General features: G+C 42.1%; 1 protein-coding gene across 1 annotated transcript; it reads left to right on the forward strand.

The window, feature by feature from the left end:
- Positions 1-40,997: 40,997 nt before the first annotated feature.
- Positions 40,998-224,260, forward strand: LOC306741520 (NT-3 growth factor receptor-like; the record flags this gene model as incomplete). The annotated part of the gene is made up of 18 exons (XM_079223823.1): positions 40,998-41,275; positions 83,076-83,150; positions 89,972-90,043; positions 124,092-124,163; positions 146,108-146,262; positions 146,541-146,680; positions 147,771-147,915; positions 153,582-153,694; positions 154,757-154,940; positions 155,762-155,785; positions 156,626-156,672; positions 158,996-159,098; positions 185,062-185,250; positions 196,465-196,595; positions 202,859-203,031; positions 210,710-210,953; positions 218,525-218,683; positions 224,075-224,260. 18 exons carry the CDS (start codon positions 40,998-41,000, stop codon positions 224,258-224,260), a joined length of 2,490 nt encoding a protein of 829 aa, XP_079079949.1.
- Positions 224,261-288,358: the final 64,098 nt, after the last annotated feature.

Below are 288,358 nucleotides of genomic sequence, written 5' to 3' on the forward strand. Positions count from 1 at the left end.
AGCATAACATAGCATAGCATAACTTTTATTTAACTCATCATTTAACTCATTTAACTCAGTCTTCACACAGTCGATTTACTACATGTTCTTTCACGAGAACAGCAGGTGATGGCAAAATGATGTTCGATGGATCAAAATAATGTATTGTTCCATCAATCATCGGAATAGCTGCCCCTTTTACAATCGGCAATTCTATAAGGCAAATCCTCATTCAAATACTGTTTAACTATGCATTACTTAAGCAGCTGATCGATAGTCCAGTGTTGGTCATGTGTAATGGCTTTCTCTTGTTCCCTGGTGACAGGCCTTGAGCCGAATTCATAGACTCATTCTAAGACTAATTAATTAAAGATGATGGAAGTGAATGTACACGGAATGAACATTGAGGAAATATGAACGACTGCTTTCTTAATGTATGTATACTGACATACAGTCCACGGTATTGATTTATTCAGAAAGATGCTTTAGAAATAAGCGTCAGGGTGAGCCTGGCCCACAACAATGAAATAAATCTATCTCAGAATACATTAACCTCCATACTTCCCAAAATGAACAAAAGAAAATACGGGCAACTTACCTTCCTTAATGGCCTTTAAAAGATATAAATAAATGGCAAACAGTTTTTGCTTATATTCACTGTCGCTAAATTTCCTCTCCCAGTTGAAACCTCACGAGAAATATTCCTGTATAAATCTCAATGGATGGTGTGCACAAGCATGATCAGAGAACACCTTGTGTCAGCGCTGTGCGCCTCAGCCTCACTTGTTGTGTTTCAACAAGTCCATTTTGAAATTAAAATCATGCTCATAACATGTCGCAAGAATAACATCCGATTCAGGGAATCTGTAGGTTGAGATTGAGTGAATGACTCAACTTCCTCCATGTTTGAAATCGAGCAAAGTCATGACGTCTTGAATTGATTAAGGTTGGCTAAACTTATTTTTTGTCAGGTACTGTTGGTCACGTTGCATGCTTTCTTTGCAATACAATAAATTGTTGTATTATCATTAAATAAACAAGCTACTTCCTCTCAATCCGGACATTCTAATTCGGCACTATTACTCTTCTAAGTAGAGGAAATGGCACATGGAACACAGCGTCCTAGAAAATATCGCTAGCGGTGACTGTAATTACAAGGTGGATCTTGGATTTTGGACCTTGTAAAAAGAAGGAAGATGAGCAGAAGGTACAGCATGTATTTGCTACCTCATGATTTGTGAGTGCAAAGATCTGTCTCAGCATGCATTGAGGCGGAGCCTCTGGGGGTTAACTCGTAGCAAAGCCTGTTCAAGGACGTAGCAATGGAATAGAAGTGCAGGATGCTGGACGGGCCCTGCTGTCTCCAGGGGAGAAGGTCTGATGACGTAATCCTGCATACTTCTTTTCCATGTGCTCCTGTGTTGTAATCTCAGAGCAATGGGCCTTTGGAAGGATGGGTGTTTCTTTTTAGGCTGTTTTCAGACAAATGGACATTTGCTCCAATGGACATTTTTGGGACTATTGGGGTTCAGGAAATGTATCATTACACCACCACTAAGGGCACTAATCTCCTGTCCTCTGGGATGTGGGAGTTTCACTGACCTGAGGTGAATCTGCAGATCACTGCAAATTGCATGTCCCATCAACTCGTTCTCACTCCTACCTCATCGAATCCCAACGCATGGGTCAATGCCCCTCGGTGCACGAAGGAACCCTTTAGCGCCTGGCGCACCGGCTTTCAGCTAACTCCAATGTAAACCCATCTGTGCCATTATTAGACGCTCAGAGCAACTGAACGAGTATAAAGAGAAAGTCTGAGTCGGGAGTCGGTTGATATTTTACGTAACTAACATACTTATTATAACCCATGTTTCTTTTCTAAGCTTTACCAAGTAACGTTAAACCTTGGAGTACCTTTATGTAATGAGTAAAACTACATTGGAAGTTCACTTTCAAAAGACACTGCATGCATGTATGAACAAGCATGAACTGTACATTTCCAAGTTTATTGTGGAAGGCAACATGCATGTCACAAGAGGAAACTGACACGCCGTCCCTGACTCAGTAGGTGAAGGCCCTCCAAGGGGGTATGGGAGATTTCAAAAAAAAAAAGTTTAAAATTATCATCCATTGAAAAATCCTTTCAAAATAGTTACTTCATAAATATTCAATAAAATATAGGTGTAAGTTATTAAACTTAATTTGATATATTTTATATAAAATCAGACACTGATGGCACAGCGCTGTGTATTACATATTTTTTTCAACCATAAGTCTTTGTGCTGGTTAGCGGGGACTTTCACACGGGGTACATGACTGAAAACAGGTTGAGAACCACTGACTGAGAGAGTCACAGTTTGAAGCGCAGGGCCACTGGCCGAGCGTCGCTTTTTGACGAGTTGGGGAGTGAGAACGTGTTGGTTCTGTTCTCAGCACCAGGCCGAGTTGTGTTTATGTAAGCGCCCTCTCATCTTTCTCATCATTTTCTCCACTGCACCAGTTGCTGCGATTTGTCTTACGTAAGTGGAATGAACAAGATGCCTGTATGTGAGTGTGTGTGTGTGTGTGTGTTCTAAATAATATGTGCTTTGATTTCCGTGGTGAGCTGGGTCTGAGATGTCCTTGTAATGACTTTAATAAGGGACAAAGCCCTGTGGCCTATCCATTAAACATACACACACACTGCAGATGTGATATATGTGGAAGAGAGGGTGGCCTTCAGTGCTATAATTTATCTTAAATCTCTCTCTTCCTCTTATTTTGTCTCTCTATCTCCTCATTTATTCTGCCCTTTCACAATCACTCTGCTTTCCTTGTATATCTCCCTTGCCCTTTCTATTTTGTGACTCTCTGGGCTCTGTTTAATCTCTTGTGTTTTACTCTATTGACCTAAAGATACTGTATGTTGTTGACATAATGTTGACAATTCGACAAGAAAGGTTTCCTAATACGTCCCACCTCATGGGGGTGTATTTTGGGCCTTATAGATTGTATTTGAGCCTGCGATAGAATGACAATCCAAATATTACCAGGACACATAAACAGGGGGTGGTGAGGGACCAGGACATTATTCTGGTCTCTCAGCTGCACAGAACATTATGGTCTGTTGTCAGCCAATTGTGAGATGGATTCAGCGCAGTCTTTTTTCGTGAAAAGATCTGTTCATCCATCCGTCTATTTTCCTTCCCATTCTTGTTTTTACCCAAACATACAAGTAGATTAGAATGCTGGGACAAATGCAAATGTTACCTTTCTTCAAATACTCAAATGTATTAGGCAAACTTTCCAAACATAGTTCCATTTGCTACATTCTGCTACAATTATAAGGACATGAAATGTATAAACTCCTAATTGGGACAGTGAACACCTCTTTTCATTCCTTGATGCCCTGTGATAGACTTACGCCACGTGAGCAAAGGGCTTTTCTAATAGTTTGGGGCGATGTTGCCTTTCAGCATCACTCAGTTACCCAGTTACAGTTAATCCATGCAAAAAAGAAGTGACCTTATTTCTAAGTCTTAGTTGAAATATATCTAAAAAAATGATACTTTTAAAAAGCAACAGCAATACATATTGTAACTTGTTATTGTTGTTTCAGGTCACTGTGTAAGACAATTGGTTACAGCATCTCACATCTCTATCCAGATGAGATGTGAGATGTGTCACATCACTGTGTGATGCCTCACCATCATCCTCCAGCTCAGGACGGTCCAGCACCTTTTCACTCAGAAAGACTCTGATCCCATCTGACTTATCGCTCCAAATTCTCGCCCCCCACTGAGCCACCTAACCGGACAACGGAGAGGCGAGCCTGTAAACACTGCTCATCTGGGCTGATCTGAACTGACAGGGAATCAATGAGGAGTAAACGACAAGAAGATTCTACCTTGTCCAGTTCCTGCTGGATAATATAGTGGAGCTCGATGACGGGGTCTAAGGTAGCGGCCGATTGTTTTCTTCACGACGGCTTGCACAGGGATTGCGATGTCGTCTCCTTTAGCGGTGCCTTGCATGTGCCTCAAACGGCAGCTCCTCCATTATCACTTTTTTTCTGCTGCTGTATCTTGCAACAATCGGCAGACATGGGATGATGCCATGCCCACGCAGCCACGCTCCACCCACAGCACACGCTGGCTTATTTGACGATGCAACAGTTTACTCGATGTGCACATTTCCCACCATTTCAGTAATGTTCCTCTCTACAGTTTTTGTGGACAGAGGAAAGTCATAGATCCTGAATGTAACGGCGTCAAACTAAACTTCTAAATGTCATACATGTCAAAGCAATCCTTTTCTAATTTCTGCAAACTAAAAATTGGGTTCCAGTGTAAAGCTCAGCTGAGGGGAGGCGGGGCTTCCTCATGGACCTGTTTCCTAGAAGGAGAAAACAAGATCAGCGCGAGGGGAATAGTCCGAGTTTGCAGCAGCACAGAGCTCAAGATGATTGGCCTTTAAAAGGAGGAAGAACGTTGTTAGCGTTGCTACTGAGGAGGAAGTGTGTAGTTGCTCTGCTAGCAGGCACCGCGGCCGGATGAGGAACAGCCAGGTCACGTTGCTGTTGGTCTCTTGACGTCATCACTTCTGCTTGAAGAGGGATTCAAGATGAACGGCAACACCATATGGTTTACATTTTGAGAAAGATTCATGGAAGCCCGCACTGTTCTTTTTAGTTTTTTATTCTGTTGAAAGTAGGAACCAATAAGGGATGCCTCATGAATATTTAAGTATTTATTTATTAAGACTTCTCCCTTGCTAGACTCATCAGCACACACACACACACACACACACACACACACACACACACACACACACACACACACACACACACACACACACACACACACACACACACACACTGTTTTCTCCATTGCAGTGTGTCTTGGCGGGGTCTCACTTCTTTAAACCAATTATGACGAACACTTGCCCTCCTCACATGTTGACACCCTGTTCAGTTGCTAGGCAACCTGTCCATTTGATGTTACTGCAACAACAGAGTGGCGTCCATGTGCCGCACACCGAGCACTCTGGGTCTTCTAACTATACATGTGTCCGGGTTAAAAAACAGTGATCGAGCATCAGGTCAGCTGGCTGTTGCTGCTTCAAACTCCTGTTTTAAACACAGTGGGTCAAATGTAAGGGGATCTATTGGTGGACATGTACAATAATCATCTTAACCCTACAAATAGTAACACTATCACTAACGTTGGCTATATTTTACCCGATATAATATACCTGATAAAATATACTTCTCATCAAAATACATTAAAATACAACAATACAAGGCAAGTTGAAGTTCTCTTCTTTTATTTTGCCCTGTAGAACTTCTCAAAAAACGAAAAACAGGTATCATGGGGAGGCCCTGAAAAAATACTCAAAATTGGGTGAAAAATGTGGGAATCGTCAATAAAACATGATTAAAAATATAAATAAAGGAGCTATGAACTTGTTCTTTGGTCCACATGTTCCTGGGACATGTGAGTCTTGTTCTGTGAAGGAAAAGTCTCCTTAAATGGCAAAACCCTTCCGAAAAGTTTTTACCCTCTATCACTAACGTTGGGTATATTTTACCCGAATATGTGCCTGTTGAAAAAACAGGGATTGGAGCAGAGAGACATGCCCACCTTCAATAAGACACGCCCACCTCCAATAACGTCAGTGAGCAGCATGAAGTTACACAAGGACTCACGCAACTCAGACAAAAGCAACACAATGAAAATAACGTAACCACAATCGCTTGGGTGAAAATCACCCGATGTTAATGTTCTAGGGTTGAAGACGTTAGTGTTCTAGAGTTAAAGACGTTCGTGTTCTAGGGTTAAAGACGTTAGTGTTCTAGAGTTAAAGACATTAGTGTTCTAGGGTTAAAGGTTAGTGTTCTAGGGTTAAAGACGTTAGTGTTCTAGGGTTAAAGATGTTAGTGTTCTAGAGTTAAAGATGTTAGTGTTCTAGGATTAAAGACGTTAGTGTTCTAGGGTTAAAGACGTTAGTGTTCTAGGGTTAAAGACGTTAGTGTTCTAGGGTTAAAGATGTTAGTGTTCTAGGGTTAAAGATGTTAGTGTTCTAGGGTTAAAGGTTAGTGTTCTAGGGTTAAAGACGTTAGTGTTCTAGGGTTAAAGATGTTAGTGTTCTAGGGTTAAAGATGTTAGTGTTCTAGAGTTAAAGATGTTAGTGTTCTAGGATTAAAGACGTTAGTGTTCTAGGGTTAAAGACGTTAGTGTTCTAGTGTTAAAGACCTTAGTGTTCTAGGGTTAAATACGTTAGTGTTCTAGGGTTAAAGACGTTAGTGTTCTAGGGTTAAAGATGTTAGTGTTCTAGGGTTAAAGACGTTAGTGTTCTAGGGTTAAAGATGTTAGTGTTCTAGGGTTAAAGACGTTAGTGTTCTAGGGTTAAAGACGTTAGTGTTCTAGGGTTAAAGACGTTAGTGTTCTAGGGTTAAAGATGTTAGTGTTCTAGGGTTAAAGACGTTAGTGTTCTAGAGTTAAAGACGTTAGTGTTCTAGGGTTAAAGACGTTAGTGTTCTAGAGTTAAATACATTAGTGTTCTAGGGTCAAAGACCTTAGTGTTCTAGGGTTAAAGACATTAGTGTTCTAGGGTTAAAGACGTTAGTGTTCTAGGGTTAAAGACGTTAGTGTTCTAGAGTTAAAGACGTTAGTGTTCTAGGGTTAAAGACGTTTCCTTTAAAGTATAATCACCTGAAAATTAGATTGTTGTGTTGAATAAACTGTTTACATCTCCACAGGGAGCTGGTCGTCTTCACCAGAACAGATAAACCCAACGCCGGGCTTCAGAGAGACGTTTCATGTTTTCCTGCGTTCACGCCGGCTGTAGCTCCTCCAGTCGGATTCTATCTGCCACCTCAACACTAGATGCCACCAAATCCTTCACACTGCACCTTCATAACTAACTTTTATAGAAAGATTTGCATTTCTTTTTTCATTGAGTTATGTAAAATTGCTTGAAAAGTGCCCCATGAAAAACAAATAATTAAATCTCAGTCATAAATTAATACAATTCAAATTCAGTGGCTTTTCAAAAAATTGTTACAAGACCATTTTATGTACGAAGCATAAGCAGGAGAATGGTGACAGTTTGTTTTATTTTTTTATTTCATTTTGTTTAGTATATGCAAGTTGTTTTTCAGAATCAGGTTTATTGCCAAGTACGTTTTTCCATTCAATGAATTTTCCTTGATACTTGGTACACTTAAACATATCAGTATTAGTCTCAGAGTACATGTTCCCACAACGTCACGTGCTGCTTCCTTTCAGACAGGAAGTCTGTGGTCACTCACTCAGCTGGGACAGCTTGGTGTCTTAGTTTTTTAGAGTCGAGTTGTTTAGCCTCTCTCGCCACCTTGCCTCTTTAACCCTTTCTGTCTTCACTCCTTAACCCTTTGTGTAAAGCAAATCGATGTGTTTGTATTCACCACTTGACTGGGCTGTTTACGTGCACTCGACACATAATTACAGCGTTTATGGCAGGAATTGAAGGCAGCACCATGTCGGGGATAGCAGAACAATTCTCTGTCATTGGGGACAATTTAGGAGAAAATAACCTTTGGACTCAGTGCAATTGTTAAGCCTGAAAACACATTGATTTTACTAGAGCCCACTGATTGAAGTCATTTCAGACTTTGTAGTTGTTTTTCTTCTAAAGAGCATCTCTACTTACGCTTCAGCTGTGTTGGTGAATTAAATTCCATGTAAGGATCCACATACTTAGCCAATAAATCAAAAACAAATATTTTAAAACGATTGGGCATGCAGTGTGTCATAGTGCAACATGATGATATACATGCAGTTTCATGGCTTTGCTAAAAAAACTGTTTACATTTTTGGCCGGTCCAAGGTGCTATTATTGTCAGTCCAACACTTTGGTCCAAGGCGTTTCATGTTGACAACTAAAGCCTCATAATTATCAAGCATTTGATTTGAGTGGACCTTTTCTCTCGAACACTGCGATCACAATTTCCTCTTGTACATCGGAAATGTAAAAATCTAGCAACCTGCCATGCAATGAACAAAGCACATTAATGCTCTTTAGACAGCACAGAGGACATTTGTAATAGTCCCCGTGAGGAGGAGGTTGGGGAGGAATAAACAAACAAAGGACTTTTACCAAGGAGAGAACAGTACATATGAAACCGAAAGTCGACATTGACGTATTTTACGTTATGCATGTAGCTTAAATAATGTAACAACCATGTTTAATTTAGGCCAATACATTATCTTTTTACTCAACCTCACAAGTAATGTTTGTGTGTTTTTGTTAATGTTAACCACGAGTTTTAAACTGCAACGGTATTCCAGAAGAAAATGAATTTCCTTTGAAATGTAAATGAAATGCTGTTTAGTTGTGGGAACGTAATGTTGTTGTCTTTAGAGGGTGAACTTCACATTTTCAGCAATTCTCAGAGAATCTTCCTGTTCGCTGTGATGAATACTGCGGAAACCATGTGACATGGCAGAGCTGCAGTGACAGAGGAGGAGAAGCCAAAAAAGCAGTTTGAGTTACACATTCTGGGAATGACGGAGAGCTCCTGGTGATGGTCGGCAGCATTTGGTAATATTGTGACCAGTGCATTAGCGGTGGTTTGTGATGTGAAACGTGCGGTGAGACTTAGAGTCTTACAGGGTGACTGTGGAATGCTACTGCGGTGCCATGAAGTCAGAATAACCTGCCAGAAAGAGGCTCTAATGCCACTTAATGGGCCATAGCAGCCTCGGTAAGTGTGTGTGTGTGTGTGTGTGTGTGTGTGTGGGGGGGGGTTGCTGACTCATGGGCTTTTGTGGCGAGGGAGCATTAGTAAATTGGGGGGAAGCATTAGTGAACAGTTAGAACTTAACAGTGGGATTTAAAACAGTGCTGGATCTGCGGTCTGCTTCCATTAACGTGGCTGAATGGGGAGAGATAAGTTATAAAGTTGGTTTGGGATTGTGTGTGTGTGTATGTGTGTGTGTGTGTGTGTGTGTGTGTGCTATGGGACATTGGAGAATATAAAATTTGTATATATGTGTGTGTTCTGGTCAGGACTGCAGACATCGACATAACAACATAACATGCTGTCTCGTTCAAACCAATAACGGCAGGGATAAAATGCCTTGTATTGATGACTTCAAAGATAAAATGACCACAGATAATCAAGTTGTCCGGGATTGGTTTACGCCTCCCTTTGCACTTTGGTCAAATTAGGCACAAAAAAAAGAAAAAGGGATCCATTTAAAATAGGCAAAAGCGGCTCGCTAATATGTCTGAAAATCCGCAAGAAACTGAATACATTAATGGTTAGAAATTAGGGAGTAGTTTTCCGTTAATGTGTTGCGATAAGGAAAAAAGTCCATTAAGATTGAGTTGTTTTCACCGTAAGATTAGCTGAGCGCATCAGATTTGAGGAAATTGTAGTTTCCAAACTCAGAAATGGAAGTGATGCTACGATGCAGGTCGTATTGATCTTTTGCTATCCTACAGTTCCTTTACTAATGCAGCGGTGAGGGGAGGTAGCCTCCCAGTCGCTCCTCCTCCTTCTGTCCAAAGAGGCATTGGGTTTGAGAAACCCAACTAGTAAAGATTTGATTGGCTGCCTGGGTCAAGTGAGACGTCGACGCTAGAAGAACCGTTCCGTAGAAGAACAATGTTTTTTGCGGGTGACGCGTTCATCTCTGTGTGGTCACAGAAGAGACGATCAGGGAAACTCGGTGACCCCAATTTTGTAAGAATGTAGTCAGAAGATCAAAGTGACACACAGTATGACACCACGATGTTCTATTGAAGAATCATTACAGGTGTAGTCAGTGTGGTTCTACCGACATGATGGATACGATGCAGTTTGATTGATTACGTGTTTATTGAGTGGATCAATGGTGCCGAACCAGTCAGCCATGGGGATAATTATTATTCTGTTCTTTAGAGCTCAGCTCCACCTTGATAAGAACAGAATTCTCTGGGTAACGGTGGATATTTGGAATTTTAAGAAAATTGCTTGACACCAATGAATAAGAAAACATAACATAAGATATAACTTTATTCTTCCTGAAGGAAATATTTGTGCCAGAGTTTGATACAAAATTACAACAGAGGAAAAACTAAAATATAAACATACATGATTACATTACAATATAATAACAATTTTTGAATGTAAAAGACACTATAACACACTGAACACTGGAGGTCATTTTCAGTCGATTTTCTCGATTTGACATAATTTTCTTAGATTCACCTTTTAAGGCACTTTCATATAAGACACATACCCATGTTTTACATCATAAATTGCAGAACAATCTCAGCTATCTAAGGAGGCACCATTGTCATAAGGCAAAAGTGTAAAGAGAAAAACGTTACAATATGACACTAAAGCTGAAAAATGGAATCTCGATTTTTTTAAATTATTCAGATCGCTTGAAAAAAACCTAACTTTACTCATGTGGTAACTCTGTTTAGGTGATGGAAATTGGTTTACCTAAGGTTTTAGATTCACAAAAGCAGTGAAATATATGAATACAATGGTAGATACATGTAAATAAATAAATAAATTAATAATAAATAAATAAGTTGTCAATAAATTCACCAAAATGATAAAATTGGGACTGAGAAATGACTTCATACTGCAGCTAAAGCTTCATGGAGTGTGTGCAAATGAAAAATGAGCTAAATAAACTTAAGAACAGCGGCATGCAGCGGCTGATAGTTCATGTTTGAGACGGGCGATCAGCTGCGCCTGTAGTGATCAATGTCCGCGGCTCGAGAAGCTCTTTAAATAAATTATTTCTTGCTGGCAAAATCTATATCGCCGCGTACAGAAAGTCATGATAATGTAAAGGATGGATCCTGGCGATCTGAAAGAACTCTCTCCCTATAAAACTAATATAACTAATATCGCTCCTTCATCAATGAGGAAGCCAGGTATGAGAAATAGGGCCCTGCTGTTCTGCCCCACATTCCTGTCTGACCCTCGTGTATTGAACACGGTGCTGCCCACTACACGGCGCGTTCATACAGACTGTCATGTGTGGACAGCAGAGCTCACTCTGCTATACAGCCGATTTCTTGGAGGCATGGAGGTCACACGGTGTGGACCGACCGCGGAGCTATTTTCACCGTATAAGCGCCAAGCCCCCCGCACCTATTCTCGAAAAAAAAAAAGAAAAAGTAAAAGTAGTGAAGAAGGAGTTTTTTTCTTTCTTTTTTCAGCAGACGTTTCTGAGTCGGGGAGAGCTCACGCAGCGCCTCTGACCCGGGATTTCCCCCGCAACAAGAACCACACTTCGTTATAACATGAGAAAACAATACATGATTAAAAAAAAAAACAGCACACAACGCAACGCCACCGCAGATGAAACACAAAAAGCAACTCACCGGATGCTGTTCACTTAAAGACAAAGTCCATCCGCCTGTCCTTATTAACATGAGTTCAGCAACGCGGTTGTTCGGTTTACGCAGCTTCAGTTCCAGCAACAGGCGCCATGGACCGGTGAGGACAGCCGAGCCTCCCTGCCGCGCCCCGGAAACCTCCACGCGTTCTAGGGCAGAACATATCCGCTCGACAGCAGCAGTCGACGCCCCAAATAATAATAATAATATAATAATTATAATACATGTAGTGTATTTGTGAAAAACAATGAAACTATAAAATAGCTATAACTTTGTGATTCTGTTTAGGCCAGCAGAGAAGGCTTAGAAGGCCCTGACGGCCACCACTGAGGACGAAAATGAAATTGGCTGACTTCTGGTACGGTTTAGAGCATGGTCCCAAGAGAGTTAAATTGGAAAATTCTGTGGAAATTCTAAATCGGCGGACTTCAGTGCGACCACGTACTTTTTTGTAGAGCAGACACAACCGGACATGTGTGTTAAATTTCAGGTCAATTGGTGATAGGGGGCAAAAACTGTGGCCTTTCACAACTCACAGGTTGTCAAAAAAAACACATTTTTTTAGGGGGCGCTATCTGACTTCCTGTACAGTTTAGAGCATGGTCCCAAGAGAGTTATTTCTAAGTTTACATGCGTTACATATGGCTACCAGGTTTCATACATGTATCTCAACCGTAGCACTGGGGCTGCTTAATTGAATATTTGTAGGGGGCGCTATCAAACCAAAGTGACATTTTGAGTCATTCAAATCACATCAGGTAACTACATCTTTGCCTTTAATTGTGTCTGCCAAGTTTAGTTACGTGTCGAGCATGCCTAGTCCCTCAAAAGTGACTTTGTTGTTGACCGCGAAGGATGGGTCGCCACGGCAACAGCGTTTCACGAAACATCAAAATCTTTGGGGGCTGGCGTCATGAAAGTCTTATGTTTGTCTAGAAGTAATTTGATGTCGATCTGAATGACCGACTAAGAGAAGCAAGCCAAAGTATAGAAATATTTACTTCCTGTTGCCATTAGGTGGCGCTATGACTCTAATAAAAAATTAGACTCCACATGTCTTCAGGCCTGGAGGCTGATCAAACATGTGAAACCTGGAAAGGATGTTATCATGTGGAGTCGAGTTACATCGGTTTATTCGGTCATGGCGAAGGATTGAACTTCCGCGATGCTCCCACACGACGCCGTTCAACGGATCCTTACAATCTTCAAGGTGATGCATTATCAATGTCTTAAGTCTCTTCCGACGCATTTTGAGATGGATCTGAATAATCTGTGAGGAGCACGGTGTACAAGTAGAAAACATGTAACTTCCTGTTGCCTTTAGGTGGCGCTATGACTAGGATTAAAAATGATCATATGGATGTCTTCAGGGTCAGGAGGTCATGACATATGAGAAATATGGAGCAGGTTACATTATGTACGGCCGAGTTAAAGCAACTTCCATTTTCATGGAAAATGGTGTCTCTTTGCCGCTGCTCTGCGCTCACATAGTTCGATATTTTGAAAATCCTTTGATAACTTTTCCCTGCAAAGGTCTCAACATCATATTGCCCGAATGTGAAATCAATCGTGTTTAATCTCTAGGAGGAGTTCGTCAGAATACAACGCCTGAAAACAAGGAAAATGCCAAAATTGAGCGGTTCACTGCAGCGGCCTCTAGTGTCTGAATATTATGAAACAATTTGAGTACGATAAGAGTAAGGTAAAAGTAGAAATTCAACTAAAATAGAAAAAGTAAATTACAACAACAAAGATGAAATACAAAAGTAAAAATATAAAGTGTATAAGAAGTAATACTAACACCAGTGCCTAATAGAGACTGAAGCACAAAGTACTATCGAGCATGATATTGAGAGTGATATTGTCAATGATATTGAAACATTAACATATTAATTCAAATATGAATACATTTTAAGAACAAATCTCAGCGGAAACCTTTTTTTTTTCTCCATAAAAAGCTTTTATACCGCACCTTCCCGCCCCCAGCCAAATCAACAAGCAACCCTTTCCCTTTCGGAGGTGAGAACAAAAGCTTCTGCTCCATATGCTGTGGCCCGGGGCTCCTCACATAGCACCCCACAGAACAGCAAGGGAAGGGAAGTAGGGCTTGCAAAATGAATAATGCAGAGAAGTGATAGAATAAGAGGGAATATGATGCAGGAGATAAAAACATAGATTATCCAAGATCATAATGAAGCCTGTAAGTGAGTCTCAGTTGATGTGGAATGTCCTTAAACATGTGTCCAAAGGGATCCACCCATTGTCATTGGCTGATTTGGGTATTTCTGGGATAAGGTGCCTCAAAGGGCGAGACTCGGCTCCAGCAAGAGTCTTTCTGAATGCCTCTGGGGCTCGGCTCATCAGTCCACCTCTCTTTACAGTCATCGGAGAGCCACGCTAAAGGCCCTGTGTGTCAATACTGAGATGGGCCCCCTGGGAGCATTCAGAATGCAATCTACAGACCGTGGCGAAGATAACACACACACACACACACACACGCTCGTGTTGCCGTACTTGTGAGGACCTTCCTACGACGACAGCCCTCCTTCAACCCGAGCTACCTGCCGCCCGCGTGTGATGCATGTGGTACCTCGGGCCGCTTTAATTGACACCCACAGACATCTCAAGAGTGGACTTATTGACGCCGTTGAGTTACTTGACGGACATTTCTGTGACAGCAGGTCGTGCCCCATCTTCTTTTCAAGTTTATTTGCACGTGATTGTTCACTGTGCACGGTCACACAGCAAAGTAGTTCCTGTTGAAGACGCCTGTGATGGGGTTGCTCTCAAAAACAAAAGGAATGGATGAAGGGCGTTTTGTGGAGAGAAGCTAAAGGTTTGCTACTTGCTGAAATAAAAAGCTCCAGAAGGCACATAGATCTATATCTATAGATATATAGCAGCTTTCCAGATACAATGAGACAAAGACACTAAATTAAATGTTCTCCTGACTTAATTCATTAATTCCTTACTTATCCTTACTCTAACCTTAAACCAAGTCTTCACCCTGAAATGTAAAGATTTAGTTACGCGGCGGCTGTGCATTTGTCTCCAACACACACACACACACATACACACACACACACACACACACACACACACACACACACACACACACACACACACACACACACACACACACACACACACAGACAACAACATATATAAATTGTGTCATCTGTACGTGGGTCAAAATTAAAGGGAATGTGCTAAATCCTATTTATGTTCATGGAAGCATCCTAAATAATCTAGAGAAAAACAACAATAACACAAAAACACATTAAACACTGACAGCTGATTGGAAGTTAAAATCCCTGAAGATAAAAAATGTACAACAATGATAAGCGATGATGTCACTGCGCCTTCCGTCTCTCTCTCGTTCTCCTTTCTCGTCTGTGCAATTAAAAGCTCTCGGTGAAACGGACAGTCAGAGTTTTTAATTCGATGGATTATTCGGTAGAGATTTTTTGGATGTTGCTGACTTCTGTATGGACATTCCCATTCCTTAGAGGATGAATCATGTCATCATGACCAAAGTACAAACACAAACTACATTTTTTACCGGATGACAAGAGAGCCAGATGACAAGTCTGAGGATCTGATTAATTCTGACGGGAACATGAATGTGTGTACTAAATATCACGAATATCACGATCCTTCCTGTTGTTGAGATGTCATTCAAAACCATAAAAATATGAACCTCATCGTGGACCGAGAGGAAAAGTCAGAGGATGATCCTGGTGATCCTGGTTATACCTGTTAAACATCAGCATGTTCGCACGCTGATGTTTAGCAGGTATAATGTTTATCAGTACAGCCTCACAGAGATGTGAGCATGGCTGCAGACCAGAGTCAAAATCATTATCTCCCCGGGCCACATCAGCATCATGGTCACCCTCAAAAACTGTAACACTATATAAACTACTCCCGAACATTTTGTTAAATAACTGTCTTTGTATTTGATTATTGTTTATTCAAGTGTAAAAATATTGTACAATAAATGTATTCATTTTTTTTCTGTTATTATAACATAAATCCATATTAATTAAGGGTTAGGAAATACACATGATGATATCAAAGATCAAACTTAAAACAGAAGAAAATAACAAAGACAAAGATCAAACGCACGTTATTATATTAAAGCTTTTTTGAGAAGGACATAACTCTGGTCCAACAAATAATTGTGAGCTAATAAGGACATGCACATTTTAATTGAATCTAATAACTCCAGAGCATCCACAAGTAAAACATTTATTGGAAAAAGATGAATCTCCAAATGCTCAAAAGGTTTTTATCCAACGAAATATTTTCCTCCAATCCATTTTTGTTGTTTCAAAAACAACAGTTTCAATGCAGGAAATCAGCTCACTTTTCAAATTTTCATTAAATAGCAATTTGCCAGATTCAGGCGCACACGGCTTTTAAAGGGAAATGACAAAATGATTGATTTCATTCACGTTACACCGATAATTCATTTAGAGATTAAAATACAACCCCTTTTCACGAAAAGGATTTTCTATGCTCATCGTTTGGGATGTTGATTAATTTCCACACCACTGAATTGGAATTAACTTCATTCTGTTTCACATATTGTGATTTGCAACCAGAAACAAAAGTCTGATTGTGTGTTTTTGTAATTATCAAACCGTATCAGCATTATGTAGCCCGTGTTATAAAGCATACGTGGCCTTTGTCCACGGCACTGCACAGCACTCATGAATTATTGCATGATTGAAATACCTGCTCTGGGGGATATGGCTGGAAACAGCCCGAGGGAGAGGAGCAAAGAGAGGAAGAGGAATGAGTGGAGCTGGCTGAGGCTGGAGTAACATGAGGATGGAGAGAGAAAAAAAGAGAAAATGAACCAATCAGGTGCAGATTAAAAACATTACAAGAATGGATGTGGCCTGTGAGGAGAGGAAGAGAGACATATTAAGAGATCTGGACGACGGAGATGGTGATGATAATGAGAGAGGAGGAAGAAGCGGAGAAAACAAGCAGGAGAAGGAAGAGAGAAGTGTGTTTTTGTGATGTGGTCTGGTCCATAAAAACCCTGTTAATGGCTAAAGGCCGATGGCTTTTACCGCCAGGGGCACAACAGTCAGTAATGGTGTTCTTAGATATAAATGTGTGTGTGTGTGTGTGTGTGTGTGTGTGTGTGTGTGTGTGTGTGTGTGTGTGTGTGTGTGTGTGCGTGTGTGTGTGTGCGTGCACTTTTTGATAGAGCAAATCACAACAAGCATAAGGCCATTATGTCCTAAATGGAGTCATCTGTCCCTCTGGCTCTTTGGGGTCTCAGATAGAGAGTGCAATAATCCAATAGGCCGGATATAAATATGTTTGTTTGGACTAAAAGTATGAAGAACGCTAACCAGATAACGGGGAGAGTCTCAAGCTTTATCTCACGGCCAACCATCTAGATCCCCTTAAAGGAGCCGTGTGACAGCCACTGACAGGAGTTAATACTGCTCAGCTGGGCTGAAGCTACAAGGCAACCCAGTTTCTACCAAATCTGGTACAAACTGGGAAGGAGTTAATGTAGATTAGAAATGATAAACTTGACCAAAATCTAGATATTTGCTTTTGTTGAGAAAAAAAGAAGAAGCTTTTTGTGTTTTGGGGGTTTTTCAGCAGCATTTTGCAGAGTATTCCTACATTGTGTGTTCGAACCTTTTATCCAGAACGGGGATGTGAAATAACGGTGCAACATCCCTAACTTCAACAGGCTGTGAGGAAGGGGCACATGACATGATTGGGAGAAAGATATAAGGTGCTATTTTGGCTAAATTAGACTGACTGTAATGTTCGATATAATCTGAATAGTTGACATTATTGTGTTTTGCAAGGCTGGACTATAATATGCACCACTAATTACTCCAACGTTAATTCCTCTGAGGTGGATCAGGTGGATTTTTATATCATGTCTTTAATATTGCAGTTGTTATGCATACATGTTGCATATTAATGGTGCCCTAAGGAGTTTAAGTCAAGTGTATTCAATGTTTAGAAAATGCATTTCCTTCCTTGTTAAACATTTACTAAGCTGCTCTTTTGAACATGTTGAATTCTGCATTGTTTACCTCAAAGCGGTCTCCTGGCACGTTACCACCTGTAGACCGGTGGCATAGCGGGACACCATTGGCAAGAATGTATATCGCGTCCTCGTGTGTGTCAAACAAAACAGGTCAAAATATTACTCCATGGCGAGTTTGTAGTTTTCGGATTTTTTTTTGCATACGTACGACACCATTGGTGCTGGGGTTCGAGGTCAGACGGCTCACAGCGTGAGCATCTTCTCCCCGTGCCACCGTGGGTTCTCTCTGGGTTCTCCGGGTTCCAAAAGCATGCAGCTCAGGTTAATTGATTACTCTAAATTGGCCGTAGGTGTGAATGTGGGTGTGAAGCCACAGAATAAACAGAATAATCAGTTAAAGATAATGGATAAAACGACATGAAGCCAGATAATAGGAAATGGGCGACTTGTTGGCCTTCAATCAGCGGATCGGCGGTTCCATCCCCGGCTCCGTTAGTCCATGTCGATGTGTCCTTGGTTAAGACACTTAACCCCAAATTGCTCCCATACGGTGTACGGAGGGGCACCAATGAGTTTGTTAGTCCTGATGGCAGGTGGCACCTTGCATGGCCCCCGCCATTAGTGTATGAATGGGTGAATGACATGTAGTGTTAAATGAATTTGAGTGGTCGAGAGACTAGAACGGCGCTTTACAAGTACAAGTCCATTTACCATCTAAAAACAGAGAGGGCAAGGAACCCTGTGCTAGTGCAAATTACCTCTCCTCAGTTTAAGGAAAACATGATTTTGTAAAACACAAAGAAAATCAGGCAGAGGAAAGGTTTCCGTGTAAAATGAGCTGAGCTGTGTGTGTGTGTGGGGCCCTCAATGGGAGGCCACACACACACGGCTCTCACCAAAGCGTGGATCATCATAAAAGATAATCTCCCGCTCAACCGTGTGGCTCGTGCACTTTCCAAAAAATGCTGCTCTCCTAAAGTCACACGTGTGCACACAGAAGAGCCCTTACATATAAGGAGGGGTATTATTATGTCGAGTGATGCGTCTCTCAGGTGTGATAAAAAAGTAGTTTTTGATTAACCTTGGTTCAACTCTCAAACTGCACAGCCATTCCTCTGTATTGCAAACGAGACGGAGACGCCAACACTCCGTTCATTAAACACACATCGTTCATTATCCCGTTCCTGCAGTGGAACCAGTCCGAAGACACCCTGTAGAGAACGTCCAATTTCCCTTCCATGCAGCCATTGAGCTTTTATTTCCAATATACTTTGTTCTATTAATGTAGAGAGATGCAATTTGATAGATATATGTGAAACAACCATGGCCTTGGTTTAGGCAAACTACTTGGTTTGGTTTCGGAGAGAAAAGATCATGGTTTGGGTTGAAAGAAGTTGTTTGTTATGTAACTTCTTGGTGTCATTGAATCGTCCGGAAAAGGTCGCAATGGACATCACAGCAGAAGTAGAAAGTGAACATGATCTCTTGATAGTATATTCACATCATACCAGCAATGTCACGACAGACATACCAAACTGTTCATATTTATGTATAACCATCACTTCTGTTCTGTTTCTGCTAGGGACATATTCCCTTCATTTGTTAACACAGCTTTTATTCTAAAATACTTTGTGGTAGTAAGATGTGTTGTTACGGCGCCGCCCATACTACAATACTAAATAGTATGGTAGTAAGGATATTGGAACACACGGAGGGAGTTCTATATGGCAGAGCAGTGTTTAGAGCATGAATCTGCTTCATTTCAACATCCTGTTACATGCATCCTCTCTCTCTCTCTCTCTCTCTCTCTCTCTCTCTCTCTCTCTCTCTCTCTCTCTCTCTCTCTCTCTCTCTCGTTTCCTAGTGTTCCCCACACCTGGGACCAGTAGTCTACCTACACACCTGCCGTTCATCAGCTCACACACCTCTGCAGTGGATCTACTCCCCCCCCACCCCCTCACACACACACGCACACACTCGAGGCCAGCCCAGTATGCACATTGCCACCCTGACGTTTAAACCCTCCGAACGAGTGGCGTGTGAAACCTGCACCCACACGATGAAGAACCGAGGAAGATGAAATGGGACGTTTCTCCGGCTCGTTGCACTGCAGCAGCCGGCGGAGTGATGCTGGCGGTGAGCAGCCTCATTGTAGGAACAGACACACATGTAGAGACGGAGAACTCTGTAGCACACCGGTCTCTCCACAATGAATGCTGTGGTGTGTGTGTGTGTGTGTGTGTGTGTGTGTGTGTGTGTTAATCAGGTGAAGAGAAGTTATATATTTAGCTGTTGGCCAAATGGTGTGACGTCTGGTTGGAAGAGAGACATGGATCCGAGGAGCTGCTGTTTTTAGAATATGTATTTACTTGTTTTTTTTATGTACCCGTATGAAATAATTTGGTTTGGCTCAAACGTTTGAAATGAGATCGTCTCTCGTGGGATGACTTTAAGAGCGGCTGTAACTCGTGATGCTAAGCCGGTTAAAGGTCTTTGGTGGTACAGCGCGCTGGAAATTGTATTCAGAAGCGACCATTAAGGGATAGAAAATAGTGCTTACTGGATAATAACTTGGGAGTAACCCCCCCAGGGATTTACACTGGTTTGGGATGATCCTCGCCAAGATGGTGGGTAACCTGATTTGCCACGAAGACTTTCAGGGGAGATAAAACACATGTCTGAGAGGTACTGGATTAGCAGTTGTGATATAGAGAATGAAAACCACAGAGAATAAAAACCAGCGGGATCCATTTGCTCTTATAGTTCCGTCACCGATGTTCAAGGGATTTTACAAGAACGGCAATGCTATTTCCAAAAGGAGTTGAAAGGCATGTATAGCCAATCCAATCCCAAACGCTGAGCATTGACCTCCTGTGCTTCATGGTCCATGAAGCGTGAGGCTTAGTCCAACACATGACTTGTAGGTTGCAGGTTGGGGGCTTTAGCGGTTCCATGAAGGTCAGTTGAAGTTCACGGCCCTAGAATGACTTATGTCAAGATAATTGAGTGTGCATGCTGTTCTTAAGCAGCTCGAGAGCAGCAGTCTACTTGAGATGATGTGGAACACTGTGATTGGATTGGATAAATCCAATTAAATAAGTTTGTGCATTTGGGTGGTAGCCAAATTACAGTGATCGTAGATCTAGACTTCCTAGAAACGTCCAACTGACAGGTTCACATAATTAAATTGCGGGCACAATACATTCAGTTTGTGAGAACAGTTGGTTAATAAAACAGTTTATACAATAATACATCGATCTCAAACCTCACAGTAAACATGCCCATGTGATTTGACAAAATTCAAACAAATTTAATAATCAATACTTTTTAAACATGGTTTCCAATTGGACAACGAGGGGATTTACAATGATTTGAACAATTGAGAGTTTTTTTGGAACCACAGGAACTTTCCTTCAGAAAAGTAACTAAATCTGTTTTAGATCCCCAACTTTATGGATGAACCCAAACTAAAGTGCTGGAGAGCCCTTTATTCTCTCACTAGAGACATGAACCAGGCCATGGACAAAACTACACACTACAAAGTCTGAAAAAATTGATTATAATTTCAATACAGCCCATCCTTTGGCAAGTAACCATGGTACTGTAGTGTTTTTTAAGCTTAGTTTGTCACATTTGGACTTGCACATCTATGTAAAATAAGTTGTTTATGTATACATTACAATGCATGAAATAAGATAATTAATAAGGGATATTATTATGAGGGATTTGTAATTGTATGCATATGAAGGTCACTTTTATTACTGTAGAATGATTGATGTGTGAATGAATGTTAGACAAATACTGCATGCTGCATGAATATTGACTACTGCTTTAAGGAGTTGTAGTTCTCTTGTTCGCCTGAGGGGGCGGAGCCGAATATTAACTTTTGAGACAATGGACACTACCCTTTTTGGGGAAGAAGAAGAAGAAGTCTATTTCCGCCCCTGAAACGGCAGGGCCAATGATATGTTTATAAAGGTAATAAAACATTAAACCAATAGGAAGGACTCTAAGTCCCGCGAATGAGTTGAAAACTAACCGGTACGCGAACGCTCGTCCTCTTTCCATCCGCCCAGAGAACCACTCGGACCTGTGTTCTGAGGTGCGCCGTGGATTTAAAGGGCCCGATTCGGGAGCATAAGCTGTCTATCATTTTTTATTAAATATACTTTTACTATAACTCTTTTGGATTCCGGACCTTATTCCCCACCACCTCCCAGGATCTGAACATATATTTTACAGTACCCAGACATACATCCTGGCTAACATAGTAATAGTTTCACTAAGAGTATTATCGGTTTTGGTTTATTGCGTCATCTGCATCAAACTGCTTGGTGGAATACACGTGGAGACAGAATACAGCACTTCCCCATCAACCCACTGTGCTCAGCATGCAAGTGTGTTTAGCACGAGGGATGTGTGTGTGTTAAGGTTTATATTTAGACTGGAGAAGCTGCGATGCAGACTGCTAAGTAGCCCACCGGTTGATGTAGCGAGAACGGGGATGAGTGGGAAGTGCAGAGGCTCAGCCACCCGCTGCTTCGGTTTTTGCGTCACGATGGACTCCGCCGGGCTCATGCTGACAGGCGATCTATGCGATGATATAAAGCAGCTTGGTAGATGCAGCTGAGATAGTGTGATGGGCTGAGATCTCCCACGTAGGGAGAGGAAAATAACTTTAATGTGCCTGTGGGTCAATCTCAGATGGGCCATTGTTGGGTTCAACAGGTTGCTTGCGTTTCTTATATATGCAGTTAAACCCACCGACCACAGCTGCAGTGAAATCATATATGTGTTTGTATTTGGATTTGATTAACTGCAACATATTCCATGTTACAGTGTAGATGAACACAAGTAACAATCATCACTGACGAGTAAACAATCTCCTTATATTTCAGCGTTAAGGTGGACACATCGTGCTCATTTTCAGGTTCATATTCTATTCTGGGTTTCTACTCAAACATTCCAGAAACACGTCAATGTTCTCATACTGTCTACATTACAATATACCTGTAATCACCTTTGGTCTGAAACGCTCCGTTTTCTCCGTTTTCCCTTCCTGGAAAAAGCCCAGTCTGCTCTGATTGGCTTGTGGAAAAAACTAACATAGCACATCTTTTGATCAAGTCATGGGAGGAGAACATGAGCTGGAAAATATCTGGAAGAGTGCATGGGCGGGGCAGTCAGGTGATGAGTAAAGGAGGGAAGGGGATCAATAAAGGGTTATCTAATCTTACATTTACGATTCTATATATAATATTTCCTTTCATTTTTTTGTGATTAGCTCCCGTGTTTGTGTATTGACCTTTTTTTCACAGCGGCAGGAGAAGCACAGCTGTTACTAAGGACATTAACAATGGTCTAATGCATCCAGGTGTCCCAGCATGCACTATGGGTGTTTTATTGAGACTTGACAACGGGAGCAGACAATGGCGAGTACATATAAACACATACGGATGAGCGTGTGTTTTAACAATAGAATAAATCATGATACACCTCACATTATGCAGCTGGGGTTTATCTGCCATTGTTGTGGCAACTGAGTCAAAGTGATTAAAACAAGTGTTGTTTTTTCCATCCTCAGAGTTCCAGCTGAGGACTGAATTCTATTTAAAACTCAGAACATTCTCTGAAGCTGCCGTAACCTGCTTTTAAGTAAAACCACTTTAAAAGCAGAACCAATGTGATTTATTTTTTATTTTTCTAAACTGGAGGCAAAACTAATTTAACAGCCTATTATGCGGGTCACCCATTTTTAGTCTATTACCTGCAAGCCTGGTATTTATTGGCTTATCTTGCATTACACAGACTCAGGGAGGCTTTAGAAACATTAAATAGATGACTTCTTTCTCGCAACCTTCCCCTAAATGGGATGCCCAATGGTGCCTATTTTTGACCCGTGACTGACTTGAAATCGGGGGGAATAAAACCCGCCACAGCAGTGGTGCTTGTGTTTGCTACACAGCCGGAGAGGTAACTTCTCTTTGATGGAAATGCCACCGAACGAAATCTGTCATCATTGGACTGATGCAAAACCACTTCTGACTGCACATTCGCTGGTGGATCCAAACACAGTGCAGCGCACAGGAAGGAGCACAGGAGAACAACGAGCAGAGAACGTACCTTTGATAGGCCGCCAAGATCATTTGTATTAGGCTGACGTGAATAAAAAAACTATTTGAGTGTCTTTTTAAAAAGTAGAATGCTGGTCGATGATAAAGAGCCCACATTTGCAACAAAAATAGTCGGTCTCTTGGCACAAATATCTCAAGTCTTCTTCAATACAGCATGTGTGGGGCCCACATTAACATTGCACACTATCATAAGAACTGTACATGAACCCCCCTATATTCTCATTTGTTTATTATTTGTATTGATTGTTAATTGTTTGTTTGCCTGGCATCTGTTTGTTTATCTGCAAGGGAGGCTTGAATGATTTGAGAGGTTAATGTTGGTTACAAGGATTAAAGTTCAGGCAGATTTGGGTCAGCTCAGGGGTCCTTTGGGGAAAAAGCGAGGGAAAAATCTACGCTCGTGCTATTCAGTAGTGGACTAGAATAGCCTGTAGTATGTAGTGTGGAGCTGATCAGTCTGTGTTTCTGTACTTTTCAGGTGGGTGAAAGAATAAAGTGATGAAATGGTATAAAAGTAGCGACACATGGGCATAACTGTTAGGAAGGCAAATATGAATGTATGTCAGTTTGGAAGTTGTCATGAAGTGTCGGGATATAATTAATCACTTAGCTAGCTAGCCTGTGAGAATGAGAGTTGTGTGAATGTGTAGAATGTCGCCAGTGTGAATGAAGTTGTTAGAGTGATAATATCAGCTGGTGTGTAGATATATGTATAAGAAACCGTTTGATTCCGTAGTGGGCTAGAATAGCCTGTAGTACGTAGTGTGGAGCTGATCAGAGTGTTTCTGTACTTTTCAGTGTGTTTGGGTACTTTCAGTGCTGTTGATTAAAGAAATGCATACAAAACCATGCACGCCTGGACCCCCTGTGTCCAAGTGCGCAACACATGACGTTCATTACGCAGTGAAGCCCAATACGTATACCCCACGAACATATTGCCATTCCCACAAAGCCACTATTTTAGAATCAACTGAAGACAACACAATGTTGAAATCCTTTAAAAAGCAATAAACGGTTCGATCCTCGCCGAATAATGTCTGGCCAAACGTGCAGTGCTCATGGTTCCCCACTACGTAACCAACACCTCGGAGGTGTCGGCCCACACGGGTCAAACGACAGCCAAATTCAGCCGCTGTGAGAAATTCACAATGAATACAAATGCTGCGCATGAATAAATAGCAGAAGTCAGCGGGCAGACAGAGGCTGGCTCTGCCTGTCGGCCATTGGCCCAATCCCAATCTCCACACTCACAGACTTTGATGAGCGTTCCCGCAAAGTCTGTGAGGGTTCAGGGTCGTCCTGCTGTCACTGCCAATGTCTCGCGGACATTCGGAGCCCTTTATCAACCGTTTCCCTTAAATCAGCATCTCTACCATTCCAGTGTCTGTTGACACTCCTCTTTCATTCTGCAGTTTACTCAACATCCATCTATTGAAATGTTTTGTTCCTTTTCATTCATTTCACCTGATTACAATTACGGATATGACATCATTGAACACATCTGAGAGCTGCCTGGTTGCTTGCAGTGCACTACACAATCCAGGCAGTGTGGTGACCTGTAAAGTCACCCTTGCTAAGTGTGATGGAAAACGGAAATATTATTCCAGAGGGAAGTGGTGCATTTAAGTGCTTGTTTCTGTAATCATTATTATGTTATTTGTTGAGAGCTGGGATGCAAAAGTTGCTTTTAATGTTCGCAAACCAGTTAAGATAATTCAGTTCTAAATCTACATGAACAAGTTGAATATGCTTTTAAAAAGACACAATTCAGGGGGCAAGGTCCCTTAAGATGTCTTCAGCCATGTTTCTGATTCATTCTCAACAGCTGTGCATGAAGAGACCCGCCAGCCAGAAGGGACGGAGGCACATGTTGCATGTCAGTAGTAAGAAGATTCATCCAAGATCTTACGCACTTGTTTATCAAATCGTAGATGTGAGGCTAAGATGATTCCCAAGTATTTCACATTGTCAACCTCACTGATGACCTCAGATGATTTATTTTTACCATAAATCTTGCATTTTCAAGTCGTTTACGTATTTAAAAACAATTTGAGACTCTTTACTTACATTCAGTGTTAAGTGTTCTCTGCTGTGTTCTCTCCTCTCCACGAGTGTCCATAACATGACATGTTCCAGCAAAGTGCTCTCCCATTTGTATCTACACCATCTCAGTCTCTCAGTCTCAACCGTTTAACAGGTGATGTCACTGAGTCCCTGAGGGTTCAGGGTCTCAGGCTTGAGGACATTGGGAATGGACCTTTGCCTTGCTGTACCGGTAAACAGTCATTAAAATGAAACCTGGCATTTCATATATATAATATGAATAGTCATATTTTTTTTAGATAGCCACTGTGAAAGAAAACTAATGTTTTACACCACGACCTCCTGTACATTAAACCAGTTCCACATTAAGGTCAGTAATGCTCCTGGGCCGCTGCTGCTGCTGGTGGTTTGAGATGCATGTGGTTTCTGCCCACGCCCTGATGTGTTGAGCTTTTTGAGCCGGCCACAATCCATCGGAGCAGAGCCACAGAAGGCCCTGAGGACAGATGGAAGGCTCCGGACCGGCAGAAAACTCATGTTTTACTGCTGCTTTTAAAAGGAAATGGTCTTCTATTAAAAAAACAGTGTGGCGCTTGTGTTTCTTTGTGTGGTTTCTCTGCCTCTCTGTGCATGTGTGGTTGAGATAGAGATAGAGAGAGAGAGGGAGAGAGAGAGAGAGGTCTTTCACTCTAAAACAACAGGGTTCTTAAGTGCATTTAGATACACTAACATTACAATATATTTGCATTCATATTTATGTCTTTCTAGTGTAAAATATGACCTTTTCAAGTACATAACAAATCAATAAAAATACATATAAGCTACTATTTATTTCAGAACAGAAAACTGTAAGTCTTACTCCCAGTCATTAGGACTTACATTTTAATTCCTAATCATAAGTCATGACACGATTTGCCATAACTTATGAGTAAGAACATGACTTCATGTTCAGAATCATTAGACTAGAAACAAAAGCGATTTCTCTGCTCATCCAAAGATGGTTTTGCTGGTGGAATACTTTTTGTAATTCATGTGATATGAAACACTATATGAGGGCCACACCCTCCGGTTCTGCCAAGTGAAGCCAATGCGAAGTGTCTTAAAACATAAGGGGCGACTCCTCTGGTTGTATAGAAGTCTATATAAATGACTCTACTCTTGATTTATTCCCTCAGTAAACGTTGCAAACATGAGTTTATGTCTCAATCTCTAGTTTCAAGTCTTCTTCAATACAGCATGATGTTCATTTAGTAAATTATGGCCATTTAGAGTCAAACAGACCATAAAGCAGGAGATGCTTTAGGGCGGGGCTACTGAGATTGACAGGTCACAACCACAATGTGAGTTGTCAGTATTTTTGTCTTGCAACTTTAATTCTTTCACAGTGTGTTTTCAGTTCATAAAAGTAAATGGTGCCATTTTGGTCGGCAAAAAAGAAGTTCACCCTCTCGTGTCACCAGATTTAAATGGCAAACTCAAGGCTTCAAAACTGGAGTCTACAAGCCAATGGGTGACATCAAGGTCCACTTCTTATACACAGTCTATGGAGTAAATGCAATTTTGAACACGTTTTTGAACAAATATGTTATTGGAGAAATACTGTATGTCTTCAGTTACTTTCTTTTCATAGAATCAGTCTTGATGCATTGAAGTTCATGTTGGGCCACGTTTACAACAGAAACGTTATATCAGAGTAACCTTCTACAAACTCTCACACAACTCCTGCAGTATATTCCAATCCTCATTTATCCAGTCGGATGCTCACTACTTCCCAAACACATTCGCGAAAACAAAAACGAAGAAATTGATAACCCATGTTACTCATTTATGAAGCTGAAGCTTTGATACCTCACATCTCTTCCATCATTAAAATCGAGTAAGAGGTTTAAGTATGAGAGTCGTTAATTCCCCTTTGAGATTTATATAGCTTTAATATCTGATGTTTTTTTATGATACTTTAATACCGTGTTTATTGTGTAGTTATGTTATTTCTCTTTTGCAGATTGTGAATTGATTGTCAATAACATTCTTGTGAATGTTTCTTGTTTTCAGTCTCTCTTGAAAATAAGATCATAATCGTAATAAGACTGCATGATTAAATAAAGACTAAATCTTTAGAAAAAAGAAAAGGCCAGATGATGTTAAAACACCACAAAATACTTCGATACTGTATCGACTCGATGATAAACGATCCAATATCATTGATGCAATGTGAAAACATCGATACCGATCGTCATCTTTAAGGTACGCCTTTAATTTGAAATGGTCTGTCTCACCGTCTCTGTGCAGCTCCTTCCTAAACATTCAAACAGTGCTGGTGGCCGAGCAATCAGCTCAGAACAAGACAACGAGGATATTCACGTGCCTCTTGGGAAATAAATCGGCAGCCGGGTTTCCAGCAATCTATTGGAAGCATGGCGGCCAGTGTACTCCCCCTGGTAACATATGACTTGTTCTTTGATTCTAATCAGACATTTTACATATTATTTTATGAAGCTGAGACTTAAATGAATAATAAAACATCTAGATAGGGTAGAAGATTTTAAAAAAGGACAATTACCAAACACCAAATTCCTGCTGTCAACCATTTTCAAACCTCGCCGGATCTTCTGTCAGTCGTCATCCTTTCAGTCTGAAGAAAAGAGAATACATGTTTGGTCCTGGTTGAGGAGTTGTAACACCAAGCAGACAGCAGACAGAATTGTAACATACGGATTTCATTCACTGTTTCATTTATTGTTTGGCCTTTTTATTTGTTTGGTGCTGCGCTACCTTCCTGCACACGCTTCACATTAAACGCCTGACAGCCGACTTGTTAGTAAGACCTTGTTATGTTCTCGAGTGCATTCATTTCTCTGATTTTAGTCTTCTGGAGAGGTGACCTCTGTCCATGCTCACTAGCCATCAAAGCAGTGGACTTTGGTCCACCTCTTTGGTTATCACCATTCATTTGGTTCAGACACTCATGTTCCCTTCAGGATGAATTATAATAACTTGGAACTTGCCAGGCTCAGAGACTTCTTCATCCTGCACCATAAGCTGACCTCTGGTGTTCATCACTTGGACCCTTGTCACGTTACCATTACATTGTTGTTTTACCTTGACATGCTTTTACTTACTGTTACAACCTGTTAGCATCTCTGTACATATGGATGTATATAGAGTCAGTGTCAAAGTGATGAAGTCCAGAGCAGCAGTCGTCTGTCCTGCAGGATGAAGCTGTGTCTGAGTCTGGTGGAGCGGGACCAGATGCTGCAGGACCCTCTGCCAGACTGGCTGGCTGGGAACTATGGGTTTTTTGATATTAGTCTTCTTTCTATACATCCCTGGGTCTGTAGGTTTTCGACTAAATCAATTCTCAGTTGGCCTGGATTCACAATACAACTTTGTCGACAAATATATTAGTTGATTTAATCAACAGATCTTTGAAACTGAGTTTCCTCACAATAATCAATCTTTCAATTTTGTATTTACCAGAGATGTGTTCACAAGCTTCTTGGAAATAAGTTATTCAGCATGAAAACAGCTGAAAGAACAACTGAAGAAATCTTAGTTGACTAACACCAAAACTACCGATTTATTGACTAATCGACTAAGAGAGGGCAGCCCATATATTTTAAGATAATGACTTTTTTTGTCAATTCTTTCCTTGCATGACCTTTTCTTTTCCTACATATTTATTGAGCAAAGTTGCGTATGCTTCTCTGTAATTGTTGTGCATTTAATGCCGCGACTTGAAACTGAGACGGCAAACATGTTAAACATTATACCTGCTACACGTTATCACGTCACTGTGAGCATGTCAGCCGGCACCTCTGTGTCCATGACCCCATCTACACGGCACGCGTCTTCTTCTGAAAGAAAATGGAGGTGGAAACGCATTCAAGAAGTACTGAAATCGGATCACTCGAACCTCACCTGCAGATAGATGGATAGACGCTTTACTCATCCCCTTGGGAAATTTGCATATACAATCAAATACAAAGAGCACCAAGCTGCTGTGGCGTTAAAGAACACTGAATAATCTGCGTGGCTGAGAGCATTGATCTGTTTGGGTGAGGGAGCCGCGTTCGTTAGAGCTCTGAAATCATTACAATTTCTGTCTCACTCTCACAGCATACACAATTCCAGCTGTGCTACCAAACCGCTTCGGGTGCATCACCACCTCCTTCTGGACTGGAGAGGTTAAGTATGTATATAATAGTGTACATAAAAGTGTCTCAAATCTTGTATCTGGATTTTCATCCATCATCTTTTTTTTCTTCATCTAAATAGTCTCACAGGTCTGCTCGCATGGCTGAAGACTTTTAGTCTTGTACATCTGTATCTGGACAAATGAATTTGTTGGTGAATTGTCCAAAATAAGTACGTAGAAGATGACCACAGAGTTCTGGCCATGTTCACTACATTTAGCAGGAGAAAATAGAGTTGAATTGTGTGCATTTGCTTGCAATTCCAAATATTTCATAACACTGCCAACAATGGTTTGCCAGTAATGCGAACACAACTTGAGGATAATGGGATGACATTGTAATTCATATTTAAAAGGATGAAATCCACAAAGCTGCGTTTGAAACTCTGAGCGTGCTGGTTGTCGGTTTGTCATTTTAATTTGACAGCCCTCCTGCTTGCTCAGCATCCAAGTCAGCTGGACAATTGATCATCTGCTGATTGGCTGATATTCTGATTTCTGATCGATGGTGGGTGAAGAGGTCCTGGTCGGCAGAAGGCTTGAATTGCTGTGAGCAATCGGTCAAATACATATGCAAGGCAGACGGATGTCAGTCAGCCAGTCAGACATTTAAAAACCATCCAACTAAACATTAAGCTAGCATGAGAATTTGGTTTTCATATACCTTTGTGAACGGACCAAAATATACCGGCAAATATTGTACTGAGGTAACATAAAGGGGCTCAACTGTCTAACGCTTTGTCTGATACCGAAGCACCATGCCCCCTTTAGGGTCTGGATCAGACGCAACTTCAATGTAAACCCATCCACGTCATTATTAGACGCTAAGGGAAAGTTCCCCGGGTGATGAAGTAGTATAAAGACTGTAAAAACAAAGTTGGCGGAATGGTTCGAACAAACACAGGACTTTCAAGCAGGAGATCGGTGTTCATGTCTCAAAACGTTGTTGTTTTTTGCTCATGTTACTTTGTTTATGTGGCATTTCTATTGCCTTAACCTAAGAAAGTACTTTTGCTTGAGCTCACAACATTAGCGACCAAAGTGGAGCGTCATAAGTTCAACCCGCTGGGTCGCGGGTTCCGATGAAGCGTCAGTATGTGACGAGTTGGGGTGAGGAGGTTTATTTCAACATGGCATATTTTCTATAAATGCGACCATTGCGAGTCATTCTGACTTTGCACTCACCAATTCCACATCCAATTCCATCCATACTGATCTAACCACCCATCAGCCATACTCATCCACGCACACCGGTCCGTTAAAGGCCGAATGTCACTGTGGTTATACTGTCTTCCAAAGAATCTCAAGCCTCACCTCAATGCTATTTCCCGTAAGGCATTACAATATGTGTGACCCTCTAGATAAACACGTTCCTGGACCCACTACTTCGCCCCAGGTAAAAAATATCCCAAATGTGTTTGGGGCAACCCGAGTCTCGCTTTCTCGTCCAGCGGTGGTCAATTCAAACTGTTCAGGGTTTATCTTGTGATTGTGTTCTTGCAAAAATCGGAAACCTGCAAGTGCAGGCACTACTTTTCACAAACATGAGCTACATGGACAGCAACCCCACAGCATCATACATGTAAACAAACCAATGTGCAAGTCGCTGACAAGAATGACCCGTTCCTTTTTTAATTTTAATTTTAATTATTTTTATTTTGTTTTCTTGTTTTCTTTAGCTATTAACCATTTAATTTCTTACATATAACTTCTCACTTTATTATTTGATCAAATCAGATCATGATATTATGTCTACAGCTCCATTACCTGAATGCACCTGAATTTACCCAAATGGGGTAAACGAGGGTTGGGAATGAGGTTTTCAATCAATTTCAATCTATAATTGTCCTCAGACATGTGTGAAGCCTCTTCCCTGGTGGGATAAAAACTGTGAAAATCAATAAAACATATTTACAAAAAAAAGAATGACCCGTTCCGTGCGGCTAATGTCTGTGTTTATCGTCGTTCAAGTGTATCCTGGCCAAGAGGCAAAACATGACGAGTAGGGATGAGATGGTTCAAACAGCCGTCTACTGGAAAATCAGTTTCATATAAATGAACACATGCCATTCATTCCTTCATCAATCCTAATGGCCTCAAAGAAAGTAGAAGTGAAAACTGTAAAGGATGCATTGCCTACTGTGAACCAGGTCCTTCTGCAGCACTGCTGTTCATAGGATGCCACCTAACGTGACGGAGGGATCCTCGAGGATTTATCAGCGACGGCCTAATTTTCCTGCCTCCGAGTCAATCCCAGCCGAGGGCCGATGCCAAATCAGCGTAAATAACATGAGAGACACGCTGTCAGGTGAGCGTTGTGAAAACGTGCCCCTGAAGTTTTAAGGCTGCAACATTGATTGACACCTGCTAATATAGCCCGAGAAGGTCCTCCAAGACATAACACGAGAGTGTAAACCGGCCTCTGCCATTTGGTTAACGCTGCAGCTGGACTGAGGCAGAATGTTCTGTGGTGTGATTTGAGATTGAATCACTGTGGCCTGACATGCAGAAGTGACAGGAAACAAACACAACCAACTGTCAGGAAATGAAAACTCTCGATCGTGTACGGTCGTGTAACACCTTTTGAATGAAGCATTGTCTGGCGAGCGGACAACAGGGGATGGACCCAAATGCAGACAAACACGGGGAGCAGAAGGATTATGAGCTGAGATTGGAATAAAGAACACGTCCAAAGCAAAACCTCCATGGCAGGTAGTCCAAAAGGGAGTAACTCAAAATCCAAACACAGCAGAGAGACAAACTAAAAGGATCATGTAAGTAGGACAACTTTACAATGGGTACAAACAGGAAACACAGCAGGCACACCGACGACCAAACAGACAAAAGGCAGGACGAGAAATACAGAAGAAACTAATCAGACACAGGTGGGCAGGCCAAAAGCTGGAAGAAACACAAGGGGACAGAGTTAGGCTGATCCAACACAGGTGATGCACAGAAAAAAAGGGGAAAACCACAGAATAAAACATTTGAAACAAATGACACTTGGAGTTTTCATACTGGATGAGATGAAAGGGTGATGCAGCTCTGCAAGCAACATAACACCCAAATGAAACACATGCTTCAACTGTGAAAAAAAGTGTGAAAACAAATGTCCAACAGCTGCTGTGTTTAATACGGGACTCATTTGTATTGAGGCGAAGCCTACACGGAGCTGTCCAAGGTGCTGCATGCACTAACATTGTGCTCTGACCTACGGCAGCATACATCAATCAAAGAGTAAACCGTTGCGACTGATTACTTGTCTCAGATCATTTGAGCACATTATGTACTGCTGGACATCCGGCTCAGTTAGTGCGCCACAGGGAATGAAATGAGCGGAAGGAGAAGTTAAGCCAGAAGTTGGTTACGTTTGCATAGAGAAAGATTCATATTGGCTTCAGTCAGGAGCCGCTAGTAAACAAGTACAGTGAGGAGTGAGATATGCAGACTTCTCCACAAAATCGACCGAACTCACTGAATCTTTTACAATTTATTGGTAATTTTTTTAATATGAAAGGAACCATGTGCAGTATAGAACATGACTGTCACCATTTGATGCGCCGTACCAGAGTACAGCTTTAAGATAATTCTCATCTCATCTTCAACAGGCCAAAACGAAGAGGCAAACAGTGGAAACATCATACAAACTCATGCAAGAAAGAGCACACAGGACACACACTACAAAGCTACACATGATGGCTGTACGGACTGATTTTCATGACATTTGGTTTGTTATAAATGTCGAAAATTGTTACTGAAACGCTCAGAAAACGGCAGAAACGGCAAAAAACGCTCAGTTACTAGTGAGAAGATAAACTTAAAACAAGAATTGCTGTTTCGAAAAAATAAATAAAAGTAGTCCAAAAGATACTCTCCCCTGGCTGTTTGTCCATCAATCCAGATGTTTGGATCTGGATGTTCATCCTCCAGGAGATTGAGCCTCTCCTCCTTTCCCCCCCTCGCGCTCCTTTGACTTTGTCACAGTAACGAGAGTAAATGGAATCCACAACTTCCACCCTGCGTTTCTTGACTGCATAATTTCACTCAAATAGTCATGTGACCAGGTTCTTTGTCATATCCGTACTTTGAATTCTACATGTCGTCTTCTGCACAGTACTGCCTCAGCCGTACCGAAGCAGACAAGTTGTTATTCGTCTTTCTGTTGAATACTGGAACACTGTGCTCTTAAGCTATTATATTCAGCTTTTCTTCTGATGACAGGAAGTGTGCTGTCAGCTCCGCCCCCTTCCCTCACGGAGTTGCACTTGTCAATCATCTTGATGAGATGTTGCTGATGTTCCCAGCCAAGACCGTCTTCATCGGCCTCTCATTCTGCTCACTCTGTGTCCCGTGCATCCTCCGCTTTCTGTGTCTCCATCATCTCATGTCTCGCTCGGTCCTCCGTCGTCATGACGACCAAACGGGCAGGAAGGAAGCTGAAGCTGCAGAGCTGATTTTGTCGCTCACAAGTGATATTGATCACACTCCGTCGCTCTGACGACAGGTCTTTTCTCTCCACGTCACTGTCAGATTCACACGCACTGCGAGTGTTACAACACACACACTTTTTATTTGCACCTCTTATTGTAATATGCAGTGAGATATAAATATATTATTGTCACTGTGCAGTCGGTAAACATGGATGAAGAGTCTGTGAAGTGTCATAGGTTTCTGTTTTGACGCATACATTTTTATATTTGATTAAAACACACACATTTTCCTTCAGGAAATACAACACAATCATAATCATATTCAAAACTGAACACAGTACACCAATGGTTGGAAATGGAACCTGCAAATGGATTCATAAGGCACTTATCATTTAATATATTGTGTTTTAGTGCGTAATGTAAAACATTTGCAATTATTTTAATCAAAAACCTTGCGATTGGATTTAAGTGGCCCCTAAAGGTCTCCGGCTTTGGGGCCGTGGAGTCCAATTAGCCCGGATCATCGCCTAGTGAGCAACCAACAAGCGCACATAACATGCCCTCTGTACCATCTCTTTAAAGCGGCAGCTGGTAACTGGAATGAGCATGACTTTTTGTCTTATTTGCTCAAACTGTCATATATCCTGACAGTATTTTGTGAGGCAGATAATCTGTGAAAAGAAACTGATACCTCTGCCTCCTTTCACTGCTTTTATTGCCATTTATAAGATTCCACCACACCAGAGGACAAACCACCAATCAGAGCCGAGGAGCTGCGATCAAACTGTCAAACTAAGCAGCGCTGATCAAATATGAATTAAAATGCTGTACAACATTTTATGACATTTTTATTTATTTAATTAAATTGTTTTATTATTATACACTTTTGTTATCATTTGTCAATGATATATGTGTTTATGCTGGAACGAGAAACGCTCTGTTGTTTAGTTTGACCATATGTGTTTACTGATTTACTTATTTGTTCTGTTTTGTTGTTTAAAACTCTTTAAAAACCCTGGAACCAATTTTGGCTCAAGACCTCTCGAGTCTTTTTCACTGTGTTTGAGTCGTCATAGGAACCCTCAAATTAATTCCAATACTTGTGTTTATTGCATGTATTTGTTCAGCAAAGTCTTGGGGAAAAAATGTATCTGCAAAAAAATCGCTTTAAAAGATATTTTGATCATAACTATGAACATGATATGAGCAAGATTTCCAAAAAAATGCCTCCTCAAGTTTTTCAAACTCTATTTTTAAAAAAAACAGCCCACATACTAACAAGACACCTTTTTGGAAAGATTAGGACCTAAAGAATCGTAAATCACAATAAAACACAGCATTTGGGTGTTCAAAGGAGTTTCAGTCAAAAAACGGCGTTGTTCGGTGAAAAAATGGAAAAATTACTTATTTTATGTGAAAGGATTGTCTGTTTTTACCCGACCGTCTTCCTCTTCCTCCCACAACTTCCGTCTTAACGTGACATGAAGGCTTTTATATTGGAGTTGGTTGAAAACGTCTCCCAGCATCTTTTTCTGCAGAAACAAACTAGGTTGTCTCATAATTGGGCTGGAACAGAACATGTATCCTCTGGGGAACATGAACGTCATGGCCAATCAACCGTGTCATTTTTGGAGCCGCCACGCTGCAACGGCAAGCAAGGAAACAACGGTTTGACAAAATGTGGACCTTTTTAGTTATGAAAACAAACGAGTAGTAATAGAAGCAATATATAGTTAAAGTCAGTGAATGTAATGGGGTGTGTGTTTTAAAGGAAGAGACACATACACAGAGAGAGAGAGAGAGAGAGAGAGGGAGAGAGAGAGAGAGAGAGAGAGAGAGAGAGAGAGAGAGAGACAGACAAAGAAAGAGGGCTTGGTTTCTGTCCATCTATCACGAAAACCACAGCCTGGTCACAAGCAGTACATTAACTAGCCATTAGGAATCGATGGTTCATCCATAATGTATTCTGGTCATAGGTACATTAAGAAGTCATGACATTAACATCTGATTGATGTCATCCGAACTGGTGGGACCAAACCCTTTTAGCCAAAAAGCACAGGAGAATAAATATAGCTGCAGCAGGCGGGGCAGTACAGTCAGGAAAGACTGAGAAAAAACAAAACACCGTGGCATTAGAAGCACACACACACACACACACACACACACACACACACACACACACACACACACACACACACGCGGCATCATTGTTCTTTTAAAGAGACATTTGCACATCATGTACATTCTAACGACCATTATTTAAAGGTGCAATCAACGTTTTATAACAGATCTTCATTTAACAGTTTTGGCAATCGTACCTCTCAGTTCAGTTGAGATGGGACATTTTAAACTTCATAAGGACAAAGACACAAATGTTAATACTTGGCTGTCAAAGTATTAGATTTGCTGAGCTTCTCACTGACAATGGAACGCACCACAATGCCACCTCTCTACTTTGAGCACTGCAAGTCATACAATAGCCTTCTGACAAACGATTTACTAGGTTTTTACATTGGTTCGAGGCTCTTGTATGGTCATCTTACACACAAGGTTGCACTCTGGAATGCAGTTGTAGTTCCTTTATGCAACACAAGGACAACGTGACAAAAGCAGCAGCAATAACAAAGAAACACTGGTGAATTCTTTGGGCAGATCAAATGACATTCGGCATCAGGGAATATTGTCCATTGACGTGTCTGTTGGAGAGCCGATGGTCTCCAACGGCACAAACATAGACTCCGCCCCCTGTTGTCCCCACGTGGCCCTGCACTCTGCCGCCATGAGGGAGGACGTGGGCACAAAGGTCTCCAACGGCAATGAGAGTAGGAGGCCACACACGTTCCAGTAAAAGAAATATAATACAATTAAACTAATTAAAACTAAAATGTAGCAAAGTTCATTGGAGCTACTGCCCGCCACATCTTGCGTCACCATCACCATGGTTATTATGTCCATTTACGCCAATTAGATTTATTTTTTGGAGTTTATTCTCTTCATTAAACTGAGCCTGGTACTGAAGAATGCATTTGTGTTGCTGCTACACAGCAGGGCCCTTATCAGTCTTTCCTCCAAAACGGTTATTGATTGCTATCAGAGGATTGTTCTGTATTATGCCAAGCAATAAATGATAAGATCTTCTACATGTGCTTTTTTATCCGCAGACGGCATCGGAATCGATCTAAACGTTGCAGCTCGCGTTGGGAACTTGTTGTGCTTTTTAACTCACGTTAACTTTTTAACTCATGATCCAGTATTGCGTTTCCATGAAGTTGAGGAACTCAAAAGAGAGATTTTAATGAACAGTCCAAACGGAAAGCAGCAGACGTTTGGAGACATCCCGACATTTAGAACCCTGGAACGAGTCATATCTTCATCGTGTCTTATGGGACTGAGGGTAACGATGGGGAAGATTTTCATGTTTTGAAGAGCGGTCGCAGTAAATGACAGCTGGAGACGGTCTCTCAGCCGGAGCTCACGACCTCGCTTTCACATCATGAGGGTCATTTTCTCAGACCTGACAAAGCTTGTTGATGTTTAGAAAATCAGCTGCCTTTCAACAACTTTAAATGCGTACTGAGGTCGTAATCTGGACTTCAATTGTGATTGATTTTGTAAGCTTTTTATGAGCTGGTGCCTTGTGATGTTGATGTTGAGGTCGAGGCATGGACGCAGTCTCTGTCATCCACTGGTTTCTATACGGTTGTGAAGCCTCGAGTTCAGCAATTTGGCCGTTGCCATTTTGTTTTTAGGGACCCAAAGAGACACGAGAGGGTGGAGCTAAGTACAACAGAATGCTGAACAAGATATGTTACAATGAACCGAATAAACTTAAAACACAGTGTGAACAGGTTCAAGTTCTAAGACAGAACCCCGGACAACGCCATGAAGCGACCTGTCAATCACAGTAAAATCCGCCCTAAAGCAGCCCCTGCTTTATGGTCTGTTTGACTCTAAATGACCACCATTTACTAAATGAACATCATGCTGTATTGAAGAAGACTTGAAACTAGAGATTGAGACATAAACTCTTGTTTACAATGTTTACTATAGACTTCTATATTGGATCCAGCGACTTCTCAGACAACATATCCAGTGAATCTCCACATCAAGCCTCCTGGGCTTCTGGTTGTATTTGCACATTAGTTGTTACTCTCAGATTATTTCTTTGTGTTTTAACCAACTGTTCTAATTTACCTCACAAACAAACAAACCAAATTCAGACTGATTTGAACTATCTGCCCTGCGTAACCACTTATATGAACCAGATTCATGCAAGCTGGTTTTCATACCAAACAGAAATGAATGGGAACCAATGGAGATCCTAATGGGTAGAAAGAATTCATTCATGGATAAGTTGCTGTAGCAATGGATTTTGTGGATATTATCTTTGTTTTGTTGATGTTGATCTTAAAAAAAAGAAAGAGGTGTGTAATAGCAAAACAATGCAAATACAGAAATTAACCTTCATGTTAATTTGTGATCGTGACTCAATCGGAGAGCTTTTTTTGGAGGTTCACACAGATTTGGGTTTGATTTGAAAGTTTATTACTTGTGTCTCTTCAGTCTCTCGAGTTTCTCTGAGCCCTTAAACCCAGCTGACAGTGTGTTTGTGTGTGTGTGTGTGTGTGTGTGTGTGTGTGTGTGTGTGTGTGTGTGTGTGTGTGTGTGTGTGTGCCTACTGCAGCGTCTCCGCTCCCTGAACTGAACATCAAACTGTTTGCTAAGCCTACAGGTGTTCTTGATCCAGCACAGATTCCTCTGTGCTTTGTAGTGGGGGAAGATTTGTTTTACCTTTATTCTCACTTATGGTGGAGTTTTAAAAAAAGAAGCATCATCCTAAGGAGAAAAAAAAAATACAGAAAGGCTGTCAAAGTGAGAGGGAGGGACGCCATGACTCAGCATTTCTTTGTGTGAGGGGATTACTTTGTCAACCTCTTTGGATTGTTACTTTGAACATTGGCTTGTCATCAGAGCCTTTACAGTGCGATCAATTTGGTTGAGTCTTTCAATTAGCAGATATTGTAGTTTGGGTTTTATGGACAATCTTTCTCGTTCATTGCTCGGTGGCTCCTGGTGGCTCCTAGAGGCTTCACTGTTTATTACATATAATAATATGACAGCATTGGATAGAACAAACAACATACCGGTGAATTTTGGTATTCTCAAAAGCTAGAAACTAATTGAAGTTGAAGTTCCTTGATGTGTCCATCACTCCCTTCAATACAATGTTCCTCAACTAGTTACCACCTCAGATATGAGACCTATTGGCTTGTTTCCAACCTGTCTGGCTGCTAACGTCCGGTTCTCCAGAGTGAAGCCGATGCGGAAGTGTCTTAAAACTTGCATTTTCTCTACTGACCAGCAGGGCGACTCTTTCGATATCCAAAAGCCATCTGATTGAAGTCTATGAGAAAATGACTCTCCTTCTCGTTTGATTTATTACCTCAGTAAACATGTAAACATGAGTTTATGGTCTCAAACCGACACACTTAATGCTGGGTACATAAATTATGTAAGTGTATGTATTGTATGGAACAAACATACTTATTTTAACCCTAACCTAAGAGAGAAGCAGAGTCATTTTCTCATAGACTTCTATACAACCAGAGGAGTCGCCCCCTGATGGCCATTTCAAAATAATGCAAGAACCGGAGGTTGTGGTTTAATCTAAATAGAGACTTGATGTTGAAAACCTCTGCATACTGTACATATGACCTAAATCCCCATTGCACATCTATAAGAGAGGTAATACTTGAACTGAAACTGTTTTTAGTTATTATTTATTTATGATTTTTTTTTGTTTAAGTAGAATGAGCATTTATTATTTTATTATGGCTGTTTGCTCAACTTGGGGTGGATGTGTGTGTGTGTGTGTGTGTGTGTGTGTGTGTGTGTGTGTGTGTGTGTGTGTGTGTGTGTGTGTCTAATTAATCAATGCATGTTTAGTTCCTCTTATTTCTGTGGGGTCACAACCGTCTGAGAAATAACAGCGTGTGCGCGCACGCGCGCCTCTTGTCAGTCGTTTCCTCTGCGTCCAGTAGGTGGGACTTGAAGCTCGGGAGGATGGAGTCTTCCTCTCCCTCTCTCTGTCGCCCCGTCCCCTTCTATGTCTCTCCACCATTCCCACCGTCTGGTACCAGCAACAGCGCTAGAGAGAGAGAGAGAGAGAGAGAGAAAGAGAGAGAGAGAGAGAGAGAGAGACAGTGAGAGAGAGAGAAAGAGCGAGTGAGAGACAGTGAGAGAGAGAGGGAGTGAGAGACAGTGAGAGAGAGAGAGAGAGCGAGCGAGAGAGAGACAGTGAGAGAGAGAGAGAGAGAGAGAGAGAGAGAGAGAGAGAGAGAGAGAGAGCGAGAGAGAGACAGTGAGAGACATTGAGAGAGATGGAGAGATGACATAAAACGATGCAGAGAGAGGAGGGGAAGAGAAGACAGCCGGACCGCACGCGCTCCAGACCCCTTCATGTCATGGATCTGGAATATTTTCGGGATTTCTTGCTCCTCTCTTTTCTCTCCGGCGGTGCGTTTTTTTAAGGGAACGCGCAGGGGAGCCGTGACTGGCATCATCAAAATCCCTGACATACCCCCACACACACACGCGCGCACACACACACATATTCTCATATGGATACGCACGGACATGAAGGGAGATGTTCTTTTTCTTCTTGATTTAACATCTGGACTCCGTTGAGAGAAATAAGGAGAGCGCCGGTTACGCATTCAACACCCACGTCCGCGCGGAGCGGACTATGAACACGAGGATCTGAGACGGTTTTTCTCCCGCTGTCGCAAAGTTGCGAGGAGATCTGGGCTCGTGACCGCATGGAGGTACTCGGCGCGTCGTTTGGCGCATTCGGCGCCCGCCGGCCCCCCGGGGTGCGGGGCTGCTGGAAGGTCGTCTTCCTGCTCAGCGTCTTCTTTGGACACCACCTGAGCTCGCTGCTGGACTGCCCGCCCACCTGCGCGTGCTCGCCCACGGAGATCTACTGCAATAAGTCCGACAACAGCAAATTCTTCCCGCTGCTGTCCTTCCAGGGCACCGGGAGCGCCGGGAACAGCACCGGCAGCATCGAGGACCTGTTCCAGAACATCACCTCCATGTAAGTGCTGCTGCGTGCTGCGTGCTGCGGCTGCGGCTCGTGGTCGTCCTGTAGCTGTGTGTCGGTGGTCTGTCAGGGTTCAGGGGTTATCTCCTGATCGCGTTTGAAAAACGACCCTTATATTAAAGAAAATCCCGTATTGGATATGAGGCCACAGCATATGAGCTAGAATCAACACGTCAGTGAGGAGAACAGGTTCCTTAGGGGAGGAAGGATGCATCCTTTCAAGTCTGCCTGTTTGGGGCTAGAATTGGTGTTTGTCTTGTGGGATATTCACCAAAATAAACTTTTTAATCATCAATGTATGGAACAAAAACAGTAGACTCAGGTGGTCACATCTAAGGCCTTATTTACATATGTAATAGGACGTAAACTAAAGACAGCCAAAACAATGTAGTATTAAAATAAGGGTTTGTGGTACACAATGAAACATTTGAGATCCAAATCTAGCCGGAAATATGACGATTCACCGATCCATCAACTGGAGGTCAGAGGTTACGTCTAGTGTCCTGATCGGGGTTGGCTAAACTTTCTGGATTGTTGGGGCCCAAACAAAGACAAATATAATGAATCATGAGCCAAAGTAATCTATACTATATCTATCTACACTATACGCACTGTAAGAAAATCAGCTGCTTTTCAATACAAACAATCAGTACTGTGCCCACTTAAAATATTATAATGTTAAGTGTAAATCTGTAAATAAGTAAAGTTTGAAATGACCAAATGTTGATTTTTTTTGGCCTCGGTGCCCATTTAACAGATTTACAATCCAAATGTAAGATTATATCTTACATTTGAAAAAACTGAACTGGCAGAAATGGTAACATTTAAAAGAACATTTGGTGGCCATCTGGGATGTGAAATGTACACCCACTTTATCAGAAATAAGCTCAAACCATATTCTATTATTATTTTTACAGTGGGCCATTTACAAATTGGCAGCGGAGGCCGTAGTTTGGCTTCCGCAGGTCTAAATCCATCCATCAGCTCTATATTTGTGTACACTAGCTTATATACTGCATGACCTGCTAAACCAGTTCCACATGAATATTTAGAAGGCCTTCCTCACATTGTTAACCTGATCTTAATCTATACATGCACTTCAATTCTTCTTCATGTCAGAGGCCTCATGTCTCCATAATTACTGTAAGAGAAACCAACAAGTGTTTGCCCTGTTGAAGATCATATGTGGTTGTTTTTATCCTTTCAATCTATGTACATTTTGTCTTAACATGTGATGTTATGTGATTATGTGGCCTTGATGTGGTTAAGTGTTCAATGAGAGGCTCTTTCCCCGTAAAGCTAGTTCAGATTTTAGAGCTGCTCAAACCTGAAATCAGTAAACCATGACACTCGGCAAATTTGAAAGCACCTATAATGAATTTATGTCAAGGCGCTGAATTCTTCGGAAAATAGTACATAACGGCCTTAAGTGGCCTTTTTTTCTACATACTTGGCGTTAGGCAGTCCTTTCTTGATCAGGTTGACCTTGATCAAAATGAGTTAGAATGCTGCCGTTGTACATCATGTGAGCGTTTCTCAAATAGTGGATATTTGAAAAGCCTAAAAGATGATCCTTGGTCTTCTTTTTTTACTGTGAACGTGCTACCGGACGATGATCTGAGAGCCCCCCCCCCTTCTTGAATAACTTACAGCACAAAAAGAATTTCCTGATTTATTACTCTTCCCCTTGGCTCACTGCAGTATCTCCCTAAATACCTTCTTTGTGGATCCTTTGATGACAGACAACAGCGTGGCCCAAGAAGCCCAGATATCTTCAATCAGCTTTTACACTGGATGATAGAAGCAGTCATGACTCAGTTGCTCACGAGCGCCAGCCTATAAGCCTAAATATCAGTTTTCTTGGGATGAACAGCCAGCCAGTCATTCACATATCCGTGAAAGCCCGATATTCCCCATGTGGGCACTGAATACAAACCACGGCGGACCCAAATCACTTTAGAGACCCTTTACTTTGGGAGACCGGCCTGAGAACCGCAGGGGGCGAAACTTCTCTCAAGAAATCCTCCTTCCTTTTGAGGGAATAGTTTAAAAAATACCACAAAACCACAATGTATTGTTGGGTTTGATGCAGGGATTTCACAAGAGCAAGAATTCAGTAGTTAATACCAATACCGCTGAAATTCAACAATTCCAAATTCCCAACAAAACCCAATTTGATCCCTCCCTTTAATTCCCTCTCTAATATGTATTTTCATTTATATTGCTATGAGAACCTCTACAAATCATGATATTCAGTTAATAATCTACCATCGCCGAATATACATTTTTACTGCGTATAACTTGAACCATTATATTCTAACACTCGATGCAGCCTCCGTTAACGCCAACGAAAACACATTCCTGTTGGAATCAGCGGGACCAGATTCCAACAGGAATGTGCATTAGCCGCACAGTCCTGCAGAGCTAACAGCCAACGTTAGCTAGCTTTCCTCCTGCTGATTGCAACATCAATGTGTTATTCACAATGTAGAATTATCAGGGAAGAAATAGGGCGCCTCCGCTGTCAGTAATGTGTTAACCTCTTTGAATGCTGCGGGACACCATTAGTCTGGAGCCCCGTCCCCGGTTCTTATGGTACCTGCAGTACTGTAGAAAAACAAGTACGCTCACATGTTCTGATTCTTTGCATCCCAAAGTATAATTTTTATTGTGACATCCCTTGTTCGATGGGATTTTTTTGGTTCGACGGTGAGAAAAATCTGTCTTGTCAAGACAGGTCTGACCAAACCACAGGCGTCTGTACAGTATAAGGTCGATAGAGTCCATCTCACATGTCAGAAATCCTTGTGTGTGTGTGTGTGTGTGTGTGTGGCCTCCTGTGGGATATTCCTCATGCATCATGTGTCACCCGCTTAGAAAGAGATCAGAACTTGAGCTGAATTCATTAAGCCACACTGATTAAGTCCTTTAATGTACACTTGTGGTTGATATATGTATTGAGCGTTTCCATACAGTCGGTCAGTTATAAAGACATGTTTTCTGAAGACAGAGGCCTTGAAGGCATACCTCACCTCCACAATGGACATGTGTATATTGACTAGGGTTGGGTACCACGTCCGGTATACCGGACCGAAAAGCAACGCAGATTTCGGTGCTTCCTTCCGGTGCCTGAGCCGTTTTAAATACTTTTTTTTTTACACTACTCTGTAAAGTTGCACGGTATATAGATACTAAAAAGGTAGCGCGGTGCCCGCACGCTAAAAACGATTATTAAAATAGCGCGGATCAGAGCGCACTCGCTGCTCTGCTCTCTGTCTGCCTGCATGCAGTGCGGGGCTCGAGGGGGCGGGGCTTCCAGCGCTCACACACACAGTGCGCGCACACAGAGATCGCTGCAGACACGAGCACGAGCTTTTGAACGTCCGTCCTCGGCTTGATGGAACAAATCTCTCCAGTTGATATTAATGATGACGTGTAGTCTAGTAAAGCAGCAGTTTTAGGACCCAACAGTGTCTGAGTTCTGTTGCACACGGTCCCATCAGAACACCTGATGCTTGTGTCTGTTCTTTTTTTAAATATATATTTTTATAGTTTGAAGTTAAAAGGTTTGAAGCTGTAGTTTGAAGTGTGTTTTGTATGTACTTATTTATGTATATCTATAGTATACTTTAAACAGTTAATAATATTGTTCAATTTGAAGAAAAAAATTTTCCTTGGCAATAAAAAAGTATCGGTTCAGGCACCGTTTAGGCACCGGTATCGTTTTAAAAGTATCGGTTTAGCACCGGTATCGGAAAAAACCCAAACGATACCCATCCCTAATATTGACTCAGCCCATGTTACCTTGAATTCTTGAAGAAAACTTGGTTTTGTTGGAGAATCAAAAACAGAATAAATCCTTGATGAATTTAAGTCAACGGAAGGCAGCATTAACACCAGCAAAGCAAACTCTAACTCAGCTGGTGCAGAACAATCCAATTTTAATGTATGCATGTGCTCCTGAACACACACCCGACTGTTGAAACACTTCCGTTGTTACCGTGGAGTTTGGAGGAGCAGTCTGCATCGTAAACATGGAAAAAAGAAAATCCACTTTCTCTTAAAGGGAACTCTGAGCTCATGTTTTTTGCATCCTCCTGCAGCTGGAAATTCGGTCAAGTTGTTAAACCAGATTAAGGCAACTCAGTCTAAAGGCATATTGATTCTAACGTCACCATTTCAATGTCTAAGACATTGCAATCATTCTGGAGCTTGTCTGGGATTTTATTATCTTGTGCACAATTTCATTGTGGTCTTTAGTTATGCGCCAGCAGCAGGAGCAGGTGTCAACGGCGGGGTTCAAACCGCTTTCTAAACTTTATAACTATCGAGTTGCTTTGTCTGATGAACTCGACTCGTCACTTTACTTTCTTGAGCATTTTAAACCTTGAGTGTGCTTTCAAAAAAAAGAAGAAGATTTCCAGAGCCTTTGTTCTGTGTGGAAATACTAAAATGAGCTTCTAGGAGTGTGACTTGGAGAAATCCAGTCCTCTCCGCTGTGTTGTGGGTTATTGCAGAGGTTTTGTTACACTTCAATCAAACACTTCAGCTGAACCGCTAAGAACGAGGACCCGCCTGATCTTTTACAGTGTTGGGGAACAAAGGAATGATCATTATCACACTCCTTTGAACAGAAAACAAGCAGCACCATGGAAATGCATACAGATGGCGGACATGTACGGACAGCAGTGCCTAATTATATATCCTTACAGCCCTGCGTAGCTGGTGAAGGTGATTGGTTGAGGCCAGGCATGGACCTGGTTTAGGCAGGGTCAGGATAGCCCATTGGTTCAGGGCACTGGACCCGAACAAATCGGGTCTCCGGCAACTCTGCGAGCGCGGACGTCCGGCCAAGCCTCGCACTTAAATGCTGCGCATGGAGGGTCTTGCCAAGAAAAAGCTCTGTGATTCATGGTAGCTCGAAGGCAGTAAAGGTGGAACGGTACATTTATTTGTCCTAAACCATTCAGCGCAATGACATTCCGTCTGGTACTCCCTGTGAATGCATATAATACAGGATGATACATATAATACAGGATGATACATATAATACAGGATAATGCATTATAATACACATGTTGGCAGCGCACCAGCATGTTGCCAGCTGTAGCGTGCTAGTCTGACTAATCAAGAACCAGTACCGGTTTAAGACCGGTCCATTGGTACACATCCCTACTGACGATCCATCCCTCATGGAAATGAGTATTCTAAAAAGGAAGTGTACCTTTGACAGTGCAATGAGCTAATGGGGAATAATGGCTCCATCGCGTCAGAGCAGTGCTGCAGCGCTCAGTTCAGCTCGCTAGGCTTCGGCGGAGTGAAGGTAGATAACAATGTTGACAGGGCGTCAAGATAAAAGATGGAAAAAAAATGTTAACATGAATATCCTTTTGCCACATTGTAGTGTGTGTGTGTCTTTCTGCTCAAAGGGATTTTACATTTAACAACATTTCACCCCGCTCTCAGAGGCTGTGGTCCATCAGCTCATTGTTGTGGTAAGATGCTAAATCTGCCACTGTATTGCTATGCACACACACACACACACACACACACACACACACACACACACACACACACACACACACACACACACACACACACACACACACACACATACACAGTCAACAGCACCAGCGGTCGGATGGCAGCGCATTGGGATGCGAGTTGTTACTGCTTCCCTTGAAAGTAAAAAAAAAAAAAAAAAAAAAACTCTGCATCTGAGTCCGGGCCTCGTTCGGATCGCTTTCCTCTGTCCGTGTGAATTCGAGCTTGTTGCCGCTCACGGTGAAATGAACCCGATCTTCACGCTTCCACACACAGTGACTCACGAGAGAGGGGAGACCCGGGACGGGCAGAGTCATGGGGGAATACATCACTGGAGTGGGAGCACTGCTGATCTGGAGCTTTCCAGTCAAACATTTTAGCCTATTTACGACAAAACAGTCACATAACTGCTTGAGCATGAACCAAAAGATACAATCGCAGTTATTGGAAGGGGAAAGAGAAACCAATTCAGGCAGCCATTGATTTACACTCATCTCACTACGGTTTCAAAGGAGACCTGAAACGGGCTTGAGATAGAGGATCCATCACATCGTGCCTGCTTTATTCTCATCAAAGTCACTGCAATTTATTCATTAAGTGGCAATTAGTTCTGATACAATTTATGCATTAGCTGAGTCGAACAACACTACTATTATATTATATACTATTAAACTCTAAAGATGTCATGTTGGATCTTTAAACCCAAATAAACAACTGAGAACCACGGTTCTCATTTCAAATGACTAATCCTGAGTGTCCATTGATACAGTACATATATGATATGACTCATACAGTTGAGGTAGACACAGTTTCACAAGGAACTGAAAACCTTATTACACTCCTCGCCGGGTGAGAATCTCTCCAGGGGATCCAACAGCCCGGCCTCAGTGCGAAGGGTCTGCCCATTCGACCCGCTTTGAAACTCGGACCGTTTCTCTACAATGTGGGGATTTACTTTTTGTGTCTATCTAATCCAATTTTTTTAGAAGAGCAAGAAAATGTTGACATGAGCACAAAAGAGCACAACATCGCAGATAATGCCCACAATTTTGCTCTCAAAGTGGACCAAATGGAAAAAACAGGGCACATTTTCTTTTTATTCTGTTTTTATTTCATATCCCAATACCGTAGGAACAACATTTATGTTTAGTTATGTGTTTGAATTGTCGTTATTAGATTTTTTTTCTCATATTCCTTAAAACCAAAATAAAAATAAATCCTGCAGTTGTAATGACAATGATTATAGTGCTGGATAACCTGGATTTTGCTGCTATATCGTAGCCTTTTGCTCCAGAGTGTGCATTGAAGTCTCTGCACACATCAGGAAGTCTGTATAAAGACCTGCAGCCCGCTGAGGAAAGTTCAGCGTGCTAAAAAAAAAGATTCTCCAGGTTTTTGTCGAGTTTCTTTTGGAGCGGCTGAGCGTTTCTTCCTCTACCTCGAACACGAGCAGGGATTCACTCCTCCTGTCCTCTGATTCTGTGTGAAGACTTTCAGCTGGCAGCAGTCAACACACATCACGGTGCATTAGGATCACACAGCGTAGCAAATAAAATGGCAAAAAAAAAAACATGAGCTGAAACTGGAAGAATAATATCAGTTGCCGTTATCTTTCCAACAGAGGGATGGAGGGGGAAAAGGAGACCTGAAGAGATTCCGTGACGTGTTAGACGCTGATTATTTTGTGAGAACAAAACCTCATTTCATTATTAATCCGTTTTGCAGCTGAAAAAGAGGCTGCTGAGGCAGTGATTCCTGTTTCCACCCACCACTGTGTGTAGGAGAGTGCAACACGGGGGCTGCTTCCACACCGAGTGCTTGTTTTTTCACGCCAGTCACAGGGAATTTAGTGAAACGAGCAGAAAACCCCAGAAAATGAGAGGCGTGCAGCGATAAGGCTGCTTTGTTTTTTATTTAATGTCCCCGGGAAAGGAGAAGCGGGGAAAACACTGGAGGGGAGAGAGAGAGAGAAACAGTTTGAGGTGGGTGAACGAGAGGGAGAGGGGACATTGGTACATCTGAGAGAGAAGGGAGATAAAAGATGAGGGGGAATGCACTGTGCTGTTTTTAAAAGATCAGCACCACATACATGGACAGCTCCCTGTGACACGCACACAGTTATTCCTTTTCTTTTCACGGACTGAAACCAAAAGGAGTTTTCCTTTGCGCCTCCAAATTTGACATTTGGCAGTTGGAATGTTCAGTGGGGGGCTGCGGTCGGAGGGCTAATGCATTTCAATTTGTCAGCGTAACCCTCGCTGCTCGATATAAATAGCTTGTTTGTTAGTGCTGCGGTCGGGACGCAGAATTGGTCGGCCTCCAAGAGAATTCTTTAATACAGTGGTCCAGTCATGAAAAAGTCCCCGGACCGTGATCTAAATGCTTTAACGTAATGCTTCACTTCATTTGAATGCTTTTCTTTGGCCCAGGTTCTGGAGCTAGTACTAGTGACTTTCATTGGAAAAGAGATGGCGACACTGGGCAGGACACTTTGCATTTTGTCTTCTACAGTTACTTCGGTTGCCCCACCGTCCATCATTTCTGCTGCTGGAAGACATTGTCTCTCCTCTCCGTGATACAAAGACGGCGACGTAGCCGACGTAGCCGAGCCGAGGTCGTTGGCAACAGTGTCGACAGAGCTAAACGTTTAAACCTCAGGGGGAACTGGAAGGTTGGGGCGGGGACGAACGTTTTTTAGCCGTGCGGCGGCGATTAGCTAGCTAGTGCAGCACGCAGCTTCCGTTCACATAGTGGGTATGGAATGAAGTACTGTAACGGTATCGGTGTCGCTTTAAGGGCACTGGTATCGGTACTAGACATGCTGTTGTTCTTCTATTTGCTCGTAAGTAAAGATATAGTTCTCTGATATCTTTTTGCCACCATGCCAGGACAGTGTGACTGTAATTTGGTTTAAATCATTGCAAAATACTTTGACCTTGTTGTTCACTGGAACTACTGAGCCAAAACAATTAAAAACTCCATACATAGTCACATAGCTGTTGAATTTAACAAATGTTATTCATAAATATTCAGCTCAGCCTCCCTTTGTCTCAGCACAGAGAGCTCACAAACCTTGGAAGTGTTTGTGGTCATAAAAGTGGGTTCAAGAGGATGATCACATGCACTTTTCACCTTGTTGCCACAACATTGCTATTATGAGAAACAAAATAGAATTTAAATAAAAGGATTAAACGCAAAACAAATGCTGCCTTAAACCCTCACCACCCCCACCGCTCAGTGCATGTCACGGTAAGTGATAATGTTAGCCTGGCAAAGCATAAAAGCTTCACAAATTGTTCCATAATTCAGGCCCGAGTGTCTTTGTAACTCATGCATTTTGAAATGATTATCAGCGGAATAGCTCTGCAGTGTAATTAACTTTATGATATTAAACAAGGTGAGCGTTCAATGTGGTGACCTAGCCAGTCACCTTGGTGCCATCAATCCCCAACCCCCCCCCCCACACACACACACACACACACACTCTCTCTGAGGCCTTAACGGAATAAATGACCCACTGTGCTTATGCTATGTTAGAATATCCAATAACATTAGCAGCCATTATGTACCACGTCAATGTGACAGCCCGCATCATGTCAGCCACATTGCTGCGAGTGTGTGTGTGTGTGTGTGTGTGTGTGTGTGTGTGTGTGAGAGCATGTGTAAAGGATTAGACAGTCTGGGTTGAGATGCTGTTAAGGCGATAATGTGACACTGAGTGTTAGCTGGCTATTTTCTTCCTCTGTGCTCATCAGGACTTAGTGGGGTGCAGACTGAACTAATTAAAAAAGACATTTCGGAATCATCTGAACCACGCTTGTCACTGTTATTTAATTTTTCATTTGAAAAAGGGAAAAACGGACAAGATTGTGAAGTACAAATATTCCTACGTTAATACACAGCGATCAGGACCTCATAAGCAGGAGCTGCAGTGGGGTGTGGCAAATGCAAGTGTTTTTAGAAGCGTTTTTTGTCACTTGCTCGCCTCGTGGACCAGACACGTTTTTATTAAATGTAGGCTGTCACAACAGTTGAGGCCTTTACACAGGAGCGGGGACAGATACATGACACATGAGCATATTGTTTATGTCTCAGGCTTTTATTGTGAAAGGTAAGAACCAAACAAGTGGATCTGAGCTGCGCCGCCTTTGTCAAGGTTGAAAGGAGTTCAGCGCCTCTGTGACTTTGTGTCATAAACCCTCAACCTGTTCCGCACCGCGTGATTTTTTTTTTTGGCCGCTTAACATTCACGTTCTGTGTGAACGTTTTCATGAGAAAAACAACATTACGAAAAAAATATACAGTGAACATACATTTATGTGCTTTGAAAGGACATCGATTACATGACATTCATAACATGCATTCACCAAATATACTCAGTACATTACAGCACATGTTAATGTGTTTATCTCTTTTTTAATTTTTTTTTATGAGACCTGTCTCAGCTGATGCATGCTGGGATAGGCTCCAGCCTCCGTCTGAACCCTGAACAGAATAATAAAAAAAATGGACAGACAAATGGGAGCTCAATTTCCCAAAGCCCCGTATCAGGGACCAACATGATGCCAGGTGTTGCTGCTGGGTCACTGGGTGGGTGTGTTCATGTTAATTAGCCACATGCAGCTAGTGAAGCGGGGAGGGGACCAATATTATGAAGTCTATGCAAGACTTTAGGGCTAAAACGTTGTCCTCTGTGATTCATTTCAGCACCACGGAGCTGTCCACGCTGTGACCTATAGCAGTCAGACACCAGGAGCACGGCACATCATCTGTCTGGGTGTGCATCTCACATGTAGCAGAATAAACTGATTTAATTGAGGGGAAAACAAAACTGACACGTAGATCGGCTATTTTAAATGAATACTGCCATAATGTGCGTGGCTATTCAATAACCCAAATAACATTGTTCTCTTGCAGTGAACGTCTCTCGCTCAACGGTTTCCACACGGCACCTGTTGACCAAACAGTTGTCCAACAACACGCTGGCATAAAACCCTGAACGCCTGCCGCGTGTCCTCCTTTCCGTCTCCGTGTTTCTAACAGAGCTGTTCGTAACAGAAAACGCGCTATGACAGAACGTCAATGGCTGAGGGTCGATGCTGCGCTGTCGTCAATATTAAAATGCTATTAATTATGAAAATGCAAAGAAAAGAGTCAATATCTTCTTCAGTAATGCACTAATGCTGCCTGACAATATCAATAATTTGCGGGATTATGGATCACAAACGGCTCACAGGGGTGTCTGATGTGTCTGTGTTTTTGAGGCCTGCGGCACAGGTGGCTTTGACTGCAGTTATCTATTTTTATTAGATGAGCAGTTTCTGGTGTAAAACAGCCTTTGAAATAGGGCACCGCGATCACAGGGCGTACCTCTTCTCATCCTCTGACTCCCTGGAGAGTTTCCGCCTCGGTCAGACTTCGGCGTAGCAAAGTTGTCGTGGTCCCCGTTCGCATCGGAACAATGGAACAAACACTGGGCAGATGTTTGCTTTGTCGGCGGCGGTAGACTCTTTTATCTCTGAGTGTGCTTTGCTAGCATGTCCCCTTGGTTGCACGAGTGCAAGGAAAGCATGTGTGTGTGTGTGTGTGTGTGGGGGGGGGGGGGGGGGAGGGCAGAGTAAAGTAGGTCCAGCATTCTATCTCAGTGATTGCCAGCTATGTGTACTGAGTGAGTGTGCAGAAGGTGATGATGTGTGGTTTATAGTGCGTTAATATGCTGCATGTGTGTGTGTGTGTGTGTGTGTGTGTGTGTGTGTAGGTTACGCTGATGTATGAATTCTTGCGGTTCATGGCAATGAATCACTTCCCGCTGCAGCCCACACATAATAAGGTCACACATACACACGCACACGCACACGCACACGCACACACACACACACACACACACAGTACTTCATCACCATTGATCATAGTTTTGCAGTCTGTGTTAATAATGGAGGTTAGAGAGAAGGATGTAACGTAACGTGTGCCGTAAAGCTTCCATTATCAGCCGGGTCAGTGTTAATGCGTTTCGTTCCTCGGGGTAAATATATAGCTCATTTCACTCACTCCATACGTGTGGGGGAAGTGAATGACAGCGCCCCCTGCTGGCCGCTCAGGGGGCGCTGTTTTCAGTTTGAATAGAGGGAGTGGGTTTTATGTTTTCTGAGTAATGTAACAGATTTAGACTCACTGCTACGAGAGGCAGCATTGTATTTGCGTATGCGAGCAGAGGCCCCGGGGCCCGCGGCCCCACCAGGCTCAATAATCAGTGGTGATGACCTGTGTCGACTCTGCTTACACACCGTGGGAGAGCTGTGTAAACGTGGCTCCTCCAGTGAGAGACGGGTGTGTTTGCCCTCTGCTGACCGGTCGCCCTCTGACTGCATTTACTACAGGCTCACCTCCAAATCCAAGGTTTTGGAAGATTTGCACACGGCTGCCACGCAATCAAAAAAATAATCAGTGCTTGGCATCGTGTGTGTGTGTGTGTGTGTGTGTTTACACATGTTTGGAGGAAGTCCCTCTCAGGGTATTAAGAGAACGTGCTTCCTGAGAATTCTCACAGAAAACCTGCTCCCCATGTCCAGGGTAGCTTTGTATTTTTGCATATCAAAAAACAAAAAAGGTGATGAAGCTAAATCGACTTTTCAGCTGTCGCCATTTCTTTCAAAAAATGGCGACCACGTTCTCCAGAGCGTTGATAAGCCCAAAAGAAAAACTTTTTCCACAACATGTTTGTGTTAAACGTATTATTCTACTCTAGTCCATATTTGTTGGCGTTTAGCTTTAAAAAAAAATCATTTTCACCAAAAAAAAAACGGCTTGTTTTTCCAATTTGCTGGATCCGCCCTATGAATAGAAAGCTTTTAAAGGCAATCAGAGATGACACACTAATTGGTTTGATTCATGTTACGCATAAAACTCACCTATGATTATTACAATGACTGAATATTGCGCCTTTCTTTGCGTCCAGATAATGCGTCATTTTCAGTGTCAGACACTCCGAATGCCATTCACTTCAGACCACTTAGTCTTGTCAGTGTGTCCAGTGTGAAGGAAGCATCGCACCACTTGTTGAACCAACTGCAGGGGGCTCTATAAATATGGCCATATGCTCCGCTGAACCCAATCAGAGTGATTTTAAAATTGGTGGGAAATTGTTGTTCAACTAAATAGATTTATACACAATCAAATGTGTATGACATACTAAAATTGAGAAGGAAAAATACAATTTCATGATTACTTATGCAGTTCTGGCATGATAATCAAACTTTGTTCATTTCATTTATTGCATGAAATCCCAGTTTTCCGGAGAGGAGAGGAAGTAATACATTTAAATAACTGGGAAACCTTCAACCCAAGTCTGTGTATGACTCATTTGAAATGACTCCCATTAAGCCCAGCTCTGTAATAGCTGCAGAGCGTGTGTGTGTGTGTGTGTGTGTGTGTGTGTGTGTGTGTGTGTGTGTGTGTGTGTGTGTGACAGATAGATGAGAAGCTGTCACGCCTCGTGCTTGACTATAAAAACCTCAGAGAAAATTAACTCCTCCAGCAGCACTTGCAGACTGAAGCGGAGGCTGACATTTTCAGCTCAATTCAGAGGCTGAGACTGGAGCTGATTGGACGAGACTCGCGCGGCGCCATCCGTCGTCAAATCCCAGAGAAATGGATTGTCTAGCTTGTGTCGAAATTCTTTTATTCAAAGTCACACCTGGCTGTCGACCACGGAATCACAGAGGAAGCTGAGCCGGCCTCGTGCATGCAGATGTCATTCCTGCCTCCACTCAATAGTTTTGTCTGAGGGAATGAGGGAATTTCCTCCCCTTGAATTCAAATCCCATCAAACGTCCGCTCTTCAATGATTCATGCTGCTTTTAATCGTTTATTCTTTTGCGGAAAAATTGTCTTTCAAACACAAACGGGGTTTTGGAGTGAGTTCGCTTGGGTTGATTGATGATGGGACGCGAGGCTTCAGCTCTGAAGCCGTATAGCTGAAGCACGAGGCGGGAAGCATTAGCTCAAGTCATTCCGTGGGAAGCATCAAAAGACATTAGAACTATGATTTTACATGATTAATTAAAACTGGTTGGTTAAATTGGTTTAATGATCCCAAACAAAATACATGTACTGTAATGTGATTTAGAAACCCTGTATATTCATTTCTATTTTCATGTTGTTTGTGAATGGCTCAGATGACTGTCGCTCAATTCAATTCAGTTTATTTTATATAGCCCAACATCACAAATACAAGTTTGCCTCAGAGGGCTTTACAATCTGTACGCATGACATCTCTATCCCGGGACCTCACATCGGATCAGGAAAAACTCCCCCAATAAAGATAGTAAAAACCCTTTCATAGGGAAAAAAGGGGAAGAAACCTGAGGGAGAGCAACAGAGGAGGATCCCTCTCCCCGGATGGACAGAAGCAATAGATGTCATGTGGCCAGAATGAATAACGTAACAGAGTTATAGCACATTCAATTATTCATATAATGAGTAGTAGACATGATCCATGATCCAGATAGCCATGATCCATTAAGCAGAAGGAGGTAGAGAGGAGGGGCATCCCAGGGGCAGTGGGAGGAGAAAGCAGGGCCATGGCAGCTGGCAGGCCTGGTTCCCGGCCGGTTCCATCAGCAGGGCTATGGTTGCATCAGCAGGGCCAGGGGGAGGACCGGGGTCCTCCTTTTCCAAATTAGTCCTTGCCGAGACAGCAGCGAAATAAAATAACACAAAAACCGCAGAAATAACAAACACATGAGAAGAAAACGGCAAAACGTACAAAAGACACAAGAAAGGCTGTTGGGTTTTTAAATTCTGGCCAGATATGATCATGGTGATAACATTATGGAGAATATGTTTTTTTAGCTTGTTACAGTGCCGCAAATTGGCTAAACCCAACAGTTTCAGCAGCTTTAAAGAACTTTATGGGAATATTACATTCTTTTGAGTAAAAATGCATGACTGTGTACTCACAACATAAATAAATTGTGTATAATTTGAGCTAAGCAATCCATTCATTTTAGTTCACGCTCGGTCAGTTATTAACTCACATACATTACATGAATCTGACCGTCTGCTGGAAATTGATCTCCAGCCTGTTTTTTTATTTAATCCGGTTTTGTTTCATAGCCTTCCTCAATGTGCGTTTTGAATTTTCTGCCATTTTCCTCAAATTTGCCGCAAGAACATTGTGATTGAGAAAATGGATATCATCGCCGTGAGTGCGTTCAACCCTAAAAGATCAGTGATGATGGGATCGAAAGATGCCTTCATCAGAGTCGGGACGGGAGCAATCTGACTGTGAAATCAACGAGTCATGCTCCAAAATGGAAAGACCACACTTGTGAGAAAGTCTCGCGTCACCAAGCACTTTGGGGGTCAACAGATCAAGTGCATATCTTTGTGTGTGCACACACACACACACACACACACACACACACACACACACACACACACACAGTGTCCTTGAAGGGCCCTTCTCGACAGAGGAAATGAGGAAATCTCGCTGCAATTGCTGGTCTCTGATTGCCAACACATCATCTTAAAGAGTGACTTTGTGACTGTGTGTGTGTGTGTGTGTGTGTGTGTGTGTGTGTGTGTGTGTGTGTGTGTGTGTGTGTGTGCGTGCACGTTGGTTGCAGTCTAATCACAGTGAACAGAGAAGGCAATTTGTTCAGCTCGAGCCCCTGCTGTGTTGATAAGCCAGTCACACAAACCACTGTCTGCCACCGGCTCTCCCCTGTCTGGCTCCCGGCCCACCTAAAGCTCCCAGTGTGTTTAGAGGCTGAACCTGGCTGCAAAAACCGCTGAGCCAGCCTCGGTTCACCACCGGCCCGAAGCGGGCCTCAAGCATGCAGATCCATCCCAGCGTTAACGCTCACTGATTCTGGAGAGTGTCCAGTGTCTTGTGTATCCGCTTCATTTGAATGGCATTAAACAACTTTAGATGTGACCAGTGTTACATTGAAAGACTAGTGTGCTGGCTGATAACGGAGTCGTGTGTCTCAAAGGTTTTTTCGTAACACACGTTGTCATAACACCATGGCCTAGTGATGAAATACCCGTGGTATTAGTTCAGTGTTATTCCACCTTGTATTTTAAATGAATGATTCATTAAACACCTTTCACGCTTCCACCAGGAACTCATTTTGTGTTGATTTTGGCGGTCCCTGTGGACAAGAGCGGTACTGTTATCCGAGCGCATCAATTTCCTGCCGCAGGCCCTGCGCAGTCCTGGTTCTGGTTTCTCCCTGGGCTCCCTTCCCTCCAGCGGCCCAGTAATATGGCCTGGCCCTCGATTGGCGTGGTGTCGGTGCCGGCTCCCGGTCGGGGGACGGACTGCTCCACAGCGGTGGTCGCTGCCGGGAGGCCCCGCTAGAGTCTGAGCTGAAGGAGTTTCTGGTGAACCGGCAAGATTTCATCTGTTGTGGCACGGAATCAGGACGATGACAAGCATTAAGAACAACTATATAGAAATACCCAATCTTCTTGCTTACTTCAGTCCATATTTGTTGGCATTTAGCCTTTCAAACTATAATAACAAACTTTACCATACACTATATAAAACATCCTATAACTATATAGAAATACCCAATTTTCTTGCTGATGATGTAGAGGCATCAGTATTACATTGAGACTATTTCTTAACTTAATTTGCTCCTCGCTAACGTCTATTGAGGATTCCATTCATTTCTAAACCCACTTCATCCCATGCAACGTCATAACTCCTTCACCACCCAAAATCATTTCGAAGTCTTGGAAGTCTTAAGTCAACTTAAGGTTAGGGTTAGGGTGTGGGCTTAAAGGGTTAAGTCATTTGGGAAGCTGTGTTGCCTTTCATTTCATTTTCATTTGCCTGACATTTCACGCTATTTAGGAAATGGTGTTAATAGTGTCATTCATCAGAGACGTCTAATAATACATTAAATGTGGAGATTGGGTGTCAAATGAACGCTCCGGACAACTCTTCATATGTTTTGGTCTTGAGAGGTGAACATCTGCTGCAGTGTACATGATGAGCGTGTCAGATCCATTAAGAATCAAACATTCTCTGCAGATATTTTTGCTCTCTGTGTTTGACTTCCAGCTTGAAGCCATTTGTCAGCAGGTGAATTCGGCGCTGGGCTCCATAAATGAAGACGTTCAGAGGCTCGTTCTGACAGGAACGTTAAACTAGTTCTGCTACCGGCTCTGACTCAACCATTTCAGCATCAGCCCCTCACAGCCATAAGTAATGGGTTGTAAAATGGTTTTGCTTCTCTTTTTTTTCTTCTCCCCTCACTTCTATTCAAATGTGTTTTTTAATTTGGTCTCATTAAGAGATGCCTTCACTTTGCTCTGAGCGCTACTGTGGTCCAATTAAACTTAATTTTGTTCTGTTTTGGCTTGAAGCAGTCCGAGTTGTCCACAGTTCATCCTGGAGTTTCTCATCTGGGCCAATGCTCCGTGTGTTTGAACACAGGGAATTATTCATTTTGAGCACATTCCTAGCCACATACAGAGATGCACTCACATAAAGGACAAACTCAACAACACATTTCCAAGTAAAATACAAAGAAACAACTCTCCATTGTAAAAACAACTCAAACCAGTCTTATAAATTGGTTAGCTTTCATCAATTTAGAACTGAGGCCAATGGAGAGGCCAGCCCAGTAAAACACTTCATGGTATGATACCTTAGCATTGAAAAAGATTACCTCATCATCTAATCACCTGCAATGCAAGCTGAAGAGGATGTGCTGAAGGGGATACCAGAACTTCGAAGTTTGATACAATACCTTGAATATGATCAATATTCAATACCATTTTTGATATCGAGCATTGTGATTATTATTATCAGGATTTTTCATTCAAATATATGGTGAAAAATGGTGACCTCCTCACAAAGCATGGTAAATGAAATCACAGCACGATCCGTGTATCGATACACAAATATTAAACCCATTTAGAATATTCAGAAGGTCTCGAAGTATTGATATTCTCTACATCACTAGTAATGCTGTGTTTATATGAGTTTAAGAGACATACAAGTTTAACTTTTCTACAACAAGGACCTTGTCCAGCTATAGCAGCCCGGTCTATTTCTGAGGACATTATGTATTGATGTCAGGCGTCAGTCGTGTGAGAGTATATTATATTATATTATACCGCCAATCAAACAATGCAGCGAATGATACGATCCACAGTCTGATGGATTAGGGACATTAACCAACTCTTGGTCATATAGACAATAACAGACGGTCAACTAATTCAATCAAACAGCAACAGCAAAGCTCATGGTCATTTGATAACTAGTTGTTGAGATACATAGCTCTGAAGTGTTGGACCAAAAGACTGGAAAATGAACAACGGGGAAGGAAAAATAACTATACACATTTTCCCACAAGCATTTTTGCAAAGGAAAATTCCAAACTTGCACTGTAATACATTTATGACAATGCACAGCATGCAATATAATGTATCTGTGTGAGTCACAAACTTTAATGTGAGGTTTTCAACAATGAATGCTTGTGCAGTAAATCTCACACATATGAACACGCTTCTGTCTCTGCAAGCGTTTTCTGAGAGGATTATTAATGTCTCGGGACAAGACGGACCGCCTCGTAGATTCTGCTACTCCAAAGAGCCAACACCGACACTCATGCCTTTGAGTTCACATTACGAACTCAAAGGCATGTCATCATGTCTGGTGTCTTTTATGGACTCCTTTGTCCACTAGCGAGAGGGTTTGATGATTGAATTGCGCTGTATCGGACGTTTCCCTCCACATATCAGTCAATATGTTTATGTGGTTTGTTGAAACAAATAGTGAGGGGACCCATGCTGTCATGAGGTTGCAAACCACAAAATGGGATTCTTAGGAAATAAGTGAAACTAGCAGTTTAGATCCTCAAATGTGACGTTATTATAGTGTGCAGAGAGGAGGTTGGGTTGGAGGGGTTGGTCCAAAAAATACATTTGACTCGAACACAGGAGGCCGCCATTGAAGTAAAAACAATATTTCCCTCTGTTTCATACAATAGAGATACTCAAGTAAAGTACTTTTAAACTACTTTAAGATTGAAGTTAAGTACAGAACTAAAAAAGTAGTAAATGTACTTGGAGCTGGAGCACAAAGTTCATCATTGATCCAGTCTGGTAATGTTGCTCTCAAAGTGCTCCAGATTTGTGCATTTACCTTCATGTTGTACAGAACTCAGTGGGAACATGTCCAAGACCCCCTAAGCGGCCGAGGGCCTCCCGCCACAGTCTCAAAGTCCTGTGTGAGGTCAGAGGTTGTCACGAGGGCCAGTGGATCTGGGAAGCTGCAGTAAGACGGCAATAAGTTGCTGAATACTATAAGAGGATATTATTAATATTTAGAAATACTTAGATCACTAGTTTGTGTAGAAATAGGGTCGAGGACGAGTAACAGTAAAACATGTTTAAAGCTGAGATGTTTATTTCTAACATCCACCACATCAGTCCTCTAACCAGCGCCCACACCGTGAAGGCCGGTCTGTAACCGCTGCGCTAACCGAAGCCTTCCAAGCTTTAACTCCGACTCTTCTTTTTACTTCTTGTTGTTATTTCAGAGATGAATCCCTGAAGTTATTTAATCGTTATCCCTCACTTCCCTCCACCAGCTTCTTCTACAAAGATAAATGAGTTGCACTGGGAAAAATGATTTTCCTTGTGATTAAGACAGTGGGAGCCTATACATATGTGGCTCAAGTCAATTTGATGACACGCTTGCTGGAACAGCAGCACAGGAGGAAGAGACACTAGGGTTCCTCTCGGATAGGAGAGGATGCTGGGAGATTACAGAGAGATATGTGAGGTAAGGCGAAGCAGTGAGGAGGTGTTTCATCAGCCCGTTCTGACTCCACACTCCTCTGATAGCGACTGCTCGTGCGCTCGCCGTCTGTTTGAGGCGTTCAACTAACTCCAACTACTACTTTTATTCCCTTAACCGATGACCATGTACACCTGAAACCGAAGTAAACATACATTGGAAGTTTATTTTGAAAAGACACCGTATACAGGTAGCAGACTGAAACTGTTTCCTGTGAACACAAAAGTTTATTTTGAAAAGACATTGTGGATATGAGTAGCATAAATTATTATTGTGAACACGAAAGTTTATTTTGAAAATCCATTATGCCGAGAACGAGCAAAAACTGCATGTTTCCTGTGAACTGAAAAGTTTATTTTGAGGAGACTTCACGGATGTAAAGACCCCAAACTGTATGTTTCATGTGAACACTGAAGTTTATTTTGAAAAAAAACATTAGTCATGTAACTGACAGAAATGATTCTTGTGAACAAAGAAGTAAAAAAAAAAAGTTGCTGCTCCACCTCCTGAGCCACAGAAAGTGTTGCTGAAGGAGAGAGAGAGAGAGAGAGAGAGAGAGAGAGAGAGAGAGAGAAAGAGAGAGAGAGAAAGAGAGAGAGAGAGAGAGAGAAAGGTGACATAGTGGGAGAGCGAGGTAAGTGAGCCCTTGAATTGGATTGTTACTTTAAACCTTTGATTTTAAATGTTTCAAAAAGCCCCCAAATGGAGTTGAAATATGCCGCCACTACGCTGAAGACTGTGGTAATTATGTTTTTTAGAGCCGTGGTGATTATAGTGCGATCACAGCCCCGAGCAGCGCCGCAGACACAGCCGGCGATAGAACGGCACTGAAGGAGACGGAGACTCTGGTGATGAAAACAGCCGATTCGTCCGCCTCCTCCCCGCCGGTGTTTCATGGGTCGTCGATAGCAGATGAAGCTGCTCGCATATCGTGTCGGTGTCGTCCACACTCATCTGTTGCACCCGCCAGTCATTTCCAATTGAGAAAAGGAATGCTGTTGAATGACAATGTCTAATTGATATATTTGATATAAATAAACAGAGAAACAGAGAAAAGGTAGATAGATAGATGGATAGATGGATAGATGGATAGATAGATAGATATATAGATAGATAGATAGATAGATAGATAGATAGATAGATACTTTATTCATCCCCAAGGGGACATTTGTTTGTCATAGTAGCAGTTTACAGACACAACAATAAAACACCGGTGTATATAGCAAACATGTAAGTCGCTTTGGATAAAAGCGTCAGCTAAATGAAATGTAATCTTGCTGCATACATTGAAGGATCTAAGGCAGCTTCCTCAAGAAAAAGATTCGACTCATCCCCTTCGTGTACACAGCGTTGATGTTGGCCTTCCGGTTCAGTCTACTGTCGATGGAGACACCCAGGTGCTTGTACTCCTCCACCATGTCCACGTCCTCTCCCACACTCAGAGGTTTTAGTGGATGCTCTTTGCAGCACCCGTCCCCTCGCAGGGCTCCTGTGGCACTAAGGTCCTGGAGACACGGGCACCACGACCCTGTAGTACAAGGAAGTGGATTTGGATGCCGTAACCAAAACCGCAAGAGGATTTTTATTTTTGGAGAGCAGTAGCTTTGCTTCGCATTGGCAGTAGTAGTTTAGTAGTTTTGGTAGTTTAGTAGTTTTGGTAGTTTTGAACAGCAGAACGAATTTATAGATTAAACGTAATTTTTGAAGAAGCTATCAAGTCTGTATATGACTAAAAACTACAAACTGAGCCCAAAAAAACATCTGTCTGTCTGTCTGTCTGTCTGTGTCTGTCTGTCTGTCTGTCTGGGTGTGTTTCTGTCTGTCTCTCTGTCTTCTCGAGAACCGTTCCCCCCGTCTCCCTCACACTTGGCGGGCGTACCGCTCGGTTCCTGAGGGCCTCTTTGAATGTCAGCCAAACAGAGATCAAAAGCTTCACAGTGACACGCTTCATCAAAAAGTTGTACATCTTTTCAAATAAAAGTGGGAGACGTATTAGCGTGGGCGTAGGTTGGTTTCAACATTGGAGCGTCTAGCACTCCATTTCCTGCATTTCGGTGAATTCTTCTGCATCAATTTATGGTGGAAAGTTAATGTAGTCAAATATTTATTCCCCATCAACTTTTCACATTGAATGTTATCTCTGCTGAGTCATTGTTGACCTGATGTCCTCTTCCTCCTCCTTTGTGCTTTTATTCTCTTTAAATGCACGTGGCACCTATTGACCTCAATGCAAAAATAACTACATTTGACTTAATTTACAAAACCTGGACTTTAACGGCTCATGTGTGTTTCAGCAAGACTTCTGCTCATGTTCAAAACTTTCTTTACATTCAGATTGAGAATAAAGTAATAATATAATTATAATAATGAGAAAAATCCCTTTAAAACTGAAACAAAGAGAAAACACTTTTTAGAAGGCATGGTCTTGTTGTCCACACACTGTACACCTCTCTGATAAAGCACCGACTAGAGCCACTTGATCATAAGCATTCAAACAGAAATACAGACAGAAAATATGAGTTAGTGAGCCATTACTATTCCAAAAGCACCTTTCAGCTGTAAGACAATCTAGGATTACAATAATGGCATTTAAGAATGGCACAACAGAGCGGCAACAGTTTTCTATAATGTTTTCTAATGCTGTGCAAATAAAACCAATCATCCAGTTTTTGTGTGTAAAACCCCTGCAGTGCCCGCAGAGTGGAGACCCCGCGGTGGGCCTTCACCCGTCACCTCACCACCAGAAATCGCCGTCTTATTGATTGATGGCTGTCAGTTTCAAGCAGTCATTCCGATGAGGAGAGGCGGAGGACTTTTCAGGAAAACACCAGGAGTGCATTACTGCGCGGCTCAACAAGCGATTCTCTCTCCGGGCGTCTTTCCACTCCACAAGACAATGGGAGGGGCGTGCCCATAAGTAGTAGGAGGGGTGTGTCCATAAGTAGTGGGAGGGGCGTGCCCATAGGTAGTGGGAGGGGTGTGTCCATAAGTAGTGGGAGGGGCGTGCCCATACGTAGTGGGAGGGGCGTGTCCAGACGTCCACGTGCCAACCCTGATGCCCTTGGAAAGTAGATGTGAGGATGAATGGGAGACATGAGACGATAATATCACGTCTCCGATTTATCGAAACACTGTATTTAACCGTAGAAAAAAAGAGGTAATTATAAGTATAATACAGGTAGATGTGCTGACTGTGGGCACAAAGACACACTAGAGCACGTTGTAGTAATTTAATTCAAAACCTAAGAAAGATTAAAGTACAGTTTGATGTTATATTCTACAAAAGAAACTGAGTGTTATTGATAACTATTTAAATCTCTTAGACAAATAGATACAATTGAGAAATGTAGTGTTTTTTATATTGCAAATACTAGCCATTCGGATTCACATAAGTAAAAGAAAATCACGAAGATGAAGAAGAAACAAGCGGGGGTTTGTCGGACTTATGGCTGGATATACTAACCTAATACGTTACATTGATGCTGGATATAACAACTCTTCTGATTCTTCTTCGCTTGTTTTCCTAACTATGAAACCCTCCGTTAGGGATAAGGATGGGAAAGGATTGTAGAATTGTGAAATCCTGCATCAAAAGTCAGATGCGTCACCCACTCATCCCTCACCCCAGCCTCCACACACCGACCTTCATAGAGCACATTCATACTCACCAGAAGATGATCCTTTTTCCATTTAGGACCCCCTCAAGATCAAAATGTCAGTCAAGGCGACATCACATAAGTCATCGCACAAGTACTGTATAGATCTCCACAGAAAACACTGAGCACCATCATGATCTCCATAGGCTGAACTTCTTTGACCCTGTGGGGATTTATTTATTTTTTTACATTCTAAGCATCACCGCTAAAAGGTTTACAGAACAGTTACATTTCCCGCACGTTGTTTGCTCCGCTCGAGTTCCTTCTGTGTAAAGATGTGTTCGGAAATTATTAGACTCGTAATGCATTTAGAGATTTCTCACACGGACTCGAGCTCCAGATGGCCAATGAGCGTAATTCAAATCACAAGAGCATCGCAAACTCTTGTCAGCCAATAAATATGGAAGTGTTATTGTGTGCGAGTGCACTGGTATGTCTGCGTCTCAGTTTGTGTGTTTGTGTGCGTGGTCCTCACACCTAATAGCGCCACATTAGTCCATCGATAACCTTTCTTTTGTCAACTCCTGCGGTTTAATACGAGTGTCGTTTCTCCCGTCGTTTGGCCGCTACCTTGCCAAACACGTGCGTCTCTGTTAAACTATTTACTGTTTGTAAATGCAGGACACGACTGGCGAGTACAGACAGAAAGATGGACTTTTCGTGGCGTTTGTTGAAAAATAATTAACAACCTCGTCCATCACTGACAATCATTCTAATGACAGTAGCTCAATTTTAAGCAGACAGTCAGAGGGGGTATCAGTAGAGGAAAGGCCAGGGGTCTGACCTCTCTCACATTCTACCTTTAAAAAATAAAAATAAAAAAGCTGTTAAACAGAAAGTTAAAGAACGTAGTGGGTACATTTCTCTATGAAGTAGTGGTCCGGATGCCATACAGTTAGCCCTAAAAGAGTTTAGAACGGAGCCAGTAATTCATTAAATGCTGAATAATGGGTTCCATTATAGCATAAAAGCGCCGGCCCTGCTTGTTTGCGCGCTTCTTCTCACTTCTAAGAAAAGTCTGGATAACGATAATGGTAAAGTTTCGTCTTTTACCTGGCATTTCGGTCACGTTCCAGTGCCCTCGGGTTGCCGGACATCCAGCGTCACCCACAACCTACAGCCTACGCCTACATTTCCTGTTGCTATGCGGTGGTTCGGCTACTTCTTTTTAATCGTATGATGATGCCATGCAGGAATTCCCTGATTTCCTCTCCAGCAGAAATCGGTAGAGGCTTGTTAATGCCAGACCACAGAGGTTCAGCACTGGACAGCTCCCCCGAGAGCGCCGGCTTGCTGTTGCTGCTGCATACAAAGTAACTGTGGAGGACAGCTGATGAAATGCTTACGTGTGCGCGTAGTGGTTGCCATGGTTTCCTCGGCTTTAGCCCCTCGCATTTGTCCAGCTCTGCTTTGCTCTGAGTAAACCCCGATTGTTACTTGGTCCAATTGGAATGGGGATTCGCTGGGGCTCCTTCTGTTCCAATTCAACTTTACGTTGCGTCTAAAGCAACAGTCCCCGTGTGAAAATGGCTCATTTATCCTGTACGCTCACTGTTGTTTTCTTCTCAGTGTGCAAGTATGGATTCCTCCACAGTCTGGGCATTTTCCTGTGTTTCTCTGAAAATGATTCTTGCTTAATGAGAACCCGGGCTCTGGGGGTTGTTCGTCCTCAAACGGACAACACACCTTGTGAATCCACTGGCAGGCACGATGCCAACCGGTGCATTTTGGGGGGCATTTGAATGTCCAGGAGTATTTTTTTGTTGCATTTAGTGCCATCTAGGTTTTAAAAAGTATTGAGAGGAATCTCTTTAGCCGAGTTCACACTACACAACTGTTTTTTTTTAGCTTTCAGAAAAAAGCCAACAGATCAGCCAACAGATCAATGAGTGTTGGTTCTGCCTGCACTCGGCACGTCAACCGTTGCAGGCTAAATATCCGGACCAGTGGAGTCTGTCAGGCGTGGAAACATTTTGTAAACGCATATGCTCGTGACCACCATGTCTAAGGCGGTAACGTCACTTACCGCGCGTGTTCAGGACAAAGTGTCGCTCTGAGACCTGACATACTCATCCGGGATTCCGCTTGGTGACAGATCCTGTGGTGTGTAACACTGCACCCCCACATGTCGCTGGTCAGTCATGGAGTGTGAAAACCACAGGGACGTCAAGACTCCTGATTACAAAACAGCTTGTTGTGTATTGTACATTTTGCTTCAGGGTGTGGGTGATTGTTGTATTTTTAATTCTAAACGTAGTGAATAAAGCTTCCTAATATTCAGGACTCCATCAGAATCAGAATCAGCTTTATTGGCCGTGTGTGTTTAGACATAAATGGAATTTGACTCCGGTTACACGTTGCTCTTCATACTTATATACATTCACAATATGTGTATACATGTTTATTGATGAGGGGGTAACTTCATTAACTGTTTGTCGCTGTCCATTGATGAGGGGTGCTGAATTTCTGTGAAGGGCATAAAAACATCCATAGTCCCAGGTTCTGAACAATATCAAGGTGTGTGCAGGGTGTCGCCTTTATTGCTTTCAGAGTTTGTCAGTTTTTTTTAAATGTCTTGACGTTGACGTTCAATTGCGTTGGATCTTGTGACAGTGCCATAGCAAATGATTCCCTTCGTTTTCGTCTTCATCAAAGCATTCACTTCCCTGGGGGAATGCATGAAGACGTCGCTCACTCTGTGGAATGTTCTGTAACAGTAAATATTGTGTTTCACCTCTGGTGTGCCATCAGTCAATTATTTCTGCAAGCATTCAGTGTCTTGGACGGAAACCAGTTCACCCTTACTGAGAGAAAGAGAGAGTTGATGTCGCTCCGGGAGAACAGATGAAAATCACACAGCTGCACTGCAGAGATTTTTCTGTCCTCATTCTTTTTCTCTCCCTTCCTCTCTCTCTCTCTCTCTCTCTCTCTCTCTCCCTCTCTCTCTCTCTCTCTCTCTCTCTCTCTCTCTCTCTCTCTCAGACAATTCCCCAAGCTTTGTCATGTGTGGGAATGCCCCGCAGAATCATCTAACCTCCACACTGTTACACTCTGCTAAAGGAATAGATAATAAATCTGTTAACGTTAGCTGTTAGCAGTTAGCGCAGCTTGGCTATATAACGAAGCTAACAGCTAACTATTACAGAGTTTGCATTGAGTTACATTGTAACACGTTCAAGCTCTATTCAAGGATAATAAGTACTGGGCGAAGGTAAATTATAACTTTGTAGAAACCTGTCTAAATGCACTGTGACAGAGATGTTTTCACAGTAATATAAAAAAATAGATATTAGAGCAAATTATGACCGGTTTCCTAACACTCACTCAGCTGTGAGTTTTAGTGTTTACTGTTTTGTTTTTGTTTATAACTGTGAAATTGAATTGTTAATCGCGGAACTTAGCTGGTACCGGTATCGTGATATCCCTGATCCTCACAAATATAGAAGTACAGGGATTTATATTTGTGTGTGTGTGTGTGTGTGTGTGTGTGTGTGTGTGTGTGTGTGTGTGTGTGTGTGTGTGTGTGTGTGTGTCACTGGAGCATGAGAGGAATGCAGTTGTTCTTTGAGAGAATATAAAAGAGGCAAGATATGCCTCCAAACCATTCTCCTCCTCCCAACTCACCCACTTTTTTTTCTATAATTCAAAGCTTTTTTAATATTAATTGAGACGATCGCTTCAAGCAATCAACCTCCTGTTGTTTTAAATATTTTCCCATTCCCCCCTCCAAAATTGGGAACATAAGATTTGTTTTCAAACACTGATAACTGAAAAAGTACATCCCATAGTGTACTGAGTGTGCTGCTTACGAAAGCCCAAAACAGTGAGCCTCGTGTCTCCACACAGAGGTCTGTGTAAGGGGCTTTGAAAAATGAAAGCACTGCTCTATAACTTAATGTCAAGAAAAGGTGGAGGGATGGAGGATGAGGACAGAAAGAAGGCGGTGTGATCACTGCTTTCCATCCATCTGTGCTTTGACACCTGTTTGGATCCCTTTTCGTCCAGAGACCTTTATTCCTCTGGGAGTTTGGATTGTATTTTGTAAATTAAAACGCGAGGTTGACTAGCATTACAAAGTGGTGCCGTATAACATCAGATTGAGAAGTATACATTAGATTAAAAAGTAACTTTTTTTCTTTAGATATGGAGGATCAGGCACATCCGAGAGCTGAAGGATAGTAATGAATCTGTCACCAGATCAAATTCCTGTCAACTCTTGTAAAGTCAGAGCTTTCGCGGCGTCAAGCTCAACAGATGAGTACACATTGTATAAACCATTACAAATTAGGCCTGTGACCCTCCCTCATTAACACCTCTCTAAATTCATTAAACTCAAAGTGTGTGTCTAAACGTGTTTCTGCCACCATCGTGTGAATTATACAAACACACACATGACGTTTGTTAGATTAACATCTCTCACGTATGATCTTGAATTGTTAAGCAATAACATTTCATGATTTTACTTATTTATTGCTGAAAGCGGATGAGTACACATTCTTCCAACTGTTTTTAAATAAAACCTCCATCATTGGCACCTCTCTCATCTCATTAGTGTGTGTGTGTGTGAGATTTGTCATATTTTGAGTCCTTCTAAAAAAAAAAATTATTCACTACCTTCAAGATATTGGGCATTATGGAGGATGAATCCGTAAGAATTAAACATTGCAAACATATTTTTTTTGCAGGAATCATCTAATTCTAATGAGAAAAATGGTCTCATATCAGATTTCTTATCTCCAGGGGTTAATCCACATCCCCATGGCCAATCCATGGCCTTTCATTTTGGCGTAACCATGACAACAGACCGCAACGGTCAACTTTTTAGCTTTTTATCTAGAGGTTTCAACGATCTAGAATTCTTTTTGGGCTAAAATCGTCGCTAGGCTATAAAGAAACGACACAAAGAGACGAGTTGGCATGATGCAGTTTTGTAGTCTCAATTAGTCACTTATTAGTAACCGCCTTTTTTAAGACACGTGAAAGCTACAAAAAACACTGGCCTTATTTCGGGCACCAACACTTTGAGACAAGGGAACCAGAAGATCTAAAACAAATTTCCTGGTGTCAAGACTCACTTCCACCTTTAAGAAACACACAAAGTCCTGTTTCCACCAATAGGTCTCGTTCAGTTTGTCAGACATTAAAACTTGTATTTCTTTGCTAAAGTTGCAGAGTACCCGGTACTTTATCTGGTACCACCTCGGTTGAGGTTCCAAGGAAGCTGAGCCGATAGTAGACGGTGGAGTTAAAACACTGCAGAGCACTGATTGGTCCGCGAATAATTGGCAATAGTGCGATTTGGGACATCACAAACCTGCGATTTTAGGTAGCAGAGCTCGTCAATAGCAATAGTAACTGCAGTTTTTTACTTCACTTGACCAGGAATTAGAAAAAAAGCCTGCCAAACTACTCCGTACAACTAACATGGATCTCGGTTTGTTCATGAAACGTTGGTTTACGGCCGAGGTTCCCGCTTTCACCAAGGTGGAAAACAAATAGAGGAAAAAGACCCGGCAGGAAAGTTGAGTCGCGTCACTTCGAGCTGTTCCATGCAGTGGAAACATACCTATTGATTTAGCATAAAATCTTACACATCTCAAAACAACACGCAGATTAAGGATTTATGACGGACCATTCTGGTGTAGTTGGTTAATCGGTAGCGTGTCAGTTGATGAAGTAAAGAATAGTGGACGGCCATGTGTAAAGGCACAGCGCTCTGAGGGACACTTCTCAAACCGTAAGGGACAGATTTATCACAGCGTGTCCCGAAGGCCTTCATATGTCTTCAGGGATTTAATGACCTGAAGTCGAACCGTCTCACACAGTGTAAAGCAGCTGTGCACGACACAAGCTGCAGAAGAAAGAGAATCACTCATATTCCTTTTGAGATAAAAGACGTTCCTGCTTTGACCACATTGAACAGAGAGGAGAGTCAAGCATGCATGTCTTATTCTTCAGTAAAGTATTTATAAGAGCCAATGGCCTTTTTTACGAGTTGTGTAAAAAGTGTTGGTGAAAAGTGAGCCGTCGGACAAGGTTGGACAGTTGATTCATTGGATTCTGCCGCTCCTGCTCCCTCACTTAGATTGTAGCTGTCTTTTCTTTGTTTGTCATTTTACATTACATTTCATTTAGCTGACGCTTTTATCCAAAGCGACTTACATGTTTGCTCTATACACCGTAGACACAGCAACGGGGAGCAATTCGGGGTTAAGTGTCTTGCTCAAGGACACATGGACATGGACATTTAAAGTCGAGACAATACCGGTTCTGGTTGTTGCATCGGCAAAAAAAAAATAGGAAGACACGCTCATGGAACTAATGTAAAGAGTAAGCATTTGGGGTGATTGGGGGCAGATACCATAGATTGCCATCTAATTGACTGCACTTCCTGTCCTTGTCACTGCCGCTCTCTCTGTGCCGTAGAATCATGGAAGATTAAAGCAGAGACTGCAGTCCATTTCACACCGACTTCATCTATTGGCTGTCAGGACTTCACTAACTCGTCTCGGCTGGTTTTTCTCTCTGTCTCTATCTCCCTCGTCACTGCTTATGTTCCTTGGTATTTCTCGCCCTCTCAGTCCTTCCCCATACCACTGGCTCGAATCCTGCAGCTAAGTGAAAGTAGACTTCAGAAACTAGCACATATGCTGTAAAGAGTTAACTTATGGTCTATGAGTCTTGGTATGTCCACTTTATAAGATTTGAAATCATAGTTTGTCGAAAACTATGGATTGAATGGGTCTTGGATATCAATTATAGGTGTCAGAAGAGACATTTGTGAAGCTTGGATTGTGGATAAAAGCTGCTCATCAGGACACTGAATGGTTTTCATAGTTCAGCGTTGGTCATGAAGTGAGTGAGTATTCTCCGCTAAAGTTACATAATTTAAGTCTTTTTGAAACTTCTTCTCAGTAGACTTTTGTATTTCATGTTTGTGTATGAAAGCTGTTGAGTCTGTTTAAAAAAGGCTGAAGTTACTGAATTGTTATGTGTGTTGTATTACCTCGTGTCCTTAAGATGCATCTTTTGGTTTTTAAATATATATAAACTATAAAAGGGAAAAGGGAATTAGTTTTGTTCTTGTTGGCATACTGTGATATTCTGTACTATCTCAGGTTCAAACTGCACCGTCTTTTCATTAAATCAATTTGAGAAGTTGAACATTTTCCTTGATTTGGGTCATTCAGGGGTCAGCAGCCAGACCGGTTGAGAACCAGTGCCCCAGACCAGTTGAGAACCAGTGCTCTAACGGAAGGGGAAGGTGAACCAATGGCAGGCTGATACCCACAGTCTACATTTAGTCAGATTTGGTTCAGACAAGGACAAAGCTGAGGGACCGCTCTGTATCTTTCTGTACAAAGTGACTGTTGCACCACTCATGATGTGTTTTCGTCATTGATTTTAATAAGTGACAGGGGATCCTGAAGGCTGGTGGTGACAGCAGGTCCCTTTGGTGTTGGAGACTGACCGTCTGCTGAACTTCAGCGGGGAGGTGCAGCTGGCAAAAAGGTTCAAGTGAAATGCTTCCCCAAAGGCGGTAGTCTGTTCAATAAATACACTGACAACCTTCACTTCTAAATTTGATTCACTACCTTCAAGATATTGGGCATTATATGGAGGATGAATCCGTAAGAATTAAACATTGCAAACATATTTTTTTTGCAGGAATCATCTAATTCTAATGAGAAAAATGGTCTCATATCAGATTTCTTATCTCCAGGGGTTAATCCACATCCCATGGCCAATCCATGGCCTTTCATTTTGGCGTAACCATGACAACAAACCGCAACGGTCAACTTTTTAGCTTCATCTAGAGGTTTCAACGATCTAGAATTCTTTTTGGGCTAAAATCGTCCATGATGACGATGATGAATGTGTGAGATCTTTCATAGACCTCAAAATTAATGTAGCCTGATAATCAGATTCAATTACAATGCCAATACTGCAGCATCAGCATATTGTTGATTCTGTTACACAGATGGCCGCCACTAGCTGGTCATCAGACAGACTGTCAAAAGAACAGTAGATTGCACAGTAGAAGGGTTGACACATTTTTGTTGGCCAATCCCTGAAGTTAGCGTCCAACTAGTTCCCTCGAGAAACAGCCAACAGGACTTTCCTATTACATTTTGGATTAATGCAGAAAAAAAACTTGGTTTAGGATACTTTTGTTCAGCAAGATAATCTTTTACAAATTAACAAAATCGGCAGCAGTAAAAAAGCTAACGCTGGGCTATAAAGAAACGACACAAAGAAACGAGTTGGCATGATGCAGTTTTGTAGTTTCAATTAGTCACTTATTAGTAACCGCCTTTTTTAAGACACGTGAAAGCTACAAAAAACACTGGCCTTATTTCGGGCACCAACACTTTGAGACAAGGGAACCAGAAGATCTGAAACTAATTTCCTGGTGTCAGGACTCATTCCTGCAGCACGCTAAATGGTGGCCACAATAGCAGATTGATACAGTTCCAGGATAACACCTTTCCCCCGAGGCTAGCAGCTCTGTAAATAACAGCACATCGAGGCTTGCGTCGGGGCAACAGATCTGTGGCAGAAGCCTCTCATAACGTCTCAATCTGTCTGTGGAGCAACGAGAAAATCATTAATTTCCTTCCACTCTTAGCACTGGTGTCACACACGCGCACATTGAAGACCATTTAATACTCAAACACGCTGTCTGTTTCCTTGTCAGCATGTGTCCTCCTCAATGTCAAACCTGTATCAGCCCCCGCTCCTCCTCCCTCCCACACGCAAACATTTGTTGGGCTCTTCAGTAAATTGAGCTTCATGAATGTTTAATGTATTTGAAACCAAACACAGAAATTGATTCAACCCTAACACCTTACACACACACACACACCAGGGACACACAGGTGCAATCACAACCCATTCTCTCACCTCCCCCTTTGTTTCTTCTTCAATCCTTTCTCTATCTCTCTCTCTCTCTTTCTCTCTCTCTCTCTCTCTCCCTCCACCCGCCTTCTCTTTCGGTTCCTGCCGAGCGTCTGGCTGAATGTAAATAGCGTGTGATAGCTGAAGATGTTGGAAGCAGCTAGTTGGCCCTCAGGGGGCCTTTTCTTTCTTTTAATGACAGGTTGGCTTTCAGAAGGCGTGAATACATTAGTGGTGAGAGAGAAAGAAAGAGAGAGAGAGAGCGAGGGAGAGAGCATGAGAGTCAAAAATGATAAAGGATTTCTGAAAGTCACATGCAGAACATACACAACATCTAGAAAGAAGGTGCAGGTGATGCGTAGCGCAGCGGTAACTTACAGCTTCTACTTGCACTGCACACAGAATTATATGAAGGACTAAATATTTAGACACATTGGGGAAGCTCTACTTTCACATTGCAGATGACATAGTTTTAATGTCATTTTTCCAAAAGCTCAAGCCTATGTTTTTTGACATCTTGGCATCTGCACCGAAGTGGAAGGGCGTCGTGGTGCAATGTTGGTGCTCATTAGGAACAACATTACGCTTTCTGCTCAGACCTAGCGCGGCGTACCAGACTGTTTGTGTTACGCAGAACCATCTGAGGGGTCATCGCTGGAAACTGTTGAGAAAAAGGAAGGAACTTTCAAAAAAATACTTTTGGTTGAACTATCTGTCAATCAAACTCTTGCCGAAGCCAGTCGGGAGAAGAGAGAAAACATCTTGTGGTGACCGTCGCTCAGTGGTAGAGCAGGGTCATCCTTCCATCAGAGGGTCGGTGGTTCGATCCCCTGCCCCACTTGTGTTACCCCAAATTGTTCCTGTGATGTTTGAATGGGTATGAATGATAGATAGCCCTGATGGGCAGGTGGCACCTAGCATGGTAGCTCTTGTCATCAGAGTGTGAATGATGACATGTAGTGTTAAATAGCGTTGAGTGGTCAGAACACTGGAAGAGTGCTATACAAGTACCTTCCATTTTCCTTTGAGAAAAGCCTTCAGCGTTGTTCTTCTTTCATTGAAGAAATGCTCTCCAGTTCTGGTACAACCGATGTTATTGCAGCAGCTATGCTAACTTCTTCAGGAGCGGCCATTGTTGTTGAGAACCACAATTCGCCTCTACGCGCCGCGCCACACAAACCTTAGTCACGCCCCTCAGCTGCCAGTAGCTCCTAAAAAATTAATGAAATCACAAATCCCCTTTTCATTGGTTTCATTGGCCATTGAAACATTAGCACTGATTGATGACTTTCCCCCCAAACAACTTGCAACAATGACGCCTGCTTTTCATCTGCAGTCTCTGATCAGAGAGAGTGGCTCTGTGTGATTTACCGAAGCAGTAACTTCACTATTCATTTTAAACCCCCTGTCACAGCGTCAGGATCGAGATCTAACAGTTATTAATGTTTTTTCAGCCGCGGTCATTTTTACTCACAGATTCCAAGAATACCAGCAAAATCATGGCTCTCCTGAGGGTCCGAAAATCTATTTTTTAATCTCCGCCACGAGGATCATGTGATCGGCCGCCAAATATATGAGTGCTGTGTGAGTGAGGGTGCGTCTCCGTGTCTTTCCACGGCTGATCTCGCATTCTGCTGCAGCAAACTGCATACTATTTTGGGTGGACCAGTTTTGGCTGCATGCTCAGGACTTAACACCTTTTTGCTTATTTCAGACGGCCATTGACTGCCTGCTGACTCCTCACTTGCTCACATCTCTCCGACCCACAAGCCGCTACAGTGGGTGGGAAACAGTTTGCTTACGTTTGTTGTTTTGGACGGTTGTCTTTGGCACACAGTAAACACACAGCCGAGTACATGGCCGTCATTCAGCTGCTGCTAACCAGTTGTGTTTTCCTGGTGATTGGGCGGCCGGAGTTACATAAACTGTATTTGCATAGCCGTGAGATTAGCATCAAACTGATAGTGGAGCCTTGATATTGTGTATACAACCATCCATCATTTCCGTCCTCTTTTTGGGGTTCAGATTGCAAGCTAAGCTACGTAGAACAGAAGCCCCTCCCCTACCAGTACTTCCTCCAGTAACGCCTCCCTCCAGAGCATTCATGGTCTCCCACCAGTTGGATGTGCATGACATTTTTTTCATCAGTAGGCATTCAGGAGGCATCCTGATGATGAGATTCCAGTGTCAGACATGACAATAAACCTCATTTTGATTGTTTTTTTTAACAGTTTGCTAAGATACTCTTATACTTATACGTTTCAAAGGCTGAGCCAATGCCACAGTGATGAATCTAACTTGCAAGCTTTTCATTTGACCGGTGTGATGAGTTGACTGTCCAAGCAGTGAAATCCGCTAATTCTCTGTGTGTAACAGAAACGCTTCAGGTGTTTTAGTAGTTGGTTTATCTATCTATCTATCTATCTATCTATCTATCTATCTCCACCTGCAAGCTTCCCTCTTGGTTATTCTATTTGTTTTCTTCTCTCATTGCTTTCCCCTCTCTTCACCTCCATGTCTCCGTCTCTTACGCTTTGGAGGCAGAGTGCGTAGGAGGCTGCTGTAGTGTTGCAGTTCCTTCTCTTGTCCTGGCAGGCAAACATTGATGGTTTGTGTGTGGGTGAGGGGGTCGGACTCTTCACACACTGCCAAGATCAGGAAGGAAAAGGGGCGGGGTGGTGGATGGGGGTGTTGAGGACAGGGGCGGTGTTGGCATCAAAAGCCAGTTCTGGGCTGGAACGTCTTCCATACGAGAACTGGGGATTCATTGAGAGAAACGTAACCAGCGAATAGTCTATAACATGACAAAGCAACTCAACTCATCTTGGTGACTTCATCATTAGCAATATATATTTATCATAATTTCCCCACCAACGTATCCTCCAACCTTCACTTCTCTGCTACTCTCCCCTGTCTTCTCACTCTCTCTGCATATCACAAATCTGTTTATGCAGCAGCAGAATCTGATCTGAAGTATCTCCATATTTAGATGATGCACAGGCTGCTTGTTAGGACAGAGGAGCTGCTTCAACGCAATTATTCAAAACATATCGGCTCCCTGTCTACGCATGTCAGGCCTGTAAGGAGAAACCTGTGTTGTAATATCTGGTGGTGACCTTTCATTTGAAAAAACAAGTTACAAAAGCCCTGAAGTCATTTTTTTAGGAGCAGGTCTTTTCTCTCTCAGCTAATCTCAAGGTCATACATGCTTTTATGTGTGATATCTGTTTGATATTTTTCATCAAAACATATCTTTATAAAAACGTTTTGTTTATGCTATAGACATGCCCTGTCTGTTTTATAATAATAATACTTTTTATTTTTATTTTTAATCTTATATTATTATTGCGTATATTATTCCACATTCTTATCATATTATTTCAATTGTAACTTCGTAAATAAAGTTGATTATTATTCATTATTATTCATGGTTTATTCAGTGGAGGACAGTTTCAGTATTGTAATGCTCTGGGACATTTCCAGGCATAACATTATACAGTTCTGCTCTCCAGGTCCTTTCTTTCTGGAATGTTTTCAAGCAAAACCGGTTCATTTGAAATCCAAGGTTTATACTGACGGATGTTTTTAAACATCAACATGGTTCTTTTTTTTTACTTTTAAACTTTCATTCAAGCATTGCAAGTGGCTGTTTCCGCCTTGCTGTACTTGAGTCCAAGGGATTTCTGTTTAATTCCACAAAGCATTGGGTGGATACTCTATGACTGTAATATAATAAGAACAGTCTTCAAGTGTATCTGCCTGGCACGACCAGGAAGCGACTGCTGAACCAGAACATGATAATGTCATGGCAGAAATTTGCCTGAGTATCCTGTCTTGTCTTGGATTGTCAGAATAAATACAGTAAATGTGTTTTATTTGGGCTGTTCCTTAGTAGTAATCATTTTGTAATCCAATAAGAATGTTTTTATATTTTCCTGAGTGTGCATCATCAACTGGTTGTGCTTAAGACAAGGCGCCACGTTTGATTGAGTTGGTAGTTTCAGGACTGGTATGGGTTTAAAAATGGATCATTAAGTTGGTTGGGGAACAATGTGTTTTAGGCGACAGGACTTTTTTTTTTTACCAGTAGACAAATACATATATGTTATGATTTTCACTTTCGTTTAGTTTGTTTTCTGCTTTATTTTGAAGATCCCTGCCTCTTTGTTTGACTTCCTGTCTTTGTTCTTTCCCCCTCCTATTTTCTGTACATCCCCTCTGTTGTATTCATCTTGTCAGCCTGGCTCAACTCCCTTGAGATTAGTCTCTTGTGTATTTACAGTCCTTATAGTCTTTTGTCTGTTGGTTGTTATAAAACGTATAAATTTATTTCATTGTAATGTTGCCTAGTGTACATAAAACAATGTTACACAGTCGGTTGTAATAAGAAAGAGCTTGTGAGCCGTGTCAGTGGCTGCAGTTTATTTCGCCATGGCAGCAATGTGCATGGAATGCATTTCGTTTTATTGCAGAACAGGCTGCCTGTTCATATCGGCATGAGGGGCTTTGTATGCCATGCTTGTAGGCCAAATGGAAGTGATGTGAAACCTGCACCCAGAAAAGCAAAAAATAAATACAAATAAAGTGAAATTGTTGCTAATGCATATACACTCCTAGAATAATGTATCTAATGATTATCTAAACAAACACATCTTTGGATGTCAGCTTCAGCTTCAGTGCACAGAAACATTGAATTGAGTCTAACTATTGAAGACAGTCCCATCATGTCTGTCTGGGACATGCTTGATAATCAGGACTGTCTTCATTTCACCAGTTACTCTATCGAGCTCGCCCCTTTGTTTTTAGGTTTACTTGCGCAACGAAACACTCGTTGTTTGTGTTGAAACAAGTACTTTCTTTCCTGTAAAACAACTGACGTCTGTAAAGACTGGACATTCTGTAACTAGACAAATTAGAATTAGTCAACGTTGACTTAGAACTACACGAGACACAAAAGGAGGTCTCCTGGGTGAAAGTTCTGTGCTTGTTGAAAGCCCTGTGTCTCATACAGATGATAAAGGGTACGTCAATGCGTCTGTAGCAGACATTGAGGCGCACTGACCAAGCGTCAGTATTTGTTTGGAGGGCAGCGTAGTCATTTACTTCACACTCTTTTCTTTTTTTAAACCAGCAGTGTCATGTTTTTGTAGTATGAGGAGCTTGTCAGTTATAAGTCTTTTCTCAGTGTGAGTTTGATTTGCTCCAGCCGAGGCTGCTTTTCAGCGTGAGCTGCATTTCAAGAAGGCTGCAGAGTGCTCAGTCCATGCTGTAATCTATGCACAAAAAAAGAGGCAACTTTGTTGCTGCGAGCAAAGAGGATTTAATTTATTACCAAGCGAAGCCGCTTCTTTGACACTGGCCGTTCTATAGGAGTTTATATTCGGAGATGAAAAGCCGCTACAGTGAGTGTAGAAAAAAGCTCCCCTGCGGGGAGCACTCAATGGAAATACTTTCAGAAGTTGAATTTAAACTGATTGTGAATGTGTCTGCACATTGTATCTTAAAGAATTCTCCTTCTGTGTATGGATGTGTGTGCTTCCAGTTGGCCCAGTAACGGGTTTGTTACTGACTATTCAGACTGGAATTGGATGAAGGAGCCGTCCTGTGTTGTTAATGTTATCACAATGTGTTTTGTTTTTAATATTTATTGATGATGCTAATTATCGCAATATATATTTAATAATAATAATGCAAATGACCAATGTACATTTTTTGTGACCAATTATTTCTTGGCTTCCCTTTTCTGTCTTTTTTTTTGCATTCATTATGGGGGGAGACATTGTGTTGAATAAATAATAAAAATACATTTCAATTTTAAACACACTTTTCTTTCAAAATAAACTTTTTGACTTTGCATAATGCATCTACATGCATGTTCTATGTATGTTTATTTACATTCACGTGGTGAAATGGAATGAAATACAGAATCTCCGAAGAACAGAACCCGAGAGAAGCCAGAAGGTTAAGAGCACAGCAGAGACTTCCGCCGGCTAACTTCCTGTTAGCCCTACGCTAACTTAAATGAGGATACAATATTCAGTGGTACGGCTTTCTAGACTTTTTCAAATGTTATCAGACCAAATTGATTAAATTCTGATAGTGAAACGAGTCCTTTTGCGCTCCATACAATTAATCCACCATTAACTGATAAAAAATATATTAAAAAAATGCTCCTCAATCAAGGAAATCTTCAATATTGTTTTATCGCCCAGTCTAATTATAAGTCACTTTTTTGACACGTTTGACCGTTAGCATTCAAATAGAGTCATGTGTTTGTCCACCTGATGAATGTAAGGCCAATCTATTTAGCTCTGTTTTTTGGTCTCCATCGACTCCTACATGTCTCTTTACACGTTCCACTGGGTTCACCAGCTGGTCTGTCAGCTGCTGCACAGGTAGCGTGCAGTGGCTTTATCTGAGCCAAAACAGCTGTCTGCTATGTTGACGAGGTTGATGGAGGTGGAGTTTTCGGCACAGGAGAGTTGACCCCGTGGCTTCGTCAATATGAGGGGCGCCTTTCTGATGATGCATAACCGTTTGATCCAATGCTATTGTAAAGATACTGATGAGTGCAGCTTTAAATTATGATATGAGAAAAAAATTAGAGCGTGTGTGGAATTCTTGTGATTCCTTGACTGTAAGCTTGGATGTTTCTGATTTAACAGGGTGATCACATGAACACACGGAAGATGCCGTCTGAACCTGGTATGATCGGAGGACAAAAGTTCCATTGAAAAGACATTTGTAACCACGGCCACAGACAAGAAATAACTGTCAGAGAGAGAAAGAGAGGGAGGGAGGGAGGGGGAGAGAGAGAGAGAGAGAGAGAGTAAATATGCAAAGGTGTTTTGGTGTTGAATCAATTCCAGGAAGACAGATGGACAAACAGCACCTCTAATTGATCTTTCCATGAATACCTTTGTAACTAAACACACAGAGAGGAATGTAGGAGTGTACATGTACACACACACACACACACACACACACACACACACACACACACACACACACACGGTCAGGGCTAGGAGGAGGTCTCTTGGGTAAACAGATGTTCAGTGTGATGTGATTTGCGTGTTTTGATTTGCTGCCATCCACTGCCGGATACAAAATGGGCCACTATCCTGTTTCTGCTGCGGGGGCTCCCACAAGGCCACGCTGCAAAAACTTTCACGGCCAACAAACCACAGCAGCCAGTCAGATCAGACCATGTCGACATGAATACTTGAAAAACTGCGAAGAACCTCATTAAGGTTTGATTAAACAGTTTGCTGAACAATTGTGTACACTCTGAATGAGAGATGCACCGAAGCCGATGACGGTATTGGTGTTAGGTGCAACGATAGCGAGTATCTGGTCAAGAGAGTGTGTGTTTGTGTGTGTGATAGATAGATCGATAGATAGATAGATACTTTATTAATCCCCAAGGGGAAATTTGTAGTCATAGTAGCGCAAATTTCCCCTTGGGGATTAATAAAGTATCTATCTATGTATGTGTGTGTGATGAAGAGTATGAAGTCAGCCGTAACAGAAGAGCTGTTGCAGTACAGTCTGTGCATAAATGCTCCAACGCGTCGAGACCCTTGAGGTGACCCAAGCTAAGTTCCCGTGTCGCAGCCAGCGGATGATTAAAGTAAAGGGTTTGTCCTGATGTCAGTAATGGCGCCGGCTCAGTCACACTTAGGGTGGACCAGTGCTATTCTCCTTTAAGTGACAAGACACATCTCTGAGTTTTATACAGATATATCAGTGGTGGGCCGTCAGGGCCTGCTAAGCCTTCACTGCTGGCCTATACAGAATCACAAAGTTATAGCTATTTTAAAATGTAATTGTTTTTCACAAACACAACATGTACTATAATTATTTTTCCCTATTAGCTTATTTTCTCATTGCACAGCTCCTTGTTTTCATCTGTTGCAAGCCTTCAGTCTTCAGCCTGCAGCGCTGTGCAGCTGGTTTGAAGGAGAAGCTTTCATCCAATCAGATGTTTTCTCTCCTGTGTCTCTAGGCCAGCAAAGCAGTTTAAGCAGGCTTTAGCAGATTAAAGTACACCGGGAGTGGACGCTGTGGTTGATTGTCATGGTTTTCAACAAATCAGATCTTTAGTTTGACAAGCTGGGCGGATTCTTTGACGTGCAGGACCTGCAAAATGGCTGGATGTATATGATTGGTCAGTGGCCCAGCGTGACCATTAACATGCGCTGTGATTGGTCAATGGGGCACAAAGCTACTAGTAACTTCTAGCTGGGCGCGTTTTGTGACTTTACAGCAGGGGTGCCCAATACGTCGATCGCGATCTACCAGTCGATCGCGGAGGTAGTGCAGGTAGATCGCATGCCATTTAAAAAATAATAATAATTAAAAAAAATTAAAAAAACTTTAGCGACAAAACCCAGCTCCCAGTGTGCAAATTAATGTCAATCACTACGGACGCTGCGCCCGCAATGGTTGGCCGCTTGAATGGATGTATTGCCAAGTACAGGGAGATGTTTTCCCCGACTTCCTTAATTACCACTGCATAATACACCAACAAGCATTATGCGCTGCAACGCTAAACATGAAAGAGATCACGGATGTGGCAACAAAGATCGTCTAATCGAGCGAGACCTTTTCAAAGACGGATGTTCTGTGCGCATCTGGAGAAGGACTGCAGCCACTCTGACCTCCTGCTGCACACTGATGTGAGACGCTTATAGAGCTCTGTCCGGAGATACAGGAGTTTCTCCATGTTGTTAAACATGCAGAATACAACCAACTAAGAGCATGTCAATATGATCACGTTTCTGAATTACAATTTAAAACGTGTGTAAATTGTGTGTTCCCCTGAAGGAGGGAGCGGCAAGACGTGGGACTGTAATAAGTCATTTTGATTTACTTTTAAACCCTTGCGCTTTAATTATCGGGAAGGATGGACAATTTTTTTAAACTTTTGGACTTTGAATGGCACTTGCAGCCCAGTTATTCTTTAGATATTTTGCACTTTCAGAGGCTTGATTGCTATGTTGAGTTACCTTTAAAGCTTTATTTGTACTTTGTCTTTATTTTTAAAGCATATTTGCAGTTTAATTTGTATTACTATTTAATTTATTTGTTATGATGATGTTCTGATGTTCAGATCTTGTTACTCAAATACATATATATATATATATGTATGTATGTGTGTTTTACTGATAGCAGGGTTAAACGGTTAATCCTCAACTTCCCTGCTACAAACTATGCTCTGTTTGTTTCAGGAAAACCTAACTTTGAATGTTAAAATGTCAGCAACAGCATCAAGTCGAATATTTTGATTTGTTAGTCAGAATCCGAGAAGCATCTGATGACAAAACATGATTTCAAAGTTATTGTTAGAACTGGAATGGTGTTATGAACCCTCATGTTGGTACTCGGTATCAACAAGTGAGCAAATATAAGTACTTTTCTTATCTGAATACATTTTTTTACAAAAAAAGTTCAAGACATTTTTTAGATGTAAACATAACTTTGATAACATGTTTTAACGTTTGTCAGAACCGTTGGATAGCGATTTGACTGTTCACTGAGTCCCCGCCCCCAAATGCAGACTGGCAAATCATCATTTTTGATAATTGCAGCAGTGATTGAAGACCTACTTGAATTTAAAAAAATCCTGTTGTTCCTCAATTTCTTTGTCTTCTGTCTCGAACTGTGATGGTTAATTTGAACATTGTGATCTGCAGACGTTAGCTTATATCTTCATCTCTTTTAACCTGTTTTTACAGCTGAATCCGTTTGACATCCTGGGCATATCCTTCAAAGAATTTGAAACAATAACTAATTATTGTTCATTGTAGACAATAATTAGTATATTAATCCATACTCTACAATCAACTAATATGTCTTATCCTGTCCTACTTTTCAGACACATTGAGAACTGGACTGGTCTGCAGATCTTGAGGGATGTGGACATGGAGCTCTACACCGGCTTACAGAGGCTGTAAGTAGCAACACACCTTCGATGTGTCTGTTTGTTCATGCAGTGTTAAAAGGTTTTGAATGCATATCACGGATTAGATGCCTGGCTGGCCTGGGAATATTTCCCTCCATTCCCGTTTATCAGAGTAATGCCCGAAACACATTTGTGAAAAACAGACTCTTAGCACAGACAAGAGAAACGAAAAGAATATTGTAGAGTTCTGAGCACCTACTGTATGTAAAATGAAGCAGCACAATAATTAGGTTTGGGTACCGAGAACGTCCGGTACCTACCGGACCGAAAAGCAACGCAGATTTCGGTGCTTTCTTCCGGTGCCTGAGCCGATTTAAATACTTTTTTTTTTTACACTACTGTGTAATGTTGCTCGGTATATAGATACTAAAAAGGTAGCGCAGTACCCGTACGTTAAAAACGATAGGATTTTGATGTATCGATACTATTAAAATAGCGCGGATCAGAGCGCACTCCTTCACTCTGTCGTCCGCCTGCATGCAGAGCGGGGCTCGAGGGGGCGGGGCTTCCAGCGCTCACACAACACTCACAGCACGCGCACAGAGATCGCTGCAGACACGAGCACGAGCTTTTGAAGGTCCGCCCTCGGCTTGCTGGAACAAATCTCTCCCAGTTGATATTATTGATGACGTGTAGTCCAGTAAAGCAGCAGTTTGTAGAATCCAACAGTCTCTGAGTTCTGTTGCACACGGTCCCAATCAGGCCACCTGATGCTTGTGTCTGTTCTTTTAAATATATTGTTTATAGTTTGAAATTAAAAGGTTTGAAGCTGTAGTTTGAAGACAAGTGTGTTGTATGTATTTATTTATTTATTTATATGTAAAGTATACTTTAAACAGTTAATATATTGTTCAATTTTAAGAAAAGGAATTTCCTTGGCAATAAAAAAGTATCGATTCAGGCACCGTTATCGTTTTAAAAGTATCGGTTTAGCACCGGTATCAGAAAAACCCCAAACGATACCCATCCCTAACAATAATACAGTACAGGTACCACAGTATATATATTCTATACATCACAGCCAGGTCATTTCTCGTGCCAATATGTGATATTATAACATGCAATCTAGGAATATTATTTAAAAAATATACACAAAGCATACATAAACACACCCAAAACGCGGATTCTGAACAGGACCCGCTTCCTACGGTGATATGATGGGCTCATTTTCAGCCAACAAAAACCAATGACTCTTGGAAATAAAAGTATATGTTTTAGGAATAGAAAGATCATGAAACATTTCCTTCGTAGGTGTACCATTGAATAGGAAATGCTAGTGTCTAGCGTTCTAAATAACACGGCACTAAAACAAATCCCCAAAGAAATAGAATAGGACAAGAAGGGACGTTCCCTTTTTCAAATCAACGAAACTGGATGGTCAGAGTGGCGGCCATTTTTATGTTTACTATTGTCCTTGCAACCGCTATAACATCCGTATAAAATAAACCGATTCACGGCTCGTCCTGGATCCCCTGAGGTGAGATTTTTGCAGTAACGACTAAAGCAAGCAAAGCGTGCGACTAAATGTTTCATCCGCACACTCTTGCCACAGTGTAAGGAAAGCACACCGCTATCTCCAGATGCAGTAAGTGATTCTTTAGTTTTATGTAACCAGTTAACTAGCTAGCTGTCTACTAATAAGCTAGCCAGCTTGCTAATTCCACCATGCTTCAATGCTACACTGGTTACAGAAAATGAGCCAAACAGCAGCAGCGCTGGGTCCAACAGTCTTGGCCTCACTCCCCGTTGCTCTGGCGGACAAGCTAGTTAGTTAGCTAGCTAACTAGCCCATAACTCTGGTAAGCAAAATGCCTCTACAGTGCTGAACGTCTGATGTGAAGTTAGCTTGAATGGCCCTGTTGATATGTCATTAATGTGCTTTACTTTAATCAAATTATTCCTTTTCTCTTGAACGTGTATCACAGCCACGTTTTTTTTTAAAGAAATTAAACAGGAAAGTCATCACTAAGCCGGATTAAAAAGGAGCTGCTTTCGTCAGTCAAACACGGTGTTTTGAGGATCTGGTCACCATTTCAGATCACTATTAATCTTAGAAGTTAAGAGCCTTCTTCGAACACACATTTCCCAAAGTAGAATTTATTAGCTTCTTAATATTGGTCTTTGCTCCCAAAGAGGATGCACTTCAAAGTAACTTGGTGGATTTAACCGCCATGTGCACCGTACTGTGCCATACGTTCAAGCTACTTCAATCACAGAGCGCAGGGGATGGAGTCATTTCAACACTTTGATTCATTCGGTGTAATAATGTTGCTTAATGTTCTGTCGGGAGTTTTCATTTATATGCATGTCAGTCGTGAGTGTCATTTCAGCCAGAAGGGAGGATTATTATAAGCGGCAGGTAAATTATCTTTTAGTGTGATTTCGCCGAAGAAAATGGGAGAGCGAAAGAAAGGAAATCTAGTCGCCTCCACTTTCCTCCATCAGAGGGCTCATCACTGTGATGACGACACCGGCCTGACATGATGGGGTAAAAATGTAAATCAGAAACTGCAAGATGTAAATCAGACAATGGAGTTGCAGTTTAGTGCATATCAATTATTAATCAACACATTTTATTTAATTTTTTTCCCTCCCTGATGTTTAAACATTACAGATGGCATCAGTAGTCATGATCAACATATAGACTTGATGCAACTCAATAAACATGAACAAGTCTGTACTGAGACACAGGGGCGCTTTGAGCTCAAATGGAAAAACTGGAAACAAGAAAACCACGGTGGACGTGCAGTGTCCAAAAAAATGATAGAAGGTTAAAAGAATCATATCTTTCTAGTCTTTCATAGCAACATTCACTTGCCATGAGTAGGAAGGAGATGCTCTTTATTCTAAGATTGTTAATTAATCTTTTTTTTTTAAAGGTGTTCTTATACAATTTTCCCTTGAAAATAGAATGACAAATAATTGGGAAATACATTATTTTAGTTAAATATTTGCTTAAAATAAAAAATCACGGCATTAGTAGTTTTCATGTTGTATTATATGCGATCTAGAGCTATTGTTAGGATGTTAAACGGATCATAATTCCCACTTTATTATTTATTTTATATTACTGGGAAAACATCCTTCTGTATAAACTGTATTTATTAAAGTTTCTCTCCAAAACTACATTTTACAAGATTACACTTGAACGCATCATGATCATCGCTGTAATTTACCTTCGCCCAATACTCATTTCTACTGAATACTACCCATCACAGTGTAACTCAATGCAACCACCGCTAAAGTTAGATGTTCCGTTATTCAGCCAAAAGAACTGCGCTGTTCTGTTAACAATAACTGCTTGCCTCCCGTAGATTTCAACACATAATTGTTGTTCACAATGTAGCATTATCCGCGAAAAAAATAGAACGAACAAGAGTGTTTAACGCCAAGAGTGTACTACTATTATTTTGCACATGTACAGTACCATTAAGATACCAGTAGCGAGTAAAATGGGTGGCAGTTGTTCCTGTGCAACGTAAATAAGATGAAATACATGGACATGTGTACTTGCTGATACCCAGTCCAACATTTGAGACTCCGGTTCTGCCGAGTGACGCCGATGCAGAAGTCTCTTAAAACTTGCATTCTCTATACTGACCATCAGGCGGCGACTCCTCCGTTGGCAAAAATAAATGTTCTCATAGACTTCCATAGAATCTACTTCTCTCTTGATTTATTCCCTTAGTAACCATTGTAAACAGGAGTTTATGTCTCAATCTCTAGTTTCAAATCTTTTTCTCTACAGCATGATGTTCATTTAGTAAATGATGGTCCATGAGGATTAAAATGGACCATATATCAGGTTATGCTTCAGGGTAGGCTTATTGTGATTGACAGGTCGCTGCCGCTATCAGAGAGAAGGTTGTTTGAAGGAAAAGGGAGCTGAAGTGCAGGTACGGGAATCTTGGGCACAGGGATCATAGGTTAGTGAGAAATCCAAACACAAGGTGAAGTACGTCTATTAATTCTATTATACAGAAGCAGAGAGTCGAGGTACCACTGGAAATGGCGTAACAATCTGGCAACTGGAGCGATTGAAGACAAGTGCCGGAGATGAGGTGCAGGTGTGGAGATGTTTGCCAGTTGCCGGAAGCCACGCCCACACACACACACACACACACACACACACACACACACACACACACACACACACACACAGGAGACAAACGATTGTGATTGACAAGTCTCTGCCGCTACCAGAGCCGTATACAACTTCAATTAGTTTCTCCTCTGCATTCCAAATATGATAACTTCCATTTACCGGTAGCTAAAAAAACAACATGGCGACGGCCGTAACCCAAGATGGCGACTGCAAAATTGCTAAACTCAAGGCATCAAAACATCAGTCCGCAAACCAACGGGTGACGTCATGATGACTACGTCCACTTCTTATACACTCTATGGCTGTTTCTGAGAATTTTTTATTATAGTTATCGGAACAACTCAAATGAACTGGAGCATAGCACTTAGCACTTAGCACATAACACATATGCACATAGCACAATGATCTGAAAAGTTTCAGTGCCTACTTTTTTTTGGAATGCGCTCAAATGGCTGTACAGTGACTGCTAAAAACAGCTATCGAACAGAGTAGAAGAAGAGAAAGTGAGAAGAAACAGAAGGGCGTGCGTCGCACTGGCTCTGAGAGGAGGGGATGTACATCCAATGGCTCCAATGCTCCAGCTGGGCGCCGACACTGGTCCTCTCCCACTTACAACTAGCCGATTAAAACTGAGCTGCAGATTCCTCCACCGCTCCGTTTTCACTTCCATATCCAAAGGAGCTATTGCAGGAGATACAGAGTGCGCTAATTGGCAACAGTTATCTGGCTGTCAGACTCACTCGAGTCTTTGCTCTCGACATGCTTATAAATAGAGCCCAGTGATTTGGTTTAAGTCGTGCAGCAAACAAATAAAGTGCAGATTTGGGGCCTGGACTACAAGACGAGTCCAACAGAGTATCTGTTGGTCATCTGGTTTACCTTAAACATCATTTGAAGCTGCAAAATCAGCCCAGGGTTTCTCATTCTTGTTTTGAGTTTGTTCACATCAATAATGCCTATAATATTAGACAAATACGAAGAAGTTAAACACGTGATTCCAGCTGAGAGTAACACCGTTTAATCTGCCAAATGCAGGAAGGATGGTTGGTGAGAAATCGCCGACTGTGTGAGTGCGTAAATGAACAGATTCACAATGTCGCTGCTTCATATAAAGCGCGGTGGATTTGACTTTGTTACATGTGTGTATTACGTTTTGTTAATGTGTTGCTTGGATGTGTAAATAATAAATATAACAAACAGAGGTAAGAAGGTTTACTTACATAATTTATAATCACCAGCAGCGCACAATAAAGTAACCGGAGCAGAGTGACAGTGTGTGACGGTAAGACACAACTCCGACGTGTCAAACTGCAACACGCGGCTCAACAAGCTGACACACACGAGTGAATATATTATATGAAAATCAAATATTAATATATACAGATTCTCTTCTCCCCCCCCTGAGTCCGTTTTACTATGCTGGGGTTGTAGCTGAAAGAGCTAAAATATTATTGTCATGTCGATGTCATAAGAATACATCGGCAACACATTTCTTTAATATAATACACACATGTAAGTATTGTCAGTTTATCTATATACATGACATGTATATTTCATTTTATGTTATGTATGTATATAAAAAAATAGCGTCAAGATTCCAACCGCTGAATTGGAGACAGAGGCAAAGTGAGTGAGGGCTGACACAAACTTAAGTGCCTTTTGAAGACGCAGATCCTCGAACAGCCACTAGATGGTGGCTCCACGAAAAGCTCTTTATATAGAAATACTTTTGATAGCTAACGTCATGTCTTTTTGGAGTGTGACTTGGCAGTGGATCTTAAAGGGATACACCCCTAATGTTGTATGTAGTAGTTAGCCACAAAAATACTGGATCCTGCATTTCCCAGAATGCATTGTATTTCTTTTACCTCCCTGCATGTTAAATGCCCACATCTTCTAAAGTCTACACCCTCAGTTTGTAACTCAGGTGCAGTGTAGCGACCTGTCGATCACAAGGTGGCCCCACCCCTAAAGCGTCCCCTGCTTTATGATCTCTTTGACTCTAAATGACCATAATTTACTAAATGAACATCATGCTGTACCGAAGAAGACTTGAAACTAGAGATTGAGACATACACTCATGTTTACATCTTTACTGAGGGAATAAACAATATATATATATATATATATATATATATATATATATATATATATATATATATATACATATACATATATATATATATATATATAAATATATATATATATGTATATGTATATATATATATATATATATATATATATATATATATATATATATATATATGCTATACAACCAGAGGAGTCAGTAAGCCAATCAGCGCCAAGCTGTGCGCCGTAGACAACTTTGTCTTTTCAATATCTCCTGACATTACACTTTGTATTTGCTTTAATAACTAAACTGCCTCAGCTTTAATTAAAAATTAAAGCTGAGGCAGTTTATTTATTAAAGGGGTGTGGACTAAATCCTGTTCAATTTACTATTTAAAAAAAAAAAAAAGTGCTTGCAATAACTGACATAGAAGGCAAGTGAAAGTGAAAACTCTTACCTTCGCAATGTCTCCGCAGACATCTACTCATCATGGCATACGTCCGGTATTCAAATTTCTTTAGTTCAAGTATCTGAAGCAGCCTGTTGCGATTCTTCTTCTCCTCCTTTTTAAGCTGACAATAATTCAGAGTGATAGAGCTGACATTTTTCTCTCCTTGCGTCTGTCTGTTGCAGAACCATTACGAGGAGCAACCTGCACACCATCCAGGCTCGTGTGTTCTCCAAGAATCCCCACCTGCGCTACATGTAAGTGTACACACACACACAAGCACACGCACACTCAAACGTGAACAACATGCAAATATATGCGAATACAAAAATTGCACAGTCACTTATGCCTGTTCTTGAATTATGCACAAAGACCTGCGATTGTCCTGGAAACAAACACGGAAATGTTAGAAGATTGTTTTAGCAAAAAAAAAAGTGTTTTTCTAATAGCAATTACTGATGTATTTCTTCTTATTGAGATACGAAGACGGAGGTGAGGTGGGGAGTTGTTGATTAATCAAATCAAACGGGAAACAGGATGTTTGGACGTGACAGATTTTCCCTGGTGAGAGGGAGATTGTTTGAGGTGAGCTGTGTGACACGGAGGAGCATCACGGTGACGCAGAGGATCCTTCAAATAGTCCTCAAGAAAAATCTGTCTGCCCGAGTTATCATCATGAATTTCACCTATTTTAAGCAGCGAAAAGTGCCAAAAGTTGTCGCGTCACCAACTCAGATTCTTCACTACATTCCCTGCAGTCTGCAATTCCTTTTATTCGTATGTTTGATGTATTCAAATCCTTTCTGTTAAGAGTGCAACACTTTGCAGTTTCTGGGCCTTTTTTCGGTTCTGTCAAATTTGTCTGTCTGTCTGCAATATAAAAGTTCTGCCCCTCTGTGGAAACGGCAAAATACCGACTAGAAATAGAGAGAACCCAAACATGTCTTTTGTGCAAATGAACACAAATGCCATGCCATAAATCGTAAAAAAGAAAATAATGCAAGTTGAATTTCTTTGATAATTTGTATTTACAAAAATATATCTGTAACATCTTAACTATCCACAAGTGTTACCAATGAAAATCTGATGATCGTGACGTTGTTCGCCGCTTCTGGTTGTGATAAACGGTGTAGTTTTGGCGATTGTTTAGAGAAAACATGCATTTTCATCCCGCCGACATTATAACCTAGGATTATAATGCAATGTGCAAATATTATAGCTATAAGGATTCTAATATACTGTTACCTTTCAAAAAATGTCAGTGAGGGACCAGCAACTATGAAATAGTATGATACTTAACCTTATAAGTCATTATAAAATGCTTGATAGTGTTTCATGACTGTGGTTAAAAAGCATGATGCATGTTTGGCTGCTTATTAAACAAGGCTACAGGCAGATTATATTGTAGTTTCTCTGTAATCACTCATTTTAATACCCATACAGCGATCACACAGCCCTTGACGTTAAACTACATTCATGTAGATTTTTATCAGTCGACACCATACTTTTTTTTGTGTGTGCCTGATATCAAATTGTCTGACTTAAAACAAAACAAAAACATGTAAAACCATCATGTTTAAACCCACATCCAGCAATGTAAAGACGTCATGGTGTATTATGGTGCGTTAAAGCACAAGTGAAGGTGATCACAGAGAGCAGGAGGGACATACCGCAGCTTTAACAACTGGATTTGTATTTTTATCTTAGCTTTCCCCATTGTGACATTTAATGAAAAGGAAAAAAAAGTCACGATCGAAAGGATTGATTTTTGTCTGCGCCACAGCTCAGAAAGGTGTTGTCACTTTTGACAAAGAGAATAAACATGGGTCTTATAGATCGAGTTGTTAATGGTGGAGTCCTATCTGTCTGCAGAGAGCATCCTTTTTTTCCCTCACCCACCTACAGCAGTTAGCACCTTTTTCATTATTATGTTAGCCTTCAGTATTCTATACTCCAGCACCACACGTTGCCTATTTGTTCTGTACGTATTTTAATAAAACCCGCCAACCCAAAACCAATCCCCCGGATTCCTAAGACTGAGCGATTGTTATATAAATCCTTAAATCATAGTTGTTGTTTTTTTATGAAAAAAAATGCCCAGCACTGCTGTATTTGGATGTATTGAACACCATAAATAATATACAAGTGAAATATATGGTTTGGTACATGAGGAAATTCCAACATCACAGATGTGTGCAAATGCAAATTTTGGAGACCTCACCTGAATTTTCTCTGTACTAAAACTATACTAAACTGTACTATATAGACTGATATTTACACTTCTGAACAAAATCTCACATGTGTACCTTTTATTATAACACCAACATTATTCAAATAGCCCTAGTGGTTGCAGAGAGCAGAGGCCACGCAGCTTCAGAAAGGACTCGCGTCTCAGCAAAGTCTTTTTCATAAAGTTATGTGGTGAGTGAGTTAATCGCCAAAGCAGGAAAGCCGTTCACCAAAGGCCAGTTTCTGAAGGATTGCATGTTGCATGTCGCTGATATTCTGTGTCCAGAAAAGAACAGCTTGTTCAGCAATATCTCTGTCGGCAAACACCGCGGCAGAGCGGATTAACGAGCTGTCGAGTGACATCTATGATCAGTTACGTGAAAAAGCCAGAGGTTTCATTGCATACTCCGTGGCGCAAAGACGAGCGCAGACAAAACCGACAATGCTCAGCTAGTCATATTCATCATGGGTGTCGTACCACAGCCACGGATATATTTCAGGAGCTGTGCGGCGCGATTGAGCGACCTGGTTTACCTGGAACAGACTGGTGGGCATTTCTACAGATGCTCCCCTTCTATGACAGACAAAAACAATTGACTGGTAGCGCTGGTCCAAAGAAAGTTAGAGGAGGAAAATGCAGAGCCAGCAGTCGTTCTGCACTGTATTATACACCAGCAGGCACTGTGCAGTAAATGCTTGAAATATGAACATGTCATGTCTGTTGTCCTGAAACGTATCAACTAGGTCCAGGATTTTACAGCACCGCCAGTTCAGGGCCTGGCGAGTGTCCCGAGAATGTTGCAAATGGAACTTATTGACTTGCAGTGCAACAGCGATCTAAAAGCTAAAATCAGAGAGGCTCAAGGAAAACCAGACATGACTGGACCATTTGTGAGAGAATTGCCTCCATCCTTCCCTGAGCTGACAAAAGTGTTCAGTCGGGTAAAATGCCTTTTTGGAAGCGCATATCTGTGAGAAACCTTTCTCGACTATGAACTTTAATAAATGCAAGTACAGGTCCAGGCTTAGTGATGCCTATCTTGAAGCAGGGTTTCTACTGTGACCTCGATCAGGGCAAATGTGGCTCAGCTGTGTGAGCAGAAGCGCTGCCAGGTGTCTGGCAAGAAATAGAATAAAGTACAAATGTATTCAGGGATTGCATTTGTTGGTTCGGCACAGTTTTAATAAGTTATTTAAAATATATATATATATATATATATATATATATATATATATATATATATATATATATATATATATATATATATATATATATATATTTGCACTGTTATAAACTAATATGAAAATGTATAGAAACTGCTGGTTGCCTTTTTTTGTAAGTATGACAAAAATATGTTATGAATGTAAAAGTAAATAAGTAAACTTTCAAAAATATTGCGCTTTCTGTGTGGCCCTCCAATGAGACCACAATACCAGCGGTGGCCCCAAGCCAAATTGAGTTTGAGACCCCTGCTGTATGGCAGGGGTCTCAAACCATGTTAAAATATCCCAACACAAAGCAGAAATGATTATTTTTCCAGCCTGGCACAAAAACAGTTTTCAATTCAAATTATGTTTTGTATAGCCCCAAATCGCAAATTACACATTGCGCTAGAGGGCTTTACAATCTGTATACATACAACATCCTCTTTCTGGGACCCCACACCGGCACAGGAAAAACTCTCCCAAAAAAGGGAGTGGGAGAGTTTTGGTCTCTATAGCTAATTTACCAGGTCATGATGAGTTTTGGCGCTCATCATATCTGGCTCATTAGCTTAGCACAAAACTAAAAGTGTAATTTACATTAACTAGGCTAATTTGGGCTATCAAAAAGCAGTAATTCGTAATTACTGACACACCATGCTTTCCAAGCTCGGTAGATAGCATTAATTGGTTACTTAGCACAAAAAACGCTAACACCACATGGCCTCGCCAGCTCCACTCTCGTCCAAATTCGATTTGTGGCTCCAAAAACCCAGATGGCGACGACCAAAATGCCACAATCGAGTCTTAAACTGTAGTCCACAAAACAATGTCCACCTGTGATGTACAGTCAGGGTGTAAAGACAAACCAGAGCTTACCATGAGAGCGTTTACCATTAAAAGCACACAGGCTACAAGACGGGGCTGACTTGGTGCTGACACAGCATATCAAGACAAATTGCTATTGTGGATTTACCTGTGTGTGTGTGTGTGTGTGTGTGTGTGTGTGTGTGTGTGTGTGAGCGTGAGCGCACATTCTATTGTAACACATTCACCGCAACCGTGTACACAGTGCACATGCTGCTACCGTGTATGTTTGGAATTACATTTCCTTTGTGTTTCTTGTGCTGCACAGATTTATGTTCCCCTCCACTTACCTACACTGCAGAACAGAGGTAACATTTGTCAGGGCTGCCAAGTAAGTAAGCCCTGTTCAAGGTGAGGTGGCCCATAAACCAGAACTTAATCTCCTGTTTCAGTGTGGGAGCTTTAATGGAGCACTGCAGCCAGCAGGGACCGACACCCAACGAATGACTTCTAATATCACAATCATGTGTGAGTGTGTTGTTGGATGGAGTGGATGGGGGTCCTCTGTAATCCACTGTCTTTCTGGAATTATGATGCAATGATCAACCGCTTTTTTTTTAATTATAAGAAAAGCGTTCATACAGAGTATGCCACTCTGCCAGCATAGTCTACCCAAGATTAAACCAAACGCAAGTACTGCAGTGGAATAAAGCATTGTATTGCTACTGGATTGGATCGCAGTGGATCGATGCAGCGCTGACCCAGTTGTCTCTGAAAGTTACTGCAAATCGCTGCAAAAAAGTAAAGCTAGATACTTTTTAAGATGTTTTTTTTCTGTGTCACATTGATGGTTTCACCTCGACCGTATTTGGAGTAGGGACCCTGTCCGAGAATAGCATGCCGAAGACCTTAACTAGGGCATGACAGGACATTTGCATGATCTTCTGCGGGCAATTGGCAGGTCACAAAAGTAATTATCAATGGCTGAAAATATATTGAAATAGACACTGAATAAGAAAATGGATGAGATTAAATGAAATATATCTTCTTTTTTTTACACAACATAATAGGAGTAAAGTAAAGAAGAAACAATCCAGTTATCTCAAAACTCTACATTATGAAAGAGAAGATTAGTGTTTTGAGTTTGACCAGCATGTATTTCAGAATGATTGTTATTGTCACTGTGTCAGAGAGATGAGGACATATGAAAAGGTGTTGGCTAGCTGCCTGCTCACATGTGCAGGTAGGCATTCCCGGCTGTATGGGTTTATGCTGCTGCTGTAGTGAGCCATCACATGTTACATAAAATCGAAGAACACTTGCGGCGAATGGCTGCGAGCTAAGATCAAAAAGAATTAGATACAGGTTTAGTTTGACTGGAGAAGTTTTGATACTTTTTGGTATTGGGTTATTTCAGACGGTAACTTAGAAAGTCTTGCATACCGATACCCAGCCTTGTATGCATCAGCTGCTAAATATATCACTCAATCAAACAATCAAACTTATTTTTGAGACTCTGGATCCAGATAAGACAGATACAGACACATAGAATAGATTACACATACAAAAGCACATACGAGTATATGGGCCTAACAATGCCTGACAAAGGCATTGTTGTTATCTCAATGTCCCCTCATCTGGGACTGGTAGCGTGGAGCACTAAACATTATGTTTGATACAACCAACATGATTGGAAAGTATTGACTCCTGCACCCCAACATTTCACTGGCACTCCACCATCTGTCTCTTTAGTAATGTTCTCAAGGCGTCATTATAAGCTACTTGAAGTCTCTGTAAGCTCGCTTTTTGTAGTTAGACGACAAGTGTAGAGTGGTGTACAATCTGATCTAAACAGAGACATCTTCACTCCATACACACACTAAGATTGCATGACAGTGTTTGCTTCTGCGTACATCCTACGACATTGCCTATAAATAGCATTGGTCATCTGTTCTACAATAAAATGTCCAAGATATTTTACCTTGTCACAGACCCAAAATAGTTATCAGACAATTGTGTTCTCTTTAGTTCTACAGATCAAGGTAGCACTCTTAATGGCATTGTATTTGATATCATGTTCCACACCACAGACAGTACATATACAGTAGTACCTTACTACTGTACTGCCTCTGGTGTGGAGACCAGCACTACATGGAATAAGAATAACACGATCATCTGCATACATAGTATTGTGAACTAGAGTATTACCAATCATGCACCTAGTATTAAGGGGTTTCAACTGCTTGGACAGATCATCATTATATAGATTAAAAAGAACTGGGGACAAAATCCCCCCTTGTTGGACACCATTGCTAACCCCAAATGGGGCTGAGACACTTTGGCCCCATTTGACTTGCATGGGTGGGCATACCAGTAAAGCAGAATTCTCACTATGTATTTGGGGACACCTCTTTGACTCAATTTAACAAACAACTTCCTGTGGTTAACACCATCAAAAGCTTTGGAATCATCAACAAAACACATAAGAACTGATGAGTTTTGACCTCTATATTTGTTGAGAATTTCTTTTCAGAGTTAATAAACTCTCATAATCTATCCAGCAGGATTCTTTCTAGGACTTTTGGCAGTATGCTGACCAAAGCAATGGTCCTATAATCTAGGGCGTTAGTCTACATACTAACAGGTTGGCACTAATAGAGCAGACAGCATTGAGTCTGGTAACAAGCCATGAATCATGAAGGCAGTAAAACAAATGGCAAGGAGAGGAGCTATCCTTGGACTAGCATATTTAAGGTGTTCAGCAGTAATATGGTCTAAACCAACCAGTTTCGTGTCAGACAATATTTTCATGGACTGGTCTTCAAGGTGTGGGGGATAAATATAGCGGGAAAAAATTATACAACGCATTAAAATTAATATAAAGTGCATTAAAAATACAACTCACTTTTACGCTGAATTATTGCCACATATTATGCAGAGAGTGATAATCACCTGTAGGAATAAACCTGTGTTTTAAGTAGGACTGTTGATATTGTCTTTTAAATGCAGCTTTCTTTTTCTTGGAAGTCGTGTGCTCTTCTTCGTCTTCTGTCTCCTCGTTGGGCCTTTCCCCTTTCCAAAGAAACTCTCCAAAGACATTTGTTTTTTACTCATTTTTGCTGGCTTGTTAATTGTTGGGATTAGTTATCACATGACCGAGACGAGACGGATGTTTCAGGTAATCTTTTTGAAAATAAAACATCTATCAGACCTTAATAATCAATCAAATATTTGTTCCATTCATTCTTTGTGTGTGTGTGTGTGTGTGTGTGTTCCTGAAATTCCATCAACGCGTATTGTAAAGATGTTTTACGGTTGTTATAGTTTGTTAGAATTCTGCCTCGACAGAATTTTTCATTTCCACAGTCTTTATGGGTGGAAAATTACATTTAAACATCCAGTGAAGTTTCTTGTGGTCGTGGCCACCAATCTCAACCTGGACCCGCAATCAACAGTTCCACACAAAAAGAGAAAAGTCTATAATAAGACGCTCGTCTGCAATTGAAGACCTTTGACTCATTAATATTAAAAGAGTGCGACGTGGTAGAAATATCAAAGTACAAGCAAGAACAGTGATGATTTGTCACTATTCATTAGTGCTGCTCGCTGTACGTGCGCCTGTAGACAAACAGACGGCATTAATCATTTAACACCCTGTAACATCAAATAACCACGATGCATGTGCCATGCAATATGCATTGCCTGTCTGCGTCTCCCATTAAGAGATAATTATAGTACAGCTATATAAGACTGCGGCTGATGGATTATTAATGCCTACAGAATGACGAAACCGACGGTGGAACAAATAATTAGAATTTTCTTTATTAAAGGATAACACTAGAGCCCTCTCTCCCAGCCGAACCCCCACATCCAAGCAGACACATGCTAGCTAATTTTAAAACAGAAAAGTGCTGTTTTTACTGTTTTAGGTGTTTTGTCAGAAGACTCATGTGTTAACATCATAAACCAACAAGAATCCATGTGATTATGTGTGCAAAAGCAAACAAGCATGGGAAGTTTCTCTTTTAGCTAAGCGCTTCTCTTCAAAGTTACGACTTAATACTGGCTGCAGATACAAGATGCCTTTGACAGAGTGAGACGTTAAAGCTGCAATAAAGCAGAATTCATCACTAATGTACTTAATGCCCACTGCGGTGAATTTGAAATACAACATTTAGCGAGCTCACCGGCTGCTGTGAGGAAATCATTAGCATTCATTCACCTCCTCTACACCCTGACATCTTGCATCTCTTGGCGTATAGCGACGGTCTCCAAGGAGGAAAACCGCGGGCCAATCAGGGCTTCAGCCGGCTCCTCGTGGGGGCGGCCATCGCGGCGCTGCCGAGACTTCCCGAACAGCAGGAAGTGGGCAGATGGTGTTTGCTTCTCTCTGTGTGTATGGGTATGTTGATTTGTATGTGCGTCTGTGTGTTGCTAGGAAACTTGGACGTTCTCAGTCCTTTTCACTCCTCTTGAAACGGGCCTTTGCTTGTTGAGTTTAATTGAAATGTTAAGTAGATTATTCATAGAAAAAAAAAAGAACATTGGGTATGAGTTAATATGCGCCACTCAATATTGTCAGACAGAAAATCTGCTTAACCATATAGTGCTGTATAATGATTACTTTTGTCCATGTTTAAAACCGTCCGATAATTGTACATTAACAATAGCATGCTACTTAAGTTCACCCTCGCGGCTCTCATAGCATTGTTATCTGTTTACGGAAAAAAAAAGCTCAGGTAAAGCCACTGCACACGACCTGCTCAGCAGCAAATAGACACAGTTACAGACTAGCTTGGGAACATAGTGGGGCATTTAGCGGCAAAAGATGTTTTCCTCTGGTGGTGGTGGAGACCAAAAACAGAGCTAAATAATAGTGACTATTGCACTTGGAGTGTTGCGTTTAGGGCTCGCTTCTTCTGCCCCTTAGTGGTAAAAGAAATGATTAGTTATTGCCGGTTTAAGATTACCTCTACAGAGTCATGAGTCAAGTGTTCGCTAACCTGGCAAGTGTTATCAACGCTTCCTGTGGACGTACGATAAAAGCCTAATAAATAAAAACCCTGTTAGCTTCATCAGTGATCAATAGCTTACCAAAGTAAAGGTATGGCTCAGTGTGTTAGCAGTACATTGGTACTGTGGGCTTTTATCGTTTTTCGCTACATTCACCCTACAGTGATTTTAGTAGTCAATACTCAACTCGTTGAACAACCCATGAAACCCCCGATATGGAGAAGAGCAGCTTAAATATTAAAAAGAGAATTGCAGGTCCACCTTTTAAAGGTCAGTCCACCTTAAGTGAGCATAAGCCAAAGTTGCCAACAAAAACTAAACCTTGTGTTATAACTTGGCTGCTGTATTAAGGCCTTTGCACACTGGGGCGTGACGAATAAACAACACCAAAGTACTCTGAATATGATATTTCTAGGGCTTTTGTTGTGAAAAGGTAAGAAAGAGTTGATCTGGTCTACTTCCGCCTTTGTCAAGTTTGAATGAAGTAATACAGTTTGCTCTGTGTTGTTTCAAACCCAAAACATTCTGCACAACGTGATTGGTTGATGCCTTTTATTCGCGGTGTGAAGATGTGTATATAAGGGAACAACAAAATATGTATTCAACTTTCTGTGTAAAGTCACAATAGTTTACAGTGAAAGCGCTCTGTAAAAAAATAAAATAAAATTACTTTGATGGCGTGGACAGCAAATGACAAGCACTCATTTGATTGACAAGTGGAACAACTATAGACTGCACTGCGTCCCACCCACACAGACACAGACAGAATGACTGACAGTTTTAATTACCGTCACAACACCTGTCATTTCACAGCTGCGTCAGTTGCTCTGAAAATAGCTCTTGCTAATCAAGTGTGTGTGTGTGTGTGTGTGTGTGTGTGTGTGTGTGTGTGTGTGTGTGTGTGTGTGTGTGTGTGTGTGAAGATGGCGCGGAGAGTGGTGAGTTTCAAATTTGACACTCATTACAGATAATGAACATAGACAATCATATAATGTATGCAGTAAAAACAGTAAATGGAGAGAAAAAAAAAATACAACGGAGCTGCCATTGTGCAAGGTCATGATGGTAATGTGGAGTTTCCATATATGGTGATCTCACAAGCACCGCAAGTGTTTTTTTAAGTCACGATAAAATAATTTGTACAAAGCATAGTCAGTATAGAGACGTGGTCAGGGTGAGTGGGTCAGACAAACACAGGACTTTCACCCTGGCCACTGCTGCCACCATGTGAAACCCCTCTGAACCCTAAAACCCTCCGGCGGGATGGAAAAGCATGTTTTCTTTAAACAATCGCCAAAACTACATTCTGTATCACAGCCAGAAGCTGTCATAATCTTTAGATTTGCATTCTTTCCGACGGTCCTTGAACACATCATGTGCGGCGAATGCTTTCATCAGAAAAAAACTGAAACGAAGCTTAAAATTTTCCTCAAAAACATTCTATTCTACACTACTCATTAAAAACCTCGTCCCAAATAAACCGTTAACGCTCAACAGATCCTGTAAAAAAAACTCCTCAGCTAGCTAGCTAAATACTCATTATTAATAATCAATAATGTATGTGCCAGCAAACTATGAAACACTCGTGCCACTGACGGGTATGGCCCCCATCACCATCATATGGATGTTCTTTATCACTTTGTGTTGTGTCTATTTCCCTTTTTTGACCGTCAGCTTTGCACTACTTTATATGTAAATAGGTTTGTTCTCGTGAATTGGTTTGTTACCTAATAAAATTCAGACTAATTCACGACAAGAAAGGGCTTCCATCCAGATCTTTGGTTGCAGCACAAGTTAGTGTCACAAATTGGCAACGATTGATGACAGACATCCGTTCCAACATGCTGGGGAAGGAGCAGGAAGCAGAAGAGTTCATAGGAAAAGAAGAAAAAAATGCTTCCAAGAAGGCGCAGAGAGCAACATGTTGGAAGCCGTGATGTATAGCGAACATGTCGGCAGTCCAGCTCAGTGCCCAGTGCTCCTCGGGCAGCAGTGAAGGGTAATCGGAGAATAAAAACAACAGCAATGCAGAGGTAGAAATGGAAATCTAAATGAAATGTGTCTTCCTCTATGCTCTCTCTTCCCTCCTGTGCTGAAAGGAATACTGATGAGGGCCATAATCTCAGCAGCTATGAATAATAAACATTGTTACATCACCGGCTGAAAGAAGACTAGGGACCCAGATGGAGCTGGAATCAAGAAGAGTGTGTGTGACCAGAGCAGGAGAGACAAACCCAGATACAGCTTCACTGATAGGGATGGCCATTATCATTACGGACACTGCTTCTACCATCACCGCTGAAACTACACCCACTGCTTCTACCATCACCGCTGAAACTACACCCACTGCTTTTACCATCACCGCTGAAACTACGCCCACTGCTTTTACCATCACCGCTGAAACTACACCCACTGCTTCTACCATCACCGCTGAAACTACACCCACTGCTTTTACCATCACCGCTGAAACTACACCCACTGCTTCTACCATCACCGCTGAAACTACGCCCACTGCTTCTACCATCAGCGCTGAAACTACACCCACTCACTGCTGCTATTTGTCACTTCAACATTCAGACATGACACAGAGTTCATCCAGCTGTCGACGCATCCAAGCTGCTCGATCCGTTCTGCGCATGTGAGCGGGAGCGGCTACCCAGAATTCCATTGCGAGAGGACCCCTACACTGCCTGATTGGCTACTTGCCTAAAAAGGCCTACAAATGCTAACGTTAGCCTAGCTTTTTTACAGTTTTATAATGCTTTTTCATTGATAAACTTACTACTGATATTTTTTTCAGCAAGAAATCAATTATGTATATTTTTTATATCAGCAATTTTACAAATGTTTTTTTGTTCTAATAGCAATCTAGAACAATTATTTCTCGGCAATGTAACTTTTGAGTCAATTTAAATCAAATAAATCCTGATTTTCCAGTAGTCCCGTTTATACTTTGAAGAAAAACGTGGAAAGCATCCATATCTCAGGACATGACGGCTATTCCCATTGGACAGTAGGCCTACAAAGACATAAAGCGGTAAACCCAGGGCATGTATAGAGGTAATGGAAAAAAAAGATTAAAGGAGAAGTAAGATGAAAAGAGAAGATGAAAGCAACAATGGGAAGACTATGCTGTAGGTCTCCAGAGGTACATGGAGGATTTGGTGGGATTTACACAAGGAACATATACATTCAGCTCCGGTTTCCTCCTCTGCTTTTCTTAGAGCTTCTCCTGTGATCCTTTTCCCCTTTTGGCATTTTCTCTCCTGCTCTTCTTCTTCTTCTTCTTCTTCTTCTTCTTCTTCTTCTTCTTCTTCTTCTTCTTCTTCTTCTTCTTCTTCTTCTTCTTATTCTTCTTCTTCTTCTTCTTCTTCCTCCCAACAACAGGATTTTATAAGAGCAGATATGTGATATTAGCATGATCAGATTTCCGATCGGGAAATCTTTTCAGGAGGCAATTTGATAATGAATCTGTACGAGGCCATGAATATAACATGTGCATGGTTAACTTCCCTGATGAATAGCTCAAAAGCTGTTAAAACTGTTTTGCTTGAATCTGACTGTGTGTACTTAGTCAATTCATTAAGTCCATTAAAAAATCTGTGACCGGGATCCCATAGTAATAAGCCCGGAATGATTAATATACATGAAGACTCCTTTTTGCCTCTACCAGTTAGTCAGTATTTGCCATCTAATATTTCTAATGCTTTAATTCTGTTGTTTCTGTCTTGTGCTCTTTGTGACACCAAGGAACAAATATGGTTCATCAGTATGCACAGGAATCGTTTTGCCCTTGGGCTGGACCAAATAAACCCAACTGCGTTTGTGACAGCCCCCTGAAGGCCATAAACATCCACGGTATTATACACAACACCAATAAATAGCTTATTTTCTTTTCTAACTCCTCGTTGCATTCTGCTGCGAGGAGAACATTACTGCACTACACTGCAGTGCAACATTCGATTAGGTTCGCTGTCAGAAATTACTTCTGAATGTATGAAACGGCAGCTTAAACTAAATCAGAATGAGTGAGGCAACAGTAAATGTTGTGCTACAGTAGCACAGGTGATATTACTGAGGAGGAAAAGGAAATCCACATTGACAGCTTTTTAGGGGAGTCATCTGTCTCATAGAGCAGACATGCTTCTACGTCTACAAATCCACAACAACCAGAAAATACACCCTGCTTTTTTAATCTGTATGTTATCTGTCCAACACGTGAGGCCAATAGATAGGTATATGTTCTTTTTTAAAAAACATTACAGAGATTACACATCTCTACATGAACTGTCAATCAAAATCAATCACAACACCTGTGTACTACCTTTAGTAGCTTACTGTAAAACTACTTGTAACTATTATACAGTCCATTGGTTTGGGTAGTATTTTGGATATCTGACAGCTGGTAAAAGTGAGGTTTTTCAAAGCGCTGACTTAGGGGGTTGACATGGGCCTGTTTAAAAACCAGTCACTCCACGTGTCTTGTGGAGATTGGATTGCTGGTTGAGGCTGCGTGATCTGATGGACCTCTATGGTCAGATTAAAGACAAACACTGTCGTTTGAGCCCCATGGTCTGGTGATGGTCAAAGAATAGTATCGACAAGAAGACAAAGCCCCTACCTATGGGGTTGAAGGGCAACGTAAAAGAAAAAAAAAAGACCTTTCTCTTTCCGGTCCTCCAATTAAAGTCGGATCTCTGAATTCAAGTGTATGGGAAATAATGTATTACTGAACTGAGGCAATATAACTCGGGGTGAGCCGAGGCCACAACAACAAACAAAAGAATCTGCCCCCCCAAAAAGGCTGTTTAACCCTAAACAAACAAACAACAAGACATTCATTAAATCTTAATCCCAAGGATATGAAAACCAGTACAACAGAAAAGTGTCTGCTCACCCCTACAGCTTCAGTGCTATTTACAGACAAAAGTGGATTATTTAAAAGTTGCACGGATATTCTAAACACAAACTGGGGCACTAGGCCTCGAGTTATCTGTCAGAATGCTGTCACCGGATCCCTGGAAACCCGGCGCATTTTTAACAGGCAGGACGTGATGGATGGGCCAGCAGCAGACCCTCCCCAGGCCGAGACAAAAATCCTCACAGGCCAGAATACAGACAACACTTTAAAAACAATTACGAATATATTCCAGCCAACGCTGCAGTTTTAGAGCAATACACACCCAAGCACCCATGCATGCACAGACACGTTTCAATGCCGGAGGTCAATTGTACGCACAATGCAACGGGGATGTACTGTCGGTGAACCGCAAGGTTGTCAGTCTCTCAAAACCTCAGATTTTCCATGTGGACATCTCCCTCCATCTCGCATTCATGTCGTACCCCTCTGGATACTGTCAAGCTCGATAGAACAGATGTGATGCAAATGGAAAGCCTCATGCGAACTGACACACGTTTGGAAACAGGAAAGAGAGCTGATGGATGGGACTTTATGGTACGGTAGAAGACCGGCAGCACAAAAGACGTGTGCAACCAGAGAAAACTAGAAACTAGAAACTAGAGATTATAACTACAGTTTGAGACAAACTAATGTGTACAATGTTTACTGATGGAATTAATTGATTTCATAGACTTCTATACAACCATTTATTCATCAATTATTTGATCATGTGAATCAGTACAATCCATTTTAATCAGAACTTAAAATGTTTATGCTCCGACCGTTGCAGTGGTAATCAACGTCCAAATCTGTATTCAAAAGCATTATTTTCTTTTATAAATTTGACCCCAAAAAATCCTAAATTGCCCATGAAATAAGGAATATTCAAATGACAATGTTGCATAATAATTTCTGCCTACCTTACTGTTACTTATCAGATTACTCATCATGAATCTCGTTGTTTTTCTTGAGAGCGCCACAAGATGCTGCTGGCCGGCGTACATTTCAATGAGCTGAGTGTCGGTGAGCGCCGGCCTCTTGAGCAGCTCATTAGGTCACGGTGAAAGTCATCGATGTGGCCTTGCACTAATGGGCCGACTGTCACCATGGTTACTCCGAGACGGGTCGCCAGGTGACTTTGTGTGAGGAGGAGAGAGGTAAATCAAGTGACGCGTGCTGTCTCTGTCTGACAGTAAGCGTTTAAATACTCTACACTGTATATTGACGCAGCGTGATCGTTTAATTTTTTGCACCACTTTGTGTTCTCTCTCTCGATGGGCTGTCACGGGAACATCGATAATGCATTTGTTTGATAAACTTTGTAAAAATGATGGGGCATAAACAAAATACCACAGACCATAGAGCAGGATCTATTTTTTTTATAATGCACATTGATTTGTTTACTGCTACTGCACGTCTCCCGTCCAAAAAGACCAAGGCTTTGCAATGCTAAAATACAACTACACTTACATATAACTATTATATTGTAGGCTTCAGGTGGAAACATTTAGTGTGAGACATACTTAATATCTCTCATGTTAAAGATTTACTTTGAGCCGAGAAGCTAACTCCTGTGCCGCTTTTACTCGGGTGAGACTGAATCCCTTTTAGAAGACTTGAACTTCTTCTTCTCGTACAATTTATGAAATAATTCCATAAAGATAAATCCATCAGTAATTGATTTCTGTGATTATTCATAATTGTGTTTCCTTGTTGAAAATCGTTATTGTTGTTGGTAACCGTCCAGTAGCAATTCCCAATGCTGGGTTGAGTCTGTCAACCAATCAAAGACAATGTTTGCAGCTTGTCGACCAATCAGAGGCTTTGCTCATTACTTGTCAACCAATCAGAAGCTCTGGTCCTTATTTTTTGACCAATAAAAAGGCTGTGTTCCTGACCTTTGGACCAATCAGAGGTTGTATTCCTGTCTACTAATGTTTTCCTGATATGTCGACCAATCAGAGGCTGTGTTCCAGACTGGCAGCTCTGATTTTAACCTGCACAACTGGAAACAAAAATGTAATAATAATGTACATTATGGGAACTGTGGTCTATATGTGGTGACAAGATACAAAATAAAAAACATTAATGAAAGGACTTAGATTTGATTGAAAAAGAGTTGAAGTATTTAAATTATTAAAAAAAGTCTGCCAAAACGTCTTATATTAAAATAATACAATAATAATAATTAAGCATTGCACTCGTGTTACATAATTGAGGAACTGAATGTTTGCCTGCAAAATTATTCCAAAGACTAATCATTCATCCGAATAGTTACTGATTATTCTTCTCCACTTCCTGCTGCTGTTTGATTACCAAGTTGACAGACGGCCAATGTGACACCTGCCATCACATATGCCGCCTGCACTCTCATTTGATCGGGTTTCCCCTCCATTGCAGCGATGCAGCGGGCCAGACGCTGGCTGTGTAGCCTTTATTCCACCTGTCAGGCGATAAGCAATGCTAAGCAGGTACTCGGTGAACATGCCTAGGGCTTTTATTGTGAAAGGTAAAAACGGAAGGAATGAAGCCATCTTAGTTCAAGGTTGAAAGGAGCCACCGTGTCGTTGCACACTCAAAGTGTATGTTTTGAATATCTCCGATTGGTGATTGGTTGATGCTTTCATTTGCAAAATAAAAGCTCAGAAAAATTGGGGAATATGTGATATAATATTTGCTGCGTAAAGTTCGGGTTCTGTGTGGAAGTACAACAGTTAGAAAACATGTATTTACATCTTGAGTAAACTGCGAGAAAAAAGAACAAACCCCATTGTGTAAAGGCTTTAAGCGTAAGCGTAGCATTAGCTAACATTTACTGTAATAATAATAGCGTGCCGCAGTTAGTAACATAATGGCATGACAGCATTACACCGTCGACTTAAAGTAATGCAACATAGCAATAGAAACAACGGAGAAGTGGCACTTAGTTATTGTTTAAATGTATTATAATGCCAAGTGAAGTTCAGCAATATCATATTATTATTTTCAGATTCAAATCCATAGGATGTTTGTGTTTGCATGTGTGAATTTAGCCTCAAGTTCTAAAAGTAGAGAGTAAATCAATAGAAGCTGTGTCTGTGTATTTGTTTCCAACTGTGTTACTGTTGCCTTTGAGTGTGTATCCATATCATGGGGTGCACTTGACTGTCAAAGCTGTGTGTGTGTGTGTGTGTGTGTGTGTGTGTGTGTGTGTGTGTGTGTGTGTGTGTGTGTGTGTGTGTGTGTGTGTGTGTGTGTGTGTGTGTTTGTGGGAACTGTGCAATGTAAGATCCTTTTGAAACAAAGTCATGAATTTGAATGTACTATTCTTTTTCCTCTTCTTTATGTCAGGGTTTTTATCAAGACGTGTGTGTGTGTGTGTGTGTGTGTGTGTGTGTGTGTGTGTGTGTGTGTGTGTGTGTGTGTGTGTTGTGTTTAGCAGCAGTGGTAGGAACCCCCTGTGGAGAGATACAGAAAGATGTGCAGTCAGACTGAAGCAGACAGAAACTGGCAATGGTACTTTTTTATTTTTTTTGAGATCTCAAACTAACATTAAAAGTGCTGGAAAAAACTTTTAAACTTGAATTTGCTTCCCTACTTATAGTGCAAATCTATAGACATGTGCAGTAATGTGTACTGTATGCTGGTACCAACACTTCAATTCAGTTTATTTTATGTAGCCCAACATCACAAATACAAGTTTGCCTCGGAGGGCTTTACAATCTGTACACATAACATCCCTGTCCCAGGACCTCACATCGGACCAGGAAAAACTCCCAATAAAGATAGTAAAAACCCTTTCACAGGGAATAAACCTGAGGGAGAGCAACAGAGGAGGATCCCTCTCCCCGGATGGACAGAAGCAATTAGATGTCATGTGACCAGAATGAATAGCGTAACAGAGTTACAGCACATTACATGAATATGACAGAAATTATTCACATAATGAGTAGTAGGCATGGTGCATGATCCAGATATCCATGAAGCAGAAGTAGGTAGAGAGGAGGGAGGGGGAGGGGCATCAGCAGGGCCATGGCAGCAGGCAGGACCGGTTCCAGGCAGCCACGATCCATGGAAAAAAAGTAGAGTTAGTAATGTGCATTGAAGAGACAATCATTTATCCAGAAGGAGAGAATGAAGAGGAGAGAAAGAAGGAGAGAAGAGGAGCTCAGTGTATCCTAAGATGTCCGCCAGCAGTCTAGGCCTATAGCAGCATATCTAGCGGCTGGACCAGAGCAAACCTGAGCCAGCCCTAACTATAAGCCTGAAACAGCTCTAACTATAAGCGCTATCAAAGAGGAAAGTCTTAAGTCTACTCTTAAATGAGGTGACCGTGCCTGCCCCCCGAACTGAAAGTGGAAGCTGATTCCACAGAAGAGGAGCCCGATAACTGAAAGCTCTAGCCCCCAACCTACTTTTTAACACTCTGGGAACCACAAGTAACCCTGCATTCAGTGAGCGTAATGCTTTAGTGGGGTAATATGGAACTATAAGGTCCCTAAGATATGATGGTGCATCACCAGTTAAGGCTTTGTAGGTAAGGAGGGGTGGGATTCTCCAGAGGGGCCAACGGTTATTTTGCAATACATTGAATACTGCGACAACGTATATTGCGAAAAATGTAGATGAATTAACTTTTCTATTCAACTGCAAATTATGCAGTTTGTACGCATCTGTAAAAGAGAAAAAAACTCTGTCCTTTTAATAACAGGTGACATTTATATTTGCAGTATCAATATGAAGATTGATTGTTATCAGCAGTACAAATATGCAATTCGGGGATTGGCATCGATGCTTCCTACCATGCTACATTGTATACAACAAATTAATATTGGAATCGATCAGGCTTCGGTAAGCGTGGCGGGTAAGCTCTTACAGCATGAACGTTGTAAGTTAGACATATGACCAACACCAGAATGTATATATATATATATTACAAGTGACGTTGACTTCTGGACAGTTAAAGTTATTTTTCAAGACGATGGTGAAAACATAATCGACACAAAGGTGGGAATAGTACATGTGACATGCATGTCCTACTCGCCACTATTCTTACTCAGATGTACTCTTTCTGATGAATCTGTTTTAATGGTTGCTTATAGTAATAAAACCCAAGACTTCTTGTTCATGATTTATAGTACGTCTTCCAGAGACCAGGAAGATAGCATACCCATGGAGCACTTAGGGGGCTTTTAATGTGCATAGAGCATGCACAAACAGAAATCCCTGTACTTTTATCTTTGTGAGGACCCTCAATAGCCCCTAACCCTAACCTTAACCACCAGAAGTTCATGTTTAACCCAAACCCTCAACATAAACTTAACCTTATTCCAACCTGAATCTTAAATCCATCAAACAGGCCTTTTGAAGGAGTGAGTCAAAATGTCCTCACTTTCCAAAAATGTCCTCACTCTACTGTTTATGATCCTCACTATGTCGCAAGTACAAGAATACACACACACACACACACACACACACACCAATATGCAAACAGAGTGGAGGGGCATGATAATAGCACTCTGAGGTTCGCGCTATCATCATGCACATATGTTAGTGCTCCGTGATGATGTCTTATTAAGGCCACACTGAGCTGATGTGATGTGAAACAAAGGAGAGAGCCGAGCTCGATGATACAGCCACTCACAACAGAGGCAGAGGCAGCTAGTCATACAAACACAAGCTTGTAATCAAAGTCCTTTTAGTACAATAAGAAAAATACAATCAATTCAGGTTAAAAGCTCCCCATGGCTCTATGCAAAAGAGAAAGAAAAGTGACTGAGCAATAAGCTTAAAGGCCAGCGTGTGCACATGTTCATGAGCACTTGTTTATGCACAAGGGGGCAGAATTGGGGCAGAAATGTGTTACACCTCAAATAATACATTGAAAACAAGTCAGACATGTCACCCAAAGCCTCTGGGATTATTTATATGTACTAAGACGACTTCTACTACGACTCATACAACTGCTAAACTAGTACTACTACTATTAATGATAGTATTGATCTAATAATAACATTATAGTAATAATGCTGATGACAATGATGGTAAATACGAGAACATTTTCTCCCTGGAAAACAGCAAAAAAGTAGCTGAATACTGCTAAATAACTGGGCAACTGTTAATTTATTTCATCTTTTTTTGTGCGCAAAATACAACTGCTACCGACAGAAGTGTATTGATGACATGCTAGAATAGCATATAATAGAAATGTATCAAAGTTTAACTTGAAAAGTGTATTGTTATAACACTTTTTGTTTACATCTTTATGACACACAATGCATCCTATTTTGTGATTGAAATAATTATTTGTGATTTTGCATTTGACTGCCAGGACTTTGCTGTAAAGGACATTTTCTGTTGTTGGGTGTGGTTTTACATTCCCCCAACTGTCTCATATTATTAACTGAGTTTGCATTGCTGCTGGGAGTATTGCTGATTGAGCTTTAAATTATTTGGCACCAATATGTTGTCAAATCAGGGAAAGAATGCAATATGAGTAAAGCAGTTAAGAACTTGGGCCTTGATTTAGGACTTGCCTTTCTTGAACTGGGAATTGGAAGCAAATTATTGGATTGTATTGTACTTGCAAAACAAAGACTTGGTCCCACCTCTGTCTATTTTCAAATTGTTGAAGTGTCTGAAAACTTGCATTCTTTCTACTTGCCAGTAGGGGGCACCTCCTCTGCTTGCAAAAATAAGTCAAATAAAAAAATGAGTCAAATTGTAAAATAAGTATGAGAAAATTACTTGATAATTACTTGGTAATTACCTCAGTAAACAACAATACAGGATGACGTTTATTTAGTAAATTATGGTCCATTTAGAGTCAATAGACCATAAAGCAGAGTATGCTTTAGGGCGGGCTTACTGTGATTGACAGGCCACTCCTCCGCATTCCAAATATGGTCACTTCTGTTCACCGGTTGCAAAAAGTCAAGATGGCGACGACCTTATTGTGTCTCATGTGTAAGTTGCTTGCTACTGTGACAAATGATTTTCCCCTCAGGGATAAATCAAGTATACATCTGTCTGTCTGTCTGTCTAAGATGACGACGGCAAAATTGCGAAACTTGAAGCTACAAAACAGTGTATGATGTCATGATGACTATGTCCACTTCTTATATACAGTCTATGCTCTCCATCCATTTAAACTAGATGATATGACGACATTTGGCGCAGATTTGGTTCCTTTCTATGCAAATGAGCCTCCTTGCAAAAACAGTCCGATTCAAAAAGATCAGCGCCAACAGTTCCAGTGAAATGAGAGAGTTGGTGGTAATTGAAGCACATGCATATAGCTTTCCAATTATCTGGCAGCAGTGATTGGAGCCAGGCAAAGGCATTGTTTTGCAGCTGCAAAACGTTATGGTGACGATGTCATGAGCTCAATACCTTTTTTTTGTTAATCGGACATTGAGACGGGACAGATGGCGGCCGCAAGTCACACGCAATCTGTGGTGCTGTCGGCGGCTACCAGAGCTGTCAGAGTGCTACTTTAACCTTCACGTGCCGTAGGATTCTAACACACACATTTACATGCAGGCATTCAACACTGCACACACACACACACACACACACACACACACACACACACACACACACACACACACTTGCACTTGTGCAAGTACACACTGCCTCTGTAAACATGAACACACACACACACACACACACACACACTCAGCCCCTGACCTTCTCATGGTCATGACTCATTGCTCATTCGAAATTGTACTAACGCACACACACATTTATAGTGTGCGTGTGTGGAGTGTTTTAAATATAAGGCTGCCTTATTGTAGTCAGGTTGACCTTTTCCAAAGGACACCTTCTGCATGTAGAGAGGACTGTGTGTGGGTGTGTGTTAGCTCCTATACACAGCCTACCATATGTGTGCCACTTAGTGGTCGCTTTGATCCAAAGGGTCTTCCAGTGTGTACATTTATAGCAGAGGAGGGCCGAGGGAATTGCAGTTAGAGCATCACTCTGCCCGCTCACAAGCTCCACATTAAAGAGCTTCTAAAACATTATTCACAGATGACCAGATTATGTTAATGTTTTTATTTCTTTATTTTAGTTGACTTGAAATTTGACACAATGTCCGGTTGCATCCGTTCTACAGATAAGTCAATCAGAGCATTAAGCTCCGCCTACTTAGATTTTGACCAGGTGTATACAGTGCAGTGTGACCTCACAGTCAAACTGCATCCTGTCTGCAGATGTGTCTCAGAGAACTGGATTTGAAAACATTCTGAGTAACATGAAATAAGAGTTGAAATATTACGACATTGGGGATCAATTTAAATTCTAAACCATCATATTTAACATGAAATTAAACAATACAAATTCCATCCTTTTTATCTGGAGCATGTTGCCCTCAGTGGACATTTTATATGTAAAACATTCATCCACTACATGATACTTACTACCATAAAGAGGTTGCCCAGTGTGCAGCTCTTCCCACATTAAGACCAATACAGTAGAGTATTGGTCAGGGTGGCTGAAAAGACAGAAAAGGGAGAAGAAAGAAAAGAGTGACAATAAGGAACTGAAAAGACAAAAGAAAGAAAATAATAATTTGAACTCCATTTCAATTCCATGATTGAATGTTTAAACACTATTTCACTGACGCCCACACTAAAAAGTACTCAAGGGCACAGATTCATCAAGGCTGTAAAATTCTCTTCTCATTTTAACAGCAGTTAATAAACCTCTTGAGCCCGGAGAAAAATGTATATGTTTATTCATAAACTGTGATCAACAAGCAATACCGGTAATCCATAACATATATAATGTTTACCATAATAAACAGAATAAGCACAGCCTGGGCTACAAGACTATGTAAGCCGTTTGTACATGTTCGAAACACAACTCCAACACAACTAAATTAATTACCATATATCAATATTAATATCTCGCAAAAAGTCTGACCACTCGGTAGCTTTGTGGCTCGTGTTGTTGTTAGCTTCATGCGTGCCGCTAGCGCCTCCGGTGCACGTAAAGGTCCGAGGGACCGTTCATCGCTGCTTGTGTGTACTGGGAAGCTAATGAGCAGAAAAAAATCTGCAAAATAGTATTAATTGTTAGCTTTTTCTTTACAGATTTTTCAAAATTGAAATTTGAATTGCTACAAATGAACTCGGTATAAAGAGAAGTTGTTTCAAGTCTAAAACGAATGTAAGATTATTCTTTCAGACTACTTTACCAAAATGAATGATAAGATTTAACCATTACAAATACAATGTCAAATAATCCCCCCTGCTGCATTCACACGGAATGACGAGCAAGCCAGCTACTTAACATCCGGCTGCAAAAAAGTATGACTATTAAACATATTCTACTGTTACCATTGGCTATGTTCTGATATCCAGTTTGCCGTGTGTGTGTGTGTGTGTGTGTGTGTGTGTGAGTGTGTGTGAGAGTCACAAAGAATGTTTATTCCCAGCGTAGGCGTCTTGAGTAAAATGCATGTGATCTTGATTTATGAGCATGGCAAGTCCAAACCTCTGGGAACCAAACGACTCTAAACACAAGCTGAGGATTCATTCTTCACAGTTGATATCTACACATGTTTTCTCTCAGCCCTACGGGAGAGAGACTTGTGTGTGTCTGTGTGTTTTCTGTCTGTATAATTCGGAGTGTAATCCTGTTGCGAATATGCATGCTGGGATCTAACTTATGCGCTCGCCGTTTGCATGATAACTCACTCTGTATATGTCATCTTGGCTTCAACGGCTACAAAACTGTACAAATAAATACTGACTCCTGATATGGACGATTCGTTGATAGTCTCAGACCCTTTCCTGGGTAGAATAAGTCATGTGCGGTGTTAAGACTGGCGCCAAAGAGCCTAAGGGCCCTCCAAGCCATGAAAGGGCCCCATATGTCCCATAGATGGGCCTGTGAGCCATTGTTTCATTGGTTTCGTTATTAGCACCATGTGCTCCCTCTGCTGGGCAGCTTGTAAGAAGTGTGATTTGTGTTGCTGCTGTGTTCCACTGTGGCAGTCTTACGGAACAGACACACTAAGCGAACAAATCGAAATGCCGCGTCCCATCGCGGTGGTTGCGTCAGCGCTCGCACATTGAGGGGGTCGAGGGAATGGAGAGTAAGGTGGATGTAAAAGTGACCCCTGTCCTGGGCGGGGCCGTAGACCAGTCTGTGACTGGGAAAGATGGTGAAACGCAACTCAAACGACTCACTCAGTGGTCAAAATGGTCGCAAATAATACATTTTGTTGCGGCTGATAGCAACATGAATTTTGCATAATTTGCTATCTCTCCCTGCCCACTCTCAAGGTCAAATCCACACAAAAAAGCGCTAATGATATTACCATGGACTGTATATAGGAAGTGGACGTAATCACCATGACGCCACCAACTGGTTTGTGGACTGCAGTTGTAAAATCTCAAGGCATTTTGGCCATTGCCAGAAGCGACCAGAAGAATGGGTGGAGCTAAGTACAGCCGTATGCTGAAATAAGACATTTAAAGTGTTACAATTAACTTTCATGAAGGAGGGCTGGGAGGCGTGGTTGAGAAAAAACGCTGGTGGGCATGCTCTTTGGGCCTCATAATGCAGATGATCTGGATTTTTTCACGTGAATTTTAAACATTCATAGGAGTGAACGGGGCCCGGACTCCAACACTTCTCCCCAGCTCTCTTTATACATCCACGGAGAGTAAAGGGATGTTCCATCTGTGTTTTTTACGTGGCACAGAACCCAGTTAGGCAAACCTATGAATAGCCGGTTGCAGTTAGTAGTAGTGTTCACTCATTTCTGAGAAAAGGCTTTAGCTTAGTTACTAATAGCTATAAATGTGAAGTAAAAATACGTGCCTACAATACCTCAAAACTCTGCTCATAATGTGAGTATAATGTGGAATTGGGACACCGGAGTGTTTCAGGTCTGTTGGACGATGTTTCAGTCAGATGCAATCAAAGGAATTATTTGGAGCGCTGCATCACTCCCCAGACACAGAGGACATTCATCCTCTTGTCCCTATGATGTACTAATGTTGTGAGACAATTTGTCACGGCGCGTGTGTGTGTGTGTGTGTGTGTGTGTGTGTGTGTGTGTATGTGTTTATTATCTGCTCATCTCCAGTTGACCAAGTTTGAAGGTGACTCTGGGAAGAAACCACACGTCTCTCTTGTTATTGTCCCGCGAGCCTCTTTCTCATTCTCACCATCAGTCTCACCTCCTTCTCTTCATTTGTCTTCCTCTCTCTCCCTCTGTGTTTTTTTTGTATTGTCTCTCACTTGCTATTATTCTATTTCTGTTTCTCCATCGTTTTCCTCGGCTCCAGCTCCACTCTCTAACCTCTCAACTGGAAAGGACAGCAATCAGTATCAACATGCTCTAATTGTGTGTCACCGATGAAGAGGAGAACATATATCAGGCTCTGCTCTGCTGTGTAGAGCAGGTGGGGTGGATGGTGGACTGGGCAAAACAAACATGGCACTTTTACTTGTAAAACTAAAAGTTAATGACTTCTTTTGTCCTGTGATTGCTAGTCCAGGGACTCGTTAACCACTCCCAAGTAATTTGACTCATTAGGCACTTGCTTGTCATGTAAATTAATAGACCCTCACTTGTCACATGACTCGCTAGTCGAGTGACTTGTAATCACTTACTTTAACTCACAAGACGCTTGCTTGTTCTGAGTTGAGTCTTTAGACACTTGGCAGAAATTTGCCATTCACGTGACTCGTTAGGCTCTCTAGTGCGACACTCGGCAGTCACATGACTTGTGACCCTTATGCGGCGTTCACACCAAAAGAGATGCGAAGTATTCGCGCGAATGGTTGCGAAAAAGCAAATTTGTCGCCGGGTGGCGCAAATGAGGCGAAAAAGCGTTGCAAATATTCACTTTTTCGCTGTTTCACTTTTTCGCCAGAGTTGAAATATGTCAACTCGCCCGATGCTGAGTTGTGAAAGCCAATCAGCGTTGAGAAGCTCCGCCCGTCGTCACCGCCGTCCTGCCGTTACTGTATCAAACTGCTGGTCCGCTGAACGAGCGCTGGAAGCGGCTTCATTCAGACGTCCTGGAGGAGTCGCCGCTGTGTGCGATTACGGATAATATTTTGAACCCAGACACGGGGGCGTTTGATGTTCCGACGTTCGTGGGACTTCCTCAACACGTATAAAGCAGAACTAGTGGTTATTTCAATGGTGAATGGCGGAAATAATAACTGTTTTCACAAAGTAAAGCCACGGAGATACCACTAGAAATAGTTGTTATTCCTTCCATGGTGGATAGCGGAAATGAAAACAGTTTTTCGGAGAAAGCCGTGCCCCCTTTCTGCCGCGATTGGTTGCGAAAAAGTGAATTAACCAGGAAAAAAATTCAGGCGAAAAAGCGTTGCGGAAATTCGCAACTCTTTTGGTGTGAACGCAGCATTACTGTTCTAGTGACTCATTAGTCACTCACTAGTCTTATGACTCATATCGGCACTTGCTTGTCACGTAAATAGCAAGAGTGGCTAGTGAGTGACTAATGAGTCACTTGACTAACGAGTGTTTTACAATTTACATGACTTGTTAGAGCCTAGCTAGTCACGTGACTCGTTAGCCATTGGTTAGTAACGTGTTTCGTTAGACCCTCAATAGTCACATGACTCGTTAGACCCGCGATAGTCACGTGCCTCGTGCTAACGAGTCACTGGCTATTAACGTGAATTGTTAGCTACTCGCTAGTTACATGACTTGTAATGTACTCGCTAATCACGAGATTCCTTTGACACTCAGCCGGCGTGTAACTTGTCACATAATTGGTTAAACGCCCGTTAGTTACTGGTGTTTTTTGTGACTTGGTCGTCATGAGGCTCATGACACACCCAATAGTCATGGGACTCGTTAGACACTCGCTAGTCACATGAGTCGTGAGACACTCTCTAGTTACATGAGTCATTAGTCACATGACTCGCGAGTCAAAACAATCTTTCGATACTCATTAGCCAAAGACTTATTAGACAAACTTAAAATGTGATATGATCTTCCCTTGTCACCTTAAATGTGTGAAAAGGCTAGCAACATTCCACGTATTTCTTATTGTCAACAAGTCCCGAAATGAGTGAGTCAGAATATATCAGAGATTGGAAATTACAATTGCAATTGGTGCATCTCACTTGAGTATCACAATTGTCATATATAGATGTATAGATTCTTAAAAGCACTATTGTTTTTAAATTAATAGTTTCCATGCAATGATTTGTTGTAGATCCCACTAGTCTGATTGCATGAGAAAGAAAACAACCTCATATGTTTTTGTGTCTTCCACAAAGGCACGATATGTTGTCGTCCTTTATCGCAAAACAACGAAATATATTGAATCGTACCCTGTATCACAATACATATGGTAAGGCGGAACCTATTGTCTGGGACTATATTACGGTATTGAGCAACATAAACACTGCCTGGATTTTGTGTTTTTATTTATGCATGGAACAACAAAAGACTGTTAACAGTCCTCGATATAGCCTTACGTAACTGCTGTTAGTGCTTAAATATAAAAAGTACTGTAGTTGCCACCACGCGATCCAATCTTATAGTGGATCCGATATTTTAGCAGAAAACAAATGGAAAAACCTCTACAGTCATTGTGTTACTTGCCAGATAAATCTATTATGAACATTTTCTCATTATGTTAAAAGCAAATATAATCTTGGCACCATGATTTGTCCTGCAAAACATATTGGTTGTGGCTAATGTGTTCATAGAAACATCACTTCTAGGAGAGAGGGTTGGTCTTTGTACCAAGCCAATTGGTTCCGACTGAAGTTGGAAGTCTTTAAAAAGAAAATGCATACTGAAAAAACATCTAATATATCAAGTTTATTTCATATGCTCGTATGTATTACTTTTTTTGCCTTTCATGTGGAAGATGACATTGTAGAAAAGGAGAAAAGGGTCGGACATGCAACAAAGGTCCCAACTCTTGGATCAAACTAACGTGGGACATTTCTGTCAAATGTGAAACCAGAAGTTTATTAACCTGCTGTTTATTAACCCGCTGAGTAACATGACGGTATGTCCTTAGGCCACGCTACATCACAAGTGTACTCATTTTAGTCCAAAGCATGATGAAAGCATCACATTAATAAACTTGTGTTGCCTATACCTAACCGCCAGCATTTCACAATAATAACCACAGGTTTCAGCATAAATCGCTTCACAATGCAACCGGAACCGTTGCAGGGCGTTAACCACGCATTACAAAGTTAACCGTGACTGTAACATGACATTACCGTGTATTACAAAGTCAACCGCCATTGTTTTACAAAATTAACCACTTCTGAAGTTAACCACGTGAGAACCAGTGTCAAGATATACGCTGTCCAAGCAGCAAAATAGGACAAGTAGGGATTAGATCCCATTGTTCATTTTTAATAGACTCAGTATTTCCCTTAAATAGCTGCTGACTATTTTTATTCATCAAAAGTTTTTCCAACAGGAGTGCAATCTGTGGGGACTATTTTAAGTGGATTTATCCACGTTTGTTGCTCCAGTGCAGTGGTCGCCAGATGGGAGACTTTCCCTGTCGCTCTCCAAAATAAAATACAAATAAATTCAGAAAAACACATTGGGCCTCATTCTCAAACATTTTCTGAAGTGTCTTCTGAAATGTGTTCTTACGGACTTCGGAGACCAACGTCACAAAAGATCTCCGCCTGATTCATGAAAACGGGTTCTTACACAGCCGAAGTGTTTTCAGCTGTGCTCCCCCAAATGAGGATTTCAAATTGAACGTGGGTTCTATTTCATCCTTACTGACCGCCAGAGGCAGTGTTTTCACACTGGATATCTTCCGTCTCGCGCTTGCGCAGTTCGAGTACGTATACCAAAAACATCACGTGTGACCTCGGATGAGTCCCCAGCCGGTTTTAACTTCCGGCCTCATCCTGAGATCATGTCCTTTTTCATCTTCTCGCTACGCAGGCTAAGAATGTGCTAGCATCAGCTAAAGCTGAACTCGGCCGGGCAGCGTACCTATCCCCGGTCATCATCTCTACACCGTGAAGTATCGGGTGAGATCGACTAACATTATTTGCCGACAGCAGCAGATCCCACGATTGGCAGGGCGCTCTGAGGAGCGCTCCGGCTAATTAGCGGAGTGCTAACGGGTGCGCCGCTTGGCGCGGCTAGGTTGCTACACCGTCGCGGCCGGCTTAAGCGGGCAGAGCGTCCCATGCGGACTGACTTGGTGGTGCTGCGGGGTTGATTCGTTGACGATACTGAGCGCGTGCATCAATGTCAGTAGATATTGCGGCTGTTATAGTGGCGAAGTGTGACAGCTACTAGAACTAGTAGCTGTCAGAAGACAGACTGTGCTACTGTCACAGTAGCACAGTAGCACACCCTCCACCCTAGGGGTACAAGCTTCAATTCCGACGCCGGCCCCCAGCTTTCAGCCGGGTCAAGATGACCACCATCACAGACCCGGCAAAGTCCCTAGCCCTGAGCCAGGAGTTAGCCGTGCTCCGGACCAAGGGCGCAATCAAGGTGGTGGGACCCCGGTCACAGGCCAGGGGGTTCTACTCAACCTACTTCCTCGTAAAGAAGAACAACGGCGGACTGCGAGTCCTAGATCTGAGGGGACTAAACAAGTTTCTGAGGGTCTTACCATTTCACATGCTGAGCACAGCAGACGTCCTTCGTGCCATCTCCAAGGGAGACTGGTGCACGTCGGTCGACTTAAAGGACGCCTATTTTCATGTCCCCATCGTACCTCATCACAGACAGTTCCTTCGTTTTGCCTTCCATTCGGACTCTCCCTCTCCCCACGAGTGTTCATGAGATGTGTCGCGGCTGCCCTTCTCCCCCTGCAAGCGCAGGGGATGAGGATATTGCCGTACCTGGACGATTGGCTGATCTGTGCGCCATCCCGGGCTCAGGCTGCACAGGACATCGCTCGCCTTCTCTCTCATGTGGCCCTGTGGGGCTTCAGGGTAAACATGGAGAAGAGCTCTCTGAGCCCTTCTCAGAGCGTAGCCTTCATCGGTTTAGCTCTGGACGCGGCCACTATGAGAGCCTGTCCGTCGCCCCAGCGTGTGGACAGCATCCTCCGCAGCCTTCCCCTCTTCCGAGGGGGCAGGCGGTTGCCCTCCATCCTCTTTCTTCGCCTCTGAGGCAAATTGACAGCTGCCTCAGGTGCCTGCCTCTCAGGGTGGGGTGCAGTGTGGCAGAGCAGGACTGGTCGGGGTCAGTGGCCCGCTCAAGACCACAGGGAGCATATCAATGTCCTTGAGCTACAGGCTGTGCACCTAGCGCTCAGACATTTCCTTCCACATTTGAGAGGAAAACATGTACTTGTTCGGTCGGACAATACTTTGACCGTGTTCCACATAAACCATCAGGGGGGCACCAGGTCTGCAGGATTGCTACAGGTTTCCCGTGCACTTCTGACCTGGGCAGCCCCTTGCCTGACCAGCCTTCGGGCAATGTATTTACCAGGAGAGCGGAACCAGATTGCAGATTCCCTCTCCCGTCACAAGCCTCCACCGGGGGAGTGGCGGCTTCACCCAGAGGTCGTGCACAGCATCTGGGGCCTCTTCGGCAGAGCAGGGGTGGATCTCTTTGCCTCAGAGAGGTCGACCCACTGCCCCCGCTGGTTCTCCCTGGTACACAGGACCAGTCCTCTGGGTCATGATGCCCTGGCTCATACGTTTCTTTATGCTTTCCCCCCAATTGCCCTGATCTTGCCAACGCTCCTCAGGGTTCTTCAGCAGGGCCACAGGCTGGTGCTGGTGGGCCCATTATGGCCCGCCAGGACTTGGTTCCCTCTGCTGCACAGACTCTGTCGCGGGACGCCATGGGGCCTCCCTGACAGGAAGGATCTCCTATCGCAGCTAGGAGTTCGGATCTGGCATCCCGACCCCAGACGCCTTCACCTATGGGCCTGGCCGTTGCAGGGCCCGACCAGCTGCTAAGCAGCTGCACAGAACCAGTCAGGACGACGATTCTAAATGCCAGAGCGCCATCTACCCGTCTACAGTACGAGTGTAGATGGAGGCTGTTTTCCGACTGGTGCGGGGTTCACAACGAAGACCCAGTACAGTGCCATGTGCCTACTGTACTCAAGTTTCTGCAGTCCCTTCTAGATAGGGGCCGGTCTCCCTCTACCCTAAAGGGTTTACATACCTGCTATCATGGCAGCATGCTAGGATTGACAACGGCACTGTGGGGAGCAAGCTGGTGTCTCTCGTCTTGAGGGGGGCTTAGCGACTGCGACCGCCGAGCACCCCGAGGGCCCCTCCATGGGACCTGTCCGTGGTTCTGGACGCCCTATGCTCACCTCCCTTGGAACCCACAGCAGAGGCAGAGCTGCGATGGCTGTCAGCAAAGACGTCTTTCTCCTTGCCATCACGTCGGCAAAGCGGGTAGGCGACAGAGGCACGCCCTGTCGGTGAGTGAATCCTGTTTGAGGTGGAACTCAAATGGCTCACTATGGCCTAATGCAGCATTTCTTCCGAAGGTGCTGACACGCTCGCACCTCAACCAACCTATCCAGCTCGCACAGTTTAACCCTCCATTGGGAGAGGAGAGGTCAGGGCTACTGTGCCCAGTGCGGGTCCTCAAAGCCAATGTCGAGGCCACCGCAGGTATACGGCGGTCGGAGCAGCTTTTTGTCTGCTATGGTGGACCTAGGAAGGGCTGTGCCCTGTCAAAACAGCGCCTGTCCCACTGGATAGTGGAAGCCATTGCCTGTGCATACAGGGCGAACGGCCGGGCGCTGCCACCCGGAGTAAGGGGCCATTCTACCAGGAGTATCTCCACGTCATGGGCAACCCTGAGAGGTGTGTCCATGGAGGATATATGTGCGGCGGCCTCATGGACATCACCAAGCACATTTACCAGATACTACAGAGTGAACTTTGCCACCCCTCACCCATTGGGTGCGGTTCTTCGTCCACATTCCTCTGCCTGAGTCAGACGAGGTAGGTTCCTTTACATTCCTCGTGACTTTGTTGGTATAAGTCATCCAGTGTGAAAACACTGCCTCTGGCGGTCAGTAAGAATGAAATAGAACGAAAGTTACGAAGGTAACTACGGTTCTATGAATCCTGGATGACCGCCAGAGTTCTTGGTCACTCGGAATCTCGTGGTTTCGCGAGAAGATTCCGCAGGACATGATCTCAGGATAAGGCCGGAAGTTATACCCGGCTGGGGACTCATCCGAGGTCACACGTGACGTTTTTGGTATACGTACTCGAACTGCGCAAGCGCGAGACGGAAGATATCCAGTGTGAAAACACTGCCTCTGTCGGTCATCCAGGATTCATAGAACCGTAGTTACCTTTGTATCTTTCATTCTCGTGCACCTGGATTTGCATACAGAAACGCCTCGCCAGCTCCTTATAAGGGCATGCAACTGAAGAGACGTGTGCACAATCGACAGACTACACACACAACGCGAAAGCAACTTCAGATTAAAATCATCTCAAAGCGGAAAGCGAACTGCGGTCAAATCAGCAGACACTGAAATGTCATTGCACCTCTATATTGTCATTCACGGTAAACACATTCAAACGCCCCAGATTGGGAGCGAGCGAAGGTTTTTACGAAGTTAGGGGAAAGATCCACGTGAAACAACATCCGGTTTTCAAAATAAGATGTCGACAAATTGTATATTAGCATATATGGAAATGAGATTAAATAAAGTAGAACATGTGACCTTCAACTAGTGAGTTAAAGAGAAAATACAACTCAATGAAGTGTATTTACTATTTTATTTGAGGGTTAATGGAAAGATAATTAATGTAATTATGACTGCTATTTATGTGTTCAGGACCACATCCAAATAAAATACAAAATATCTTAACTTTACCAATTCAGATATTTTACAAATTAAAAGCTGAACTGATTTTGTATCTTTCAAATAGATCATTTCTAACATTTTGCAAAAAGTATGCTTAAATTCAAACAGTTGATAAATACAACAGTTAATATTGGTAGTTCATCCAGCCGGCTCATTGCAAATGTGTTCTATCTTGTTCATATTGTGTGCGGTTAACAAATAATTTCCTTTTTATGTTGCACTAAAATTAAGTCATTTAGTGTGTTCTTGGTCACATCAATTTGAAAGCAGGACCAAAGTGTTTGATTTCATTCAATTACAATTAGGCCAAATAAAAAGCCTGAAGTTGTGAGTAGAGTCTTTTTCTCTCAACGCCTCCATAGGTAGATCTTGCCTGTCACCGAGGCAGAGGTCAGGGATCTTGAGCTTAAAAAAGTTGGTGACCACTGCTCTAGTGAATATTTGTGGCAAGGAACAACGAAGCCCTATGGCACAGAGGAGGAAGATGACCAGGCTTTGAAATGCAGCACACTATACTTGTTAATAGATAGATTCACAGTCGGTTGTGGTCTTCACCAGACTAGTTGATTATAACAAAAAGGAGGAGAGAATGGAACCGCCTTGTCCTTTTATGTGAAAGTATAATGTGAACGGTAAAAAAAGGCGCATTCAGCATTTTGCAGCAGTACAACTCAAATGTTGACGGCCAAAGAGTGATGATTGAATCAACAGCATCACTTGTGACAGGAGGAGGAGCTCTGCAGTGGTATGCGACAGTGGAGGATGCGGGGATCACTGCATATTCCGCTTCATACCAGAGCGAACTTGAGTCTGTGTAATGTGATCAAATTCTCGAGTCAGGAGTGAAATATAATATTTATGAGCAGCGTTTACTGACACCACATCTAAGGTTCGACACACACACACACACACATCCACGAGGCTTTGAAAATGTCGACGTTAATAACGTGGTGATTTGGATTCCAGCAGGTGTCTCGTCCCTTCACTCGCGCCAGCCTGAGCATCTCTCCCTAGTTGTCTCCACGTTGCCACGAAGACGGACAACTGTGTTTCTGAGCGTTATTGCGACCTAGAATGAATGAGTCGTGACCGTTCAAACACTGCTGTGTGTGAGATTTCCTCTGTGAGGGTGTGTGCGTGTACAGTGTGTAATGTTGGTAAAAATCCTTGGATTTCTTGTCCCTGTAAATCTTTGTATTACACGCTGCTTTGGTGATGTCACTGGAATGGAAACCTTCAAATTCATAATCCGAGATCCTAATGAAACACCCCAAGAGATTCAACGATATCTTCACTCTGAGCTCCTGTTGTTTAGAAGTGAAGTCTCTCACACTCTTTCTGCCTCATTCTCTCCCTTAGAAACCTGGCCAAGAACCCCTCGATGGCCACTTTGTCCTGGCAGATCTTCGAACACCTGCAGCTCTTCGAACTGTAAGTTGACCTTTGTTTGTTTAGTTCCTGGTGGCGCATTTTGCCACCACCACAGGAAAAAGGGCTCTATAATGCTCTTTGCTCCAGTTCCATCAGGCTTTGGTCTGTCTATGAAGAAGACTCCTCTCAAAGGGGGAAATCACACCAGGCGATGTTACCGGATATGTTGACCTGTGTATGGCTGGTTCAGGAAACAGCTTGTTTTTCAGTGAAATACACGTTGAGTGCAACACACACACTTGTAATCACCAGCAGAGAAAGGAGGGGGTGTCAAAAAAGAGCTATTGTTGCAAGTAATCAAGAGGACTCATGCACATTAGCGTCTACTTATTAATTTGATTTATTAATCCTGATCCAGGAGCAAAAAGACAAAAATAAAAAACCACAAGACTGTAGATATGAAGTGGTCGTAGTCATCTTGCCGTCACCCATTGGTTCGTGCACTATGGTTTTGAGGCCATTAGTTTGTCATTTTGGAAGTCGACATCTTAGTTTTGGGCCGTCACCAAGGGACACGAGAGGGTGGAGCTAAGTACAACCAAACACTTTTAAGGCGACCAAATTGTCACAATTAAAATGTAATGCACTGAAAACACACACAAACTAATCAATACGTACAACTCCAGGACTACCAGACAACGCTGTGATAGCAGCCTGTCAATCACAAGGTAGCCCCGCCCTAAAGCTTTATGGTCTGTTTGACTCTTAATGACCATAATTTACGAAATGAACATCATGCTGTATTGAAGAATACTTGAAACTAGAGATTGAGACATAAACTCATGTTTACATGTTTGCTGAGAGAATAAATCAAGAGAGAAGGAGAGTCATTTATATATATATATATATATATATTTGACTTCTATACAATCTGACTTATTAAGCAGAGGAGTCGCCCCTTGATGGACATCCGAAAGAAGTTTTAGGCACTTTTGCATTGGCCTCACTTCTTAGAACTGGAGGCCGCGGCTGTTTAAACATACACATTTTCATCTGCTCTATTTGTGTGATTGGTGGGAGTACCTTTTCTATGCAGCAAAATAGTAACACCCCTATAACTCACTGTAGACAAAGAATAGATTTTGCAGTGATTGTGTGTCACCTACATCAAACATTCAAGGATTACAACTTAGCTATGTGAAAGTTGCCTCCTATTTCCAACCCAGAGAAAGAAGGGGAAAACATTACAAATTAGAGACCTCCTACATGAGAAGAGTTTGCTGATGTTGCCTTTAAATGCCACACGGGAGTGTGTAAGCATGTTTATGCATGCATCAACAGATTTTTTTTTTTCATCGTGACATGTGTTTTTTTTGCAGAAATACACAAGAAACTCAACACGAACCCTGCTGATTCAGCATACCATTATAATAATTAGACTTATAACAACTACTATTCTCTCATGTTCAGGGAAGCATTGCAAGTCTTCCTATCAAAGATTTAAATAAAAGGGGAGGATCTCTTCACTCTCTAGTGGCAGTAAACGTCCTCAGTTAGGTAACACGCTACACTTCATTTCCATTTCAAAGCATCTAGTCAAAACGCTCTTTTTCCTCTTTTCCTCCTGTGATTATCGTGTCCTTGTTTCAAACTCTTTGACACAACGCTTCCGTTGCCGTTTGAAACTTCTGCTATCTTTGTGGTATTTTTACGCCATGCGATCTGGAGAGGGAAGGAGAGGAAGTGAGTTGCGGAAGACTCACCTCTTCCGGGCAGATTAGAGGTGAGGATCATGGCACACGACAGAATGCCAAACTTTTTTCCGTCAGAATAAGCAATGACTGTAACAGGAAGGATCAGCGAGGAGTGATGGGAATCTGAGAAAAGCTTTAACGAAGTGACAACATCCAAACGGCTTTTATATTTTCATGTCAAACCTTGATGTGATAAAAGGAAAACTGGCCTCAAAGTCAACCCACCATTAAATCATATCCTGTGATGTGATTATATTTGCAGATCAAAGGGTTGACGCTTGAATTGGAATTCCTGTTAATTTTGAAGATTTTCTTTACCAAGTTGCTGGTAATGAATAACAATCCAATACATTTAGATATATGTATATGTTTGTTACATTTTGTTTTACAAAGCAATGTTTAAAATTGATTTTGGCGGTCCCTGTGGACAGAGGCGGAATCTTTTCCAAGCGCCAGACTCCATTGAGAAAAACCCTGGTTTTACTGCAGCAATCTGACAGTCTGCTAGGTGCAGCTCCTGGTTCTGGTTCTCCCGAGCCTTCCTTCTGGCCAGCGGGCCCAGCAATACGGCCTGTGTTCCCAGTAGCGGGGTGTTGGCTCCCAGCGAGGTGAAGCTCTGCTCCTGGCCGCTGCTGCCGGGAGCGAGGCTCTCCTCCTCTCGCCGGAAAACTGACTGCAGTGAAGAGCCAAATTTGGGTCAGTCAGTGGTGGGCTGAAGGACTTTCTGCTGAACCTGCATGATGATGACCCGTTGGCATGTTATGTCACATCCTGCCATGTACCATGTCGAAGTATCCCGTACCTCAGTCTGTTTATTTCATTTCTCCAAAGACGAATGATGTGAAGTGAGTACGAGCTGTAGCACGGTTTTTATCTCTTTCTCCACCTCCTTGAAGTTCAAGCAAAAATAAAACCAATTTGTCTACAGGAGCGGGATGACAACTGCCATCCGCTGAATAATGATGCTGCAATAAACAGATGGTGCCCTCTCACTTCATACACCTGGTGTCGGACCCTCTAATTGGTACAACTGCATGTGAGCAAAAAATATGTATTAAGCCATCTGCTGTATAATTTACTAATACATGGAATTACCCAAGTACATTATATAGTGGACGTGGAATTAATAACATGTGTCTCGAGATAGTATAAAACGATTTGGCCGGTACTTAGCTGAGCTCAGCTAATCTACTGTAGCATAGTCACAGTCAACTCAAGTGTCCGTTTTTGGCAACAGCCTGTTCAAAATTACTCTGATCATAATTCTATTGGTCTGTGATTTCATCTATCTATCCGCTGCAGGTGGATGGATGAATAGTATAGAGATGAATAGATGGGAAGATGGATGAGTGGATGGATATAGAAATGGATGTGTGTGTGGGGGTGGGTGGATGGATATCAGGATGGATGGAAGGGTATAGGGATGGATGGATGAATTGAAGGATGGGTGGATTGATGGGTGGATGGATGGATGGGAGGATATAGGAATGGTTGGGTGGATGGAATTGATGGATGGATGGATGGATAGAGATGGATATCAGGTTGGATGGATGGATAGATATAGAGATGGATGTATGGCTAAAGGGATGGATCAATATAGATATCGCTCTCTCGTCTTTCTTACGTGTTTTTATATATATATATATATATATATATATATATATATATATATATATATATATATATATATATTATTGCTGTTAGCTATCTGGGATATTTACAGCATTTGCTAATATACGGTATTTCAAACTATGAGCTGGTTCAGGCTGCTGGGGGTATTTCCAGCTCTGAGTGGGCAGTGTGGGACACACACACACACACACACACACACACACACTGAAGCGCAGGTTACTAGAGGTCACCTCCTGTGAATGTTTGTACTTCTGCATCCGTATGAGCTATTTCTGGTCTTACAAATCATGTTTTCACTCCAAGTGTTCCACAGCTTTAAGAGACATCAGGACAATGTGGAATTCATATAGATATACTACTATATTCTAGTATCACGTAAGGATTTAAATGAGCATATTATATCGAGCGATCACATGATTTCCATTCCTCTCCTCTACTGCCTCTCTTTACTGCTTCCGTGTCTCAGTCCGCGTTTTAAACCAGTTGCCAAACTCAATTTAGTCAAACCTTTTTAAATGTCATGAAAAATAAAACTTCCCCTCAGAAAGGATTGAAGCAAATAAGTGAAAGGAACCTCCCGCAGAAATGTGGAGGTTGGAGTCTTTTAAGTACAGATAAGTTCCTGAGCCACTCTGTGTGGACTTCTAGACGTGTAGTTTTGAGGACAGCAGTGTAATCTGCATGAGCAGCCGGAGCGTCTCACAGGTTTGACACACAGCAGCTGGACAGGTAAAGCCGCTGTGAACAGACTTAACTTATTTAGAAATAAAAACAAAGATAAAACACCTCATCATCTCACCACCTGTTTTATTTGTATTTTTAAATGAGTGAGAAAGAGTGAAAAAACAAGAAAAAAGATGTGTGAATAAGTAGCTATAAATAATAAATAAATAACAGTGAAATTAACAATATCATATTCAATAACTGACAACTTTAAAGGTTAGAAAAATATGCTACATTGTAATAGATTGTATTTAGACAATGAGAAAATATTTAAACAATGTTTAGTGTTGATATAAACATACAACTGTGATACAAATGTAAAATTACCTATTCTCATCCAATCAAATACAAAGTCATTTTGACTGAATTATTTGAAGTAAGACTGTTGCTGGGAATTTTTCAATTGACATGTAGAAGAAAAGATTTTATGTTTTTAACTATTCAATTTGATCAGTGGATTGTTTTCCTTTGTCCTTTTTGTCATTACAGATGGTAGTTTATTTTGTCTTTGAGAATATTTTGAATCTGAAGGATTTAAGTGTGAAGAATAATGAGGAGATGTTGGCTAGATGTACATCGACTAAATGAGTGCCTTCAACCTGCATTCTCTCTCCTGACCACCAGGGGCGACTCCTCTGCTTGTATAGAAATGTATAGAAAATGACTCTACTTCTTTCTTGATTTATTCCCTCAGTAAACATTGTAAACATGAGTTTATGTCTCAATCTCTAGTTTCAAGTCTTCTTCAATACAGCATGGTGTTCATTTAGTAAATGATGGTCATTTAGAGTCAAACAGACCATAAAGCAGGGGATGCTTTAGCCTAGCTTAGCACAAAGGCTGGCATCAGGGGGAAACTGCTAGCGTAGCTATCAGAAGTGAAAAGAAAATGCATGTATGTATGCACTTAGTTCAACAACTATACACAGTGTCTTGGTGCTAGTGATATTAGCTCTGAAGACAACATTAAGATGGACTTCCAGGTGAAGTGCTTTAACCAACCGCTACCGCAGCTTCTGTGAAATAACACAAAAATATATCAAAACTCACGACTGATTGGTTGAGACAAACCATGAGAACATATTCACCCCTCGACTCAGAAGTTAATATGATGCCCACATCCGACACCAATCAAGTGGATCCAAATGGTACTTCAGTCTGATTATGAGGCGACCAGTTAATAGCCATATATTTTACATGGGCACGGACTGGATTTAATCATTTCAAGTAATGTGCAATGAGACTGAGCCACAACCATTAATATTCATACAGAACATTATTTTCTCATAACATGTATTTCATACATTGACTTTCTTTATTGATTAAATACCACAGTTAAACATTTCTTTCAAACATAAGAAGACACGGCGAGAGACATAAAGACAGACACAGAGAGGATTTATTTTAGTCTTTTGAAAGCAGGGCAGCTCCTCAGAGAAGAATGGGCTGCCCTCTATGGAGCAGATATGAATACACATACTAACAAAGATGCAGTTCTCGCAGTCGTATGCACACATATGCACACATATTGCTGCTAACCCTGATAGCTCAGCGTGTGAGAGACTTGGGGACTGAGGATATTTTTGGCTGGTCCTCACTTTTGGCTGGACCTTCAGCGCTGCTTCAGGGTTTAGGTTTGTTGTTCGGGTTCAGGTCGGAATCAGGTTCTGTTTAGTGCAAGGGTTGGAATTGTGATAGTTAGGTTTAGTGATAGGTTTAGTGCTAGGGGCACTAAAGGAATGTATTGGCATTAAGAATGGCACAATGCAAATAGAGATGTACAATAATATATTTGTGTGTTCATAGAAACTCTCAGAGATGGACGTTCATGGTCAAAGTCCATGAATGCATTCATATTGGGTCGTTAACTGGATTTGGCGGAACGGTCTCGGGAAGGAGATTCCCTGCATGCAGCCGCATGCAGGGAACAAGCAAAAAAAAGCATGCAGAATATACAGCTTGTAGAGCCAAAGTTCACAAGTGCAAACCTTCAGCCATAAGCTATTCGCAACATGTGCTGATGTTAGCAACACAAGCACAGAAGCTGAAGGAATGGCCTGCAGGTTCCCAATCAACTACAACTGCAACGGAGAGAGTTTTGTATTAGATGTTGCTGAGAACCGAGAAAGGTCGGAACGGAACCTGACTTGGAGCCACGGACCCGATCAGCACCGATTTCACAGCTGATAGTTAATGTAAATAGACATTTTTGTCTTACCTAATTTAATGGTAAAATACCTCCCAGTTTTCTGTTTTTACCCCGACTTGGACCCGATTGACCGCAAAAGCCGTGGATCTGAACCCAGTCAGGTCTCGGGTACTCCATTGCAAAGATGAGGTAGAAAGGCCGCAACGTCCGAGTGCCTATCTTGAACCATTGGTGAATGACGAGACCAGAGAGTTTCCCAGAAATCCGGGGACTTGAGTAAGGGAGAACGTCTGAGACTGATGGACAGTGAGACAAGGCGTGTCCTCATGACAGTCGTCAAACCAACTGTTATTGCTTATTCCAATGACAATGTTGGGATTGTTCTGGGTTACATAAAACCCATCTGGAGCTCATTGTAGAGACTTACACTGGTTTGTATAGCTCCTGTTATTTTTTTTAATAACCTTTCCCCACCTTTCAATTTATACCTGTTTTTAAAGTCAACTTTATCTGAACTGTGCTTTGTTCTGAACCAAAAGCTCATGTCACATCTCATTGTCACCATTACAGTTCATTGTTGATGAAGCAGCTCAGCATGTTACACCCCAATGAGACCATGGGATTAAACACTCCTTCTCGAGTCAAGTTGACAGAGTGGCCCTGGCCTGATGGTGCACATATGTGGCTTGGCACACGAAACTGGGAAAAATCCCCAACAAATGGCCTTCAGAGCTCAGATTAAGTGATAAAGCATTACGGTGATGCTGGAGGCAATAGGGCCTGGGACATGTCTGGAGAACAAAATGAGAGTTTTTAACATGTGTGTGATGCTAAAGCTCAACTGAAATGATTGAAAGCTTTTTGAAGAGTGAGGCATGAAGGCGGTCAAAAATAGGAATATCTGAATGACAGAAACACATTATTTATTTATTAATGGCTTGTTTGAAGCTGAGACATTTTCTACTTAATTGTTCATAGAAATATCAATTATGAATGCCAACAAACCCAGATCCTGAAGGCACTCGTCAGACAGAAAAACAGAGACACAGAATGTCCCTTTTTATATATAAAAAACATTTTTATGGAATATATCCCCAATACAATGCCACATAGCAATAAAATGCTGTGGACTGGAATTATAATCATTAAATTAGTAGTTTACTTAGCAGAGAACAGCTTGCCATGGACAACTCTTATTTCCATATTCACAATAAATAATAAATAACTGGAAATGGATAAAATTAGGAGATTCGCATCAACTATAAATCAGATATAAAGCATCCCCGACTCAAACATGTTGACAGTTGACTGCACAACACATGATTATTGAGAAAAAACTTATTGCTTCCAAGATCTACACATGTTTGAAAGGCTCCCAGGTGCGTAGATGGAGTGCCCTTCAAGGCAATCAGGGGAGAAACCTTGGGGCGGAATGGGTTTTGAATGAATGAATAGAGAATGAATAGTATGGGCTTGTTAGGTGTGTGTTGGCATTGTCGGCAAGACCTGAAAAGCGCTGTGGGATGAAGCGGTCCTCTATCTGAACCGCGCAGGCACAATGGATCCTCCACTCCCGCCTCTTTAACTGCACTCCTCTAGACTCTTGCTTCAAACAGCCAAAAGGAATACTTGTATGACGACCAAATGACCGACCGCAGTGCAGATTTATCAGTATCAACGACCCAGACCTTGTTGAGCTCTATCACTTACGAATTAGAGGGGTCTAGGTGGTTGAACTGATCAATTCTACTCTTTCCTATTTAACAAGCAACTGTGTCTTGACTAGGAAAAGTTACTTTGTTATTTTTTCATGCGTTTTCCTAAGAATGTCCAGCAACATGAGCGATCAGGTCATGCAGTGATTAGGCAACATATTAGGTTGAGGAAAAGATTGTGCTTTTGATTAACACAACTGCTGTAGGTGTGGACATTACGTGGCAAATAAGTCAGCATTGACTTATATAGTTGTTAATTTCAATTACTAGCACATTGAAATAAAATCTTGTTTTTTCAAATGAACTCAGTTGAGAGATTTAATTATCCCAGTTTGGTTCAATTCAGCCCCCGTCAGATAAAGCCCTTGAGGAGTAAATATGAGGCCGCGGGGTGGCGGATCAGTAATGCTGACAACCCCTCATCACCTCCCAATCATTGTGAGCCATTCAGCTGCCATTCAGATATTCTCCACCATTCAGCTAACGTTGACCCCTGTTGCTCTCGCTGTGACTCCCGATTACGGATACCTATTCAGCCGCTCCGCCTGCAGCCACACGGTGAATGACTTGACTCGACACCATGCTGGGCCTTGTGGCAACAAAGATCCCCACACAGGCTGCGTGTACTTCCCCTCACTCGTCACTACCCGTGTCCCGCTGAATTCTACAAGAGAACCCAATGCAAGCGCTTTCACTACAGGCTGCATACTCACACTTAACATAGGTCAGTGTGATGCGAGTGTCCAGCAGCACAACAATAAAGTCTACAATGCTTAGGAGAAATACATAAACCTCCCACTGGATCATTGTGTGTTGGATATTGTAGTAATCAAATGGATCTGTCTGCGTCTCCTCTGATCTGTAGTGGAAACTATTCTGGCAGCGAGTGTTTTCACCTGCATCAGTGTGGTAATTTAAATATTCCAACATATTCCATATTTGTTCACAATAATCTTGAAAAATACAATCCCAACCCCATCGTCATAACTGTTTTAGGGATTTGCAATGAAATAATGCGTCAGTTTTTAATTTGTATTTTTTTCAAAATCAGTCTAGATTACATAATACATTTGAACGATTTAATTAAATTATTGCAGTTCTAATAGTTTTAGAAGCAATGAGTTTGGCCGATGACGATATTTCATCAATAAAGTGGCAAGTTGTTCCTGTAAAGATCAGATCTACAGACGTTCCAGTGCATCCAGCTGTTACCCGTTCAGAGATGCTCGGGTTTGGACAAATGGTGTCGAAACGGTTCAAAAGGGATTCGACAGAAACGCTCCAAGCAGCCGCTCTGCCTCTATATCTACTCCAAATCGACGCAGGCTATCGTATCCAAATCCATGAAGTGTCAAAACGTTTGCCGGGCACATCAATCCTAAAGGTCAGGCCTGATGCATGTGGAGCATCAACATCTCCCGGCGCTGATGTGGTCCACGGGCCGGCCTGCTGAGGATGAAGCCTCACGGCAAACAACCAGAAAAAGAAAGAAAATAAAAAGTCAGAGAGCAATTACTTTACTCACACACCACAGCTTAAGGCATCCATTTGAGAATGACCTGTCATTCCATCAAGGAGTCACATTCAGCCTCAAAACAGGTCTGCACTTCACGGAATGACTGCAGGTGAAAAAACTGACGGGAGGGCTGTGTCTTCTTGAATTGGATCAGATTGTTTTGTTATTGTTATGCTCCATACATTTCTGGGAAATATAAAATTACCTCAGCAGAGTCAGGCGCTCCCTTTCTCATTCAACTCTTAGTGTCATTGTGCTAATAACATGCTGACAAGCTTCTTTGTTCTGGGAGAGGTATCAGTGTCTGACATCTGTGAGGTCTAGCACTCCCAAGTACGTGTTTCTTTTGTGCTATTACATTTGGTGTTCCATCACTTCCATCCATCACAACACACTTGTTGCCGGCAAGTTGCTCACAACCTAAAACTAAGGTCCAGGTCGTGCAAATGTGAATATGAATATAAGAGCAACAACAGTGCGACTGTTGTTTTTTAATTGATAAGTGTCTTCCAACCCCTTTTTTATCATGAAATGATTGCACCATGTGTGAATCAAAGGCCATTTAAAAGCATTTAAAAACTCATTGAAGATTTTCATTCACACCCCAAAAATGTGTAATGTTATCATAGCAATATGATCATTGTTATGATAACATTATTTCATATATGCCAATGCAATGGTTAATGCATGTAAACCGGCTGTCCCGGCCAGGCCTTTGAGGTATGGTAAATAATGTACTGTAGATAATTATAAAGTTTGAACAAAAGTAATTTATTTTGCGAAAGCAAATGAATTGAGGGCTTCTGCAGAGTTGGAACTCAAAGCACAGGAATATTGGAGACCAATTATTTTTTTGTTACCCCCATTTGTTGTGGTTTTGTTTTAAACTCACAAATCGAATATGACCAAAATACTCAAGTGACCTTGAAAAATTCGACGAAAATATATATATTTTTTAACTCAAGGTCAATTACGTATTTACTCAGATTGTTATGGTTACAAATTACAAATGAATGACACAAAAAGGCAAAATAAGTTGTTTTTATTGTGAACAGTAAGACGGTCGTTGTCAAGGTTGAAAGCAGTGTCAGTGTGCGTGTGTTTGCTATTTCGTAGACGTACTCAACCTTTTCCGCACAATATGATCCAGTGATGCTTTTATTCACAATGCGAAAGCTCCGGAAAATCAACTTTGTATAGAAAAAAACTAAACTTTTTTCCAACGTGTAAAATCCACATTCTGCGTGAAACTTTTCATGACAAAAAAATAAATAAAATAATGATATTGACGTAAAAATGAAAGCACCCGTCGGGTAAAGGCCTTGTAAGCCTACTGGTTGTATCACATCCCAGAAATGGCATAAAAACATATTTTCCATCAGCACCATGAATTCCTTTTTTTTGCCCCCCACGCCTTCATTCTCCTCTCCCACATCTCACTTGTCTCGCTGACCATCTGCCCCACACACTTTTAATGAAAGTGCGTGGTTATCTGCGCTGCGTGAGTGTGAGGGAGGTTATCTCCGCTACAAAGTGGTACAACTCATCTACACCACCCTCCCCTGGCCAGGTAGATGAGGCAGCTAATTAAGTCGGTGTCAAGAGGAGCAAAGATTGCGTTTTGCTGCGTGTCGTCAGATAAACTGGGATCAGCCTGAGGGGGTGACGACACCATTTTAAGGCCTCACAGAATCCGCTAATGAAAGAAGTTTAATTAAGTCGTGCTCGGGCCACAGGGTGCCACATGAAGACGAGTGTGGCGCTGGATGAATCACAGAGCAGCACATTAGTTGTATTAATATGTTTGGTGAGGATCTCAGTCGGCATGTTTAATTACCCAGCAACTGTTCCCCCACCGCCGTACAGTGACTCATTTTCTGCATCATTTCAAGTCACTCAATCACAGTTTATTGGGGAAATAATCAAATAATTAAAAAAGGCTACTTACAGTATAATAATAGTAATGATAACAATGCATAGTAATCTGTTTAAAGCACTGTAGAATTATAGTTTCAAGCAGTTGTAAACATTCATAAGGATTTCGAACAACAATCATAACACAATATATAGCATATATAGGTCAAGTTTCCTAAAACTTCATAATTGCTGACATATTTTGCAGGGATCATAGAGTATTTCAATTATTGTAATACGTTTTAATCTTGATATAATGCATGACAATCACTGTTATAATATATTGTAATGTGATTACAACTTACTCTAAGTGGCCATTGCTTGCTTTAGGTAATGTGAACAATTGTTGATACACAATTTGTGTTTGCATAGATTAAATTATATTTCTTCACTTTACTCAAAGCAAACAGTGACCGCTGATAACCTGTAATGACATTATTATGCATTGATTATATAAAAAAATACAAATGTGTAATACGCTAAAAAAATTAAGTTTGACTATCAATTATGATGGAAACTGGACCATATAAGTCATTATACAATGTTTTATAATATGTTATTATGCATTATCAATACTTAGTGGTAATAACTATAATTATACAGTTATATATAACTCACTAAAGGTATGTTTATTTTGAATTATAGACATAGACGTCAGACAAAGTGTGACTGAATGTTTCATTCTATCTGCAGCTACAGACTCTGCCAAAGTGTTGACAGGACTGGATCAAATCCAACACTAATATGTTGCACAGCTGCACCTCTGCCACAGTGCTTGGGTGCACTGTGGCAGACCAGAACTGGCCCCGAACAAAAGCCTTTGAATCCGTGTCTGCTCGTGATATCAGCTCCAGAGAGGAAAAGAGAAAAAGAGCAATGAAACTGCTCAGTTTTTCTGCATGCTTGTGTTGTTGCTCGCTCAGGTTGGACAACTGTGTTCTGTTTAATAATCCCTGTGGGCAATACTGTGTGAATTGTGACCTCTCATTTTACTGCAGCAGGCATCTGACGGTCTGCCCCGCTCAGTCCTGGTCCTGGTTCTCCAATGCCTCACCTTCCTTTCAGCTGGCCCTCCAGCAGCGTGGCGTTGGTGTTGACCCAACAGGCTCGGCTCCTGGCCGGAGGAAAACCCTCCAGCTCTAAGTCTGAGCTGAAAGAATTCACGGTGAACCTTCTCTGGCCTGATTTTGCACGGAATCGTACACGGTGGCACCGATGACGAGCAATAAGAATAACTATATAAAAGAAGCCAATGCTGTTTGTCTCATCGCCGTCCCAAGCATTACACGGTGGACATTGTTACTGGGCCACTGACTGACCCACTCTGCTACCAGACAGATAATAAAGCCTCGTTCAGATGAAACCAATAGATTAACTCTTCATAATTGGTAAAGAAATGCGTAACAGATTTTGTTATCAAAGTGAAGATATCAGAACGGCTTCATCAGAGCTGATCCCCCTTCTCCAGATAACACTGACGCCTCTCTAATTGAAATGCGCTCTCCTTTTTGTCATTTAATAATCCCACTGTTCTTTAGCTGGCGTGGAATCAATTGGTGCCACGCAATGCCTCAGACATGCTCATGAATGCCAGCGGAGTTGAAACCGATAGATCAGAATCAGAAATCAGAATCAGAAACCATTTAATTGCCAAGTATGTTTACACATACAAGGAATCTGTCCTGGCGGAAGGTGCATGACATTTAACAATAAACAATTCACGATATATGATGTATGATATATGATATATGAATATTTACAATTGGGTCTATTGAGTATTTACAATTAGAACTACGGAATATTAAAATTAAATTACAATAAAGTGCACGGAATGAAGTGATTATGTGAACATGACAAGTAAAGTGGCAAGTGTATTAAAATGAGGTGTGGATGGATGTGCAAGGGAGTAATCATCATGTAATCATCACGATTTTTCATACGTTTCATCATCATGAGTGAAAAAACCCCCACAGATTGATGGCGTCAAACTCTTTTTTAATACAGAATGAGGTTGATTTAGAAAATGTCAAATAGACCATGAAGCAGGGTATGCTTTAGGGCGAGAGAAAATGATTTTTGTAGTTGTTCCGGTGGGAGACACGAAGCCAGTGGAGGTCTTTTGGGACTGGACCGATGTGATTCCAGGAGTTGGTGTGTCCTGGGTTCTGGACCAGCACTGATGCTGTAGTTGAGTGACTTACAATAATCAAGGCACCCATTAGAAGAATGTTAAGGCTCTCTGATGTATTTAAGCAGCAGTCTCCACGGTGTACATATCCATTCGTTTCAACTCTTCCTTGATCCGGCTTCTCTTTATCTTTTTTTAATATCGCTTCTTATCTCGTTAATGAATACAAGCCAGTCGACACGAACACTGTGACCCTGAGAAGAGTTACTTGTCGCTTTTGTCTCGGCTGAGATTCCACTTTTCATCAGTAACACCTCGCGGAGCACCCGACCTGAAGGGCTGTGCTGTGAAGCATGAAGAGTGTGTGAGTTCCTGGATGGTGCCGGCTATTCTCATATCTGGAAATGTATCCCAAATCACGGACTTTCATCCGGACCTTAAAAGTGCTGGGAGGTGCACACACATAAATAAAAACCTCCTTTGTCACAAACCTTTTTTTCTCCAATTTGGCACTACATTTTTTTCCCAGTTGGCTTTAGATCATTTAAAGAGGCAATAGACATATTTATTTTTGCTTCTATCTTATCATTATAAAGTAAATGTTAATTGCACAATGTAATCACCATGGAAAAATGGCACATTGGTTTTAGATAATATAATAATATCATAAGCCTTGCTTTCACAATGTAATTCCATCTGCCACCAAGCGAAGGAAAAGAGAAAATAAAGACTCCGTAGTCTGAACCAGGAGGGCAAACTCTTTGTTGCCTCCCACATTGACAATAAGACTCTTTCCGCTCTTACCTTTCACAATAAAAGCCCTAGACTTATACACTGCATCCTTGGTTTCCAGAGAGCATTTTTAGGTAATTAAGAGGTAACTCCACAACTTGCTGGCTGTATCTATCCTTTGGACGGTGAAACAACCGGAGCAATATTAACGTTTGAACACAACGCGCCAAATAATTCTAGTACAAATTAACGGTTGTTTCAAACTTTGGACAGTAGCCCACTAGCGATAGCCATGATGCTAACTGTCCGGATGGTCTCGTCAAGCATTCGTAGCAAAAACCACACAAAAAATCCCGCAAAATTATGAATTATTCAGATTGAGGAAGTATAAAGACTGAATAAGCTGACACAGGGTGAGGAAGAGGTGGATGGGTCCAATAGACTTAACCAAGTAGTTTTGTTGCCTTAACCTAAGTGAGTTTATTTTGAAATATCTGTGTGCATGTAACGAACAATTAACATGTTTGGCTAGTGTAGCAGGGAAATGAAGGGAAAACGAGAAGTCACTTTTTGTTGGTATGTGTTTTTGCAGCAGTGGCGCCAAATAATAAAGTTATGTTATTAATGTTATTTTGTCCACCATTACTTTATATGATTTTATATCTAGCAGTTCCTCCAGAATTCCAGCTGCAATATGATCAAAGTGACCGATATAGAAAACCATTCAAGTTCAACATATTTGTTAAACTTGAACCACAACCGAATATTGCAACTGAATGGAAACTTTTTTTAAATGTATATTTCCACTGTGTTTCACTCTGGCCAGCAGGGGGGGGCTGCAGCCTACTCAGCACCTTCCTTTCCGTGCTAATGCACAATTTTCTCTGCAAAACTGAAAATACTTCATAAGGGTAAAACTATTTTCTTGCCTTATTGGCAAATCAACGTTTTTGAGTAGACCCTTTTGTTTGTTGTTTGGCTCCATCCCAGTCGGTTTCTTTTTACTCGGTGTAATTCAGGCTGTATTCCAGTCCTGAGGCTTTTTTTCCCCCCTCTGCAGACAAATCCAATTTGTTCTATTTATCAAACCTGTGGCTGAGGCTGTAATAATGCACCTATTGATCTCAAGGTTGGGTATAAGCAGGGGACTGTGTGTGTGCGTGTGCGTGTTTGTGTACGCAATCAGCTCGGGGTTCAGATCAACAAATGTTCATTACTCTTGCCCCTTCCCCTCAGCAGACACACCAACACCAGATAGCTAGCATTCATCACGGCACGCCTGCAGGGTGGTGGAGAAATACTCCATCTCTGCTCTGTGTGTGTGTGTGTGTGTGTGTGTGTGTGTGTGTGTGTGTGTGTGTGTGTGTGTGTGTGTGTGTGTGTGTGTGTGTGTACTAGTCACTGAAGTCTGACAAACAGTAGAAAAAGGTTGTGGGATAAGTCAACTAACGCAGCGGTCAACTAACGCAGCGGTCCCCAACCACCGGGTCGTGGGTCCTTTGGTACCGGGCCGCACAGAAAGAATGAAGGAAAAATATATTTGATCGATTATCAAGGTCTGATAGATGTTTTAATTTGATAAATGACCGGACATATCCATCTGTGCCTCTTGACACATGTCAAGACACTCGTCTCGGTCACGTGATACGTAATCCCAAAAATTAACAAGCTAGCAAAAAATTGCAAAAAACAGAGTTTTTTTGGAAAGGGGAAAGGCCCAATGATGAGACAGAAGAAGATCCAAAACAACAATCAACCCCGTTAAACGTTCTCTCAACGTGCTTCACACTCTGCTCCCGATCATAGACTCACTCTCACAGGCTAGTAACACAAACAACAACATCTCTCCTCACTCGCTCTGCCAATCACAGGTACGCTCATGTGTACCACCCACCCTCCTAAGTAGCTATGATGATTGACAGGTTTCACAGCTACACAGGTCATGAGACCTTCACTGACCTCTTTAACCCAGTTATTGCAATAGCCAATCTTCTTATCTAGAACAACTTCTTCCTGTAAACACAATAGGTGATCTACAGGTGGTACTTTCCCTTAATGGTATTTCCAGATTGGTTCTGGTTGAAACAAAGAACATGCCGGTCGTGCCGCTTGTGTTGGAAAATAAATAGGACTGTAGGCCATTGAAATAAATGAAAATAATACTAATCTTTGTTTATTGCTTGGTGTATCGGCTCTGTCAGTTGCGTTACCAACAGGAACCTCAGCCGTGGAGATGCACTGTTCGATATTATAAGAACAAGCAAAACATATTCGTCTCAATTTTATTTCTTGAACAAGATTCATTTGAAAACATATTACCTTTGTTTCACATGTATGAAATATCCCAATATGATCTCTTTAAACGTGCAGCCTAACTGAATTATTTGATGAGAGCAGAGTTATTATGGAATTTGTGGTTTCAGGTTTTGGCGAGTGGATCGAACGAAGCCCCATGCATGTGTGTCCATGCACATAGTATTTATTCCTATGTCATTAGTGTGTGTGACCGCATGTGTCCATGTGTAGATGGCGACACAATTGTCCTTCACCTACAGCTGGGGGGTAGAGGGGTCGTTCCTACTCGCCGTCCTTCACACCTCCATGAATCTCACAGATACAGCTGTATCACAAATCTCCCATCAGCCACGAGGAGTGACATCATGGAGGAATAGCTGTCCACTGATGATGTATGTGACAATGCAAGACGGAGATGATGCCAGAGAGGAGTGCTTTGGAGTGCATGTTAATCAGTTCAGTAAGATACAAGGATGAAAAATACAAAAGTCTGATTAGACTGAATGGTACTCATGGAATGGTCTTGTCTTTGCTCTGAAATAAAGTCTCAGCATTAGGGATTAACCTGTTAAACAGCTTATTTACTTGGGAAACACAGACTTTGCAGTCAATGGGAGTATGGAGTGCTCTCCAAAAAAAATTGTATTTAACAAAAATAACCTTGAATACTTGTCTTGAGTCCAACTGGAAATAAATACAGGAGGTCTTAGCTAGGAGTCTCTGCTGTATAGTTCACTACAATAGATGAGTTCTAAGGTTAGGAACTGTCAATACGGCTTGCTATTAGTTGATGCTGCAAACTTACAAAAAGGTCCGACAAAGTTGCACTCCAAGTAAAACAATGTGGTCAAGACAGGACTTTTACCCAGCAAATCACTATTCAAGTCTACAATATTTTGAATTTGGGTTGTAGCTAAGTGCTAATACTTTTTAGATGCTTGCTATTACAGTAAGAATCTGAGACCTTGAATTACGAGAATGCTATTGTGGATTTGGGTTTCCAGAGGCTTTCAGTTTGTGTGCATGATATGCAAGTTTCAAATTTAAGAAGCAATGCTGGAATTTGAACATAAAAAGCTAATGGTACTCTTAACCGTAGCAACTGCACAGCATGGGGCCTTCATCTCGGTACTAACATTATAAATACCAGTTTGACTGCTGTACATTCCCTTTTTATTTATTCATGGAGTTAGTTCTTTTTTTGTATTATTACTTTAATTTTGAGCAGGTTATGTCTAATGCAATTGCTCCCAAACAGAAGGCAAAGCTATTGTAGCAGACATCAAACTCAGGTGTAACTAATAACAGGCAACCTAGCACAGACATAAGGCAGTCAAGGAAGAGGAAGGAAGGGGCAATCAACAGCTAAAACACCAAGCAATATAACGCACCAATTTGAGTTAAGTTGAATGGAATTGTAGTGGTTTTAAAGTAATGGTAGGGAGGTGTAAGGATGTCCTGTTTGGTGAGGATTTTTTTTTCGTGGCGTTGTTTGTTGGGGGCGCTAAAGCAGGAGCAAAGGAGGAGGTGAGGATGGAGCAACTGTTGCCATGACAAAACCATCAAAGGCTGACCAAGCTGGTGTCTACATCCATACATGGGCATTAGCAGCTTTGGAGCTTGAGAAGCTGGCCATCTGGTTTGTTTTTGTTGACCAAATTAATCAAATGTTTGAGACTTTTCTTTTTAGAAAAATAACGGCATTGATCAGTTGGTCAAACTCTTTGTTTACGCTTTCCAAATGAGACTTCTGGTTGTGCCAAAAAATGTCTGTCCTCACTCTGTAAAGGCACAGCAAGGCAATTGATTGATGTGTGACACATCTCAGGTCGCCATGTGGTTGGTTGCAGAGAACTTTGGCTTCAACTGTAGTCAAGGAGCAGGTCAGCAATGCACTGGGTAATACGCTTGTTGTCTGCATGCTTGAAGGCTCTGTTTGAATAATCTTGATTCTCCATTAAAGCAGAAGAAGCGGACTGATGTGGAATATAGATCACCGAATTTCACACATAATGCTAAGGTTGATTTGTCTGACCGGTCTATTTCTGAACGGACCGACACTCATGAGGTGTATAAATCAACAACATGGAGGCTCTATTGCCCAAACCCAGACAGCAAACCAGCGCAGATCAAATTCACTCTGTCCGTTCTTACCTTTCACAATAAAAGCCCTAGATATTTACACTACGTAACTGTTTACCAGAGGGAACTCAAATGTAGTCATTCCATTTCAAGGAAACTCAATAAAATAGCGTACAGTACGTAGTGTAGACTCAACACTTCATCGCCCACAGACTGCCTCATCCTGATCCTGGTAGTTGGTCCTCCGTCTGCATTAATCTATTCGCATTTTTTTTATGACCAAGTGTTCCAGCTCGCATAGCTTTTCAGTTTCAATGTGCAAACACTGGTATTTTCGTTTGTGTGACCTCCCCAGGTTTGTAAAGGCCTTTAGGTATATAAATGGGTCAACAAAGCATTGAATGTGACAATAGCGATTGTGGTTTCTTATCATGGTTAAAAAAAGCCAATCTTTGCTTGATCTGAAAATTAATCCTCCATGTTTATTAATCCTGGTTACGCCTCCGACGAGTGGTGGCGACATGCTTTTTCCCACACCCTGTACAGCTGTGATGTAGCATTGCACTATAACACCAGACTGCGTCACAGCAAGGTGTTATAGTTAAGATCCTTCCTGCACCAACTTTCAGCGAGGTAAAGGATTAATCCTAGAGACGGTGAGGCGTTGCTGTTCTGTTACACTCTCGGCCGCACTTTAGAACTTTTGTTAATGCGGTGTCGTTTTCTGACGAGCACGGTGTTGAGTTTTAGAAAGGGGTACAAATGCAGAAAATAGCATTTTGGTATGTGTAGATGTCACGTGTGCTGTTAAATATTTCATATCCAAAAGGTGAAGGAAAATGTACTAATAGGGCATTGACTGAGTACTTCAAGTACACTTCAAATGATCCCAATAATCACATATGTTTACAGTGCATGTAGTAGTTCGGCAGCATGCACAAATCATGAAGTATTGCACTCCCAGAGAGGATGTTGACGACCCTCTGTGGGCTTGTGTTGTGATACGCTTTCTTAGTAAGTGTTAATAGGTTCACCACTAGCTACACATATACATTATAAAAAACACACGTCAAAGGGCTTCTTTAAACTGGACATGGTAAGTGACTTTATAGGAGTACAGTGGTGCTGACTATAATAATACAGAAACTTTGGTCTGTTTAGTTATGGTTACCAGTCCAAAGGCTATTGCCACCTTCTCACTTTAGCTAATATCGTTGAAACCAGTGAGGTGTAGCAGTTTCAAGTTTCAAAGATATATGCCTCATAATTGTCCTTGTAGCAGTCTTTTGTGGACTAATGTGCAAGCTTGGTCTCACTCCCTGGCTGTGACCACAAACCCAGAACCTTTTCTGTGATACCAAAAGTTTTTACTCATGACGTTGTGTCACGACCGTAGCTTACGTGTCTCTACATGCATACATATTTTAAGGCAAACCATTTCTAAATTAAATTTCTTATTATTGCTTAAAACCTTCACACCATCGTTCCACAATGTTCACCGTGACCGTTTCACAACATTAGCCGTGTGCTAACCCGTTAATTAGCATCTCGAAGTGCCTTTGAGCAAGACACTAGTGCTCCCCGCTTCACAGCAGCCAACTGCTCCTTAATTACTAAGGATGGGTAAAATGCAGAGAATAATTTCCCACTGTGAGATTAATAAAAGGATTATAAAAAATATAAAGACATGTTCTTAAAATGCTGTTAATGTTTCACAACATGTTACAATGTTCACACCGTGTTACAACATTAATCGCGACCACTTCACAGCATTAACCTTTTGCTACATGTCATCCGCGACATGTTTCAACGCTAATCACGACCACTTCACGGCAATAACCTTTTGCTGTTACAACGCTAACCACAACCACTTCACGGCAATAACCTTTTGTTGTTACAACGCTAACCACGACCACTTCACGGCAAAAACCTTTTGCTGTTACAACGCTAACCACGACCACTTCACGGCAATAACCTTTTTTGCTGTTACAACGCTAACCCCGACCACTTCACGGCAATAACCTTTTGCTGTTACAACGCTAACCACGACCACTTCAAAGCAATAACCTTTCGCTACATGTCAACAGTGACATGTTTCAACGCTAACCGCGACCACTTCACAGCATTAGCCTTTTGCTGTTACAACGCTAACCACGACCACTTCAAAGCAATAACCTTTTGCTACATGTCATCCGCGACATGTTTCAACGCTAACCGCAACCACTTCACGATTTTAACCTTGTGTTACGTGTTACGTGTCAACTGCAACGTTTCACAACTTTAAACACATGTTCAAATGTTATAGGCGGCTGTTTCGCAACATTTTCCATATGTTTCAACGTTAACCGCGACCATTTCACGATATTAACCTTGTGTTCAACGGCGACGTTTCACGACATTAATCTCGTGCAACAACGCTAACCACGACCACTTCCCAACGTTGACCTTGTGTTGCATGTCAACGGTGACGTTTTACAACTATAACCATGTGTTACAATGTTAACCGCGACTGCTTCATAACATTGAACACGTGTAACATTGACCACGTGCAACGATGTTAACAATGGCCGCTTCAGCCTCAGAGACGAGGCAACAGGCACAACAGTGACGCTGGGGGTTTCTGCCCAAGCAAAGGCAAGATATGACGAATCGGGATGAGATTACGTTGAATGTTTTCAGTCTTGTAAAAATGTACATTTACAGTGGCTTAATTTAAGGAGGTTGTTTTCGAGCAGTCATTTCCCTTTTCTGCTGGCGGAAGGTACCCAAACTATCTGAATTGCAAGCTGATGACGGATGAGAATTGTATATTCTAGACTGGTGACTGGGCTGACTCATTCTACCAGAATGAATACACAAAATACCCCCGCTCTGGGTGTTACATAATCACCAATCTGTGAGCTTCCATTCATTCCAGGATTTCTGTGTGTGTGTGTGTGTGTGTGTGTGTGTGTGTGTGTGTGTGATGAAGTGCTGTGATTTACTTATTTCTTTATGTGTACATCCACTTTCTGTCATTCTCACAGCCAGCCCAATTCAGCAGTATGTACTTTGGGCCAGAATAGTTCAGGCCCACTGGGAAATACCGGGCCTACACACTCAGCTGTCTCAGCGTGATTGAGGGGTTGGGGGGTGGGGGGGCTGTGGGCCGGCTGAAGGTGTCCCCCATCACTTCACCTAACAAGGGTCGAAGGGAAGGTCTCGGGTACACGGTAGCTCAGTCCCGCCGCGACTTTCTTCGGGTAGTTTTGATGTGACGACCCCCCCCACCCATGTGTCCAGTTTGAAGGTGAACGTTGTCGCTGATGAGATTTGTCACGCCTGGCTAATACTGCCAATGCTCTCCCTGTCTTTTTCTCCCCAGTCATTTGGAGGAGGTGGTGTTCGACTGCGGCTGTGAGATTCGCTGGCTGCAGCTATGGCAACAGAGAGGAGAGGCGGGGCTGAGCAGCCAACAGTTGTACTGTGCTGACGGCGACACCAGGATACTGCTGCAGGATATGAACATTAGCAGTTGTGGTAAGTGAGTAAGAGTGCACACACACACACACACACACACACACACACACACACTACTGATTGTGATTTTAGTTTGAGAGCTGATTATATGATAACAGTTTTTCTACATTTATCTTGTTTTTGAATAAACCTCGCCCAAAATGAAGACAAAACAACAATGTGCCAACACCCGCCCTAACTTTGGTTCCCCACCGGAGACTTAAATCTTCAGAAATGACTCTCAGAGTATCGTTCCTGTGGCTATGGATAGAATTATATTCCCTCTCTCCGTCTCTCAGACCTGCCAGACATCAGCGTCAGCCACAGCAACCTCACCGTCGTCGAGGGCGACCGAGTGACGGCGATCTGCAACGGCTCCGGATCCCCGTTACCCGAGGTGGACTGGCCCGTGAACGGCTTGCACTCCATCAATGCGCAAGAAGTAGGGAGGATACACACCCACCCACACACACACACACACACACACACACACACACACACACACACACACACACACACACACACAGAGCCAGACTTGTGTTCTGTTGCATTTTGCATGTGATACCAGCGAGCTGCTGGCAGTAATTGATGTAGTTTGATGTGCGTCTGTCGGCATCAAGCATTGACACACTTTCCAGCAGAAACAAACATCGCACAGTAAGTGTCGAGGTCTTATTTTATGAATGAGCTTCAGCTCGTGAGAGTGTGATATCGACAAAATGGCAGTTTTGTCCTCCAATACATCCACAAACTCCACCATCTCAACTTTCCTACAGTGCTATTGTTAGAAATGTATTCTATCAATTTTACTAAGTACTTCAAAGACACTGTCGATGCTGAATATGAACTGGTCCAGGGCTGACCACGACTTTCAAAGAACCTGACTTAACTGCCAGCCTTGTGGTTATGACGAAAAAAACAATGCTGTTTGAAATTAGTATCTCTAATGGAAATGGAATTATGGCCGAAGGTTCCACTGTCAGCCATGAAGGGCAAGTAGGCTAACAAACCTCAGCCACGCCATAGTCACATGACATGTTCTGGTTTTTTATATTTTTAAAAGATGATTGAAGCTGAAAAAGAAAAAAAAAACATCAGCCTGCAAGTTTTAATTCAGAAACTTAGACATCAGGAGTTTCTGACAGCTTTACTGTCCTCAACTTGGTGAAGAAACTAAAGAAGAGTAACAAACTGCTGGAAAGGCTCCACCACCGGAGGTTACACCTACACAACACAGAATCCAATGTGAGCACTTATACCTACACAGTTGGTTTGGATCTGCTTTACCGTGTTGACGAATCCCTCCAGATTCGTAGCGCTGTAGCGCTTGAACTCACAGCAATTTAAAGGCTGTGAGTACAAGGCTGGCTGTGGGGGGTAACCATGGTGGAGGTCAGAATAACGTTACACGTCTTTCCCGCCAACACAGCATTGCTGGCGAGTTAGTTTGCGAGCCGAGATGCCTTAAGGCCTTGTTGCCGCTCCACACTCGTGCCCGATACGTTTTCAGCCCGTTCTGTCCCCTCCAGGCCAGAGTCTACGACAACAACACCATCCACTCCATCAACATAACGCTGGTCAACGTGAGCCGGGAGGACAACAACTTCCTGCTGACCTGCACCGCCACCAACATCGTGGGCATGACCAACGCCTCCGTCCAGCTCACTGTTCACTGTGAGTACACATACACACACACACACACACACACACACACACACACACACACACACACATGCTCCTCTGTTGTCTTTGCTGTAACGTCATTTATTTAACGGCGACTGTAGGAAAACACTTATTAGTGTTATCATAGCGCTCAACAAGCCCATCCATCATCATTACGGCGCATAAACATGTGACCGTGTGTGTGTGTGTGTGTGTGTGTGTGTGTGTGTGTGTGTGTGCGTGTGCGCGCGCCAGACATCGGTGTGTTTATATTCATGTGACCTACAAAAGGAGCTTGTTTGCGTGAATGGGTCTGATTAATTATCCTGTCACATGGCAAATTAAAAAGGCCACAACAAGCGGATTGTTCATTCAACCTTTTGAATGGCGTTTGAAAAAAATAAACATTTCTCTTTTTTATCATGTAACATGGCACATTCTAAGTCATTGTATGTATTTTTTATTTGTGATACTTGAGCACCTTTTGCCAATTTAACAGAAATAATTCTTAATTGCACTTGCAAAAAAACCCAAACAAAAAATGTTCAATGCTTTCAGTGCCAAAAAGACCATTATTTCTTTTTTTTAATTCATATTATTTTTTATTTAAAAAGCTCAGAATTTGCTTTTTATATCAGCTGGTCGCTGTTGTTTTCATCAAAGGTTTTTCAAACAAGAGTATATAATCCATTTGTTGGGGACTATTTTCAGCGGCGGATTAATCCACATTAAGTGCTCTAGCGATTATTTTTTGGCAGCAGGACGGCGTATGCAGGATGGAGTCAGAATAAACTAGTGTGTGTGTGTGTGTGTGTGTGTGTGTGTGTGTGTGTGTGTGTGTGTGTGTTTTCATGGTAATGAAGACATGTCACCTAGTACAACTTTGATGAATGCACACTATTAAGAGATACATTCCCTGATTGGTTTGGCCTGGGATTTGATGAGAAAGTATAAATATTGCCAGCCTCCTGCTTTAATATAGTTATTTTATATAGTATTAATACGCTGCATACTATTCCGAACATGCACATTACACACGTGTCAGTGGATCATGTTGAACGTTTCTATGAGAGGTTCACACTCATACTCGAACATGAGGCACCAGAGCTGAAATGTTCAAATAAAAACTGTGTGCACCATATAGGGGGATCTATTCACAGAAATGGAATATAGTATTAATAAGTGTGTTTTCTTTAACATATATTTGCTTGGCAATAATAATCGTTGTGTTTCCTTAGAATGAGCCGTTGATATCTACACACACGGGTTTTACCAACGTTTTCCTAGAGCTTGGCACTCGGGAGAAGTTTCAGTTGGTTGCAATCTGCCACCTCACCACCCAGATGGCACCAGATCCCACACACTGGCCCTTTATAATGCACTTCTTCTGTCTACTGCAGTTATTCATTCAGTTTCTCCATAGCTTTCTAGCCAATATCTATTGGTTACTCCAGCAACAGCATGGACATCCACACCAGCCATACTTCCATGCACCCCGTTTTGGATTTAATCCCCATGGAAACATTGTGAGGAACAATCACAGTTTGAGCAGACGAGCTTTCCATGTGACGTGACGAATTGCAGATTAATTCCACGAGAATGTGGCACACAAAAGCAGCTGTGGGATCATCACGCTGTCGCAGGCGCTCCTACGATTATTACTCAACGTTGGCAGGGACCCGGCGAGCCCGTGCATGATAATGTAACGCACTCACGGATGCACAGATCTATTCTCCGGGCGAGCTCCACCCGCGCATCATGCAGATATCTCGCTACACCCAGAGGCTTGAATTTAAAAAAACACGGGGCCACTGAGGGGAAGAAAATAATCTTTGAGTTGCTCTGTACTTGAAACTTGTTTTGTTGCGGGTAAGCAGTATGAGCCAAAATTGTGCCCACTGCCTTCATGAGCTCACTACTTTTTGAATATGAGACTATTTGAAGCTCCGGTAGTTTTAATGGCAGGGCAGGCATGACCGATGAGTCAAAGCACAACATATTCATCGCATTACAGCCATGCATCTCTTGTGTGCATCTGGACACAGTTGGATTGCTTATTGATTCATGAGACGAGCTGTGGGTATACGTGTAATGATATAGCAACAGGGATGCAGTCAATAGGGATGAGAGATGGGCTATGAGGCATAAATACAATATGCATGGCAGCCGCCGGTAAACACTAAATGAGACAAGAAGAAGCAGAGAATAAAACGCGCCCACAATCAGCATGACGACTGACTGCGTTTTTGAATTTTTTCAAAACCATTTAACTTGACTTCTTTTTCGGCTTCAAATCCAAAATGTTGCCATATTGACTCGCAGTTTCAGTTTTCTTTGCAACTAACTCCTCCATGCCTTGTCTCACCGTGTCAAAAGACAACACATGAACTTTCTCGTAAAAAAAACACAACAAGTGCCTCCTTCATGCCAATAGTTTAAAATGGGATTCACTTAATGTATTCTGAGTGGCGTGGTCTTGGCGTATTGGAAGTGACTCACTGGGCCCGCCTCCTTTCTGAACCATCCTTCTCATTACTGATGCAACACAAGCTGGATTGAGCACAGTGCTGCTGACGGCACAGGTTGCTGATGGAGGCTAATTGTTAAATTGCCCAACAAACACTGGATCAAGTGGAGCCCAGCCTGGATTCGTGTGGAACAAATTGTATGTTGGACACTTATAGAAAGAAGTAGGGGATATTTATTGACAGTTTAAGTTTCTGTTTGTGCCAAAAGAGGGACGCTATGCCTTGAATTGGCAAAGATTCTGGTCTTTCTCCATTTGATTACGTTGCCCCTGTGTTTGCACACATTTCCCTCGCTATTGCATATTGTCTCCGTCTGCCATCTGTTCATGGCATTTCCCAGCTCGTCGTTTGGCTGATTTCGTGTCTTGCTGAAAGCCGCTTACATTTTTCTTTTGACATTCCCAAAAAAGAAGAAGCTGTCTACCGTCACTTTAGGCGAACACACATCTGTTGGTGTGCATTGGATTCAGTGATCCGACGTGTTGTCTTATGGATTGTCTCTCTCTTGACCTATTTGTTTAAAAGAAACACCGCTCACTGGCATCGCCTTAGCCGAACCCTTTGCTGTGGCCTTCGTCCTTGTTGTTCTCTGCTGTTGTCTTTGTCCTCATCTTGTCTTGATCGTGTTGAGCACAAAGGGACCTCACAGCTGACCTCCCGTGCTGCATCCTCGCTGCCTCCGTATGAGTGCCGTTTATCAGCCCACTCAGTTTTGCTCAGACATCAAGCACACAGCTAGCCGCCGTAGTTACATCCCATCCATCCACGTCTCGGCCTGCAGCCAACGTCGTCGCGCTCATCGATTCACCCGAGAACAGCGAGCGGTTCGGCAGGAAGTCGCTTCAGCTGAGGAGGACTCCCTTCTGCCTGGAAATAACGGATGATAATTACAGCGATGCTTCCCCCGCGGAATATAATTATGGGTTTACTTTAAAAGGAAAAAGGCCACACTGCCCGCAGTCCAAAAACAAACTGGGACAAATTACTGATCTCATTGCAATGACTCTGATTCCATGTTCAAAACATGACAAATGTATGCTGTCAACAGTGTGATTCACTTTTTTTTCAACATTGTTTGGCACAAACATGGAGACAAACGTGAAGCACAGTCAGAGTGACATTGAAGGGGATGTGTGCATGAACATGCCATCAAAGATGTTTTCGTCATTATCAGTACAAACCTCCAATGTGTGCAAATTATATAAACATCGTCTGCAACTATGGCTTGACAGCAACACATGAACTGCACCAATGTTCATTGAAATCGTCTCATTGTGTCACGCACCATCATTCTGTGTGTAAAGGTTGTTTTTTTCCTGCGTGTTTGCAAAAGGTTCATGAGAAGCCATGAGATACCCGAGCGCCACGGCACAGAAAGGCCGGCTTCCTGTTGAGCCTTTCTTCTGTTGCATGATGGGACGACAACTGCTATTCGTTCTGCAACCCTGTGTTGTACAGGAAATACACTTTGGACCTCGAGATGATGAGATTTTGGCTCGTGCCGATTGGTGATCAGAGTGTATACCGATGATTGTTTTTTCTTGGGCCAGTTCTTCAACAAACTTAGTTTAAAACGTTGCACTGCGAGTAGAGTAGAGGAAGAGTATTTGACGTTATGGATATATATATTGTATTGACTGTCTTTAAAAAGAAAAAAATGTCAACATTCAATTACAATCGGGAGAAAATCTTTACCACAGCAAATAATCCGATTTTGAAAGGCTAAACATCAACAAATAAGGATTAAAGCAGAATGTTTCGTTACATTAAAGCATTTTTGGGGGAATTTGATCAATTCAACTATCGGCAACCTCAAGTAGGCACAATCAGACGTTTTGAAGATAGAAACAATTGTTCATCCCTCATATCACAAAAATATACATAAGCCCTCGACCCTGATCGCGAGATTACCATTAACTTTACTCTGGATGTAAATGCTCTTCAAAAGTTCTCATGAATTTGGTGACCCCTGACCTTTCCTCTAGCGCCATACATTTCCAAACAAAATATCACAATCCAATTGCCCACACATTATGATACAGGATCACATTCATGTTCCACAGTTGATACCTTTCCATATTTCATACCTAGTGACCTTTCCTCAAGCGCCAGCCCTTAGCACAAACTTCAATATTTTTCCACTTACGGTATTGTGTGTTCACATTTGAGAGGCTCACGCATATACAGCCTTTTGCAAAGGATGAAAAACAGACCTGCATTGGCTCTTCGAGGGGCCAATTTAGTTGTTCGTGCCACCTCAAGACATTTCCACGTTATCTCTAATTCATGAACAAAGAAGAAAAGAGAGAGGGGTCTAACAGGAAGTACGTGGCCGGTTTGTGCAGTGAGTGCCAGCTACACCGCTAAAACCCGACAGTAGGTACAGGTATGCTGGCGACTGAAATGGGATTTGGAAAAACACTAAACACAAAAATAAATGCTGCAAGCGTGGCTTTAGTTTTGCTAATTCTTTTTACTGGACGATTATTAACACCCAAGGGTGCTTTCATTCAGAGCCTTTTTTACTCTCTGATGCATCCACTCAGACACATACTCAGCGAATTGTTTTGAGCATCTGGAGTGTGAAACTCATCCAAGCAACTCTGATGATGATGTGTGTGTGTGTGTGTGTGTGTGCGTGTGCGTGTGCGTGCGTGTTCATGTGTGTGTGCGTGTGTGGTTGTATACACTCGAGAGGATGAATTCCATTTGTGGCGGAACGTCTAACAACAGCGATCGTCTTTCTCTGGTGCCGGTTTTACATTTCTCACCGTGGGCTGCGGAAGGACGATGACACCGTTATGCAGCAGGCCGCAAAAACTGTGTTTGCATTCGCAAACCGCTTTGTCTGTAAACAGAGAGAAACACGAGTGCAGGAACACACACACACACACTCTCCCAATCGATTGGAACAGAGTGTGACGAGACGGGCATATTAAAAATGATAATCAAGGTCTCTCCTATTTTTTTGTATCCTCATCCGTTTCCTCTCCTTTCCTTTCATGTGCTGCCACAATACATCCACTGTAATGGCCGACAATATCAGCTTCACTTACTTAATAAGTGAATAATACCTTTACTTAATACCTTTACGTGGCCCTCTGCTTCCGTTACAAAATGGAGCACTCATCTGCGCTCTGCTCTCCTCAGTTCCTCCCTCCATCGTGAAGCTGAAGGAGCCCGAACGCCGCCATGACACCTGCATAGAGTTCACCGTCCGAGGGTCGCCCCACCCGACGCTGCAGTGGTTCTACAGAGACAAGGTGCGTGTGTTCCACACAAATCACGATCCGATCAATCTACTGTGCGGTGTATATTTTCTAGGTTGTGTGAAATTTCATGTTTCTGAGCAATCATTCGTTTATGTTAAAATGTATGAAAATCTTGGCACAAACTGTACAATGGAGAAACAAAAGCATGGATGAGATTTCAAAAATGAATCCCAGCACATTCATTTACAAGGCGTCGGCAGGACGAGAGCAAATACATTTTAGCTGTTAGCTTAGCATTTAGCAACCAGTGGGCAGCAGGGTCCTCCTTGGCTAAATTATTAGGCAAGGGTACATGTTAACGTACTCCTGATGTGTTCAAATGTATTGTCATATATTTTGGTTCTCGTTGAGGAACTTGAATAAATGCAGTCGTTGGAAATGGACGTTTTCACAGTGCTATAACGTGGATATTAGCCAGACGGTGGCCAGACAGAATGAAGCGACCAGAACACCCGAAATCTGGTGTCTGGCCACTGGGTCGCTTCATTCTGGGAAAAGTATGACTTTTACAATGTGTTGTGTGGTTTACACTGATTTTGGGACAGTTGAAATTCTACTACAACTAGTTACATTTCACCACCGTTTACAAGTTGAGGATTCTGGTAGGGCGTTTCGGTGGCTTTCATAGACCAAAATAAAGCTTGGGAACCACTGGTCTAAGATTACATTTCATTTAGCTGACGCTTTTATCCAAAGCAACTTACAATAAGTGCAATTCCATGAATTGAGGATGAGTACAAACTCAGAACAACAAGAATCAAGAAAGTACAATTTCAATAAAGTTAAACTACAAAGTGCTATCAGTATGTACCATCTAAGTGCTACTAAAGTGCTTCTACGGCGCTACCTTCCTTATTCAAAGTGTAGTTGAAAAAGATGTGTTTTTAGTTTGCGACGGAAAATTTAGAGACTTTCTGATGATGAAGATGATACTTCAGAATCGGTATCGGGAAGAAAAAACATGTTTTTAGTTCGTAAATGACATTACACAAAAGGACTTTACTCAGGGCTTCATGGCATGATGTCACTGTTCATTTGTTCTGTCACTTCCAGGAAATATCCCACACTGAGTATGTGCGTCCAGATATGGACATTTATCAGGACTACATCGAGGGCTGCTTGACCTTTAAGAACCCGACGCACCACAACAATGGCAACTATACTCTGACGGCCAGCAACTACCTGGGAGTGGCCACCAGTAGCGTGTATGGGCACTTCCTCGACAAGCCCTTTGAAGGTGAGTTGGGGCCACATGTTGAGTTTGTGTTGCATCATATATCTGCCTCTCAAGTGAAACCATCCAAACAGAACCATATAACATACCTTTAGTATTATAGCATTGCTGTATTAAGTTTTTAAATGGTCACGATACGGTCTGGAAGCTGGCGTTTTGCTCTCCTTGTTATTCTTTCGACATCCGTAATGTAATACTATAAAAAGTTCCAACTTCTTTCAAATTTTCACTTTTAATTTCTAAAACCGCACATATTTGCTCGATCCGTCACGCGAACCTTTATAATACGGGGACATTTTCTCCCATGTCCCTCCCCCCGCGCCTCTGACAACCGTGGCTGGAGGCATTGTGTTTTTTGGGGTTGTGAGTCCTTCGGTCCGATCCATTCTATTCGATTTTGTTGATCAAGCGTGGAGGTCTCCGTGACCTCCTGTCCGTCCCTTCCTCATCATCGGTTTGGCCCTGAGGTCGACACGTTGTGGTGCGGTGTCATGCCTCCCATCATGGGCAGCCCCCCGGCTGCGTTTTCACATTGCACGGCGTGCCGTGAAGCTTATATTTAGCTGAAGTGTAAACGAGGACGCGGAGAATTAAGTTATATTTAGACCGCAGGCGACGGTCTCGTTAGCGGTGTTATTTCTGGTGTTTTACGTGTTTCACACCTTCCACCCAATGCTTGGTCTCTAATCTCGACATTTGCTCCGGTTAAACTATTTCCATCTCTCGGTTTTGCTTTCCTCACGTACACTCAGATACCATACTTATCCTCGTCTGTGCAGCGTGTCTCACAGCGCCTTTTCTATCTGCTCTTTCATCTTCTACAGACCCATACACAGACTATGATTATGGTAAGTGCTGTTTTTTTTGTTTTTTTTTCCTTCCCATTATAGTATCACGGTTTAGATTTCCAGGCTGTCGAGAAGGAGTCAACTTCTCAACGTGACATCCTCTACATGTGTGCATTTTTACATTTTATACAATTAGCTTGTTATCGTTGATATGATATTATTGTGTCAAAGACATGACTCGTGACCCGGAGAAATCCCACAGACAGACCGGAGAGCCAGAAAGTGAAGTCCGCTCTGTTTTAAATACTGCCATCCAATACAGCAGCTCAGCCGTACATGCAAACCCTTGTAATAAACTCAATACCTCTTTGTCAGTCAAAACTGAACATTGTTATAATTGCAAATGCAGAACGTATGGCTGAGCTGTTGCATTGGATTGCACTAGATTTTACAGATGTACCTCATAAAGTTGCCACCGGATTCACGAAGAATGGATCGCTGTTGGCACCAATTGCACTCGCAAAATCGTCAATGATTTTTGCAGCTGAGAGCAATTAGCTAATTTATTTAACTTTTTTTTGAAGGGGAATGCTTCATTTTGAAGATTTATATTTTCCCTGAAATGTGATCTTTACAAACAAACGATTTATTGTAGGACTGTACAGATTGTGTTCAGCGTCTGTCTATTAACTGGCCCATAACAACATAATTAAATTACTTTCATCTCTAAGTTATGTCTTTTACCTCCTTTTGTCTGCAGCTCTCTGTTCTTTTTCGATTTTTGTTGTTGTTGTCTGTGATGACTTCGTTGCTCAGTTTCCCTGCAAGAAGCATCAGGCCTGTAAACTGTTATGATTTTCCAAAATCCCAGACTGTATCTTCTTGCGTTTGTCCCACCAGTAACCCCGACGGCCGAGACTCACAAACCCGACGAAGATCATTTTGGGGTGAGTGACTGAAATGTGAAACATGCCGAGTGTTTTTTTGTTTCTTCAATTGCTCCCGATCACGCACTCAGAGCGACAAAAGCCCATACTGGAAAAACTCCTAATCCCAAGCCTGTATTGATGATTGTATTAAACAGGGTGGGGCGTTTTAAACACGTTGCGTGAAAACAAGCGGATACAAATATATTTTCAGTGGAGTCAAATGAAAGGACCAGTTTAGCTCACACTTCAGTACAACATCACATTGCATTGCTTCGTGTTTTAAGGTTGAATAGACGAATATTCCCTCATTTTAATGTGGACTGACAATCTCAAAGTTGAATCGGACAAAATGTGGATATGAATTTAAAGGATGGTTCCATTTTGGCTAAATGGGGGTGCTGAATGTTTGATTTTACATGTAATTGCTTGGTTTCTCCCAATAAATCATGAAATATGGCCTATTGTTTAATACATATAGATGAAATGCTACTTTAGAGAAAAGTTTTCAATCAATCTCCTTAGTGAGCGTGAGTATATCGCCACGTAGTTAACATTGCACCATCCAAATTTGGAGGGCCATCGCAGCAGCATGTTGTCGATAACAACAACATGAGGCTACTCTATCAAAATCGAAGAATACATTTATTAATCACAGCACTAATCTTAAGAACATAGCGTTTTTAGAGCGCTAAAATATGTTTTGGATGCATGAAAGAGGCTCTTAAAATGAGCTGGGGGAGGTTCACTGAAACTTGCATTCCTCTCTCTCCTTTCTATTTACAACAATGGAAGAGAAATCGTGTCTCTTCCATTTCAGTACCAAGGACAGACTGTCCGTTATTCGGAAACGACAGCAAAGCTGTCTCTCTTTTAACATTTTTACTATTTCTTTTTTTTACATTATTATAAATAAATAAATCGTAAACATATCTGGAAATGTAGCTCAGGAAACGGACGGCGCTATTGTAATCCAGCCTTTCCTTCTCCGCCGTTTGCCCGATGCTGTTAGCTGCTATCTGCCGAAATCCCCTCGTGGCCGGTGAGCCTGAGAGTCAGTTAGAAATGTAATTGAGTTATTTTTTTTCTCCTGTAATTGACTGGGAAAAGATAACTGTTGGAGCCAAAGGCTTTGGAGAAGCGTAGTGGGTTGGTGTATGTGTGTGTGGGTGCCTTTTTTCCTCCTTTTACATAATTCTTTGTTTAGAAAAACACAGATACCTGCATGCATCTTCAGACCTAAGTGTATGACTGTGATACCGCCATGGCCAAAGTCCCGTTAGCGACCCTCTAGAGGCCGCGGCACTTCATTCTAGCTTATAGCATGAAAGCAGCTCACCAGTGATGAGGCTACAACACATCAAATTGGTCCTAATAGTGGTTGCTGGAGGAAAGCACAGTCGTGGAGTAATTCAAGTTGGAATCGTTCATCCCCTCGTGAATGTGAAGAAGAAGTTCTTAATAATCCCTCTTGGGAGTTGTTCGTTCTCTTCTTACACCCGAATATAGGCCCAACATACACACACAGGACCCATTGACATGCATTACTGTTGTAGCAGAGAAAGATGGCGCCGCCGAGGTCAGGCAGCGCCGCGGTTTGCTGCCTCGCTCGAGGGCACCCACACCAGGTCGCTCCGTATGGTCCGTGTTGGACTTCAACCGGCTGACCCTTGGGATCCCAAGCCAAGTCCCTACAGACTGAGCTGTTGCCACAAGCGCTCGCTAAATGTAATACGGTTCTGCTCACACTCACGGGGTACAGCTTGACATGTTGACCTGATGGTGTCTGACGTGAAAAGTGAGGAACTCAATTGTTAGAATTTTTTTTTAAATGTTGGTCCAATGGGAAATTTAGACTTGATGGTGGGATCAGAGGAAGCATTATTTACATACATACAAATTCATACATACAAATTCGAAATTTGTTTTTGGCAGCAGCAAGCAAAGTTACATAGAAGACACAAAAATATTAGGTATGAAAAATACTCAATATATACAACAAAACAGCAGAGCGCATTACATTTAAGAAAATTAAACAATAATGAAAGTGTGAAAATGCAAAGTATATGCAGTGTATATGAAGTGTATATAAGTATGCACAGTGACTAACTCAACAAGAAAGGCGGTGCAAAGGCTATTGATGTTGATGTTGACTAATTTACGTAGGATCTGCCTAGAGGTGATTTATTATAAAGGCTAATAGCAGGAATGTTCTCCTGTCCCGGTCCTGGTGACAGCGGAGAAAGTGCTCCGCTGTCCCTGCAGTAGGCGTCGTTGCTTTATTCCTATGTATGTTTGTAACTGTCCTAATACTAGTTTCCCTTGGTTTCCCCCCGGTCTGCAGGTGTCCATCGCAGTCGGCCTGGCAGGGTTTGCCTGTGTGATGCTGGTGGTTCTCTTCCTTCTCATCAACAAATACGGACGACGCTCCAAGTTTGGCATGAAAGGTAAGAAGTATCGCTCAATCCAGTTGCTCTGTCTTCCTGAAGATGTCTTAATCAGACTCGCAGTGTGTGTTATTTGCTCTTGAACGACACTTCAAGGTGTGAAGTCTGAAACTGTCTTGCCGTGTCAATATCTTTGTAGTGTTCATACTTTGTTTATTGGACTGAATGCAATGACGAAGGAGTGACAGAAAGAAGAGATTGCAAGAATAATAAAGAGCTGGAAAGATGGGAAGATGTAGCGCACGAAGCAAGTAGAGGAGGTTTCTCTCTTAGCTGTGCAAATATGGAAAGCACATTTTGTCTTCACTCAAATAGAAATTCTAACTCAACTCAAGACGGAAATCTTAAGGATCAAACACATTTACTAAGTCACAGCTTGAAAATGGGGGAGCACAATTGCCTCTCATTCATTTTTATAGAGGGGATGCCCACTTAAAGAGGCTGAAGTGGCCAATTGCCTCGAGTCTCGACTAGAAAGAAAATACTCAAGAATGATCTGCATTTTACAGAAATGGTAAACAGCGATCTATAATATGAGAGGTTTTTGTGTGAAATACGCCATATAAAAGTTAGAATGAAAGCTCTTGGATTTGTTTCATTATGCTTGTAAACTGAATAGGTCTTCTATATGAATCCAGACCAAAGAATTCTCAAGAAGTGTCCAAGGCCTCAAATGCAGAGACAAAGAGTGAAGGGCAGATTTAGAGGCCCATCATAATGAAACGGGATAATTCTCACAAATAATGTTCCTCTTCAGTTCCCTGAAAGCATCAGCAGAGGGAATATTTGCTTGGCATCTTTTTTTTCGTGCACCTTCTGTAATTATTCTAATCTTCTTCCACACCAGGATAAGACATTAATTGACCTTCACACTGATGAGCTGCTCCACACATTCTCCACGTCATACTCTCTGGTTCTCTTCTGTTTTTACCGACAGCAGACTTACCACGTTTCCAGCTTAGCCAAAGAAACGGTGATGTTTCAGCCAGGAGACCGTTGTTGGTACCGCACATAGAACCACACGTCTTGTAACTTGTGTACTTCAGTGACGTCACTTTCGTAATTATTTCATCCCAAACGATTATCTTTTTCCAAACCTAATTAATATGTTTGTTTCCTAACTCCCCATATCACAATCTTTAACTAAACCCAACTAAGTATTTCACAATTTATTCCTGAACATACCCATGTATTTAACTAATTAACTAATTTATTTTGAAAAGACTGTACGAATATTATAAATATGGAATTTCTTTCAAAATATACTTTCATTCCCCGCTCTCTCTTGCTCCTAATTCAATTAATTGTAATGTTGCTCTATTACCATTAAAGATTAAAAAAGTATTTTTTATAACAAATTTTAGAGTTTTAATTTAGAATTTTGGATGACAAAGTTCCTTACTCCATTGAATGTTTTACATTTTAGGAGAACGTGCTCTCTCTTTCTCTCACTCTCTCTTTCGCTCTCTCTCTCTCTCTCTCACTCACACACACTCTCACACACACACACACACACACACACACACACACACACACAAACACACACCGCATGTCTTAGGGGCACACACACAGAAACACCATATCAACCATCTGTTGATTACTTCCATCTGTTCATTTAGTGCCGCCTTACAGCCAGCCCACATTACTGCCTGTAGGGTGAGTGTGCACTTCCACACATGCACTTCCACACACACACACACACACATACACACACACACAGATACTGTGCTGATACTCTCTGTACTGAGTCTCAGACACCCAAAATGGATGCTTTTATAAAAAGAAGACGGAGCCGAGCAAAGCGGCGATGATTCTATTACGTCTCCATAAGTCCTCCTCCTCGTACCCTCCGCTCCTCTGTTCGAGGAGGAAATTACATCTTTGTTTTCTCCTCAGAAGGAATATTGTCATCTTTATCACGCTGTAATCTGCTTTTTAGATCCATAAGTCTTTTAATGTCCAGAGAGGACAGAATGATGTCTATCATGTCTGCCTGCCAGCGTCCGTCTCTCTTTCTCTCTCCATCTCTGTCCTTTTTAAACTTGATGGACACGATGGTATCTGCCTTGTGGAACTGCACTGTATCGTCCACGAGGCTTTACTGGTTTAGCTACACTTGGACTCTATCAGAAGAGTGACTGAGCAAACGGCGGGATGCAAAATATGAACAGCGCTTGCTGTTCTCCTCCTCTTCTTGACTGCGTTGTTGAAATATGTGGGGCTCTTCTTTTTCAGACACTGCAAATTATGGAATGCTGAAAACACAAGCAATCAAACTCTTGCATCACATTCGGGGTTGTTGCTGTGACAACTGAGTCTCCTCTGAATCGTTTGGCCCGGCCCAGGCTCTATAAGGGCTTTTATCATCTTTTTTTTCCAGATTGAATCAAATCTCTGTGTGGTCATTGCTCAGCCGACAAACCAACACGCTACCAACTCGTCAGATACCGACGCACCGAGGCAGCTTTTAACGTCTGTATATGAAGCGTCGGGCTGTTAGCTTCCATGTGAACCCATCTGTGTCAGTATTAGACGGTCAAAGCAACTGACATAGTATAATGAGTGAGAAAGTCTGCTTTAGGGCGGAGGTCGGGGTGGATTGTCGGGTCTAACAAACATGGACTTTCACACAGGAGACCACTATTTGTGTCTCGTGTGAAATTCAACATTTACTTTTTTTACTTCACTTTTGATGATATTTAACTAAGTTACACAACAAGCATATTTATTTTCCTCAACAAATGTACTATTTTAACCCCAAATCGTCGAGAGCGTCACCTGTGGTGATGAAAAATGATAATTGATCATTGTTAAACACATTGCATAAAGTATACTGATCACCAAATTGTGAATTAACCTTTCAAACCTGAACTAGAGCCTAAACCTTTATGAACTCCAGTCTTGATGCTAAGCTAGGCTAGCATCCAGACTCACTTACTTATTGTAAGTCGCTCTGGATAAAAGCGTCAGCTAAATTAAATGTAATGTATTGACTCCAGCGCCGTATTTGACACACATCATCTGAACCCAATCGAAAGGGAATCCTAGAGTGGCAAGTATATTTCAAGTATAGCAAAGTGTTCTTCCTGATTGTATACATTTGATACAACTGAGGTCATGTGATATGCACATTAGCAGCTATACTGAAGCGTTTCTGTTTGCACCCTCGATGTAATTACTGTGACACTCCATTGTGCTGCGTTAGCATCCTACAATGAATGTGGCTTTTCTAAATAGGGGATAGAATCTGTTATAGCCACATAACTTTTGAACTGTGTGATACAGATCTGAATTAAAGTTGTGGAAAGAGAAGGGGCATTGGAGGAGTAAAGGCAGTGCATGGAGAAGTGAGGCCGTGAGAAGATATTTGGGGTTGCTAAGGGTTCCAGGACACGACTACAGAGTTCACCTGCAGCTCTTCTTATTTCTTGATGGATGTTGCATAAAGCTTGTATTACATATTTAGGTATTTTCTCTCCGAGATGGAGAGGTTTTCCCATCGCCAGGCCGTGAAAGGTTGGAAGCGGTATTACCATTTTCTGTCCTGTGGCAACCACGTGAGCAACTGGCCCGAGGCTAAACCGACTAGCCAAGGATATAGCCACGGGCAAGCTATGAAACACCACTGGAAGGAACATTAGAATACACCAGAATATACTGAGGAGTCCCATCGTTATAACAAAAAAGTCTCATCCTTACTGACCTTGATTCTTTGACTAAGTCCTCTAATTGGTTGTGTCTCTAATTAGGGCATGAGACCTCAGAGTGATTTACCAGCTTCTATAAAGCTTTAGGAGAAGCGTCAGGCAGCCTGATCTGTGAGCTGCTATCAAAGGCAACAGCTCACATGCAGAAAAAGCTTTAGTTGAGAGGTCAGGGTTGTATGTGAACAACCCTGACCTCTCAGGTCTACCTTTGGATTGACAGGTTGCTACCAGAGAGGTATACAGCGTCTCCCACACAGGGTCACTAATATACCAAATATGTCCCCTTCTGCTCAATCCGTTTTCAAACCGTCGACCATGAGTGACGTCAAGAGGAATACATTCACTTCTTATATACTCAATGGGATGGATGTGAGGTCACAGTGACCTTTGACCACTAAATTCCAGTTTCATCAGTTTATTCTTGTCAAGATATCTCAGGAATGCTTTGAATTATTTTTGTCAAAATTGGCATGAATGTCCACCTGGACTCAACGTTGAGCTGATTATAATTTGGGGATTAAAGGTCAAGGTGATTTTATGTGCGTCCCATGAACGCGATATCTCAGGAAATCACCAGGAGACGGTTTTCAAATTTGGCACAAACGTCCACCTGGACTCAAGGATGAACTCATTAGAATTTAGTGGTCAATGTGCCTTCACAAAACACATTTTGGGCCATAACTCAAGAATTGATATGGTGACTATTTTGATGATGACTATTTCACACAAAGGTCTAATAGGATACAATGTTGAATTGATGACACTTTGGACAGATATGGATGTAAACACGGTTGTTGGAGGCATACAACCCCAAGGTTCTCTATTCGGGAGTGGGCCCAACATTTTGAATCTGTGAAGACCTCCACCCTGGACTCACTCCCAACCATCACCAGCTCCTCCATGGCTGAAATCATACCAAGAAAGACAAATACATATTTTCTGTCAGTGTCTATATTGGTTTAACTAGCGTTGATACATAAATACACAAGATTACATTGGATTCAAATAATGTATTGCATTATGAACACATTTCTACCCAGAACTTGTGTAAAGTGTAGAAAGAGAAAGTGCTGGAACAGAAAAGAGAAAGTAGAGGAGGAGGCATTCTTCACTTTGTTATTTCTGAATCTCTTTCTCTCTCCATCTCTCTCTGTGTCCCAGATCATAATACCATCTGCTCTGGTGTTTTATTAAAAACCAAACAGCCTCCTCAGGGCCTGCTTTACTTATTCACACACAAACACTGACTAACACTGGCTCAGGCTGTATCTCTGGGACCGCTCTCTGGCTTCTGTGTCCGACAGCTCAGGTTTGCAGAGATTTAGGACTTAGGTTTGGGTTTTTATTTTTGTTTACATGAGTCACTTTCTTGACTTTTATGCAACTTCATTTTTATATTTCCACAGTTGAGTATCATCAATAACGAATGTCAATAACTTATCATCTCCATATGCCTGCATTTATTCTCAAAGATAGGATGACGGTGTAATGCAATATGGTGTTAAGTATATAGCTTTTGGACAATAATAGAGGCATAAGCTATGTAATATATATATATATATATTCTACCAGGATTCATGGTTTCAGCCCTGTCTTTCAAAAATTATAATGATAGCCATATTCAAATAGGTTGCGTTTGCGAATGCTGTTTATAGGGCGCCTACAGCCTACAACGACATAAAAAGGTCAATATTTAGTGTATTTGACTCTGTGTATGCAGGTGTGCGTGCTTGCAGCATGTAGTGCCATGATTTATTGAGAAAGCAAAGGTACATATCATTTATGGGATGCGTTTCATTATTTCCATTCAGAAGATGATATATCTGGGTGCGTTTTTATATGTGCGTGTGTGTGTCTCTATCTCTCTCCATCCGTCCGTCCACTGCTAACATCAGTATAATATTTAACATGGTGGCATTGATTCACACTTTTTGAACCACATTTTATTGACATCATATTTTTGGATTACTAAGCATTCTTTTCTTTGCGTGCCTAATGCTGCGTTCACACCAAACGCGGCGCGAATTTGACGCCCGACCAGATTAAATGCATGTTTTTTGGCTGACGCAAAGTTGCGTCAGACAATCAACGTTGGGAATCGGCGTTGGGAATCGGCGTTGGGAATCGGCGTTGGGAATCGGCGTTGGGAATCGGCATTGAGAATCGGCGTTGAGAATCGGCGTTGAGAATCGCCGTTGAGAAGCTCTGCCCGTCATCACCGCCGTCTTGCTGTTGCTGAATCAAACTGCTGCTGGTCTGCTGCTGAAGTAGCGCTGGTAGCGGCCGTCATTCAGACGCTGTTGTAGGACTACGGATAATATTATGAACCCAGACACGATGGAGTTTGATGTTCCCACGTACAAGTATAAAGCAGAACTAGTGGTTATTTCCATGGTGGATGGCGGAAACGGTGACTGTTTTTACGGAGATAAGCCAGACGCAGTTCCTGGAGGATTCGGTGAAATTCACCGAGCTGTGTGCGGCTACGGATGGTGTTATGAACCCAAACACGAGGGTGTTTGATGTTCCGACGTTTTTGGGACTTCCACAACAAGTAAAAAGTGGTTATTTAATCCATGGTCGATAATGGAAATGATAGCTCTTTTCACGGAGACAACCCTTTGACGCGGCGCGAACATTCGCAACGCGTTTAGTGTGAACACACTTTTATTGTCGAGCGAATAAACTGGCGCGGTAAACAGTTTGGTATGAACGCAGCATAAGTAAGACAATTACATGCATGTATGTTGAACTGTCGCTCAGCAAATGACAAACGGAACTGAGCGCCGACAACACTGGAGCTTCTCCTCTTATGTCGGTCGGAGAGCTAGTCAGCTGTTAGCAACCTGTAGAGGTGTTTAACTAGGATATCTAACAGCTAACTGGGCTAGTGCAGCTAACAGGGCTAATGGTGCTAACAGCTAATAGGGCTAATACAGCTAAACAAGCCAACAGCTAGCTAACAGCTAACTGACAGTTTCTGTGAAGAGGGGGCCTTCAACAGTCATCATGAAGCATTGCACAGTGAAGCTGCACGTAGCTGGAGCAGACAGCTGCTTAGATTAAGATGAGTGTATCTGTTGCAAGTGAAAAACACATCTGATAGGCTTGCGGTCTAGACGGAGGGTGGGGGTTAGACAATTGTGGTTTGAATTCTTCTAATCAAACAACACCGCAGTAGTCGTTGCCGACACACTGGATGGCAATCTGGACTCTACTGAGTGCACTTTTCTAGTTCATGAAATCATTCGTAATTGATTTGAATCCATTTAGGGCAATTATTGATGATAATTAAGAAGATGAAACCAAACAAACACCAGCCTTTAATGGTAATACCTTAACTGTCTGACGACAAGAAAATGAGTGTCACAGGCATATACTCTTCATCACTTCCTGAATGTTGACTTGCTTAATTACATGGCTCATGTGTGAGCTTTAATCGGTAAACTGAGCATTTCAGCATTAATCCACCCGACTGAAGAGTCCAATAAGCTTACGCGATGCGGTCACACAGTAACACGTAGTCAACTATCACTGTGCATTCATGTGACGCGCTCACGCATCACAACACGGAGTCACCGATGAGTTAATGGGCTGTGACACGATTCCACAGGGGCACACCGTGCTTACAGTCAAGAGTGGCTGTAACAGAAGGTAGCCTCCTCACAGAGATGCCACAACACGTTCAACTCTACTAGACTGTTAATAGTGCATTCTGTGGCAAAATACTTGCTTTGTGATCGATATAGTCGTCTGTGCAAATGCTCAGACGACTAATGACAACAATGCAACATCTTTACATTTAAGTTGCTGTGGCGCTGCGGCTTCTAAAATTCTAATTAAAGAAGTGAAATCGATACTTAACAAGAGAGAAGAAAAAGAAATGGAAAGAGGAAAAGAAAGTGCTCCCCTTACATGAGTCACACCAGATGAATGAAGGTATTTATCCCGCACACGTCCCCTTAAGGAAGACTGCACGCTTACTGTTCATTACCATTTAAATAGGACCATCAAACATATACATAATTACACTCTTAGCTTCTCTCCTTCTCCAGTGTAGATTTAAATATCGCTTTGTTACACTACGACAGTGTGGCGCCTTCACACGCACGCACACACGCATGCACACACACACACATGCAGTATCTCCCCAGACAGGGCGCTCATTGGTTCACGCTCGCAGTGGTTGAAAGCCTATGGGAACAAGGAACTGGCTCATTACAATTAGAATAAAGAGTTATCATCGTTTCCTCATGACTGGCTTACGAGAACATTAGCAGAGTTCAGAGAGAATCGCTTTGTGTTATTTCCGGCATGTGCCACAGCCTTATAGAAATCCTGCAGGGATTTTGTCTGTTTGATACACGCTTCTGGCTAATGACTTGTGTGTAAATGAAAGACAGCAAACGCTGGATGACAGAAGGATTTCTTGGCTTGGATCTACAGTGGAAAACCTCCTGGGATTGATGCCCGCTTCAAAAATAAATAACATCGTCTCGTTCCATGAAATGTGGGCTGTGTGACCAGCCTGTATGCATGAATGTCACTTAACAGTCTCCATAGTTAAGGGGCTACCTTTAACTTTGGTAATTTTACTCAGTGTCGTCCCTAGATGTCTCCGAGCCGGCAACGTGATGTTTACGGGTCGTCAGTACGTACTCTACGTCCCATGCTCCTGATGCGTGGTATCTCAGGAAGGCCTTGAGGGAACTTAAATTTAAGGATGAATTGAAGCGATTATGGTGGTCAAAGGTCGAGGTCACTGTGGCATCGCGTAACAGGATCGCCTACGGCGAATATATTCTCATTTGGTAAAAATGTCCACTTGGACTCAATGATAAACTGATTAGAATGTGGTGGAAATTCTATGGAAAGCATTTCTTTTGTTTGATTTTTAACCATATTGCATGTATTTGGGTTTTCATATGGAGGCACTTATAATAGATACAATACTGTTTTCCCACATTGCTTTGCTATGAGTGGTCGGAAGCCCAGAAGGTTCAAAATGGAAATGATTCATTCTCTGGAGAGCAGGAATGTGTATAAATAAAAGTATATTTTATGACGCACTACATTTTCATTTGTTTTGTGTCAAAGAGAAAACTTTGGCCTGACGTTGGTGCTCGAGGAGAAGGTCTGGTGGTCATTGAAACAATTACAAGTAGTGTTCATCCTCTGTGGATCAAGAAGGTCAATAGAAATTGAAATGGGAAACTGGTCACTTGCAGCTTTGAGTTGACCAAAGTGCTGAATGGACAGATCAACGTCGCTACCCATAGTCAATGAAACACATCTCCACAACACAACTTTCCAAGTCTCTATTAGGGTAATTTCAATGGACAGTATATCCTTTAATACAGCTGATTTTTAATGACACGTGTGATCACTCTTCGAAATATTTTCAATTTATTAAACACTGCACTTACATTTGTTGCCTTTTTTAATTGATGCCAACTTGGAAGTTTTCCTCTTAAAACAATCCCCCCCCTATAAAAGGCATATATGCCTATTTTCTCCACATATAAATGTGTATGCCTGCAGAATTATTTGAAATGATCTATAATCCCATAAAAGACGATACAGGAGCTTTGAAATGATTACCATTATATAAAATAAACCCTCCTGGTATGATTTCTTAATTGAGATAGGAGTTAATCCATTTTTCACAGCCCATGCTTAATGCAAATGCTGTCGACACTCTATTGTAAATAGGCCTCTTAAATTGCTGAAAGAACGACGAGTGGTGTGAGATTTCCCGTGGCAGCACACTCCTTCAGACTGACAGTGATATGGCAGCGCTGGGGGTTGGCTGGAGGCCAACACGAGTGCTTCATGGTGGACAGATCTGTTCCTCGCAGGACCCGGCAATGAATTAAACTGACAGAAACGTGCAGAACAGGCCTCATAACAGTGACATATCTGCATAAATAAATGTAAGAACATCTCTCGGCTCATACTACAGCAGCCGCTTGTTGGAGTGGGAAAATGTTTACAGCGCCACTCTGCTTGGCTCTATTAGAACAATTCCTAATAGAACAATTTGCGTAATAAGTCAAAACGATGTTTTGCTGTGAAGGGATTTGATTGCTCCCACTCAGTGAGAACTGTTCTGGGAAAGAAAAAGGAAAAAAAGCAAATCTGTTGACTCTCCTGTTAATTATATACAATGTGAGGAATTCTGGAATGGATCAATGATGTAATCACATATACACATTACAGTACATCCCTCGTTTATACAAAATATTCAAATTCAAAGTCAATTTGAAATCAACCACCAAGTTGATGGAAGCACAGTACATTTCACGTTCAATACTTTTGTTAATATACTTTTAAATTAGATCAGAACAGTAACACAAAATACGAGCATTGCTACTAAATTCAAGTACGGGTCCATTTACCTTGTGCTAGTTGAAGTCAAACCTCAAGTCAAATGTTTGGGTTTAAATAACTACAGAAGTGTAAAACCATAGTATGTAGCTGTGTTGCATCACTAGCAATGATCTTTTATCCATTTTAGAATTATCCACAAATGCTTTTGAAATTGCTAAATTATTTCTTGGCAGGCACAAACCCCGGTGACATGCACGCACAAACACACGCACACACACACACACGTCTAATTCGCTCATGTCTAAAATATCGGCATGTGTTTTTCTGAGTTTGGTGGCAGCTACAGTGTGTATGCTGGTCTGGCTGTTGCAATCCACAGAGGAGAGGTTTACTTTGCTTTGCTCGGCTCGACAGTGAATGGAGGATGACTCATAACAAACCCCACTGCTTTTTTTTTCTCTTCCCGTCACTCACCCAGCTCTCACTTTCTCACTGTTCCCCATATCTCAGTAAACCAAATAGAAAAAGCAATGAGGGATAGGGCTGGGTAATATTTCAATATTATACGAGACAAGATATTGTACTATCGTAAGATGGCATAGGTGTTGTCTTTTCCTAATTATTCTAGCTGTTCCATTATTTGCCTTCACCCACTTTAGTCATTAAATCCTCTTTACTGATGATTCACTATAAAAAATATTGCTAAAATATTTTGTGAAAGCAGCAATAGTCAACCCTCACAATATCGATAGAGTTTTTTTGGGGAAAATATCTTGATATTTGATTTATTTTGTTCTATATTGCCCAGACCTAACAAGGACCAAGAGATCCTACACCTCCTCTTGTGTTAAAGAATAACATGAATCTGAAGGTGATGCCACTCACTGTACAGTCCATGTACAGTTTACTTCCATACCTTCCAATGTACAGGATTCTTAGATGTTAGGGTCATTACTGTAGATTAAGTTCTCTTCTTCAGGTCCAAACTTCAGTAATAGTCAGTTTCTACCTTTTCTGGGAAGTCAGGAACTTCACCTGCAATTTGACTTGAAGAACCAGGGTCACATCTGTCCTCACGTCGGAGCTCTTATACAACCTTTGCATGACCCAATGAACAGAAAATCATTGATGATAACCAAAGTCATATTTATTTTACAATTTCAGTACTCCAAGTTACTGTGGAACTTTTAACTGGTTAAAAATTAATTCATTTTCAGTTATCCGTCACTGAAATGAGTTTGTCAGAGAGTCATAATGTCAGTTTGGGTAACTATTCGCTTCATTGGCCGGCTGTACTTCCTGATTTTCTATTCTGACTCTAGGCTCAGCCTGCCCATCTGTATTCAGAAAGCATTCAGGGAAACTACCCCGTACTTTAAAATGTAATCCATAGTGTGACACCAGCATCTGCACCAGCACACATTGCCTTCCGACGGTGGTAAAATATTGCTGTCTGTACCACAAATACCAGATGCTCAAGACACTCAAGGGAGACCTTAAAGTAATTAAAGCATTCACCGAGTCATACGATAAACCGAAATAACCCCCTGCACGAGAGAGTGAGCTGAGGAATGAGGATACCAAGGACAAGAATGTAGAAGTTCAAAAGATTTGTTTCGAATAGTTTGTGACTCAGACCAGAACTTGGATCTCTGACTTTAGAACTACTATCATCATCTTTATAATTAAAGCTGCATGAGACAATTAGGCTTTGGTGAGAAATTAATCTGTTTTATCACTTAAAGTCGGGATCACTGGTAAAAAGAAACAATGGTGATTGTTGGTGGGAAACCGAAACCTATCAGCAGCCTCTCCATCAAACTCTCACGCATTGCTGAGCCTTCCAACCACCTCTCTGGGGGGAGGTGTGGTGGTAGGAAGGTTGAGTCCGACAGAGTTCTAATTCAGGAAGTGATTGCCAGTGGTTCTTAGTTAAAAGTAGGTATTTAAACCCATTATTGGCCCTAAAATGCTACAAATGGCATTCTCCAGTGTATTCACCACCTGGTCCCCTATATGTCAAACCGAACTCCAGGAATCTTGGCTTTATATTTGATCCTCAATTGAAATTCCAACACCATGCCAATAAATTGGTTAAACGCTTTTTTTTTTACTGTTTAATATTGCAAAATACCCCCATTATTATTGGCTTTTGATTTAGAGCGTATCATTTAAGCCTTCATATTTACACATCTTGACTTCAGCAATGCCCTTTTTTACTTGCATCAGACAAACTGCCTTGGCTCGTCTTCAGCTTGTACCAAATGCAGCAGCTAGGCTCTTAACAATGAAGGACCGTGGATCTCACAGGAAAAGGGATCTTTCCTCGGTTGTTTTCCAATCCACCATCCAAGGTTTTTCGGAGGGGTGGCGGGGGTGGAGGGGGGAGTTTTTATCTTATCCAATGCGATGGTCTAAGGGCTGATGATGTCATTTGTTGTAGAGATTGTGAAGCCTTCTGAGGAAAATTGGGGATATCGGGATATACAAATAAAATGTCATTGAATCACTCCTACTATAGCGTCACTGCCAGGTTCAGGATTGGTTTCAAGGTTATTTTAATCACACACAAGGCACTCCAATGCCAAGTGCCTTGTTTCCGAACAACAACAATCGCCCACTTAGGTCTCCAAATCAAAACCTGTTGGCTATTTTGGTGCCAAACTCAAAACCAAAAGTGACTGCTCTTTTCCTGTCCTAGTACATTTGTAAATTTGTGTGTTAACTGGGTTGCGTTTCTATTAATCTATGATTTTAATTTTTCTCTTGAAACTCTGTGCACTTTGCATTTTCTTTTCTTTACTGATGTTACTGTAAACCGCATTGTAACTGGTAATGAAAGTGCTATATGGATACGTTTCACTTCATGACTTACTTACTATTGGAACAAAATAGAAATCAATATGCAATATGTACTGGTCATAGAAAGTTCAACTACAGTATATTGCAGTGTTATTCACAGCTAAGTCAATGCTCTATTATATGCACTGTGAGTTAATGAAAGCAGCAGAATATGCATGTGTCGTTTCTTTCCGTGTCTCTACCCCAGACCTTCAGATCAATATTTCAAATTGTCGACTTGTGATTACAGAACTATTACCCATGCTGTGCTGAAAAATTAAAACTCTCACTCATCAGGCATTCACTGCACTTCCTCTCATTACTGGCCTGGCCTGGAGGGAGAGGGATGGGGGGGAGGGCGGGGATTGTGAAGAGAACCTGTGAGAGAGAGAGAGAGAGAGAGAGAGAGAGAGAGAGAGAGAGAGAGAGAGAGAGAGATGAGAAAGGCGAAGCCATGCGATATCTGGTAGCTGTTGGGGTGGATTTTAGGAACACCGAGGTTTCCTGTCAAAGACTCCTTGAGCAACACAGCTAAGGCCCTGCGGCACTGGTTCGCTCCCACAGAGTCTCTCCTCTAAAGGTTCAGCTACAGTCTTGTGGAGGGTGAAGGTGTCAATTGAAATAGAGGGATAATAACTACTGTGGAAAAAAGGGTATTTTGCCATGTCAGCTGGAGAACTGTTGAATGCCAATAGATCATAGCTCTTGGCTCTGAATTATAATTACAGCTCCTTCAAAATGCATTGACCTGGTTTCACACGGTACACAGTGTTCTCCGTGGTGAAAGTGTTTGATTGATCAAGTGGGACATTAATTCAATATTGTAGTGACGATGACACTAAAAAAGAGGGGCAGTTGAAAGCTTGGGCCAATTGTGACAGTGTGTCTTCTACCTTGCGTTTGCATGGCACCATCTCCCTAGGATTAAAATGAAACCTTCAAAGCACAGATACAATCAATGCACATAATGCTTTTAAGTGTCTTGAAGGGCACGAACCAAGAAATTATTGCATACACCCAACATTTAATTATGCCATGTTCTCTCATTTTTGTCCATGAACCAGTCTTTTCCATACACACGCTCGAGAGGAACGATACTGAATAATCTACTTTTCCTCTGATACCAGTCAGTTAATATCAGTGAAATCTTTCTCTTGTTTTTGGCATTTAGATGTTATACCAACCTGAACTACAGAAAGCTAGAAAGAATATATAAAAACCTCCGTCTTGTTCAAGATTCAACAGGCTTTCTTTGATTCCTAGAAGTGTTTTCAGATCTGATAAACCCTGGACCAAATTGTTTTTCAGCCTCTTCCAATGGGGTGTATCCTGATCTGACACCCCCATGGTTAGGGTTGTTGACACTAACCAACTGGTGAGAGTCTGAGTCATGGCAGAAAGAAACTCCGGAACAACTTCCAGCTTCTTTCCACCCTTACCCCTGACCGACAAGAGTGTAAAGACTGTGAAACACGACTCACAAGCCAAATAAATGCCACGGTTAAGGTTTAGAAAGGTTAATGGAAGCAGTGTGGTTTTGGAAGCAATACTTGCTTTGCTGAGGTCATGGTAACATTGTGGTTTGAGTCAACGCGTTAATCTGAATCATCCAAATGGGTCCACTTCTACAGAGTGCCACAACAACTTGCTTCCATCACCGTGAAACGGAGCGAAGGAATGAATCAGAGGGAAAGCTTTCATCCCTCATTCACTTCAGCATCATTCAGGAGACGAAGATGGAGATGAAAGGGAGGTTTGGAGGTAAAAGTGGCAATTGTTCCAGTTTGTTCAGTGTAAATCCTCCTCTCTGAGTTTGTACGGGAGTGTGCCTCGCTTCTGCATAGTGGAGTGCAAAAGAAAATAAGCAATGCGACGTCATGCGGCAATTAGGGCTGTGCGATATACCGGTTGAACCGGTATACCGGTCTCATTTTTCCGTATGGTATGAATTTTTTATATGTTCACAGCTTGAAGCTGAAGGAGCAGCGGACCGAGCTACTTACGTCTCATGTTAACTCACTTGACTCAGGGTGTGCAAAAAATTACATCGCCAAAAGGCATGCTGGGTAAGTGACACTGCCCACACAGGAAGACTTTTCTTGTGCAGGAAGAAGTCTTTTCCTGTGCAGCAAAGTGGGCGGGCTTTACCCATCATGCCTTTTGGCGATGTCCTATCTTGCACACCCTGAGTCAACTTCTATCCGTGAGACGTAAGTAGCTCAGACCGCTGTACACTTATCTGTGACTGTAAACACTAAATGTTGCTGCCTGCGGAAGAATGACAATAGTCGTTATGGCCGCGCAGGCGCCATTAGTATCAAGGGATTCTCCTGGGTCCTAAATGCCTCCACTTTTAGCTCCCTATGTACCAATCAAAACAGCTGCTGGCAGCGAGTGGTGAATAACGATGGCGGTGGCGGTCCTTTTCGGCGTCAATAAATTAATGTGTTTATTTGGAAAAAAAATCATCATCAGTTTCATGTATTAATCTGAAGGCCTTTACAGACCAATAAAATGCAAGATATTCGCCTCTTAATATTTCTTAACAAAACTATCCCTTCCGTCAGTGATACCATTAGTGACACAGAGCAGCATCTGCCAGACTGTCTGAGGTGAATTGGTGCACAGCTTAAGCTACTGGCAGTTATTTTATTGAGTTTCCTTTTTGCCAAATACCCTCTGGTAAACAGTTATGCAGTGTATATGTCTAGGGCTTTTATTGTGAAAAATAAGAATACAGATGGATGGGAAACTCAGTGACTGGTATCTGAAGCAACACGCTCACACATTTTATTTCCAGTAACAGACAGGCGGTCGGTGAGGGAGGGCGTCAGCCGGCCATTGTGATGGCTTCTTGTTTGTTGGCTTTTCTCTTGTCCGTCTACATAGCCTCTGTGACATCCTCCTGCCTCCAACACGCACCCCTCACCCCAAAGCCCCCGAGCAGCAAACCAATTATGGAAGGGAGGGGAGCGGGGGGGGGGGAGAGGAGAGGGAGAGAGGGAGAGAGAGGGAGAGAGAGAGGCGGGGCAAGCCGGCTGCTCAAGGCTCTCAGATGAGAATGCTCTGCCTGCCTCTATCGTTTAGCATCACGGAGATAGAGCGGCGCGGAGGAGACGGGTAACGTATGGGAGCGAGACGAGAAATACGGGGACATGGGAGAGAGGAGCGAGCGAGGTAGGTTCAGTGAAGGAGAGAGAGAGAGAGAGAGAGAGAGCCCGCTGGGAGCTCATGCCTCCTTCGCTCCGGGGACACTGGGAGGTGTTAAAGGTGAAGTAATTATCAGACACCATTTAGCAACACCGTGCAGAGCCCCGCACTGGATAAATGATGTGCTATCAATTTACACACTCACCCGTCCCTCCGCGTACATACGTGTGTGTATTCTTAGATTGGAATCTTAGAGGAAGCCAATTTTAAGTTTAGACCTTCAGAGGGAGGACATGTCCTTTTGTTGTGAAGTAATTCCAGCTGGTCCCCCAACAAGGACGTTTCTAACAGACCTACAGCGTCGGAGCCTCAGGTTCATTCCTACAAAAACTGCATTGGAAGAAACGTATCTTGAATTATTAGCTTATATTATCTAAATATTCCAGTCCAATTTCATTGGCAACCGTGGTTGATTAACAATAAAGACAACTCCTATGATCCCACGCTACTTTTTGATGTCATCAAAGTCCTTCTATTGTCATTGTTTTGTTTGCCTAGAAGCAAAGATTACACACTGTGAGTTAAAGCTGCATTTTGTCGATATCTTAAGAATACCTCGAGGAAACGTAATAAAATTCCGCACAAACAAAGGATAGGTCGGCTAAAGTAAAAGTTCACTGTAACCTCACACAGACTGTTTTACTGGTTCGCGGAGACATGCAACCGGGAGGAGGTCCTTTTGGATCCAGGTGTGACAGGAGAGGCTGTACAACTGAACGCTGAACAAGAATATTTTTTACCAAAATATTACAATTATCTTTCATGAACTGAAAACGCATTGTGAAAGGGATACAGTTCTAAGAGGAAAACACAGACAGCAACACCATTGTAGTGGCCTCTTAATCCCCTTGTAGCCCCGCCCTAAAGCGTCCCCTGCTTTATGTTTGACTCTAAATGGACCATCATTTACTAAATGAACATCATGCTGTATTGAAGAAGACTTGAAACTAGAGATTGAGACCATAACCTTGATAAACTGTGCTAATCTTGAGATAATGGAGCATACTAACACACATTTGTTTTGTGCGTGGCATGTTGCGGTATCATAGATGCTAAAGGGCCAGATGCTTCACAGCAGGGTGGAGAACAAACACACACACACACACACACACACACACACACACGCACACACTGTGCATGTTGCTGTGTGACGGATGCTTGCACTCAGTCCTCTGCCTGATTTACATCATTCCAGTGCACGTGAGGGAGTGAAAAGGGAGGCCCTGTTAGTTTGTCTGTTTGTGTGCTTGTGCAGGGCAGGTGTGAAGGTGTGAAGGGGGCATTTTGCAAAGCGTCTGTCGGCGTAATGATTTACAGGTGTTGTGAGAAGGAAGAAGAAGGTCTGAGGGGATGACAAGAGCGAGATGGAGGGCAGAATTCACAGTCATCATAGAGCCCCGAAAGGAGAGTGTCATTCATCTCGACTGCGTCGGTGCTGCCACCACTTGTACGACGTGTGAAAAGATAATAAAACCAGTTTACCTTTTCTCCACGCTCGCCGACTCGTCTGCGGAGTACGCAATATTTTGCTTTCCTCATACACCAGAACAGATTTCTTGTATTACCAGCCTTTGCAACCACTTTCTTTTCGACCTAAGGACTCTAAAGGCGACATAGTTTGAAGCGTGGGGCTACTGACCAAGCGTCATTCTTCTTTTTGACAAATTGGGAGTGGCAATGTGATGGTACCCTTGCACCTTGGTCATTCAGAAAGAAAGTCACCAAACTCCTTGCAAAAATCAGTCAGTGTGTAGTTTTTAAAGACAATCTATTACTTTGAGTAACACTGTCGACAACAAATGTTGACTTATTAGTGTTCTTAGGAATTCTGCATTTACAGTAATGTCAAGCTTCAGTTGCCTCGAGAAACAATTTGTTCTCGAAATCATTCATCCCTCCCCCCCCCTTTCTGCCATCCTCCATTACTTGGTCCCAACTTGCTCTTTGACGGTACATTTGTCAGCCATACTTTGCAGTGTGTGCCCTGATTTGCTACCCCGAAATACCCAGAAGGAAGTGCCATATGCTCCCAAATTCCCATCGCATTAACAAAAAACGATCCCTTCGTTGGGTAAGCATGCGAGGACATTTAGTTTGGTTGAGAGAGACTTCCAGAGAAATATATTGTATGCTCCAGTGCTCAGGACTGGCAGAGCGGCGCTAACAGCTGATCAGGTGATTTATGGAGGTAATGAAGTCTGTCTGACTGTTCGGTGAGCCAGTGAGAAGCAGGTATCAATACTGGGGGCCTATTAGATTGATGTGAGCAATAAAGTGTGATTGAAAGACTGGCGCCAATTGGGCACTAAGGAAAACAGAGGGGGTGGTCGTGTTGTAAACTACGGCATAAATCACCATGACCTAAGGACATTTCTTTTCTCTTTTTTTTTATCTACAAGTGGATTCCCTGGTAGTTCCAATAAGCCATTAGGGTCTCTTTGTTCCAGTAAAATTGCAAGTAATTGGGCACAGATGCCCTTGAAGAGTTCAATGTTTAATGGTTACTGCATCACTGCAGCTCGGTGGCATCCTCTGAGAGGATTGTGTCATTTCCATTCAAACACACCAGCAATTGCATCATTTGGAGGGTTTGTGGTTTTTTGCATCATCAGCATTTATACCCTGTTGTTGCATACAATTATTCACATGTTCATGGAAATTGTGGCTTGGCTTCCCTGCCATTGCAATAGTGCTGTTGCATCATTATGACCACTATGGAAGGAGATATTAGATTTAAAGCAAAAGTCTTAAAATGCATCCGATTTTGGGTGCCAGCCAAACGCCGTGTTCTGAGTTGGAAATCTGTAAAGAAGTGGGGGGCTAAATGGATATGTGGTAGGACATCAATTGTTTCCCTTTTTTATTAAACTGCAAACCCTGGGCTCTGTGGCCTTATTGGTGTCTGCACCATTGGTTGCAATTATAGCTATCACTGTTCAGATGTGGACTACAATTGGAATTAGTTCTTAACAATATAGATGTACTGTTATTCATGTTACTTTACAGAAGAAAAAGAAGCCTGACATCCTGTCTAAGTAGTGAGATCTGCAGCTCTGACTGTAAGCTAGGAAGACAGCAGCGACCAGTCAGTAGTCCCAGTTCCTCAGTGAGTCTGCCCATTGGTCCACGAACATCATTCAAGCTCTGACCTTTGTGCTCCATGAAACCAGTCTCCCTCACATCTTCCTCCCCCCATGTCTCGCCGTCACTCACTCCGTGTCCTCGCTTATCCATTATCAGCTGACCGTTCAGCCCACATGTCAGCTTGTCTGACACATGGCCCTAAATATTCACATAGGTTGTGCAGTAACTGACAAAAGGTCAGAGTCAGTCCCCCCGCAGCGACCAAAATGTCCATCAATACTCTAGAGTTCTTTTAAAGTGTCCTTCAGCATGCATCCAAATCCCTGACCTGCTCGCTGAGAGTTCCTGTGAATGAAAGAGCTGCTGCAAACATGAGCTTGTCCTCTCAGCTACCTCTCTGCTGCGGCGTGCACGTGCCCAAGAAAGACGGGTCTAATACGCAGTTTAGCCAATCACTGATTAAAGATATAAATGAATGACATACAATTTATCCTATCAGCGCCCTAAAAAAGACTTCCGAGAGCGGCAAACTCAGTTGGCCCTGCGCGTTCCCGTCTCTCTGTCTCATCCGGGCAGACGAGGCGCACGCCACCCATTTTAACAACATGACAGCTGCGAGTGCGAGCACGAGTCGAGCACTGCTCTTCAAAGAAAACCAAGCGCTAACTTGGTATAATCTCTCCTCCAACAAAGCAGCTTGAGCTTCTGTGGGCACAGCTGTGTGTGTGTGTGTGTGTGTGTGTGTGTGTGTGTGTGTGTGTGTGTGTGTGTGTGTGTGTGTGTGTGTGTGTGTGTGTGTGCTATTAATGCAAACGAGGAGTAAGCAAACATAATTATTGTTTTTGTGCCTCGTACACAGCTCTTATGTTGGTTTTGGGAATTTATCAATACATTTCATCAAGTGCAGTACTATCTTTCGGAGGGGTATGCGACATGATATATATGTATATTAATATACTGAATTGTATTAATAAGATGTCCTTATTGGTTGTTGGAATAAATAGTAGTCATGCGTGATACCTTGTTTGCATTTAATCATACAGGGATGTTTGCTGAAATTGATTAGATGGCCCTACCAAAAAAAATTGTCACCAGCCGCCACTGGATCTGAGGCTGCTTGTTTAAGATAAGTGGGAAAAGATTGACTTGCTTATTTCCCAATCTTTTTTAGACTCTAGTCATATCAAAAAGGGGTTATGCAAAATATATCTGTGCATTTCTGTGAAATAGGTAATTAATGACGTTAATCGTATCATGTTGAAGTTCCCTCTGGGAAGCCCTTCCAGTGGAGAAAATGTGATGAAGTGCCCTATAGCACTTCCAGTGGAGAAACTACTTTCTTGGGTACTCTCTGCCCTTTTTATATTGTTTTGCCCTTGCACCGGCTGTTGCTCAGTAGAAAGCGGGTCGTCCTTTAATCTGAACCGGCTACTCCAGTCCATGTCGGCGTATCCTTTGGGCAAGACACTAAACCCCAAAATTGCTCCGGCAAGCTGTGCCTACGGTGTGTGATCGGGTGTGAATGTGAGTTAGTCCTGATGGGCCGGTCTCTCAGAGGTCAGTACCGTCAATATAGTAGTTGTTGGACAACATCAGTACAGATTTTCTTCACCTCCATGACTAAATCTCTGAAATGATCCGATTGTGGTCTGAAATGTGTTATTTTTTTATTCAAGTTAAGAGGGGGACTCTGCATATAATTGTAGTCACAGGCATAAAGTCTGTAATTGAATCAGTGCCCATACACCTGAGAGGCGCTCTCTTTTCATGTGTTGCATTCCTGCTGAGATCCAATCTCACAGTTAGTCATCCTGCCACCTTCCCTCCTTTCATTCCATTCTTTAATCCCTTTATCATGCTCTCATCGGCTGATGCCTTTCATTTCCTTTCTTCCTCTCTCATCATGTCCGCCTGTCTCCCGTTTCCATCAGTCAGCACCACCTCACAGCCCAAAACGCCTCCTTGTTTTCTGTCAGCTGTGAAGGTTGACTGTGTCAGTCGTATTAACTGCAGGCCGCGTGTTCGGTTCCACCAGAGAATATTGAAGAGTCCACATCAGTGGCGTGTCGACACACAACAGCAGACTCCCTGCCTCCCTCTCAGGGGGGAGGCCCGCACATATATACAGCACACAGTCTATAGAGTACAACCATGATAGAAATATGATTTCCATGGGGAGAATTTGATCACAGCAGCAGAACACAGATTACCGCCAGGGAGAAAATTGAAAAGGGGATAGAAAGATATATATCTCAACAAAGGAGAGGAACAAGAAGCTAATGAGGACAGGTGTACCGGGGGAAAAAAGAAGAGAAAAAGGATCAAGGGAAACGTATTGCTGTTGGATTACAGTTGCGCTGCACGTGTATATAGATTCCCAAATCAGAAATAAAATCAGGAAGTAAAACCAGAGTCTGAACCCAGTGTATGGGCTGATACTGCTCCCTATCCCCTTGCAAATGTGTTATGTCTTTGTTATGAATTTACGTGAAATATGATTCAAAACAAAATTTCACAGCTTTTCCAGACCACATTTCATTCACCTCGCCGTCCTCGGGCCGCTTGGCTGGTTTCTTTATATACCGTGCATTCCTTCAAGGGGACACTACTTTTGCAAATGTTGGGCAGCAACTACAGAAGTGACGTAACAGCAGGAAGTCACATGGCCGATGAGTCAACATTGGCTTATGGCTTCACACGGGACACGGACAACGGTCTCATGTGTGAAAGTCCGTAGCTTTTGGATTAAACTTGACCTCCTCCCAATACAATATTCATCACTCTGTATACTTCCTTGTTCACGACTACGGGGATTACATAACCCACAGATGGTGCATTACATTTCATAGGTATGGCTCTACGAGTGTGAGAGAACTGTTTGAGCATAGTCGACAGTTGAGGTTTACGGGAAGCGTCACAGGCTTAGATGTACAAACAGTTTACAACATATCGAACGAGAAGTGAGATTTTGCTTCTGTCATAACGGCACCATGGAGACCGATGAACCGAATAGAGGTCATACGCACTTTGTGGTCCTGGTCTTATTGCCTTGGACCAGTCTCCACCCTGCTCTTTACTCAATATGTTCCCAGAGCACTTGGTACGGGGCTTCCAGAGCAAAGACATGCAGCTCAGGTGGATTTAAGTCTCAGAGTCTCTCTAGGTGTGTGTGTGTGTGTGTGTGTATGTGTGTGTGTGTGTGTGTGTGTGTGTGTGTGTGTGTGTGTGAGTGTGAGTGAGTGAGCGAGCGAGCTGAGACGGACTGGCAGCTTGTCCATGCTGTTTACCTTTCTGCCTGTGGTCTCCTGTGAGTTCGGCTCCCAGCGGACTGCTCTATGTGGACTACAAAGCAGACTTCCTCGCAGTGCTGCTCCTGACCTGCTGGCGTGTACTCAAGGAGAGAAGAACAAATAAATGAAAATCTACATTTCAACTCAGGCTTCTTAATATTCTGCCATATGTATATATACATACAGTATAGATATGAACAGCTGACTCCGACTGAAGGCGCAAGTAGAAAATCCACGGCCTGCCACTGGTGTGTGTGTGTGTGTATAGATACAGATACACACAGTATATATTTATATTTTTTTGTGCTAAATATATGATTTTTATTTGCATTTAACATGACTATGTATTTTTTATATATTTGTTCAATATTCTGTTTTTTTTTAATAAAGGAAAATAAGCCAAATCAACACATTCATAAATTACTCAAATTCATCTTACACAGCTACATTATTCATAGACTGTAATGACATGCAGAGACATAAATACAGTCAAATAATAAGATGCATTAAACTAATGTGTGCACACATCTAATAAATAACAACACAGTAATGAACTGTGTTCTGTCATAATAATTATAGCCAACAATATTTTTTAAATAATAATTAACATGCAATGTAAAATTCTTTAATGCACACATGCTTCACGTAAACTTTAATTGAGACTTTAACAGTGGAGTTGTTGATATAGACGAGCCTCAAGAGAAATCAGATTCATGCTCAAACATGATAAGTTGCCCATTCCTGGGCATCTTGTGTATGATCTATCCACTGGCATGTTATTGCAGTGGGTCTAACAGCAGATTATGCCATTGGCTGTAAAATGCTGTGTTTAGTAAAATAAAAAAACCCATCGGTTGTCTCCTCTCCTCCGGTCCTCTAAACCACTACTCTACTCCTAAAGCTCCTATTTTGCCTTTAAACCGCCTCCTCTATCTCGGAACCTCACCCTCTGCATCGCAAACCACTGATGTGACCATGAAAGCTTTTCCTCCACCTGGTAAAGCTCTGCATCCACCTCGAAAAGTTCCTGCAGAGTCTCCACATCTAAACTTCCATCACTCCATTTAAAGGGAAGTTCTGATATTCATCTTTTTTTTGCCATCCTTCCTGTTGATAAGAAAACACTTAACTCACACGGCTTCATTGCTGGGGCCTGGTGATGCGGCACTCCAACTGATAAGGATGATGGCCAAAGCTATGAATATAATACTTCTTTTCCTTTTTCTACTTCTAAGCCTCCTGTATCTCGAACCTCTGTCCTCCGCCCCGATCTCCTGCCTCAGCGTCTGAACCATAGACGACAGTTTTGAAGCCTCAAGTTTAGCATTTTGGTCGTTGTTTGTGGCCCTCACCATCTCGTATTTTATTTTAGGGTGGGCAAAGTACAACTGATAAAACAATTTTTTTATTTATTTTTAATCTAAATGATACTAATAACTTTCATGATCTGAAGAGCCACAGTAAAAGGGTTAAAGTTCTAAGAGGAAAACACGGACATCTCCCAGACCAGACAAGGCCGTGGTGTCGACCTGTCAATCACCTTGTAGCCCCGCCCTAAAGCGTCCCCTGCTTTATGGTCTGTTTGACTCTAAATGACCATAATGTACTAAATGAACATCATGCTCTATTGAAGAAGACTTGAAACCACAGATTGAGACATAAACTCATGTTTACAATGTTTACTGAGGGAATAAATCAAGAGAGAAGTAGAGTCATCTTCTGATAGACTTCTATACGATCAACCCCTGATGGCCATCAGAAAGAATGCAAGTGTAAAGCGCATCAGTATCGGCTTCACTTTTCAGAACCAAAAGTTGCATTATGATAGAAGTCCTTTTTTCTGCCCTTACTCCTTGCGTTTGTGTTAGATTTGTTCTTACCCTTCCCAAACTTTCTGTAATCCCTCTCTGTCAAACCAACATAACTGAGCAAAGAATCGGCCACTGGGATCAGTCGTGCAAAGTGAACAGTAGGAGCAGCACAGAACTCTCACTGGAGCCCACTCACATCAGGATGTGTGACATGAGCTGACTATTGTCTGCAGAAAAGGAGTTTGGAATTCATCAAATATGATGTTTTCCAGAATATCTAGAAGTTGTACAGACACTACTTTTTTTTTGGAGTGTTGGACAGGAATGGCAGTTTGCAGTCTATATTTTTCAGCTGCGGTGAAATGGTGGCCTGCTGAATGCTGTTCATAATTGAATGTGCAGGTCTTTCTACATCTTTACATCATTGAGTAATCTGCTTTTTGGGATTTAAATGGGAAATGAACTGTATTTGTATAGCGCTTTTCTAGTATTCCAACCACTCAATACACTACATGTCATCATTCACTCATTCACACCCATTCATACACTGATGACAGGGGCTAACATGCAAGGTGCATTGGTGCATTGGTCCATCATACACCATGGATCGACATGGACTAGCGGAGCCGGGGATCGAACCGCTGATCCTCTGATTGAAGGACGGTCCTGCTCTATCGCTGATCCCCACAATTTGTTATCTATTTATTGTCATGGAGTGTCTTAATCTACGCTCTAATACATTTTCAAAGAATGAAATGGGAAATTTGAGATCTCCATGGCTGAATCAGTCTAAATGGCAAGATGGTATTCATCATCTCCGCTTCATTCTGATTAAAATGTTGATTATCACACGCCAATATCTGGTGGGAGCAAAATATGGGGATGATGATTCGTTGACTGGCTGATTAAATTCCTAACTACCCAGCAGCCTTGCTGACTCACTGTCTGAATAATTGAATGCATTAGAGAGAGCATGATTTAGTGACTGGGTAGATGATTGGCTGACCAGTTTATTAGCTAGCTGCCTGGATGCTGGTTTGCTGACTGATAAAGTTGCAACAGATTGACTGTCAGTCCTGAACTAATATCTCATCACTAATATCTCATCCTCCACATCCCATTCCTCCTCTTCATAGGCCCTCCATCCCTCAGCTTCAATTACAAACCAGGATTTCTTTCAAGAAATCAATGTAATCTCATAGAAATACTTCACACTGCATTATGGAAACATATGATAATATCATTTAAGTTTAGGCAACAAAACTATTTGCTTAGGTGTAAGAAAGAAAAGATCCCCGTTTTGGTTACAATAACTTGTGTAGCCTACGTCATTTAGAATACCTCAATGTGTGCTTTGGATTATATAACGTAATTTACGTAGCCTACAACTTGACTTTTGTTTTTACTCTGGACACCGGCCTCCTGTTTTTTACCCCTCCATCCACTTGCCTCAACCTCTTTCCATGCAGACTTTGATCAAAATATCCCTGGGAATGTGTGTGTCCAACAAGACAAAGGTTGCCATTTTATTATCATCGTTTCCTTGCCACCACTATGCAATACGCTGTTGTTGTGATCATTTCACGCACCAAAGAAATTGTTCCAGAATTATGTATATTAAGCTAGATTTCGTCAAGTATTGGCTTTTGTTTCACCTACAGGTGCTAAGTGTGTGACTCTGTCTTTTTAGGACCGGTAGCAGTGATAAGCGGTGAGGAAGACTCCGCCAGCCCTCTTCATCATGTGAACCATGGGATTATCAGTCCCTGTACGCTGGATGCCGGGCCCGACGCCGTGGTGATTGGAATGACCAGGATCCCCGTCATAGAGAACCCGCAGTACTTCAGACACGGACACAACTGTAACAAACCAGCCACCTGTAAGTACAGACATCTGGATAGACCCACACACTGTGTCAGGGGTTATGCTGTGGAATATGTGTGTGTGTCTTTTTTCAGTTTTCACTCATTTCATGACTCCTTCGTGGCAATAGCTGTGGCCGAGGCATTATGTGTTTGGGTGTTCCATCTGTCCAGTCCATTCTCAGGAATGCTCATGATCATGATCATGCAAAGATGGGTCTCGATCCGTTTCCAACCGTGCAATTCAGCTGTGGTACAAACGCAAATTGGACCGACTGCAAACATTTAGAGTGTATGTTTGTGACTTTAATATGATTTAAAATGTCAAACTACTTTTAATAAACTCACATGACCCATCTACGAAATGTTGGATCTGCCATTGAGACACAAAAACGTGGACGGTCACAGAACATGCTTAACTAATACTTAACTAACGAGTAGTAGCTACTGAATTAATGAGTAGTAACTACTGAATTCATCATGACATGTATTAATGCGTTGTAAAGCATAGATAGTCTACACTTTAGATTAGGTCACAGAACATGTGTAACTAATACTTAACGAACGGTTAGTAACTACTGAATTAACGAGTAGTAACTACCTGAATTCATCATGATTTGCAGCATTGTTGTTATCATTTACTAACACTTTACAAATGATCTTATTAATCATCTATAAGTCCTGAATACTTTGTTTACAAATGGGGAATCCATAATTAATAAAGTATGAAACCCAAGCTTATTAATCAAGAATGAAACATTTATAACTGTGTTTACTAATGAGTATTCATGTTGGAATAATGCTTTATAAATGATGAATTCAGTGTTTACTCATGCTTTACTAATGCTAAATAGTGTGTACTTATTATAAATGCTACCAAAACATCTGGAAAGACTGGCAATAAACCATTCCTCATCATCAACTGTCTGTTGCAATGAGGGACCTTTACCCACATTTCTGGTGTGCTCTCTTTCAATTTGTCTCCCATGATGTGGAGAAGCGTCGGGCTTGTTTACAACCTGTCTGATCGTCTGTCTGCTCTCCGCTCCAGCAGCCTCTGCCTGACAATGACAATGACTTTTCTCATTTCTGCTAAGAGGGCATTTACAGCAGAAATATGAACACCTTGTCATTGTAAAACAAAACAAAAAATATAGAAAAAGATACAAATTATTATTTTGTTAACATTCAATAACATCATTTCCCATACGTTTTAGCAACGGTGCACGTAAAAATCCTCATGAGAGCTGAGGTTAGCTACCTGTTCTTCTATCTCTTTCTCTCTCACCCTCTCTCTCTCTCTCTCTCTCTCTCTCTCACTTTCTCTCTGTTCTAGTAGTCTCTCCACCGTCATTGTCTCTCTATTAAGCACAGCTAGCATTCTGCCACAGCGGCGGAGCGAAACGCTTTTTGCCTCTACAGCCACATAAATCTAAAGTGAATCCCCTGGGAGACAACACACACACACACACACACACACACACACACACACACACACACACACACACACACCACTGATGTTGTTGCCAATGGCAATTCTGATCCATCATAAGAGTCACCTTGTGTGATTATCACCAGCTGTATATTTCCACTGGGGTGTGTGTGTGTGTGTGTGTGTGTGTGTGTGTGTGTGTGTGTGTGTGTGTGTGTTTACTTTATTTACAGTATTATTATTATTTTTTACGGATGATATCATGATATCAAAAAAAATAATACTGTAATAATAAAAAATAAAAATACTGTAATACATGTATTAATCACTCCTGAGTTCACTTTTGTCAGCACAACAGACCACTTTTCATGCTTGGACATAACATTTATTCAATGACCACATCTTTCAAAATCCATGAACTGTTTTCTCACTCAAACCCAACCAACAAGCAAACCTCTGTGCATTGACACTCTATTGGTCACATGCTTTCATAGCATTGTAAAAAATGCTTCACCAAACAAAGAAATTACTGTAAATACGACTTTAAGACTTAATCTTCGATCTCGTGGTTCATCGGCTCAAAATTAACACTTGAGTCGGTTTCAGTCTGCTAATTAATTAGCTATTATGCTAACAAAAGTGCTGAAATGACAAAAAAAAAAAAAAAAACATCCTGGGGACGATGGAGCCTTCAGTTCCAATGAAGTGTATTATGTATTTCTTATGCTGCAACATTTTGGAGGTGAAATCTTTCCTTATAAGGGCAGCTCAATTGTTACACTGTAATAGCCATCTGTTTTTATTCTGCCGTACCAAGTTTTTAAATGATCTGCATCCTAATTAGTTTTTCCACAGGAGCTTCTAATCTTGTTTTTTCATAATGCTAATAGAGTCCTGAAAAGCTTGCTGTACATCAAAGCTGTTCCTCCATCAAGCTGTCAGAGCTCCAGTGGAGCCCACCCTGTCACTAACTGCACTCTTTGAGGAAACATCATAACATTTTTGGAAAAAGTGATGACGGAGAGAAAAGCTGACAGAAGGGTCTACAATATGCCCTTGATGATTAAATACAGGATGTCAAACTGATTCAGCAGTAAAAACAGGTCTAAATAGATCAAGATAGAAGCTAAAGTGTTAAAGTGAACCACCTCATCAACTGGCGATCCAGACAGAAAAAAAAATAAAAATGGCTGAAAAGCAGAAGAAAGCATTACCCAGAAGTGTCTGTGCAGTGTTTCTCCCATTACCGTGTGATTGAGATGTTCTCATGATGCATTAAAGACGCCACTTCAAGCAAAGTGTTGTTGAAATGATTGCGAGGTCCTTTGCTGGCGCAGTCTGCTCCGCTGTTCTCTATAGCAACTATATGTATGCCGCTGGTTGATGCGAGTCCCAGAGCTCATTACAGTTTCGCTAATTGCGACCCAGTGGCGGAACGGTCAAGTCATTCAGCGAACCCCCGCTCGCCTGGGTGTTTGTGTCGAGTTACAGTCAGACGTGTGTGTGTGTGTGTGTGTGTGTTTGTCCCCCCCTCATACACACCCACTGTGCTGAAGCTATTCAGCCATCCACACAGCACTGCCAGCTGGAACGCAGTAAAAGTAGTGTGAGCTCAAGCCGGGGACTTTGACAATCCGTTAAAAGTTCGAGGTCAAAGCGCTGAATCTTCATGCGAGAACTGCGAGCAGTTTCAGGCTCAGTTTAATGCCGCCTGTGATGAGCACATCACCGCATACAGGGAGTGAGACGCCCTAGCCACTCCTCCAGTCTGTCTCACTGGACTAAAGGCCTGTGCAAACCAAGTCTGTATTTTTTACTTCTTTTTTGGTCAGTAATTGTTGCACATTTCAAAATAAACACAACCTCGGGAATTGCCTTTAACAACATAATTTTTCGTCTGTCAGCAAGGTTTGCGGAACAGGTTCCTCATCATTGTTTGAGCCACCGCAAATGCCAACATCATCATCCAAAATGGCAACTGATAAGCTGAATCACTTTGTCCATTCATCTCCCAGCCCGAAGCACTTTAGGACAACAAAAAAAACAATATAGAGATGCAGAATTTAAAGACAGATTGTGGAAAGTCTCTTTGGTCACAAAAAAAGGTAGCTTTTCGCAAAAGTCATTTATTCATTAGCCCCATTCCAGCCCTTCCATTGCAGCCATGTAATTTATTACATTTTGTCTAGTATTGTGGCTTTTTGCAACCAATAGAGCAATAAAACGCAACAAACTCAGTGTGCAAGGCTTCTGTGTGTAACTATCTTTATCGAGTTAAACAAATGTAAAACACGCATAAAATAAAAAATTTGATTCAGTGTGCTAAGGCCTCCCAACACAAGATATCCATCCGCCCGTCCACCTGTAACTGCTCCTCCTATTCAGGGTCCCGAAGGCAGGTTCCACATGGGACAGGGCCGCAAGCTACCACAGGGCTGACAAATGGAGACAGACAAACATTCACGCCTTGGGGCAATTTAGATTCCTCAATTAACCTAAGCTGCATGTCTTTGGACTGTGGGAGGAAGCCGTACATGACAAGGGGGATATAAAACAACCTTTTATTTGTTGTTTTGATTGGTTATTTTGTCCCTCTAGCAACAAGGCTAAAGGGTTGTGCCATTAAATGTCATTCGTGGTGTTTAGAGGATACATTCTAATGATTACGATGACCCGCACTGACCTTTCATCAAGTACCACCACAAGGCAACAATCTTCAGTTGTACACAAGACATATGGATATTGCCATAAGGATTACTGAGTATGTCTGTGCTCATCATAGGATGAACCCTCTCCATTGTGCATGATCTTTTCTCAAGCACCACCCCATGACAACATTTTAAATTCAATTTGTTTTGTACCGCCCAATATCACAAACCATATATTAGCCTCAGAGGGTTGTGCAACACCCTGTGAACCCTGTGGACTCACCACCCGCGGGGGGAAGCATCGGGGTCAAGTGCTATGCAGACCGGGCGGCGGACCAGCCAGGAGACCTGGGCGAGCCGATCGCCTGCAGCATAGACTAGCTCTAGACTGCTGACCCGGATATCGTTGGGCGGTGGAAAGAGCACTTTGAGGAACTCCTAAACCCGGCCAACATGTCCCCTGGAGAGGGGGCAGTGCCTGAAGTCCTTATGGGTGGATGCACCTATATCCCTGGCAGAGGTCACTAAGGTAGTCAAAAAGTTCCTTGAAGGCAAGGCGCCGGGGGTGGATGAGATCCGCCCTGAGATGCTGAAAGCGCTGGACACTGTTGGGCTGTCTTGGTTGACACGCCTTTGCAATGTCGCATGGGGGTCGGGAACAGTGCCCATGGATTGGCAGACCGGGGTGGTGGTTCCCATCTTCAAAAAGGGGGACCGGAGAGTGTGCTCGAACGATCGTGGTATCACACTGCTCAGCCTCCCGGGAAAAGCTTATGCCAGGGTGCTGGAAAGGAGGCTCCGACCGATTGTCGAACCTCAGATTCAAGACGAACAGTGCGGATTCCGTCCCAGCCGTGGAACAGTGGACCAGCTCTTTACCCTCACAAGACTACTGGAGGGGTCCTGGGAGTTCGCCTAACCAGTCTACATGTGCTTTGTAGACCTGGAGAAGGCATTCGACCGGGTCCCTTGGGGGTTTTTGTGGGGCGTGCTGCGGGAGTATGGGGTGCTGGACCCGTTGGCACGGGCCATCCGGTCTCTGTACGCCTGCAGTAGGAGCTGTGTTCGTATCCTCGGTAATAAGTCAGACACGTTCCCGGTGGGTGTTGGCCTCCGCCAGGGCTGCCCTTTATCACCGGTCCTGTTCGTGACTTTCACGGACAGGATATCTAGGCGCAGCCAGGAGGATCCGGTTCAGGAGTCTCGGGATCGCCTCTCTGCTGTTCGCGGATGATGTGGTCCTGTTTGCCTCCTCGGACCGTGACCTCCAGCATTCACTGGGGCATTTTGCAGCCGAGTGGGAAGTGGCAGGGATGAGAGTTAGCACCTCCAAACCTCTGAGGCCATGGTGCTCTGCCGGAAACCGGTGGATTGCTCCCTCCAGGTGGGGACAAACTGCCTGCCCCAAGCGAAGGAGTTCATGTATCTCGGGGTCTTGTTCACGAGTGAGGGTAAGGTGGAGCGGGAGATCGACAGGCGGATCAGTGCGGCTGCAGCTGTAAAACAGGCGCTGTACCGGTCCGTCTTGGTGAAGAGGGAGCTGAGCCGGAATGCAAAGCTCTCCATTTACTGGTCGGTCTACGTTCCAACCCTCACCTATGGCCACGAACTCTGGGTTGTGACCGAATGAACGAGGTCTCGGATACAAGCGGCCGAAAAGAGCTTCCTCCGTAGGGTGGCCGGGCTCAGCCTTAGAGATAGGGTAAGGAGCTCGGACATCAGGAGGGAGCTTGGAGTCGAGCCGCTGCTCCTTCGTGTCGAAAGGAGTCAGCTGAGGTGGTTCGGGCATCTAGTCAGGATGCCTCCTGGACGCCTCCCATTAGAGGTTTTCCAGGCACGTCCAACTGGTAGGAGACCCCGGGGAAGACCAAGGACACGCTGGAGGGATTATATCTCCCGGCTGGCCTTGGAACGCCTCGGGGTCCCCCAGAATGAGCTGGAAAGTGTTGCGGGTGAGAGAGAAGCCTGGGTCGGCTTGCTGAACCTGCTGACATCGCGACCCGACCCTGGATAATCGGTTGAAAATGGATGGATGGATGGGTTGTGCAACATATGACAGACATCCTGTGTCATTGGACCCTCTTATCTGATAAAGATAAGAGGGTCCCCCAAAAATGAAACACTACTCTTAAACCAAATGTTGCAGTTTGAGCCCCATCACGGTGAAGGGTCCAGGACACTACATGGCTAGTAGTACGTGGACACACAAGAGCTGCCGTTCATTCTTTGGGCTCGGCGTCATATGCCATGTCCACAGGATCGATGCGACCGTTGCACGCACATCCGCGAGCAGCCCAAACTGTAAAACCACCCCAACTGCACTTGTCTTAACATCCAGAACTATAAGCAAGAACTGGCCTTTTGTTTTTGCAGTCCACCACGTTTGGATTACATCGAGCCCTGAAATGGTTCCCTCAGTAAGCGTGGCAAATCCTTTTAATTTTTTCGCGATAGAATCAAAGCAATGTATTGATTTCAGAGTTTTTCATCCCAGTAAATTGGCCAACCCAATTTTTTTTTTTTATATTTGCATCTTTGAAAGCCGGAAGTTTCATTTCTATTTTGACATAATAACTTAAGTCTCTCTGGGGGGTTAAGGAACAGCTAACAACGAACAGCCAACTCTCTAAAGACCAATAGTCACCATCCCTCAGTGAACGTGTATTTGAAAAACAAACAATACAGTTTTAGTCGTAAGACATGCACTAAGAAGATAAATGTTACACTGTTAGGGATTCACCGTCTCACTCTTTCATCAGAAATTATTCATCGCGAGTTGTGAGGGCTGTGCAGCCTGAATGCCAGGGGGGACAGCACCTCCCAGGGCAATTATTCCATTACATAAGACAAGTTATTTAGTACAGTAATTAACCCTCTCCCCTGTCCTTTTCCAAGCCCTCAGTCCATCCTGCAGAATCATTATCTCCGCCAGGATATTATGTATTCCGTTGTGTGTGTGCATGCATCTCTATGTCTGTCTCTCCACGGCTAATCTCACATGCTGCTGGACCCATCAGGCTAATATGTTTGCCCATTTAGACTCTTGTAGTTGTATTGATTCACACTTTATGAAAATTGTTTTATTGCATCATTGACTGCGCCTACTCACTTGTCTTAACTGGCCGGTAGGGGACAACAGCTGCTTCAGATTGGACTATTGTTTCCATTTTTTACAGAATACAAATTGTTCATCTCTTGATTTGCACGCCCTCGGGTAGCACAATCGCTCACATGTATGTGTGCACAACCATCACTTGGCAAATGACAAACTGAACACCAGTGGAGTGCTGACCCCAATCAAGCCCGTCTTCTAATAGGGGAAGAACTAGTTGGCTGTTAGGCTGCACAGTCCTCCGGTGTGTTTGGCTAACAGGGCTAACAGAGCAGCTAACAGAGCAGGTAACTGAGCAGCTAACAGAGCAGGTAACGGAGCTATACCAAAAGTGTTAAATGTGAAGCGCTACACAGGAAACAACAGTTCAGTTTCATGCAAATGGTGCAGACATCTGCAGAGATATGTTCTACCCGTTCTCCCAAATAGTATGTTCCGATCCGACACAACTGTCTTGTGAATCATGTTTCAAGGGGGATATATTTGGATGGATGGATGGTTTGCGTTAGACGATTCACAATGGGTGCATGGGTCAAAAAACAAAAGACTTTCACCCAGGAGAGTGTGTGCGTGTCTGAACCGAGACATAACCAAGTAGTTTTCTTGCCTAAACTAAACCATAAACATAACCAAGTAATTTTAAGCCAATGTTAACCATGTGTTTCAAACTGTGATGGGAGATAATTTGTTTCCCTTAAAACACAATTGAGTGGAGTTTAGTTGTATGGGAAGGTCATTTTGAAGGAGACGAGGCTGATCAGCTGAGTGAGAAACACATCAGATGTGCATGCATTCTAGATGGGAAGTCTTCATTCAATCACATGTTATAGCGGGCGTCATTATATACACACCTGGGTCTACTGAGTGCACTGTTCTAGTTTGAAATGTTTACATGCTCAGGGACTAGCTGGTTCATATCTTTACCAAAAAGAAAGAAAAAAAGACATGCCCCAAATGAGCTGTCCCTCAAGGCCCCAGACTCATAAAACATGCTCCTGCTGTTGTCCTGCAGGGACCTGAGCTGAATACAGTTTGTTGTTCATCTTGAGACCCACACTAATTAATACATATTTTTGATGTTATCATATGAGGGCGTATCAGAAATATGTGTCACCCAAAGCACAGTCCTAACCTCATTAAGAAATATTAGCAGTGTTTTGGATTAGTGTGGGCCTCTCAGGACTACTGGAGGCTTGTTTTCTGATACCACTCGGCACCTAAAAACATAAAAAGCAGAATTGTGAACAATTCCGACTCAGACAACTGGTGTTCATACAAACTCAAATGAATTTATCTCGGTGGAACCTTTTCAATTAGAACACACCGTGCAGAATTCTTCAATTAGATAGTGCAGAATGATTATATCCGTCATGCCATCCCGTGCAGGAATAGAACTGAAATGGGACATAGAGATTCATCAGGTAGACAATGCCAGTCCTGTAGCCCAGACCCTTTGATGACTCTGGAGGTAAGCTTAAGGTACAACTTGTGTGGTTCAAAGAGGAGCGGGTTGTCTTCCAATCAGTAGATGACAGTTCGATTCCCGGCTCCTCCAGTCCATGTCCATGTGTCCTTGAGCAAGACCCCAAATTGCACCCAAAGACTGTGGCCAAAGTGTGTGAATGTTGGTGTGAACTGATAGTTAGTCCTGATGGGCAGGTGGCACCTTACCTGGTAGCCCTGGCCATCAGTGTATGAATGGATGGCTGACATGAATGGGTGACATGTCAGGTTAAAGTGCTTTGAGGGGTCTGAGGACTAGAAAGTCCATTTACCATTATTCAGACTTTTGTTTTGTTTTTTCTTGAATTTTGTTCAAATACGCGTCTTTTCACCAGATCATTGATTCATTTAGAAATGATTGCCATTTCCCTCCTCTCTAGTATTTGATAAACATCATTATTGTTACAAGTCAAGTCGATTTTATTCACCCGTCATCACAACAAGTGGTGCTACTGTTGATTCAGGACGAACCTGTGAGTGCTGGGTCTTGGCCCACAGCGTGCCCAGGACAAGGCTGCAAAGGCTTTGGTGAAACAGTAATGGAAGCCATTCGATTCAACATGAAGGTCAGAGTTACTCCAACAAGCTCGACCCTGACACCTGTCACCTTCAGGTGACAGCAAGGCAGTCAACCAGAGAATGGAACTCTAAAAAAAACTAAAAATATTCACTTTTGAAAAGGCTTTTCAAAGAGAGCAACAAAGCCACAATTACCCAGAGAGCATCAGTCAGCGCTGCAGACGTGTTCTTTTGTTTCCATGAAGCTGTCAAGTGCGTTAGTGCGGAAGTCGCTCCGGTACTCCAGTGTCTGCGGTAGAAAGGACTTGATAGATGGTGGTCATCCATGAACGTGAACAGAGGTGACATGAGAGAAGGTCGTGACAGGAAAACCCCCAAACCTCACTGGGTTAAACCTCACCGCCCTTAGCCCAAGGCCAATGTATTATCCTTAAAGGTGATCAATGCATAGTTAAAATAAGTTTTATTAGATTTAATACAAGAAACAAGCTATTGAAATGTTGTCATTGAAGCATACCATATGCCTATATCACATGCACTTCAGATAAGTCCCCCATGTCCAAGCCGGTGTCCATTTAAGTATGTTCTAACAAGTGCAGTGTGTGTTGATGTGTTCGTGTGTGCATGGCTGCAAGTGTGTGTACTACGCAGGCAGTGAGTGAATGAGTGCAGTTACAATTAGCTGGGGTTAATGTTGACACAGAGGGAGAGGAGGAAGTCACCTGTCAGCAATAACACACACACACGTACGCGCGCGCGCACACACACACAAGCGCACACACTGCCTTGCAAAGAGGACACCTTTCCAATTCCAAACACATATACTGAACATACAGTACATGTTCATTCAACTGGGATTATTTAGACGCATGCACACACAATCACTCAAACTGACAAGCGCACGCGCGCGCGCGCGCACACACACACACACACACACACACACACACACACACACTCTGAGCAACACCCTGCAGTTTTTTCACATTAAACCAGAAATGGTTAAACAAATATTCATATTTTTTGTGGCGTGCATTTGTTACTACAAACTAGACATTTTGTGTCCATAAATGTTAAGAGTTCATGGAAATTGCTGCCTTTTATCAGGAGCCCACCTCCAGTTCTGAAAAGTGAAGCCAGAGCCAAAGTGCCTTATATTTGCATTCTTTCTAACAGTCATCAGGGGGCGACGTCTGGTTGTATAGAAGTCTATGAGAAAAATCTCTTGATTTATTCCCTCATTAAACATTGTAAACATGAGTTTATGTCTCAATCTTTAGTTTCAAGTCTTCTTCAATACAGCATGATGTTCATTTAGTAAATTATGGTCATTTAGAGTCAAACAGACCATAAAGCAGGGGACGCTTTAGGACGGAAAGGTTCTGTCATGTTTTTCATCTTAGAACTTTAACCCTTTCACAGCGTCTCTTCAGACATCAATTGTAACATTTTAGTTTAAAAATATCTTATTCAGCGTTTGGTTATTCTTTGCTCCACCCTTTTGTGTCACCTCTGGTTGCACCAAAAAACTAGATGGCGACGGCCACTGGGTGACGTCACAGTGACTATGCACAATTATTATGTAAGCTCTATGGTTTGTACTGAAAAGATGAAGATGAACTCCCAGCTTATCCTGCTGGTACTTGTATTGAATTTCTTTGGAGATATGTATCCTGAGGTTTTGCGTCCTCTCAATACACTTGAATTGAATTCCCTGGTGCACAAAACCTTTCTTTCTTTCCCAAAACAGTGTTACTGCACATAATGCCCAGACCTCTTTTCGGTTTCTTTGGTCGAAAGTAGTTGCAATAAAAAATTATAAAAGGCAGGTGTAATGTGGTTGAGCTCGGATTGATGGAAATTAAGCGAAAGGCTCCACAAACAGCGTGGGCTGCAAGCATTGTGAAGGGATGTGTGAAAGCATTTATTTTTTAATTGTTGTGTGGTTGCATTTAAAAAAAAACAATAATAATGATTGGAATGGATGTCAACTCAGTCCTTTTGTCTCTCTTCCTCTCAGATGTTCAGCATATTAAACGGAGGGACATCATTTTGAAGAGGGAGCTCGGAGAAGGAGCTTTTGGCAAAGTCTTCCTGGCTGAATGTTACAACCTGAGCCCCACCAAGGACAAGATGCTGGTAGCTGTGAAGGTAAGAGCTTGTGTGTGTGTGTGTGTGTGTGTGTGTGTGTGTGTGTGTGTGTGTGTGTGTGTGTGTGTGCGTGTGCGTGTGTGTTGGAACAAGTGCGTTCCAGCAGGCAGCAACAAGCTCAAGGAGAGATGCAGTCAGGATGATACACACATGAAAGCAGCTGTGTGTGTTTTCTGTGAAGTTAAAGGACTCCAGATTTACAGACTGAATCTGCACTGATGCCTTTTTGTTTTTGGTGTTGTTGTTGTTGTTTTTTTCACCATTACTGGTTTAATGGTTTTAAGTGTTGCATTAATGATGCATCGTTCCGTTTGGCCTGACTTTATATTCAGCAAAGGAAATTCATTCAAAGAACATTCTACAACCCCAAGCATAGATGAGCCACTTATATTTGCAAACAGCCACCGACACAAAATCTGAAAATACAAATAGCCAAAATTGGAAATCATGGTTTTGTGAGAACGTTGGGTTGAAGCCGCCCTTCCAAGACTTCTGAAGAGTTTTAAATTCTACAACAGGACCTTTTCAGAAGAATAAACTCTGATGTTACAGTAGTATAGCGCTACTGTAGAGCCACCCAGCTGGGTAATGTGATTAGCTGGACCTAATCTACCAATCAGATGTGTGCTTGAGGAGTCATGGGGCAGATCTATTGTCTGAGATCTGTAATTAAAAAAGAATAAACTAAATTGTTCAAAGTTTCTCGCTCATGACATGCATATCTGTCTTTTGCTTTTCCCCGTTTACTTGGTTAGCTTTAGGCAACAAAAGAACTTGGTTTGGGTTTTGGACAAAACCCAGGGGGGAGTTTAAAAAAACTTTTGTTCTGCAAATGTGACATACTTTTGAAAGGAATAACCGAGCCTGAAAACCATCTATACAGTTCATGACGTTGACACGCTCATTAAAGCTAACCCTAACCCATGTGGACATTATGGCATGCATATTGGATTATTAACATGACATATGTCAAAGACAGAGAATCTGTTGTAAGCAGCGCAGCCGTTATTAATGGAAACATGGCCGCCGCATTGACCTGCAGCAGACAGGTGTTAGTTTTAGTGAGGATATAAAGGGATTACAGCTGCAGCCTTTTTAATCCCGCAGGATATGTTGCCCTTTGCAGCATTATGCTATTTTTTGCCATCCGTACAACCAGCCAGCCCAATCACTCACACACACACACACACACACACACACACACACACACACACACAGACATACGTTTCTGCTCTGAGTCACAGGTTACAAGGCTGTTTGTGTGTGTACAGCATGTTGTTATTCTGTAGTTTTACAGTAGTAATATGTGTATACAAGTGAACTGTTGTCATTTGGCATGTATACACAACACACAGTGTGTTTCATAATGCAGTGTACTTGGCTGCTATACTTATGGGAAATGCCTGTAGCCCAGTATCCTAGGAATTATGTTCATATTGGACGAATTTGCACCTCACAATTGAACTTCAGTGTGAATGTTCCGTGTCAGCGCAGGAACCCGTGGACCGTTCAATGAAGTCAAAAAAAAAGAGGGTCAGGGTTGGTGGCAAGCCAGACCTGTTTTTTTTTATTAATTGGAACAAACCACAATCATTCCTTGACCTTAGCCTTCAAGAAGTTGTGCAGATAGTGTGAAAACATGTTTTTTTTGCCGATAGCATGTGCTACAACCTGGATCAGTCGTTATAGTTCCTATTGTAGTGAGATCCAATCTGAAATGTGTCTCCTTGTATTTGTTTGACACAAAGGTTCAGGAAGCCATCTTTTTATCAATTAAATTAATTAGAGCCACAGTGCCCTCATAAATACGAAAAACATTTGCGTGCGTTGATATTTATGCAAATCATGTCCTTAGTATGTTTATGCATGACAGGTTAATTAGTATTTATAATAAATGTGTCACAGATAATTTGCTTTTGAAGGACTAATGGAGGGCAGGCCAATCCCATCTCTAATTCAATCAGTAATTAAAACCAGCTGTAATATGTCCTGGCTGCTGAGCATTATGGGAAAGCAGAGTTCTTCCACCTCCTCTGCAGTCATCATGGTGTGAAGACTGCAGGAACGCCCAAATTGAAGGTACCGTACGTCAGTAATGATCATAATTGACTCCCTTTTCTGACTGGAACCAAACTGAATGTTCCCTCAGAGGTTCTCTCGGCAGGTAGTTATTACCCAGCTGAAATGTTTCTAAAACAGCTGTCGTGGTTGTCTTTTTTCCGATTGGAAAACCTAAAGGAGATCTAATGACAGAAAGTAAAGTGTGGATGCAGTCAGCTGCAGGAAGGCCTTATCTTGGTGTGCCAGGGAAGGATCGTCAGAGGGTTAGTTAAGGACCGATCCGGTCGCCTGTCAGGACCCATCAACAACCAAGAGCACATGCTCTGCCAAACCTCTGAGTGATGCATACATGTGGGTGGTTGTGGGACACGGTGGGTTTGTGGTTTATTGTAACTTTGGGCGTTCTATCTGGGATAGTAACACTGAATCTGGGAACACAACATTACTTCAAAGAAGTCCAGAAACAAGAGCAGGCGGTTGATCACGCCAGCAGCAAAACTACTCGGTGAGGTTGAGGAAAGAAGTTCACAATTTGTCTCGAAATACGTACGGCTTGTTACGTAACTTAAGCTTTGGCCTCGTGACAAAATCCATTCACTTTTTTTTGGTCTTACTCTAGTATAATTGTCTTTTTGAGATGGAAAACCTGTGGGCATACAGGCGAAAAAGAAAAGTACTTGGTAAAAGTATTAGCCCATAAATAACGGAAGTGAAATGCCGCCAAGGGTTCAAAAGGTCACTCAGCCACTACTTTCTGAGCCTTTTTCTCCAATGAATAACTGTAAACATGTTTTCATATTAGGGCTGCAACTAACGATTATTTTAATAATCGATTAATCGGTTGATTATTTTTTTGACTAATCGATGAATCGGATAAAAATATGTTTTTATCAAAAAAGCGTTCATTTTCAACCCTTTATTCAAAAACAGAAGTGACAGTGCAAAACATCTTCAGAAAGTGCACAAACAGGTTGCTCCTTGAACATCCCTGAGCTGTTAATTAAAACAACAAAATTGACAAACACTAAAAACATACACATCTATGCTTTACATCTGCCAAATGTGAGCCCTTTTTACTGTATTTGATCCCTCCAGAGGCTGCCTTTACATACCCTGCTTTATCAATATGTATGAAATACTGGGACAGAGAGAAGCTGTACTGCTCCATATAGAGCGTCCTTTTCCTTAAGCTCTTTCATTCTGGGTCTCTTATGACCACGATGTCACGTTGTTGGCTAAGCCCAACTACGTTCATTCTACTTTGAGTAAAAAAAAAAAAAAAAACCTGCAGCCAGATCCGCCGGTGTGCCGGTTTAACGTTAACGAGTGACAGCGTGAACTGAACCAGACCGGGGGGTGACGGCATGTTTCATCACGTTACGTTTTTTTACAAGCAAGACTGTACTGTAACGGAACATAACGTAACTTTAACGACAATACACAACCTAAACACATTAGCTAACGTGATAGCAAGCTGACTAGCTTCCATTAAAAACAAGTTTGAGGAATATGAAGACGCTGATTGGCCAAGACTCGACTTGTCAAAGATCTTCTATTTTTGAGAACATCACAACCTCAGCTTTTCTCGTGTCTCACTTCAATCTCAGAAACGCTGGCCGGCCAGTTGCTCTGCTCCGCTCTTTTTTTTTCTTCTCCGCGACTTATTGCCTGGCGTAATAATCGCGCGACACAACGAATCGATAATGAAATTCGTTGCCAACACTTTTGATAATCGATTTTTATCGATTTTATCGATTTGTTGTTGCAGCCCTATTTCATATTGTTCACACCTCTGCACAGGCGATCCGTCTGCATCTTTCTCTTTTTCCCCACAGATCCCTTGATTATAAAAAGGCCTTTATGATTTCAAAAGCCTTCTCAAATGCGTCCATCACAGCTGAGCCACAGTTTGGTTCTATACAGCGGCGCTTTGTCCGCGTTAGCTATATAAAAGTACATTACAGCCCGCTCAGTCCATGCATATTGTATGAACAGAAGAGAAGATAGGTGAGGCAGGTAAACAGGGTGGTTACCATGGCAGCAGCACTGCTATTAACGGTAATCTGAGCGTTTCGACCCATGACTGCTGTTCGCCGATGCAGAATACCCAGTTGCCCTCTGTCAGATTGTTCGTCCTTGTTTCTCTGTCTAGAATGGGCATTGTTGTTTTCTTCGCTATAACCTTTTTTTTTGTGGGTGTGATTTTCAAAGAAAGTAGAGCACACTGCAGTGTTAAAGAGAACAACTGGGACGGATAATGGAAGGAAAAAAACTCATGGAGGGTGAGAATACAAGTGGAGGAAACATGTGTGCATACTGTACTGCACATGTGCATATGCTCTATTTGTTCTATTCATGCCATTCTTTATAAATGTACTATTACATTCTGCATACTGACATTTTAAGCATATGGACATGGATAAAGAAACGACAGCAAACCATCTTTTAAACCAAAATCTTTTTCTAAACTTAGCCAAGTAGTTTGATTGCCTTGATCTAAAGTTTGTTCAGGTGTTAGTTGGTTTGGTAGGTGCAGTGTGGCCCATCTGAAAAGGATGAGAATGGCAGTGATAACTGCTGAATAAAATGCATCTCAATCCGCCCAGCTGGAGTTCAGTCCATCCTAAATGCAATTTGGAGGGGTTTGCAGCTTTTATTCTTGAGATAGGATAGCTATCCCATCTGCCCAACACGCATTAAGTAAGTCAGTGTGAATGAGATCGTCATCCTGCATCATCCTTATAACCAGCCTTCGATCCAGACACACTCGTTGCGATTGCCAGACCAGAGGCAGTGATCCAGGTGCGGTGTGATCACACGGGTTTAGTGCCGGACTGAAAAGGACAGAATGTTCTCTGTCCAAACCTCTTTGAACTCTTGAGTTCTCTTCGCTAACTATGTCTTTGAAAACGGGAAGAGCAACATCTCGCTGCTGTCTTTTCTTTTTTCTTTTTTAATGGTTTATTTAATAAGGGGACAGTGCACATGAATACAAAACATTTCTGTTAAATGTGCCAGAGTTAGCCAAGAGGCTATTTTCCATCTGCAGTCCCGAGAGGCAGATGTTAAAAAACTAAAACAAACCTAAAAACAGATTTTAAGATTAAATATAGAAGGATTCTTTGTTTATTTACACTTCACACACTTCATATACACATACATACTTTGCATTTTTGCACTTCTATTGTTTAAGTTTAATTCCTAAATTAATACTATTTAATACTAATTAATATATTTTATATTTTGTCTGTAACTTGCTGCTACTCCGATACCAAATTTCTCCTTGTGGATTAATAAAGTATATATTCATTCATTATAAAATGTTGACGCTTTTACAATACGTGCACAACAGTCAAACACAGCTAAAAAACAATGAAAGATATGCAGGTAGATGATGGTCGACCGGCAAAGTCAAGACAGACAGACAGCGGACAACAGACAGACAGATGGAAAGAGGACAGCAAAGAGCAGTTATGTTCTAGTGCTGACAGAGCTGGGCACCAATCAACCATTTCTTTAGTTGTGCCTTAAAAGAACTGTATGTCCATCTCAGCGACAACGTTCAAATGTCAGCGACATGTCAAGACAACTGGTTGCGCTGGCAACTGCACTGTACTTCTTTTCGTCATGGACACACAGAACCTGTGAGGCTGAGCAAAGCGCACACATTGGGAACGTAGCTCGACTGGGTTTGGTCCAGCTGTCGGCTGGTACCTGAAATAGAGCCGTGATCTTCTTCATCTTCATCATGATCTACTTCATCTATCTAATATCAAGTGTCACAGTTATGCAAGTTAGGTCCAAGTCTGAATGAAGGTGTCATGTATCGCCCCATATTTTAAAGCTCTGCTTAAAATGAAGAAATTGATCAATTCAAAGAGATGCTTAGCTACTCATGGCTGTTCTTCAGGCTGCCTTTTTTTGTCCTCTTCCCTCTCTGTCTTTTTTCATTTGACCCACACTGAATCACATTTTACTCCAGATGTTGTTTGCTTCTTCAAACTGCAAGGGAGAGAAGTGGAATATAATAACGCGGAGGGAGGGATGTTTCCATGGCTACTCGAGTGCAACCCTTGATCTGGTCATGATTTGGTCGTGTAACTCGGCAGTCTCTCTCTCTCTCTCTCTCTCTCTCTCTCTCTCTCTCTCTCTCTCTCTCTCTCTCTCTCTCTCTCTCTCTCTCTCTCTCTCTCTCTATCTAGACGCTGAAGGACCCCACCCTCGCAGCCAGGAAGGATTTCCAGCGCGAGGCCGAGTTGCTGACCAACCTGCAGCACGAGCACATAGTGAAGTTCTACGGGGTGTGCGTGGACGGAGACCCTCTCATCATGGTGTTTGAATACATGAAGCACGGGGATCTCAATAAGTTCCTGAGGTGAGTTCAGCAGATGGCAGACGGGCAACACTCGGGGGTGTGAGTGACAGACAGTGGCAGCCAGAGGCTTCTGACCTTTGGGACTAGAGTTACCGACTGAAAGGGAAACTCAGCAATTTACTATTTCCTTTGTCCTAAACAAAATGTTCCAAACATTATTTCTTTCAAATATTATGTAAGTATTAAGTAAATATTAGTACTAAAGTACTAAAGGGTAGTAAGTGTAGTAAGTGACGTGAAGGATATTAAATACACATTGTACTATTTAGTTATTATCCTCGCAGTACAATACTCCATACAACACATTGGTTTGATTAGGATAAGGCCTCAATGGGCGTTACCAGTGGTTTTACACAATAATAACTTTCCATACTGACAACTATTTCCATACTTTTCCAATGGATGTTATCAACCTTCCAGGGGGCAGTGGTATCAGTTCATTTTAGTCCACTATCAAAATCATGTCACTTGGTTTTGGAGTTTGAATGGTTTTACGATGGTCGAGTGATCTGCGATCCCCTCCTGGTGGTGCATTCACGTACCGAAGTGACATTCTGATGACAGACTTGATTCAGCCGCCACACAGCGTCGCATTCGTGCATTGGGAGATCCGCGGTTCGATCCTCTAGTCCATATATCGATGTGTCCTCGGACAATCAGAGGCCTGATTGGCAGTTGGAGCCTTGCATGGAGTGTGTGTGTGTGTGTGTGTGTGTGTGTGTGTGTGTGTGTGTGTGTGTGTGTGTGTGTGTGTGTGTGTGTGATTAATGGGTGCTTTGAGTGGTCTAAAGACTAGGAAGGCGTCACACAAACGTTCGCCCATTGACCATTGACCATGTCTCTTTCCGAGCACATGGTGTCGCACTCCATGCTGAAATGGTTTTGGGAAGACAGAAAAATCCCTAAACAGCTGACCAATCACATGGCACATGGCTAACATCATGTTGATACAGTGGCACATGGGCCTGGTGTCGGACATTGGTGGGACCCAGTGTGAAGCCAGCTTCGTGGCCCTCGTATATCTCGTGTAACTGAACCCGCAGATGGTTAATAGATGTAATCTTCATCTTGGTTCTGGGTTCCTCTTCGCACAAACTGCAGCATTTACACTGCATTCATTTATAAATTGTGAAATTAATTAGCACACAAAATGCATTCAAACTTCAGTAATTAACTTTACGAAAGGTCTCAAAACTAAATTTAACAAATGCTAGTATAAATACATTAATCAAACATTTATGTACGCTGAATATTAATCAAACCTAATCCTTAATAGTTTACATTAAAATCCACCAATACTTAAAATGTCTTGACATAAGACATTTGATTGACATTTAAAATGCATACAGACATTTATTATGAAAAGACAATAATTAAATGTTCTTATGAATACTACCTCTATAAAAAAATCTGAGAAACAGAAATCAAATGTGCAATTGCATTCTGATCACAGTCAATACAGATAAAGAGCTGAGATGAACGACGACGTGCATGTTCAGTCCATTAAACACCTGCATGAGTGACGTTATACTACAGAACAACATCAGCCGCTCTCTCAGGCACCATGAGATATACGGGGCCGTAGACCCCCGTCCCGCGGAGCAGCCTCCCCGTTGACGTTGATTTCACTCGGTTCGGCCGACGGCCTTCACATGCCTAAAGGAATCAACATTTCTTAACATAACTGCAGAGAGTTATCCCACATCAGAAAATACACATTAAATATCAATAGCCCGCTGTCCCAATGCCACTGGTTAAAGACATGAACAAATATAAAGTTTTAACAAACTGGAGTTATCTTGTGAATAAAACTAGTAGTGCCACAATGTCAAAAAATATCCATTACAAAAGAGTACAAGATATTTACTCGATCAAGTGTTTGTTGTTGTAATACTTAATTTCTCCACAAGAGGCTGAAGTGCACCACTACCACATGTTCTAAATAAGACGAAAAGCATTCTTCTTTTTCTCTCTTTAAGGTGAGTTTACATTTACATAACTTGAAAACACATATGTACTCTGTGTTGCGAGGAGGAATTAAACCTCACCTGGAAGAAAATGTGAATTATTTTACTCCTATTTAGAACATGGTGTAGGGGTGAACTTCAGCCTCTTGTGGAAACACAACAACTAACGAAAAAATAATGCTGACATTGGGCGGAGGCAGAGTTCTCCCTGGACAGGTCACCAGTTTATCGCAGGGCCTGGGAAAACTCAAGTACATATTATTTCACATGAATACAATAATTGAATGAATGTTCTTTGTCACCATCCGCCTCTGTCTCAACACTGAGGTGTTTAAAAGCTGGTGCCGTGCCGCCTCACGAGTATGAGACCTTTATTCCTTGGAGCGTCCTACTCACCTGTCTTGAATTTCTGATTTGGCTTTTAATTTATTATTTTGTTCATCGGCTCCCGACCAGTGATCAGAGTTTCCTCATTAGAAGAGGTCTGCAGAGGCTGACCTGAGTGTGGTCACAGAGAGCCGTGTGGCAGCTCGTGGACACGCAGTGATGGATGTGCCAATCTCCAGGTTGACTCCTTCATTGTAACCTCGTCACCGGACTACAACTCCACTGCTTCTAAACCACTGTTCCTTCTTCCTCTGCAGCCTCACTTTCCTTCTCGACAGGTAAAAAAAATAAAAAACTTGCGGACTCCTGCCAGACCGTTTATGAAAAAAACATTTTTTGTGAACTGCCGACAGTTACGAGGTCGTAAATATAAATGACAGACTCCGCTCCGCCATCAATTGTTGTCAGCGCGGTCGGCGCCTCGCTGCGAGAGCCTTGTTAGAGCCGCGCCGCACAAGAGCGACCCGCGGTGATTGATGAATGAGCGTGTCCGGTGGAGTGACAGCCCGGCAGTGGGAACGCTTCCACCCGGAGCGTTATGTAAAACTTAAGTAAGGAACAGTGCAGAGCTGCTTTAGCCGTTACATGGCGATTGATGGCCGAGACACAGAAAGCAGACGGATGCTGGTGCATGGTATCGGTGTAAATCAGTGTCTTGCAACCTCGGGTCCCAAACAACAGTTTGCTCCATTGCAAAGGTTCCTAACAGAACGTATTGATGGCAAATATACACCAGATTTGCTTTGTATATTTATGTTTTCTTTTTTCACCCCCAAATTGTTTCTCTGATACCACTGTTTCGGTCCAACTATTCTCTCACACATATAAAAGAATCAAATGGGCACATTAGTATAACATTCATGAGCACATTCATGATCACCAGAGGATGAACTCCATGATCTTTCACTTCGCACCCCTCTCACGCTCAACATTAAATAAAATAAATCTACGAGTATAGTTGCAGAATGAGGGTCCGAAATACTTTATTATTTATATATAAATAAAGGAATCTCTAAAATATGATGTGAATTTGTTCATAAAAAAAATTTAAAAAGTATGCACACCGTCATGTTTTAGATCGTATGAACCTGTAAAGGTGAAATGCTGCCCCCTATTGGTTCGGAGCATGTAACCAGGAATTACACATTACACTTTTAAGATGGCAGTCTCGGTTTAATATTGAAACAAGTTTACTTTTACTTTTTGATAACTAAACCTTTCACTTATCCTAAACTAAGTACTTGTAACCTTGGACTAACCACTCATAAGATGCAGGAAATAAGCCTCGTCTCTTGTGTCAAATTCCTGTACTTTGTTTACCCACCATGCACCACACACGCTCCTTTTCTGTGATCTGTGTGAGGCAGCCAGAGGTGGACCATCGTTGACTGTTAAAAATATCGAAAATGAACAAAATCCCCGCAAACGTGCATGAGACTAAATTTCCGTGAGCAACATTTTCAGTGAGAAAAGAGTTTTGGTCGATAAGTGAGCAGCTGAGCATCCATCATGAGATATGCAATCGATTAAAGATTATTGTAATATAACATGGTTTACTCTTTGTAATCAAGTGCCCCAACGCAGGACTGAAATAATACCTGAAAAGCCATTACCACATATAAATAATGCATTTATAGGCCAACATGAGCTGTTAATTCAGGAAACAGTACGATTACTTTTTTTTAATCTGGGGTCCTTACCTCACTTATCTCCTGACGAGAAGGTCCCGAGCTGAGTCGGACTCTGCAGCCCCTCTACCTGCAGCTGCTCTGGTTGAGAGCACAAGCTAAACGCCCAAATTGTAAATTGCGGTTGGTAAGCTAATGAGCTGCATTATGTCTGCTGTGATTAGATGTTATTTGCTCCCAGGATGCTTTGCCTCGCAAAATAGAACATTGGTACTTAGTCCGCCGCCAGGAAGCGAAGTCTACCAGTGCTTATGTGGGACTTGTGTGTGTGTGTGTGTGTGTGTGTGTGTGTGTGTGTGTGTGTGTGTGTGTGTGTGTGTGTGTGTACGCGTGAGAATGCTTGTATGGGACAGTGTTTCAGCGAGTCTCGTTGTGCCTCGGATGCTAATTTCGACTCAGTAATTGTGTTTCCATTAAAGTGCTGGCATCAATTCTTCCAGGACATACTGCTAATTTAGCCAGCACCCATTGCCCTCCAAACCACCATGCTCTCTCTCTCTCTCTCTCTCTCTCTCTCTCTCTCTCTCTCTCTCTAACCCCCTCTCTCTCTCACACACACACACACACACACACACACACACACACACACACACACACACACACACACCAAGCTGCCACTTCATTGGCATCACTTCCTCCATTAGAGACTTAAAAGTCAGTGAAGCTGAAAAGACACACACACAAATACACACACAGGTTGACTACTGGGTACACTTTGTATTTAACTATTTAACTACACACAACTCACACTCTGTCCTTCAACAGCCTCTGAACCCCATCGCCTCCTCCAAAAGGCACTAACGTATTGTTGGAACATGATGGTGACCGCGCTACATCGTTGACTTTTTTTTGATGAACCATGTCGTGGACATTTTGGAAATGCATGCAAGTCAAATGGATCCGGATTGTAGATATTTAACCATTAACCAACACTGAGTTAACAGTCATAGTTAAACCGTTAAATATATATATTAACGGCGTAGCGGCTCACTGAAATGAGAACAGCTGGTCCCTTCGGGCCGACCACTCAAAGACGCGTAGCTAGGAACGTGTCAGCCGCAAAACCATTGTTCTCCTACGGTACGCTGCTTTCTTGCACTGCGTAACACAGCCAATCAAATCAAGCAGGAGGCGGGCTTTATTACTTTACCACTGACGTCCATTTTTGATGGTGGTAGACGTTACTGCGGACTTCCTACTCACTGCCACACACAACCACACACACGAGACATTGTCAGGGACACACACAGCTGACAACCTAACAGCTGATCAAATTACTTCAGGGAGACTTGCTGGACAAGTAGCTGCATGTGTCCACGACAATGCTCACTCTCCCTGACGGGTGATCTGTGGACTCGGTCGCTGGTTTAGCGTGCACGCTGTAGCCGGTGAGTCATGATCGATTGTCCACCGAGCTATTGTTGTACCCGGACGACTTGTTTGGCGCTTCAAATACAATTCAATGCAAATACTTGAAAAAACTACTCTAAATTGGCATCCCTAGTACTGAACCACTAGGACACACTTCAACATGCTGAATACCAGTAAGGTAGTCACCAAGGACACATTGTTCCAACCCATGCACAACAAGCTTCCACTTAATTGGCATCCCCTCTTTAAATGGGCCAAACTGGGGATTTTTAGCTTTTGGGGTTACTAATTAGATACACTTAATACAAGGTAACTATAGCCTATACCAATAGCAATATATATATATAAAACACAATATTATAAAAACATCTTGGTCAGTGACATAACATCAAAAATGGTTTGTTAAGGATAATTTATTTGTGGGTATTAGATGACTGTGAGAAAAAAAGATTAATGTACGACTATTGAGCAGCATATTTTGGAGTGGAAAAAGTATAACCCCAACAGCAACTGTAACATAGAGATTCATTGGAGATTCATTTTTCCATGTGTTACTTTGGAAAATATTCTTATCTAAAAGGGCCGCTTGTTTTTTAGTTTTTTTTCCATGGTGTTTTGTCCAGGACGCTCGGGCATTCAAATGGAAGATCATGAAGGATATTACTACATATTGTATATTCCTTTAATCTCACATCGCAACACTTTTTACACAAATTCTCTATCTATTTTAGCCATTGTTGGTGATCTTAGCTAGAAGCTGGAGGTCACACTCTGGCGGTTGAGCAGCCGGGTCAGGTATCCCTCTAGCCCAGGGGTCGGCAACCTGCGGCTCCGGAGCCGCATGCGGCTCTTTAGCCCGTCTGTTGCGGCTCCCTGAGGCTTTGACAAAAAAAGAAAAAAAAGACAACTTTTTTTTTTTTTTTTGCCCAGTGGAAAAACTTTTCAAAGGGAAGTCCTCTTATCTTGGAGTTTTAGGTGATATTGTGTCACTGAAAAAAAAATTCAATGTTTAAATATTTCTTTCACTAAAATGTGCGTCACGTCGCTACTCGTGATTCAGAGCCCCGCCCTCGCGCACAGATGAGTGCAGAAGAGCGATTCCTCAACTGCTGCAGCAAACTGAGTAAAAGTAGATATACTTTCAGGAAGTGGATCACGTCTCCAAACTCCACTACTGCAGCTGGTTCTGTGTCGGCTCATGAGACAGTGAGGCGTCCGCTAGTAAAAACGGATCCGTCCTCCGTTTGCGGTGCTCTAGTGAGGAGGACGCTCAGTGTAAACGTAGCAAAAGATATGCGTTAAAAATGTAAAACTCACTGAAGAGGACAGGTATTGAACCTGCTACCTTGCAGTTACAGGACAAACACTCTACCACATGAGCCACAAATATAGATAGACCTGAAGGTCTGTATAGTTGTGTTTTTAATTAACCTTAATGTAGCCGACACATGACTATTTTTTGTTTGATAGTTATAAATGGGTAAAATAGCAATACAATGTAAAATTGTTTTATTTATTCTTGTTCTATAATTTTACAAATACAACAACCTATAGTTTTTTGTATATATAATGACTATATATAAAACTTCAGAAGCTGGGATATCAAATAATTTTTGCGGCTCCAGACAATTCTTTTTTGGTGGAAAAAGGTCAAAATGGCTCTTTAGATACGGAAGGTTGCTGACCCCTGCTCTAGCCACTCAGATGTTCAGGCTTCAAAAAGATAATATTATGAGCCAGAAAATAATTTAAATATTGAAGAAAAAAAAAGTTGTTCGTCGGATGGTACGTCCATCACTACCTTGGCAAAGACTGTAGGCAGCTATTTTTCAGTAGTTCTTGCACATTTCATGTATGATTTACGTTAAAGTAACAACTGAATTGTTAACACAGCACAAGAATAAAAATAAAAAAATCTCAATAAATATGTACTTCATTGCAATTACATGAGGAGCGAAGTCCTTAATGGATCACACACCACTGTGAATTACCTATCTTAACACGTTTCAAGGGTCGAAAAGTACATTTTATACCAAATGAACTTAAAAACAATGTCTGCTTAAAGAAAACAAATCAAATTGGTTGTATGCAGGTCAGTAGTCATGTGCAATATACATCATTTGGAGTTATTGGGCTACAACGTGCAAAAGCAGCAGTACAGTGCAACCAAAAATGCCGAGCTACATTGCACCGCCTGAATGCATATGCAATGCTTGATTGTGAGATATTTCCCGAGCTCCTAACTCACTCTAACTTCCTCCTCAGAGCCCACGGGCCAGATGCCATGATCCTGGTGGATGGACTGCCTCTGCAGACCAATGGGGAGCTGGGTATGTCCCAGATGCTTCACATAGCCAGTCAGATCGCAGGTGGGATGATCTACTTGGCGTCTCAACACTTTGTGCACCGCGATCTGGCAACCAGGAACTGCCTGGTGGGGAACGGACTTCTGGTGAAAATAGGAGACTTTGGCATGTCCAGAGACATTTACAGCACCGATTATTACAGGGTAAGAACCACTTGTTTCATGCAAACACAACTTTTGTTCTTTTCTCTCTGTGCATTAACCCCAAAATTAAAAATGCATTGCGGTATACGGAATGCATGTCTCATTTACACAGGGCCAATTTCAGGAAATGGGATGATCTAAACACACCCCTGCTCCCAAAAGATTATTCCATTCATCTTGGGATGCTACTGTTTTCCCTCTGATGTCAAACAATGTCAACTTTTACAAATGTGCATGTTGAATATAGCCAAATTCATACTGTGGCCACTGATACAACAGTTTGCTGAATATATGTGCCAGTGTCAAACTGCAGGTGAAGACACAGTGGCGGATTTAGCAAATTGGGGGCCCAAGGCGAAGGTTTGTATGGGGCCCCCCAATCCGATCTTTAAATGAGAACGAAAAAAAGATTTTACCGACTGAATGGTGGATAGGCAGGTAAAGCTAATCTACAGGGAAGTAAAGGTTGGAGAGGAGAAAAAAAAAACCTTCCCCTTTAAACCCTGCATACACTTCTTTACTCCAAAATGAAGATGGAAAGCAGAGAGCACACAAAGTGTAGCACTACACAAACTAATAGTCACGATGGAGCCGAACAGAGAATAAAGTTTCAGATAACACGAGAGAGAGCGAGAGAGAGAGACCTACTTGCTGACTTCTCGCAGGACTTCTCGCAGGTCTTCACACCAACATGATGCGCAGATGTAGGAGCTGTACCTGTAAAATAATAATGATAGTAATAATAAAAAACATTGTCACCAACTAACAATATGGTCTATGAACAAAATTAGCTTCTTTCTTCTATCATGAAGTGAGAGGATAACAAAAACAACAGCAGTCCATCATCGGGATTAAGAAATATGATTTTTTTTGTATTGTTAAATGATTGCCTTCTCTCTTTTGTGTCTGTCCCTTTCTTTCTCTCCCCCATGTTTCTCTTCCTCCGTATGCCTGTTTTTACTCGTTCTCTCTAATTCTAGCACACTAATTTGTATGGGACCTTTTCGGACGATCGCACATCGCTCCTTGGCAGTGAGCTTCTTAGGCCAGAGAGCCGGGTCATCTGTCAGCAGGCCAACAGTGCTTTGGTCGGTGGCAGCAAGATTACCACAGCTAGGGCTATTAGCAGAACTAGGCAGTTGACTCACCAAAGCATCATCGTCATCATCGTTGTCAACGCTGCCAATAACACTGTCGGTGACGGTGGGCGGCAACAACATGATGTCCTCTTCATTGTCTTGGTTAACGTCGTTATCCTCACCTAGCGCCACTTCACAGCTAGCTGCTGCTGCTGTAGTAGCATGTTCAATACTTTGGACGTTCCTGCCTGTATCCCCAGTAGCCGTAAAAAAGTGTGTCATCTTTGGCAGCGTTTCTAAATATTTATCGGCGTCTTTTCTTTTTTTTCTTTTAATTGAGCCGCTTGGACAAATTTGTTTCATTTTTGCTTTTGTTCTTGTCTTGCTTCTCCGTGTAATTTCCAGTTCTCCTGTCGCTGTTTATCTTTCGCGCCGCGCACCGTTACGGACTAGTCCATTTTATTGTGAAAGTAGGGGGTGTAGCCACACGACAGATAACCATGAACTGGACATTTTAACTACTACTTCAACGTATTTCTTAAGAATATTAATACAATTGACCATGCATTTGACGCGTTCATGATGATAAGGGGCTTTTTATTTTTATTTTTTTTGAGGTTGGTTGTGGGCCCCCCCTACTATGACCACTGGTACGGGCCCCAAGCAGCCGCCTAACTATGCCTCTATGTTAAAACCGCCTCTGTGAAGACAGAAAGAGTGAGGCTTAGCTCAAGAGCTTGCTGCTCGGGTTAGTTGTGCAACCAGTCGACAGCAAATGGAAAAAAGTTTCTCGGTGAGAACCAAACAAAGGCAATTTCAAATGTGTGTGATATTTGTGAACCTGGACGTCCAAAACCAATCAACGTAACCCAGAGAACCTCAAGCGCCTGTATACAAATATAAATAATGTTTCCATAGTGTGTACTTTATAGTGTCTAATAGTGTAGGTTTAGTGGCTATGCTTAGTGTGTACTTTGTGTGTACTTTATACACACATACAAAGTAAACCCCTCCCCGTCATTGTTAGATGGTCAGAGCAACTGGCGTAGTATAAAGAGTGAAAAAAGCCTGTGAGGACTGACGGGTCAAACAAACACAAACTTTCACATATTTCCCCTTAGTTTGGTTATCCAGTTATGTAAAAAATGTGACAATTTTACCAAACAAAAGTAGTCTATTTATTTTTACCCAAATCACAACCTTTTCTTGAGCCTATTCAAGTACTTTTGTGGCCTCAACCAAACAAAGAGCTTTGGAAGGCATTGGAAGTTTATTTGACCTTATCGGATGCCTTCTACGTTATCCAATACATGTGATGTGCTTTTGGGTATGTGTAGTGGAGAATTACATGTCATCTTCCATGCAGACTCACTTTCGGAGGTTTCCTTTGTGGTTTTGGACGACCTAAGTTTTGTTCTCACACTCAGCAGTGGACACATGGAGGATGGACCACTGATTGCATTCTTCCAGTGTGCAATAGCTGCAGGAGAGGAGGCTGCTATCACATTATGAGTAACTTTGTAGCGTCTCTAAATGATTCGGCCTGCAGCTGTTTTTTTTTTAAGGATTTGTAATGTTTTAATGAGCCCTGGACGAGATGTTGAAAACGATCATGTGGGTCCCAGATGGAGTAAGTGGAGAAGCCCGTCTCTACGTGTCCTGCCTGTGCAGATGAGGTTTGTCTTCATAGGTGCTTGGAACAGCGGCTCATAGGGATTTTCAGGAGACACTCTAAGCACTGTAATTGGCATGGTGGGAAATAATTTATATTTGGCAGTAAATGTCAATAACTCCATGGAGTCCCATCCCCCTAAGTAGCTTCTGTGGACTGCTTTCTTTATAATGGCTGCTCCACCGTCTCAGAAGGGCCCACTGGTAGACAGCAGCAGCAAAAGGCTGACTGACTTAATTTAAACCCTTATCAGCAGTGAACTGATTCAGTTGTACTCCCTTGTTTAAATTGCTCATGTGCTTTCACCGACCTTCTCCTTAATGCAGCAAGTTGAATTTGCTGTATACATTTCTGGTAGACAGACAGAAGTTTTCACAGAGTATATAGCTGCTTCAAAGGTAGCATGTGTATTAGATCTGGCCATAATTTGAGTTTGAAAGTTCTTTCAACTAAGGAACTAACATTATCAACAGAATGTGAATGGATTACAGTGTTGACGTTATATCAAAGACGTCTTAAGTAATTTTTTTTTCCACAGAGATATCTCCTGAAAGGGAAATTGAAATGAAAAGCAAGGCCCCTGTCTTGTGGTATCTCTTGTAATTGGAGAGGCGATAGTGAGTCACTGTATCCAACAGTCTTTGAGGCCCTGGTAGACGGGCCGACGTCTCCGTGAAAGAGTTGGTTTGAATTCAGCCAACGGTGCACCGGATCGGCAAACTTTCTGTTGATACCAATACACGGTTTGACCCAATGCTCCACGAGCCCACAGGGAATCGGGTTTTCGGACGAATCCGAGGCGCCACAGTTGCCAACTGAAGCTCAGACCCCCAGGGCCACTGCATGCTGCGCCTCTAGGAGAAAGCATCCCCTGCTGGGAGGGAGGACATAAGGAAAACACATTCCCTCACCCATCACAAAATCTATCTACAACTCTTAAAACATACCCAAACCGTACACTTAGTGTCACGGTAAACCAGTGTAGTGGCGAACCTACGCTAAAGGTCGACGCCATCGACGTGAAGATTAGAAGATGGCAGTGTCATTTCGACAGTCTCTCAGAGTTCCAGCAGTTGTATTTTGAGTATTCTCGCAATGCTGTTAGTTAGTAATTGGCTTTTTCTTGTAATAACTGATACTAAATTGAGATTGTATCGACCCAGTGGTAGAGGCGAAATGCTACGCCCTCAGCTTGTGGCTAGGGTTAAAAACTTTGTTAAGGTTACGGGAACTTCGTCGTCTTGGTTACAATAATAAACACCTGGTTGAGGTTATGAAATGATCATGGTTACGGTTAATGAGAAACCAACCTTTGGCGGTCGGTTGGAAACAAACAGGGATGTTAAAGTTGTTTTGTTGACTCATCTATTTTTGACTTTGGGTCTTTGAGAAATGTAGCTGACACAACTTCCTGTTTTCATTGGTATTTTTTATTTTGATGTAGTTAATCTCTTGGCAAGTGAGCCAAAAATGTCCTTTTCCAGACACAGGGCCACATATCCACCCGGCTGTACTCCGTCTGAGACGACAGTACGACTGGCTGATTAACATGCATCAGCTGTCTACAATTCAGCCGAAGTGACAGAGGATATCATTTTCCTCCAGTGATCCTCCTCCCTGTGCAGATTGTTTGCCTGCAGTCAAACAGAACTCTGTCTGCAGCTCAGACTGAGAAGATTGCACTGAAGCACACAGGACTTCAGGGTCAGATGGAGTGCACGCTCTGTGCTGCGTGCTCACGGCTGTACCCGGCTTCCCAGACTTTACGACGCAACAGAACCAAAGCTGCAGTGCATATATTGCGATCCACCGCTACCCTTCTGGACGCTCAGTTTTGAAATATTGTACTGCATATTGATGCTTTTCCACCACTCTGCTTGCTACAATTTCCCCCGAGCCAAAGGAAGAATCTTTTCTTTGACGAACAGATATTGAGTTTACAGTGACATAAAAAAAGAAGTAAAAGCTTGAACCAGTTAATGATTAAACCTTTTAATTAATGTTGTGGAAGGTGGTCTAGATTAGTCTCAAGCCAGCCATGCGCCCAAGGCTAACAGTAACCCTGGGCTTGAACATGAACCCTGAGAATAAATGTGATTAATGCAGAGCTGTCCCAGAATCATCTTCTGGAAAGACATGTAGGAATCCATGGAGCTTGTTTCTCTCTATTCAAATAATAATATTATAATAATTACACTGCAATGACATGTGGAAAAGAGTGCCATGAAAAAGGTTTATGGAAGAGCACCTGCTGGACTGAGACAGGCACTTTGTATTTAGCTATATATTATCGTTAAACTATGGAGTTTTGGAACATAGTGATCTTACAGATCAGCAATAAGTCATTTATTCTGTCGGAGACATCTGGAATACACGACGGCTTAAATGTCCAATGCAAAGTACAAACTTTTTACAGCATTATTTCTAGTTTATAGGGGTGTGTTTATATTCATCACCAAAACTTGAACGTCAACTAAAATTGTAATTAAGCAAAATCAATGCACGGTGATGTCATGTGGTTTAGGATGCCACTCTTCATTCACTCCAATAATGATTGACGATGATAATTTTCTGGTGACAAAACTGAAATACTGCAGAAGCTCTATCTCTGGAGTGAGTGAGCTGTTAATAAATTTGCACGGTCAGTTTTTTGATGGAAATGGATTAAATGAAGAAGGTTACGCAACAAAAGTACGTCAAAATAAGTCAATGTTGACTTTTGGTTTCGCTTTACCCCCTGGGTTTCTCATGCCCGGAACAATTATACAAGTCGGTGTATGTTAATGATGAGAGAGAAAAGGGACACGAACAGGTTACACACAGTAATGATCAATAATAAGAGATGCAATTAAAGTTATAAAAGTACTTAATGAATATTGAAGGAATGACTAATTCATGATGGAGAAATGGGTAAAGGATGGCAGGACAAGAGGAAGAGTTGACGGGGAATCAGGGAGAGGAGGAAGGTCGATTAGTCAGCGGCACACTGGAGGTCATTCATTATGTGAGTCGTGATTAGGAGGCACATATTTGACTAAATTAGTCAAGCTGCTTCATGATTTCACAGCCGTTGGAGAGCAGGCAGGAGCAGATGAATAATGATTCAGTCTGTCTGATGTACACGCTGTCGGATAATAGAGAAGACATTCTGGGCCGCGCGTCTTCTCATATCCTCACCATTACTCATGTTTGATTAGAGGAAAAATCCACCCAATGACAGAATCTACAGGAAGTGACCGGCCTGCTGTATGTTATAACTCAGTCGGCTGTATCGGGTTTTTATTGGATCCTCGTTATCATCATTGCGCGTACAGTTTTGTATCATAATGAAATGCCACAGGGTCCATGTGCTATCAATTTTGTAGCCAGAGAACAGTGGTAATTCACTGGTAATTATTTCACTATATACAGTTTGAAATAATGTTATATGTGAATGTAGCTCAGTGAGTGTGTTCAGGAAGCCAGTCTCTGGAGGTTCGGCTTTGTCCAGCACTGCTCAGAGGTTGGTTGTCATGTTTATATATCCAGCAGCAAAAGTGAACCTTGCTCAATGAGCCACGGCCTGTAAAGGAGTGACCCACATGAGGGACCTGAAGCTAAGCCCCACCCCTGCTGTACAGAGCACCGGTCTCTGGTCAGTTGATTCTAAACTGGACCTTAATTTACTAAATGAGCATCATGCTGTATTAACGAAGACTTGAAAGAGAGATTGAGACCATAAACTCATGTTTACAATGTTGAGTCATTTTCTCAATAGACTTCTATACAACAAGAGTTATTTTTGCAACCAAAGGAGTCGCCCCCTGATGGTCAGTAGAGATAATGCAAGTTTCAGGCACTTTTGCTTTGGCGTCATTGTTCAGAATCAGAGGTTGCACCCTGGCCACAAGCAAGAAGGGTGAATAAATGAAGTAGATGGGACATACACACACATGCAGATAAATTCATTGATTTATAGTTAGATGTTTCTGCAGCGCCACCTGTTGGCCCAAGTAGCACCAACTTTGGCAAGGTCACTCAAAAATCACATCTGCACATCGCCACCAAATGTGGTTGCAATAGCCCAAAGCTTTTCGGAGATATGGCATTTGTTGTAACATAAGCCCTAACGGCAGCATTTGAGCAAATTGTGAGGGCCGGCCAATGCAAGAAAAACATATCTGCCATATTTGGTAATGATTGCCCACAATGTCGAGAAGGAGCAGTGAAAAAATTAAAAAAGATTTGAACACAATTCAAAATACCGGAAAATTCAATCGACACAAATGGGTGTGGATAGATTGGATAGATTGGTCTGGACCCACATAATCTAGGACACAAATAGCAGTATCATTTCAGTGATTACATTGCCCTCAAAACATAGGAGGTAAACCAAAGCAGTAGCATACAAACAGCATTTTGAGAAGACAGGGTTTGACATCCTCCCAAACACATTTTGGGACAATGCAACAATACGCACAATGTACCTTTGGTAAGAGGTCAAAAGCTTAGGTCAATTACTTTGAATACTTCATTCTGTTACTTTTTCAAGGAAAAATATAACCAAATGTGATTTTTCTTTCTAAATCCCAAAGTTGATTCCACATTTCAAAAGTGGGATTTTCCATATATAATATTTGCTTGTGACTTGCAAAATAATGGCATTGCATGTGCCACATGTACGTTTTTACTAATCTGTGTGTGTCCCTTAATAATTGTGGCGTTTCAATGATGGCGATATCATCCCCCAAAGGCATCATGGGTAAGATATTCATCACACACTTCATCATACACATTTCACGCTCATCTCTAAAACCTCTTTCTTCTGTGTGTGTGTCCAGGTGGGAGGTCACACCATGCTGCCTATCCGCTGGATGCCCCCGGAGAGCATCATGTACAGGAAGTTCACCACGGAGAGTGACGTGTGGAGCTTCGGAGTCATCCTCTGGGAGATCTTCACTTACGGCAAACAGCCGTGGTTCCAGCTCGCCAACAACGAGGTACGCTACCTGATCTTAATTCATCTTGATTCAAATGTGTGTCTTATATTTGTAGGTCAGCCATCTTTCTCGTCGGTTACAATAACATTAACTTCGGGGACACTGAGGTCATGTTCGCTCTAGCATTTCTTGGCTAGCTGGACAATTTAATAGGATACATTCTACAATTTTTTAATTTATATTAAGTATTTAAAGATTTGACTGTTTATAAGCAAAGCCACCAAAATAATAATAATAAACCTGAATTGAATACTTGTGTTTAAGAATTAAATAACGCCTTTTTTTTAATACTAATGAGTTAATATTTTTGGTTTGGTTGACAACTTCTTAGCTGGCTGTGGTTCTTAAACTTCAACTTTATTGTCTTGAAGCCAATTTAAAGACAGAATACACTCAGACTTTTACACAAAACGTAATAGAATACATAAAACATAATAAGTACCTCCTATCGGACCGCTTCTTAATGAAGTTGAAGTGTTCCCACATCTCAGTTTATTAACTCAGAGTACAATGTTGACAAAATGAAAAAAAGTATTGAAAAAAATAAGAGCCAGGTTATAATAAAAAGGATCAATCCATTAAGGTCATGGCAGAGCTCCCACACAGTAACAGGTATCAAGAGTTATGAGTTATAGCATATAGCTCATCCTCCATCACTGGGTGAGTGTGGGGAAAGTCCTGGCGTTTCCGTAAGTGGACACTTTTTGGATGGACCAGAGATGCAACAAGCTCAGCAACTGGTGTGTAGGAATTGAGTCAGGAGGTGTTGATCAACAAGCCTAACTCTAGCAGATTCATTAGGGTCTGTTTGTGCTCCGGGGAAATAAATAAAGGGACTTGTGAATTGTGACGTCGGATATGTGGTGGAGACCTCGCGTAAATTAGCCAAGCATAAGAAAATATTATTAAAATATTATTTTTGAGTATGCCGCACGCAGAGCTGTACACTTACATTTTGATGAGGCTTCCATCCTTTGCAGACATCATGGGTTCTGTTCTGAGACTCGTGCTTCTGCTGTGTTTTTGTCACGGCCAATCAACCGAAAGGGGTCAAAACAATTGTATTGACTTTTTTATAAGGTTACTGACTGACACAACATTTTGCTTTTTCTCGTGGCTCAAAAACTGACATCCACAATAGAATGTGGGCTCTTTTTTTTAACTGGAGCATCTGCGGAATAATTCCATACCGGATACGTTATGATCGTAAGGCACGATACAAGATTAATAAATTCATGTTTTCGTTATCTTATAAAGATAATAAGATAAGATACTAGAAAAGTCTAGTTTGAAAACGTGAATGGGATATCAGTGGATCAAGAAACATAAATGCTCCTTCTTTACCTGCACAGTAAACTGAACAGCACACTGAAGGAACCCACATATTACAGATGTCTTCACACTGTGGCCCCAAGAATCCCATTTCCATTGGTCTGCCAAGGCTCTAAGTCCCTTTTTTTAAATGCCAGTTATATTGATTTCTTGAGGGAAATCAGGAAAGATGGATTCACCTCAGTGATCTCAGCAACAAGTGCATGTCTCTATGTCTTGTATATTCAGTTTAACTGCACAACTGCACTTTGGGAAGGTGTGATATTGCAGCAGCTGTCATACCTTATTATATCATATTCTAACCCCAGTGAAGAAATGCTTTTATAAGACAGGACACGCATGAACTAGTTTTTCAAAAGCAGCAAAAGCAATTCTTCTCACTGATTTTCCGTGTTCCGTGCATACCAGTTTGACTGACTATAATCATACAGAAGAAATTATATAAATTGTATTCAGGGGTGTGGCCACAATGAACGATTCAAAGGCTCGTCAAATGTCATCAAGTCATACTATACTATAATATTTCACTCAAGTAAAAGTAAAATGTTTGTGAAAGACTGTAGTGAGATAAAAGTAAAACCCATGTGTGCAAGTGAAACAACAGATTGATATATTAATAATTGTACTCACCACGCTGTTGCTCTGACTTCATGGAGCAGAAGTAGTGTTTTCACTCACTAATTGCTTCTACGTTGCCATCGTCTTGATAGCTGTTCATTACTGTCAATGGAAACAAAGATGTGTTTCAAGTGAAGTGAATGATTTCACTCCAGTGAGCCGTTTTTGACGGGAACCATCAGGGCCAGAATCAAAGACAGTGAACAACGAAAACGAAGGCCGAAGTACAAGCAGAGAAAACAACTTGTGATTGCTATTCAAGGTAGAAAGTGCGAGTGGCGGAGCGGTGACGGCGATGGTTTCGTGGAAAACATGATATTGATTTCACCCACAAACGGCATCGACAGCTAATTCAAAACAGATCGAAAAGCATAGCAACATTACCAAAATATGATAAAGGTGCAGGAACACTAGATTGTCTTTCTTTTCTTAATGTGGAACAGCGATGACTGAGACCTGATCCACTCAGATTGTTGTTATTTGCACCCCTCTAGATCTACCTTCCCTGTCCCTCATACTAACGTTTTGTTATGCATACATGGCCTTTCCATAGCTGAAATTATGTTTTATGGTTCGTAGGCTGGTTCAAAACTTTCACAACACTAGCTTTAAAATGATCCTTATTAATAACTTCCTTGTTTTTTTTTCAAAGCTCTACCACTTCTGCACAGAGCACATCTCGTTGCATTTCATGAATGCTGTATGGACACACACACACACACACACACACACACACACACACACACACACACACACACACACACACACACACGTGAGCTGCAGCCAATCCTGGTCTCTGTAATTGTCTCAATCATTAGAAAAGTCATAATTAATTTTTTTGAAGGAAGATATAATCATTTATTAAATTCAAAACACAATTTTATCCGTTGAAATATTCTGCTTCAATCCATACATGTTGGTGTTTACGCCATGTTCACTGCACCTTTCCCGCTTGCGCCCTTGCACGCAAAGCGAGGCGAGCGCCTGTAAGTTTCATGCAATTACCGCACGAATAGCCTATAATGTTCCACTTATTTTATTTTTTTTCATTGTTTTGACATTTCATCACGCCATGGTAGTGAATGCTTTGCGGCCCAGTGGTTGGAAACAGACATTTGCAGAATGCAGACAATGCTGTCTAGTTGTGCTGAAGTTTATTCTACTCTTTCCTTTGAATAAACAAACTAGTGCGCCTGAATGAGAAAAATAAATCAATCTTTGCTATAACGTTGCTTATCAGACCTAAAATAAATAGGAGTCTGTTTTCAAACCATAAAAGTTGAAGATTAACACTTAAAAGCAAAAGGAGTCATTTAAACCTCACGATTCATCAGTGGCTGTGATTATTCATGTCTGGAATATTTGAGCCTGACCTTAATGCAACATTTAGACAAACAAATTGAGGTTGTATTTCTATTCATACTCTATCCCTGGTCGAATGGCCTGAGGAAAGACATGTTCATGTGGAAAGTTTTTTAAATGACTGCACAGAGGAAAACAAAGAAGAAATTAAGCTCTTGCAAAAGGTGCTGAGCATAAGGAAAACATAATCGACCCTCTTTGACAGCAGGGAGCAACAGATATGATTGAGTGACTCTCGCAGAGTAATACTGTGTGTTAAGATCCCATGCAGCAATACAGTTATGACTGTTTTCTACTGCAAACCTACGGCTACTAATAACGTAACCAAACAATGAGCTCACTGCACCCGGTGTGCATTCATCTTTGTCATTTTACTGTACCCTCATTGAGATAATGCAATTATTAATAAATACAACAGACTCATTTAATTGCAGCATAAACAAGACTGTCTCTTTAGTCAACATACCCTCATATGTGTTTGCATTATATTTTAATCTTAAAAAAAAGAACACTGAACCCAGATTATCAGCAGAAAACAGATCTCCAGATGGGCCTATGGTCTACCTTCACTTTCAACTGTACATTTAGGCCCAAAAAAAAAACTTGAAAAGTTCAGTCAGAGACACTTGGATTAACACATATACCATTTATTGTCAATGGTTATATAGTTAGATTTGATGGAAAGGCTTTGCTGTTTAATAATAACAATAATGAATTAAGTAGACAACACAGGTCTACAGTATTCTCAATAATACAATACAAAAATATAATAATACATAGCAATACATAATGCAACTTCATATCATGTTTCATGTTTGTGGGAGCTCTTAGTTAATCTGAGAGATACACTGTTCTTGCTGAGCTCATGTTCATGTATATCTGATGCTGTATCCTCAGATTATAGCCTTAGTGTTTTTAGTGTCAAGAGGAAGTTGTGGTGGACAATCAGCAGGTAGCGGGCGCGGACGCGTGAACTAAAGCTACGCTTCATTGCTGCTATGAGTAGCGTCATGTGCAAAACTAATTGGCAAGTTTGACAAAATGTTTGTGGGTGCAAGTCATGCACGTGTGTGACATGTGACGGTTGCTACTGAGCCGCTTGACAATGCCAAACATCTTATTAGCTCCCTCTCGTTCATACTGATAATAAGGACAGAAATAATTGGCTGATGTGTTGTGAGCCATGAACTTTATGTACTCACTTGAACCCGAGCAGCATCAGGCCAGTAGTCGATACACAAGCGCAGGTCTAATTGATGCTCAGTTTGGATAGTTGAAGTTGTTTCTGGGGTACAAAGAGTTCAGTGAAATATTTTTGATTGGAGAAATCTTCCTCATAACCCCGTGGCGTATATTGCATGCCTCAGCCCTGAAAACTTCCACGCTTTTCTCTTCATGCATCAAAGTCAAGCTCTGTTCAGCTTCTCTCTACTGCTGACTGACATAACAACGCAACCTGTGTTCAATACAGCCAATACAAGCATATACACACAACCTGCAATAATATAATATACAACAATTCTGTTTATCCTTAGAGTATCCAAAACATTAGTATTTTAGAAGCACAGATGAAGCAGTCCAAGTAACCTTATATCCAATAAATAGTTCAAATAGTGCACAATGTTACAATACAAAAGCAATATACAATGATGAAAAGCCAAACATATGACAAAACAGCATCCATTGCAATATTATTTAGTGAAGAACAATAGCAAACACACAAGGAATGGTACAAATTGTAGTATAACATTTACACAATACATTAGTCCCAATACTATAAACAATACATAAATAATGACAGTAATACACTCATCTGTTTATCGATATTAAAGTCAGTCGAAATGTGTTTCAACGCCCCAGAACCGCAGCAGTTTGAATTAACATTCCTCTCCTGGATTGGCACATGTTGATTACTGTACCGGAACTACTTCTTCTGTCTGTGTGACGCGTCCGGTCAAATGACGCATTCTGCAACTCAGTCAATGTGTGTTGTACTACATGTGCTCTTTACATGCATAACCAATGCTCCGTGGGAACAAGGCAATATGTTTAACAGTGCTTGTCTGTCTGTCTTCCCAGGTGATAGAGTGCATCACTCAGGGCAGGGTGCTGGAGCGCCCCAGGCTCTGTCCCAAGGAGGTCTACGACATGATGCTGGGCTGCTGGCAGAGTCAGCCACAACAGCGCCTCAACGTCAAAGATATTCAGAAGATACTGTTCACGCTGATGAAAGCCACACCGGTCTATCTGGACATACTGGGATAGGAATGGAATACAAGGGGGAAGGAATTGGATGCGTTTTGGGTTGGACTAGATCTTCACTGGAATAGAAAGGAGTAGACTGGATCAGAAGTAAATGGATTACCTTGGAGTGGAACTCTGGCCTGGACTCATAGCGTAGTCTGTGATGCAACCATGTGGTTTGGGATTAGAAATGGACTGTATTGCATCCAACTGCCTGACATATAAGGATCGGGATGACCGAACTAAAGTGGAGTAAAGTGTCTTCAACTGGATTGGAATGAACTGGATTGCATCGCATAATAATCAAAGGGAATGTCTTGGACCTTACCTAAATGGTTGAGCCGAGGCTTCCTTTGTCCAGGCTCCGTTGTGAATTAATTCATGATTAAAAGACTAGGAAGATTGGATTGCATCAAATTGGACTGCACTGGATTACCCTGATTGTAATGGTCTGGTATGGTTGGCTTTCTTATCCTAATGATTTAGGTAACATAATGTCCTAGCCTATGTGTCGTCATTTCACTCTGTCATCACTGCAGTTTTGGTTCCACCTTGACGAAGCCTGACGTAGCCCGCTAGAATCTGGCTCAACTTGGCTACATTTCAAATATCCTGTCCGAGGTTGTACTGACCTCACCCTAACAAGGATGTATCTGTGTCCTATGGTAAGTCAGGCAATGGTTGAATTTAGCTCGGTTTCACAAACCCTAAATTGGAGCCATCTTAATTGTTCTGCCTCATTTGGCCTGTACTATTGCCTGGTCCTCACACAGTAAACCATACTTGACTTCTACTGTGTAATGTAGAAGTTCAGAAGGTTGACCTGCACAGAATAACCTAACGAAATCTATGCGCTTTTTTAAACAAGTGGAAGCTCCTGTGTTCCAGGATATCTTTCCCCGGCTTGTCTATTTGTCTGTACCTTTACATCAGTGCTTGGCCAGATTGGACTCAATGCCCCTCATGTAGAACTTGACAGTGTTTATGGCAAACGTTCTGCAAGATCTTCATGACCCCACACAGATTAGAAGTACTAACATGAACTTTAAATGCCTGTTAAGTAAATATGTGAGGGGGTGTGAGACAGTTGTCTGCTATGATGGATGGTTCCTGTTAAAACCATGGAGAGAGGAACTGAAGTGCTGCATCATTTCATCTTTGGGACCTCTGTTGAAACCGGCAGCATCCTTGTCCAGATACGAACTCCAAAGAAAAAGACTAAAAATACTGACGAAGTAAACCACCACATTTTAAACATAAATCAGTGACAGAAGGACCAGGCAGTTCTTGCTAAACGTTGATGGAATGGACTGTTCACTTGATAATCTGTAGGACAGATTTTATGTTTTCAACACGGGTCATTGAAACATAGAGGAAGTGAGTCAACGAGAAAGGACAACGTGCATAAATCCAACATGCCCCGTGCAGCAGCTGTTGTGTTCTTTAGTGCGAGTCCAATGTGTCAGTGTTTTCATCTGCCAAACCTTCATAGATACACCTTCTAGTCCTGGACTCACCGAGCTGTTCACCTCTGCAAGAGCCCGACCAGACCTTCCAATCCTGAGCCTGGAAGTGTGGCCTGAGTGACTGTCTATCGCCATAGAGATGGACCTAAGTGCCTCATACTTCTTTCTAAACACTGGAAACAAAAAAAAAGTCTTTCAAAATAAGAGCACTTTTACATTTTGTTTACCTACTTACAAAAATGTACACTAGCTGTAACCCTTCCTTGTTTTTCTTACAAACTTTCAGCACTCTATGTATTGCAAAAAACAACTCAAAAACAAGAATAAAATGTTAAAAATGATACAGAAAAAAATTAACCCCTGGGAGGAAAAGCAAAAATGAATGGAGAAAAAGGAGGCTTTTTTGTACCCTTCGCAGCTTGATGAGAACGTTGAACTACCCAAGGTGAAGTTACATTTTCTGTTTAAAAAAATATATACATATTCTATATATTTTTATTTATTTTTATTTCAAATCAAAGAGTGGACCTCTGCCATGCTCCAAAGCCATTGGAATATTCTGCCACTGGGTAGGACAGAACTGATCACCACAAAAAGACAAGCAATGGGCTGGGAGGAAGCCTTCAAGGATGACTTAAAAGAAGCCTTTTGTGTAGTGTCGCATACCTGGATCCACTCTGACGTCAGCGAGCAACAACTGCTGCATGGCAACAGGAAATCTGAACTGAAAGGAGAACGACGGAGCTACCAGTCAATGAACACAATCTTTTTAAAAAGAATGTATATACTGTAAATCTCTACGTCTTGAGATATGTTAACTTATTTCCTTTTTCTCGAGTTTGATTATTTTTAGCTTCTTGATGTGTTGTCATATGGTTCAGTGAAAGCCAATAGATATTTTGATAATCTTTCTTTCTAGTTGGGATTACAGTTTATTTACTTTATTTAGCCCATACAATGTCTTTTCAACATTTTAACAAGATAATCTGTATTAAAATAATTTCCATTCATTTTTCTTTTAGTTGCTCATTTGATGGTAATGTATGAGTCTGGGCAGTATAAGAAATATGTGAAGTTATTGGGCCGGTGCTTTGTTAACCTGCTTTGAGTTCTAGTGCTTATCTGGGATCAGAGACATTCTTAAATTTGAAAAGGACAGTTGTGGGGATTTACTCTGTTTGCCAATCACCACTCAATGATTCCATTTCAGTTCTCCGTGTCCATGAATGCCGTGTTTGGCCTATTTAGGATAAATAGTGGAACCCGGGGGGAAACTGCTAACCTGGCTCCCACAAAAGTGAAAAAAGGAAATCCTCCATGGGTTCTACAATAAGCTCGCAACATTTACCAAAATGTTTTATAAATAAAACTCAACATGTATCTTTCATTTTGGGCATTTTGGGATCCTTCCTTTCAACCTCTGTTTTATTACACTGCACATTGTTCTTGTTCAAATGTATTTTCCACATAACATTTTTGCCTGCCCGGTTTGTAAATCATTATGATCAGAAAAGCACTATTACTTTCAAACTTTTACTGAGGACTGATAACAAAAATGACCTTTGTGTTCTTACTTTTGCCCGACACTTCTAATGTGTGGGTAGCCTCACTCACTCAACTGAGCGTTCAGCGATCTCTCGAAATCCATACCTACTTATTAGAGTTGCTCGTGCAGGCGGCTGAGAAACGTATAACTTTATGATTTAGACCACACCCATTTACAGACAATGGTCCAATCTCACCTGTAATGACAAATCAGGGCATGGGATTGTTAGCTCGGCATGCTGGGAGATTTGATATGTCAGAGGCAAACACATTGAGTCAGTGAGCAAAGACTGAGTTTAGCGTTTGGTGTCTGAGCCTATGGCTTAGCTGGCATCCTGAAACAATCAATACAAGTTGTATCTGTCCTTAGTGAATGACAGCAATTAAAAAGGCAGCACTCCATCTATTTACTTGACAAACGGAACCCATACTATGCTGTTGTTGAGTCAACTTAACAGCAAAATGACAAGCCATTGCTCAACTTTTGTCCTAAATTATAGCCATAACTGTATTAATGTGTCATCTGTGTCAAGGAAAAGAATGAGTCACATGGCTGAAAGAGACTAAGAAAGGCTCCGCTGGGTCCGATAGCTGCTCCAACGACATGTAAGCCATTGTCGTACCATTTAGTGTTGTTTGATTGTCATGTATCTGATCGCTCAAAAGCACCTTTGCGCGAAAATATTTTAACTCAAAATTTTCACCTGGCATTGTAATAGAGAAAAGGTCATCGAGATTGAGCAGAAGCAAACACCAGTGCTATCTGGGAGATAGTATCAACTTCTTCTCATTCCAACTATTCACTTTCTAACATAATGGGTAGCCCAGCGCAAGTCGTAGTAAACAGGTGGTTAACGCTGTGAATTCAAGCAAAAACACATATGTTTAGCCAACAAAACCACCTAAATTTGATGAAGAAAGATTCATGGCTAGGATTAAAATAGCTACGTTGCGAAAAACAAAATTACGGAAACCTTTGGGACACCGACACCGCTCTCCTGGTTGAAAGGCCTGTGTGTTTTGTTTGTTCCTCCCACCCCAGTGTGGCTTTTTCCATCTTTATACTACACCATCCCACTCCCGGAGCATTTTTTGTAACCATGGCTTGTTCGTGTCCACATAGTATTTACTTGAAAACATGGTGCATCTCATACAGAAATCGGTATTAGATTGCCCCAAATCCCAAATTACAAATTTGCCTTAGAGGGCTTTACGATCTGTACACATACGAAAAAAAACTTTAATGGGGAGAAAAAGGGGAGAAACCTTCGGGCGAGCAACAGAGGAGGATCCTTTATCAGGATGGACAGAAGTACAATAGGCGTCATATAAATTATAACACATTCAGACAGAAATTAATCATATACATATGTGACACCATGGTAATGAGAACTGGCTGATATTAAAGGTAAATCAGATTCCAATGCTTTTGAGTGCGGCCTAGGGTTTTACTCATGTACACGTTCAAATTACGTCCACAATGCCCGGATGAAATGGGGTCAAAGTTATCTTGCAGCTTGTCTAAAACCTCAACCAGAGTTTAAACCTTCCCAGCCTCTTTCTCTCTCAGACCTTTCAATAACTACTATATGATACCATTACCCGTTTAATCATAAGTGGCTGTTTCCTGATTCACCTGTCACCATATTAGATGACTATATTCCATCAGTATGAGTATTTTATGAAGATGGAGGTACAGGAAAGTCTCCTGTAGCTCTTCGTCCTTAGGGTGTTGCATAATGGTAGTTCAGCCTGTGTTCGCACCACTGGGGTTTTTCGCTGTCGTTCCTTTTGCCAAAGCCAACGTACCAACGTAAAGCCAAAGCCAACGTACAATGGAGGGTCCGCGTCGGTCTGGCATTCTACGCATGCACGTTTCCCGATCCACACTCCATTTCAGTTGGTGGCAATGTCAGTCATTCGGCTGTAGACACATTATATCAATGTGGGTAATGGCGGAACTCCTTGTGCAACCCCACTTCAAAACAGGCAACTGTTTTGTTGTCTTCTTCTTGGCAAACCAGCGAGAGGTGCGTACACCACCAGTACACCCAGTAGGCGTGCTTGCTATGCGTACAGGCTATCGGGGTTCACGCGGACATGGGGACTTGGAAAGTATGAATTGCCCTGAAGACTGAATTGCCAGTTGGTGGTATCAGCCTCAGTTGCAAGAAGAAGTAGAGAGGAGCATCAATTCCTCAACAAGTTAGAAGCAGCAAATCAATTATTTCCTTTGTCAATTAGATTGTACTGTCCGTACCGCTGGTGGAAGAATATCTTCTCTGTAGCCCAGGAATGAGCTAAATCTATTCAGACTCACTAATATGTGTGTGTCTGCCCTCCCTGTGAAATCCTACGGTGAAGTAAAACCTGCCGAACCTAATGGTTAGTGACTTAATAGACGCTGGTCAGTGTCCTCAACCAGCAAAAGGACTTCTGTGTCCAGAGGTTGCAGCTTTTCCCAAGCAGTTTGGGCCAACTCAAACAGGACAGGCTTTGGAGACTTAGAAAGACCAGTTAGCATAGCTATTTTTCCTTAACCGGCCTTAATCTTTTCCTAACCTAAACCACATCAAAGTTGCCACATGTAGTCAAACATTTACATAATATTGGCACTGAAAGTCACAACATGTTGGTATTGGAAGGAATCCAGGCTTCTTTTTTGTGGCCAAGTAGGAAGGATAGAGTAGTTTTACCAGCGTCTCACAATTATAATTTGCAAGTAAGTTGTGAGGGTGTTATGACTGTGATGCTAGGACTTTGTCTTGTTTGGGAAGGTTTACCTTATTTGTCCTGAGGAGTCTACGCGAGGCAGCCAGGCCAGGAACAACTGCCACCAACCTGTACAGTTTTATGATTTCTCCTGTTTACAGCCGACATGACACATGTTAGACATCTTCCTGGAGGACATCTATAGTGTGCAGAACACCTCTTGCTGTGGCAAGCCGTTTTAACATTTAATCCAATCACACTCTAGTCAAGATTGTCTTCTCACTAGTCAGAAAGCAATCCACAATAACATTCTTACCAGTAGAAATTGTATTTCAAGATATCTACAACTTTGATTGTTTCTATCACAACAATTTTGGAATCCTTAATGACATATTTACTCGTTGTAATGCAATTGGAATATTCAGAATTACATTATGGGTCTCTGGAATGTTTTTTTTTATTTTGGACATCTAAAATCAACAATTTGATTGTTTTTCCTGGAAAGAATCATTTTTGCAAATCTCCAAACTGTTTATTCCCATTTCCCTAGAAAGAATGAGGTTGTGGATAATTGAAATGACAATTATGGTTCAGAAGAATGTTAGTGTTGACCTCAGATAGGTAATGTTTACTATTAAAAATGTAATCAAGGATATCTATTAAATTATGGAATGGCTTGCCATACTCAAACGCTCAAATATTCTGAACTGACTCCTCACGCCGCTCAATGTGTCCTGTATGATCACAGCTTTACGCTTTCCTTGAGAGTCCCAGTTGTATACTTCACTAATTGTAATGGCATTAGGGGGAAAATTGTTTTTTGTTTCATTCTGTTGTCTCACATTTATACTACTCTTTTATCTCTATCTTTCTTTTCCCCATGGTATTTAATCAATCATGTACTCTTTCCTCCATGCTTTCTCCAAAGCATTTCCCTGCATCATGTTTCTCATACAAAGTATTTAAGCTGAATATGTTACCATCGTTACTCAATAATAAGTCTCTCTCTCTCTCTCTCTCTCTCTCTCCCATACTATCATTTATAACTCTATGTATTAGAATAATTTGACAACGTGTATAATGTCTTTTTAAAAAGCTGAGATGTGGTGAACTTTTAAGGTGGCTCTGTGAATGATTCTGACTCATTAAAAGTTACTTCATCTTTGAGTAGTTGTGTTCTCTTGTTGTGTCTTTTGCTGTCTTTCCTTTCACCATCACCTATTCAGGGGAAGTTAGATAATGCCTATATTTGTGAATACAAATCCACTTCAACTTTTAAGTAAATGTTTCAATACTTTAAACATGCATTGACTTTCTAACTTTGTACAATTTGATGGCAGCATCGAACACGCTTTGTTTGGTCTTTTATCATGTCTGTCAGTAAATTACAAATTGTCACTGGTGCTATTCTGTTGTGGTTTTAAGTCACAAGTTAAATGTGTCAGTTCTGTAAATTACACTTTCAATATTTATAATTGCTTCGGAACAACGTTAGCCCTATCTGTCATTACTGCTGTCATACAGAAAATGTGTGAAAGGGTTTGTGGCTTTTCAACTGACTCAGGGTACCATACAATAACTTTTTAATTATACATTTTTGACAGAATACACTTTGATATTTTTAGGACAGTTTGACATACTTTGCTATGACTTCATTTCACATTATATAGAATAGATTTTTTCCCCGACATACTAATGTCTGACTTTTTATTAATTTATTTTCGACATACTGTGACAACTATTTTTCACTGGACTTTTGAAGACTTTTTTAACATACCATATTTGTATGTGCTTTTAGGACTTTAGGACTGAAGGATAAAGACAATGCATCCTATATATGACATTTTATGACGATTTATACAAGATTAGAGCTCTATGGCATATTATCCTATTATTCTCAGACATACAGTAATATAATCTGACATCACATGGCCTTTTGATGATGTGTTTTCAGTAGTATCTTTTGTATGTTCTTGTCCCTTCATTCATTTAGCAGTCTGGACACCAACATTAAACAATATATATATAAAAGGAGGAATAGATTTTTCACCAACATTTCTCGCTATAATTTAGCCAAGTAGGACCGTGCTGCCCACCAGCTGCTACCAAATGATGTTGAGGGATTTTTGACTCGAAAGCACTGATGACACAGAACACTCTCATAAGTAGTTTGCTGAGATTGTCAATTAAGATGATATGTTGTTTGCTTGAGGATATTCTAGAAGTGTGCGAGATGTACCCATGAGTGTAGCCTGAGGCCTCAGGATTGTGCCACATTCTCCATCTATAAAGAGTGTAAGTGTATTTGTGGTTTCTTGCTTTTCTGCCTGGAAAAAGAAAAAAAATGACTTCCACACTCACTCCAACAGCTGTGTGTATGTGTGTCTCCAAGCTATGTTACAGAGGATATTTCCCTTGGTGCCAGACACAAACCACAAACTGTTCCTCTATTTTACAATCTATTCTTCTCTCACCTTGTATTCTCTCTTTTTTTATATATATATATATATATATATATATATATATATATATATATATATATATATATATATATATATGAATGCGTTTTTGTTGTGTTTTTTAGACATGCTGCTTGCGATCAGTTGGTCCACCGCTTTGGTCCAGAGTGAAATACCTCAACCTTAAATGGGTTCCAATTAAATTTCAACTTCATCTGTTGCCACTTTAAATTCCCATCTTTCACAAAAGTCCCCATAGTCATTAATCTGACCATATGTTTGCATTTATTTGGTCTGCTGTAGTTAGTACCCATTAAGATGTATGATTTGATTGCTTAGTCATCGAATTTCTCTAACCGCAAAATGGTCAACCTCGTGGTTGCAGTAGAGCCAAGGTCTGGAGATCTTGAAGCTCGTAGGATTCATCATCTGGACAGCGCAAATGTCATGAAGTCAAAATGCCATGGCAATAGATCCAGCAGTGGCGGGCCATCAGGGCCTGCTAAGCCTTCTCTGCTGGTCTAAACAGAATCACAAAGTTATAGCTATTATAATTTATTTATTTTTTTATTAAAAGTTGTATCTATTTTATAATTATTTTTTTTTTCACAAGTACACTACATGTAATATTTTCTCATTGACTAGCTCCTGTCTTGTCTGTTCCTCCTGCCTTGTCTGTCTGCTTCTTGCCAGCACGCTGGTGCAGCTTGGTGCTGCTTAAGCGCTCTGCTTAACGCTCTTGTCCAATCAGATTTCACCTCGGTTTCTCTTTATGGTAGAGAAGCCGATTAAATACATGGCGACAGCCAGCTAGACGGGTTCTCACACTCCGGTACAGCAGGTGGAGGTATGCACCTAGTCAAGTTGGTTGCAATCCGTGGTTTAAACTTGAAGAAGAAGAAGCAGACTTTCCTTGCAGACTTTTCCTGTGGACATTGTATAACACTTGGACCTGCTGTCCTCCCAGCGGCGCATCTCACCCTGCTTGGCCAACCGAGGCGCGATGGAAAGCAGGTCTGCACTAGCTCGCTGTTAGCTCGCGCGCTAACTAGCGCTCGCTGTTAGCTCGCAAGGGGGGCGTGAACAGCTGCGCAGGTAGAAAATCCACGGCCCGCCACTGAGATCCAGTATAGTCTGGATCAAAGGGGTGGACAGGCTGACATTGCCTTTCCTTGAGCCTCCACCATGAGAATGACTTAAAAATCCTAAAAGGTGGTCAGAAGGGGATCTTCCAGTGCCAGCGATGAGCCCTGGTGTTGTCACTGCAACCAGAATCTATAAAGATATAGTTTGAAATGAAGCTCTAGCTTCAGTCAGTCAGGATGACCGTACTCTTGCATTTCTAAGACTGTAGTTTATTTCTCACACATCTGCCAATCACTCCTCTTACGCACGCTCACTCATAATTTCCTTGCTGTCATTGCTCGGGGCTGTCAATCATGACACCAGCTGTTTAGATCAACAGCTGGTCTCTACTATCCAATAAGCACAATGGAAAAATTCAATGTGAGCCAATCATCTTGCTGCTGTCTCTTTCAAATATGAATGTCTCTCTACCTTCAGTTAATTCATGTAGCTCCACTTCACCTCCCCATCTCCACCCAGTCTTCTAAGCTTCATCAACTCCTCATTCTATCAGCCTCATCAGCACCACCAGGTCCACGGGGTATTTATCTTGTTGCTGATTGAGGCAGACGCCCCTCCATTACAAATCCCCCTGTAGAGTCCAAGCACCAAAGACTCTGTCAAGATTTGATCATCACATATCGTCTGTTAATAATAAATATGTATATTTTCGTAATCAGACTTGTCTCACCTGATTGGACAGTCATCATTTTTGGCATTTCAGTATGTAAAATGTAAAATGACGGACGTAATACAGTTTAAGTTCTCTGTGCTCTCCAACTTGCAGCAAAGCCACAGCACAGAGCTGAATCTCTGCCAGGGGCACACAGGGATCGGCTCTGCTGCACTTCACCATTTACTCTATCCCGGGCCTGTCACACATACTAAACAGCCTCTCCGGCAGATGAAGCTGCAGACTGTAGCCTCGCATCTATTCACATCACATTCACAAATGGATTGCACGGCTTGCGAACATAAAATTGCGCCAATAAGAAGAAAAAACGAATTCAAAATCACAGGCAACTAGCGTCAAAGTCTGCCCCTTTCTATGCAAATTAGCCTCTTTGCAGAAACGGTCCCGTTCGCAAAGGTTAGCGCCAAGAGCCAAACGCAGTTACGGTGGAATTCCGAACGTCTTCAGAGATTTGGTGGGAGCTGAAGCACATTGAAAAAGGCTTTCATGCCCAGACCTTTTTAGTGATCGTGACATATTTAATGCAAAATACAGTTCCTGCCTGTCACATTTAAATTCCTGGTCTGAAGTTTCGAGGAATGTCTCGTCGGTTAGGACCTGTAGCTTTCCAGTTCTCTCTGCTGTTGTTCTGCCTCCTGTGTTCTTGACACAAAGGCAATATTTATACTTTGCCATGTGGATAATTATAATCAGATGCAAAAACAACAAAAAAGGCAAATTGCACACAACACATTATGGCTCGCGTTTTGCACTGCAATACCATACAAATGGTAAAAAGGATATTTTTAAAGTGCTTTTTTATTCTTCCGACCACTCAAAACACTGTACACCACATATGTCAGCATCACACACCCACACCCATTTATACCCTGAAGGCAGGGGGGCCACCTGTCTTGCCCAAGGAAGCATCGACAAGGACTGGCTATTGGATGGACGGACGGTCCGCTCTACCTCTGAGCTACAGCCGCTGACATTTTTGTTTTGCAGAGACTTGTCACGTTGGTGAAAGCACAGGCGTTACGAACAACGTTGATGACGTGTCCCAGTAAAGCCAAGTTCATACTTCTCCGTCAGGTCGACGGCGTAGGTACGCCGTCGACCTGACGCCGTCGTTGAGCATTCAGAGTTCTGCGTCAAGGGAACTCGTTGCCTGCAATTAACCGCCATGCCGCCAGGGGAGTGTGCCTGTGTGGCTGTGTGGTTTCAGGGGTTATAGCCGAATTCCGGTCACAATAAACAATGGCGACCAAGTTGGAGCGGCTGGAGCTCATCAATATTGAAGAGCAAATGCTTATATTGCAAATGTTGAAGCGCCGGCGACAGAGAAGACGTTTGCGGAGGTGGTCTGTACGACCACTAAACCGGTCGAGGCTGGGAAAACGCAACCGCCGGAAATTACGTTCTGAGCGGACCAATCACAGCGCTTGCGGTCCGCATCAACGCGACGCGTAGTTAGGATTTTTTGGAGATGCGCGTCAGGCTACGGCGTAGGGGTCTGCGTCGACGGCGTAGCTACGGCGTAGGTACGCCGTCGACCTGACGGAGAAGTATGAACTAGGCTTTAGACATGCAGTGACTTTAAAACTATTACCAAACTGTTGGAAACGTCCATCATGGTTTCCAGACCCACTTCCTGCAGACCTGTAGCTGCTGTGTTCAGTTCGGGCGGCTTGGTCACAACCTGATCGTCTGGCGCATTCAGTCCTGCCATTCGACGTCATCACAGATCTCAGAAGTTAAACGGTACAATGATATCACAGACAATTTTCAAAATTAAGACCAATTAAATAATTCTTCCACAGACAACCTCAATGTAATGGGAGTGTATTTTATAATGAAAAATGATGATACAGGTCTCCGAATTCCATTCAATTATTAATGGCTTGTTGTATTTTGCTGCTTCTTTTGCACTCACTGGCTGCCATTTTCTCTCCCCGTCATTCTCTTCTCTTCGGTTAGAAGACTTATGTCTCAACAGGATTTGGAGAAACTTGTCCATGCATTTATCTTCAGTAGACTTGACTACTGTAACGGTGTGTTCACAGGCCTCTATAAAAAGTTAATCAGAAAGCTGCAGCTGATTCAGAACGCTGCAGCCCGAGTCCTCACTAAGACCAGGAAAGTGGATCACATCTCTCCAGTTCTGAGGTCTTTGCACTGGCTCCCTGTCAAACAAAGAATTGACTTTAAAATCCTGCTGCTGGTTTATAAAGCATTGAATGGTTTAGGAATACCATTTAGGGAATGGTATGGTATGTTTGCGATCTACTGCTACCTTATGAACCATCCCGGCCACTCAGGTCGTCTGGGACGGGTCTACTTTCTGTTCCAAGAGTCAGAACTAAACATGGAGAAGCAGCGTTCAGCTTTTCTGCTCCACATATTTGGAACAAGGTCCCTGAAAGCTGCAGGTCTGCTGAGACCCTCAGCTCCTTTAAGTCCACATTGAAGACTTTTCTGTTTTCTGTTGCCTTTAATTGAACCAGATTCAATTACTGCATCTCACTACTGAATTTTATTTCTTAAACTGCACTGCAACTTTTATTTTGCTTTTTTAACTTTTAGTTTTTATTTTGCTTTTTGACTGTTTTAATGTTTTCTTAACCGTTTTTAAATCTGCATTATGTTTTGATGCTTTTAATGGTTTTATGTGAAGCACTTTGAATCGCCTTGTTGTTGAAATTTGTGTTATACAAATAAACTTGCCTTGCCTTGACCTTCACTCCTTCCCCTCCTCTCCTCTCCTCTTCCCTCCCCTCTCTTCTCTTCTCCACTTCCCTGTTTCTCCCTCTCTCGCCCTACCTACAGAACAAAGGGGCTTTAGTTGTTTGGACAAGTGCAAGGGAGGATTGAGCCTTAGAAAATGAGAATTGCAGGGCAATGCCAGCTTTTTAATGTATGTGTGTGCGTGTTGAAAAGCTACACAACAGAGAGAGGAGAGTTGACCTCTGGGAAATGAGTCTCTGTCGGGGCAGGTTGGCCAATTTGCTCAGGAAAGAACTGTGTGTGTGTGTGTGTGTGTGTGTGTGTGTGTGTGTGTGTATATATATGCTCCTGTCTGTGTATGAGAGAGAGAAAGCAATGAACAATAAAGGAAAGCAGAGGAAGGGACGAGGAGAGAGAATGGGAAGTGGAAATGAAAGGGGAGGAGAGAAAAAAAAGGTGAAGGTGTTGTCGGTCTGGAGAGGCGGAGAGGGGAGAGGAGGTGTCCGAGTGTCACATGACGGGTCTTAGGCGAGACAGGGAGAGAGGACGAAGGGAGCGGCGACGATGACGAGATGTGGATTTACCGGACTTACTCTGTACTGCCCCAAAATGCATTGCGATGCAGGAGGTGTACTTAACCGTTGGACAAAATAATAACAAACGGTGGCGAGTGAAGCTGAGGTACCAGTCAAGGAGGAAAGTGCGTGAGCTCACACCTATAATGTCCTGTAAAGAAAACATATTTAAACAAACAAAATATTTAATAATTTGAATTGAACTTAAAGTGGATCCAATTTACATTTGAGGAGTTCTGGCTAGCATCTTCACATTCCTAACTAGCTGCATTCTGTAACTTATATTGTTTATATTGTATATTGAGAGACCATAAGTAAAGATAATCCCTATTTTTATTTGGTAATTGTGTAACCAGGAAGCCAGAATAAACTTGTTTTGTATTTGTTATAAATTACAAAACTACTGAGAAATGCATTTGTTTCGTGGAGGAACCAAAACACTTGTTCCTTTCTTCGTGAACGTGTTACGTGAAATAGCATCTGTGTGTTACATTGTGTTTGTGTGTGTGTAGGTCGTCGTGTTATACTTTTAATACGAGTGTGGTGTTGCTGAAGTTAAACTAATCCCAATGAAGAGTATTGTGTCCCCGACACGGTGTGTGTGTTCTTGTGCACTTGGCCAGATGTCAGAGACTTCTGGAAAATGAGCATCTCTGTCAAAGCAGGCAGGCCAATTTGCTCAGAACACCTCAATGAGTGTGTGTGCGCGAGTATACACACTTCTGTCATTAAGTGTTATTATAAAATAAAGTGATTTGATCAAGTTTCTCCAATCCTTTCGCAAAGTGTTCAATTTTGTTATTCAATTCGTACATTTTACTCAATAGGATTATCTACTTCATAACTTAATGTATGTAATTATTATTTTTTTGTATACATACCCCCATACATTGCTGCTCTCTCACGTTTTTTCATCCTCCCCCTCTGTTCGGCGTTCCCATCATTTCTTCTTGACAGCTGAGGATTACACAATCAGAGTTGCACATGCACATTGTTACCACACACACACACTGTACATTTGGACTAATGCATTTACACACGTACCCAACGTTTGCAAGGATGCACTTGCTCACGTGCACATTTTCAAACACAAGTGCATAGAGAGACACACACACTCGACTGCACACGCCAGCAGTGCAATGGATCCTCCTAATCAGAATTCAGATCTCTCCCCCTATCCTATCTGGCCGGTCAGTAATTAAGAAGAAAGAGACGCTCCAGAGGGAGGGGCTTTTATCCTGATATTCTGTCCTCCCCGGGAGGTTAGACTAACGACGTCGTCGCAAGCGCTCGCCAGACTGTGACCGAGAAATAAAGCTGCATTGTGGCACCCTCCCCCTCGGTGGCGGGAAGCCAAACGAGGAAAAGAAGAGTGGAAGGAAGACTGGAGAGAATATGGGGCGGTAAGGAATAAGATGCATGGAAAAGTTACACGATTGAAGACAGTGAAACAGAAAAATGTACTGTTGAATCAAAACATTGATTTAATAACATTTTATTGATTGAAGTTCATTCATATCTGTATAATGTTTTCCTCTGTTTACTATATTTTTGCACTTTTAGCTTAATTGTATGATCTATTTTGAATCTTTGAACAATTGTGTTTTAATGACAATTTTATAATCCCTTGTGCCTTTATATCTGGTCTTAATACCTTTTTATGTCTTATGGAAAGCACTATGAAATGCCTTGTGTTTGAAAGTCCAAACAAAGACCTGGTAAGGCAAATAAACTTGTAGGTCTTTCTACTGCCGCTCCAACCGGGGTTGGACAGGCTGCAAGTTACCCCTTGAGGTAGGGGCGGAGCTAGATATTTTAAACATTAAAAGGCCAGCCCAAACTCCTGCCAAGTGGAGACTATTGTTTTTCTCCATTTACGACAGCTATATGCACTGTCTTTCAAGCTATTTGAGACAGTAGGATGTCAGACAATCTGTACATAATTTAAGGGAACAAATGATCAAGGAACACCAGCATCCTCGTATATTCATTTGTATGTAACAAGGTGCACCACGACGCGATCAGCTGTTAAACTAAACCGCATGCGTAGGTACCAAATCCACGGCCCGCCACTGCTAGTTGCAGAGTAATTACACTTATATTTCGTTGTAAAGCTTAACATGTTCACTCCGTCATTGTGAAATATCAATTAATATAAAAACCTTTCGGAAAACCTAAATATATTTGTTAGACAGTACACAGTCACCTTGTGTCCACTATGTGCTTATTAAATGCTAACAATAGCCAAAAGTGTCCACCCTGTCATTGTCCACCCAGTCAATTCAATTCAGTTAATTTTGTATAGTCCAAAATCACCAATTAGAAATTTGCCTCTGACGACTTTACAATCTAATCACAGGAAAAACATAACTTTAATACAAAATCATAAACATATCACTATTGTGGATTAGGACCAACAAGCAGGAGCAGTTTAGTAAGATTTTACTCGGTCATATTAACCTCTGCGATGTAGTATAGGACATGAAAATACCATACCAAAGTACAAGTACCGAGACCTTTAGTACTGTACTTGAAGAACTGTATTTTTTTCTACATTCCACCACTGATACATTTAAACCTTCATATCGATTGAACTAACAGGAACTACTGTTTAGCTGTTGCTATTATAGTCCAGAGCCCAGGAGAAAGCCTGGTTAAAGGCTGCCAAAGAAGATAACACAAAAAAAATGATGAAAGAAATGGGAAAGTTTAAAATTGGGCAGAAAAGGGCTTTCTGTGACTGTGTGCTGGCTGTGCATGAGCCTGGTCAACATGTCTATAAAGGTCTATGTATTTCATGTTACATCGTCTTCTTTGCCATCTCTAGGGGCACCCAAAGTACAGATAAAGAGGTCATGGTCGGAAGAAGAAAAGACTGCTGTCAGAAAACAGCTAGCAGGTTTTATAGAACAGCGCAGAGTCCCAGGCAAAGAGGACCTCAAAAAAGAGAAGAGTTTGGCTGAAAGGTCCTTCCAGGACCTCAACAACTTTGACCACAACACCATTGTGACGCTAAATCGAAGGGAGGCGTCCCGCAAACTCTATTAGAGAGAAGAGACAGTTATGTTCAGTTTATGAACCCTATTGTTCGGTGCAGGGTGAGAGAGAGACACAGAGAAAGAGAGAAAGAGGGAGAGAGAGAGAGAGAGGGGAACAGAGACAGAGAGGGAGAGAGGATACAGAGAAAATGGGAGAAAGAGAGAGAGGGGCAGACAGATAGAGATGCATTCTTTTCAAATAAGTTGCTGGACCATTCAAGGCCTCTACTCCTCAACCTTTGGGCTGAAGAGCATGAAACCTGAGTTCCTAAAATCTATTGAATGTGTTGATATTCTTGTGATAACAGAAACATGGTGTCAGAATGAAGGACAGTGAGTGAGCTCATGGATATCATGAAGTCATGGTGTCCTCTATAAAGGCCAAAACAATACGCAAGGGCAGAACCTCCGGAGGGATCTTGGTCTGGTATAAGAGAGAACTGACCAATCACATTTCACCAGTAAAACAAGGGAAATCCCATGTATGGCTGAAGCTTGATAAAAGTATTGGACTAGCTGACAGAGACATATGTATGTGCTGCCTACATCCCTCCAGCAGAGTCTCCCAACTATGAAGAGGACGTCTTTGATACTCTCCACACAGATCAGCCATTTCCAGGCCCAAGGCAATGTGCAGCTGTGTGGAGACCTAAATGCAAGAACTGGATGTGAGCCTGACTTCTGTAGAGTTGTAATAGTTTAGTTTGTCATAAATGGACTTGCACATGTAAAATAAAGGAAATGTTTATGTGTAAATATGTGCCAACTGTAACTTGTTTTGTCACGGCCGAAGAGCTCCGTCTCCTTGACCAAGCGGCCAGCCAATGGAAAATTGAATTCAGGTGTGAAATAGGAGGTTCTAACCAATGAAGGGCCTTAAGCGCCGTGAATGACTGATATAATATTAACACACACAAGAGCACGGCCTCTTTAGTTCCCAAGAAGTGACCTGGACAAGACCTGCGGTCTGGAGTTCACTGAGGATGAAGGGGCCCCGATCGGGACTGCATAAACTGTTTGTCACCACCTTTTATTAAATAATTTGTATTGTGTTATGTTCAGGCTGCTTTCCGGATATCTGGTGCCAGGGGCTTATTTCTCCAATTTTTAAAAGTGGAGACAAACTGGACCCCAATAAGTACCGTGGCATCTGCATAAGCAGCTGCCTGGGGAAGTTGCTTTGCATTATTGTAAATACAATAATCTTAGATTATCTTGACCAACACGGCATCCTTAGTAAAACTCAAATCTGCTTTCTCCCAAAACACCGTACCACCGATCATGTTTATACCCTTCACACGCTCATTCAGAAATATGTACACCAAACAAATGGAAAGATATGTTTGTTTTATTGATTTTAAGAAAGCATTTTATTCAATCTGGCATAAAGGACTATGTTAGAGACTTCTGCAATCTGGTATTGGAGGCAAAGTCTATGACATCATAAAATCCATTTATTTAAACAAGTGTGGCGTAAAAATAGGAGACAGGTGCACTGATTTCTTCACCCAGAGAAGAGGAGTTCGTCAAGGCTGCAATCTGAGTCCGACACTTTTCAACATCTATATAAACGAGCTAGCGGTGTTTTGTCAAATATGAGGATGTAACTAGTGGCAAGCGAGCTGATGACATTGCTGCTCTTATTTTACGTTTCCTCAAGGAATATGGGTGTTGTCTGGACAAAGTTGTGGCACAGTGTTACGATGGTGCAGCGGTAATGGCATCTGGATTAAATGGGGTGCAAGCGAAAGTTAAGGACAGGGCACCAATGGCCTTATTCATTCACTGCTATGCACATCGTCTTAATTTAGTACTGACTCAAGGAGCCTCAAAGCTTAAAGAATGCAAGGGTTTTTTTTGCCAACCTGAATGGCCTCGCTGCGTTCTTCTCAAGATCTCCAAAGCGCACTCAGCTACTGGATGATATGTGCAAGCGGCGTCTTCCTCATGTTGCACCGACACGGTGGCCCTTCTGCAATGTATGTGAATCATCTGGCGCATTGGCGCAGCTGTGTGGTTGTACTGCCGTCTCGTTCGTGTTTTTCTGATATTAAACTGCGATTTTGCAATTTATTGCACAATCTTGTTAAAGCTTGTATATTCTTTGTGGACTCATTTGATAAAACTTTTTGGAAAGATAATTTTAAAGACCCTTTTATTTTTAAGTTTAAACAGTAGCATACCAGATATGTTTTAATTGCTGATGCGGGTTTGTTGATTTTAAAATGCGCCACAATTGAGGTGATGCAATGTCCTGTAGTGCTTAAGTGTGTTTCTAACTACTCTCTCCAGTCCTGGTGTTATAAATGAAAGGTATTTATTGACTAAGTAGGACATCACTGAAGGCCTAAGTGTGAATTGCACCGCCTGCCACTGCTAGATGGGACAAACACCCCACAGAAGCCCTACATGCAGAGTTCTGCAGAATGATCCTCCACGTTCAAAGGAAAACACCAACAAATGCATGTAGGGCAGAACTAGGCAGATATCCCCTGATAATAAACATTCACAAGCGAGCATTACATTTTTGGAATCACCTGAAGTCAATTTCTCAGGACACCCTCCATTCAAAAGCCCTCCAAAGCCAAGAGCTGAGCCCAGGAAAGAGTCCCCTGAGTCAGCTAGTGCTGAGACTAACTGGTCCCACACAGCAGAACCCAGACAGTCCCATACAAACACCAATCAGAGTCAACCAAGTCATAAAGCAAAGCAAAGAAGCATATTTAGTACACTGGAAAAAAGAAACTGGAAGTCAAAGCAGACTACAGTGTTACCTGGCCCTGAAGAGAAACTATGAACTGGCAGAATATCTCTTTTCTGTCAGGGACAGAAAGCAGAGGCAGATCCTGACCAGGTACAGGCTCACTGACCAACATCTGGCCATCAAAATATGGCAGGCAAAAAAAATCCTCGCTGCTAAAGGAAAATAGAATATGCGGCCATTGTTCGACAGGGGAGGTCGAGACAAAGATGCACTTTTATATAGCCCAACATCACAAATACAAGTTTGCCTCAGAGGGCTTTACAATCTGTACACATGACATCCCTGTCCCGGGACCTCACATCGGATCAGGAAAAACTCCCCCAATAAAGATATTAAGCTAAGAATCCTGCTGAGAGAAGGTGACACGGCACATATCACGATATATCCTGGCCTGTCACAATCTGAGGGACAGCGAATGACCCACGCATGTGCGCACGCATAAAATTATTAATAATTTTCAAAGTTTCAAAAAACACAACTGCTTCCTTATCTTTTAACAAATGTACTGTAATCTTGTTATGTAATGCTTTGGCAATATTGTCTTTTTTTAAATTCATGCCATGGCTGTACATTTCATTCCCCTCCCCAAATTGCCTTCGGCCACTGAAACTGTTAACCTCCTGGTCCGTCTTCCGACTTCACGGCATTCCCCAGGACATTGTGTCTGACCAAGGCCCGCAGTTTTTGTCTTAGGTCTGGAAAGCCTTCTGTCGAGCTCTCTGGATACCATCCTCAGACTACTGGCCAGACGAACCAGAAGCGGCAAATTACGTTTGGAAGTGGCCTTATGTTGTGTCACTGCTCGCCACCCGTCCGCCTGGTGTGCACACTTGCCTTGGATCAAGTATGCTCATAATCCCTTATCAGCACAGCCACAAGTATATCCTTCATGGCCTCCTTCGGCTATCAATCACCCCTTTTTCCGGTCCAAGAAAAGGAGGTGGCGGCAATCTGTCCAAGCCAACCTCCTCCATAGGTGCCGGCAGTGAAGCATACTCATGTGCCATCATGGATGCAGAAGGGCTCTGTGTGAAAGTTAAGTGTATGCACCGCAATGGCATGAACCAGTTCCATTGCCCAAGTCTCCAGGAGGACATCTGATGGGACCATGACTGGCAGATACTTTGCCGAATACTAGAACCACAGGCTCTGAACAAGCACTCTGTGCAGATCGAAGCATCTGCTGGAAAGTTTGTGAAACAGAATTGAACCAAGGGAGAGACTGTCACGGTTTTGGGTTTTTGTTTCTGGTTTCAAGTCCTTGTCTCTCCTGTCCTTGGTTTCCATGCACTTCATGCCCCTGTGATTGTTTTCCGCTTTCCCTGATAGTTTTCTCCTGTGTCTATTCACTTGCACCTTCCCAGTGTATTTAAACCCAGCTTGTCTGTTTGTCTGTTTACAACCCTGTGTTTATGGAAGCTTTGTTTTACAACCCTGTGTTTATGGAACCTTTGTTTTTTGTTGGAAAGAATAAAGTTACTTTCACCGTTGCCGGCATTTGGGTCCACTCTCTTTAGCCCCCCATGACAGAGACTGTTTGGAGACTTGGCGAAGTGATCTCTCTGTAACATGCGTTTGTTCGTTTTTCAATTGACCGTTCTCCACTGAAAACCCTTTTTCTTCTTGACTTTTACTGTGCAGAATGATTAGATAAGATTATGATTAGCATTGGCCACCACAGTGTTCCGATCCACCCGGACATGCCTGAATGCAGCAGACATGGTCCCTCCTCTACGGAACTGCCTCTGAATCCTTTTGTACTGGGACACCATCTGTTCCGGTTTTTGGGCTGCAATTAAGAGAGAGAACACACACAGTTTCAATCTAAAGTGAGATCAGAATGGTTGGACCTAAAATACCTACATGTAGATGGTTTGCCAGGGCCCTATTCTTCGTACCTGGCTTACTGAGTTAGCTGGCTAATTCTCAGGATAAGATGACATAGGTCAGGCTTTTCGGTTCCTCGAAGCAAGTTTAGAAAAATCACCATAGAAACACAGCCAAAAATGTAAACCTGCTACCGCAGAAATTCACTGGATAAGCTGGCCACTCCCACCGGACAAAAAAGGCAGCTCCCTTCCTCATTGATGAAGGAGCGATATTAGTTTAATAGGGAGAGAGTTCTTCCAGATCGCCAAGATCCTTTCTCACATCATGATGACTTCCTGTACGAGCGCTATCAATTCTGCGACAAGGAATCATTTATTTATGAGAGCTTCTCAAGCCATGGACATTGATCACCACAGGCGCAGCTCATTGCCCGTCTCACAGGCATAGACTATCACCCGCTACATGCCGCGCTGTTCTGCTTTTGTGAACCTAATACCTTTGGTAAACCAACTTCTAGCACCAAAACATTTCGTCAACATGAGTAAAGGTATGTTTTCACAAGATATGAATATTTTTTTTTAAATTCGAACTTTAATTTTTCAGCTTTAGATTCATATTATCACTTTACACTTTTGCCTTATTACAATTGTGCCTCATTATATAGATAGCTGAGATTGTTCTGCAATTTTAGATGTAACACATGGGTATGTATCTTATATGCAAGTGCCTTAAAAGGAGAATTTAAGAAAATGTTAAATCGAGAAAAAGGTTTAAGACCCTATAGGGTAAACGAGACCCTTTCACCACGGATCTTCCGTGGAGAAACAGAGTTTGCCTGATGTCAATCATCTCGCTAATTTGAGATGGATAATAAGACATTTGCTCAACTTTGTTGAACCACGTACGAAGAATACCCTGGTCATTGTTCTCTAACCAAAATGTAATTTGTTAAGGTAAAACTAGTTAGTTAGCACAATCAACTATTTTAAATGCAATGCCTTGTTGTGGGCAGAACCAGCCAGAAGAGGAACAATTGTACAGCAGAGCTCAGCATGATCAAACTGAAAACCCAGCAAGTGAAAAAGTGTGAAAGTAGCATGTCTACCTCTGACATGGCTTTGCTTCCATTGCCTTGGACTTCTTCCCATCCTTTTCCTCTTTCTTCATATTATTTTTCTTCTTCTTGTCCTCCTCCTTTGATGTGATAGAGGAGGAGTCAGAAAAAACTGCAATACTTAAGAACTTATGAGCTAGTACCTGAAGCGTACAGACAACGTTTTCGTAGCCTGAGGAAATCTCCCCCTAAAACATTTGTTGAGTTTGCTAGAGAAAAGGGAATACTTTTTGATAGATGGTGTGTAGCCAGCAAAGCTACTGACTTTAGCTCACTCCGTGAACTGATGTTGCTGGAAGAATTCAGGAACTGTGTTTCAGAGAGGACCATGGTGTACCTGAATGAACAGAAAGCCACAACCTTGCAGGAAGCTGCCGTCCTGGCAGAAGAGTTTGCCTTGACACACAAGAGCGTTTTTGTGGGGAAGCCGGAAATGGTTACTCATGATAGTATCCTCAGCAGTGATTACTCATCTCCCCAGCGTTCAAAATGGGCCCCTGCAAGCCCAAAGTTAGAAAAGCAGTGACTGACTTAAGCGCAAACAGCAGCCTCGACCAGTGATGCAAGCCAAGGGTATTGGGTTAGTCAAAACGGTTACTTGTTCTGACTACCCGGAAGTACCTGGTATGCCTGAAGAACCAGATGAATGTTTTAAGCCTTTTATCTTTCCTGGATTTGTGTCATTGACAGGTGTTGAAGACCAGCGGCCGGTGAGGATACTGAGAGACACTGGTGGTTCACAGTCCTTCATGCTCGCTGACCTCCTGCCTTTCAGTACTGAGACCTCCTGTGAAGCTAGCACACTAGTACGGTGTATATATGGTGAATATCCCCGTTACTGATCCAGATAAGGATGAGGTGTTGAAAAGTCATCCTGATGGGTTTTGCGCCAGTGTCCTCACCAGGTTCCAGATGCGGAAACGGGAAGAGGAAGCCAACCTGGCTGACTCGCACTTGACACTTTGCCCCTCGATCTTCTTGACTCTGCACCTCCTGAACAAGACCTAACCTTGTTTTTATACAGCCTTGTTTATACTTTTATATCAGATTGCAGAGTTTTAATGTCCTTTTAATATTACCAGTACAGTTGTACATTTATACGTGTTCTATGACCAGCCATGTTCTCCTGAAGGACATTCTGTTTTTTTTTTCCATGAATGAATGGCTGAGAAGTATCTTACAGTTCATTGTTTGGATCTTGCAATAAATGTTGATATGTTCTTTATCACTTTGTGTTCTGACTATTTTCCTGGCTTAGTATAGAGTATTACTGTATTGCCCTGTAACTACTGTATTCGTCATGACATGTATTAATGCTTTGTAAGGCATAGATAGTCCTTACTTCAGAACATGCTGAATTAATGAGTAGTAACTACTGAATTCATCATGACATGTATTAATGCTTTGTAAAGCATAAATAGTCTACACTTTAGATCAAGTCACAGAACATGCTTAACTAATACTTAACTAACGAGTAGTAACGACTGAATTAATGAGTAGTAACTACTGAATTCATCATGACATTCACATGTTGGAATAATGCTTTATAAATGATGAATTCAATATTTCTTAATGCTTTGCTAATGATAAATAGTGTGCACGTATTTGTCCATGCCGTTTGCATGTACATTGTCTGCTTGCAGTTAATTTATGAAAAAAGGTTGACCAACATGCATTTCTGACAGCATAGCATCTACTTAATACAATGAATATGAAGTTCAATTGAAAATCTCAGCCTTTTCTTTTGGAAATGGGGAAGTCTCAAAGGAGCCTTATGGTGATATTGAAAACCAAAAAAGAGCTTTCAATATTACCAACAAGTCAGCTTGCGATAACCCAGCAGAGCACGGCGCCTGCTGCTTCATTCATTCCTTGGGGAAACAATGACATCAATTCTGCCTTTGATCCTGGAGAGATAACCCAACAATGTGCTCAATGAATCAACACGGTGCTCATTGTGAATAGTAATTTAGCTTTTCTACATGTGCTATATGTATGACTCAGCTTTACACATTGACTATTTTAAGTAGGGGTTCAACAATCATTTATGTTACTTTAGTGATAACAGTGATTGATCTGGGATTGAAATAATGTTATAACAATGGTTCCCAGGTGATCTCCAAGCTAAAGCCCATTTGGTTACCCATTGGCCGTGCAGAAAGCATCATGCATTATCAACCTTGGTAGAACATTACTTTGCACACGTATTTGTTTGCACTTCATTTGTGTTGAACACAAATGTCTGCGGTCAACAAAGAGGACCAAGTTCTCAGTTTTTTATAATTGGATGGTACAAGAATGCTCCCTGTTGCACACCGTTGAATCTTAATATCTTAACGCGGATAATCTGAGACTACAAAGAGAATACATTAAGATAAAAACAGCTCCAAACTAGTCAGAACAAACTCCTAGAAATAAGGGAATCGTAAGTACTAACTATATAACTCTTAAGTTTTAGGAAATACAAAACATTGCTGCATTCCTATTATTTACGCTGGCTGTTTTTGTCTTTTTTATTGAATGTCCTTTCGATTGCTTAATCTGGCATTTTAATATTGTTGGGATTAGTTTTAATGCACTTTTAGTTTGATCATCATTCCTGGAGCACTATATACAGTAGCTTGCAAAAGTATTCATACCCATTGGGTGGTTTCCACTTTTGTCACATTACACGCCACAAACATACATATATTTTATTGGAATTTTATGTGAAAGACCAACACAAAGTGTCACACAATTGTGAGGTACAAAGAAAATTATACATGTTTTGAAATTTTTTTCACAAATAAAAAACTGAAAAGTGCAGTGTGCTAAATTATTCATCCCCCCTGAGTCAATGCTCTGTGGAACCGCCTTTTGCTGCAATTGCAGCTGCAAGTCTTTTGGGATATGTCTCTACCAGTTTTGCACATCTAGAGACTGAGATTTTTGCCCATTCTTCTTTGCAAAACAGCTCAAGGTCAGTCAGATTAGATAGAGCGTTTGTGAACGGCGGTTTTCAGATCTTGCCACAGATTCTTGATGGGATTCTCATTATATGAATAATTTCTGTCATTGAATGTGCTGTAACTCCGTTACGTTATTCATTCTGGCCACATGACATGCTGCTATGCAGGCACAGACTGCTGGGGGACATCTTAGGATACACTGAGCTCCTCCTCTCCTTCTCCTCCTCCTCCTCCTCCTCCTTCGCTCCTCCTCTTCTTTCTCTCCTTCTGGATACATGATTGTCTCTTCAATGCACATTACTAACTCTACTTTCTTTTTCCATTGATTCGTCGCTGCCTGGAACCAGGGTGGAGGACCCCCTGCCATTGATCGTGGCTGGCTGGAACCGGTCCTGCCTGCTGCCATGGCCCTGCTGATGGAACCAACCTGGAACCAGTTCTGCAAGCTGCCTTGGCCCTGCTGATGCCCCTCCTCTCTACCTCCTTCTGCTTAATGGATCGTGGCTATCTGGATCATGGACCATGCCTACTACTCATTATATGAATAATTTCTGTCATATTCATTGAATGTGCTGTAACTCTGTTACGTTATTTATTCTGGCCACGTGACATCTATTGCTTCTTTCCATCCGGGGAGAGGGATCCTCCTCTGTTGCTCTCCCTCAGGTTTCTTCCCCTTTTTTCCCTGTGAAAGGGTTTTTACTATCTTTATTGGGGGAGCTTTTCCTTATCCGATGTGAGGTCCCGGGACAGGGATGTCATGTGTACAGATTGTAAAGCCCTCCGAGGCAAACTTGTATTTGTGATGTTGGGCTATATAAAATAAACTGAATTGAAGTCTGGACTTTGACTGGGCCATTCTAACACATGAATATGTTTTGTTTTAAACCATTCCATTGTAGCCCTGGCTTTATGTTTAGGGTTGTTGTCCTGCTGGAAAGTGAACCTCCGCCCCAGTCTCAAGTCTTTTGCAGACTCCAACAGGTTTTCTTCCAAGATTGCCCTGTATTTGGCTCCATCCATCGTCTCATCAACTCTGACCAACTTCCCCGTCCCTGCTGAAGAGAAGCACCCCCAGAGCATCATGCTACCACCACCATGTTTGACAGTGGGGATGGTGTGTTCAGGGTGATGTGCAGTGTTCCACATAACGTTTTGCATTTAGGCCAAAAAGTTCAATTTTGGTCTCATCTGACCAGAGCACCTTCTTCCACATGTTTGCTGTGTCCCCCACATGGTTTCTGGCAAACTGCAAACGGGACTTCTTATGGTTTTCTTTTAACAATGGCTTTCTTCTTGCCACTCTTCCATAAAGGCCAGATTTGTGGAGTGCATGCCCCTATAATAGTTGTCCTGTGGATCTCTGCAGTTCGTCCAGAGTCACCATGGGCCTCTTGGCTGCATCTCTTGTCAGTGCTCTCCTTGGTCGGCCTGTAAGTTCAGGTGGACGACCGTGTCTTGGTAGGTTTGCAGTTGTGCCATACTCTTTCCATTTCCGGATAATGGATCTGAACAGTGCTCCGTGACATGTTCAAAGCTTGGGAAATCATTTTATAGCCTAACCCTGCTTTAAACTTCTCCACAACTTTATCTCTGACCTGTCTGATGTGTTCCTTGGACTTCATGGTCCTGTTTGCTCCCCAATATTCTCTTAACAAACCTCTGAGGCCGCCACAGAACAGCTGTATTTGTACTGAGATTAGATTACACACAGGTGGACTCTATTTAGTCATTCGGTCAACATTCAATCATTCAGCAGTCATCAGGCAACTTCTGAAGGCAATTGGTGAGAAAAGGGGGCTGAATAATTTTGCACATTGCACTTTTCAGTTTTTTATTTGTGAAAAAAATGTGTGTAAATGTGTTTCTTAATGGTGGGTGCAGCTGGTTTGGAGCAGGGATTTGTGTTGTTTTCCATTTTCGAATGCATTTACCTCAAACGTGCCTTTGCTGTGGTGTAACACGTGTGTCCCTTGCCTGAAGTGCCTTACCGTTTTGTAGTTGGCTGATGCCCCTCTTTAGGTCGATTAAGGTCCTCCTTTTTTAAAACGTCTCATTTTGATCCTGTTTTCATATTTTAATCAATTGTATTTCCGAATCCACGCCTCTGACTTCAATTGCACACATGCCTGCAAAGAAGAAGCCGCGGTTTTGAGAATGAAAAAGGTGATAAACTGAGCCTGAACCAAAAGGTATGGTTGTATTCTTTGGGTTAAAGACATTTGACCTGTAAAAATCTAGCCGAGGGCCCTTCTGGCCTGGTTACACGTGGCTTTCCTGGATCAAAATGAGACGAGCGGATTGCACATCTTCGAGGGGCTCAAACCTTTTTAAATCCCCAGATAACACTGGCTCATTACTTCAAAGCAAGCATCAAGTCACATGGTGTTACTCGTCCTACACAACATCACAGAGCGTGTGACAGCATCAGGACAAGTCCTTTCTTCATTAGCCAGCATGTGATGTAACTAGGCACAATGTGTCATCTTTGTAGACTTGAATCTCTTACAATAGAGTTTTCCAATCACCTGTTATATCCTGTGTTAAGAGTCTAAACATCTGATTGGACTTCCCATGGCATGACTTGCCAAAAGCACAATGGATCAGCGTATCACGTTGACCACTCAGCCAACACTTATAAATGGAGATGGATTTTAAACCCTGACCGATAACACTATGGAGGTTGAGTATAGGTATGCCCGCTGAAAGAATCTGGTCCAAATCTTGGGTGGTCGTGCGAGGAGAAAAGTAAATTTCAATGCATTTTAATAAAGGATGATGACAAAACCGTAAATACAGTGCTCGATCGAGGACTTTCGGTTTGCCGCAAATTCACAGTCTGCGCCAGTTACCTGCCGCCTCCGTGTTCAAACAGGTCAAACAGTGCCGTGTCTGTGTTAGTTATACAGTTCATCCGCGGGGCATAAGACCCTCTCATTGGCTAGAACCTCCCCTATTTAACACCTGAATCCATTCTCCTGCATCCATTTGCTGCTTGTTTAGTTTCAGAGACGGAGCTCTTCTTCGGCCGTTGCCAAAACAAAAAGCAGTCCGCACAACCAAAGTTCCACTTCCGGTATCTCAATGTCTCCCTCCGCCTCCTGACCAACCGAATGAAGGAACTACTTTTCTTTTTAAAGAGACAGTCCCACATTCCTTACTCCTCCAGTATCATTTTAAAATCCATTCACTCCTGATAGTGACCTTATGCATACAATTACACATCCTTCATAATAGCCTTTATTAATTATCATATCCCTCTTATGCATTGTAATGTACACATATAATATTTCCTTTTTATTAGGGTTGGGCACGTTAAAAGCGCAGCAAACTAATAACGGCATTTGCATTGAGAGGGGCTTTATGCTGCCACACACAGGTGCTGCATTTGAAATCTCTCCCAGACGGCGTAGTTCAGACATGGGCATCTTACGGCTCTCCCAGTCCGGCCCGGACAGAGCGCTCACAGGAGTCTCCAAGTCCAGAGTGAACAATAATCGCGCATGCGCAAAGCCGCAGCTGTCCTTCACATCTCCACCTCATTCAACCAGACTTCAGTGCACTTGTTCAAGCCAACACAGACTGGACTTTTCTCACTGAGTAAGAAAAACTGAACAAGATCAAAAGCACTTATTGCTTTTGTATAAAGTTTATCAATTGCTGGTCTTTAACATACATCTTTAAAAAGGTAAGCAACAAACTGAACATGGACAAAAGAAGGAGTGGCTTGTCCCTCAGAGGGACCCTTACTACTGAACATGGACAAAAGAAGGAGTGGCTTGTCCCTCACAGGGACCCTTACTACTGAACAGTGACAAAAGAAGGAGTGGCTTGTCCCTCACAGGGACCCTTACTACTGAACATGGACAAAAGAAGGAGTGGCTTGTCCCTCACAGGGACCATTACTACCTACTGAACAGACGGTTTATGTTGTTCCCTGATAAAAGACAAATGTTTCTTCTTCAGCTTGATATTAAGCAATTAGAATAAAATAGTCTATAACATCTGAAAATAAATACAATATTTAATTGAATGACATGTCATATGGAAGCATTAAAAAAAATTAAATACATCTTTATTTTTTTCCCTAGCATATATTTTTGATTTATATACTGTTGTTAACTTGCTGTTGCTCCAGAGTGTCTATATTTGTGTTATATTGTTCTGATAACATTAATTTGAAATAAAAGCATGCAATACACTAGTTTTTACTTCATTATTGAATTTGGCGCATAATGCGATTAATCGCAGAAGAATCATGCGATTAATCAGTTAAATATTTTCAACTTTGCCCAGCCCTACTTTTTATACATGTGCAGTCAACAACACCTAGAGACCAGACTAGGTAGGTAATTCATATTTGTTGCCGCCGAAATGCACCAGGTTAATTAATCCCATTTGCAACCCTTACCACAGGACTGTGTGAGAAGCCATTCATCTTAGCAAACCTACAGCTGTGTGCCTGTGAGCATTGGTTGTATGGTGCATTGAGAAATTTGAAGTCAGATGTCATAATACATGGATTTGGTGTCATGGGAATTGTATGGAACCTGTTGCAAACATGCTATTCACTTCTCTTTAAAAAACATGAAGGTATATTCACTTTAGGTTTAAAGTGAGATGAGTGGCTTCCAGCTGTACAATACCAACCTGTTCTCACTCCCAACTCGTCAAATACCTCTTCTTGGATTTGATACGATTCACCCAAGAAGTATGAAGAAAAGAAAACATGTCCGTGGCTCTTTGCAGAAGGGTTGATATTGGGAAAGCTTTGTGTATTCAATATTTAGTCATTTTCATTTTTCTGTGATCTATCAAGACTGCTGCTGTTGTGGCCTGAACTCCTCATTCATTTATCTGATTATCTGTTCTTTCCATTCCATTTTTCTGATCGTAGCAGTTCATAATGATTTGCGATTTTTGTATGTCGATATTCAATTACTAATTTGTCGTGCAGTCATTTTTTTTAATGTGATGAATCACCGTTGGAAGAACCTTCCATCTTGGACTGATTCGAAGTGGAGACTTGGTTAACTATAATTGGATGGTTCCTCTTACATGTATATATTATCATGTCTTTACTTGATTTTTCGTAACTAAAGCTTCACTGTAAAGCACGTAAGTGGTACCCAAATGTCACGCACCAAATCCATAGTGGGTGTTATGATCCTAACTGTGTAGAGTTACTGAGGAGGGATCCATCATTCACACACACACTGCTCTCCGTGACCCGGTCGTTTAGAGTTGCAGGGTAAATGCCTGACTATCGATGGAACATGTGGATTTATCAGCAGCAATGAGGGAGGAGTCCTCAGGTTTAGTTTCATTAATATTTAAAAGGGAGACAGCAGACAATTGACTGACCACAAAGAACAGAGGGCAGTCTAGTTCGGCATATCATTCACTGTGCTCGCCAAATATATGGCTTTAAATGACTGCTGGTGCTTCTGTATTACACGTAGCTCTTATTCCCCCTCAGCCGGTGTGTGTGTGTGTGTGTGTGTGTGTGTGTGTGTGTGTGTGTGTGTGTGTGTGTGTGTGTGTGTGTGTGTGTGTGTGTGTGTGTGTGAAAAGAGGAGATTCCTCTGAGTAGATATCATTTCCACACCACTAGCTTTCACTGTGAAGACCTCAGCTAGTGTCTCAGCCTTGATTCTAGATCACTTTTAACACTCCATTCAATCTGGTAGTTTCCAACGTTTCATCGAGTCTGGAGCTGCATCGTTTTTCACTGTAACTGACACTGTATGCCCTTTAGTGCCCGCCCACAACGCACGCACATACATTGTTACTGCGACAAGTGGCTGAATGAAGTAATACAAGAAGTGGAAACGCAAAAACATTTTCAAAATTCATGTTAAGCATGTTGGGTTTAGTGACTGTGGCTAAGTGGTTAGCATGCCCGTCTTTCAATCAGAGACTTGGTGGTTCGAGCTCCAGCCCCGCTAGTCCTTGTTGTGTTCTTGAGCAATACACTTAACCCCTAATTGCTCCCCGTTGCTGTGTCTGTATAGAGCAAAAATGTAAGTCACTTTGGTTAAAAGAGTCAGCTAAATGAAATGTAATGATATTCATAAATAACGCTGTTTAATTTGTCAATCAAAAGAAAGGGAGCTGTGGTTCAACTGTGCATACTTCTTATATTGCACTATTCTATCAGATACCTAATATCACATGCCATAAAACTGTGATACCTGCAGGGAATTTCTGTTGCAAAAAGTAATATTCAGCTATGATGAGAAGCTGTAAAAAATCAAGTAAAATCTGGTTAAATTGCTTAAGCAGTGCTCCGTTTCAGGCTAGACCAACCCTTATCACTTAATGTATTTAATTTGTTAAAAGGCTAATCTGTTATTGGTCAAAACATGGACGTCCCCCCTAACCAATGTTGATGTTAAGTCGGTCCAAAGATGATTGACAATTTTCATCTTCAATTCTCCACCACTGTATTATAGCGTGATGAACTCATGCTACTGAATTTATCTTTCTGTATTATAGCGTATTAGTAAATAGATTGTCACGTAGAACTTTGCCAAATACTTTTAATAACATGCTATCTTTGAGGCTATGTGATATGTTGAAGTGAATGTATAGTAAATTAGAATAGACAGCGGTTCGGACAACTATTATAATTTATTAAAAGGTATCAAACATACAATTAAAATGCTCTCCTCAAAGCCACCAGACGTCAGTCAGACCGTTTCTCATTTATGTAATTTCTCTTCCCACTCTCTCAATCAATTATTTCTTTGTCTGCCCGTGTCTCCATCTCTTTCTCCTCCCATTTTGTGCTAATTAACTCCATTTACCACATTTATCTTCTCATCTCCCACCCTCAAGTCTCTTTCTACTCAACGTCTGTGAGCTGGTTCAATGCTTGTGTGTGTTCGCGCACGCTTCTTGTCAGTGTTTTTAATCTGTACCTTTCTCTCTCTTTCATCCCATGGGAGTCTCTTTGCATCAATGACACACAATCTGCCATCAATAACCACATCTTCCACACACACACACACATTCTTTGCCATTGTGTATATGTGATACAGATCAGACTAAATAAGACGCCAGAGATGTTAAAGATTTAGTCATCCTGCTCCAAAACAGAGAAAAAGTAAAGAAAAAGGATTTTTTTTAAGTTGTGCTGAAACTTCCACCAGACAACCTGAAATATTGCAAATAAGTACACATGCAAGCAAAAAATATCGAAACTGTCACCAGTTTCCTCCTCCACTTGAAATCACGCCTCGCTTCCATTTCTAAATTCACTCATGGAACTGAATCATGTAGATTTTTTTTACTAAGAAGAAAAAAATGCTTTCAAAAAACAGCTTTCAAAGGGAAATTTCGTATAATTTTTTTTAGGCGATGGAGGGATTTAATATATTTTAAAAACAATGCATATTTTGGTGTGAAAAGGGTAACATAGACTCAGACCCTCATCTACCAAATGGTGCTTTTAAATATGGGCCCTACCTATTTCTACATTTGACTCTTGCAGAGACGCCAGTTGGTTGAGTCAGTTTCGATCATAAGCCTGTAATCCAGGGCTCTCAAGTTTTTAAGACAGGCAAGAGTGACATCTCCTCCTCCTCCTCCTCCTCCCGCGTCTCCGTATGCCCACAGACCAGCCCCCCCCCCCCCCCCCCCCATATTATTATTATTATTAGCTTCATTTTCATTGGTTGCTGGATTACATTTCACCCAGATACAACAGATACGTTTTTCTGATTGGCTATTCGTGTAGCCCATTTCTTTTTTTTGATTGGCTGATGAGTCCAGGGGATTCGGGGGAGACGTGCTTGAATCCTCCATGGTGAGGGCAGCGCGACCAGGTCATGTTTGCGCGCTGCGGCACATTAAAAATAGCCTGGAGTTTTTTTTCAGCGTGAGAAATACGATGTGTGGCGGGAGGGCGTGACTTAACACCGAAATGCGTGACAGTCACACTCAATGCGTGACACTTGAGAGCCCTCTGTAATTTGTTTCAGCATGTCTCCTCCTGGAACGGCTGGAAAATTGTTTCCTCTCTCGACTCAAGCAGGCATCCCTCTGGGAAGTTTAACGTCTAATATAAATACTGGTTTCCCCGCCACAAGTCAGAGCAGCGCTCTGTCATCCACTACAACTAATCTAAAGATGTCCTCAGTCCATCCTGACACTGCGTAGATTACAGCAGATTACATTTAGAGTGTTGACTGAAAATGTTTGTGGGTCAGTATTGTCGAGTTTGGACTCTACCTGGGGGATCAAACGAGAAGAAGATCCGTCAAAGGAATGAAATGTAGGAAATATGCATGAGTAAGAAAGTGGTGTTATGATCCGGCATAGCGCAAAAATCAGGCAGAATGTGTTTAACTCATTCTAAAATGCTTCTTAGAAGAAAGTGACATTTTGGGGAAATTATTATTCACTTATTCGCTTTCTTACTCAGAAGTAGTAATAATACATTTTATTTGTGTAGCTGCTGGTTGAATAGCATTACTTTACATGGTAAAGACAATCAATAGAAGCAGCAAAAAAAACAAGAACGATGACAATAGTGAGAAACAAAATAAAAAACTAGTATCGCAGGTTAAAAGCAGATTTAAATAAATGGGTTTCAAATGCCGTTTTGAAAGTGGCGAGTGATGGAGAGACGGATGCCACACACCTGTGAACTAATATGAAGCTGGGAGATGATTAGCCTAGCTTAGTGTGACAGGGCCTTTGGAGAAATGAAGGGAACCAACAACGCCTCCTCATAAAAAGAAAAAGAAGAAGTTTAACAACCCTAAGATTAAGTTTTTTGGATTTGTTAAGGACACATAGGTTCATTACTGATATTGGGCCAGAGATGTGTTTTATGGAATTAAAAGAATATAATCAACACCACTAAAAGACAAAACATGCAGAATAAAATCACAGCCAAACCATGCAAAACAAAACAGGCGTAGCAAAACAGATCAAATGGACGTGGCAAAGCAACCAAAAGCAAAACAGACAACAGCAGCAGGTGAACCGCGAGCCACCACAGGATCAGGACAGGGACCAAAAGGGAATGAGGCCATGACAACAGGTGCCTTTTATATTGGCGCTGATTGGAGGGGAGAGCCAGCCCGAGGGCTGCGTTCAAAAACCCTTCTCAGGGTAGCATTCCCCACTACAATCGCATAAAGACTGGAAACAGCTAGCCTCGCTATGTCATCTACCAGCTCCGGAGGCTCTAACTACCTCCAGAAAAAAACAAAATTGAATCCAACCCAAAGTGCCAAAAACTGCAGTTCCTAAAATAGCCAGTTGAGGATGGCTTCAAATCCATGGTGGTCGAATCCCCCATGTTTAACTGCTCAAGTTTACGATGTGGCCTCTATAAGTTCCTTGTTCTTGACAACTGTTGGGGGGTGAATTTTTACACAACTCAAAAAAATTATGTAAGTTGTATTATGGTTTATAATTAAGACGTGGCTCATGAGTGACAGGTTGCGACCAAGATCTCTCTGCTACTGCGTTGTTACATGTTCAGTTGTTCTTTTTAAAGCCTTTTTATGCCTAGCCAAAATTAGCATCCCAATTAATATCCCAGATAAGATGATTTACGGACAAACCTTGCTAACCAAGCTAGTTAAAGGTAAAAGGAAGTTTTACCCTTAATTAGTGCCTCTACTAGATAGCGTGTTATTAAAAGTATTTGGCAAAGTTCTGCGTGACAATCTATTTACTAATATGCTATAATACAGAAAGATAAATTCAGTAGCATGAGTTCATCACGCTATAATACAGTGGTGGAGAATTGAAGATGAAAATTGTCAATCATCTTTGGACCGACTTAACATCAACATTGGTTCGGGGGGACGTCCATGTTTTGACCAATAACAGATTAGCCTTTTAACAAATTAAATACATTAAGTGATAAGGGTTGTTCAAGCCTGAAACGGAGCACTGCTTAAGCAATTTAATCCGATTTTACTTAACTTTTTACAGCTTCTCATCATAGCTGAATATATTAAGATATTATCAATGGGTCTTTACTAATGGGTCATGTACCACAGTCTTTTAAAGTAGCTGTAATTAAACCTCTTCTTAAGAAGCCCACTCTGGATCCAGAGGTGTTGGCTAACTACAGACCTATCTCTAACCTTCCCTTCCTCTCTAAGATACTGGAGAAGGTAGTCGTAAATCAGTTGTGTGACTTTTTACATAATAGCTTATTTGAGGAGTTTCAGTCAGGATTTAGAAAGAATTATAGCACAGAGACAGCACTAGTGACAATTACTAATTACCTTCTAGTTGCATCAGATAGGGGACCTGTCTCTTGTCTTGTTAGACCTTAGTGCAGCGTTCAACATCATTGACCATGACATCTTATTACAGAGACTAGACCAGTCGATTGGTATTAAGGTACAGCACCAAGCTGGTATAAGTCGTATTTATCAGATCGAGCTCAGTTTGTATTTGTAAACGATGAGGCCTCAATGACCACTGCCGTTCGCCATGGAGTTCCACAAGGTTCTGTGCTTGGACCAATTTTATTCACCTTATATATGCTTCCTTTAGGCAGTATTATCAGAAAACACTCCATAAACTTTCACTGTTATGTCAATGATACTCAACTATATCTGTCGATCAAGCCAGATGAAACCCACCAGGTCGCTAAACTCCAAGCGTGTCTTAAAGACATCAAAACCTGGATGACCTGCAACTTCCTGCAGCTGAACTCTGACAAGACTGAAGTTATTTTACTCGGCCCAGAACACCTCAGAAATCAAGTATCTGATGACATGGTTTCTCTGGATGGCATCGCTCTGGCATCTACCACCACCGTAAAGAACCTCAGAGTTATTTTTGACCAGGACCTGTCCTTTGGCTCCCACGTGATACAGATCTCAAGGACTGCCTTTTTTCACCTACGGAACATCTCAAAGATCCGGCACATCCTGTCTCAAAGTGATGCAGAAACGTTGATCCACGCATTTGTTACCTCAAGACTGGATTACTGTAACTCCGTATTATCAGGCTGCTCCGGTAAATCCCTTGGATCTCTCCAGTTGATCCAAAAATGCTGCAGCTCGTGTACTAACGAGGATGCGGAAGAGAGATCACATTGCTCCTGAACTAGCTGCTCTCCACTGGCTTCCTGTAAAATCGAGAATCATATTTAAAATCCTTCTCCTTACCTACAAATCCTTAACTGGTGATGCACCATCATAAGGACCTTATAGTGCCATATTACCCCACTAGAGCATTACGTTCACTGAATGCAGGGTTACTTGTGGTTCCCAGAGTGTTAAAATGTAGGTTGGGGGCTAGAGCTTTCAGTTATCGGGCTCCTCTTCTGTGGAATCAGCTTCTACTTTCAGTCCGGGGGGCAGGCACGGTCACCTCATTTAAGAGTAGACTTAAAACTTTCCTCTTTGATAGCGCTTATAGTTAGAGCTGTTTCAGGCTTATAGTTAGGGCTGGCTCAGGTTTGCCCTGGTCCAGCCTCTAGATATGCTGCTATAGGCCTAGACTGCTGGGGGACATCTTAGGATACACTGAGCTCCTCCTCTCCTCCTCCTTCGCTCCTCCTCTTCTTTCTCTCCTTCTGGATACATGATTGTCTCTTCAATGCACATTACTAACTCTACTTTCTTTTTCCATGGATTCGTGGCTGCCTGGAACCAGGGGGGAGGACCCCCTGCCATTGATCGTGGCTGACTGGAACCGGTCCTGCCTGCTGCCATGGCCCTGCTGATGGAACCGACCTGGAACCAGTTCTGCAAGCTGCCTTGGCCCTGCTGATGCCCCTCCTCTCTACTTCCTTCTGCTTAATGGATCGTGGCTATCTGGATCATGGACCATGCCTACTACTCATATGAATAATTTCTGTCATATTCATTGAATGTGCTGTAACTCTGTTACGTTATTCATTCTGGCCACATGACATCTATTGCTTATTTCCATCCGGGGAGAGAGATCCTCCTCTGTTGCTCTCCCTCAGGTTTCTTCCCCTTTTTTTTCCCTGTGAAAGGGTTTTTACTATTTTTATTTGGGGGAGTTTTTCCTAATCTGATGTGAGGTCCCGGGACAGGGATGTCATGTGTACAAATTGTAAAGCCCTCTGAGGCAAACTTGTATTTGTGATGTTGGGCTATATAAAATAAACTGAATTGAAGTTAGAGTTGGCTTTTAATGGTACCTGGCTTTACCGGACCCTGTTGCTTTCCAGCGCCACCCTCGTACAAATATGGTCACTTTTGTTCCCGAGAAATAAAAGTTTGCTCACAGCTGAGATATACGGATCTCACCGTACAATGTTCAAACTAATCTGGTTCCCCAAGATCAACACAGAGTTGACAAGCTTCGGAGGAAAGAATAAAATTCCGAACATGATTTTGAAGCAGCGAGACTGGACTTGGTAACCACTCTAAGTATGACTTCTTCATAACAGTGTCTCGGTCACTGGGGTTAGGCAGTATTACATTTACATGACTCACTATGCCCCTTGGCAATAGGCCTTACCGTAGGCAGAAGGGCTTTCAGACTACTAAATAATTCACTCATCACAAATCATCGTACAGATTTCCTATCGCATGCTCCAGTTTCATATTTTGTTTTGTTAAAAACCTGATATAGGTGATATTGGGCCCCCGAGGGCCCCCCTTGTGCCCCACTCTGCTGTCCATCTTTCTCCCTGCCTTTCCTCTTTCCCTGCAGACCCCCTTGGCCACGGTAACGTGACACCCAAAGTAGCACGGCATGTTGTTTTGCAGATTGTGTGTCTGTCTCCCGACCCACCACCCACACTGAATGATCCCCCCGCCCCTCTGAAACATCTTCTCATAGAGACACTTCTCTGACCTTTTGGACACTTCCACTGCATGCATAAGAGCTTCCTCCAACTCACTGTCAAATGTTCGGACACTTTCTCTTAATGATGCTGCAATTAAGAGCCTTGTGTCCAAATTCAGAGTAAATTGTCAGCATACGCACAAGTGTTGTGGTCAATTTTCATCGATGAGCTGTCCAACGCCATGGGTGTCTTGCATAGAACAATGTGATTAGGGATGCAACTAGCCCACATTTTAAATGGCGGTGCATCTATTGACTGTTTTACTCATAGCATGAGCTCAAAAGGAATACGTTTTAAATTGAGATCCAAAGTGAATCGCTTTCGCCAGAAAGCAGTAAATCCTCACATTACCAGCAGATGATTGGGTATTTCTACTTGATAAATGAGTTAATCAAACTGTCATCAAGTAGTCTTTGGCTGACTGGCCTGCTAACGATCATTTCACCAGTGAAATTACTTTTGAGGAACTGGTTTTGTCACAAGAATTAAACAGAATTCAGGAAGTCTTGTCGAATATTGCGCGAGCAGACAACCAACGTGAATAATAAAGAAAACGATGACGATTTTTTTTTTCAGGCTGACTCATTATCAGCGTTATAGATTCCATCTTTGAACCTGCCTCTCGATACATTGGTCATTTCTGTTTTTTGGTCAGCATGGATGTGAAATCCTGAACATTAAACACAAAAAAAGGTCTTTAAGCAGTGAGCAACTTAACAGCTCAGAATTTTTTTGAAACAAAGATTATTTTTATTTTGTGTTCTCTTTTACTTTTAACTGAGCCTTTAGAACAAGTATTTAGAACATACTTGTAAAGGCAGGTATCACAATGTTACTGCATTGTTTTTTTTGTTTTGATATCTAATCATGAATTTGAAAACTGGAAGAAAATGAATGGACATTTAATAAGCTTGTGAAATGAGAAAAGAATGTTCATGATAATGATTATCCTAAAATATGCTGTGGGGGGATTCATGGTTCTGAGAAGAGAAGGGTTTCAGGAAACGTCAGTGACTTAAACAACAAGTTTTAATGATGTTGTAAACGGGACAAATTTAAGAGCTTGTAAGTATCAGGCATTGCAGCCAGTGCATTGTGGGCCCCGCGGTTTTCATGCATGTTCTTACTCTCTCACACATTTGCAAACACTCACACAACCTGAAACAGTAGCTGTGCTGGTGAATGGGCCTGTGGGATCGGACAGTTAAACGACCAATTAACTGAGCAGATCAATAAGACTCCCTCCTGAGCAACCTAATTAACTGCTACTGTAACGGGAGAGCTGCATGTTTACTGTGCAGTTAAGTGGACAGCTGGGATGTGTTTTGAGAGAAGATACAAGGGTTGTATAGTTCTCAGTACACCAGCAGATTTCTGGATATCTGGGCCTACGGTTCACGAGCAACACGCTTCTGAAAAGATATTGACGGGATTGAAATATTTATTTACCCAATGACATTTTTCTAAATCTACTGGATAAATTAGAAAACCAAATGACACAGAACCATTCATGACACAGAAGATTAATCCCAACAAAGTTATTCAATATTGTAGCGACCCTAGGTCAGGAAAGCTACGAGATGTAGATGGCTTATATGGTGTTTATTAAGAGAACATAGAACAGGCTACTGTTGGCCGTAGCCTACGCCAAAACAATAGCAAAAACCCCGTGAAAGCCTCTCAACCAGCTTCACGTCTGCTCCGGGTCATAGACTCTGCTCCGAACGGCTCGTAACACAACACCACACCACACAACAACATCCTCGCTCTCCAATCACAGACACGCTTCACAGCTACCAGCTCATGAGACGTTCACTTACATCCTGAACATAACATTTATAACACAACATTTCCCTCAGTCCGTTACACTACCCTCCCCCCACAAAGTCCCTCGCCCCCAAGGGGGCAAACAAAGTCTCTTAGGTGGCCAGGGGGCCTGCGGTTCCTCTGAGGCTACCGTCGGCGCTGGGGAGAAGGAAAACGGGTTGAGGGGACGCTGGAACCAAGGGCAGGGGATAGGAAGGGAGGGGCTGGGCCAGGGACACCAAGACCAGTCTGTGAAGGGGCGGGCGAAAGGCTGGGCCCATTGGGAAGGGTTTGGGGGGTAGTCTGGGCTGAGTCCAGGGTTCCCCGTGCCCCAGGCTCTTGTCTTGGTGAGGTGAATGTGCCCCGGTAGGGGGCCAGCCTGTCTTTGTGCAGAGCGACTTGCCTTCCTCGTGGTGGCAGCTGGACCCTGTACACCACCTCTCCAAGTCTCTCCAGGACTCGGCAGGGCCCCACCCACTCACTATCGAGTTTTGGGCACCTGCCCTTCTTCCTCTGAGGGCTATACACCCAGACAAGCTCTCCGACTTCAAAATGTCGTCCTCTGACGTGCACATCGTAGTTCCTCTTTTGCCTTACGCCCGCACTGCGCATCTGGTTCCTGGCAAACTCAGAGGAACCAAGCGGTCCTGGAGTTTCCGAGCATAGTCGAGCCCCGGGGGACCCGCAGGGGCGTCAGGAGGTTTCCCCATCATCATCTCCCCTGGCGTCCGGATTTCTCTGCCGAGCATGAGAAGGCCAGGAGAGCAGGAAGTGGAGTCCTGCACAGCAGACCTGTAAGCCATCAGCACAAGAGGCACGTGGTCGTCCCAGTCGCGTTAATGTTTAGCTGCCACTATGGCCAGCTGCTGTGCCAGCGTGTGGTTGAATCTCTCGACCAACCCATCGCTCTGTGGATGAAGGGGTGTAGTGCGGGTCTTGTGGGATCCCAGTTTGTCACACATGGCGGCGAAGACACAGGACTCAAAGTTTCTGCCCTGATCTGTGTGGATGACTTCAGGGGCCCCAAATCTGCTGAACATTCCCCCCACCAGAGCATCCACAATCGTCTCCGCCTCCTGGTTCCGCATGCAGTAAGCTTCGGGCCACTTAGTAAAATAGTCCATGGCAGTGAGGATGTAACGGTTGCCCCTCTCTGAGTGAGGAAACGGTCCAAGAACATCAATCCCCACCCTCTCCATGGGACACCCAGCCAGAAACTGCTGGAGCTGGGCATGAGATCTGTCTGCAGGGCCTGTCTTCGCTGTGCAGCTGTCGCAGCGGCGGCAGTAGTCCTCCACATCCCGCCTATGTTGGCCCCAGTAGAATCCCTGGCGGAGGCGACGGAGCGTCTTTGTAACGCCAAAGTGACCAGATCCCGGAGCTCCATGCATTGCCCGGAGCACTGTCTCTCTCAGAGCCCTGGGCACCACCACTTGCCACTGTGTCTCTCCAGTCGCCGGCTCTTTCCACCCCCTTTGCAGTACACCATCACGTAGTCGCAGGGCTTGAAAAATTGACCAGAGTCCCTTTGTGGCTCGAGAACACATGGTAACCTCTTCCCAAGGTGGTTGCTGTTGGGATCCCACCCAAGCGAGCACTGGCCTTATGTCGACATCCTCTTCCTGTTTGCACCCCCACTCTGCTGCGTCCACAGCTGTCAGTCCATGGCCTGCTGGCGTGCCCACCGGTTCCACGGCAGCACATTTCACATCAGGTTGCAGCTGCTCTTCTTCCTGCGCCTCTCTTTTCTTACAGTAGTTGCAGCCATCAGCGCTGCAAGGCCGGCGTGAAAGCGCGTCAGCATTTCCGTGGCGTGCCCCCGGTCTGTGGACCACAGTGAAATCATACGCCTGTAGCTCCTCAATCCAGCGTGCCAGCTGGCCTTCTGGCTCCTTAAAAGACATGAGCCACTGTAAGGCAGAGTGGTTGGTCCGGACTGTGAAGTGGAGGCCCCCAAGGTAATATCTGAAATGTCGGATGGCACAGACCATAGCAACCAGCTCCCGTCTCGTGACACAGTAGCGACGTTCAGCCTTGTTAAACTGTCTGCTGTGATACGCCACCACTCTCTCTCCTTCAGGAGTCACTTGGGCCAGCAGAGCACCTGCGCCTGCATTACTGGCGTCCGTGTCGAGGATAAAAGGCAGGGTGGGGTCAGGCGGTGAGAGGACTGGGGCCTCCATGAGGGCTCTCTGCAGTGAAGTGAAAGCTGCATGGCACTCCTCTGCCCAATCAAACACCACCCCTTTTTGCAGCAGTCGGAACAGTGGTACAGCTATGCAGGAAAAACCCCTCACAAACTTCCAATAGTAGGAGGCCAGGCCCAGGAAGCTTTTCAGGTCCTGCACAGTGCTGGGGGTAGGCCAATCCTTCACCGTCTGCACTTTATCATCCATGGTGCCGACACCGCCGTCCCCAACCTTGTGCCCCAGAAATGTGACCTCCCGTTGCATGAAGGAGCATTTCTGTGGGTGCAGCTTTAGACCTGCTGCTGCCACTCTCCCCAGCACCCGCCTCAGGGCCTCGAGAGCCGCCTGGAAGGAGTCACCATGCACCAGTATGTTGTCCAGGTACACAACACACTCCTGCCGAGGGATACCAGCGAGTACCCGAGTGCATCTCTTGCAGGGCTTTGTCTGCCGCAGCCTGCCTGGCCAGTGGGAGGCGTCGAGGTCTCATCCTAATCGGCCGTGCATCTCCTGTTTCGATGTAATGCTGGATGAGATCTGTGCGGCCCACATCGTCCTCCGACATTGAAAAACAGTCCTTGAACTCAAGAAGCAGCTGCCACAACAGATCTTGTTCGCTAGGAGTCAGACCACCACAGTTTGTCTGCCAGACCTCCCTCACTGCCAAGACTCTTTCACGGTCGTCAGGTGGAGAGGCGTTTGTTACCTGTGTGTGTGGACTTGCAGCTGGCCGGACAGAGGCTGGGGATGGGTGCAACTCAGCAGCTGGCAGGGTGGAGGGCAGTGTGGGTAGCTCATTTGAAGGGATGCAGCTAGGGGCAGCATAATTTGTTGTCTCAGCCGTCAGTGTGGCAACGGTGTGGGTCGCAACACAGCCAGGCCGGGGTGGCTGGCGCCACATCTGGATGACATGGCCATCAGGGAACGTGAGAGTTCCTCTCTTTGTGTTGATGACACAGTCCAAAGCCCCGAGAATATCCAGTCCCAGTATACAGTCCTCCAGGTTAGCAACCCACACCGGGCAGCAGATAGACTTTTCCCCCAGCCCCAGAGCCACTATTGCTTCCCCAACCATGGGAGTTCGCTCCCCGGTGACTGACTGCAGTTTCACTATAATGGGAAAAATATCAGTTCCATGTGTCACCACATCGGGCCTCACCAGGGTTGCTGACGAACCTGTGTCTACCAGTGCAGAGCAGCATGTCCCTCCAATGGTGAGCGGTGCAACCAACAGTCTCCTATCCAGGTTCGACCCAGCACCACTAGTCGCTCGAGCTGACCATCAAAATCCTCCGGTGGTCTGGTTTCCCCTATTTGGTCAGACAGTTGCGTAGCTTCGTTCGGCTGGGACAGGGTGCCAGGGGTCCGCATCGTCCCGATTATGCGGTCCCCGGCTCGTTTCCCTTGTTCGCGGTGGAACGGGGGCAGTGTCGGACCAGGTGGCCAGGCTGGCCACACCCCCAGCAAACTCTTTGTCTTGGCTTGTCTTGCCTCTCATCTCTCAAAGTGGCAGACCTCACTAGCTGGGTTAGCTCCCCCACCCAGGCAGGCTGCGCCAACTCCCTTTCCGTCTCACAAGCAGCGCTCCCCTTTGGTGCTTTTTCAACCACTTTACCCATTGCGCCAGCACACAGCATCTCTCTCTCTCCGTTGCTGACTCCAAAGCCTCCTGGAGAGACCCAGGGTGAGCAAGTAGTGTCTGGATGCGCAGGTCAGCTGGCAGCAGGGCCTGGAGGAAATGGTCCCTAGCTAGCTCGCTCTGGATGGACGGGGGCATGTGGGCGTAGGTGCGGTGAACAAGCCCCTCAATGTCATTAGCGAGCTCCCTCAGCGGCTCCACTGGCCGTCGCTGTCTGCTGCACCACACAACAACATCCTCGCTCTCCAATCACAGACACGCTTCACAGCTACCAGCTCATGAGACGTTCACTTACATCCTGAACATAACATTTATAACACAACATTTCCCTCAGTCCGTTACAATATTTACTTGTACCCTCCCCCCCGCTCAGCTGCTACCGTAATGACGAAATAGTCTGAGATATGAATGACCTGTAGTGTACCGCTTAAGCTCCATTTTCATGTACAAAACTGCCTGCTATTAATAACATATTAATAACACTACGAATTCAACAATGCTCGACAAAGCTCCACGTATTCGTGCATAAAGATAAAGGCCAGTTAAGGCAAATTTTCCGCTATTGAAATGCTTTATGCCAAGAATGAATCCAATGGACGCTTCCCACCAACCAAACCAGTCAGTTTACATAGATGATTTTAAAGTGTGCTGTCGCTAGTGGGCTAGAAATACAGACTATAGGCCCTTTTCACAGCAGCTATTTTGACATGAAAGGGTAATTAGTCATTATACATTTTATTCCGTGTATCACAGCCTTTCCAGTGAGCCGGCACGCACAATACCAGGGCCTTTGCCAACCTGAATGGAACAGGGCACAGATAATGGTTTTAATTACACCTGTGTTTAGGCGCCAATGACATTGGCCTTCTGGGACAGTCTGTCATATTCAACGTTTAAAGCTCTTAATAAGAGTACCTTTGCGGGGGGAAGGTTACTTATATCGGACCAGTTCCCCAATAAGACAGTAACACAAGAGAAGGGGGCTACCGGAGAGCTCGGATTCCCCTTTTGTCCTATCAGCCATCGCTTCTATCATGATTTTCCTACATCTCTCCCTCCATCTGTGCTATAGCTGGAAATATATGAAGGTCAGCACTGGAGCTGATTGGTCTCCTTAGAATTGATTGAACCAATCAGGTAACAGATTGGCAGGGTCGGAGGGTCAGCGGCGGTATCAGATGATGGGTTTTTCTGCTGTCTGACAATCTGTCTTTCAGGTTTTTTCTCTGTCTCCATTGGCCCCTGCTTTTCCCACTCTGTCATTTATTTTGTCTCTATTTGCCAATGTCAGTGTGAAATTTGCTCGGCTCTCGCCCGTCTCTCTGTGTCTCTTTTCCAGTTCTGCACCCTCCACACTCTGATGACCTGTGTTTCAAAGGCTTTAGTCTTTCATCAACAGACACACAACATCTAATCTTCAGCATCCTCTCTCTATTGGTTTTATGATTATAGGGTTCACGACTGCAGCCCTTTCCGCCGCTGCATTTTCCATCCTCTGCAGAAACAATGCTGGATCACTGATCGCTCAGGGATTTATTGGGGATATACTGAATTGTTTTCCCAGGCACTTTTTTTGTCTGACTGGCAGCAGAGTGCAGGTCAGACATGTGATGTTGGCCGCTGGTCCGCCTTTCTCTTTCTTCAGCACTTTGCTCTAGAACCAGACTCCGAGCCAGATTGCTATGAAATTTGATGCGTCCCAAGAGGAATCCTAATGGTTTCGGTGAGCCGCTGATCTTACTTACTTATGTAGTGCCACCACAATTTATACTGACACTCATTAACCCTTCTGGGTCCTACGACGCAGGTCCGGGCTGAACGATGTTTACGTTTTGTAAATAGTCATGATTCCTTCTATTGCTCCCCTGTAAAAGTTGACAAGACATTTTCGCCTCTTTTTTCCTAAAAATCTGCGATCATCTCGTTGGCTTTGCTGAAGTTGAGCTGTAGGTTGTTCTCTGAGCATCACTCAGCCAGATTGTTCATTTCCTTCCAATACAAAACCCCACCGTTGTTTGTAATCCAGCCCAAAACTTCACAACAGAGTTCTCTTCATCTTGGGGTTTGCAGTCAAGAGTGTGCAACACCAATGCATCAATATATTACCAAGTTCTAAAATGTGATTTGAAATATGCTGAAGATTCTCAAACAGCATGTCTTGCCAGGAACTACAGCCGTTTTATCATAACACAGAGATTATGTGCTGCATCCACTTTATATTGGATTTATAATTACAGGGTTTAGGAGTGGTTGGGGATATGCCATTTTAGTTCTGGAGCTCATGAGCAATTACTTTTGAATATGGACTTGGGACTTAAAATCAGGTTTCACAGCGCAACACCTGTGGCACAATATTTCACAGCGCAACACCTGTGGCACAATGTTTAACGCAATCCAATGACAGAAGAGAACACACACACAACTCCTCTTATTACAGCCAGGGTGCCCTGGAAGTATTAGGAGCAAGAAATAAAGACAAAGTTTTTATGAAGCTCAGTTTGCTGTAATATACATGTTACAGTTTTTAAAGAAAAGAAGGCTCTGCACAATACATGAGAGCATCATACTGATAACTAAAAAGAGTACCTAAACTGAATCCCAGAGTTCATAATGACAAACAGCAGGGGAAATATAAAAAAAACGGAGGATATATCATTACATAAATAAATCAGAAAAGATTGTTATTCGGTGTATGAATGTGTTGTAAATCGCTTTGGAAAAGAGTCAGCTAAATTAAATGTCATTTATTTCAAATTTGTTTCAGTTTTTTCTGGTAGTCCATGCTGTGTCTTTGGTCAAATTAAATTGCGATGCAAACCTCTTAACTATTCTACCAACTCACTTTAGTAACTTTCTTACTTAAGTAACTGTGCAGAACTTTTAAATTTGTAATGAAACAGTTTTCGATTTAATACTGATGCTTTTATATCAGAAACCAGACAAAATGCGAGACTTTCTTGAAGCACTCAGGTGCTCGCAAACACGACAGCTTTTCTCTACGGGACCGCGGAAATCAACATAAAAATTAAAGTTTATTGTAGCTTTAATAAAATGAACAAGATTAACAAGTGTGAATACAAGTTGAGAGCATTTGCTGAATGTGCTACTTTCTGCAGTGAGATGCAGTGTCTTGACATTGTAGTGCACGCACACACTACTGAAACTCATTGTTCTTCACAGAGCTCTGCTATACCATCACTCATGTGCATGCACATAACTCAGACACTGCACATGTTCAACTGCACACACACACACAATAGTGTGATCTATAATTCAGAGCATTAATAATTAAAATGCTTGTCCAGAGTTATTGATGTCTATGGCTGGCAAGCTGGCTCCCTGAATACATTCCTGTACCGCAGCGCATTAAGTGTTTGTGCGCGGATGTGCGTGTTCCTTCGTATGCCGGCCTGTGTGTGCGTGGATGTCTGTTTCTGGTGCACGGCCGCCAGATTAAGCCATGCAAGTCTAAGTACACACAGCCGGTACAGTGAAACTGCGAATGGCTCATTATATCGTGGTTTTGTGTGTGTGTGTGTCCGTCTGTCACTGCTCACACGGGTGAAATTACTTGATTTATGCTTTCAGATAGCGCCACCTCAGATCGCCATGACCGTTGCAATGCACCCTGGTTCAAGAGGGAAGTGCTGAAGCAGGTTCACACATAACTGCAATAAAATGAATCAGATTAGATGAAACTTTGATGATCCAGAGGGGATGATGGGTCTTTGCAGCAACCAAAGACACAGTACAAAACAAACTCACAAAAAAGCTGAAGGTACTGTGTCTTTGTCTCAATACTACATTGCATACTACTGGCTTGAAAAAATGTGGATTACATTTAGAGTAATAGAATCAATTGGGTTGCACCAACGAGGACAAAGTCAGTCCAATCGATTATTAAAGTGGATTTTTTGGGGGGGATTTAACACTCTGAGGGTGACTTTCTTGCTTGCACCACAATATTCTTATATTCTACAGGCATTTGACATAACAATTAACATTTTATAAAGTTGAGTCACAGCTGAAGTGGAATCTAACCCGATGCCTCCTTGAAGAATTTGATCCCACTCAGTGATCCATATCTAATGAGATAGAGTTTCATCCCAAACCACAGCTCGTCAATATATAGTTCATCGTATCCTGTTATTTCAGCTGTGTGATCGGACTTATAAATTGAGCATGAAACTCGCCTCGCCATGTTTGAAGATGCTGGAATTATTATGGTTTAGTTTTTCATGATGGTTCCCGCTTTATTCTCTTCCACCCAGACAAGAATACAGTTTGTAGAAAAACACTCAAGTAATTGAGCAACTTCAATTTTAGTGACATATTGTTGTTTTGATGGCAAAGGCCACGCTTGAAGATGTGGCGGCCAGGAGCTCCTGTAGGCAAAAAATACTCAACATGGGAAAATAATTTAAAAGGATTGGATTCAGTGCAGACGATCCGCGCCCACAATATCTTCCAACCGCTCAGCCGGACCGGCCGAACCAAACGTCATCAAATGCCATCAAAAGCGGGATGACCCATGAAGAGAGGGAAGAGAGTCTGGATAAGAACTCCCCAACCTGCTCCTAGCTCACTGGAAAATACACAGACTCTGGAAAGAGGAGGGTAGGTTTGTTTACATCAGTGGTGGTTAGTGCTCAAATGTAGTCACATTTCGTGGACAATGTTTCCCTCTTGTCAAATTATTTTTGCAAAGATTTTGGCCATATTATGTGCCCCAAGAATTCACCAGTGCTTTGGCCCCTGCTGTTAAAATTCCTCCCGATGCAAATTCCCCAAAACCCAGCAGATGGCTAGTGGATGGGTCAATATATCAGGGAGCTAATGTTACAATGTGGTACAGGCGAGTGGACAGGATGAGCAGGTGAAGTGACTACTGGCGGGAGGGCAGGCAACATTTCAACAGAATGTATTAACAACCCAACTGAATAAATCAATGATGAATATGCAGAATGAAATTCTAAAACCATGACTAAAATATTTGGGACAGTAGTCTATGAATACCACTTCTGTCTTTTTTTGGATCATGGCCCTCGTGGGGAGGACCCAAAAGAAGTGAGCAAATGGATCAGAACCATCCCTTTAATGCGCTGAGCATTAAAGGAAAAGTGAAGCCCCGAGGACAAGAAGCCGATGTCATCGTACACTTGAACTACAACTACCTGCACACTTCAGGATGGATTGTAGAACAAAGCATTGTGTAGCTTGTAGGGAGCTAACAATCTAGTCAATTTGGGAATATTTTCATTCAGACAGAAAAATTTGGAACGTCATTTACAAAAGATGAAGAAAAAACAGATAAAAACACATAAAACCATATATTGCACCAACCAAAGAATTGTCATTCACTTGATTCAGTTATCAAATGATCCTTTTAACACCTTGCATGCGTATGAAATCTAGTTTAAAATGTCTCAGTAGCTCACCGGATGAAGCCGGTTCAAAAGGTTTAAAATTGCTTTCACCGAAATGGTACAGCTTCTAGGAATGATTTACCTATTTTGTATGTAGGACTGAAGGTTGCAGCTACGGCGTCAGTAGAGAACTAAGATGCATGTATATGGAGCTAAATCCAGTTCGTATTGTTCATTTAAAAATAAGATTTGAACCTGAAAAATCAAGTTTTGATATTGAACTTTGAAAAATAATATTTTTTTCAGTTTTCAATAACAGATTTTATATTTTAAACTTTCACTCTTTAATTTTATAGTTTCGAATCTCTTTTTTTCAGATTCAAAACTTTTTTTCAGATTCAGATCGTTTTTTTTCCAGGTCCAGACTTTTGGCCTGGATCTGGCGTGGGGGCGTGGTTTCAACTGCAGGGGCGTGGTCTCATGAGTGACAGCTTAACAATGAAGGCTGAGAACCAGCCTCAACCACGTTGCCTTCAGGTACCATGGGTACCATGAGCATTATGACTTACTATAGCTTCATACAGCATATTCACAGGATTGGCAGTAAACTAAATTGACGCCAGTGACACAGACAAAATTCACAATCCTTGATCCGTGCATACATGTATTGCAAAGTTTATCTAACTCTCAGATGTGGCTTCAAAGGGCTGTGTTAAACAAATCAATACCTCCCAAAGTTACAGCACTTTTGTATAAAAAAAAGGGGGAATTCTGTTCTAAAAAGTGTGCAAATGTGAAGACTAAAAACATTGGCAAAGAGCCATCCATCAACCCATGATATATATGGGAGAATTAGGGACCTCTTCTCTTAGATGACAATTGGCAACCTGTCCAAATGTCTAAAGGCAGACTGAGCAAAATGCTCAGAAACACATGTCATGGGTGGATTTCTGAATGATTAATACCTGTGAGAGGCCACTTCCACACATATGTTTCCGCCATGTTTCTTTGTCTAAAAAAGGACAGATTAATAGTGGATGCACAGCAAAATCCTCCCTATGATGATTACAGAGGCAGGTTCTGAAAATCAAGAACCACTGTAAGTGGCCGAAAAGGACTTCAGTGAATCAGCAATTATGAAACGCATGTCGTGCCTTGACTCAAGATGGATGGCGGGATGTAAGGAGTTGCGTGTGCGACAAAATAATGAAAAATAATGTGCATGTAGATTGGGTGACGTATAGTAAAACCCTCAGAGACTATGTAGTGAGTCGAGTGACTCGGCTGGATCTGAGGCTAATCTCATGGTCAGGCCCGAGTTGAGAGAGCATTTCCCACAAATACAGGAAATGATCATTGGAAAAGGATCTACACCTCCAGAGAAATCAGTGACTGAATATGCTGAGAAAGCAGAAGCTACAAGCAAACTAACCATCAATAATTCCCATAGTTTTCACCACGATGAAAACAAGTATTTTATTCAGACATAAGTCTCTCTTGAGCAAATGTTCTTTTAGAGCAATAATAAACAGAGTTGACAATATATGAAGTTAGGTTTTTGTGGAACCATTAGTGGCCATCAGATGCTACTGCCTTGTAAAGTTCCTTCTGACATGTTCAGCATAATTTAATTCAATGGTTTCATCAAACCATTTTACATGCTATTCATGCAATATGTTTGATATTGCATGAATAGATGGATGATGTGGGATTGCGAGATGAGTGCAGAGCCATCACCATCTGTAGGTGTATTCTTTAAGTCTGGAGGCAGGCCGATGGAAGCTTCCAATAGGAATACATAAATATGAAGATTTATGTATCACTGAATATCTTCTCTGCTGATGGGAATCACAGGAAGAGAGGTGAGGGCCGTGAGATGAGTCACCGCAAAATTTTAATTCGGAAAGGACCGCCGGTAGAAGTTGGCGAAGCTCAGAATGCACTGCAGGCACTTTTTCCTCCTTTTGGGGAGGAAAAAGGAGGCTCGTCTAAAACTGCTTTCACCTTGACATGGTCCATCTGGATGCTTCCCTCCTGAAAAACCAACACTAGAAATGACACCTGAGACCAAAAGTCCTTTCACATAGGTTCCCCCAAACTCCTCCCAGATTTGGCATCTGCTTTTTCCAGAGCCTACTTGGCAAATCAAGATTGGAAGGCTTGTATTGCTCTACTGCCTCCTTCACCGCTGGTGTCCTCCACTGGGTTCTTTATGTGCTGCCACAAGACAACTACGAGCCCATGTCCAGCCCCTGTCCAAAAGTTTGGTTCCAAGTGAGCCCAAAGATATCTAGTTGATAGCGTTCCATCTTCTGCACCAGTTCTGTTTGTTTCCGTTCCAAAGAGGTGACTTTCTACATCCCAAGAGCCAATCTGATGTCAGGAGGCCGGCAAGCTCACATCACTCTCTTTGCCTGCAGCATAACTCACAATGCACGTGACCCCAATGCCTATCTTTGCATGTGTCAGGCCCTCCTTAGCTCTGTAAGAAGGCCCATATTTTGATTTTCAGGGTGAGCTGCTACGACCCCTTTCTGGCCAAATCATGTAGGGTCATGAATCACTCTTGGTCTGTCCCCACCCCTGGGACCTTTTTGCTTTGGTAGACCCTTCCAGGAGATATTTCCTCCAACAACACAGCTCCCAGGGTCACACAAATTACTTTACCACATTATGGTGGAAATTCAATGGAGGCGGCAAAGAATTTGTTTGTGGCAGACAAACTGTTGCATGCAATGTGTCGTGTATCGGAGTCCTGACGATAAAAGAGCATATTAAAAGGCCTGAAATGTCACTAATAATCCCTCATGACACAGGAAAAAGCATCGCACCACGTACACAACTACAGTAAATACAGTACAGAAGAAGAAAGTTGGCCCGGTAGATTGTGATAATAAGTTTGTTACCGGGAGGTTTGTCTGATCATTTGCTCTTCTCTTCCATCTTATTGGATGGATGTTAGCAACAGGGCTCTCAAGTGTCACGCACTGAGCGTGACTGTCACGCAATTCGGTCTTAAGTCACGCCCTCCCGCCACACATCGTATTTCTCACCCTGAAAAAAAACTCTAGGCTATTTAATGTGCCGCAGCGCACAAACATGATCTGGTCGCGCTGCCCTCACCATGGAGGAATCAAGCACGTCTCCCCCGAATCCCCTGCCCCTGTAGCAATGTTGATGTGACTAAACTACAAAAGTAAAACCCAGACTAGTTTTCCTTGAAGTGAATAATAAATTGATGTTTTTTGGAAATGTGTTCTTTTTTACACAATCTAAACAATATATTTTATATTTCATTGCTTTTTGGGGGAGGGTATGATGGCCCCTCACCATTTTTTATTTGGAGTAAAGAACATGAGGAGCACGTTTTTAGCTCAGGGATTCCCAAAGTGTGGTGCGCGCGCCTCTAGGGGGTGCGCGAGAGGAAAAATGTAATGGTGGTCTAATGGTGTAATAATTAATATTAAACATAATAAAAAAATTAAGTAGGATTTTTTAATTATAAAAATTCCCTTTGTAAGAGTTAAATTTAAAATTAAAAACGTACAATTTAATAAATAGATGCACTTCCGGTCCGGCCGCCAAACTGTCTTTTACGTACACACTAGCTAGCTTGTGCACCTAACGTCATTTCATTCATTCAGCAACATCCATGAAAATATGTTAAACTGGCTGAAATCGGGGAAGCTGTCAGGTGGGACATCTGAAGCTATCAGTAAAAAAAGAGGAGAGGGACAGAGAGAGAGTGAGGAACCGGAGGCGAGAGAAACGGAGAGGTGCGTTGGGGAGAGACCGGGAGAAGAAATTGACCACGAGTCGGAAAAAGAGGAGACGAGAGTGAGCATCAGACTGGGAAAAAAAAAAAAGAGGAAATCGGATGACAATTATCTGGGTCTGAGCTTCACTTGGATTGGCAATGCAGATTGCCCGAAGCCACAGTGCGTGTTGTGCAGTGAGGTTCTGGCTAACAGCTGTCTGAAGCCTCTTATTTGCGCCGCCACCTGAACACCAAGCATGCCAGTGCAAGTCAGAAGCCCCTTACATTTGTTAGATCAAAATTGGAAGTGTTACAAAACAGCCAAAAACAATTGCAGTCTCATTCATGTGTTGGGTCTACACCAGGGATTCCCAAAGTGTGGTGCGCGCACCCCTGGAGCCTCCTTTTTTATTTATATCTGTTTCTGAGCCTATGCATGTGCCACTCTTTGTTCTTTACGTGGCTTACTGTGTTTAAGTAAATACATGTGAAATGCAATCTGCCTCTGAGCCTGTGTCCTCGCCATCTTTATTGCTCTTTAAAAGTGACGCTTTGTGTAACTGAAATTTATACAGCAGACTAAATCTTGTAACAAACGCCACGCGTGAGCAAACAGTTCTCGCATTGGTCAGATTTTATGCGGCTATAAATAGTCTCTGTTGCGTTTTTTTTTAAAGGTGTGGGGGATTGGGGGTGCGTGAACCCGGTCGGGATGTAGAAGGGGGTGCGTGGCCTAAAAGGTTTGGGAACCGCTGTTTTAGCTAATCATGCAGCTGCAGTTGAAGTTGAATGAACATATTCTTTTGCTCTAGCAGGTCTGGAAGTGCTATATTATACTGTAGTAAGCTGACAGGCACAGCACAGTTCATGAATAGTTTAACATACAGGGGCCCCAGATGCATGTGTCCTATCCAGTAGGGTGAATGCATTACAATATCCCTCACTGCGATTAAATCCAACTTTACACACATGATTCAGAGGGAGGAGAGATGGGGAAGGTGGGAAAAAGCAACAACATGAAAACAGAGAAAGGAATCCATTAGCTTTTCCCCTCATTTGGCAGCAAGCACAACAAGGTGGAAAGAGCATGCTGGGAGAGGAAATAGAAAGTGTGAGGAAAGAGGGACGCGTCAGTCGACACGTGAGCTACCGGAGGGGGAGGAATTCAAGCTAATGGGTTTCACGGTAGTGATAATAATGGCCGTGCTTTATGAAGGGGAAGAAGATAAGGGATACTATTATTCCCTGTATAATCCATGACAGCCAGTGTTATATCTTTATAAATGATACACAGAATTTTTCATAAATCCGAATACTAAAAATGACATGATATGCAAATCATTGAATACTCTCATATGAACAATGGATACTCAATGAATCTCAAATGTTGCTCGTTGTAAAAAACCCGAGGAGAACAATCGCCTACTCAGCTAATACCCTGAGCTCTACATAGCTTTTATCGCTAATGCTGCTGGACATTCGTAGAGAACGCAATGGAAAAAAATATAAATTTTTCGTAAGATACGTACAGCTGTATGAAAATACGTTGACTTTTGTTTTGGCTTTTTCTACTCTTTGTTTTCGGTTTTACAGCACATTTACTGTTTTGGTTAAGTCTCAGAGCTCTTGTAGTATCAGTAGCTGTTTCCAGTAAAATAAAGCTCTTAAAACCCTAGATCACAATACCTGCTCAGCACCAAACAGCATATCGACACAGTTAAAATACTTGCTGGTGAACATTGGAGCATTTAGAGGCTAATGAGACGGATCGGTCCGTCAGGAGCTTTCTAATCAGTGAGTCATAATTAAAAAGTTGGAGCTGCCTTTTGTGGTAGAAGGCACATCCCAAGTCTCTTATTTTTAATTTCCTCGCTTCTTGCTTAAACCGGAAGTCGTTCTGAGCCCCCATATTGACGGCTGTCCCAAAGCTCTTATTTCTGCTCTGAGGAGCGAAGATGCACAAAAACAGCCTTCCAGGAAGTGTTTTAGCAGCTGACACGCCCCCTCATTGTTCAGCAGTTATTTGATTGGACGCTGCAGCTGATCTGATTGTTCTCAACATCATTGGAGTTTCATACCAGAGTGAAGACTGGTCACAGATTTCTTCATCTGTTATTTCCCAGTCAGAGGAAGCTGGAGAGTGTCTTCAGAAACACTTTTTACATAATGTATCATAATTTCCATAACGTCACGTGAGGCTGACCATTCCTGAGTGTCGGGTTTGATGAGTTATGTCATTTAAATTTACCCCAGAACATTGAGCCTAATAAATTAATTCCAGTGTTCAAGATCAACCATAGTCATATTCTGGGTTATTTAATAATGACATCAGAATTTCAAAACATACAGATGGAAAACGCCTTCGGCTCTAGACATCGATCCTGCGCGTATAAGCTGGATACAGAATGCAGCATAAATACTCAATGCAGTTTTAATAGAGAGAAAACATCTCAACTCTGACAGTGATGATAATTGTGTCTTTATTAGTATAAGTACATTGATCATGTGAACAGACACGAACTCCGTCAAAAGTCTCTCCAGCTGTTAAAGCCGACTGACAGCTGATCCAGCTGTTATCAGCGGCCGCCGTCATCAGAAAACAGACGTCGCTTCAGAGGAAAGGATGTCTCATTTCTCTTAAAACATATTTCCCCTCTCCTCACATGGATGCAAGTGAGGGAAATGGGGATGCAATTAAGAGACTTGGGATGTACCCATTGTCTCGGTTTTGGCAGTTCTACTTTTGTTTTTCTCCAACTGTTGGATTTAATTCCTTATATTTAATTCCTTAAAGCCATATCTACCATCCTGAACAATAGTTGTACCTTTAGTTTGGACCTGCTGCCAGTTCTTTTCCCCCAACTCAAGTTGTTGCCGGTTCATAAAAAAAAAAAAGCTACTTAAATTCAACAACAGGAGAAAGATGCAAGTAGAATTGCAATACGTTTCAAAGTATGACTTTTCTTTTCTACCATTATACTTTGTAACGTCTGCGCTCACTGAACAGCCAATGTTATTGATTATTTGCTAACCTCAAAGACTCGTTTCAACGTGCCCGGAAGAACGACCGATGGTTCAAACACGTAGGTGCTAAACCCGTTAATTAAAAGTTATGTTGTTTTTATAAAATAGTATACCACTGTATTTTTTCAGATTGTGATATTGATCACAATGCTATGTAAAATCCTAAACTCTCTCTTTTTTGGTCTTGACATCCTTGGATCTAAAAGCACCTGTTTTTTTTTTTGTTTTTTTTTGTTTGTTTTTTTACACGCACATTTGTGAAGTAGCACTCAGCTAATTTACTCCATCCCAGGCTATATGCTAAAACATCATGAATTTAAAGATACCCAGGATAAAACACTATTACTGAAGATGTAAAGCATGCCTGCTTTTAAATGTTTATTTTTTGCAGTATTGAAACATATTTTGTCGAACTTTGAAGACAGCAGTAAAAAAAATGTTATAAATATGACCTTTATGGATTGCTGTCTCACAGTAAACGCATCAGAGCCTTGCTGAATGTCCAAGAGAAAATGTAATCTTAAGCCTAGTTTATGGTTCTCCGTCAGGTCGACGGCATACCGACGCCGTAGCTACGCCGTCGACGCAGACCCCTACGCCGTAGCCTGACGCGCACCTCCAAAAAATCCTAACTACGCGTCGACGCGGACCGTAAGCGTTGTGATTGGTCCGCTCAGAACGTAATTTCCGGCAGTTGCTTTTTCCCAGCCTCGACCGGTTTAGTGGTCGTACAGACCACCTCCGCAAACGTCTTCTCTGTCGCCTGCGCTTCAACATTTGTAATACAAGCATTTGCTCTTCAATATTGATGAGCTCCAACTTTAATGCAGCCGCGCCAACTTGGTTGCCATTGTTTACTGTGACCGGAATTCGACTATAACCCCTGAAGCCACACAGGCACACCCCCCTGGCGGCATGGCGGTAATTGCAGGCAACGCGTTCCCTCGACGCAGAACTTCGAATGCTCACGTTCTCCGTCACGTCGACGGCGTACCTACGCCGTCGACGTGACGGAGAACCATAAACTAGGCTTTAGTTGTGGTTTTTCATATACAACGTGGGAGACGATTCTTGAACCAAACTTTAAATAGTTGAATAGGTCGCATTATCCAGAAACGGCAGGTTTAAAAAGGGAAGGTTTATGCAGCACAAACTGACAGTGAGGACCGCAGAACTTGCAGAAGAAGAAAATTGGAAGTTGAGGTGTAAAAAAGAGACGGACGTGCGGCGGGGGAGAGACCGACTGTGACCACAAGCTAGTGGCAGAGAGTGAGAGATACCGGCAAAGGAATGGGGAAAGAGAGAGAATAACTCCTGAGGCAGCTGGATGCCACAGCTTATTTCCAACTGTCTGTCGGCTGAGCCAATGGAACATGAAATTGAATTATCTTCTCTATAAGTTACAAAGTCAACGGAGCTGAGAGGGGGTTTGGGATGGGGGAGAGTGGAGAGGAGGGGATGGAGAGAGTGAAGAGCAGGAAAGAGGAACAGAAAATTAAACTCGGTTCTAAGTAATATGTGTCATGTGTAATCGGGATCTTCACAGTCATGTGTCATGTGGACACAAAATCAGGCCTAACAGACAGAGCTTGAAATTACATTACCGAGGAGGCAGATCAGATGGAGGGAGGGGGCTATGGAGCAGAAAAAGCGAAAATCTGGAAACATGGAAAACAGTCTGTGTTCGATCGGCGCTACAAATCAGCGTGCAAACAGCGTAGTTTAAACATTTGTTTTCTATATGTTGGCTCTGGTGCATAGTGTTTTTTTCTTTTTTGCATTTTCTCTCCAGTTTTCCCTTCACCATGTCGTTAATTTGTTGTATTTATCAGTCGTATTTGTCCTCAAACAAAAGCATTAGTGCGTTCCTTTGGTACATATTTTAAACTAAAATCAGGTGGAATGCAAACAACAAAAAGCAATATGGCCGACGACATAAATTCGACACAACGGCGCCCATCCTGATCCGGGACGTCGCAATGGCACAACAGTCACCCACCTCCCGTTACTGGGTCAGACTGAATTGTTATGCGACCTGGGACCTCTGCCAGAAGCAGATGAGCCACAGCCTATTTTGTGGCGTCTGGCCCGCCGATTCCTTTAACATTATTCCTTAAATTCCCCTTTTTAAAGTCACTTGCATATGATACATACTCATGTGTTGTGTATATAACAAATTACTCAGCTATATATATATATATATATATATATATATATATATATATATATATATATATATAAATAAAGAGGCACCACAGCCTATTTTGTGGCGTCTGGCCCGCCGATTCCTCTAACATTATTCCTTAAATTCCCCTTTTTAAAGTCACTTGCATATGATACATACTCATGTGTTGTATATAACAAATTACTCAGCTATAAATTACTCAGCTCTATATATATATATATATATATATATATATATATATATATAAATAAATAAAGAGGCACCATTGTCCGAATGCAAAAGTTGTCATGTGGTAATTTAACGGAGGACCCAAACGCCGAAGCAACAGTTACAGGACGGGCATCAGGCGGGCTGAAATGTAATGCTGCCGTTCCATCCTCTCGTGCCAGTGAAACCGCAGCCAAAGCCCTGTCGTGACAAAGTTGGCAATGTAATCCGATGGTAGAGGAGCTAACTAGCTAGCTACAAACTGACCCAAGAGACGGCTCATTGAAAGGAACTTTGGCAGTGTGTCTTCCATGTCGAAGGGCTGATGAAATAAATTAAAATGACTAAACTTCATCCAGTTTCTCCAAGAGTAGGATGATGGGCTTCAAATGGTTGAAAAAATAAATAAAAAAGGCTGGGAAACTGATCTGTCTATTATTTCTTGTTGCAACCAGTCCGCTTCGGTCCTGTAGCCTCAAGGGCCCTTCTGGATCTGATGAAGACCTACCTTTTCAGAGGAAATCGAGTTTTGAGAACAGAAAATGAATTACCTGTTGAGAAGAGAAAAACATGCGCATGCCGTGTGTGCGTTTTAATACATATAAACAGAACATAGAACACTTTAATATCCTTTTATCGTTTGCCAAATTTAACAACGTTATTGCATGTACCGTGCAGCCCAAATGAACAATCATTATGCAGCTGGACGCACTTTACAAGTCTCATTTGTTCACGTTTGAAACCCTATGAAGCCTTGGCTGCCTTAAAAACAACTTAAAACAATAATAACCAAGTGTGCAATATAACTTTTTTCAACTACGTGCAATAATAGATTTCAAATTTCATGTGCAATATAACTTTACACCACTTTTTCATTGACAATATCTCTCTCAATATCATACTATAATAATCACTTTTTTTTTTTACTTTTGTATTAAATATTAATTGTTTTATTTTTTTACCTTCCTTTTACTGCTATTGTGTTTCATTTTTGCAATAGTGTCGGTAGTATTTCTTTACACTTAATCATTTGTATTGTTTATTTTCAGCCCTTTGAAAGCCAAGCAAATATCCTATGTCTCTTACAATAGGGTGCCATATACAGATTTTTTTTTTTCCAGGCGAGTTAGGCTAATCAGAAAATGCTACCAATGGCATGTGGTTTGCACAATACTGTGGCTCAATGGTGAGCAGGGTCGTCCTTCAATCAGGAGATTGGTGGCTCGATCCCCGGCTCCGCAAGGTGTCACCTTGCATGGTAGCTGGGTGAATGATGAAGAAAACAAGAAAAACTGATTATGAATCAACATGTATACATGTTTGTATCAGGAAAATATTGGTTTTATGATAGTTGAACCAAGATGATTTCTTATTTTGAGAATGCACACAGTGCGTTGCAGACCATTTGACGGAATGCGTTTTTTTTAGGTCGAAAAAGCTAAGCTTCCTACCAAATGAGCTGCTAATTAAACCAATTATAATTGTCACTCTCTAAAATCTCAATCTTACCCTTCAAAAATTTTACCAAATGATTCTTTCCGCATTAATGTCATCCATGCTGCTCGTCTCATGATAAACGAGGCAGCGAATAGTATCGCTGTATTACTGATGGTAGTTGATAATTAACCTTTTTCTTTTGACAGTAAAACATCAAGGCATTTTGGTGAACACAGCTTGCTAGGCAGAAGCTTTTCAATCAGTAATCTCAATGAATAAAGTCCTTTCGAGAAGAACATGGTGTGAGTAATGTCTTCTCAGGAGAGTTTCTTGGGCCCACTTTTGTAAAAGAAAATGCTTTGTGTTGTGCTTCACAAACACAAGGGGAGCCGAGAATGAATTTACTAACCTTGTTGAACTGCAAACTATTACTAAATAGGAGAAAATGAACAAATTAATTTTGAAGGTAAAAAATGAAAATGATTCAATGTGATTGATACCACAGGTCGCAAATATCACATTTATGGGAGTACATTTCTGATTATTTCTTGCCATGGCCTGATCAGATTTAGCACAATGTTTCTTTGATGCAAAGAAAATGCAAATTGTTTGACCTTATACACAATCATTGTAGTTATTTTCTGAATTTGATTCAGTTTATCTGGTGCCTGGAGGCTAATTGTATTCATTAGTAACCAGTCGCCTCCAAAAATTGGAGGATCAAAAATGGAGCTACACAAAAGGATTAAAAAAAAGCAATACATTTTGGATTTGTCGCTAAACTTGGAAGTCCCAAGTTCTTTGTTAGTTAGACAATGTTACAACGGAAGTGATGTCATACAAAGTTCATACTTGTTTATCAACGTTATAGTGTCTTAACCAACATTGGTACTCAAACAGGATGAAAGTCCCATGTTCCCCAATGTGTTTGTGATATTTAAAATACACAGTTTAAAATACATTGTATGGAAATTTCATTTTCAGGAGACCAGGCTAATCAAGTGACTCTGGGGCCAGAAAGTATTCCAGTCAACTTCCAAGACCTTTTGAGATCCCTTCTCATAAGAGACGGATCTCGATTGAAACATGCCCATCCAGCAATTCTGGCAAAAGCCAGAAGTACACTGACATTAAATAAACAAATGCATCCTTTTAAAAGGCTTCATCTCTAGCTCCATTCTGTCATTAAGCACAAGTTCACTTTTCATCTACAAAGCAGAGGGACTAGATGAAGGACCGATACAGAGGCAGCCTTTAATGTCTGTATGAGACCAGGCTTTCAAATAACTGCAACGTAAACCCATCCCCATCAGTATTTGATGGCCAATGCAATGATGTCAAAGGGCTGTTCAGAGCAGGTTAGATGGGTCAAACAAACACAGGACTTTCACCCAGGAGACCGCTCTTCGTGTCCCTGGTGAAACAAAGACGATCGGGACTTGTTTTACCTTAATTTTGTTACTTACCTTCAGTACTTTACTTTTTCACCCAAACCATGACCTTTTCTACCGTACTAAGAACATTTGTAAATCTACATGTAAATCTTTTTTTAAGACTATGTATTATAAGCATAGTCAAAAACTGACCCTAGAAAAGTCCCTAGTTGCAATACTAAGTATTTGACGAATTTGGAGTGACAATGAGTTGTAAAAATCTATTGCTAGTTGTTCTGATAAATATCAGTTTTATGTCCTCCACAAATAAAATATGTACGGTGTAAGCATTATTTTCTAAAAGTGCTGTTTTTATACTTTGGAAATATTATCACTGATAAATAGGTGTGCCAGTGAAGTGAGTGAAGATAACAGAAAGGTACAGACAGAAAATCCCACAGAGAGAATCCAATAGACACACCGCACAGCAGACATGAAGTCAGATAAAGACAAAACAAGAGAAAAGGAGACAAAGACAGACTCTTTCGAATTAAAAGTCAATTCACTTAAAAACAAGTCAGTCTTTTTTTTTTCTCTCCCCCGAGCCATTCTGTTTTCCTGATAAAGCTCAAGCTGGGCTGTCGTCATTAAAAACACTGGGTCCCAGCCTTGTAATTATATGGCTTAATGATTAGGCTGCACCAATTTCATCTTGCTTATTTAGCTGATAAAGGAATTGGAATGAACACTTCACCTCCCATATCTATCCCACACAAACACACACACACACACACACACACACACACACATACACACACGCAGGTGTTTTAACAAACATACGCACGCTGCCAAGTCACGTATACGTGGTCGGCCTCATGTAACGCAGATACACACTTAATGCTCATACACTGCACATGTGAAATCAAAGTTCACTTTCCATGTCAACACATGGTTTTATTAGTGTTTTGCAATTGCCACAGTACAACAACTGGTACTTGTGGTAAAATTATCTAAAGCCCTTATTTATGACACAATTTGTTTTGCAAATAACATACGGTTATCGACAGTAGACTGTGTTTACTCAACACAGCCATTGAATTACCCCACTCAATAATCAATCACCTGCAACTAGAATGCACCTGTGAAAACAACTGTGACCAATTAGATGACCCAGAGCCAATCAGAGCTTGAACACTATAAATAGGATTCAGCTGTGATCTTTTGTGTGCACAACAATCGAGGCAATCGTGAAGAGAGTTAGAGCGCTGTAATTTCCTGTATTCTGTTAACAGCACAACACCGTAACTATGTCAACGTCATCTTCACTAACAGTAATTGTATTGAGAGTAAACACATTGCATTTGTTTTCATAGTCTATATTTACAGCATGTTATGTACCCATAGGTGTGCAATGTGAAGAGAGCAAAAACCCATTTTAGATGTTTACTTTTTCAAGAAATGTTAGATATACTGGTTTTTGTTTGTTGGTTTCAACAAAGAAAGCTCTAGTTTCAGAAATTGTGTTTTTGCAATTACAAAAAAATATAAGTCAGCCCTTACAATTTTGTAATAGCTGCATGATTCTTAGAACTCATTACTGCATGAACACAATACAACAAACTAATTTTTTTACGATTTAAGAATTTTAAATGGGGTTAATTTTCTTTAACACTTCACGGGTGTCCGTTCAGAGGAAGGACCTCAATCAGGACGCGAGCCAGATGGATTTCAGCAAAAAGAGTTCTGAATAACAAAAAGCTGGCGATTAAAAGGCAAAACCAACAAGAAGCTGAGGGATGCAAAAGGAAAATAAACACACGTAAAAAATGAACTAAGAACAAACCAGTATGCTCGAGGAACTAAGGCAGGATAAAAGCGAGGGACAGGTGGAACTAATCAGAGCTGGGCACGCAACCAAAACGGGGGAAAACACACAAAGGCAGGAAGCAGAACCACAACATGACAAGAGAAGAGGACTTTTACAAAAATCAGGAAACAGACCATAGAAAAAAAATCCAAGATCATGAAATTAAGAGATTTTACGAAACCATACTACCAAAGTACACCATACCTATATGTATCCTGCAAAAATGAACTACTGGTTTAAAACTACAGAAACACTTCTCCAGCAAATGGCACGCTCAGTCTTCACATTAGAAACTCATAACAAATTAGTGTATGTGACGTGCAAATGTTGCACCGTATAAGTTGATTGCTCTCTTGAATACAGAAAAGATAACTTTAAAAGATCAAAAGAGAATAATTGTGATAACACACACCTGATCTTCAGCAGGTGGTTCCTGAGTCGTGGGGCCCTGACTCCAAAGGTGTGGTCTCTTCTGGTTTTTACCGTTGACTTCCTATCCTAGTTCAAGCGGCATTCAGGCTCTTCAGCTGTTAGTAAGTCGCCGATACAATCAGGGGCCAACCCCAAACTTTTTTTTTTTTTTACAATGAAGAAATTCAATAATGGTTATGACTACCTTTTTTGTCTTTTAAATGTTTGTATAATATAACTAAATTAAACCGTACATGGCCACGGTGCTGTAAAAAAACAACTTGTCTGTTCAGCATCATCTTCAAATCAAACTAAAATGGCTAAATGTGAGTAACTAATGTGCATCCTTACTCACACTTGGTCGCTATAAAGATATGCCTAATAGTTTTTTTTCACTATATTCAGTCTATTTTTCCTCTTGCTTTGTCTACGCTTCACCGCATTGTTATAGTGTATGAAAACATGCGATGTTGGTTAGATTAGCGTTTTATAGGGAGAGAGTTCTTCGAGATCGCCAAGGTCCGTTCTCACATCATCATGACTTCCTGTACGAGCTCTATCGATTCTACCAGCAAGGAATCATTTATCTACGAAAAAAATGTATAAACCCGGACACGAGGGTCGTTGGATGTTTCCAATGTTTTGGGGATTTTCACAACAAGTATAAAGCAGAAAGAGTGATTATTTCAATCAGAGACAGCGAGTGATTAGTAGTTAATGTATATTATGCCAGATGAGTCCATGGTTACACATAATTTATTTGCCGCTTGAACTCCACGAGGGGATTGAGATCGCGCTGTGTTTGCCCTGAGTGGCAGCAATCTGTAGATCCCCAAAAGTGAGAAGGGTAACCCATCGATGTGTTTCCCCCCCCAAAAGGAAGTATTAGGCCCAATCCCAATCTCCACCCTAAACCCTAAGGGATTTACTGACGTCAGCTGCTAAGTGGTTGAGTGCGAGAGTCTGTGAAGGCTTGAACTGGTGTGAATATGAATGGGACAGCACTTTGCTGCAACATCACGTGACTACATAAAAAGAAAGTGTACAATTGTGTATTTTATACTTTTATTCACT

Source organism: Taurulus bubalis, assembly GCF_910589615.1.
Source record: "Taurulus bubalis genome assembly, chromosome: 9".
In the NCBI taxonomy this organism is placed as follows: Eukaryota; Metazoa; Chordata; class Actinopteri; order Perciformes; family Cottidae; genus Taurulus; species Taurulus bubalis.